At 33.8% G+C, this 288,358-nt stretch overlaps 3 protein-coding genes across 3 annotated transcripts; all 3 read left to right on the top strand.

The window, feature by feature from the left end:
- Positions 1-31,619: 31,619 nt before the first annotated feature.
- Positions 31,620-231,582, top strand: Ptprq (protein tyrosine phosphatase receptor type Q). The gene is made up of 45 exons (XM_076853152.1): positions 31,620-31,676; positions 32,022-32,133; positions 32,791-33,017; positions 35,481-35,550; positions 40,942-41,141; positions 42,546-42,795; positions 44,639-44,767; positions 47,434-47,580; positions 53,382-53,554; positions 61,296-61,476; positions 62,916-63,077; positions 63,181-63,360; positions 63,927-64,034; positions 64,179-64,460; positions 75,696-75,878; positions 76,250-76,351; positions 79,571-79,691; positions 93,531-93,691; positions 93,930-94,075; positions 98,968-99,136; positions 100,648-100,938; positions 101,167-101,442; positions 101,814-101,965; positions 104,821-104,962; positions 107,010-107,279; positions 146,873-147,196; positions 162,440-162,561; positions 167,098-167,284; positions 171,444-171,688; positions 174,141-174,207; positions 177,752-177,910; positions 178,541-178,763; positions 180,901-180,974; positions 191,348-191,447; positions 193,063-193,191; positions 206,640-206,666; positions 207,307-207,388; positions 210,748-210,838; positions 216,673-216,749; positions 221,331-221,465; positions 221,833-221,958; positions 222,772-222,920; positions 226,270-226,405; positions 231,175-231,298; positions 231,545-231,582. Exons 1-45 carry the CDS (start codon positions 31,620-31,622, stop codon positions 231,580-231,582), a joined length of 6,906 nt encoding a protein of 2,301 aa, XP_076709267.1.
- Positions 231,583-261,169: 29,587 nt separating this feature from the next.
- On the top strand, positions 261,170-262,672 carry Myf6 (myogenic factor 6). Its single transcript, XM_076853153.1, has 3 exons — positions 261,170-261,743; positions 262,024-262,114; positions 262,355-262,672. Exons 1-3 carry the CDS (start codon positions 261,225-261,227, stop codon positions 262,471-262,473), a joined length of 729 nt encoding a protein of 242 aa, XP_076709268.1. The 5' UTR covers positions 261,170-261,224; the 3' UTR covers positions 262,474-262,672.
- Positions 262,673-270,866: 8,194 nt separating this feature from the next.
- On the top strand, positions 270,867-273,535 carry Myf5 (myogenic factor 5). Its single transcript, XM_076853154.1, has 3 exons — positions 270,867-271,668; positions 272,469-272,544; positions 272,941-273,535. Exons 1-3 carry the CDS (start codon positions 271,168-271,170, stop codon positions 273,129-273,131), a joined length of 768 nt encoding a protein of 255 aa, XP_076709269.1. The 5' UTR covers positions 270,867-271,167; the 3' UTR covers positions 273,132-273,535.
- The last annotated feature ends 14,823 nt before the right edge of the window (positions 273,536-288,358 follow it).

A 288,358-nucleotide genomic window follows, 5' to 3' on the forward strand; every position in this document is an offset into this window, starting at 1 on the left:
GTCTTCAGTTTTCTTCTCCTTAATATGTGAATAATTAATATCTTACCTACTTTGTGAAGTTAATATAATTGTGGAACTTAGGGCTTGATGGCAGTAAGCACTGTGAGAATGCTTGTTGTGAATTATATTTTTCAACAGGAGTAGAGGAGTGGCCTTGGGTAGTGGTGGCCATGCAGAGTGGGAGGGAGGTAAAGCCCTCGCAGCTGTTTGAGTGGTCTCTCTTTTTGTTGGAGGAATTAACCATACCCAGGTTTTCTTAAGTGTTGAAGATCTGTAGAGGAACTGGTATTTGGGTTTCCTTTTTCACTCTTGGTGTAGCAGGACAAATTTAATGGTATATGAGGCATCACTGAGACCACATTCTACCTTTCCTATAATAGAAGCCTTTCATTTTGACCTAATTCTGTTCAATTCATTTTGAAAAACTAAATACGCTGCTGCCAATACCTTTGATACTGCTTTTTCAGGAAAACACATAAGTACAGAAGTCACAATTACAGAGATAGAAACCTTTCAGAAATCTCTAGAATGTTGCAATACTTTTTTTTTTTCCCTTTTAATCAATGAAATCATCCCTCGTGTGAGATTTTCTGGTTGTTTTGAAAGACAAGGTAGAACGCTGTCTCATTCTGCCCCTTTCCAGTTTTAGTAACCCTTTGCAAACTCTTTTGTCTTAACACCATTTACCCCATTTCCCAGGACAAGTAGAATTGAATTAAAACCTCATGTATACCCATTGGAGAGGATGGCAGTGACTTTATATACTTTTACAACTGGCATTCAGATGATGTCTGCTCAAAGTCTCTTCTTTTAGAAATATGTTCGGCACTCAGGAATATGGAAAAGAATTGGTTCCATAGCTGTACTGGTCATTCATTTCTCATCTCTGAATATTTTAATGCCTGCTCAAAACACAGTTGGAAGCTTTCTCACATCATTGTCCAGAGATTGAGATGGATTGAATGCTTCTGGGATGTCACCCTAGCCTTGGAAAGACCATGGCTGCTGCAAGACCTTTGTAATTTTAGAAGGATGTATGGAATTTAAAGAGAAAACCCACAAAAATTCTAGTGATGACAGAAAAAAGAAAGTCAAGAGTCTATAACTGGCAAGGGAAAACTATGTAAACGTGCCTCGAAGCCCAGTGGTGTACCATATGGAATCTGTTGTGGTTAGTTTATTGAACATTTCCTCATTACCACCCAGAATGGAAAAGGCAAGAAGGTTGCAAGTTACAGATGAATGAATTGGTGGGGATATTGCATTGATTTTATGTCTTAGAATGCTAATTACAGCGTGCCTGGAAATTCTTTCCCATAGTACTGTCTTCTGAGTAAAGTGGCAGCATCACATTATCAACTATTTAACAGTAACTTAGAACAGGTTCCATTGCATCAAGCCAGATGTTGCAAATAAAATGGAAAAGGAAGGGTCATCTAACTATTCTCTGGAGGGGAAAAAATGCTTTTTAGTATGTTTATTTTAGAAGACAATACCTGCTTTGAAAAAAGGCAGACTTGCGGAAATACTGGATGGTATCCTAATAATCCACAAATAGAAGTGGCTAATATTGGCCTGAGGAAAAAATAATGTGAATAGAAATTGTCTAAAATTTCAAATAAGCTCTAAATAGCTCAGTAGAGGATTGAAGTACAATAAAGCTCTTTAATAGAGGTCAAGGAGAGTGTAAAATGTAAATGAATCCTTCCTCCTAATTGTTGCCAGAATATGTTTCTAAAAATGAAATGATATGCCTGCTCAAAATCCCTGTTGCCTACAGGATACAGTCACATCTCCCTAGCATGGCACGCAAGCCTCTTAGAGACCACAGAATTTTGCCTCAGAGATGGACTTTCTGTCCAGTCCCTGCTCATCACATATGCCCAGTGACTTAACTACCCCAAGTGCCTGCCACTTGCCTGGTACTGCCCTGGGCACTTTATATACTAATGGTCTCTTATTTAGTAGTCACAATAGACCTACAATATAAATACTACTCTTTTTTTTCCATTTTAGAGAAAAGGAAATGAAAGCACAGTGACTGATTTTGCACTGCAGATTAATGGCTGAAAGAACCTGGTGTGCCTTCAATACACCAAGTTGCCCTATTGGGCTTCCATGTCCTGCTCATGTTACTTGCTTTGCATGAAATCCGCTCATCACTACTTTCCCTTCCTATAGACTGGTAAACCTGTACTATCTTTCAAGCCTCTGATAAAATCTCTTCAATTCTAGAAAGGCCTCCCCTGTGTCTCTGCTAGAACTGATGATTCCCTTTTCTTCCCTAAGCAATGCTTTGCTCATGTTGCTAGCTCAGCTCAGATCTAGGTACTGATCTATACATCTCTTTCTTGAGACCGGGAACTCTCTGAAATCAGGACCCTGGCCCCATTTACTCAAATTGAGCACACATCCTTGTGTATAGGTTCTCCTAAATATTTGCTTAATTAACAGATAAGAGGGTAAAAAATTGAAAAAAACTCAGATTCTTAGGCTTCTTAGGAGTACTATTGAGAATCAGAAAATGAAAATTCATAATACACTTTTACTATATAAATGTATATATAGTTTGTCAGAATATCCACTTTATTTCTTTCTTATCCTCACATAATAAATATAAAGGTAATACATAGGCATTTAATACTCTCTCAAATTCTAGAACACCCTAGACCAAAGACAGAGAGATATGCTTGAAATTTTAAAAACACTAATTATCTCTTTTTAACTTTCAGAGCCCAAACCAGTTTGAATTGTTATTTCCTATGAAAGTCATAATGCCTCTGTAATATTATTTGTTAAAATGCTCAAAATTGAGATACTGATGGCATACATATGTAATTGAAGGGGGCCAAATGTAATCATGATTTTAAAGCATGATAGTAAAATATATGCTAGTAGTTTAACCCCAGGTGCAGAATATAATTTCTTTGTTTCCATTATTAATAGGACTAAATTAAGCAGTATGTAGTATGATGTAGTATGTGCCTGCAGTTAAAATACATGTTTTAAGATTTACATACACTTTTTTTGTAATTTCAATTTTTTGTATCATTTCAAATTAGTAGCCTACTTTCACTTTTCAAGGACTTTTTCCATACTGGATGGGGATTTACCCAGAGGTATGCTTTATCACTGAGCTATACCCCCAGGCTTTTTATAAATTTTTTAAAAATTTTGAGACAGGGTCTTGCTAAGTGGCCTTAAACTTGTGATCTGCCTGTCTCAGCCTCCTGAGTAATGATCTTTTAAATAGTTCACTATTGAACCTTCTCTTCACTATCTAAGTATAGAGGTAGAGCTGACCCTATGTAAAATTGAGATCATGATTTTTTTATATTTTCATTAACAAATAACATGTACGAATTTTAAACAGAGCTTTACATGGTTGGATCCAAGAGTGAGGAATGAATCTGATTTTAAGGAAGTCATGAGAGCTAGATTTTATCTTTTAATATCTAGGTCCCTGGGACCTTCTCAAAATCTAAGCCTATGTTTGATCTCTTCATGCTGTCATTCGTCTGGAACTAGGGAAAATTTTTTTTTTAGTTGTGATGGAAACTTTATTTTATTCATTTTACTTTTATATGTGGTGCTGAGAATTGAACCCAGTGCCTTATACATACATATGAGTTAAGTGTTCTACCAATAAGCACGACCCGAGCCCTAGTGAACATTTTTCTTAGCTCCTTCACTATTTAAAATTAACATTTGTTAATATAGAATTTTATCTTAAATTACTTATTTGAGATATATATTGATTTATCTTCTTGTTAAGTCACTTAAAAATTCTACAAATATGAATTTTGAACATTTTGAATATGAGAAATTTATGTAAAATATTTATTGAGTAATTATAGAAATAATGGTAAAGAACAATAAACACCATAGACAAAAATCACATGAAGACCCACAAACATAATTCTGACTATAACTTCTCCAGTTTCATTATTATTTGCTCTTCTTGTCTATAAGTCTATATATGTCATTATGTCACAATGTATCTTTTACCCCAAACTGTAATCTTTCCATTTCTGCTTAAACTCTACTTTTCCATAATATAGTCCCAAATTGATGTCACAAACCACAGTATTTCCGCATCATAGCATATTGATAATCATCTTTTTTTTTTTTACTTTATTTTTAATTTATTTTGTGTGTGAGGTGCTGAGGATCAAACCACACATGCTAGGCAAGCACTCTTTCACTGAACCACAACCCCAGGCCTCAATAATCATCTTAACACATTGTTAGAGTTTATTTTTGTTTCCAGTTTTTATGCAATTTTTATGTCTTCCTTCTTTGTATTATAAATCATCCTGGGCAGCATTCTATTTGACAGTTATTGTATTTAAAAGCATATAATACTTGATCATCTGAATATATTATATTATGATCAAAATTAGCAAAATAAATCACTGTATAAGATTATAATCAAGCTGCCATTTTTCTAAAATATTTTTTTCTTTTATGATGGACTAAATCTTTTAAAATGGCAAAAAAATCACATTAAACATCATCAGATAAAATTTCATTTGTAGTGAATATTTAATGCAGAGGGGATTTTTTATTTCTTTGTCTAGACTTCATATTTTCTTTTTTTTAATTTTTTAATTAATTAATTTATTTTAATTAGATATATATGACAGCAGAATGCATTTTTTTGACCCATTTTACTCAATTCCAGCACAACTTTTCATTTCTATGGTTGTACACCATGTATCATCACACCATATGTGCAGTCATACATGTACCTAGAGTAATGATGTCCATCTCATTCCACCATTTTTCCTGCCCCGATACACCCTCCCTCCCCTCCCTCTCCTTTGCCCAATGAAAGATTTGGGGATTTAGATTCAGCTCTGTTATTAACATGTATAAGTCTTTCTTTCTTTCTTTCATTTTTAGATGGGGTCTCACTAAGGTTTCTTTTTTTATTATTATTATTGGTTGTTCAAAACATTACAAAGCTCTTGACGTATCATATTTCATACATTAGATTCAAGTGGGTTATGAACTCCCATTTTTAACCCAAATACAGATTGCAGAATCACATCGATTACACATCCACATTTTTACATAATACCATAATAGTAACTGTTGTATTCTGCTACCTTTCCTATCCTCTACTATTCCCCCTCCCCTCCCTTCCCATCTTCTCTCTCTACCCCATCTACTGTAATTCATTTCTCTCCTTGTTTTTTTTCCCATTCCCCTCACAACCTCTTATATGTAATTTTGTATAACAATGAGTGTCTCCTTCCATTTCCATGCAATTTCCCTTCTCTCTCCCTTTCCCTCCTACCTTATGTCTCTGTTTAATGTTAATCTTTTCCTCCTGCTCTTCCTTCCTGCTCTGTTCTTAGTTGCTCTCATCATATCAAAGAAGACATTTGGCATTTGTTTTTTAGGGATTGGCTAGCTTCACTAAGCATAATCTGCTCTAATGCCATCCATTTCCCTGCAAATTCCATGATTTTGTCATTTTTTAGTGCTGCGTAATACTCCATTGTGTATAAATGCCACATTTTTTTTTTATCCATTCATCTATTGAAGGGCATCTGGGTTGGTTCCACAGTCTAGCTATTGTGAATTGTGCTGCTATGAACATCAATGTGGCAGTATCCCTGTAGTACGCTCTTTTAAGGTCTTCAGGGAATAGTCCAAGAAGGGAAATAGCTGGGTCAAATGGTGGTTCCATTCCCAGCTTTCCCAGGAATCTCCATACTGCTTTCCAAATTGGCCGCACCAATCTGCAATCCCACCAGCAATGTTCAAGAGTACCCTTTCCCCCACATCCTCGCCAGCACTTGTTGTTGTTTGACTTCATAATGGCTGCCAATCTTACTGGAGTGAGATGGTATCTTAGGGTGGTTTTGATTTGCATTTCTCTGACTGCTAGAGATGGTGAGCATTTTTTCATGTACTTGTTGATTGATTGTATGTCCTCCTGTGAGAAGTGTCTGTTCAGGTCCTTGGCCCATTTGTTGATTGGGTTATTTGTTATCTTATTGTTTAATTTTTTGAGTTCTTTGTATACTCTGAATATTAGGGCTCTATCTGAAGTGTGAGGAGTAAAAATTTGTTCCCAGGATGTAGGCTCCCTGTTTACCTCTCTTATTGATTCTCTTGCTGAGAAAAAACTTTTTAGTTTGAGTAAGTCCCATTTGTTGATTCTTGTTATAAACTCTTGTGCTATGGGTGTCCTATTAAGGAATTTGGAGCCCGACCCCACAATATGCAGATCAGAGCCAACTTTTTCTTCTATCAGATGCAGAGTCTCTGATTTGATATCAAGCTCCTTGATCCATTTTGAGTTAACTTTTGTGCATGGTGAGAGAAGGGGATTCAGCTTCATTTTGTTGCATATGGATGTCCAGTTTTCCCAGCACCATTTGTTGAAGATGCTATCCTTCCTCCATTGCATTCTTTTAGCCCCTTTATCAAATATAAGATGGCTGTAACTTTGTGGATTGGTCTCTGTGTCCTCTATTCTGTACCATTGGCCCACCCACCTGTTTTGGTACCAGTACCATGCTGTTTTTGTTACTATTGCTCTGTAGTATAGTTTGAAATCTGGAATCGCTGTATCGCCTGATGCACACTTCCTGCTTAGAGTTGCTTTTGCTATTCTTGGTCTTCAATTTTTCCATATGAATTTCATGATTGCTTTATCTATTTCTACAAGAAATGCCATTGGGATTTTGATTGGCATTGCATTAAACCTATAGAGAACTTTTGGTAATATCGCCATTTTGATGATGTTAGTTCTGTCTATCCATGAACAGGGTATATTTTTCCATCTTCTAAGATCTTCTTCTATTTCTCTCTTTAGGGTACTGTAGTTTTCATTGTATAAATCATTCACCTCTTTTGTTAGGTTGATTCCCAAGTATTTTATTTTTTTTGAGGATATTGTGAATGGGGTGTTTTTCCTCATTTCCATTTCAGAAGTTTTGTCACTGATATACAGGAATGCCTTTGATTTATGCGTGTTGATTTTATATCCTGCCACTTTGCTGAATTTATTTATTATTTCTTGTAGTTTCTTTGTAGACCCTTTTGGGTCTTCTAGGTATAGAATCATGTTGTCCACAAATAGTGATAATTTAAGTTCTTCTTTTCCTATTTTTATGCTTTTAATTTCTTTTGTCTGTCTAATTGCTCTGGCCAGTATTTGGAGAACTATATTGAATAGAAGTGGTGATAGAGGGCATCCCTGTCTTGTTCCAGATTTTAGAGGGAATGCCTTCAATTTTTCTCCATTCAGAATGATGCTAGCCTGAGGCTTAGCATAGATAGGTTTTACAATGTTGAGGTAAGTTCCTGTTATCCCTAGTTTTTCTAATGTTTTGAACTTAATAGGATGCTGTACTTTGTTGAATGCTTTTTCTGCATCTATCGAGATGATCATATGGTTCTTATCTTTGAGTCTATTGATGTAGTGAATAACATTTATTTATTTCCGTATATTGAACCATCCTTGCATCCCAGGGATGAATCCTACTTGATCATGGTGCACAATTTTTTTGATGTGTTTTTGTATCCGATTCGCCAGAATTTTATTGAGGATTTTTGCATCTAGGTTCATTAGAGATATTGGTCTGTAGTTTTCTTTCTTTGAGGTGTCTTTGTCTGGTTTTGGAATCAGGGTGATGTTGGCCTCATAGAATGAATTTGGAAGAGCTCCCTCTTTTTCTATTTCCTGAAATAACTTGAAAAGTATTGGTATTAATTCTTCTTTAAAGGTTTTGTAAAACTGGGCTGCATACCCATCCGGTCCTGGGCTTTTCTTGGTTGGTAGTCTTAGGATTGCTTCTTCTATTTCATCCATCGATATTGGTCTGTTCAAATTTTGTGTATCCTCCTGACTCAGTCTGGGAAAATCATATGACTTAAGAAATTTATTGATGTCTTCACTATCTTCTATTATATAGGAATATAGGGTTTCAAAATAATTTCTAATTGTCTTCTGTATTTCTGTAGCATCTGTTGTGATATTGCCTTTTTCATCCCGTATGTTAGTAATTTGAGTTCTCTCTCTTCTTCTCTTTGTTAGCATGGCTAAGGTCTGTCTATCTTATTTATTTTTTTGAAGAACCAACTTTTAGTTTTGTCAATTTTTTCAATAGTTTCTTTTGTTTCAATTTCGTTGATTTCCGCTCTGATTTTAATTATTTCTTGCCTTCTGCTACATTTGCTGTTGTTTTGCTCTTCCTTTTCTAGGGTTTTGAGATGAAGTGTGAGCTCATTTATTTGTTGGTTTTTTCTTTTTTTGAGGAATGACCTCCAGGCAATGAATTTCCCTCTTAAAAATGCTTTCATTGTGTCCCATAGATTCCGATATGTTGTGTCTGTATTTTCATTTATCTCTAAGAATTTTTTGATTTCCTCCTTTATGTCTTTTGTAACCCATTGATCATTCATTAACATATTGTTCATTTTCCATGTGATGTAGGATTTTTCCTTCCTTCTTTTATCATTGATTTCCAGTTTCATTCCATTATGATCAGATAAAATGCATGGTATTATCTCCACCCCCTTTATATTTACTGAGGGTTGCCCTATGGCATAATATATGGTCTATTTTTGAGAAGGATCTATGTGCTACTGAGAAAAAAGTATATCCACTTGAAGATGGTTGATATATTCTATATATGTCAGTTAAGTCTAGGTTATTGATTGTGATATTGAGTTCTATAGTTTCTTTATTAAACTTTTGTTTGGAGGATCTGTCCAATGGTGAGAGAGGTGTGTTGAAGTCACCCATAATTATTGTGTTGTGGTCTATTTGATTCTTGAACTTGAGGAGAGTTTGTTTTATGAATGTTGTAGCACCCTTATTTGGTGCATAAATATTGATAATTGTTATGTGTTGTTGGTGAATGGTTACTTTTAACAGTATATAATGTCCTTCCTTATCCCTTTTGATTAACTTAGTTTTGAAGTTGATTTTATTCGATATCAGGATGGCCACCCTTGTTTGCTTATGAGGACCATGTGCGTGGTATATTTTTTCCCAACCTTTCACCTTCAGCCTGTGTATGTCTTTTCCAATCAGATGTGTCTCCTGGAGGCAGCATATTGTTGGATTTCTTTTTTTAATCCATGTTACCAGCCTATGTCGCTTTATTGGAGAGTTTAAGCCATTAACGTTTAGAGTTACTATTGATATATAGTTTGTACTTCCAGCCATGTTTGATTATTTTTTTTTAATTTAGTTTGTTTCTCCATGATTAGCTTTCCCCCCACCCTCTGTCTTTACTGAGGTACTTCCCATTGTTGGTTTTGGTTATTGTTTTTCATTTCTTCCTAGTGTAGTGTTTTGCTCAAGATGCTTTGCAGTGCTGGTTTTCTGGCTGCAAATTCTTTTAACTTTTGTTTATCATGAAAGATTTTTATTTCGTTGTCGTACCTGAAGCTTAATTTTGCTGGATACAGAATTCTTGGTTGGCATCCATTGTCTTTCAGTGTTTGAAATACATTATTCCAGGATCTTCTCGATTTCAGCATCTGTGATGAAAAATCTGTTGTTCACCTAATTGGTTTACCCCTGAATGTAATCTGCCTCCTTTCTCTTGTAGCTTTTAATATTTTCTCTTTGTTCTGTATATTGGATATCTGCATAACAATGTGTCTTGGTCTACTGTGATTTTGTATGCTCGGTGTCCTGTATGCATCTATAATTTGTATATCAGTTTCCTTTTTTATTTCTGAAAAGTTTTTTGTAATTATATCATTCAGCAGGTTACTCATTCCCTTGGTTTGAACCTGTATACCTTCCTCTATCCCGATGACTCTTAAGTTTTTTTTTTATGTTATCCCATATCTCTTGGATGTTTTTCTTTTGATTTTTTACCAGCCTTTCTGAGTTGGCTAGACTCTTTTCAAGATGATATATTTTGTCTTCATTATCTGAAGTTCTGGCTTCTACTTGCTCCACTCTGTTAGTGATACTCTCATTTGAGTTTTTAATTTGGTTTATAGTTTCCTGCATTTCTAGAATTATTGTTTGATTTTTTTATAATCTCTATCTCCTGATAAAGATGCTTATTTGCTTCTTTTATCTGTTCATGTAATTCATTTTCAATATGTTCTTTCACTGTTTGAATTTGTTGTCTCATATCCTCTTTAAGATTCCATTCCATGTGTCTAAATTATTCCTTGAGTTCTTTATTTGGCCATTTTTCTGATGCCTCTAGGTCCTCCTGAATATTTAGGCTATCCTGCATTGTTTGTACTCCTTTTCTTCCTTGCTTTTTTCATTCTGCTCATGTTACTTCTTGTTGTGTTTGACTTCTGAGTTACTGTTTACTCCTATAAATTTATTTGATGCTTGGGAGGAAAGGTATTATAAGGGAAGGGAAGAAGGCACTAATTAGAATGAGAGTAAGCAGGTAGAATTCAAGGAAGGGGGAATAAGGAAATTGAAAAGAAATGAAAAGACAGAAGAAAAAAATAGAAAATAAAAAAAGAAAATTTTAAAAAAATAATCAAAAAAATAAAAATTAAAATTAAAAAAATAATAAAAAAATTTAAAAAAATTAAAAAATAAAAAAAATAAAAATGATAAAAAACCCAAATAAAAAAAATTAATAAATGCAGTCTTAAGAGTTTGATTAACTTCTCTTCCAGTAGGTGGAGCTGTGCCCACCGGGCCAAGCTTCTCCTCTCAATACGCGGGAACCAATCACTGTGTAGCAGCTCGTCCTCCCAGACTGGGCTGGTCTCCAATCCTGAGTGCCAAGGGTCTTCTCTTGTGTCTAGTCACTTCCCTACTTTTCCTCAAGCCAGGCGCCGCTCACCAGTGACCCTCTCCACAATACTGGCTGCACGCCAGGTCTGCTGCTCCTAGGAGCCCTATTATCTTGAACGACTGAGCACACTCTCCCCCTTTGCCATTCCCTCAGACCCTAAGGTTGTGGAGCTTGGGGCTGAGAACCGTCAGCAAATTTTGCTTGCCCTCCGGTAGCCACGGCCCCGGTAGCTGGTGCAAGAGACCTCAGTTGTCAGCACTGGTGGGAGCAGTAGCCGGGGGTTCCGTGCCGCGGGTCCCGTGCCACTCCTGATTCCCTTGGTCTGACTATCGCGCTCACAGGAGAGCTGTGAGCCCTTAAGGTTTCCGCGCTGTGTGGAGAAAAAGGGCTAGGGGGTTACACACCTGTCGCCGCTGGTTTCAATGAAGTTATCTCCTCTGCTGCATTCTGGTGACGTCAGTTCTCTGCCATGGTGGTATCCCATGCAAATGGCGACGGTTAGTTCCCTTTGCTGGGTGACCAATGCAACGGGTGGGTCCTGACTGGCTCTCCCCAGCCCCGTCTCAATCCTGTGGCCACTGCCTATGAAGGCTCGGTTGGTATTAACCTCTGCAGGTTCAGAAGGGCCAACCAGTTGTTTCAGTGGGATCATTTAGTGCTGAATCACAGCGGTTTGCCTGAGAGACACAGTTGAACGGGAGCTTGAATTCAGCCCATCCAGGCTCGGTGAGACTTCATATTTTCTTATTGTCTTTTTAGCTTATCCTGATAATTTCAGGAAGCTTTAATTCCTCTTTGTTCCTTTAAATGTCAACCATTTGCTTTTGTGAATTTGCTCCTGTATAGTTTTTGCTGCAACATCAAAATAAAGTGTATGTAATGGCGTTGAAGTGGCTCTCAGTATTGCAGCTGGTTATCATTTTATTTGCTTCATTTTATGTAAACAACTATTTTTAATGAGGATAGAGGTATGGAGTTATTTGTTATCATGTTTTGTTTCTCATGATGCTTTTTATTCCCTTGAAAACGATACGTTAAAAAGGAAAACCCAATTAGAAAGTATCCAAGAAGAATTTAAGCGTGTTATGTGTTTGGATAGGTCTGGAAGCACCATCAAATATCCATGAAGGCAAAGTTACAAACTCTTCCATAGAAATGCTGTGGAATCAAACTGGTGGGTGTTTTCAGAATTATGAAATCACATGTATCAGCCGTGCTGCTTCTTTCATGGTATGTTAGAAGGGGCTCTTGGTGGAATTAGACTTGAGTCTCTTATGTCGAAACCAATATTACTGCATTCCGACAATAGATAATACTGAAACTAAATATTTCCCAAGCTCTTTTGCTGGTGTTTGTTATGAAACTTTTCTTAAATGAATACTGGATAACTTCTTCCTTTTGATTGATAGGTCCCAAAGGTGGTTAAAGAAACAGCAGCATTCTCTAACCTAGATCCTGGCATTGTGTATGACTTTTCAATTGGGACTGGAGAAGGTTTTAAAGATGGTAACCCTAACATAAAAGAAATACAGACAGGTACAGCTGGTGTAAGCACATTAGTCATTTCTTTAGTATCCAGATATTTACTTGGCTTTTTAGGGGAAGATTAATTAAGTGGTTCATTCTTCCAGTTTTTCTTTATGGGTAGTGTCTCTTTCGGTTTCCCCTAATACGAGTTTCCACAACATTCTTTGTGTATGTGCAAGTAGTGTTGCTGACTGCCTGGGGCCTGCCAGATTCTCCACTTGTGCTTTAATTTCTCCATCATTTAGCTAAGCATACAATGAAGTGTCACTTTCACAGTGCAAGCAACATACTTCCAATGGCAGATGGTGATTTATCCCATGGTACTTATATAAAATAAAGGGTGACTGGGAAAGATATGTGCAGAATGTACAAGTTGTCATATATCCAGTGAAGTAAAATTGTCAACTATTCTACTAAAATAGTGATTTTAATTGTGGACACTGCTACTTTGGGAACATTGATTTATGTATTTAGAAGCTGGTCATGACTGGCATTCTTTTATTGTACTAACAAAGAATGAGACTGAGAGAGAATATCTGGGCACTTTTGTTCCTTTCATGGATATGGATGTATATAAAACATATATTGTGCCACTCAATTTCATGTTTTCCCTTAGGAAAGCAGGGAGGCATTTCATTTTTAGATTGCAATTAATTTTCCTGCTGATTAAACTTGTCACTACTTAGGACAAGTTCTAACAATAATTAATTATTTCTGAGGTTTATGATTGCACAAATTTAAGATATAATTTGCAAAGGAAAATTTGAGTACAGCACAACTGGACATATGCAGAGGTTAGTTCACCGTTTAAAATGCTTCTTGTTGTTTTTTTCTCTTTTTATGTTTAACTTCTTATATCTACCTCGTAGAATAAAAGGAATGTCTTAGTTGTTCTCAGAGTTTGCAGGGAGTCAAAGCTAAGAATGTTCTAGCCTGTTTTAAAGCAGGTGCTTTATCCTGTAGAAAATGTGATTTTATTGTCTAGGCTTTAAATGATCCAGCCCCAAATGCAGTTGCGCTTGTGACCCATAGTAGAGACTGTTTGCTGGGCTTCAGCCAGAATTCTCCAGGATGGGTACATTATTTCAATATCCAGTGAAAGCTTAATGAAAGAAAAAATCTTGCCTTGCACTAAAAGGTATGATAGTATTAAAAAAATAAATTATATAAAGTTACATGGGATACTAGATTAGCATTTTATATATATATATACACACACACACACACACACACATATATATATATATATATATATATATATATATATATATATATAAATGGATGAATAGAAACAAAAACTAGAAAAAAATTTCAAGACTTTTTTTTGGACTATAATGGAATCAGAATAATTAAGTCTGACATACAGTGAGAGATTATTTTTGCCAACAAATAAGAATTTAGGGCATTGTCATATTTATAAATAATATGCTATTTTTAATTTAAATGATTTTTTGTAAGAACTATTATATATTATTAACCATTTGTGTTTAAGCATAACAAATAATTTCCATGGTAGACACTAAAATATAAAATGCATAAAAAGTTCTTCTGTAGATGGTGTGGAAAAATGGAGTTTTCTAACGCTTTCTGAGCTAAATGTTTTATTATGTGATTTTTATTTAACTTGTAGAACATTCATGTGTAATAGACTTACTTTGGGGACTAACTTTTTAATTAATGTTATGACTACCAAGGGACTAAAAGAAAGCCATCCTGCTGTCCTCATGCTTAGCCCTTGTAAGTTCATTACATATTTAACTTTTCATGGATTAAAAAAAAATGGGAAATAGTAGTGTTTAAGTAAATATCTAATTAAATGACTATGAAGTGGTTTATAAAATGCTTAGGAGGAGCACTGCATTTACATGGAGAATGTCTGAGTTTTATTCCTGTCTCTATCACTTATTAGATATGTGGCCTTGGGCAAAGCCATTAAGTTCTCACTTAGAAAATGAGAATAATTATTCCCAAGGAGGTAAAGGTATCTTTTTCTAAAATCAAAAGTGAAACTTTTTGTGAAAATGCAAAGTGCTTAAAACCTGGAGGTACTGTTGTCATTGAAATAGTCAATGTTCTTCCAATACTTTGACTAAATCTATTAATATTTTAGGGGAAAAAAAGCCATGCAGCATGGGGGAAAAAGTATGGTGCTGTTTTATTGATTGCATTTTTGGGGTTCAATTTACCTTTTCTAACCTGATGAGTGTTGCTTATGTATATGCCTGCCTGAACTTATGCCACATTCTGAAGGGGCCTTTCAGTGATGGGGCCAAGGCCCTCTTAATTATGAGGGAAGGCTTAATCTTAGAAGTTGCTTTGTGAAGGAAGGTAACAGTTATATCAATTCCTAAAAAAATAAACTTGAAAAATATCAAGCAATTATTGTACAATATATTCATCTTCTGTGGTTAAGCTATCAATCACCAAATTGCTGCAGGTTACCCAAATGTGAAGTAAGGATCAGGAGTTTGCAACTCATTATGAAGCACCCTTTTTAGTTTTAGCCCAGCTTTCTGACTCTAAAACTGATATGACACTCCTCTGCCTCTCATGAAGAACACCCTAAGAAATAGATAAGAAAAGTTTCACTTTTTAAAATGCACCATTTGTTATCATTGAAAGCTTTGTGGCTGCAGATTTGAACTGTCATTCTGATTGTCTTCATCACCATCATCACCGTTATCATCACCATATTGAGCACATCCCATTAAGTACCTTTGTCAGTCACTCTGCTAGCTTTTTCTGTGCTTTATATCACTTAACTCTAAGTGAGGCAAAGGAAAGTTTATCCAATCAATCATAATGAGGTGCATATTTTTACATATTTCACAAATGAGGAAACTGAAGCATAGAGAATTTCAGTAGCTTCTGTAAGATGACACAGAGGGCTGGGGTTGTAACTCAGGGGTGGAGTGCTTGCCTATGTGTACAAGCCCCTGGGTTCAGTACACAGCACTGTGAAGAAACAAATAAAAAGCAAACAAAACACCAAACCAAAGAAACCACAAAAACAAAACCCATGATATCACGTAGATTTGAACTCACATTTCCCAGATGTCAAATTCTGACCTCCTAACAATCTACTTTAGTGGAAATGCCTCTACATCACAGGAGAGCCTGACTCTACCCATTCTGGGGTCTGTGACTTTGTTAAGGTGAGATTGCAATAGATCTATCTTAAAGCAGGAGATGGAAACTTTATTCACCAGTTGGCTGTCCAGATTCACCAGCTGGCGGGCCAAGGGGTAGGCTGCAAGTCTACACCCTTCGATCCTCTCCCAGGTTTGAGAACACCTTTTATAGTATAAAACCATATTAAAGCATAAGTGGCTGTTTCTGTGATTCAAAACCATAAACAAATATCATGAGATCTAAAATCATAAGCAGAAAAGGGAGTGAGCCAAAACATCCCTAGTTGAGTACAAGTTAAAGAATATACTCAACTACATCTAGACAATAAGTCTCTGAGAGGATACATTTTCCAAGAAAAACCAAAACCAAAGAGGGAGCACTTTTACATTGTATAAGAATTGCCATTTTATGTTGCCAAACATGCTATGCTAAGCAACTCTTGATGGGTACAGAGGTGGGATGTTCCCATGGGAGAAGCATTTCTTATATGACATGGAGTCTCAGAGCAAAATGGAGTCTGTTTGGTCATTGCCAGTCTATATGGACTGGCCCATGACAACTTGGTGTCAATCATTATTCAACTTGCACCCAAAGTTCCTCATTTCTAACCAGGGGTTAATACTACTTTTACTATTTCACGATATTGTTAATTTATGAATCTGTTCTCCCAGACAAGGTGGTAACTTTTCCCCCCACTCTTTCCAACTTACAATTTGTGTTTTGTTTTCTAGTGTATATTAATAATTTTTAGTCTTTTTGTACTCTTTTTACTTTGGAAGCTGCCTTAAATCTACTTGGAAGTAGATAGAATATTAATAAATATACAAAATAGAGCCAAAACATAGAATAATAATTCCAGTTGGGAGGGAATACACATCACAGAAAAATATAATAAAAAGAAGTGTGAATCAGTGACTCAAGTTTAAATCGTCACTAAAATGAATTATAAACAAATTAAATCAATGTGAATGCAGGAAAAAAATCACGTGTGAAATTTGAATTTTATGGGTGAAATTGCAATAATATTTTAATATTACATTTCTTTCAGTTAAGGAAAGAATTGAATATTTTAACTCAAAATTTCAGTTACGAATAGAGACATTTTGCCAATTTGATAAATAATTTTCTGCAGCCTTCTTCAATAATCAAAGGGAAAAGGAGTTTGTAAACTTAATAAAAGGAGATCTATCTCTTACTTTATTTGATGCATAATTTGTAAGTTAAAAACTATTGTAATAACTTCATTTTGAATTCTGCTGTGAGAAAAATAAAAGTGAAAGTATATAGCTTATATAATTATTGGAAGAGATTTTTTAGGAAAAAATATTTTCCCTTTTCCTGTAGAGATGGGAAGACTGGACTTGGGTAAAAGAACTTAGACAAGATCACATAGTGATAAAATTGACTAGAAATACTTACGTAGGTATTCTGTCTTGTCTATAGTACTCCTTAGAGTTAGTGTTACTGGTATAGTGTAGATAACATAATGGCAGAAATGTTATTTTTAAAGCTATCATTATGGTATCTTATTTCATTGATCTGGATTCAGACTCTCCATCAGATTTGCTGATTTGGAGGTAGAAAGAGAACAAGATATATTTGTTGTGGAAACTATTATAAGAAGACTTTCAAAAGTTCCAGGTAAATAACAATGCTACTCTCTGACAATCTTAGCAGTCTTTTTTTTTTTTATTAGTCCTTTGTGTCCTTCATTTTATAGTGATAGTTTTGGAAATCATTGTATTATTCCTTTAACTTCTCCCAAGTAATTTTTAAATTTATGTATTTAAAAGTACCAAGTTTTCATGGGAATTTCTCAAATAGAAGTGAAAGTTTTGTCTAACTTTCAAAGAGTTTGGATTTTTAGTTGGTTAAACACGTGCACATAGAACACAAAAATGAATCACAGATTGGTGGTTCTGGAGTCTAAAGCTTCTATGTTAGCACTGGCCAGAGTAAGGATCCCAGAAAGTTAAGCTGGGTGTTGTGCCAGAGGTTGCCTTTCAATCATGTTTTGGAGATTCAGTTTCAAATACCATAAAATAATCTGAAACAGTTTAAGCAATAAATGAAACCATACTATATTAACCCAAGAATATCTCAAAGAGATGAAGAATGAGAAATCAGCTGGATGTTGGGAAGAACTAGAATTAGATATTAAGGCCACTGAGAGCCTAGACAGACAAATTTTCTTTCTTTCTCTCTCTCTCTCTTTCTTTCTTTTTCTTTCTTTCTTTCTTTCTTTCTTTCTTTCTTTCTTTCTTTCTTTCTTTCTCTCTCTCTTTCTCTCTCTCTCCTTCCTTCCTTCCTTCCTTCCTTCCTTCCTTCCTTCCTTCCTTCCTTCCTTCTTTCTTTCTTTTGTCTACTTCTTTCTTCTCATTTGCATAATTTGTTTTGAAGACTGGCTTTCCCTGCTAAGAAATCCATGTGGTGAACAAAAGAGCCACACACAGATTTCATGCATAAATGGTATATATCAGCCATAGGGGAAAAAGTATCTTCCTAAATTCCAAAGAAGAGAATGTGATGATCCCAGATTGAAATATATATCCAACCCACATCTAGTCAAAAATTAAAAAATGGACTTGGTCTCTTTATTACACAGCTTTCATTATCAATAGATTAAGATTAGAAGAAAGGCAAAGGGAGAGTTTTTTTTTCAAAGGATGGGGATTTTATATGCATTCAGACTCAGCAGAGTGATTTCTGAAACGATTCCATTCATTCAACAAATTCATCATGCAACATTCAAAAAAAATTCATTCCACATGTTCTTGTCCACATGGTGCTTGCTAAGCAGAACCCCAGACTTGGGACGACTTTAGAGAAAGAGCTCAATACTGCCTGGAGGAAATAAGATAATATTTCCCTTTAGTTTTGGGAGGGGCAGATCACCTAGTCCTCTAAAACCAGGGAAAAAGGTGCTCTGTGTTAAAAGTCTAGTGGATTGACCAAGGCAAATTTTAAAAGGAATTGTCTTAAATACAATCTTCCATCATCAATTTTACATTTGCAATATGAATTCACCTTGGCTCTCAAAGTTCTCTACCAATGCAAAATGAGGCATGAAGTCATTGAAGTCTATATTGTAGAGAACATGAGGACACTCTTGTATTTTCACTAGATTAATAAATATGACTTTAATTTTGTTATCTTTTGTATAAGAAGAATTAAGCTTAGGGATATATTTATGTACAATATTCTCATAAGTTTATAATAAGACAGTTATATTTTAACAGAACAGAAATCCTTTTGTTTTACCCAGCATTCTGAGAGTTCAAAAGATAAGGGACATTTATTACTATGGATAAACTGTGAAATTCATTTAAACACCAAATATTTGTTCTATTTAGTAATTCTTTGAAGCTATTAGATTTCTGGCTTTCTTTTCATGAGCTTTGGGATTGCAATGAGATTTATATCCTTTATAAGAATCTCAGAACTGTAATGGAATTGAAGGTGTAATCTATTCTGAGCATGAGAATAAACATTGGCTTGCGTATTTAAGAACTAACAGAATTCAGTGTGAATTTACAAAAAAATCAAGTAGTTGATATAGAATATTTATAGAAGTTTGCCATTCCCTTCCTTACACCTTTCAGCTAGTTTTTATGAATTCTGAGTAAATTTGTATTATAGACCAACACTGTCCAAAAGAAATGTAAAGTGCACCACAAATAAGAAACATATATAATTTAAAATTTTCTATGATAAACATTAAAAAGGTAAAAGGAAATAAATGAAAATAATTTTAGAAATATATTTTATCCCAATGTATTCAAAATACTAATATGTAAACCAACATAAATATTATTGAGATATTTTACATATTTTTTCATATTAACTATTCAACGTCTGGTGTTTTTTTTAACTAAAAACACATTGCAATTCTGGCACAACTCATCTGAGGCACTCATTATCCATATGTGGCAAGTGGCTGTCACACTAGACAGTGTAGTTGTAAAGCATGACTATTGGCATCTGGATTTAATGCTAAAGTGGAGGAATGGCAAAGGTTGATCCATCAATACCCAGCTCAACTCTCACTTTTCCTTGAAGCCTCTCTGAATCCACTAGCAGCCAATGACATCTTCTGACACAATTAATTTTCCTTTTCTGTGTTACTTTTATCATATCCTTTATTGGTATTATCTATGCACAAGTACTAACATACTTAAGTTTTTATCCACTTTGGTTCTAGTTCTTAGCTGTCAAATGGAGATCACTGTCTATTCTATAGACTTGTTGAGAGAATTCAATGAGATCATGTGCTTGGCAAATACCCTGACAAGTAAATTCCATGAGCATAGACATTTTCTTTGATTTCATTTTCTGAGACCAGTAGTGGTACAAAATGCATAGAGTTAATTTTTTAAAATATTTCAGTGAATAAATGATTGAATTATTGTTATCTTTTACTCAGTCTTTTCATTTCATAATTAGGAAGCTTAATTTATAATGAATTCCTTCTTACCCCTTTTTTTTGCCACACAATTATCAGAAGACATTGTCTTGCAGTCACCTACTCAGTTGTCTTCAATTCATGCTATTTCAATCCATAAGGAAATTTAGCCATTTCTACCTCTGAAATAGACTCTGAATGTGTCCACTTCTTCCATCTCTGCTGCACTCCTCTTATCTTCTTTTACCAACAGGAGCAACTCATGTGACACTCACAGCAGGATCTCACTTCCTAATTGGTTTCTCTGTTTCCATTCTTGACATCCATACAGTTTATATAACATTGGTTTAACATTCTCCAGTGGATTTTCATTGCTCTTTAAATAAAGTCTAAACTTGCCATGGTCTCCAAGATCTCACCTGTTTGGATCTTTATCTAACTATCCAGCCCCAAAAGTTCCTGTATTACTACTAAATTAGCAACCATATATGTCTCTTTTTGTTCCTCAAACATGGCCATCAGTACTATATGCATACACATTCCCTTTGAAAATTGGCCTCCAGTTTTGATTGACTTTTTCCCATCATTGAGTTCTCAGCTCACATATAATTTTCTCTTCTCTTTCCATGGTTACCAAATATAGATAAAACCTCTCTTTCTAGCAACTCTGTTATTGAATGGAATTATAAATTTACTTACTGAGTTGCTTATTATCAGATACCAACATTGGGGTGTAACTTCCCTACAATCAGAAGCCTTTTCTTGTCTTTGCCATAGCATTCCTATATGCTCAAATAATGATTGCTCTTTAGTATGTGTTCCATAAATACTTGCTTAATAAATAAAACTCTACACACCCAGAACTATCACATATATTTGAGGTGATTACAGAGGAAAGATATCTGTTCTGAATATAATTATCAGGGAAGAGTTGAACTTAAGATGAACTTTCAAAAACAGGTAGGATTCAGCTCATGGAAAAGAGGAGGGGGTATTCTATACTAGCAAGGTGTGAGTGAGAATTCTATTTGTCACATGACATTTAGGGGCATCCTGAGTAATAAATCAGCTATGAATAATTCCATCTTGCACTCATTCCTATATTCAGTATAAGTAATCTGTAATGAAAAGTCCAAGCATTTTCAGTGTTAATTGTAAAAGATTCTCATTTCTTACCCTTGTCTGTCTGTCATAATTCTCATATTTCAAGGTACATGCCAAATGGAATGATCTCTCCATGGGGTTAATGGAGGTCATACAATTATTTTTTGTTAGATAAAGTATAACCTTACAATGACTTTTTATGATATTTATATGAACACATGCTTTCCAGAGGATGGTAAGTATGTCTCTGTTTTTAAGTGACACTGACTTTAAGGGGACATATTAATCTTTAGAGTTCATATTATTGTTATGGACTATATTATGTCACTAATGGTTATCTGAGTCTTTCTCAGCCAATGAGATTATATGTTAAATTTTAATGAATTAGGCAATAGTATCCTGGTTACTCAACAAAGTGCACTTGCATAATTGGGATCATTTCTCACTTCATTTAAAATTAATTATCCCAGGTCTCCATACTACCCTTAAAAAGTAGAAATAAAGCACAAATTACATTTTCTTCAATTGGTTTCTATTAGGCATGTGTGCTTTAGGTTCATTTTGGAGAGGAGAACCCTGTAGTTTGGAATTGCATTAAAAATTTGGTTGCACGATTTTATGCTTAAATCATTACAGACAATCTTTTCTTTTTATCTTTAATTGATGTTTTCACATGACTCACAATGTGACTGAATCTAGCACTCCATTAAGATTATATTCTACTATTGCACATACTTTCTCTACCACCCTTCCTCATACCAAAAGTTCTCAGCATTCTATGAACCCTTTCTGTCTTTCCATATGTCAGGCAAGCAATGTTACTGTCAGTGACACCTTATCAATAGATAAGCAATGATTATCTTCTAGATCCCACAGTTATTCTCCTTCAGTACCAAAGTACTTTTCCCATAAAACAGTGATAACCATGTCTTCCCAGGAAATTTGCTTTATTCGTATCACAGTTGTTTTTCCAAGTATAATAAAGTTTGAATAATTTGTAAGTTAATGATTTATTCATTGAGTCATATTTTTCTTTCCATACTACAAGCATGAAGTATGGAGTGATAAAGAATAAAGATTATTATAAGTAGCTTTTAGTGGATTAAGAAAAATCTCCAGGGTATAAGAACTATCAAATCACTGCACTGAAATTTTCTATAGGCCATGCTTATTCTCAAACTTTAATGAATAATTGATTGACCTGGCCCACAGTATGATGAAAGATGTTTTACAATGGAGTTTGACATTTATCATTCATCCTTTAACAAAAATTTGGAGTGCTTTTTCTATTCCAGGTGTCTATTTTTGAAGTTCTCTCTCTTGTTGTTTTTTGCTATGCCTCTGACTAACATGGACTGGTTTTCAATGGCATATGTTTAATAGTTCTCCAAGTACGGGCCCTTTCGTGAGGTACATGTGTGAATTCCTTGGAGGACTCTGTATTTATTTTCACTGCCTACTTCTATGATGCCACAAACCCAACACTGGCTTCAACTCCTGTTGCCTCTTTCCTCCGGAATAGCCAGCTGCTAGTTGCCCCTGGAGTTTCCTTGCGCAGAGGCCAGGCTTGTCAGGTCAGACACTGGTAAGATGATTCAAGTCCAACCACTGCATGTGGTCGTTCTTGACCCATGGGAGATGCTGGCATTTTTGCCAGGGCAAAAGAGGGTGTGCACATTTGTCCACAACTATGCTTTTTCACTTTTCTCTCACTCCAATTTCCTTTACCTACAGGGGCTGAACAAGAGGTCTGTTACCTGTGTAACCATGAGATTTATCTCTCTAGTACACAATTCATGATAGTGATACATATGGGGCTCTCCTCATTTCACTGGAATGCAGGGTATGTGCAGAAGCATCTTGTTTATCATCCCTTGTTCAGTCAGGAAAAAAACCATGGAATTCATTCACCATAAGACCAGGAACTCAGGACTCTATTCATTCCTGCTTTCTTCCCTAGTCTCCTGCTTACACAGAGTTGGAAGAGTAGGTTGTAGACACTGGCCCTAAAGATTAGCTGTTTCTAAAATGCACTTGTATGTAATATTTGAGCAACAGAAGTAGTCTCACTCATTATTAAGTATATCTAATCAGTACATTTATAACATGTATAATACTGACAGTATGCCTATGTGTGTTCATATATGTCACACATGTGAAAGTCATCTGTATCTATTTCCACCATAATATAAATGCTGCATATACATTGTGCATGAAATTTAAAAGAGTGAAACTATTGGTCTTTTTTGTGCACACACTTCTGAGTCAGTCTACTGTGCTATTACCACATGAATTCAGCTTTAATTAGCACCAGTTGAGTGTGTAGGAAGTACCACAGCTCCTACCTTGCAGTATTCATTTATGAAAATACAAATAATACAAATTGGTGCTAAATTAATCCTTTTTAAATGATAAAAAACAAACATTTATTTTTCTGTTCTTCTAGATATCCAATTGTGTGACATCTAGAAAATATAAGCTATTTAAAGTAATTTTTTATGTCAACAAAGTCAAAGTTAAAAATTTGACTCCTGGTGTGGACTGTGTGTTTCAAGTGAAGACAGTAAGAGGCAGAGATTACAGTGTGTCTGTAATGAAAAAAGTGACTAGAGGTAAGTAAATATAAGGTTTTCATTTTACAATCCTTAAAAATAATATGGTTCAGCAAGACTACAACTATATAAAAACATAAAGCCTGATAATTAAGGAATAATAATGGATAAGAATATATTTAAAAGATCTCAAAATACAGTGAATTTTAAAGAAAAGTATTTGTATATCTAAATATATTAGGATCTATATAGAGTTTTTAAGAATCTGAAGCCAAATGTATAAATGTATGTGTATTTACATGCTATATATATCATACACTTGGAATACACACACATACACATATTAGGCTATAATTGTGTAAATACATTTTATTTTCTACTGATCTACGAGTAATAAGCAGAGTCTTCTGTTTTTCCTTCCTTGAAACTTATAAATTCATTATCAGTCATAATAAATTTTACATATTCATTATCAATCATAGTGTTTTTATAAGTTTGGCATGGGTGGAATAATAGTATTTGCTATAATATTTGGGGGGATGTTTGCAAAGACCTCTCTCAATGGAGACTAAATGATAGTGAAAGTAACTATTATTTCCATTGATGAGTGGATTAAAAATGCAACAATAACCATAGTGAACTATTTATTTTTAAAAGTTAGAAGAAAGGATTTTGAATGTTTTTATCAGAAAAAAATGATAAATGTTTGAGGAGATAAGTTTGTTTGACCTGATTTAAGTTTTGCACAATGCATTCAAGTATTGAAATATCACACAGTACCCCATGAATATGTATAATGTTGTATTTTATGTATCAGTTAAAATTATTTTAAAAAATGATGTGATACAGCCATGATAAAATCTTTGAGAAGGATCACATTTCAGAGTTGCCTTCCTCCTGGCTCTTGCTCCCTCTTCTCATTCATCTTCAGCCATCAAAATTGTGATTATATCTTTTAAGAATACTTATGGCTACAAACACAAGTCTAAAGGAATGATTTATGATTAATGAGGAAAGATATTTGGAAACTAGGGAGTGTGTCATGCCACTTGAATTAAAACCCGTATATAATGTCCTTTCTCTACTTGCAAAGCTGAACAAGTAGGATATTATACACAAATAAACTCAAGGATTATCACATAGATGTTTAAATTACATTATTCACATTTGCCTTATTTTACATCTGTATGTACAATTTCTATTTGCATGTAATTTACCTTTTCAGTAGAACTATCTAGAACATGTGACTTAATCTTAAAAGCTGTGACTATTTCTGCAAATTTAATGTGCATTTCAACCAATTTCACTCATTACTAAATAGAACACTTTCAGACGAATATTTTATCTGGGGAATCATGTCTGAGGACACAGTTATGAACAAATGTAACTTCACAGTACTTAGAGTAAAAGGCAGTGTTGAAGGAAGTGGCAGATTTACTAGGGTTGTGGAAGGCATACAAATGCTTTGTGATCTTTTAAAAATTCATGTTTATAGTGCACATTGTATTATTTAAGGTAAAATTTCAATTTTTTGAAATATGAAAACTTATAATCTATAGAATATTTCTGATGGTAAAAATTCACTTTATTATGATATCTGAGGATTTTTGAAATAATATGTGAAATATAAATGGCATGAAACTGTCTGGCACGTAGTGGTGCTCAATAAATGTATTTAACATACTCAATTTCTAGTTAGTGGAAATTAGGCTGTATATTTAGGGATAATCTATCCTCCTAAAAACATTTTTTTTCCTTTGATGTTCTAATATGTGCTGTATACATGAAAAAACAGTCTTAGATAAGCTAAAGACTAGTAAAGGATACAAGCCTGGAAACACATAGGGTATAAGTCAAATCAATAGGTGATACAATGGAAGTATGTTCAAATTTACTGTGGTTGCTCATAATAGGAAATGCTGAGCTCATGACAGGATGGAATAGGCTCTCTAAGGCTGGCCATATCTGTAAGTGTTAGGAATTTGCTAATCTGACAAGAGGGCATATAGGAAAGGGGGTTCACAAAGAAAGGGAACAACCCATGCAAAATTATGAAGGTAAAAGTGAGTGTTGTGTATTTGTTGAACTGTAAAGTAATTCAATATTGCAATATTTTATTTGCTTTATATATCAAGAGAACAAAACCATATTTGGGATATTTCAAAGAAAAATTTTAAAATATGCGTACAGCTGTAAAACCTATTAATATTTCAAAACATAACAAGATTGCAGTAATAACACATGAGGATTACTCTTAAGTGATCTTTAAGGCTATGGTTTTCACATATGACACACAGATCAGAGGCATATGATAATAATGTGGTCTATGGGCATTCATTTTTTGACTGTTGTGTACTTTCTTAATTTTATATTACTGCTGTAAATATTACCAAAATATTAGTGGCTTGTACCAATGCAAAAATTTATATTGCATTATTCTGTGAGTCAGAAATCCAACATAGTTCTCACTGGCTAAATCAAGGTATTTGTAGGATGTGTTCCTTTCTATTGGCTTGACACCAGAATTCGTTTACTTGCTCATTTTGGCCATTTGCAGAATTTACTTCTTTGGCATTATAGGACAGAGGTTACCATTTCCTGAGTTGTTCCTTACTTCTAGGGGATGCCTGATTCCTTGACTTGTGATCCCCTTCATCCATCTTCAAAGCCAACAAAGAGGGCTGAGATCAACTTAGGCTTCAAATCTTCTTAAGTTTTCCCCCATTATATTTGACTCTTCTATCTTCTCTTCTATTTTTGAAGGGCTTGTGTGATTAGACTGGTTGTACCTGGAAAATCCAGGTTAATATCTCAATTTTCTGATTTTTAATCTTAATTCCATCTGCAGATTACTTTTTACCCAGTGACATAATATATTTGTAGGTTCCAAGGTTCAATATGTGGGTATCTTTGGAGGGACATTATTCTGCCTACGATACACTATTATTCTTTGAGATGTGATACGTATATGGTAATGCAAAGCAAGCAATGAGTTTAGAATTCATACACTAGCTTTACTCCTAAATTTGACACTTACTAGCTGAGTACTGTTAGGCAAGTTACCCACTGTCATAGGGCATCAGGTTTCTGAGAAGTTGGGATTAGATGACCTCTGGCATTTCTTTTGGCTTGTAAATATTCTATAAATATTTTTAATATTTTTACAGTACATATGTTTAGACACTATACATTTTACTAATTCCAAAAGAGCACATATGTTAAATTGAGCGTCAAATGTCTTTTTCTTCTAGATGTTACATTGGGCAAAGTATACAATCAAACACATTAAAATTAGACCCATCCTTGAAGTGTTAGTCTGCAGCAGGGCTTTTCAACCTTAGCACCATTGGCCTTTTTGCCTGAGTGATTCTCTGTTGTGGGACCATATTCTGTGCATTGTAGTATATATAGCAACATCCTTGACCTCTCCTCCCTAGATGCCACTAGGACAGTCTCCATTGTGCCAATCAGAATTTGTGTTAAAAAATGGTCAGAAGTCCCCTAGGAGGTAAATCGCATCAGTCTATGGTAAGCACTGATACGAGTGGTTGGATATAAAAGACTGAAGAGAGTGTGATAAAATGTTCTTACTTATGCATGGGTATAGGAGGAAGTGCTATTGGTGCCAGTGGCAGGGTTTGCTCACTGAGACAAAATTTAGTCAGAGGAAAAATCAACCAAGGTAATGTCATTATCAGGAACATTTCATAGAAAACATGGAATATCAGTGATCATTTTAGTTAAAAACATAGAGAACTTTATGAAATGCTAGACACTTGATCTTCTGATTATTTAGTGTGGTTTAGGTGATGGTTTTGAGAGATTATAAGTGAGTGACTTAAAAAGTGAGTATAAGAGGAGATAGTTCCCTAAAGAAGGTCTTTGGAGCAGAAATAGATCTTACTGCCCTACTTTAAAGAGAAGAGTGCTGCTAATGAGGCAATGCTTGAGGGACTGTTTTGAGCATAACACTGAATAGGTAGGAGGAGGGGGCTAAACATGAGAAATGAAAGAGGTACCACAATGTTTTAACCAAGAGATGGCCAGAATTTTAGAGGAAGACAGTAGAAATGGCAGTCGTCATTAACCATAGCTTACTTTTTCCAAGCTCTTACTATGTTCAAGGTACTTTTCTGAACATTTTACATGTATTAATTTATTTTTTCTCACAACAGTATGTGTTAGGACTTTTATTATTATTCCCATATTCAGGAGGCCAGTGGAGTACAGAGAGGTTAACTATTTTGCCTCAAGTCTTGTGGCAGGATTTGAATCCAGTTATCTAGCTCTAAGGCTCATGCCCAGTGCCTATATAAAAAAATGATGTTTTAGACCCTGTACCACGTGTTATACCATTGTTATACTTGTTATACTGTTGGTTTATTTGAGTATGTTATTTTCTTTATAATTCATACCTAGCCCATTTCTATAGTCTGAGGAAGCTTTAGGTACTTGATAAATATATGTTACCTTAACATGATATGTTTAGATGGTGTGCATTAAACTTAAATAATAATTTTAGCCTTGAAAAGAAAGTTGTAGATCATCTTACTTAGTGCTTAAATCTCCCTAAAATATTTATTACTTCATTTAGTATCTGTTGATTTGCTGCTGTTAGCTGTTTTGTGAAAGTTACAGAGCATATAGCTATAGTGACTGGAGTTTGACAACATTACTTCTGGGTCTAAATCCTGGTTCTAATATTAACCTGTTAGCATGAGATTTGGTGAAATTACCTAAATTCTTTGTTTCACATTTTTCCCAGTTTTAAATAGCAGTGACAGATCTAGTATATGAAACTGTCATAAATGTTACATAAAAATATATAAAGGTGTTCAACACAGTTCACATTGTACCATTAACTTGTTCAGTGTTAATAATTTTTATTTTACAAGCCTTTATGCTGAGATTTCATTATCAGTTATAGTATTTATTATATCATGAAATAATAAATTTAAATGTCATGTTCAAAGCTGCTCACAGTGTTGATACATAGGAAATAGATAATTATCACAAAACCATTTTATTCATTGATGTATGTGAAATAATGCTTTTGACATATTAGTGTAAATGAAATTTATTATTAAAATTAATTTTACATGTTTCTCTTTATTTTTTAAATATGGCTACTCAAAAATCCAAAATTGCCTATGTGACTTACATTAGTTTTCTTGGACTGTGCCGCTTTAGTCAATCACATGACCACTGGAATATATCCAAGGCTCTGAAATTTCCTGAAATAAAAGAAAGCTGTTTAACTTAAAATAGGAGTTATTTGACAAAGTGGTTTGATCACAGAACATCTATTTAATGATATCAGATTTGAGGATTAGGTTTTAGGAAATTACAATCTTGAATAAACAACTAAGAGTAGAATTCCTTTTCCTAGCCCTAATTAAATTTGGTTTGATGATATTTTTCACCTTAAACTCCAGATATTTCCACTTTATGATATGATTTTATTGGTGCTTGACAATTAGGTCGAGAATAGTATTGTTGCTTTGTATTTACCTGTCTTTGGGGACATTAAATTCCATGAAGGGCATATCACATATTATGGAGTCTACTTTTAGTCAATGGTATATTCAAGCTCATATCCAGGAAACTGCACTTCTCAATAATGACTTTGGCATTGCTCCATCTCCCACTACCTCTCTGTCTAGACTACCACAAAATCCTACTAATTAGTCTTTTGCTGCCATTTTTGTCTCCACCCAATTCATATACATATTCCAAAATGATATTTTAAAGCAACAACAACAAAAAGCATGAATCAGATTGCTTTTCTGCTTAAAATTCTTCAGTGACTTTCCATTGCATTTAGGAAAAAAAATTGAATCTTTAAACAGCCTGCATGATCACCAGACTGTGTCACTTTCTTGCTTGATCCCATAAACTCGGTTTGACTTTCTTTAGTTATTCCAATTTTTTTTCCATTTCTAGTGCTTCTATCCACTGTGCTTAGAAAGATCTTTACTTAATTCCTGTGGAGTTTCTAGACTTTTCATCTTAATCAGATTGGCAAATTTCCAGACAAATACATTCTTCCTCTTGGTGAGACACATTTCATTCCTAGCCAAGAGTCCTTCACTGTAATCTTAAACCACAGCCTAGGAAACCAAGTCCCATATCACTACCATTCCTGTAATCAGCCTTTCACTTCTTGCATCTTCCTTTTTCTTCTAAAGTCTCCTCCAGTTATTTTATAGTTTCTTGCTTAAAGTTTCATAGACATTAATTACTTTCTGGGATCCATGAAAAAATGTTAACCTTCACATAAATCAGTCCTGGGGAGGAGTAGCTAGTTGGACTGGTCGTCATGGTAGATTTGGTTTTTCAGTGTGGGCTGGTAAGGAGAATCAAGCCCTCTTTTCTTAAGCTTGAAAATACAGAGGAAATATTATGAGTGCAGAATTTTCTAGGAAAAAAAAACCCCAGCAGCTACGCACAAGAAAGGAAGCCTACCCATTACTAACTGGATATTCCTCTGATCTTTCATTCTGGGTTTACAGTATTTCTAAAAAATTACCAGAAAATGGCAGTGCTCACTACATGGAAAACCTGGGGATGATGCCAAGAGAATGTCTTTATCTTTGAGAATATTGGAGTGAACGGTAAATAATTGATATCAGATTTAGGTACTAAGGAGAAGATATGTTATAAGCATTAGGGGAATTTGTCAAAGAAAATAAAAGAAAACCTGTTACAAAATATTCCCTCTAAAATACTAAGAAATTGGCTGATTGTGTTAATTTTTTCATAATATGCCCTGTCAATTTTGTTAAGGAAATATACATTTTCTTTTTCCAATATATCCATTGCCAAATCTCTGGTAGTGGAGTTTTAAAATAAGTGGAATTCAATGATTAATTCCATACTCCTTTCTTTTGCTGTTAGATTGGGTCTGTATCAGGCATGTTTTCACATGCTTGGCTTCATAGTCTCTCTCTGTACTAAAGATAAGGCAGAGTGCAAACCTGACTCATTAGGAACCAATCAGAGGAACTTTATGTGAAAAACTCCCTTTAAGGAGGAACAGGCAGCATAAACAAAATTTTGAAAAACAGTGGAAGCAAAGGTAGAAATAGTTATGTTGAAATAGCTAGGACAATAGGTATTTCTCATTTAAAAATGATTGTATTTAATTTCCCAATATGAAAATTAGCCTTTTCCTAGCCACATATTCATCAGAAATGCTTACTTTTTGAAAAATTTGGTGGGTTTTGGCCATTATTTGCCAGCTATCTTCTGTTTGGTAAATTTCCAGTTATTGGAGAGTTTGCATTTACTTTGTCTTAAAATGATTCAATTTTTCAATTAGAGAATAAACATTTAGAAATGTTCAACAGATTTTTTAACAAGTAAAGGATATCCTAGGAATAGAGACATAAATTGATATATTATTTCTGATCATTGTACTTAAAAACTAGGTGTTACAGATATACAAAGAGATAATTTAAAGGATGTACTGTTTTCTAAAACTTAATTATTTTGGAACCCAACCCACAGACTATTGATTTTCATTTTTTGGAACTTTAGAATAACTCTATTTTAAACCACTATTTTTCAATATTAGAACTGGAAAATCCTAGAAACTTAAAGCCTTCAATACTTCTGCATGGCACTTTTCTCTGTGCTGGAGCCTGCCCTCCAACCACGTGGATAGGTATCATGTGGATCTTGTTCCTGACAGTAGCTTTGTTACTATCGAAGATCTTGGAGGTGGAGAATATCAGGTATAGTTTTCATTATTGTACTTGGCCAGCCTGCTTATATTTATATTTGGACCTAGTAGTAAGGTTCTTTATGAAATTCATCCACTCTGAAAACTTACTCCTTGGAGTGTTTTTAAAAGCATAAGATGAAGACAGAAACAATGTTGAATTGATGAGTGTCAGTTTCAGCATTGGTTGACTGTTACCTTAGCAACAGCTACGTTTTTTTTTTTTTTTTTTCAACTCTACCCTGAACCTACAGCCAGCCATCCAAGAGTTCATGAATAGTTTAACAAAGAAAGGGCAGAGCTATTGAGTAATCCAGGCTCATTAATTGTGTACTTGCCAGGAGGATCTGTCTTTAAATCATTAATGCAGGCAACATTTCTCTCTAGAGCCATCAATGTGATTGTACTGCCTGAAAAATGTAATAATGATGGATTTTCTTATCATTTTTCTTTTATTTTTTATTGGAACTTCAGAGACACAGGTATTTTATATACTCTTAAAAGCCAGGCATGAGCAACAGGTAGTAGATTTTTAAGAGATTCTTAAATAGTTGTTCCTTGAGACAATGAACTGGGATAGATAGAAATACTGATTTAAGCTTTGATGATTCAGTATGCTCTGTAAAATTGTTTTTTTAATAAGTTATCTGGTAAATAGTTACATGATGTAACAAATTTATATTTTACAATAATATGGAAGTTTTGTGATATTTTAAGCTGCAGAGTTATGTGGTGAAGTGTTAATGTTTTGGTAGTAATAGATTTATTATTTTAGCTTACTTTTCAGGAATAATTTTAATAAAGATTATTTGGTTTTGGTGTTCTAGGTTGATGTTTCTGATGCTGTTCCTAATACTAGGTATGACACAACCATCTCTTCTATTTCTGCTGCAACATATAGTTCACCTGTTAGTAGAACAGTGACAACAAATGTTACGAGTGAGTATATGGTTTTAACATCACTTTTTAATGAAATATTTGGAGTCAGTAAAACTCAATTGCATGAATAGACTTATATTTCCAGTATGAGTGTTATATGCATGCAAACAGTTTAGAATAATTAAAGCAAAATGGAAACTTAAGAAAGTGATCTGTTAACCTGCTTTCTTCTGGTTCTTTAGCTTCCTTTACCTTTAAAGAGCAAAGATGATTACTCTATACCTGTTTGTGAAATGGATCAGAGACTGTTAATGGTAACATTTAAATAATACAGAGCCATGAAATTAAGCTCAGTGCTCTTGCTCAGAAAGGATTTTTCAGTTTTTAAAGCTGTTTCTTGTTTGTTTGGTTCTTGTGCATAAGCCTTGCATTCAGTAAGTTTCTTTTAAAAATGATTTGGCATCAAAGGGGTATTTGGCATGTAGTATTTAGTAGCATTACATTTTTTGCATTCTTATAAAAGAATGTTTTTGGTATTCTGCAAAGCTTTTATTAAAGTATTTTTTATGTAGCAGAGCTCTAGGGAATATAAATTAATATTAACCTTTGGGAACTTTGGTAGTTTACATTTGTAAATACTTTTCTTGCTATTTTCTGGGGGACGTAAATACAATAATAGTTTGACCTTTTAACAAAATTAATTTTTTAATAAAATAGAACCAGGTCCTCCAGTCTTTCTAGCTGGGGAGAGAGTTGGATCTGCTGGGATTCTTCTTTCTTGGAACACACCACCTAACCCGAATGGAAGAATTATATCTTACATTGTTAAATATAAGGAGGTATGCCCGTGGATGCAAACCATGTACACACAAGTCAGGGCAAAGCCAGACAGTCTGGAAGTTCTTCTTACTAACCTTAATCCTGGAACAACATATGAAATTAAGGTAATTATTTTATAAATAACTATTTAATATTTTATTCATTTTAAAAATAAAGGAGGTTTTTTTCCACCTGGTCAAGGCTTGCATCTGAATGCAGTGACTGAAGAATGAGAAACTGAGTCAACAGCCTCAACACCCACCCGAGATTTTAAAACTTTGTTGTAATATCTTTTCATTTCAGTTTACATGTACATTTATATACATTACTTGTTTTAAAGAGCTTAGTTCAGTGCCTTTTATGGCAAATAAGTTTAATTTAAGCAATTTGGGCTTTACAAGTGACAATATTCTCCTTTTTTTTTTTAATTGATGCTGGGGTTTGAACCTAGGGCCTCATGCATGTTAGGCAAGTACTCTGTCACTGAGCTATATCTCTAGTCTGAAAATATAGTACTATTTAATTAAACTTAATGTTAGCTCTGTTATTTTTCTCCTTACCCTTTTGCATTTGCATATATATTTTTGAAATTTTGGATATTGGTTTAAGAACTTCTAAAGAGCCAGTTTTTTTTTTTTTTTTTAGAGAGAGAATTTTTTATATTTATTTTTTAGTTTTTTCAGCGGACACAACATCTCTGTTTGTATGTGGTGCTGAGGATCGAACCGGGCCGCGTGCATACCAGGCGAGCGCGCTACCGCTTGAGCCACATCCCCAGCCCCTAAAGAGCCAGTTTTACTAAAAATAATAAATTCAGTTCAATTTCACTCAACACATATTTGTTGAGCATTTACTATGTGTTTTGTTTTTATGGACATTTTAAATTCTTTACAATGTTAAATATGTAAAATCTAACAGCTTCTTAATTGAATACTAAATAAAAAAGAGCTTATAAAAAGCAATCCGAATTAGTAAGGCCATATGAAAATATTTGCAATTAAGGGATATCTATGACATTTCCAAGGGCTAGTAAAGAATAGAGATATTTTTTTTTTGTCTTCCTACTATTTTCAACATAACACCCATATGTTCTTTGAGACTTAAATATAATTGAATACATAGAGGAAAATCTGTGAAAGCTAAATATATGATCATATATAACCGAGATGCTCTTCTTAGATGGGGAGAAATGATGGGTGAGATTTTGCCAGAAAGTTTTCCTTATTGGAAACATGCCTATTTCTGGAATTAAGAACACTGAACTGGAGAGCACATGCCCATAGTAGGATTTTCCCAGTGAGAAAGTAAATAAGTAAACTTTTGTTTATGCAGAAGTCAAAATAAAAAAATTGTGATAGCTGTTTCATGTAGAAGCATAAGTTAAAGAATAGGCAACTTTTTTGACCTCTGAAAATTACATTATGTAGGTATTTCTTGGAACATGCACATATTCAGGTTAACTTATGTTTAAAATATGCTACTTGGTATAATAAATATTAAATTTAATGTGAAATAAGTAACTATTGTTGAGAAAAAAGTGATATCACTAACTTAGTTCTATTTAGATCTATTTTTATAGAGGCTGAATTTTTATTCCTTTGAATTTTCTTATTTCAGGCCTATAGGGCAGCCCCTACTGTTTGTTTCATCTCTCACTTTATAAATCATCATTGTGACGTTTACTCTGTTCAAATAAATGTTAGCCATTGCAGAATTCCAATGGGTATTTGGCATGGTACATTTGATAGCTTCGGTATAAGCAACACTGTGGGGAAACCCTGTTATGTATTTTACATATGTTATTTCGCTTAGTCTTAGAACATTCTTATGACTTAAGTACATTATTATTCCAATTTAAGGATGAGAACAATGTGCCTTTGACTAGTTAAGTAAACTGCCCAATGTTAGTCATCTGAGACTTGGTATAGCTAAAATTAAACCAAGGTTGTCTTGTTGCAATGATGACATTTTGCAAAAACTTGAGTTGTATTCTCATTTATGATATACTTTTCTGCCTACTATTAAGTTTATTGTGTGACTATATTATTCAAGTCTGATGTCTATTTGATTGCATTGTTCAAGTCTATTTGACTATTATTCATTAAAAAGAATATATATTATATTCAGTATAATTATTAATTAAATATATTCATTATTTTACAAATATTTTTCATCAGTATTTATTTGCCCAGTAGAGAGTAAACTCTAAATTCAAATACAGTATAAATGGTGTCTTATATTTGTCACAGAAATAATCATAGTTTCATGTATATAGTGTATATAGTGGACAAAGATTGAGTTATGAAAAAAATGCAACTTTCACTCAATTCTTGTTCTACCATTTATTCCTCTGTGACCAGGGGCAAGTTGTTGACCTGACTTGACCAGTGTCCTCATCTATAAAATATTGACAATGGTGCCTCCTGTTTTGATTTTGTGGATAGCTCTATATTTGCCTTGGAAATTTTGTAATACTTAGAGGAAAAGACAATTTGTGTATTTACTCTATGGACAAGTCTGAGTTTTTTTTCTGATTATTATTAATTGGAGAGCAAAAATTTGAATGTAATCCTTTTGATTTATTTTAGGTTGCTGCTGAAAACAGTGCTGGAATTGGAGTATTTAGTGATCCCTTTCTTTTCCAGACTGCAGAAAGTGGTAAATCATTTTTCTAAATGATCTATTTTGAAATAATATTGTCATGAGTTTCAGTCAAAGTAAATGGGGATATAAACAAAATATCATGCTCAAATGTATAAGATTCTCAGTAGCATGGCTACTCCATTACTTTTAATTTCTCGTAATAGTTAATTTAATCATTAATTATGTATTGTTCTTTCTGATTAAAGAAGTCAATTAAGTGTTATCTTGGAAAATTTTTAAAAATAAGAAGAAAACTCATAATGAAAATTATAAATACTCCTTTCATCCCGAAAAATCTCTATTATTACTTTAGTACAATTCTGGCTGATCTTTTTTTTCCCCATGAGTATATGTCAGTATGAATGTATGATTAATGAAAATTAGCTTGTACAAGTTATATAAGTTTATATCCTGTCTTTTCCTGTAAATATTAAATTATAAGCATTTTGTGACATTAGATTTTTGGAAATATGAATTTTAATGGTTATCATTTCATTCCATGACCTGCAGTCATTACCAAACCAGTTTAAGACTGCTTCAATTCTTCCAATGGCTGAGAGGAAGACTCTTGATGTCATGCTTGACTCTTCTCTCACACTACACATTTAATCTCACCAACTCCTGTCAGCACTGTCATCAAAAAATATCTGGAATCTTCCCTTCATTGCTAATTACCCTTTCCAACCAACTTTCTTGCCTGAATGATTGAAAAACTCCTTACTGGTCTTCCTGTTTCCAACTTGCTTGCCTGCAGCCAAACTCTCGCCACAGGAACTGCATCATCTTTTGAAACATAGGCCAGATTATGTTACTTCTGTTTTCCTTACATGGCATTAGGAATGAAACCCTGTGTCCTTTCCCTGTTTGCATGCTTTTTCTTCTTTCTAACTTCCTCATTTCCTACTGTCTCTCCATCTGCTCCAATCACACTGATCTTCCATCTAGAGGACCTTTGCACTTGCTCTTCCTCCTATCTGGGATGTGCTTTCTCTAAATATCCATAGAACTCTCTCCTCAAGCTAATGCAGATCCTATGTGTTATTTTTCTGGATGCATCTTGTAGAATAACCCTCATTTCCTTCTGACTCTGTTTCCAACAAATATATATATTTTTCCATTGGATCAACCTGAAACATTACACATTCACTTATATATTTTTATTATATATATTAGCCCAGAACATAAGCTTTGTTATAAAAATAAGTTGGTATTAAAGGCAGGTGCTTTTATTTATTTATAATAGCAAATTGTTAGAACCAAATATATAGAAGAATTACTACATAACTGAAGTCCTCTTCTTTCAGCAACAAATGTTCACCATGGAGCTTATATTCTAGGGGGATAAGATAAACAAATACATGTATTACTAAGTAATATGTCAGGTAGGTGAAAAGTTCTGTAGAACAATTTCTGTAATGTTATACAATCCTGAATATTCTATATGTCAATAGATAAAAACCTTCTGATGGTCCACTGCCAAAAGGATAAGTTTATATGGGCCTTTTGTATCTAATAGGATACAGTAGTCAGGGTTAAAAAAACATAAGTTCTATGATCCAGTTCCTGGTTGAGACCTCATCAGGAGAAGCCTGTGAACAGATGCTGAATTCCTTTGAAGGAATAATGAGAGATTACTGGGGTTGGGAACTTGGAGAATATTTAAAATTAGAAATGAATGATTCTTGATGTCTAACTTCTGTTCATTTTAAACACAAACTTTCAGATTATCTGTACAACTAAAGATAAAATGGAAAAAGTATCACTTTAAAATTAAGTGGGCAGTAGGATATAAGAGAAAAAAATCTGTCAGTTTTCAGTTTTAGGGGAAATAATTGGAATGATTTTTGAATGATATAGAATTTAGTTTTATTTTGTTAATCTTGATCTTGATTTGATTCCAGCTAGAAGATGGTATAAGCAGACTATAACTTCAATTTGACAGAGTTTGATCCCTATGTATTTTGTACATCCATCAATCAATCTAATTTCTAGGGATGTTCTCTCTCAGGCAACTGATAATTTGGAAAAAGTAAAGGAACTCTAGGATATGATGAAAGTAATACTAGAACAGGAGTCTCTTTTCTGACTTGCTGCTTATTTTTTAATTTGAAGATGTTCAATTAGACCAGAAATCACCAATATATTTCTTGCAATTACCTGTTTTTGTTATTTGTGTTCCATTAAACACAAATTTAAGGAAGATTCTTATGGAATAAATGGCATTTATTATTGTTAAATTAGAAGTAATTTGTCTTTCTATAAGGAAAATATAGATTAACCAGTGATTCTATACTGAATTGATATTATTCCATCCATGAGCTCAAAAAGCCCAACATTTAATTTTTTGTGCAATATCATTTCAGGTAAATATTAAAAATAGTACTTGCACCTTGTTATCTAATAGAAATGCAAAAAAACCCCACTTTGAAACTCTGTGTAGATTTTTAAAGTTCTTAATGACTCAAAAGATATGTTTTATACAGATTATACTTTGAAAGTTGGAGATACTTTCACATGCTTGTGTATGTATGTATGTCTGTAGTCTATACACTTCCTTCAGGTGTGTGCTAAAACATCTATACAGTATCAAATTAAAAAAAATTAATATTTATTTTCTAGTTGTAGTTGGACACAATATCTTTTATTTTTTTATTTATATGTGTTGTTGAGGATCTAACCCAGGGCCTTGCACGTGGTAGACAAATGCTCTACCACTGAGCCATATCCCCAGCCCATATACAGTATTAAATTTTTAATTGGATAAAGATGGATAAATTCACCCTATAAATAATCAAGAAGTAATGCAATTCTGATGCATAAAATTGAGAAGTAAAAACTAGAATATTTAAAATAGGGAAAGACTGCCAACCGTAGAAAAGAGTTGGAATTAATCTTCAAACACCATAAAATCACAAAGGAAAACACACCAGATATGTCTTACTGAGGCAAAAATAAAACAAGTTAATAGAAATATCTTACATAGTAGATATTGCTTTTCAGATTTAATTGAATTTGATTAGTTCTTTATGACTGTTGTTAAGACTTATTATTAGCTCATATATAATTTGTTATTGATATGTAACTATTTCAGGAATACTTAAATGCATGGATTATGCAAATAGGAAAATTTAAATATGATTAATAATCATGATAAAATTTTAATTTTGCAGTTTCACAGCATCATATATTTAACATTTTTCTTTTTGTTATATTATATTTTACTTACTCCAGAGAAATTCAAATGTTAAATCTTTAGTATCAGATAATTACCATATTGTCATTACACTTCTTACATTTTAATTCCATTTTATCAATTCCTCTTAGAGATAAAATTTTCTTCCATTATTTCATCCTTTAGTAAGCGTTCTCAATAATTTTTGTATTTATTTTTTTCTACTAAAGTGCAGCCTAAAGTGCAGCGTCTTCAAGTTTCTTCATTCCTACTGACTAATATTTAGTTCACCACAGGGCCCAGCTTCCTAGTACACCTCAAATGATTCATGCAGCTTTTATTTCTAAGTTATATCCTGGCATTCTTCACTATAGTGAAAACTTAAACTCTATTTATTTGTCATCATGATATTAGTCACCTTTACCATCATACACTGTTTTACTTCTAAGGTTTGGTTTTGGTTTCTTTGCAAAGTGACTTATCACATTTGTTCTATCTGTTGAAGATTTTTTTTTTTTTTTTTTTGTACCAAGGATTGAACCCAGAGGCACTTAACCACTGAGCCACATCCCCAACTCTTTTTATATTTTATTTAGAGACAGGGTCTTGCTGGGTTGCTTAGGGCCTCAATAAGTAGCTTTGACCTCAATCCTCCTGCCTCAGCCTCTGGAGCCAATAGGATTATAAGCGTGTGCCATCTTGCCCAGCTGAAGGATCTTGATTATTTACTAGAGAGTAAATAATATCTTTATATATCTTACCATTAAATTAATGGACATAATTTTCCTTCAATTTGGCTTCATACTGTTCTTATCCAACTAAGTAGTATTCAGATTATTATTTTTTCTTTTTCTCTTATTTATATATGACAGTGGAGTGCATTGCAATTCTTATTACACATATAGAGTACACTTTTTTCATATCTCTGGTTGTATACAAAGTATATTTACACCAATTTGTGTCTTCATACATGTACTTTGAATAATAATGATCATCACATTCCCCTCTCACCCCTCTGTCCTATCTAGAGTTTCTCTATTCCCCCCATGCTCTTGCTTCCTATCCCACTATGAATCAGTCTCCTTATATCAAAGAAAATATTCGGCATTTGGTTTTTTGGAATTGACTAAGTTCACTTAGCATTATCTTCTCTAACTCCATCCATTTACCTGCAAATGCCATGATTTTATTCTCTTTTATTGCTGAGTAATATTTCATTGTGTATATATGCTACATTTTTTAATCCATTCATCTATTGAAGGGCATCTAGGTTGGTTCCACAGTTTAGCTATTATGAATTGTGCTGCTATAATTGTGGCTGTGTCCCTATAGTATGCTGCTTCTAAGTCCTTTGGGTATAGACCAAGGAAAGGGATAGCTGGGTCAAATGGTGGTTCCATTCCCAGTTTTCCAAGAAATCTCCATACTGCTTTCCATATTGGCTGCACCAATTTGCAGTCCCACCAGCAGTGTATGAGTGTATCTTTTTCCCCCCATCCTCGCTAACACTTATTGTTGTTTGTCTTCATGATAGCTGCCATTCTGACTGGAGTGAGATGAAATCTTAGAGTTTGATTTGCATTTCTCTAATTGCTATTGATGATGAATGTTTTTTCATATATTTGTTGATTGATTGTATATCATCTTCTGAGAAGTATCTGTTCATGTCTTTGGCCCATTTATCAGATTATTATTATAATTAATGATTAAGTGCTAAGTATGATATAATTCTAAAGAAAGCCAAATTTGAGGTATATAAAACTCAACATACAATAGTCACAAACTATTGATCAGGTATCTATCTACTTGATGTTAGGTACTACATATTTTATAACAGTCTGTTTTTCTGGTGCAAATGTTTGGGTAATTTTTTCAATTTGCCACTTGATTCAACATCTAATTAGTATACATAATTCCAATATATTTAAGAAAGTAAGAAATTTGTTCTTTTTTGTATATTCACAAACAACTATAGATTGAATATTATATCATATTTGTTTGAACTATTTTGCCAATGCATGTATTCGTTCAATAATGGTGAAGTAATGGATTTTTTAAAATTTTAGGCTAAAGCAAATTAAATTTTAGAAGTTATACTTAAGTAGACCATTCAATTTGTTTTTATGTTTAATTTCATAATGCAAGGAAATTTAACATCCTGAAGGTATATAAATGCCATTCTAAATTTTGTAACAGTGTCTTTTACCTTTCTTCAATCCCTCTCATTTACCCAGCTCCAGGAAAAGTGGTCAATCTGACAGTTGAGGCCTTCAACTACTCAGCAGTAAACTTGATTTGGTATTTACCTCGGCAACCAAATGGCAGAATTACCAGCTTCAAGATTAGTGTCAAACATGCCAGGAGTGGGACAGTAGTGAAAGACGTCTCTGTTAGAGTAGAAGACATCTTGACTGGGAAACTCCCAGAATGTAATGTAAGCATTTTGGAACACTTTCTGTGCCTTGGAAGTTTTAGGTGAATGTTTGTTTTGAAGTGTTTGGCATCTGGATACTATATATTTCACCAAAGTGCTTATTTTTACCTCATTACTCATACTACTAGGTCATAGTGTCATGTGACACACATTTATCTATACGAATCATTGGAGGCAATTGGGAGAAAGATGAAAAGCTCTTAAGAAGCTCTGGAATAAGCCAGGTGCTGTGGCATATGTCTGAAATCCCAGAGGCTCAGGAAGCTGAGGCAGGAGGATTGTGAGTTCAAAGCCAGCCTCAGCAAGGGCGAGGTGCTAAGCAATTCAGTGAGACCCTTTCTCTAAATAAAATACTAAATAGGGCTGGGGATGTGACTCAGTGCTTGAGTACTCCTGAGTTTTATCCTCTGTACCAAAATAAAGAAGCTCTGGAATAAAACTTCATGAAAGAAGTCACCTTGGGATAAGCATGTAGAAAAGTTAGAGGCAGAGGACATATTTTAAGTCCCTGAGGCGGAAATGTGTAAGATGATTGGAGGAATGGTTATATTTGTACATGTAGGAAATTTAGTTTTCAAGGATTAATTGGAAAGAGTTAGATTTAGTTTTTATAGTGTATACCTTGGGGAGAGAAATTTTTGGGGGGGCCTGGGGATGTGGCTTAGTGGTAGAACACTTGCCTAGGGTTCACAAAGCCCTGGATTCAATCCCTAGTATCACACAAAACAAAACGAAACAAAAATAATTTGTCATTCTAATCATCAAAGAGAATCATCAAGAAGTACTATAATAATGCTTTTCCTAAAATAATTTTGGTGATTATTGAGGTATTACTGATGGAGAAGCATTCAAACAAAACAATTTTTTAAAAATCATTTGTAGAAATCTCAAAATCTTCGTTTTCAAATTATGATACATTTCTAATACACACACATGCCTATGCACATATGGTCACACCTAACATGTTTTAGTAGTGATATATTTTGAGGACTTATGATAAAAAAATGATGCTAACAGTTATAAAGTGGTTATACTTAAAATTATTTTAGCTCTTTGGCTCTTAGACTGTTAACATGCATTTTCAACATTCCTACTATAGTTTTACCTTTATTTTAAACCACTTTTAATCCTACCCATAAGAAAGATTAAAGTATAAAGAATATAATACATATATTGTGTTCTAAAATTGTAGACATAAGTGGACTAATTACCATATAGCAAATTTACCCATAATATAATCTTCTAAAATCTTTCTCTCTCTCAAACACACACACACACACAAACACACACACACATTGACAATCAGTATTTGGAATATAAAGGAAAAAGACAGAAGTGATTTTTTTGTATGTTTACCCAGTGATATCACATTATTTTCCTATTGGTGTTCATCTTACTCACCAGGAGAACAGTGACTCTTTTCTGTGGAGTACCTCCAGCCCTTCTCCAACCCTTGGTAGAGTCACGCCTCCATCGCGTACCACATATACATCGAGCTCGTTGACGAGGAGTAGGATCAGCTCTGTGTGGAAAGAGCCTATCAGTTTTGTAGTGACACATTTGAGACCTTACACAACCTATCTTTTTGAAGTTTCAGCTGTTACAACTGAAGCAGGTTATATTGATAGTACCATTGTCAGAACACCAGAATCAGGTATGCTTTCATTTGGTTAGAAAAAAATATTCAAATTATTTATGAAATAATCTTTCCTGTTTTCCATTTAGATTATTTTGTTAACCTTCTTTACTTTTTCATAACTGTTTTCCCTCTGGTAATAGATAATAAACATCCCATCTGCAGTATCTAAAAATTTTGATTTTCTTTTATATTATGGTACTAAACTAAGTATGTAAAAAACAAACAAACAAAAAACAAACAAAAAAAAAGATTTGAAATGAAGGATTCCTCAGCTGCTAACTATGATCCAATGGTCAGCATTTATCATTCTATGACCTCAGCAATTTTTTCACAATCAACTCTGCCTTTCTAAATCATCTTTAATATGTTATGCGTGTTATCTGATGTAGAAGTAATACCTGCAATAGCAGAACTAGCATATGATTACCATTCAGTATCAGATAAAAGCTGTGGCTCAAATATATACCTACTTATATCATCTTTGCAGGATAGTTTTATCATCTGAAAAATGGAGATGGAAACAGTAACTTCAGTATGAATGTGTTGTTAGGATTAAATAATGGTGTTAGGATTAAATAAATTCTAAGAGGACATATTTCTTAGGTTTGAGTATTTATATTCTTGAATATATGTATATAAGTTTATATGGTTACTGACATAGTACCATAATATCTACACATTAGCATACATATTATCTACATTGTAGATACTTGATATGATATTATGTCTACATGAATACTCATACATATCATAATATTGATATATACATAGTTTACATATCATATACATAATAAATGTCTGATATATTATGTATGTCATAATATAGTAACAGGAATTCAGTTGCAGTTATTAATTTTAGTGTATACTGGAAATTATTAGCAGGATAATTTCACTAAAGGATACTCTTTTTTTCCTAGTGTTATTATTGTCAGCTTCTATTATTTTCTATCATACATAAGTTTGAAATTACTTTTTCTTAATTTAAATAATCATCTCTGAATCAAATCTTTTCCTTTGTCTATATGTGTTACTTCTTTTTAAGAAAATATTTTTTAGATGTTGATGAACCTTTATTTTATTCATTTATTTGTTTGCAGTCCTGAGAATCGAACCTAGTGCCTTACACGTGTTAGGCAAGCACTCTACCATTGAACCCCAACCCCAACCCTATACTTGTTACTTCTTTTAAAATATAAAAAAATTCATTAGTATTACATAAAATAAAATCTGTAAACAAGAATTTTGTTTTGAATAAACACTTGTAATTGTTTCATTTCAATTAAAAGAGAATAAGATATAGAAATAGCTGTGAAAATTAGATATTTTAAAATGTTATTATTACTTTTATATATTATGAGTATTACAGTTGAATCTTGTAACAGTGTATTGTAAATTTCCTCTCAGAACCAAAGACAGATATTGGTACTAAACAGTAAAGATCATTTCCAATAAATTCTGAGAGTTATATTTTTGACCCTTTCACCTATCCATCCAACAGAAAATGTTCATCAGCAGATATTCAGGTGTTGTCAAATAGGATGTATATGCAGGTATATATATTTGATGACAATGTAGCATTTACTATGAATGTTATAGTGAATATAAGAATGAAATTACATGTGAAATCACACAGAGTTCTAAATAAAATTAGTAATTGTTGTATATTTACAAGTTAATCTGATGATTCAGCAAGTCTTACTCAAATTCTTTAATTATACTCTATTTTTCCTGTATGTTAAAAAACGCTTTGCTATTAGATTTTTTTCCATGATTTTATGTCTTATTATGTGTATTTAATAGGATATCCCTTTATTTAAAATATGTATTATATGTTCATTTTTTTCTATAATAATTTCAGTGCCTGAAGGACCACCACAAAACTGTATAGCAGGCAATGTTACAGGAAAGTCCTTTTCAATTTCGTGGGACCCACCAAGTATAGTAACAGGGAAGTTTAGTTATAGAGTTGAATTATATGGGCCGTCAGGTAAGTCTTAATTGATTTTGTGTTTACCTTTTGGAGTAAAAACTGTTAAATGCATTACTAGTATCAAACATTTAAAAACTACCAACCTCCTTTTTAAAAACACTAAACCTGAGGAAAATATAAAAAAAAAAAAATAACAAGGAAGTCCTTTGGACTTTTTTGCTTAAAACCATTAGTGAGTCTAACTCTAGTTCCTTTACCTCCACTATTCATGTGGAGGTAAAGGAACTAGAGACTACTCCCCAAGAAAGGAAGCATTGGAGGAGATATGACCCTTCAAGGTATTTAAACAAGAAGACTTATTTTTTAAAGAAATTTTTGTTTAGCTGTAGATAGATAGAATGCCTTTATTTTATTTGTTTATTTTTATATGATGCTGAGGATCAAACCCAGTGCCTCATGCATGCTAGGCAAGAAGAGCTCTACCACTGAGCTACAGCTCCAGTCCAAGACCTTGATTTATATTTATGAAGAACAATGGATTTAGATTATATTAAATCAAATTTCTACTTAGGATAATGAATCTATTTTTAATCATCATTGTGCTTTGATAATTACATGGGAATTCTCTATACCTTTAGCTCAACTTCACTGTTAACCTAAAACAGTTCTGAAAATGAAGTCTATTAAAAATAATAATTTGAAAAATGTCACAAGATGACAATTTATCCATTGAAAACAAACAGGACCTCATCACTTGCTACAAATAATTTAGGGAGTTCAAATATTGTACTGTGGGACGTGAATTAAAGAAACTCTAAAATTCTCTCTTAATCTGAGAACCTTTTGTTCTATGAAAGAAATTTCCTTCAAACAATGATGAAACAACACAAATCTACATATTGTTATTATTTGGAACAATCAAAAAAGATCCAAATTTCCAAAGCATTTCATTTTGAAATTCCTATGGTATGAAGCACATAAGCAACCTCTATTTTTCATCCTTCAGTAACTTATGTTTCTAAAATTCTGAAATATGTGTGGTTCCTTAAAAAATGATAGTTTTCTGATACATCTTTTCTATCTGATATTATTTTTCACAACTTTACTGAGGGAAACTTTCTTCTTTTTAGACTGGCTGATATTTTAAGATGCATTTAGCAACTATGGCAGTTAGCAACATGAAATCACTAGTGATTGTGGCAAGAGCAATTATGGTGATACTCCACCCTGAAACCATTGAAATGGTTTCAGAAAGAATAGGAGAAGATCATTGAAATAGAGGATATAGACACTCTTGAGTTTTGCTGCAAAGTGAAGTCGTGAATGCAGTATGTGTAGGGTGATCAGAGTCAACAGATTTTTTTTATTAGGAACAAATAAACCATGTTTGTTTGCTGAAAAGAAAGAAAAAATAATAGGAAAGATGAGAATTGTTGGAATGATGATTGCATAGGCAGAAGTTAACGTCTTTTTAAATGGAATGGAATCTAATCCAGGAATTGGATCAAGATAACAATATAGGGTCAGTTGAAATGGTATTTATTGTGCTTTTCTTCAGTTCCTTCAACAAGAGAAGTTTAAGGGAAATGAGAATTTCTATAAGACAGCCATTGCATTTGACTATGACATTGAGGCTAGATAAAGCATCAAATGGTGACTAAACAAAATGAAAAATAAAATAGGTAGTAAGATAAAGGGATTGAAGTGGAAATTCCAGTGCACTTAGAGAATTGTTGTTTCAGGTCCTAGAATACGTGAAGAAGAGATATAGAAAAGTGGTCAAAAACAGTTGCATGGAATAGAGCTAATGAATGATTTATAGTTATTGGTAGTGGTGCTAATTTATGGCCTAGAAGAAGTAGCTGAGATAGGATGTAGAAATATATTATGGAGAAGTCAGCATGATTTAGTGATCATCTTTCAGGATATTAATATCACCACAAATTAAAATGGCAGCATTCAACCAAGAGCTAAACCACCTAGAATAAGACCTGGAGGGCTAGGAGATGTCATTGATGATGTGGGGTTTAAAGCTGTGGGGTTTATAAGGAGGCAGCAGGAGTGGTCCCAGGTGGGTCAGTAAGGAACAGATAGAATATCTCTCACACCTGAGGCCTAATCATGAGACCTGTGGTGAAAAAAATAGACTACCGCTGTTTGTGAGTGGCTACAGAGGAACAGAAGCAAGTGTACTTAGAGAATATGCAGGTTTCAATTAGAGAAAAAGGTGAAGGAAATAATCAGAGGTAAGTTGAGGATTTAAGGAGTTTTGCTGATTGACTATTCAAAAATTTTGTTCACAAGTTAAGCTAGAAATATTTTCAAAATATATCTTCTTCCAGAAAAGATATCTTCTTACAGAAAATTTAGCATTGACATTGAATAAATTAAATATGAAATACTGTCACTATTTTTATGTTGATAAGATCTGGTGTTTCCCTTAAATATGTCCAAAATAACATGGTATTCAACAGATTTTTATGACAATAAAAGTAATTTTAAACACTGGATTATTTTCATGATTTTTTAATTGTTTTAGTTAAAGTAGTATCAATCTACAATTAAGCCAAATGTTTAAAATATATTCACTTTTAATATTATAATAACAAATGTTACTATATAGGTTAACACTTTGGTTATTGTCCTTGGCTCTATATGTAAAAATGAGAATGATTACATGCTTGACAAAAAATAATCCATAGGCATCTTCTGCTTTTTTGTAGGTCGTATTTTGGATAATAGCACAAAAGACCTTAAATTTTCATTCACTAACTTAACACCATATACACTGTATGATGTCTATGTTGCTGCTGAAACCAATGCAGGGGTTGGACCCAAGTCAAATCTTTCCATATTCACTCCTCCAGATGGTAAGAGTATCTCTTTTAGGGAGTTAATGAGATATTTTTGATAACTTATCAATTTTATTGAGTTGGTAAAAATAAAGCAATTTGGCTTATATTTAATTAACATTATTTCATTTTCATATTTATTTTTTAGTTGTAGTTGGAAACAATACCTTTATTTTATTTATTTATTTTTATGTGGTGCTGAGGATTGAACCCAGGGCCTTTCACATGCTAGGCAAGTGCTCTGCCTCTGAGCCACAACTCCAGTCCCAGCATTATTTCTTTTTTAAACTCTTACCTAATTTGCTCTGAATATACATTCTCCAGAACATTAAACTTATAGCATACTTCATTATAAAAGTAGCCAAATATCAAACAAGATAAAGACATATATGCAGTTTTAGTCTGTTAGGAACTCACAATGAATTTGGGCAAAACCTGAAGAAGTCATAACTTAAAATGAACACAATTAATGTTTAACCACATTGTTTATGGTGGAATTTTTTTTTCACAAAAGTAGTTTTCATAGGAATTTCTATATTCTCAATGCCTATTAACAAACTGTTTATAATCAAAGGGAATTCTAAGCAAGTGAGGATTCTTAATGGGTCCCTAATACAGATTTACCAGCATTTACTAAAATTATCAAAATACTATTTCTAATCAATAAATTTTCTCATTTATTTTTTAAGCATGATTACTTTAGGTGAATTCTACTGTTTTAGAAAATGCTGATTATACTATTTCATAACATTTTCCCAGCTCACACTACACTTGCTAAATATCTTCATTTCTATTTAGAGATTATAATTATTGATAATAAAATCATTTTTATAATAAATTCTTTAAAAAATCATTTTGACAATAAATTCTTTCCACATTTTGTTGGTATGGGAGCTAATACACAATAACTGTTATGTTAAATATACACTTGTGGGGCTACACACACACACACACACACACACACACACACACACACCCACACACACACAAACACAAACACACACAAACTAAATTGGGCATGCATTCATCAGATAAATCATTCAAGTATCTGACCATTAGAGGGCACCAACCATTAGAAAATTTTGTACATCTTCCCCTTCAAAGAAACAAACCTTGGTAATATTTTGAGTTTGTAAAGAATGTAAAAAAAAAAAAAAAAAAAAAAAAGTGTTTTTTTTTCCCAAATGAAAATTTTAATGTCCAGGAATGCATACTCATAGGAAAATGCTCTCACTTTTTCATACTAAAAATTTACCAATGTCTATCAGAAGAATCTTGTTTTTTTGTGGATTCCCATTAGACCTTAAGTTTTTGCCCTATCTCCATGTAAAAACTGCTCTTAAGAATTTCTCAGTAAGCTAGACATGTTTATGGATGGCTATTAAATACTGCAGACTCCTGGAATTTGGTTTTAATAGCACTTTCTCAACCAACTATTTGACCCATTAATTTCTATTCTTATATTATACAATTAAATACATCCTAAACTTTTGACTTGTTTCAGGTCCAGCTGATTTTGTTGCTTCTAAACTCAATCTGTTAATTTAAGATAATTGTTTATCATTATCATTCTTGGCCTAAACTGTTTGACAAAGACAGAGAACTAGATAATATATGATCACATGTAATGCTATGTGTTTGCTTTGGATATCACTTAAAAATTTATTTCCCTTTGTTTCCGTATTTTTTATTCACAAAATAAGTAGAACTTTAAAGACATTGTTCAATGCTTCTCATATGGGCTATTTTTCATACCAAATCATCTTGAACAGATGACTCTATTTGCCCTGTAAAAAAAGCAATTTGTCCTGAGTTTCATCCTGCGGCTTGGGTCTTACCTCTTAATGCCCACCTTCCTCCATGAAGTTCTCTGGGGGGATTGTTCAGCCTCAGGCATTGCTTCATTGGAATGCTCTGGCAAAAGCATCAAGTGACTCTTTATGCTTCTGACAATAATAATTGATCTTGGTCCCAATAATAAAAGTTTGAAATAAGGGAATCTTTAAACTAAATGAGAACAATATAATAATTCATTAGAAATATCTAGATCCAGTTAAAATTGGTATCTTAATTTTAGATTATTATTTTTCATTTATTTCTCCAACAATAAATGAAAAATTTATTTAAACCATTATTTTCCTTGTATTGTAATTAAGGTTACTCAAGTTAACTTATTTCCCATATTTAAAAGTACTCTCCAGTCTATTTAAAAAATAATTAGGACTAGTTTTCTTGTTTAAAATTAATACCTTTTCAAACAACTGGGATTCTGATAAAGCTCCTAGTATTCATAGACAAACATTGAATTGACCTTGTATAGTGAATAATGTGTGTTTTCACATTGCAGAGGGTTTATTGCTGAGGATGTTATGATCCATAGTCTACTTCATCAGAAACAAATCAACTTCCTTCTGGCCTCACACCTGTAATCCCAGTAACTCGGGAAGGAGGATACAAGTTTGAGGCCAGCCTTGGAAACTTAAGGAGGCCCTAAGCAACTTAGTGAGACTCTGTCTCAAAATAAAAAGCAAAAAGGGCTGGAGATATAGGTCAGTGGTAAAGTGTTCCTGGATTAAATCCCTAGAAGCAAAAAAAAAAAAAAAAAAAAAAAAAAAAAAAAAAAAAAAAAAAACCTTCCTGTTATAAAATTACCCTATCTTTTTTCTAAGATTTTTATACATATATTCTTTAATATATATTATATACTGATATGTACTGAGTAGATATCTACATAGGCAAGAAATAGAGATGATTTGGAGAAAAATCAATAACTTAATAATCTCCAGTGTTATAAAATGTCATAGAGTTGCAAATTCTAAAACTAGATAATGCTGATAAATGTAACACAGGCAACAACATTTTCTTATTTGTATGGAAGTTAAAAAATCATACATAAATTTATTGCTTCAGTATAGCCTAATAATTTCTCTGTCACTGGTGTCAAATATAAGTAGGGTCAGTATTTTTTAAAATCAAACACATTTTTGAAATGTGTATTTTCTACCATAAACAAACTATGGGATTGAAGACTTTTGTCCTTAGTAATTGCAAAATAGTATAAAATCTTTGTTGGAGAAACACCGAGAACCTGTCAATTTTGTGATTTCCAATGCTTTTATTTTTAATACTTTTTTCCTGAAATGCTCTTCTAATGGGAGTTTAATTTGCTAGAAAGTGAAAAAAGTCATATAGTGTATTTTATTTGCTAGAATATTATTTGCCCCTATTAAATTTCTTGCAATAGTTTTTCATTTGAGAACCTCAGACCATTTGGAATATGTTTGACCAATCATATATTTATTCTGTTTTTCATTTACTAGTAAGATTTTGTGTTGACTTGGTAATGACTCTAAGGTATTCCCTGTGGGCAACACTTTCAGAACTGATGCTGCACCATGACTAATCGTCTTATGTGTTTGGTTTTCTTTAGTGAATTTTGTATCAATATTAAAGGAATTAGATATAATCCACACTTCTCTGATTTCTCTGTAAGAATTTGTGGTATAACAGATCAAGTATATTTCTGAAGACAAGATACAATGCTGTCTACTCCATTTCCTTTATCCTCTGAGCTTTTCCCCCCTCATAGGAAAATATAGAACCACTTAATCCTTACTTGAATTTTAATTTGAGGTACTAGTATCATGGGACAATACTTGTTTTATTGAAAAATATAAAAGATAAACAATGTTTGCTACCATTTATAGGTCTGGCTTGCAAAACAAGACATATATATATATATATATATATATATATATATATATATATTTTTTTTTTTTTTTCTGCTCTACTGAGTATATTTGATATCCTCCTACCACATTACTGTGTTACATTAGGAGGTTAGGAGGGTTGGACCATTTCACTTATTCTTCAATAGGTACAGTTCAGTTGTCTGATTAATCTGATCAATGTAATCATTAAACTGGCTTTTAGTGAAGATTTTTTGTCAGTTCAAATTAGGTGTGAAAATGCCCAATATCTTGTATGATTTATGTTATGCAATGCTGGCTAAGATATTTTCTACATAGTAACCCCAAAATAATGTGTAAAAGAAAGGTGGAATGGGAGGTTTGCTATTTAAATAGCTGTATTATTTCCACAATTAATTGGAAAGTCTTTCTACCATTGAAAAAAGTACATGAGCAAAAATAGTGATAGGAATATAGGTACTAGGTATATTTTAATGAAATAAAATTTTTATAGGATGTAGCCTGTAATAGGGTTTTGTCTGTCTTCATTCTCCTCTTCTCAGGTGCCTACAGCAGTGTTTATGTGAAGAGCATTCATTCTTTTGAATGATGAGCTAGTGACTCTTGTCATGGGGTTCTAGTCCCAGGATGGATAGAGAAGTTTCCTGTATCCTTCTGCAGAAAATTGTATTTTTCTGTGAGATTAAAACATCTGTGGGAGGAGATCATCTAAAGAGTTATCCTTCTATATTCAGAGACTGAAATGTTTTTAGAAAATCAAATTCAAAGAACTAGCAAATTGTAGGTGCTCCCATGTTATGTTTGTGTCTCAGTTTTAAACATGGGTTTTGTCCATGCTGGACACTGGAATCTTGACCACCAGAATGGTTAATTCATACACTTAGCCACAAACTATCCATGAAATATTTAGAAATATTTATATGGTTACAATATCTAGGAGGGTTCTTTTCTGGTTATTTAACAGAGACAAAGAAAAACTTCTTAATCTATCAGATGAGAATTCCATAGTTATAATTTACTACATGATTAATTTAAGCATAATTATATTCTCCAGTTGTAAGTGCTGTTTATGGGAGTTGTGGTATTATTTTTAATTTCTTTCTACAGTCTTAAAGGGAATGGAGTCATTCTTCTGTTTCCTTTTAAAACAATGTGTCTTTCTTCTAACTAGAGTTTGCTATACCTATCCCATTGTCAAATAGCTTAGGAAGATAAATCATAAGGGATAATATTTTTATGGCGTTTTTTCTCTTTCTTGAACCTACGTGTTGGAAATTCCCTTGAACCATTTATTCCTTATAGTAGCCTTGTGTGGTTAAAGGAAAGATAAAATTTTAGCCTCATTATAGATAAGGTAAGTCAGAATCAGAAGGCTATTTGTAATTATATAATGAGCTATAAACAGAGTAGTCAAAAGCCCAGGACATGTTTATCTTTGGTTCATTACTTTTGGGGCACTGGGAGGTTTCCCAAATGTCACTGTGGATGATTTTATAACTAGTTTGCTTTAAGCCTGTGGTGCATTGTCTTGAACCAATTGTTAATTTATCCCTATTTTTTTTTTTTTTTACTACTACAAAGGATGAAGCCACTTGAAATTTGAGGCTCACATAACCAATTTGAAAATTCAGCAGAAAAAAAAAATCAATCAGTTCTTCACAAATTTTCGTGCAATAAATTAAAAGATGGCTTAATTGAAATTATTGTATGATTTTTTTGAAGTTTTCTGGATATTCTTTTTTTGATATATTATTGTAATTTTTATGAAGCCTTCAAGGTTTCAATTGGGCATTAACATTCACAGATAGCTTCTCAAGGAAAATTATTATGAATTAATTTGTTACAACCAAATATTATGGCAGTTTGATTTTGGAAAATTATTTTATGTTATCTTACCCTTTATTTACATTTTGAGGAAATTGTGCAGATATTTAACTTCAAATGTCCATATATTTAGAGACTCTTATATTTGATTTTTAATAAATTAGTAAATTGTTTTAGTTAGTTTTCTTATAGAATTGATTACATATTTTAAATCATGAGCTAAGTAGTTAGGGAATATTTTTTATTTTAAAATGTATTTTTAAGGCCCACCCTTTTTTCTTTTAGTTCCAGGTGCAATATTTGATTTACAACTAGCAGATGTAGAAGCCACAGAAATTAGAATTACTTGGAGAAAACCACGACAACCAAATGGAATCATTAACCAATATCGAGTGAAAGTGTTGGTTTCAGAGACTGGGGTAGTTTTGGAAAATACCTTGCTTACAGGAAAAGATGAGGTATTACACTTTCATTTCCACCTTGTGAGCCCTTTCTTCTTAGTTCTGGCCATGAAAATTTAGAAGATTTGCCAGCCTTCCACATAAACAATTTGACAAGCTTCCTAGTAGAAAGTGATGTAAATTGGGGCATGTTGATTATGTGGCTAGATCATATTTCATTTTAGGACATATATTATTAGTTAAATGCTATTTTCCTTTTTCAGCATATGAAAAATGTTAATTGAGCAATTAGGCAGAACTAAAGGTACTTCTGTATTCGAATTTTATTATGCTAATTCAGTTAATGAATTGTTTGGAAACTCCTGTTATGACTTTAATACTCTTTCAGAGGATTGTAATTTGGAACAGTTGCCAATGAAAAGACACAGTGATTTTAGTAGCTGTTGTTGACAAAGGATTTTGTCCTGTTTGGTCTTGGGAAGCTAAATTTCTCAGAGCTGCCTTATTTTTTAAAAAAACATATTTGATTAAAGAAATCATAGAACTAAAAGAGATTTAGCCTTTCATAGATTTAAAATGAGAGGAACAGGATCTTTTGACAATATGTTTGCATTTATCCATCCTGGAAATCTCATTCCCCCCACCCTTTATTTGTGCTGGGAAGTGCAGGCAGCAGTGATTTGGCATCAGTATCTCTGTTTACCTCACTTAGCCAGCTGCTCACTTGGTGAAGACCCCTTCAGCCTCCAGGCTAGTCATGTTGAGGTACTGGCAGCTCCCTGGGGCACTCAAAAGAATAAACATACTTTGGACCAGTGCAGCCATGGTCCAAAGTGATACCTAAAAGTTATTCAATAACTGGCTTCTATTGTTAGGGTTCAGGATTGCTGCTCCTGCTACCTGTGCTGTTACTTTTCCCCACACTTACTGATACTCTATTTCTAGTCCCACAGTTCTGACATTTGACAGTTGACCTTACCATGTAGTTAGTGCCCTCTGGCCATCAGGACTTGTCAGTCCAAGTTGCTCACCATCTCCGTCCCAGGGTTAAATTTTAATCTTGTGTTGACTCCTTTCCTCTGTGTAAAGGATGTTGAGTTATGCTTCCTCTGATACTCTAGTTGAAAACTCAGGCAAAGGGCAAAAGCATAAACCTTTATTCCTGCTGAGAAGGTCTTAAATTAGACAAAACCTTCTTTGGACCAGGTAACAGGTCTCCCACTTATGCTGATAACATCTATTGAATGGCCAGCCAGACCTGTTTTTCTCTTGAAGCTAAGTGATTATAGAAAGGCTTGTGATTCTGCCTCTATCTGGTGTGCAATTCCTGTGATGTAGAGAGAACATATTCTTTGGAGCCTACACATCTGGATTTAAATCCTGATGTGGATCTAGTCTCTTACAGTGTGGACAGCAAAAGAGTTGCTTGTAAGCCCAAGAGACAGCTAGTTCTGCCATTACCAATGACTCAATCCTGGCATAGTTCAAACTTCAGAATCCTGTTCTTTGAAGCAGAGGTTATAGGTTCCTGGAACAAAGGGTTGATGGGGATTTAATGAGTTAATGTATGCAAACAGCTTAGAACTGTGTCTGGAACATAGTGGGATGCTAATTATTGTGACCTGTTTTGATTATGATTCTCGGTATTGGACCTTTAACTCTACTTGACATTCAATATTCCCTTATCTTCTCACAGTAGAAGAAAACATTCTACTTTATGTTTGTGATAGTATCTTTTTTGTTAGATCGAACTCATTTTTGATACATATGCTTTCCCATGTGATTGGTGTTTGGGTTCACCTTTCAGGAGAGTGATGGGAGATGAAAGTAGCAGATGCTCTAAATCCAGATGGCCTGTGTCCTTAGCACATCACTATTTTCTTCTTATTTCTTCTTCTGCTTTTCTGTGTTGTGACTTTGCAATACTTTGGCTTTAAACATTTAAAAATGAAGAAAATAAAAAGAGCTAGTTCTTATTATTATTGTTTTCTGACTCTATGATACAGGTGTTCTGGGGGGCTCTGTTTTCAGCCACCTCATAACACTCTCTTTGTATGGTTTCACAGTTTCAGTCACTGCTTCCTGTTTGTATGTGATTCCTTTGCCTGGCTTTGCACTCTGACCTTTCTCTCTGACATTATGAATTTCTACTTGTATCTGATGTGGGAAGGTTCTGGCACAGTTCATTATATCTAAACTAATTTCTCCCCATAAAACAAAACAACCCTCCTCCTTGGGATAATAGGATATGGGAATGGGAAGTGGGAAGAAGGTTGTGAAGTACTGATGAAGCATGATACTGAAAATACAGAAGTCCTGGGACAACAATGGTGACTTGTGAGGCTTCCACAGGACACACAAGTATGTGAAGAACATGGTCTGAGGAGTGGCTGACTTAAAGCCTTGGTGTAGAGTTGCAGACTTAGAATTCCCTCATCCCTTAGACTGTGTACTCCCTTGGTCTCTGACATAAAGGTTGTTTAAGGAACAGCAAACCAGCAGGGAGGGTCTATATAAGGTAATGGTTATGGGAGTAACGTTCCATCCCTATTATTCTATTGGTTACATGCAAGCCACAGGTCTCTTCTAACACAAGGTGAGAGAGTATGCAAAAGCATCAATAGCAGTTGGTGGGGATGACAGGACCCCCTGAGAGGCTACCACCATACTGTTCCAGTCCACTGCCTCATGTTTCACATACCCATGAAAATTATCCTTCTAGTCTTTAGAATACTATTTACAGGATAAAAATAACAAAATAAAAATTGAGAATGCCTCACTATCATAAAAAGAAGAAAGTCAATAAATGCTAACATAATGGAGTATGTGAACATGCTGTTTAGTGATTGAATAAACACTAAGAGGTAGAAATGGGTAGAAGTGTTGCTTCTGAGGAGAAAGGCTTGAAATAGGGAAGATATGAACAGCATTGTTATTTTCATTACAAATTCTTTATCACTCCTTGGTTTTAGTTTTGTTAACCATGTGACTATATCCCAATGATGAACCTTTAAAAATATTAAAATATAATCCTCCTATGCTAGGCTTGATCTGGTCTCATAACCTTTATGGAATTTTTTTCCATTCACCCTTCATGAATTATTTGTATCTTAATAAGTAGGGTATATTTAAACAATTCAAAATATGTGTAAGATTTTACTTTTGATATTTAAATGGATATTTTAAAAATTATGTTAAAAAATGGAATCTCAGGGCTTGAAGACTTATTTCAGCTTCTCAACTTATATATGAACCTCATCTATAGCATTCCTAAGGAATGGTTAGAAATCCAGCCTCTGTTAAAGTATTTGATCAACTCTGATGATTGGGTATTCATTACCATAAAAGCAGTCAATAAGCTTTAAAACATTCTTCTTTATGATCCCACAGCATCTGTTTATCAAGTGACAGTGAAGTTCTGTTAGGCCCAGAATGTACACAAGAGAATAAGAAACTGCCTTGTTATTTAGCTGCTTTGAACTATTTGCCCTATAATGTTTACCAGTTAGTTAGTCCTGACTCTGCTCTCTGGACCCACATCATAGATTACAGTGGTATGATCAGGAGACTTGGAACCATAGAAATGTGCTCCTGTCCTACCTCTGCTATCAACAGTTTTGTGAACTTGAATACGTGACTGTAAAGTGGAGTTAATATCTCTTTAGGATCTAATGAAGTGAGATCACAGGGACAAAATGTTTAACATTCTAGTGGACACACAATATCTTGAAATGTTAGTCTTTTAAATAATAAAAATATTACATAACATTTTAACTTTTGTCTTCGATGGAACCATGGACATAGTTTCCCTAAGGCTTTATATTCTGTTTTTACAAGTTATGATTTCAGGTCCTTCTTATCATGGATTATTCTCCAATGTGTATTTCCTGGTTTGTCAATAAGTCTCTCACTCAAATGAAAACAATATTCTGTATGGCATTTAACTAGAATCAGCTTGAGGATTGATTATTGGGATTATTTTCTCCTTCGACCAAAATAGTCAAACATAAAAATTAATTTCCTTGGATCTGAAGTTTGAAAACCTTTAAAGTCATCCCTCCAAGAAGCTATTTTTTAATTGAATTTCACACTTTGATTTCATCCTGTACTTGTTCTTCTATTAGAAGCCTAACATTTTTCCTCCAATAGACATTCTTTTGCTGCCTAAGTATTATAAACCTCTGATATTAATGTCAGTACATCTTTTCATTGTACATACTCCTTGAGTATATCAAAATTCATCACTGGTGAACCTGGGAAGAAAGGCAACTAAGTGCCCCACCAGTTGGTACAAAATGAGGCCGAGGACTGAACCTTACTTAGTAGGCCTTTGAGGTGTGTTTGCTTTAGTGAGCCTTAAGGATTCCTTCACCAGAACAATGTGTAGAATGACACAGTATCCTTAAGGAAGTTTCCAGACATGTGCTAATTGTAAACTTTCTTTTGATTACTTCTTAACGGTATCAATTATGTCTATTTTAAAATAGAAGTATTAAGAATAAGTCAAACATTTCATTAATTCAATTCACTAGAACTCCAGTGAGTCTAAATTGATAGATATAATAGCTTTTTAAAAAATAAAATAAAAAATAAAATTGCACTTGCTTTAACGAAGATTATTATATGTAAAATCAAGTTGGTTTATTCAGGTGGATTAGGAATTTAACTCTGAAGACTTCTAATTCTTTCACATAAATTCCAAGGATTCCCGGGTAGCATATGCAAGGTCTTTCATGTTGATGAATTGTGACATTCTCTGACTCAAGGGTTTTCAACTGGGGGCAACTGTGCTCTCCAGGAGACATATGGTAATCTCTGAAGACATTTTCAATGTCACAAGTGGGAGGGTGTTTCTGGTGGTTATGGACCAGGGATATCGCTAAACATTTTATGCTGCACAGGACAGCTCCCCATGATGAAATTATCTAATACAGAATGTCAGTAGCACGGCACTGATGGATCCCAAACTTTTGAATGTTGCAATGAGCTTTGTTTAACTTCCAGTTCCCTGTTTTTAGGGTTTTTTTTTTTTTATTGAGGATGGAACCCACTAAGCCACATTTTTAGCCCTTTTTATTTTTTATTTTGAGTCATGGCCTCACTAAGTTGCTTAAGCCCTCTCTAAGTTGCTGAGGGTAGCTTTGTACTTGGAATCCTCCTGCCTCAGCCTCCTGAGTTGCTGGGATTACAGTTGTGTGCTCTTGTACTGGGATACTTTCCCATCACTTAAAAAAGAATATGCTTCTTTGAAAGTCAAGCTATTGAAGTATAATTTACATACAGTAATATTTCCCCTTTTTAGTGTACTGTTCTGAGAAATTCAGTAGTCATGTGTAGGTATGTGCTACTGTGCCCAGTCAGTTACCGCTTTTCCACCCATGTTTTCACCCCTTCTCATTACTCTTAAGTTTTCATTCTTTCCAATCATTTTTGCCCTTAACATTTTTACTTCATTTTTTTCTTTTGAAAAACCCAATATCCAATCTAATGTCTTTTTGAACAAGGCAAAGCCTGAGAGGTATTTACAACATGGCACACTTAATGATGATTGGTGATGTTCTAGGTTGTTACAAAACCAATGTTTAAATTACTGTCTGAGATGTGGAGGATTTTTTCAATGAAAACTACAATTTGGGAGAAATTCAGAGTCAAAAGCACTCACGTTAACTCTTCCATTAAAATGGAAGTTTGTCTACAGAACTACTTAGCTAATTGATGGAATGCTATGGTTTACCTCTCAATAATTTATCTGACATGAAGAAGAAAACATGGAGAGATTTAATGCAAAAAATCATAGTTCAAGGGGAAATTCTTTGTGTTACCTCAGTGTCTTGTTCATAGGGCCTTTGTACACACTGGATTCTCAAAGGGTGACTGATTGATGGTGGAAACAGCTGTGGGGCTCAGGCATAAACTATTGACTGGAATACCAGAGCATCTCTGAATTATGTGTTTGTGATTCATGCCCTCTCTAATTCCCCTGTGGAGGCAGAGCTCAAGTGAGCTGTTGGAAGGTAGAAGATCTTCACCTTATCCTCTGTGAGGCTCCCCGTCCAGGGCGCTTTATCATAACCCTTTAGATCTCTTCGGTGTCCCCTGCTTTTCTGCAGAATCCTTTTGGTTAAGGTGCAAAATAATTTAGGTAATTTTATTTTATATATGTCATTTGAAGGATGGATATTGTTTTGAATTATGTCTCCATTCTTTAATTTACCAGAAAACAGTGTTTAAATAAGGTGCCTTGGTAGATTTTTGAATTAACTGAACTGCCCTAAAATTTCTTTCCTTCCTAAAATTTTTTCCTGGATATCCACAATTGTCTTTTTAAATACTAAGTGCTTTGATGTTAATGATCAACCCTTTTTTGGCTCTAGGAATTAAGACAACTCAAAAACATATAAAGTAATTAAAAGACAGGGGCCACTTAAAAAAAAAACTCACATCCTATACTATGAAATACTTACAAATGTTGAAGCTTGAGCAGAGACTTGATAAAGAATAGAATAAATTCTTTGTGTAGGTGAGTTTTGAAGCAGAACTTGAAAAGGAATTGATTAAAGAGTGAATTTGCATCATTAAAAAAACAAAAACCTTTTATTTTGGGAAATTTCAAGCAGGCCTAGAAGTGGAAGAAGAGTACAGTATGTCTCCATATATGCACATGGATTAAAAAGTTATCAACATCCTCAGCTGGTTCCCATGACTGTTGGTAGTGCAGTTGTATTTTAAAATAAATTTCCAGACATCACATTATTTTTATCCTATGTGGCTAAGCAAAAAACTCTTAAGAAATGAGCATTTTCATCCACTTAATAATACTATGACTACAACTAACAAATAAAAATATTGTCTTGGCATCATTTAATACCTAGAGCATATTAAAATTTCCCTGGTTATCACTAAAGCCTATCTAGAGAGAGATGTTTAAATTAGAATCCCAACAAAGGCCCTGCACTGCAGTGGGTATAAAGTCTCTTTAGGGAACATTTTCTTCTATTAATATTAAACCTTACTTCTGACATTGACATTCTATATAAATATCTAATATTTTTTGACCAAAATATCTTTTCCCATTCTGTTTCAATCAGTTATTTTACTAGGGATGGATAGGGAGAAAGGCATCTTGTTATCCCAGCAAGACCTTCTCCTCCAACCCACAGTCTGCTCCTGATGCCTTCGCTACATTATCTGCCACTAGTGGACCTTAACATGTATGAATTACATTATGGAATCTAGGAACAATGGAAATTACTTATAATGTTTCATAGGTCCAGAACTGTGGATAGATTTGCCATGGCCCCTGTTTAAAAACTCTTACCATGCAGTTTTATTCTTTTCTGTAACTTTACTTTAGTTAGATAAATTATTGTCATTGACAATTACAAATAGGCATGCAAGACTCTCATACCTGTCATACAAACAAAGATTCTTAGATAGGAAAAACAAACACATTTTTAATAAGTCAGAATGCCTGGAACACCTCCCATTATGGGATGAGAAGTTGAAAGGATTTCAGTCATGAAACTTTTACATAAGGTTGTCTAATCTTGCCATACAGAAATAACTCAAGTCAGAAACAAATACCTGCTTCTTCTCAAAATACAGTGTGTTCTCGAGAAGTAGAGTGATCACAATGTGTTACGGGGGTGCAGAGTGTAGCTGGAGAATGAAATCTTATAACATAAAGAAGGCAATAGTTATAGAAATAATATTGTTTCAAAATATGTGTCTCCAAAGCTACAAGTCATTAAGTATAACTGAGTTTCTAGTCATTGTAAACATCTACTTTTAATTACAGTATATAAATGATCCCATGTCTCCAGAAATGATGAATATAGTGGAGCCAATGATAGGATTTTATGAGGGCTCAGCAGAGATGTCTTCTGATCTGCACTCACTGGCTTCATTTGTGTATAACAATGATGTACATAATAACTTTCTTGCAAGGAGTAGAGCTGAAGACCAGCATTCACCCATAGGTAGGTAAAATTTTAATTCTCTATGAAATGCATTGAAACCACCAGTAATAGCTAGCAGAGATGTGAACCTTAGTTTAAAGTTCAACCATATTATTAATGATCCATGGGCTGGAGTCAAATTTTTTTCAACCATCAGTTAACCTCATTCAGCAAATGGAAATGCCACACAGGCAGGAGCTGGCCCCACCTAACCCATTTGACCTTCTTCCTAGAGAAAGTAGCACCCTAGAGTCTTTGGCCAAGCTGCATAGACAATCAGTTATTACAGTTGCCAAAGCAGGTGTGATGGGAAGGGATTAACATATCTTCAAATCATTTACAGGCCTCACATTCTTTGCAGCTTTTGACTAATAGGTTTTCAAATGTCACTAAAGGTAAATAGGTCAGAAAGTTACAACTCTAGTGCATGGAGTGGTGAACAGGTGTAGGTGACCCCAATGATGTGGTGATGTTATTAGCGTATACACTTGCTCTTCAGGGTCAGTGGATCTTATTGTTTCTAAAAGGATAGTGTCATATGTGACAAATTAAAAATATTTGGTTATATGATACAGCTCTAGATTATCTCTTTGATTTTTATAAAATGTTAAAAAGAATATTTTATTTCATTGCCTTTTCACAGATTTGGCATTTTTCTCACTCCAAATTAAGTGTTATTTTATTTATGGTAGAATTAGTTTAAAAAATCACATTTTATTAGATACGTGTTTATTTCATTTACCAATCTTTTTTTTTTTTTCTAGTGCAAAACTGACTAGGGGCAGCACTACAAATTAAGAGATCCATGATTTCTGATAAAGATGTCTCCTAAAATACTTCAAATTTTGTCTAATTGTTAATTAAGCATTTTGGAAGCACCAGTTCTAAATTAAGTAAAAATGTAACATTTGACATCTCTGTTCAGTCATATTTATGTTTCAGTTATTCAAGGATGCTGGCTTTGAGGAAATTGTTGGGACTAGTGAATGTATGGTGAATTTTGAGTCCAAATAAAATTCTTGTTTCTTTAGCTTTCCTAATAAACTGTTGATTTATAATATTTCAATTTAATATTATTGTCTAGTCTTTGTTTTCAGAAAAAAATCATAGACAGTCTCCCATAGAAAATTATATTTTCTCAAAGCACTAATTTTATGTTCAGAATAGTATATGACAACTAATGATGCTATATTATGAGCACAATGTGTTTGTAGACATTATTGGGGGAATATTTAGAATTCATACTAATATTCAATATGATCTCTAAAATCAATGATTTTATATTTTTTATTAATTATGATCTATATTTTATATATATAGAAGTAAATGAAGAGATTAATGAATAATCTGATTTCAGTTTTCACTGAGCAGAAATGGTTTTGAATCCAAATAAAATTTTCATTTCTTTAGCTCTCCTAATAACACCCTCCATTTTTTTCTCTCCTCACTGATGCAAACAGTAACCACAAGGAATCAGTATATCACTGACATTGCTGCCGAACAGCTGTCTTACGTTATCAGGCGACTTGCTCCTTTCACTGAACACATGATTAGTGTATCTGCTTTCACCATCATGGGAGAAGGACCACCAACGGTTCTCAATGTTAGGACGCGTGAACAAGGTAAGACTGTATTTCCTTTGAAACAGTTACCTGCAAATACTGCTCTTGCATACTATAATGCTTTTTTTTTCATTCATATTAATTTTTCATTCTTCTTTTCAAGTGCCAAGCTCCATTCAAACTATAAACTATAAAAATATTAGTTCTTCATCTATTTTGCTATATTGGGATCCTCCTGAATATCCCAATGGAAAAATAACCCATTATACCATTTATGCAGTGGAACTGGATACAAACAGAGCATTCCAGATGACTACTATAGATAACAGCTTTCTCATAACAGGTAGAGCAAAAAAAATGTTTTTTTTTAATATTCCTAATTTGATGGAAATATGCATCTCTATATACCTTAAACAAGACAGAATTCATGCAATATCATTTCAGATTTTGTTGTTCTACAGATCCATGGATATCTTCAAAAATACTTGCAGAAATAACTTGATTAAACATGTTTTTCTTTAACTGTATTTACTCACAAAGGAATAAAAAGCATCTGATCACAAGTTTCATAGAAATTTGCTTAACTGAGGAAATACTACAACTGGTACACTGAAGTAACTCATTGTTGAAGATTTGAATGAATGTGAACAGCAGCTGAAGTATTGCCAAGCCAACCATTCCCCTTTCTATGTGCCAAAAGTTATTTTTCAGCTTTAGATTAGTGTCTTAATATTTTAGGAAAGAACTTAGACATCATATACATGGAAATGCTGAAAAAGCTCAAGGAATATGGGGATATTGGGATTATATGGAAACTGATTTAGATAAAAATCCCTCTAATAAATCATTTGCACTTTCCCTGTGTTAAATATCATTAATACATTAAACAGTTTCCTATTATCCTTGCAGGGCTAAAGAAATACACAAAATACAAAATGAGAGTGGCTGCCTCTACTCATGTTGGAGAAAGCTCTTTGTCTGAAGAAAATGAGATCTTTGTGAGAACTCCAGAAGATGGTAAGAATATCAGGTGCAATTTTAACTTAAAAAGAAAGAAAGAGAGTGATATTACATGGCTATTGTCTCTACTTCATTCCTTCTTCCATGTCTGAAGGAATAAGCATTAAAAAATGTGCTTAATATTTTGTTTTCTTCCCCTAGAGCCAGAATCGTCACCCCAAGATGTTGAAGTAATAGATGTATCTGCAAGTGAAATAAGGTTAAAGTGGTCACCACCTGAAAATCCTAATGGGATTATTGTTGCTTATGAAGTGCTCTATAAAAATATGGATACTTTGCTTATAAAGAACACCTCAACAACAAGTGTAACTTTAAGGGACTTAAAACCTTACACTCTCTATAACATTTCTGTCAGGTCGTATACCAAATTTGGTCATGGCAATCAGTCATCTGCATTACTATCTGTAAGAACTTCTGAGACTGGTAAGTTTTTCCTGTTATTGTTGTTGAATAAAATCTAGTCGTGTATAAACATAGCTGATAATTGTTGTATTGTTTATATTTTTAACTTCAAATTCCTCATTTTTTTTGTTGTGTGTAATTCATATATTTATTTGATTTCTTTCTGGAAAAAATGTGAGAAAAGTTTTGGCCATGCAAGTTTTTTTTAAGCCTGATTTACATACAAGATGACTCCTAATAAAGACCAATTCTTTTGTGCTGGAGCATAATTTAGTGGTGAAATATTTGCTAGCATGCATGAAGCCCTGGGTTTGATCCTTAGTATGGACAAAAAATCAGTGAATTTTACAAATGAAAGATCTTGAGAAACCCGAGTTTTTAATGTACCTGTAAATTTTGAATTGAATAACTGCTTGCTTTTAATTTAGGCAAAAACAGAGACACACCCATAGGAATAAATTCTGATTTTTCTTGTTATTTGTTCTAATTTGTTTTACAAGACAGCAGAATGCATTTTGATTCATTGTACACAAATGGAGAACAACTTTTCATTTCTCTGGTTGTACATGATGTAGAGTGGTACCATATATGCAGTCATACATGTACCTAGGGTAATGATGTCCATCTCATTCCACCATCTTTCCTGCCCCTATACCCTTTCCCCTCTCTCTCTTATACCCAAAGTTCCTCCATTTTTCTCCTGCCCCCCACCCCCTGCCCCATTATGGATCATTATGGATCAACATTCACTTATCAGAGAATTTGGCCTTTGGTTTTTTGGGGATTGGTTTACATGATTTAGCATGATATTCTCCAGCTCCATCCATTTACTTGCAAATGCCATAATTTTATTCTCTTTTAATGCTGAGTAATATTCCATTGGTATGTATACCACAGTTTTTTTTTTATCCATTCATCTATTGAAGGGCATCTAGGTTGGTTCCACAGTTTATTGTGAATTGAGCTGCTATGAACTTTAATGTGGCTGTGTTACTATAGTAAGCTGATTTTAAATCCTTTATGTATAGACCGACCGAGGAGTGGAATAGCTGGGTCAAATGGTGATTCCATTCCAAGTTTTCTAAGGAATCTTTATACTACTTTCCATAGTGATATAGATAGCAAAACAGAGTGGAAACACAAAATGGCTGAGGAATCCTTATAGAGGAAGTAGCATTCAACAAGGATCTATCTTTATTTCTTTCTTTTTCTGGTATTGGGGATTGAACCCAGGGCTGTTTTACTACTGAACCACGTCCTGAGCCTCCCTTCTCCCCACTTTTTAAATTTTGAGACAGGGTCTTGCTAAGTTGGATAGGGCCTTACTGAGGCTGGCCTCAAACTTCTGATCCTCCTGCTTCAGCCTTGGGAACCACTGGGATTACAGGTGTGCACCTCTGCAACTGGCTACTCAAATCTTAATGAGGAAAATGGAGTGGGCAGGAGACTATTTGTGGACTGGCTACTGGCTGAACATCATGAAATTGCCACTTTTACAGGTCATAAGTGGCCAAATATCAGCAATTTTCTATGATTTATCCAGATATTACTTGTAAGGTTCTGTCCTTGACTGCAAGGATCTACAAATCTAGTAAAGCAGCTTACCTTTGAGTGAAAGTATTCTCTTGAGACTCTGTACAGAAATTAAGATGTTGTGTTGGTACAAGTACTCATAGAAAATAGAGTAATTTCCATTGACACAATAGGAGAATAATGAGCATTTTATATCTTCAGGAGTTGATATATTCCTTAATTTAAAGTTAATTGACATAAAACTATGTGGTATGCATCATTGCTTTTATAGCTATTATACCTAAAATAAGTATTTTTGAGGGATATATTTCCCTTTTAGTGACTCAGTGTTATTTTATACTGGGCCAAGGAAAAAAAACAAGCATATTTTGAATGCCTATTAGATGCCATGGGCTGTGCTAATGGCTGTCACACAAATTGTCTTTTAAATTCTAGAGTAAAGCATAAGGTATTATCTTTATGTCTCATGAAAAACTGAGATTCTCAGAGGCTCATTCTGTGAACAAATATTTCCAATATGCTGAGTCCTACTGGTTATATAACAATGTCAACGAAAATTATTTCTGACCTCCTGAAGTTGATATTAATTGGTGGATGTATAATTGCTTAAGGTCATCTAGGTGGTAATTGATGATGCTAGAAGTGGAAGCCAAACCCATCTGACCATAAAGCCCCTTTTCCTTTCACATCACATGTTGTTTTGCAGACCAACAATAAAGGTGGTAAATTAAAAAAATATATTTAGGATTTCCTTGTTCATTTTTGCTGTGATATTTTAATATTTGCACAGCATGAGGAAGCAAAGTAATAACTCTGAAACATCCTGTTGTGATATTAAGGAATTACCACATACATGAATGCTTACCAAATCTTTTACTACTTAAGTAGTCACAACATCAAGAGCATCTGAATTTAATGATTCAGTATATAATAATTTTTATTTTCAGATTTGTACATGTATGTATTCTTTAACTTAGAATTGAAATAGTAGACTTAATTTTCATTATCTGTTTGTCTGGACTTAATTCTAAGGGAGAGATTATAAACCTCAAGTGAATATAAGAATTTAATTTTAGATATAATCTTAAAAAGAATTTTAGTTCTGGAAAATACATTATAAAACATAGAACTCTTCATAGGCAAGGGGATCAATTACTATTTGAGTAAAAGTACTCATAAATCATAGGTGATAAGAAGTAAATTTGGGGCTTCACGGTAGGTCTATTGAGCCCCATTTAGGATTCATTGAATAGACCTGAGATATACCTAGAAAAATACTGAAGAGGAGAAGTTACTCAGCCCAGGTTTTCCTAGCCTACTGTTGGGTTGTGTTGACACAGACTTCTCAGGAAACAAAGAAACCTAAAATGATAGTCTTGGGTTTAGTGCCTATCCTCCTGATTTTTGGCTCTCTGTCCTAACTTGAGGAGGTCTCAAGATCTGTGCATTCTCCATCTGTGTGGAAGTGAAATACAGTGGAATCTATACCTATGTCAGTCTACTATGATTGAGCCTCCAAGTTTAGCTCCTTGGGTAGAAGCAGCAAGCAGGGTTTAGTGGTCTCAAAATGTCCTTGGAAGCAAAATGTGCTCAAGAACAACACTTTGTGCCCAGGCTCAATAATCTTATTAAATGAGGGAAATACCTTTTCCTTATTACAAAATAAGTACCCACTCTTTAATAAAGTTTTGTGAGAAATTGAGTGATGTGTTAGCTCAGTGAAGTGTTAATGCTGTTAATTATAAATAGGAGTAAGTTATCTATTCAAATGCCTTATCTTATTTGGAGAATTGGAGTTTACTAATGCTTGGAAGTGAAATACTCTATGTTAAACAGGAAGATCAATATTAGATTGATTTTTTTGTGTTGTGTGAGTGTGTGTATGTGTATCTATGTATGTTTGTTTTGTGGTTATAGATTATGCAGTTTACAAGCTTAAGATTAGTTTTTTATTTTCTCATGGTTAGTGTGTGATTATCCAAAACATAACACTAAGAAGTTCCCATAAAAATCTTTTGATTATCTGCAATATTTCCTTGTCTTCCTAAGATCTAACTTTCTTTACAGTGAAACCTTAACCAAACACCTTGAACATTTCTGATTTGGACCAACAATGTATACATTATCTACTAATGGATGTAGCTGGTTACCAAAAATTTGAGTAGAACTCTTATAAGCTTATTTTCATCAATCAATAACTTTTTAAAATTTGTCTGCATACATTACTACTATGTATACCAAACAAAAACCTTTTGGTATATTCAGAGTAACTTCCCATTTGGGGATCATCATGAAACATATTTTGTCTTTTATTTTTAGATTTTAAATAGATTCAGCTTTTCCAACTAATTATAATTATTATTTTTTATTTATAAATTATCTACTTTGCCAAATATTACTACAGTTGGGAATACTCTTCATACTAGTTGAAAAATTCTAAGTGCATCTTCACTCCCCAGAATCAGTGAGTCATTGGGTTGTCTTGCTGAAGATCCAGCACTGGTTATACCCTAATTATAAAGGAATGAAATGCCTGACATGCATGAGCTTAGGGATGCACGTTTGTCCTGACCATTGGTGACAGGCAAGTAACTGCAGAAGGACAGCTTAACAAATTCTTAGAGTTTTTCAAAATCAGAAGTTACACTGATTTTTTCAAAATCAGAAGTTACACTAAATTTATAACACTAAGTTATAATTTTTTATAATTTTCAAAAATTTTTAATTAAATTATTATTTATTCTAATTTGTTAGAATTAGTAGCAGAATGCAATTCATTTCATATTTGTTACACATATAGAGCACAATTTTTTAAGTCACTGATTGTACACAAAATATTTTCACACCGTGTCTTCATACATATACTTAGGGTAATGATGTCTAACTCATTCCACCATCACTCCTACCCCTTTGCCCCCTCCCTTCTCCTCCCTCCTCTTTGCCCTATCTAAAGTTCCTCCATTCCTCCCATTCTCCCCCCAACATCACCATTATGATTCAGCATCTCATATCAAAGAAAACATTTGGCTATTGGTTTTTTGGGATTGGCTTACTTCATTTAGCATCATATTCCCCAATTCCATCCATTTCCCTGCAAATGCTCTTTTAATGCTGAATAACGTTCCATTGCATATATATATACCAAAGTTTCCCTATCCACTCATTTACTGAAGGGCATCTGTATTTGTTCCACAGTTTAGCTATAGAAAATTGTGCTGCTATAAACATTGATATGGTTGTGTCCCTGTAGTATTCTGTTTTTAAGTCCTTTGAGTATAAACCAAGGAGTGGGATAGCTGGGTCAAATGGTGGTTCCATTCCAAGTTTTCCAAGCAGAAAATACTGTTTTCCAGATTGCCTGCATCAATTTGCAGTCCCACCAGCAATGTATGTGTGCCTTTTTCTCCACATCCTCACCAAAACTTATTGTTATTTGTATTCTTGATAGCTGCCACTCTGACTGGAATGAGATGAAATCTTAGAGTAGTTTTGATTTGCATTTCTCTAATTTCTAGTAATATTGAACACTTTTTCATTTGTTTGTTGATTTATTGTATATCCTCCTCTGAGGAGTGTCTGTTCAGTTCCTTGGCCCATTTATTGATTGGGTTATTTGTTATAAATTTTAACCACAACATTTTTAATTCCTTTTTTTCTAATGATTTAGAAGATTTTCAATACAATATTATTTATTTTTGTTATGTGTGAACTTCTTCCTCATTTTTGATATATTTTGTAACATTGTATTTATTCATTCACTGAACATATTTTTTCTGGATTCCATATTATATGCTACTATTACTATCTAGGTGGATATGGCAATAAACAAGACAAAGCCCCTATCTTGGAATTCAACATTCTGGAAAAGTCATACATTTGGAAAAAAAAAACAGTAAACAAATTTATGATTTTGGTGTAGTGGTAAGCTTTATGAAGAAATTAAGAAAAATATCAGAGAAGAAGAGAGATAATCATAGAATATAAAGCAAGCTACTTGAGATGGGGATAAGAAAAATGGCCTCAGGTTGTATTTGTCCAGAAATTAATGATTTGTAGGACTAAATTAGGTCAAAACAGGAAGAAAAGTATTCTTGAAGGAGGAATAGCAATTGCCAATTCTGCAAGTGGGGAGAATTTTTTTTGTGTGTGGTTGATGAAGAACTGGGCATTCCTCTTATTCAAGCAGTATGAGTTATTGGTAGAAAATTGGCAATTGAGGACAGAGACATGCAGAGGCAAATTGTAGGTTCTTGGGAGCCATTCCAAGAAGTTTGGAGTTTAATTTGAACCAGAGGTACTGGAGAATTAAGAAAAAAGAACATGATATGAACAATTTTGGAAAGTTTCTGCTGAGTATGTTAGATATGGGAATGAAGAGGAAAATCATGGTTATTGGATTATTGGTCTGGGTGAATGGTAATGCCATTTACTGAAGGTAAATCCTAGGAAGAGGTCAGTTTGGAGAAAATTCAAGAGTTCCCATTTAGACACATTTGGGATATCCAAGCCCTGTCAAAAAGACAATGGGGTAAATAAGTTTAAATCTCAAAAAATATACAATTTAAAGGCATTACCATATTTATGGTACTTGAAGTCAATAGACAAGAAGAATTCACATGAGAATGAATATAGAAAGAGATGATGAGTAGCATATAACTGTATCCTGGCCAATATAACATAGACTTTGGGAAATCAAGGAAGAGCCAGTGAAGGACTAAGCAAAAGTCACCAGTGAAGAAGAAGAAAATTCTGGAGATCATGTCTTGGAATCCAAGTAAATACATATTTTTTAGTTATAAGGAATATATTTATTATTTCAAAAAATGCAGTTGAGAAGTGAAGAAAAATGAGAGCATGCATTTAATTGGTGGTTTGGCAGGATGGAGGTCATCGGTGACTTCATGTGTGTAGATTTCATAGAAAGGAATGGGAAAACAATCCTCACTAACGTGTGATGAAGAGAGAACAATAGGTAAGAAAGTGTAGCAATTTGAGTAAAGACAGATTTTTGAGTTTTGATAGCAAGTGAAGGATAAAAGGGAGGAGCAATAACTGAAGGGTGAGTGGAATTGAAGGAGATTGATTTTTTTTTACCATGATGCATGTGTGTTCGCGTATACATCTGAATAATTTCACATTGTAAAGTCTTTCAATAGCCAGGAGGAATGGAATATAATGTAGTAGTGGAGACTAGGCCTTGGAAAGCAGAAAGGAGGATAGGCATCTAAAGGAAAACTTGTGGTAGGAAGATAATTTAGTTTTGAGTTTGTAAAATTTTTCATTGAAATGAGAAGCAAATTTATCAGGTTAGAATAAGGAAGGGAGAGGCTCAGGGAGAGAGGGGATGGTGAAAACACACCTAGTGGCAGACTGAACTAACTAAAAAAAAATTTAAAAAAATGTATACCAGGCAATGCAAAAGACCCCTTTGAGAGGATAAATTGAAGTGTGTTTTTTCTGAATAGAGAGGTTTTTGGTGCATCCATTTTCAGCTGCTACCATGGGGATGTAGAAGTAGTATAGAGTTTGATTTCACCTGAATTGAAGTTTTGCCAGGAAAATAACATACAAATGGAAGGAGTCAGTGGAAATTGCTAGGGAATGATTAGAGTGACTCTGGGCTCTACCTAAGAAAGGTGATGGGCAGTGAAAAAGGGTCAAAGAATTTGTGGATGGGGAACTCAAGAGTCAGTAAGCTTTGAGCCAGGAGGTGGTACTCAAGAGAAGAGAACTGAGAGCCAACGGTAATGGCCAGGTTTCAGGTGTTGCCATGAAAGCCAGTGGTTAGGGTGTGGTGAAGTGGTTAGGGTGTGGAGGAAGAGCACTGGCATTAGGAAGACCAAGGAACATGGAGTCCAGAGAACTGGACAGATTATTTGCATGGATACTGACATCTCTAAGACTGGTAGAGAGAAAATAAGTCACCAAGGTGACAACATCTTTAAGCTTTGGGGGGAAATGGTGCCAGATGATTGTTTTAGGAAAGTGACATAAGTGATTTAAGTGAGGTCAGTTAGGAAGGTGTCTCAACAATGCTTGATGAAATTTGTCTGCAAAGGATCTATGATTCTTTAGTAAGAAAGAAGGAGAAAAAAATCTGCATATGGAAAAGAAGAGTAATATATGTGACTACCCAACTCCTGGACCCTATTGTTAGAGGGATTATAAGAACAAGTCTGGTACCTGAGAGAGCTCAAGTGTTATGTACTCAATAGGTTTAAGGTTTTGATTAGAGCCAGAAGATAATGAAAGCATTCACAGTGGGTTTTGAGGATTTTTCTCAGTATGGTGGATTTGACTTGAAATGACAGTGGAGATTTAGGATGTTGAGAAGGGGAGTAGGATTATATTGATATATGTTATTATGTCTAACTATGCATTGAATAATAATTTCCCAAAGTCTTGACATTCTTATGTCAGTCTTTCCTATTAAATCTGCCTTTGATGTTACATACCCTATAACTGATACTATATACCCTATAATAATTGAGGGGACATGTTGTCTATGCTTTCAAGGTTTCTAAGTTTTGTTACTCTAGCCACATTTATAAGTAATAATTTTTATACCCGTTGTATTTAAAATACTATTAATAAATGGGTAAATTTCTTTTTTTTTGAAAGAAAAGAATCTTAATAACAGGACTCTAAAATGGCAATAATGCTTACATACTTATTTTATACTGTTTAATCCCTCCCCTAAATAGTCATTATTGTTATTGTTCTATACAGGCAATTTTTAAGCCATAATCTTCGTAATTGTGGTCTTTCATCTTGGGCAAATATTTTTTTTTTAAATGTACCTAGTCAGATGTGATGATGCCTGATGTAATCCCAGCTACTCTACCAAAGAGACTGAGGCAGGAGGGTCTCAAGTTTGAGGTTAACCTGGGCAATTTAGCAAGACTCTGTGAATAAACAAATAGATAAATAAATGAATAGAGCTGGGGATGTAGCTCAGTGGTAGAGTGTCTCTGAATTCAGTATCCAGTATGCATTATAAATAAGTAAGTAAGTACCTAAACTATATTGTTTATCATTTCTTTTACTGGAGGTGTTAATAGTATTTTCTCTCAGTTATTGCTTATTTGAATACATTTTTGTTTCATCCTTGGTTATTTTTCTGTGTATAGAATTCTAGTAGTTCTTCAGTTCTTGTCAGTCTGTCATTCCTTAATTGATTTGTCTTCTTTCTGGTGCCTTTAAGATCTTCTCCTTTGATCTTCTATATTTTCACAATGTGTTAAAACATCATTTTTTAAAAGCAAATTTCTTTCAATTGATTTATTGAGATTTCTTCTTCTGAACTCCGACATCTTTCAAAAATTTTGAAAAGTCTCAGCCATTATCCCTTCAGATACTTCTTTACTTCATTCTGTTATTTTGGACCCCTTCAGCAGATCATTTTTATTTCTTAACTACCATTCTACACTTTTCCCCAATTTTTTCTTCGAGCTGCACTCTTTTTTTAATTGCTGATGAATGATTTTACTGAAAGTAATGTAAATGTTTTAAATTATAATTTTCTGTGACAGTTGATAAATCCCACTTTGCATGCTTTATATAAGTATACATTTAAACTTTTTCTATGATTATAAAACAAATACCCAGTGAACATACTCTGTTCTCATATAGGACTTTACATCAATTGGTAATAACTTTGCTGGTGTCATTCTGAGTTCTTTTACATTATCTATTTTCCACATTTTATTGGTGTGTTATTGTTATACATAGTAATGGTATTTGCTGTTGCATATTTGTACTATTGTAGGAATTGGTTTGCTTTATCTCTTCTTTTTAGGTATACATAACAGAGTATATTTTAATATATTTATATAAACATGAAGTATGTCTTATTCTAATTAGGATCCCAGTCTTGTGGATGTAGATGATGTGGAGATTCACTCTGGTAACAGTCATATATGTACATACAGAAATTAACTTAGATTCATTCCTCTGTCTTTCCTATTTGAGCTACCCTCTTGTTAATTTCTTTGAAACTACTATCATTTAAATGAATTCTCCTCATCTATCTAATCTGCTCTTTTTAATTTCAGTTATTTTATTCTTCTGTTTTAGAAAATGTATTTGGATTCATTTCATACTTATCTATATTATTTATTGTTATTTATAGAGTACTTTGCTGATATTTTAAAAACATTTAATTTTTTGAAATATACCGAACATTTAATAATTTTCATATCTGAAGCCTTTAGATAATTACTGTGTGTGTGTGTGTTATTTTTTCCTTCTTCTTTGCTGACTTTTACTGTTGGTGTTATTAGTGATTTTTGTTTGTGTATTTGGTGATTTTTTTCTAGTGAGCTCATATTTCCATTTTATCTGTGAGTAATTTATGTGGTTTGAATTGAAGTTGAGTTCTTCCAGGGAGGATTTATATTTATTTCATATAGTTGCTGAGGAGTAAGGGCACAGTTTCATTTTAATCTAAATTCTGAAATAAAGATTTCTTTAGGTTATATACAAGTATCATGGATTTAAGCCATATATGCTCTTGGGGATAGGCTTGTAATTCCAAAACAGCATATTTTTTCTTTCTTTTCTGCCTTTTCACTCAGAAATGTCAGAAGAAATATGTTTCTATTCTCTCTTCTACGTGTGTTCTTTCCTATGTTCATTAGGATTTATTTCTACCAGCCACTGAGAATGAGGGCACCCCATTGCTGGTCCTGGGGATCCCACTCACTTGAACTCTGTGGCTTCCACAGAGATATTCATTGTGTCCCCTGGAGTTCTCCAATATATTGGTTCTTGTTGAAGTTGCATTTTGGGGGGGGGGTCCAGCTCTTTATGCAGGGATATTCCTTCTCTTTCAACATCCCCAAGGCTTTATATTCTTTCTGTGGAAGTCTACACAATGTTAATAAGGAAAATGCAGTACTCTCAGGATAATGGGCACTTATAAGGCAAGGTTGGTTAGTACAGCTTCCTTCTCTGGATTCCTGTTTTCACTATGTTTATGTGTTTTCTGTTTTAATTTTTTGTTTCTTCTTTGGCCACAACTAATTTCTTTTTTGTCAACTCTGCAATTTCTTAAAGATAATTTGTTTTAATGTTATACAGAGTTTTTATTTTTAATAAGATATGAGTGTAGAGTATCTTTTCCCATATTTTGCCAGAATTAGAATCCCATATATAGTTTTTATAATTGAATATGCACAGAGAGTCATTTTATGAACATTATATTTGATATAATAGGAACATTATTAAATGCAGAAAACTAATATTTTATTACTGATGCCCTCTATTCTTAGGAGACAATTTTGCTGCTAGGTTATACTCTGCAGTATCAGATCTAGGAGATGTTCCTTGTCTTGTCAGAGAATTTGCTATGATCTGAAACTAACCTATTAAGCTTTTTAAAAAAAGTATTATTAATGAAGAACAAAATCAATTTTTAAGTGCTTTCCTGTTCTCTTTCTAGAATTTGCATGTTCGGCAATTCAAAACAACTATTACAGTATTAAATCTCTTAATAAATTATAATCCTGTGTTATTCTGCAGAATCATTGTATGCATTTTCCTTTGAAATTGTTTTCCTGTACATTTGTGCAAGGTCCAATTTTTATACACCTTGATCCATTCAGGATATATATGATAATCACACTCTGGTTAATTTTGTATATAAATATTCTAGAGAATTTTAGCAGAAAAGATTTTTAGGATGAAATTGTTTTATGCCATTATGTGTTTTATTTTATCCAGTTCCCAGTAGTGCACCAGAAAATATTACTTACAAAAATATTTCTTCTGGAGAAATTGAGATATCATTCCTTCCCCCACTTAGTCCCAATGGAATTATACAAAAATATACAATTTATCTCAAGAGGAGTAATGGAAATGAGGAAAAAAGTATAAATACAACCTCTTTGACCCAGAACATTAAAGGTAAAAGAACAAATCAAATGCTGAATATTAAATTTATATTGACAGTGTGGCCTCAAAATATTAACTGAATTTTACATTATAAATGTTTTTAGTGTAGTTATTTCTACACAGAGTATGAAAATTCTTTTTGGTATAATATGCCAGGAGTTTATTGCATGTTATATGAAAGAATTTTATACATTAATCTTTTTCTACATTATCCTGTATTTTTTTTCTCTCATAATAGGAATTACTACTACTATATAATTACATTTTATTCAGTTTTTACTTGGGGGAAATTGTGGAATTGAGAACCATTTCATAGTCTGACTCTCTCACATTCTTAAAGGACATTTCTAAGTGTCAAACTTATTCATTTTATTTTTCTTTAGGACTGAAAAAATATACCCAATATGTAATTGAGATGTCTGCTAGTACACTCAAAGGTGAAGGAGTTCGGAGTGCACCCATAGGCATATTGACTGAGGAAGATGGTAAATATAAAAATGAATACTGATAATCTTTGATTCCATAACATTTCAAGAAACACATATATAAAATGAATCCTAATGTAAATATTCCCCTAGCCTCGCCTATCAGTATGTCTCATAACATGATTATATAAAGATTGCATTGTTATGGTATATGTGAAGCTAGTTAAGTAAGATTTACATTAAATAAATTCAGATATAAAATGCTTTTTAAAAATTTGAAGTCATCAGTATTCTGAAAAAGCCCAATATGCTTTTCTTTTTTTTAAAATTGCTTTTAATTTTTAAATACATGACAGACAGAAGAATGCATCATAATTCTTATTACACATATAGAATACAATTTTTCATATCTTAGTTTGTATATAAAGTATGTTCACACCAATTCATGTCTTCATTCACGTACTTTGGATAATGATGTCCATCACATTCCACCATCATTGCTAACCCCATGTCCCCTCCGTTCCCCTCCCACCCCTCTGCCCTATCTAGAATTTATCTATTCGTCCCATGCTCCCTCTCCCTACCCGACTATGAGTCAGTCACCTTATATCAAAGAAAACATTCACCATTTGTTTTGGGGGGATTGGCTAACTTCACTTAGCATTATCTTCTCCAACTGCATTGGAGAAAAGATAGCCTCTTCAACAAATGGTCCTGGGAAAACTGGAAATCCATATGCAACACAATGAAATTAAACCCCTGCCAAAGTGGATCAAGGACCTAGGAATTAAGCCAGAGACTCTCCATCTATTAGAAGAAAAAGTAGGCCCTAATCTTCATGTGGGATTAGGCCCTAACTTCCTTAATAAGACTCCTATAGCACAAGAATTAAAACCAAGAATCAGTAAATGGGATGGATTCAAACTAAAAAGTTTCTTCTCAGCAAAAGAAACTATCTGTGAGGTGAACAGAGGGCCTACATTTTGAGAGCAAATTTTTACCCTTCACACAATATGTTTTTCATGGGAACTTTTAGAGCTAAATATTTGGTTTGAATGACTTGAACATTAAATGATGTATGCTACCACTGTGTCTTTCCACTTTCACATTTATAAAAACATGCATTTATATAAGTTTTAGAGAAGATTCTGTATATGACAACTTTCAGCATTTTTAAAATGGCATTAGAATTAGCTTTTATAATGAATTCAGGCTGTTTTCCAAGTTTCTCAACATAATTGGCCCTGAATGTTAATAGTCTTCACATTGAATATTTACATATACTCTTTCCTAACCTGAATAAAATCAGCTTTTCCACTGAGACCACTTTATGTTGGCATCTCACAAGGTGATTAGATTTGTATCATGTTAAGAAAATGACTTTTGAGGGCTACAGTTGGTATTAGGATTTGGATTTTATATTTTATACACTGTATATTTTGAAACAATTAGGTTTTTTTTTTTTTTGATAAAAGGAATTCCTGTTGCCATGAGGGGTGGATCTAGATGCCTCTTAAGTGTTTATGGAGTTTTTTCCCCTCCTTTCTTTCTTTCAAGATTCCTACCTTCTAGCTAGCCTGTACCCTGTCGATGTTGAACATCTCCCTAGCATCACTCATAAGGGAGGAATGTACATTAAGCACTTCCAAAAGATTGAAAGCTTTTTTTTTCTGCATTCCTGTTACTGTATTCAAATAACAAAGACTTGGGGACCCTTTGCTTCTTTTTCAAGTTCCTTTCCCCTTTAACCTTCACCAAAGTATTTCACCAAAGTGTCTTGGTACTTTGCACTGGGCTGCCCCAGTTTCTAAGTGCAGTGTTCTTATGAGTTAGTTGTCTCTTGTCATTGTCTGTATTTACTGTACTTACTCTCCATCAAAGCTGTCTGTCTGAATTTTCATTTCTTTCATTTATAGATTCTCCTGGCTCTCAAAGTGCAAATTAACTTTATAAATAAATCCTTCCCAGTATGTCAATGATGGAAGAGTAAGGGTGAATGTTAGCTCTCTTTCTTAGATATGATCTATGATAACATGTACTAAATAATTTTAACAATGCCCTTCTGGAAATAGTACTCACTCTTTTATCTATAATATAGTCAAATAGCCCTAATGGTGAGAATTTGAGATTTTATATGAAGGAATCAGGCCATACTGGACATACATTTTGTGTAGTCAGAGCTTTTACCAGTCAAGACAAGACTCCAACTTGTGTTATGTATCTGAATTACACAGGCTGTTAAAAGTGTAGACTTGTGAGGTAAACATCCATCTAAGTTCTTGGCCAAGTCATATGATTAATGAAGATCAGGGTAGAGAATAGCTTTTTTTTATTGAAAAGAGTGATCTATCCATGAACTATATATTAATTAACACAGTTAAAAAGTCTGAACATATTCTCAAAATCTATATTAGCTACCTATGAGTTTACTTTTTCATTCATAACTGCAACAGTGAACCAAATTTTGGTGAGTTATACTATTTTATATGAAAAAAGTTGTATTTTCAATTTTAAGACATTATTATACAGTAATACAGCAGATGAGAATTGCTCTCTAAATGTTTTGTCCAAGTGAAATAAAAATTTGTCTTACCAGGTTACAGTAATTGTTTATACCACTTATTCCATGTCAAATAGCTAATTTTTTTGTGTTCTTATATTGTTATAGCAGAATTACAAGTAGATCCTATTTTTTCTTGTTTTTGTGCTACATTGGTGTTTCTTTTGAAAACTATTCAATTTTGAAGACTCAGTGAATACATTTGATATGACTTTACAGTTTAATGGCACAACTGAAATTGAGGAATGTAGTTTTCCTTAATGAGGTCAGTCATTTTAACTGTTTTCCCAATGTAATGCTTATTCCTTTTCCATTTCTTGGATGTGTGATTTTGCCCCCAAGACTCTTTATTGTCTGGAGAGCTTTTGGCTGTACATTATATTTATTCACCCCAATAAAGTTTTCATTTGTATTAGAGGATGCTCATTTACCAAGACGTACTTGAATAGTAGGTGAGTCACTATTACATATCCCTTGTTCTATTTTCTCATGAAATATTTTTTTCCATTGAATCACAGAAACAGATGTTCTGACACCACCATGCAAAATCTTCTTTTATCATCTCATTTGAAAGTAAACAGACTGTTGTTCCTGTGAAAAAAAGCTCTGAACATGATTCATTTACCAGAAAGTTTTTCATTTAAAAAAACCTATTTCCATCTTAACCTTTTCTTATATATGTTTAATGAAATGCATTATTCTATGTACCCACTTTTCAGCTCCTGATTCTCCCCCTCAAGATTTCTCTGTAAAACAGTTGTCTGGTGTCACGGTGAAGTTGTCATGGAAACCACCTCTGGAGCCAAATGGAATTATCCTCTATTACACAGTTTATGTCTGGTAAGATTTTTTTTTTTTTTTGGAAATAGTTCTGAGAACAAATATTAATCTGTAACATGATAGGAATGTAGTTTTTTATTTTGGAATGTGATGCTGCATTAGGAACCTGATTATTAATAGGTTAGTTAATTTGCTTTTATTAAGAAGTAAGTTTTCCTCATATTATGTAGTGGTCCAAGCACAAATAATATAATTTTTGCAGTTTTATAAAAAGCAATAATGTTATGGACAATTACACTAATTATACTCTTAAAAGTCTGATAGACCAATTTGTATGATTACAAGCATATAATTTTAAACTTTTCTAAAGTTTTACATGAACTTCATGCCAATGTCTTCTTAAGTTTCTTTAAGGAAAAAAAATCAATTAAAATTTAACTTAAGAAAGTATTTTTTCAGAAATCTGTTAAGGTCAGTTTTCCATTGAGAGGTACTAAGCATGTTTATTTTTTCTCATCCTTTATGTGCTGATTGCTTATTTATCTTTCATTTGTGAAAAGACAGTGTGTCTTGTGATGGCTGTCATGCTTCATGAAAACTCAGCAGATTAAAATCTTCCCTTCGATCTAATGTAAGTCCTCTTAGGAGGACTCACCAGTTATGTAACACATTTCATAATGAATTTTAAATATTTCTACTTAGAAAATAAAATACTTTATAAAACATAGACATTCCCTTTCTTTTATATTTCTGATTGGAAGGCCCAACCTTGAATGAGAGGCTACAATATTTTAAAGTCTATTTTTCTTTCATAAATTTAGATTTTTCTCTTCTTATTCCCCTTTTAAGCCTTTTTCTTACTGTTCTTTAGAGCTACATATCCTTGTGTTTTTTATTGCCTGATTCTTAGTCATTTTGTTTAGTTATGGCAAAATTGGGAGTATCATAAAAGATGTTAGTGAAAAGGAAGCAGTGGGAAGAAGTTAACCCCCCTCCTCACATTAACCTACTCCTTCGCTCATTTGGCAATATTGTTAGAATACTTAAATGCATATGAACAAGACACACACAAGACCCACTCCTCCAAGGAACTTGGATTCTGAAGAGATAACTTGATTATATACCCATAAACAGAAATGAAGGGATCTCATGGGAAAGAGGATTGCTTTTGATAGAATGTTCCCAGAAGAACTTGTTGAAAAGGTGGCATTGAAATGTGATCTGAATCACAAGAAGGAGCTTCTTACATGTGATGATCTGCAGAAGGGAGCTTTCCAAAGAGAGAGAATAAATATCAGCTATCTTTGCTCTGTGGGGAAATGTAGCTTGTCATTTTGAAGACCAGAGAGGCCACTGTTGCTGGGGATTTGGGCACCAGTGAAGAGTAATATAGAGGGCAGAAGGAAGAAAAAATTTAAGAACTAAGCATGATGGGAATTTGGTCCTAATTTTAAATAAAATGGGAGTTATGGATAATTTCAAAGACTTTGAGGTTTTTTACAGAAAATGAATTGTAGGGGGCAAAGTTGTTAGCAGGGTCCGAGGTAGGAAGATGTTTTAGTAGTATTGGCAAGAGATGATAACAGAGTAGAAGAGAGAGTGGATATCTCTTAGCTGTGGAAGACAAGCTGATATGACTTGGTGATACATTGGCTGTAGAGATTAAAAGAAAGAGAGAGAGAGAGAGAGAGAGAGAGAGAGAGAGAGAGAGAGAGAGAGAGAGAGAGAGAGAAAGAGAAATCAAGAGTGGTGAATCCTAGACATTTATGTCATTTACTAAGTTAGAAAAAAATTTAAGCAAAATGGGTTGATGAAAGGTGAGAATAATTAACCTTTTTCACTTATATGATCACAAAATTTTTCTGCCTTTGGTTTCCAGTCCCACATTGTGAAAACCTTGGTCCTCTGTAGTGACCAGGTTTCTCTTTCCAGAGCTTCAGCTATTCTTGGCATAATGTGTAGCACATACGTGGCTGGAGACCATATTCTAAAGGATTCTGTTTACCTGTTTCTTCTCTTTTCTGGGTGTGACCTGTTATGGTCCATGGAAGCCACCTACTCTAGGAACTTTGCAAAGATTCTACTTGTTTTGAATTCTGAAATGCATAGTAGCCAGACTTATTGAAAATAATTAATAACACTTATTATATTACTTAAGAATATAGCCAGGCTGGAATTTTATATGCTGCAATTTAGATGTCATATAAAACATAACTTTTTATTTTCTGTAGCGTGTTCCCTATGTGTGTGTGTGTGTGTGTGTGTGTGTGTGTGTGTGTGTTGTTTTTTGTTTGTTTTTGCCATGATGATGGGGGATGGTAAAGGTCCTTATTTGAGATAACTCATTCTTTCTCTTTCTCCCTCTGGGCTTGGTTCAATCTCTCTTGGGGTGTTTATTCAATCAATTCAAAGTCTTGCTCCCTGCTTGTACTTTTTATCTCATCTTTCAGAGGTATCCATTCTTAGTCTCTCTTCTCAAGATAGGTTTCAGGTGCAGTAGAAGCCCAGTGAAAGGGAGTGAGGGAATTCCAGGTTTGTGAAGTTGTAATTCATCTAACTTGTCAATCTTGGGAATTATTCCAGTACTGACTTGTAGTCATAGTTTCTAGTTTTGAGGTTTTTATTTTCCTTTTTAACTTGGTTCAGCCTCAATGCTTGTCTTAGTCCCGATTCTTCTGGAAAGTATGCTTTGACGGTCAGGTAGCTAGATACGTTCCACTGTGTCCTCTGTCCCAGTCAGCAGTGTGCAGGGTTTAGGAAAATTACTTCCACATCCTTCTCCCATTCTCAGTCATCTGCTGGAGGAACTCTTAGGTCTTGCTGGAGAGTGCCATACTGAACAGAGCTTTCTTAAGGGTTTGCATTTTTTTCTTTCACTGCTAAAAAGAAGCAGGACTCTCTTTACATTGAAGCAAACCCTCTATGCCCTGAGATTTCCTTTCCAAACCTATTTGGGTATTTTTATCATTCTACCGTCACCCTAAGATCCCAGGATACTCTAGTCTGACTAGTTTGCTCTTTTCTGCTTCTTTCTTTGTAGTAAAAGGTGTTTTCTTTGACTTAACTGATAGAATTGTCCTTACTTTTTACATCAGGTCTTAAATATAAAACTCTGGGGTTTCAAATCATGTAGACTTGTGCAAGTGGAATGTCAGAAACACTTATCTCTCAACAAAACTTGGGTTTTTTTATACACAAACACACATACCTGTGTACTTCAAGTTCTATTGTTCATTGTGATATTTAGGACATAAAACTAGCATTAAATAACTAACGTAAATTGAATTATTACTTGTTGAATGGATGGTGAATGAAGAGTATGTTTTAAGAGTTAGAGACTCAATATTGACTTTTTTTGGTCATTTCTGCCATAATTCCACTGTAGAATTCAAATAATGAATTCTACAGTGGAATTGATCACATAAAGAAAAAACACAAGGGGAGACATATTTAAGAATATTATCTAGCAAACACTGAAACATATAAAAATTATAACGAAGTATATATTTTTAAGTTTCCAGCATCTTCTTACTAAAATACTTTTTGGCAGCTTTAGCCAATATTGCTAAGTGAATAGTCATAATTCTGGATTCTCTCATTAGTGATTACTAATACTCTTTTTGGTCTTTTGCCATAATCAATTTTATTGAGAAGATATGATGCAGGTATTGATATAATGAACATGGATTTGAGTCAGTAAGGTGGGATTAAATCTTGACTTCACTGCTCAATTATCTGTATGTTTTCTGAAAATATGAATAAATAGTGGATATCATAAATGGCAGGACCCCTGTTTCAAGGGTCCCTATTTCTCTTTTAGTTCTCATTTATAGTAGTTCAGTTGCTCTGATAATTACAAATTCTTCTAAGTATACTCTTCTGGGTGTTTTTTAAAGTGTGTTTTCAAAATAAAGGCTGTGTATTATATTTGTTATACTGGGTGACTTCTCTCTTTGTCATGAATATTTCTGTACAGAATAGCTCATGAGGGGTCATGTGTAATTTATTTCCACGACTGTATGAGTCACATTTGGTTTATAGATGATGTGTTCAGATTTGGTTTTAATCCATTGCATTTAAAAATGATTTTGCCTTCTAAAGTTTGCTTTTTGAAATAACTTTGTTCATCTATCAAGATGGTAAAGTAGCATTTTTCCTCAGTGATGTCAATAAATTATGTTTTCAAATAATGCACAGTCCTTGCATTCTGAGGGCAACCACCATTTAATAAATGTGTATTTATTAGAGTACTTTAAATTTATTCTCTTATATTTTAAATTGAGGCATAGTGTTCTAGTAAACTAATATAAAGCTTATTCACTTACTATATTTTTTAATTCAAGGTAGATTTGTTTAATAGTTTTGCTTTTATAAGTGTCAATAAAATTTAACAGTTTTTTCCAAAACTTCCAGGTGAATGTCCCAAAAAATATTGCTTAAATATTGTGGAATGAAAGTGATGCTAAAAACTCTAGCTATATGTGAATTTTGACTTTAAAATGTTTCTAATTTTTCTTAATAATAAGTATGAGAGAAAAAATTTGACTCAGTCAGTTTGACAAATGTTTGCTAACCTCCCTGTGGAGATGCAAAATATTAGAACCTTAACATGATTTAGACTTATTAAAGATAAAATATGCCTATGTGAAACAACTAAAAAGTACTTGCTGAGAAATAGATTTGGAAGTCAAAATTATTCAGATGCAACTCTTTATTAAATGTCACTGATCAAATAATTTCCTTCATAATATAAAAACTTACCATTGTACAGGACCTTTTGTATGCTTCTAAAGTATTCCTGGTTCTGCTTCTTCTAGTTTCTAAGGATTATCACCCTATTAAAAATCACATAATGGGTAGAGAATTTAGTAATAGGAATGGGAAGGGCCCATTTTAGATTTCCTGAATTGACCTCCCATTGTGGAATAAAGGTGGTAAAGATCAGTTAATGAGTTAGAGAGGGTCTCCCTGGAGGCAGCCTGTGAAGGATTAAAGGCAGGGTAACTTTTAGGAGGCTGAATATGGAACAGAATATGGGCTAGGCTTGGGAGAGTGGGAGAAACAAAACCTAGGTAGATGAAGTCTCTGAGTACAAGAGTGCTTTGTAAATCTAAATGTGAGATTTCCAGTGGGATGATGAAAGCTGTGTCTCAGCTCTATCCTGCTAGTCATTTCTATGAATCACTCTGAAGCTTGGGTGCCAAGGTCACAAACAGACTATCCATGGGCCACCCATGCTACACTGGACTTACAAATAGCTCACAAATTCTAATTGTCAGCAGTTAAAAACCAGTACATACCTAGTAAAACTCCAGGTTCCTTTGTTTCTTATATATATCGAAATACTTGTACAGTATTTACCACAGTGAAGATCACCTGAGTTGAATAGTGGCTGCCCTTTTAGGTGGAGCATTTGCTCTGTTTTATCATAGCTCCTAGTATTCCCTGTGTAAATCTAAATTTGTTAGTCATTTATTTTACATGTCTGAATCTTGAGTTTTTAATCTCTTAATTTAGGGAGTTTGTTTATCATACTTGTAAAATGCACAAAACTGGACTAGATAGTGATTTCTTTGCATTCCAGCCTTGGGGAACAAAATGTCCCAGAGGGCTGAAGAAAAGTACTCAATCCAGTGCAGTAGTTACCATTTTAAAACAAGTGTTTCAAGATAGTTTAACGAATCTGACATTATTACCCTATGTGCATATGATGACAAAACCTGTGTAATTCTACATCATATACAGCCAGAAGAATGAGAAGTTTATACTCCATTTATACATGATACATCAAAGTGCATTCCATCTTCATGCATAACTAATTAAAACAAAATAAAAAAACAAATATTTTTCACATATATTTTCTTAGTTATATTTGCAAAAATACCACAAATGGAAGGCATTATCTCCATATTACCCCCATTTTGCAGTTCTAGAAACTGAATCTTAGTGAGATTAAGGATTTACTAATGTTACAGAACTGAAATTGACAGTCAGAAATCATACCCAGGTCTGTCTTATCCCTAAATCCTGCTTTTTCCATAGTCTTTGGAATAAATATTATAATTGGCATTTGTTCTAGAAAATTGGCAGTATACTTATAAGATTAATGAAGTCTTAATTTGGTAAAGACAGAGTTGTAACAAGACTAAGCTTATTGTATCAACTTATAAGTGATATTTCTATAAAAAAATCACTGGTTTGTTATTGGTCAGCATTGGGTAATGGACGCTACCTATTATGAGAGAATGAAAGTTATACTGTTTCAAATGTCAAACCAGTTGTATTATTTGTTACTGCAATTGGATATGGAGAAGGCAGAGCTTATTAGCGGAAGAGGGATAAAGATAGTGGAAAAACTTGGGGTTAAGACATTTGAAGAAATATTAAAAGAATGAGAATAGAGCAATATTAATAGCAGTTAGGTTTCTTTTTAGTTTTGATTACTGGACACATCCTAAGTTGGTTTAAGAAAAAGCGAATTCATTGATACATGTAACTGAAATGGCCGGGGATATACTAGATGGATATAGGAACTCAATCATATCAGGAAAAGTGGGAAAAAATGAAGCTTTAGAGGTGGACAGGCCAAATATATGGAGTTCTGAGGCCAGAATGAGTAATTTGGATTTTGCTGAGAGTATAATCAAATGGCCTTGGGATGTTTTCTTCAGAGATATGATGTTTAGGTGCAAGGTTTAAATGAAAAATTAAAATCCTGTATAGTACTAAGAGTCATTTAACATTTCTCTCCCCCCACTTTACGTGTGTGTGTGTGTGTGTGTGTGTGTTTCTATTTTTTTGCTCTATTTTTAAGAATTAAGTTTGTCACTGAGTTATTTCAGTCACTTCCTTCTTAAATAATATGAATAGTACAAAAAATGAATATACTACTGGTATTACTCTAATGAAGACCTGAATCCTGAAAGAGCTTAGTTTTCTTTCTATAATTCTCAACCCATTCGTATTTTCTTGTTTAATAAGGACCCGTCAGTTACGTGGTAAGTTCTAGGGGAATAGGGACTAAACCTTATCATTAGTTACTGGTTCATTGTCTGGCATATAGGAAGTATTCAATACAATTTCTAAAGCAGAGTATGAACAATCTGGAGAAGCGATCATGTGGGTGCACATCCTAATGTTTGGGTCAATATTAATTTAGGTTTCTTAGTACTTTGGATTTCCATAGTTATATGTTTCATCCTGTGTATGCTTTCTCTGATTTATTGATCCCCACATGAGAATCAAAAGCTATGGAGAGAGGGTGTGAAATAGAATCCAGAACTGCCAATTTAGGGCAGCGGGGTGTTTATATAATTATTGAGTATAGGGAGGCTAACTTCGAGAATGAAGGATTTTAGTTGGATGAAACTAGGCTGAAGAACTAGTTCCATACTTTGGAATTCAAAACTTTTTTAATACTCAACTGGATTTATGAGTCCAAATATGATTTGTGTGAATTCTGTGTAGAGATACAGAAAGAGAATTGGAAAGCAATAAGAATTTTCTCCCAAAGTATAAAGTTAAATAAAGGTGATTTCACAGAAAGTAATGATCAAATGCATTCTAGGGATGGCTTTCTGTAGCTTCTGCTTGCTTGAAGGCTAGAATCATAATTGAATCTAGAGGTTTGCCTATTCCTCAGCTTTTTTTTTTTTTATAACCAAAGTTTCCAGTGTTTTGCAGTAATTGAAAAGCAGATGGTTTGAAATTGTATTCTTTGGTAAGGACCAGGAATAATAATAATCTAAATTTTAGGTTAATACAAAATCCACATGTTTATATTTTAAAGCAAGGATTAAGGTTGATATCATTTAACTAAATTGTAGAGTCCTAAGCAGGATTGTCTTTGAGAAATGAAGTCTTGTTATGAGAAATTAATTTTGTGTTAAGGTATTTGTTAATACTGAATAAAAAAAGAAAGAAAATGACTTTAAATAAGTTGAGAGAGCACTGATTTGCAAAAAACAACAAAAAATGACCACTTGGATGGTGTATTTTTTCAATTTTTCATATTTTTGATTATAATTTAGAATGCTTTTATTAGCAGACAATCCACCACTGATTGTATTTTAAGATTTATTACACATTAAGCATTATGCATGACCTTGGCTTTTTAGAAATTTTTTAAAAAAAATTTCTACTGTATTTGGCAAATTTAGGGAGGAAAATATGTCTTTCTTATTTCTTGATTTCATTCATAAGATTAATTTTATATTATATTTATTGAACCCATAACCTAATTTCTCAATAGAAAAGTGTTTTGAGATCTATTTGTACTATTTAAACCTTGCTAAATGATTGTCAAACTTCTATAGATTTAAATACAATTTAGGTCAAAATTATTTACTCATCATTATACTATACCTTTATAGTTATTGTTTACTAAAAGTGAGTCTTCTTCCTCATAAAATTGTATTCATTAGTTAGTACACAATGCTTTAAAGTATCAAATATGATGCTTTGGTCTCCATTTGTACAAGAGTGAATAAATAGTCAATCAGAGAAGAAAAGACCAATAATTACCTGCTTGTCATTAATAATCACATTTAAGTTATAAATTCCATATGAAATTAAATTATATTGAAATTAAAAATTTACAAAAGGAGAAAGTAAAATTAATACATAGCTTTTAAACTATAATAAAAAAAATAAATATAACAATAATGAGAGAAAGTAATTGGGGAAATTGATCCAGAGAAACAAGGAAAAGCACAAGTTAATGTTATTCATGAAGAAGTCAACATAACTACAGCTACTTAAAAATGAAAAGATAATAGGCTATTTTGAACAACTTTGACAACAAAGTTTCAAACTTGAGTAAAATCACAAAATCCTAGTGAGTTATAACTTACAAGTTTCAAAGGAATGGAAAACCTGGATGCATATGAACTTCAGAAAAGCAGTGGTAGTTAATAACTCTATATTAATCCAATAACTCACTTTCTGACATCCTTAACACAAATTTCTGAGCCCAGTAGGGATGACATCCTTTAACTGTGACTGTAAACCTTTCAAACCAGAGGCAGAGTCTTTTTCACCTTCATATTCCCATCATAGACTATGGTACATATATTACAATCTCTCAATAAAAATTCATTCACTAATTAAATATGATATAATATTCACTCCGTCTTGCTTTTTCCATCCTTACTGAACTTTGAGAGCCTCTGAAATTCATTTTACTTGGTTTTGATGAGCTTTTCCTCTTGCTTTCCTTAGAATTTGTCCAAATTATTTTCTCTATATTCCAGCCCCTCTTACCTCTTTGATAGCAGGTAACTCAACTTCCATTCTGCACTGAAAATGAAGGTGGCTATCTCAAACTTTATTGCCCCAACAACTTGTTCTCCAAACCTATCAACGCATGTACATCCTTAACCTTTGCCTCCATTCTCAGGTGATAAAATCTCTCTACAATATCTTTTTATGTATTTTGAATCCTTATTCCTTGTCTCTAAGTTTTTGGAACATTCCATACCTGGCTAGTTTGGAGCCGTTGAATACATTATTACTAACACTGATATTACCAAACTGTGATAAGTAATTATTATTCTAGAATAAGGTGTAACATGAAAGAGCAGTTTCATTATAGGGCATGAAAATTAGTGAATCACTGATTCATATGAGGAAGAAAATCGTTCGATAGAGTTCAGTAATTGAATGCTGATGCTGATATTCTTTATATATATCATATAAATGTGTGTATGTAGATATATATATATATATATATATATCTTTATTTTATTTATATATTTTTTATGTGGTGCTGAAGATTGAACCCAGGGCCTTGCACGTGCTAGCTGAGTGCTCTACCTCTGAGCCACAACACCAGCCCTGAATGTTGATATTCCTTACTTTGGAGATCAGTATTTAGTGAATGAAAAGATTAAAATAGGATGTTTAGATAATGTTTAGATAAAGGCAGAGAATTTAAAAAAAATAAATTCATAGAAGCATACAAGAATGGATATCATCAAGTTAGATTACCTCCATGAAACAAAATATTAAATGATGAATTATAATTAAGATGATGCCCTTTCAAAGAGCCTCAAACCTTGTGTAGGAAACCACACATATTCATACTTTAGCAGTGGGGAAATTTGTTTTTCTCCCATTGGCTTGGATATTCAAGATTCCTTCCTACACAGTTGTTACTTATCATGGTAACTATAAGAAATGAACAAAGAAATTGGTAAAGCAAAGAAATTGCTCTTATTCTCCACTTTTCCTTTTTGACCTCGATGTCAAATGTGGTTGCCTTTTTGAGGAAAAAAGATGTTAAGTAGTAAATAACTTCATCTCAAAGACTAAATTTTTTCCCAACATAAGACATTTTCTTGGTATGAGACATTTTCTTCTATGAGTGAAGATAAAAAACAAAAACAACAACAAAAAAATCTTTTTATATTTATTTAAAATAATGTCAAAGTAATCCAAATTTGTGATTTTCCAAATTAAATTTCCAAGTTATAAGAATAGTCTTTGAGGTTTAATATTAAATCAGTTAAATGATGGCAATGAAGCCTGCCCTTAATTTTTTTCTTAGTATTAACATTTATTGAAAAGTGAAATATTTTAAGAAATTAAGTATTGTATAACATTTATATTCCTTTCATTTTCACACAGTCTGTGACTAAGAGTTAAAATCACTTTGTCAGTTGGGCCTTCTGGCTTCCTCCCCCACTCAGCTACCTGTTCTACTTTCAGGCTTTGCAGGCTCCCTCCCCAGTGAGCAGCTTACTGTATCCTGGGGTGTGCCTTAGTCTTCTCTTCTCTGCTTTGATCTTAACTGATTTCTTTGATTATTGTTTTCTCTCTCCACCCCGCTTCTCTTTATTTTTTGCTTTTGCTACTTTTGCCAGGCACAAAGTAGATTTAAATAAGTTTTATTGAATATAGAGTTCACAATATCATCTCTTAAGTTCACAGGGAGCAGAGAAGTCATCTATGTTTAGCACTGGCTAAAGATTGGTCCTCCCTAATTTGGACATATACTCTTCTCCTTTTAAAAGACTTCAATAGAAGACAGCAAAGAGAATGTTTGAGTAGATATTTTTAAAATGGAACGACAAATGATCAATAGATATATAAGAAGACATTTCATTTGACTCATAGTCAGGAATGCGCAAATTAAATTTTTGTCAATTAGATCTGCAGAAATTATGAAGAATTTGCCAAAATATGTATTCTCATATGTTATTGGTGTGACTCTAAATAATAATTTAAAGTTTGGAATGATGATCATTTTGGAGCAATAATCATTAAAATAAAGGATGTATCAGTCCATATGACTTAACAATCACACAACTTAACAAGCAGAAATGAAGTTACTATTGTGAAAAGTATTTTTTGAAGGATGCCTACTGCAGCATTGTTAGTAATAGCTAAATAAATAAATAAGAGAAACCTCCTAAAAGTTAATTTTTAGAAGAAAGACTGGAAAACTATAATACCCCCAAATTATGTAGTTATAAAAACATAATGATTTGGATTTCTTATTAACATAAGAGAAAGAAAATCAAGGTTCAGAACATACATTTTTATATATGAAAATAAAGCATGATGATGGAACATATGAAAGTTCTTTTCTAATATTTTAAGTCAATTAAGAACAAAACAGATTTTAAAACTAACCAACTAATCCCAAGAGTACAGCTCAACACAGCAGTGTCTCAGCTGGGTTTCTTATGTGTGGGAGGGAGTGAACCCTCTCTGCTGTTGAACTGCTCCCTAGTTGGCTCCTTAGAGAGGGGAGATCTCATGCCTTAGACTACAGGTTTCTGTGTCACCACCATTGGGGCAACAGATACTCAGAACAAGGAAGATGGAGAGGGAGCCTCAGTGACAGTTCACTTGTCTCTTCTTTTCCCTTCCCCTTAGTTCTCAGTTTTATGACAGAACATTTCATGCAAGCCAAAGATATATTCTGAACTATTTCATTGAAAGTTTATTTATGCTCAGATCTTCTTCTATCTCATTTATTAGAATATCAATCACAATTCTAAAATTTTAAAAAAAATCCAAACTTATAAGGCATTAGTATCTGAAAACTTTTTGCTAGGATTATCTTATCTCTTATGGCAAACCAGAATAGATGTATAAAGTATATCGATTTATGTCTACTGAAATAAATTATTAAGTTTCTTATAAGGAAAATTTATTGAGACTATCTTCTTGTTACTATAATATCTAAATACTTGAGACAAAGTTTATTTTAATGTGCATTTTTTTTGATTCTGCTTTATCTACGGAACAAAAATTTTTTTTATGGTAGCCAGATATCTGTACAATATCTGTAATATTTTGCTGTGAAGAATCAGGGCAAGAAGATACTGAGGTAAGGTGCATTGTAAAATATGCTTGAAGAGTAATTTTCAAAATAGACATAAGGCAATTAGATTACTTTAGCTAATATCATAGCTTTAAAGATCTGAATTGGATTAGCTCTTCTGCAGTATTCTGATGACTGTGACCTATGAACAACAGCAGTGCAGAATTGGGTCAAGTTTCCATGACAAGGCATCTTTTTCTGAAACTAACAGCTACAGCACTAAGAATTTTAAAAGCTCCTCTTCTGTGATCTCAATGAAGTCAAAGAAAGCTCTCCCTACTGCTTTGGAAGAGAGTGTCTAATGAAACTGTTTCAAATTGCTGAATGGCCTGGCTAATCCCACCTGTCTCCAGTTGTAGATTCTGAATCCAAGATTTTTCTCACCATGCTAAGCTATCTATTTTACAGATAACAATACTTGTATTTGGAGTAAATTGGCAAGTCTGCAATAGTAAAACCATGGTTGAAGTGTTATCTCTTGGTGGTTACCCTTATTTCATGTAAAATCTATTATTCCTCTTAAGGATTTCCATATTTAGATATTTAAGGAGTAAAGAAATAGTGTTTCTGTTTAGAAAGGATAACCAGTTACTTTTTGGGTGCCTTGTGTTTCCAGAAAAGAAAAATATGAGATTATATGAGACATTCTTTTTCTGTGATATTGATAATATTCCCTTGTTGAAATTCTATAATATTTTATTGTTCTAAAATGTGTATTTCTTTTTTAGATGTACATTTTTAGCACAACTATATACACGTTCATTCCTTGTTTTTAGATAGTAATCTGTGTTCAATTCAAAACTCTAGAAACTGAGCAAATGTGACTAAAATAAACTAGTTGTAGTGTTAAATAACTTGCAGCACTTCATTCTTTTGGGGGACTTTTTGGTACTTACTTGGAAAGTTTTGCGTTCATATTGATTTGACTTATTTTCTTTTCTGGCATGCCATTTTTAAATACCTATAAGATTTTGATTGAGTCAGAGATGTGAACTGTTTTATTCTTTCCTGTATGATATACATATGTTGTTTTCAATATCATTTCTATTAAATAAGTAAAGGAGAGCCCATAGACTTGCTATTTTAGATACTACTAAACTGTATTTATGATTTTTTGATTGAAGTTAATGCCATTTTTATACAATATATGAAAGATGGCTTTGTTTGACAATCAGTTGTATAAGTAAGATTTTGCTGACATTTAAAAAGAATAAATATTTGAACAAGTAAACCATTAGTATGAAAGGGAATGCTGTAATTACTTTGAATACACAGTATTCCTAGAGACCCATTAAAATTGGCCCAAACTGTAATTATGAACATGTTATTAACACTTGATTGAATTACTAAATGTACTTGAAAGCAAATGAAGTTAATTCACTAAAGTATTCTGAAATTCACTATTTTTCGTATCTTAGGATAAGTGAAATCGTTATCCTATTAATTTAGATTAATACATTTCTATACATAAATGCTACTTACGTTTGAAATACTTGTGCTTAAAAAGTAGATGGAAATTTTTAATTTAAAAGCCAATTATGCAGATAATATTCTTTTTTCTCTCTCAGGGATATATCATCATTAAAAACCATTAATGTATCTGGAACATCATTAGAGTTTTCAGATTTGGACTATAATGTTGAATATAGTGCCTATGTAACAGCTAGCACTAGATTTGGTGATGGAAAAACAAGAAGCAATATCATTAACTTTCGAACACCAGAGGGAGGTGAGTTCTTATGAATAGAAGCCAAGTTTAAGAATATTGTGCTTAGAAAAGCATTCAGTATCAAAATATTTGAGTGATAAATGCATATTATTGTCACCATCATCATCTTTTCGTACTTCTCTTCTTCTTTCTCTTTCTTCTTTTTCTCTCCCTCTCTCTCTTTTTCTTTTGTGGACCCTAGGATGGAACCCAGGGGTTTTTTGTTGTTGTTGTTGTTGTTCAATTATTTGTTTTACAGCACCCAGTGATCCTCCCAGAGATGTTCATTATGTAAATCTCAGTTCTTCATCAATAATTCTCTTTTGGACACCTCCTTCAAAGCCTAATGGGATTATACAATATTATTCTGTTTATTATAGAAATACTTCAGGTACTTTTATTCAGGTAAGAACTGAATTTTCTCTTATTACATTCTTTAGTTATGTTGTTAATGAAGACTTGCCGTGGTAAAGAAATTTACTTATTTTACATTCATCATTGTGCACAGACATATTTTATAAAACTCCCACCAATGGAAAAATGTGGTGGAGAATGTATTAGATGCATTTCAACACCCCTCCATGTCTACATCAGTGTTAAGTGTATTTAAATAAAAATGAAGATGCCACCTATTTAAAATTCTATATGTATAGATGGCCCTCAATTATACTTCCTCCAAGAATTGTTTTTAGTGTTAATGGTTTTTATTTATTCTATTATTTTCATAGCTAAAAACACATTTTCACTTTGTTTGTTTACAATATGAATAGTTTTAGGGTTTGGATATGATTGTGTTTTTCTTCATTTAAAAATTTTTTGATTATGGTCAAGATGTTATAGTTATTATAATATTATTATTGCTTAAAATCAGATATGATGAAGATCCTAGGAATGTGATTATTTTAAATTTGTGGTGTTAAGTTTCTAGGCTTGCACTGTTTATAGTGGGCACTTTATGGGATGTATATGATGATAGTCATGGTAGCCCAAATTCATTTAATTTAGAAAAATATTTTCAATTTTTTTTCACAGAATTATAGTATTTATCAGATTAATTTTTCACAGAACTCTGTAAAGGACAAAATTGGAGTTGTTGTGATTGAATCAAAGGTGGGAAGAGTTAGAAAATAATTTTGAAAATAGAAGAAATTCTGCCATTTATAGAATATTTACTTTACTAAGAAATTATTGACTGCGTGTTGATTGTGATTGTGGCAAGTCTTTGTATCTTTTTAAGCAACAGGAGAGTAGAGATAGAACTTTGTAATTCTGAGTTGTCTAATCCTGTTTGTGCCTGACAATCCAAGATTAGTCCTAGAGTCAGTGCTTGTGAGTGACAACCTCTGGGATTAGGCAAGGCTTGCTTTAGTGCCACTGTGATGCATTACAGGCTGATGAATAGGTAAGGGCAGAATTTTGCAAGCCATCTCAGGCTAGTCCAGAAGAGAGAAAAAAATGAGTCCAGAGGCTGGTTCAGTGTTTGCAATCTGCCCTCTAAAGCTAGGGTTGTACAAGTACAACTACTTAAAACTTCATGCCAAAATAAAAACTACTTTTGAAAGACATGCAGATATAGAAATATATTTAATTGTACAAATTTTAAAAACAAATTCCTTAAGAGCAGAAAAAAAGGAAGGGTCTAGTTTTATTCTCTGTTTTACATCAAATAATTTTTATCATTCCTTTTTGTTCTGCTCTGTTTATGAAAGACAAAATGGAGATTAGTGAGGCAGTTTTTCACCACAGTATTGTATACAATTTTAACAATATTCATTATATCATAAAAGGCATTCAAATTGCAATTTTTCTTCTTTCATACATTTAACAAGCATTGCAAAATGGTTTCTATAGTTCTACATCTTAGCCATGTTTGCCTCTTACAATTTGCTTACAGTTTAAACATGATTATATTTGATTCTCTTTGTCCACATCTAAATAATCAAGTATAAACATCTAACTATGGTTTCAACATCCTTTTCTAAACCTATATATTCAAACTTGGTATATAATATGATCCCTTTTGCAATTCATTTGTCTTAGAACATGTTATCTTTTAAGTAATCTTAAGAATGCTTTTAAGTGTGACAGCTGCAAAAGGGCACAGGCTAATGATGTTAAAGCACTTGAGAAGTATAGTCTCATATTGCTTCAAGTTCATTCCTGCTTTAAAGTATTCCTAAGGTTATTGTTAAAAATAGCATCAACATCTTTGCTACCTGATTTTCTATTTGGGGTTTGTAGAAGAACTCCTCATAGCAAGAATTGTATAGCTGAATAGATTTATAGCTTTTTCTTTGTTCTTTCTTCTCTTCTTTCCCCTCCCCACAGAATTTGTAGAATACCTCATGCTGAGTAAGTCATATTAACTCCTATTGCAGGTATCTGCTACTTCTCTTAGTTCCCTTACATGGTAGCAATACTTTGAAAAAAAGAACATGTGACATTATCTTTCCTTTCCCTCATGTTCCCTGGAACAAAGTGACCCATACACAGCTTTAATGCTCAATAAACATTTTAATAGAAAGAATATAAAATTATTATCATTGACAAACATTTTCAGTACTTAGTTATAATTTTGGAACACTTGAGTTTGGAGTGATCTTTCCCTCTTATTATCTTGGGGAACTTAATCTTTCTACCACTACTTGGCAGTCCATCTTGTTCTTTCTTTATTTGTCATGCACTGTTTTGTATAGATTATTAACTCTCGTCCATTTTAATTACTACCAATTTATGTCATGTCTTTTCAGTGTGCCTGGCAAAATGCCTTATATAAAAAGCACTAAGTGAATTTTGGTTGATTAATTAATCAAATTTGAAAGCTTTTACTAAATACTTTCTGACTGTATTTACATAAACCAAGGAATAATCCTTAATTAAGGTAATTAGGACCAAAACACATTTTGGGGACAAAAGTAAATAGATGAATTAAATAATAATCTGGATAATTGATCTCATTTAATAAATTTATTGCATGTCTATGCATGCTGAGTCACACAACCCAACAGGACTTCTGGTTGATTCAAAATTATTTATTATTCAAGTCATCAATGTTATAGGTAATTAGAATAACAAATAGCAAACAAAAATAAAAAATTAAAATTTATACCAAGAAATTCTAAGTAATTAATATTTTTAAGTGATACTTTATATTAGCCAGTTATTTCATATATAAAATAAATATATTGGAAGGCATTAAAGTTTATACATCTTATTTTGTGTGTTGTTATATGACTTTAATATGGCTGTTCCAAAATAACTAACCAAAAAATTGAAGTAAATCTTTATTTCATTCCCTCTTTTCTTCCCTCAAACTAGGAAAAGAACAACAAAATTTTATTGAATGTAATTTCTGGATAAAATTCAGAACCATCTTGTCTATACATTTAGTCAAATTGATTATAAATTGTTGGTTATTTTAACAAAACTAATTGCCATTATTGTTTTTTCTGTGTGCCAAATATGGTATTAATTGCTTTATGTGCCTCATTGTAATATAATCCTCAAAGCTCTCTGTAAGTGGAGATAATTATTTGCTTTTTACAGTTGTGGGAAGAGAAGTAGAAAATCTATTGAGGGCTTCCCTGCCAGAACTTGAATGTAAGGTCTATAAGACTCAAAGCTTTCCATGTGGGTTGGGATGATTCAGATTACTTAGTATAAATACATCATTATAAAATTATTCATACTCATTTGTGATGTGCTTTTAAAAATCTATTTTCCTTTACTTTAGAATTCATTTTGTTTGATTGTGTGATTTGTTTTTAATTTTTCACCAGAAGGAAAAGAATTGCAAGAATTCCTTAAATATTAAAAAAAATCTTTGGGATAAATATAACTATAAGGAATGAGAACTTAAATATGTCATTCTGTACATTAGAGAGTACATTTGATTTCCCTTTGCTCTCCAAAATTATAGAACAAAGAGGGCTCACTAAAGATGCATAATAATAAATATTTGAGTTTATAGAAAGAGGTAAACACTTTCATAATTCCTCTATAATTAATGAGAGGAAAAAATTTAAAAATTTATATTTCCAAACTTGTTTAAAAACAGTGAATACTTTGAAAAGTACTTAAGTGTTTCATAAGGAAAACAGCCACTGATCAGCACAGTTACAGCGTTTTCACTTTCATTACCAATATAAGCTTTAAAGTTTATTTGGTATATTTATTTTTTAAAGAAAAATTTCCCAAAGGACTTAAAAACAGCATACTACAGGGACACAGCCATATCAATGTTTATAGCAGCACATTTCACAATAGCTAAACTGTGGAACCAACCTAGATGCCCTTCAATAAATGAATGGATTAAAAAAAATGTTGCATATATGCACAATGGAATATTACCAAACAATAAAAGAGAATAAAATTATGGCATTTGCAGGTACATGGATGGTGTTAGAGAGGATAATGCTAAGTGAAGTTATCCAATCTCAAAAAACCAAATGCCAAATGTTTTCTTTGATATAAGGAGGCTGATTCATAGTGAGATGGAGAGAGGGAGCATGGGAGGAATATATAAACTCTAGATAGGTCAGAGGGGTTGGAGGGGAAGGCAGGGGGCATGGGGCTATTAATCATAGTGGAATGTGATGATCATTATTATCCAAAGTACATGTATGAAGACACGAATTGGTGTGAATATACTATGCATACAACCAAAGATATGAAAAATTGTGCTGTATATGTATAATAAGAATTATAATGCACACTGCTGTCATATATAAATAAATAAATATCAAAAAATAAAATCAAAAAAGAAGAAAAATTTCTACCATCTATTCCTCTTTTTAATTAAATAATTTATTTTAATTAGGTTTATATGACAGCAGAATGCATTTTGATTCATTGTACACAATTGCAGCACAACTTTTCATTTCTCTGGTTGTATATAATGTAGCGTTGCAACATATGTGCAGTCATACATGTATCTAGAGGAATGATGTCCATATCATTCCACCATCTTTCCTACCTCCATACGCCCTTCCCACCTCTCCCTCCCCTTTGCCCCATCAAAGCTTATCAATTTTTCCCATGTCCCCCATTATGGATCAGCATCCACTTATAAGAGAAAACCTTTGCTTTTTGTAATTTTTGTGATTGGCATCTATTTCTCTTTTAAAGCAAATGTATTTCCAGCTTAATTATTGCAATGAAAATAATCTATATTGATTTTCCTAAAACAGTATATTAAAGTAAGAGAGAATCAATTCATGGATAATAATTATTTTTAAAACATTCAAGTACATCAAAAACATATTCTGAACCTTTAAAACAATATATTTATTTTTCAGAATTTTACACTCTATGAAGTAACCAATGAGTTTGACAATATGACCGTTTCTGCAATAATAGATAAACTGGCAATATTCAGCTACTATACATTTTGGTTAACAGCAAGTACTTCAGTTGGAAATGGGAATAAAAGCAGTGACATTATTCAAGTATACACAGATCAAGACAGTACGTAACTAAAAAAAATTATTAATATCAATTAAGTTACTTTAAAACTTTGTGATTATTTCACGTCTTGATAATAAAATCTTTTTAGGCATATTTATTCATTATAAGAATTTGAAAATTCATTTAATATAAGAGAACTATTATAAAAATAATAGCCCCTTCATTTCATGAAAACTGCTACCATCCATTCATTAGCTTTTTCTTGCTTTTATTACTTCAAAATGTGTCACAGCCTGCCGTTATAGAAATGAATAATGCTTCTGTACGCATGGATGAATTTTCTAATCGTTAATATATTTGTCCATCTGCTTTAGGAATGACTTTTTTTTTTAATCTCCAGCAACTTGCTTCCTTTCCAGACTTTGAATCCACATTGGACTTTATGCAGCACTTTTCTTTTATTGTTTTTGTGACTAATATACTCCGAATAGCCTTTATTTTTTAACTCAATAGAAATTTCTTATTTGCAGTTTCTGCAGAATCCTGTTTGTACTGAGTATTCAGAAAACTAAAATGATTGAAGCTCTTAATTTTTTTTAGGTTTCAGTTGTGACAATACAATAAGTGGATCATTGCCTATTTCTCTTGTGGTTGTTTCTGTTGGCTATTTGTTTATTTTTAAAGATTAATCTCCTATTGATAAATGGTATTCACCTATGTTTCTGATGACAGTAAAATTCCATATGTATTATTTGGAAGTCATAAGTTGACAGACTCTATAAGCATGAGAAATGAATGCTTACCTTGTTGGAAAAAATCTTTTTTGAATAGTTGACAAGTTGGTCAACAAAATACAATAAATATATGGAAATGTAAATTTAAAAAGTCTTTAGAAATAATGCTTTTAGTATAATATGTGGTCAATATCATTTCAGGCATTCTTTAAATGCAGATCTCTCCCAAGATTTTTGGAATGTATAATATTTTAACAAGAATAATTATAGCACCATAAATAATAAGCATTTACTGTACAATGCTCCAAGTGGGATTTCAAATTTACATTAATAAAGTTGAGTCTCAGAATATAGCTGATATCTGAGAACTAGAACTTTTATAAGTTGAAATCAGAAAACCTTAGTATAACCTTGAGCAAGTCACTTATTACTGAGTATGTTTCCTCATATGTTCAATAGTATAATCTTTAGAAGAAAAAAGCTAACTATTATTTAGACAACACAGATTACCAAAATATTTAAATACTCGAAAATAAATGTACACACATTACTCTTTTCTCTATCTCTCTCTCTCACACACAGTCCATGTTGCAGGAAAGAAAAGTCAAGAAAATATTATATAAAAATAATTCACTCATATATTAATGATGGCAGTGTTTATTTTGAATAATTCTCAAATAATTATTAAAGGGTATTTTATATAGGCAATGTTTGACCACATCTGCATTTAAATAATAATGTAAGAACTGTCATGTAATAGATGCCATTTCAATGATTGTACTCAGTTTGTGCATAGGGTAACTGATGATTTTATATTTTGCTCATTACCTATCATAGTACCTGAAGGGCTTGTTGGAAACCTGACTTACCAGTCTATCTCATCAACTGCGATAAATGTAAGCTGGGTCCCACCGTCTCACCCAAATGGTCTAGTCTTCTACTATGTTTCACTGAATATACAGCAGACTCCTCGCCATGGGAAACCACCTCTAGTTACATATGACAGCAGCATATATTTTGATAATCTGGAAAAATACACTGATTATATATTAGAAATCACTCCATCAACAGAAAAGGGATTCTCTGATATCTATACTGCCCAGCTACTCATCAAAACTGAAGAAGATGGTAGGCTAGACCTTTTATTGCCTATTAATCAGACTATTGTTCTCTTTATTTATATTGATTTTTATAAGAAGCATTATTCTTACAACTATGTAGATTCTGTTTGTTCTCAAGTAATGAGCCTTTCAATAAACATGTTCTAAACTTAAAAATTAAGTCCAGTTATAATTGAAGTTTTTTAAAATGCTAATTTGCTTTTGTTTCATTTATTATTCTCTTTTTCTTTTATAGTCCCAGAAACTTCACCAATAATCAACACTTTTAAAAACCTTTCCTCTACCTCAGTTCTCCTATCATGGGATCCCCCAGTAAAGCCAAATGGTGCAATAATAAGTTATGACTTAATTTTACAAGGACCAAATGAAAATTATTCTTTTATTACTTCTGATAACTATATAATATTGGAAGAGCTTTCACCATTTACGTTATATAGTTTTTTTGCTGCTGCAAGAACTGTTAAAGGACTCGGTCCCCCCAGTATTCTTTTCTTTTACACAGATGAGTCAGGTAAGCCGGAATCCACATTCCTTCAAATGATTTCATTGTTCCAGTACTTTCTCTTGATCTAAGGAACAGAGTGGAAAATGAAAGAATATTTGATTGTTGATTTGTAGCAGGCTTACAATTTTTCATCTACATTGCCAAATTTCGTTTCCTAATTCAATTGTCAGAATTATGTGTTCTGTTTAAAGCTACTTTGGAGCTATTATGTTCCAAGAACAAAAATATAATTACTTATGGTATTTGTTTCTGAAATTAAAAATATGATCATTTTCTAAATCCTTCTTAATTTAGTGTTTTCAAGAAGCTACAGTCACAATGCAATTTCAATGCTACAAGTGTTATGAATAAAAGTTTTATGATGTATTTTCCTACAGTGCCTTTAGCACCTCCTCAAAATTTGACTTTAATCAACTACACTTCAGACTTTGTATGGCTGAAATGGAGCCCCAGTCCTCTTCCAGGCGGTATTGTTAAAATATACAGTCTTAAAATTCATGAACATGAAAGTGATACTATATCTTATAAGGTAGGTTGATTCTAATAGTATATGTTTATTTCAAAAATTCTGAGATTGAATTTTGGACATGTAGGTGGAAAATTGGCTGTTTTTAAATTAAACAATGGCAACCTTTCAAATTTTTTTTTGTTTCCTAAAACTTAAAAGATGCTTGTGCAAAAAGCATTTACATAAGCTGTGTACTTCCTAGAGCAATATATTTAAATTTGTAGCTTTTAGATATCTACAGTTTAAGAACTAATTGTACCATTTTGTTAATGCTGGAAAGTATATAGTAATCTTTTTCTGGCTTATTTAAAATCTATTGTGAAATGCAATATATATATATATAAAAGTTAAAAAATTCATTTGGCATTTACACCTTTGATAATCTTTCCTGATAGCATATGATACTACACTCAATGATCTAAGATAAATTCTTATTCTTTTACTTTCATTGCTAATTCATCTATAACTCTAAATATCCCTTCCTTTTTCTATGTTTTAGGATCCAGGATCAGTAAAAATTGCCCCAAAGAACCTATTTAACAAAGCATCTGAAGTACATGTGATTGCTAGGATTTAATTGCCAAAATATGTCATAATTAATTAACATTTAAGAAAGTTTTCTTATTTTTCTTCAAAGATGAATGAAGTCCTGGAATATTCTTACTTGATTACAACAATAGCAGTGCAGAAAGTACACAGTAAACATTTTGTCCAATATTATATGTATTATAATTTGTTATTATGGTAAATCATTTTTATAGCATGTGCTGTTTACAAAGTGAATAGTAAAAATCAAAAGCGGTGATTAAAGTCTGTCATCAATAACAATGACTTTCTTTCTTGAGAACAAGATACTATTTTAAAGTCCAATAGGCTAGGGAGAATTTAAATTACATGACTCCATAGTATAGAATCTGTTTCCCAGAAGTGTGAAATTATATTAATTATATGAAACCTATAACTTTCTATTACCTACTCTCTGGTTCAATCTCAACATTTTCCTATTTTTAAAATTTCCTTTGTCTGTACAGGTTATGGGGAAATATCAAAAGGGAAAAATAATAATTTTCTCTGTGTATTCACATGCCTGGAATAATTGTGTATGTGCACTGAAGTGTGGCTGCATGTGTATGATTGTATCTCCTTAGAATGGCAGTCTCCAAAGGAGATACCCTTAACAGAGTGGCAAAGCAAGGGCTTTGATCTCACATTACCTGGTTCAGACCTTGCCTTTGAGACTCACTGGGGTTCATTAGGGAAATGGCCTAACCTCCTAAAACTCAGTTTCTTTAAGTTGTAAGTGCAGCTACTTAAAACTTCATGCCCAAAGAAAACTACTTTATAGAAGACATTTTCCCTTACATTGGTTTTCATAATATTAATTTCTTTAAAATTCCTTTAAATGTGCTTTAATACTCTAATGCTGTTCTTTCCTTTTTTAACATTCAGTTTACTACATCTGCTTTTCTTCCTCTACCTAGCTTCCACTCCATTGTGTTTCTTTCTTTTTCATCTACCTATGCATCCTAACAGTATCAGTTTCTATAATTTATTTTCTTCTTTTAAATTATCTGTGGGTTTGTAGAGGAATAATAATTTTCAGAATCATTCCCAATGGTACTGCTATCTCAGTGGTCCTCAATAAATCAATAGGTAACTTAGGTTACTCAGAGATAGTGAGTGACTACCCAAAAGTTACTCTCATACCCTTGCTTTGTAATCTGTTGGGTTCATTTTTTTTTTTCTGGGTACATACCCTTTTAATTAAAATTGGAATTCACTTGTTGTATGTTTAATTTCTTCTCAGTCAGCAATTGTTTGTAGATTGTTTTAGGTAATATAAAGATTCCTTGATGGCAGGGACCATGTCTTACATGTATTTAAAATCTCCAGGTCATCTATCAATATGATTTGCAAGTAGTAAGTATGAAAAACAAGAGGAAATAAGGTGATGCAGTAAGTCCCCAATGTATGCCACTAGAGATTATTTTAAAAATGTGACTATAATTGTAAATGCATCAAAACCTAATATTCTTGTTGAATTTCTGCTAATGAAAGGTTTAATAAACAACCAACATGTTTTATATGTTGACAGATATAATTTAATATTCTTAAACTTTTACTACCTAGGAGATTGTCTTGTCTCTGTAATAATAATTGTTTCATTTTAATGGTTCTCTTTGGTTAGAATCATTATGTTTGAATGAAAATTTGACAGTGAGTGGTAAATTTTTCTATGATAATTCATATTCTTCTTTGGTCAACTATGATAACTGTTTTGTTCTTTTCCTCATTTTTCTAAAACAATTGTGTCAATTTAGAAATTTCAGAGGTGTCTGGGACAACTCCTAGTTTAAGCTCATGGAAACAGGGATTTTATTTATTCACTGCTTTATCCCTAGTACCTTACAAACAGTAGTTGATGATTGAATTAGATTATATAGGCATGTTAGTGTGTATTAAAAAGGAATTTAGATAAATTCAGGAAAAATCAATTTGCTGATCGAGCACAAATTGAATTTAAAAATTGAAAGTCTGATTTTAGCAAATTTAGGGGAAATAATGAGTATATAATTCCATGTAAAAATCAGAGAAACAAGATGGAAATAAAATATTTTAGTTTTTTAAAAATGACAATTGTGGGGTTCTTCAAGACAAAGAGAGTACTGCCTGATTTATCTTTGTGGGCTAAGCTGAGCACACCCTGTGTTCCAAAAAAAAAATGTTGATATTTGTTATATTTTAATTAAAATACTCATTAACTCATAGGCTAAATATAGAAGATTTCTGTATTATATTAAAATATTTCTTCTAGTTACAAACAAATTTTTGTTGGCACATTATGACTAAGAATCTTTTTTTCCCCCATTTTTCAGAATATTTCAGGTTTTCAAACCGAAGCGAAACTTGGTGGACTGGAACCAGTTAGCACTTATTCTGTCAGTGTATCTGCATTTACAAAAGTTGGAAATGGCAATCAATTTAGTAATGTAGTAAACTTCACAACCCAAGAATCAGGTTAGACACAAGCTGAAATATTTTCTTTTATAATTAACATGTTTTTTCTCCTCTTTCAGTTTATTCAATAGTTTTATTATTCAATATTTCACTCACAGGAAAATTGAATTTCAGTGCTTTAAGGATAGACTGAGTTTTGTTGGTGAAATCATATGTGTGTGTGTATGTGTGTGTGTGTGTGTGTGTGTGTGTGTGTATCTCATCTAGGTTAACTATATATATAAACATAGTTTTCCCTTTGGAGCTGAGAAATTTGAAATAAGACTAGTTTTGTAACAAAGTAAGATTCTGGACATCTGTGAAAATTACTTAATTCTTTGGATTATCTGAAATAGTTGGGAAGATGGGGAGAAATTTACTAGCAGTCACTTTAAGTTTTTATGTTCTAAGTTTTTATGATGATTTTGATTTTTATGAAACATCTCTATGATTTTCTTTAATGATTGAGTGTGACATTTGAGAAGAAGGAGTCACTACATAAGCCCTTTATTTTCCCACAGTATCATTGTAACATTTCAGGGACTATGAAATACCTCTCTGGCCTAATTCACCAGCAATTTACCTACTGCAGGTCTTGTGCCGGTTTGTGCTGCATTTTGCCTTTGTGTGGGGACTCAACAGTTTTTATTTTTGACCTACTTAATGGTGGCTTAAAAGTGTACTTTTATTTCTACCAGATGGGCCTTATATTTAAGGACGTTTCTTCCTCACCCTTTTATCTTGTGTCAATGATAATTGAATGAGTGCAAATTCTTGTTCCAGTCATTTCTTTTTAGCATCTCTGGATGCACTTTTTCTTTTTAGTGAATCTCTAAATTGAAACCAGAGACCTCTCACTGATGAATTAATAATTTTTGCATTAACTTATGAACACCTAAGTCTTTTTTTTTAAAAAAATATCATTCCTATAAGACTAGTCAAATAAATGGTATTCATAGTGGAAGCTCTGAATCAGTGTCTAGATTTGAATCTGACCTCTGAGCTTTTCTATGATTTTTTAGATGAACTGAGGCCTTAATCATCCTAGAAATGATCTTTTCTTTATTCAAACATTCCTAACTTTATTCTTCTTTACTGATGTCTTTATCGTACAGAGGAAGAGGAAGAAAGGTTTATAAGAGATAAATTTAGTCCATCAGGAAGAATTGTAGGCAAGTCACAGATTTCTTGAGTATTCTTGAAACCACTATTTGAAAATTACCTAATGACAAGAAGTTATATTATTTTGCTACTTATAGTTTGCAATCTATACATTAACTATATACTAATTTTCCTGCTACCATTCTCTTTTTACTCTAATGATAAAAGTTATACTATTAATACTGTTAGGGTATACTGTTGGACATTTCCATGAGGAGTAACCGGTCTCCAATATGCAGTCACTTTAGAAGACTTGAGTATTATTTCTCATCTAGGTCAACTAGATAGGTCAACTAGATATAGTGGACTATTGAGAAATTGAGTTCAAGAAAATTCAGAGAGGTTTTAAGGGGGGGAAACCCACAACAACATGGGACTGCTTAAATATCTCCATTGATGATTTCTAAAATGCTTAAGAATTAGGTTCTCAAGATTCTTCCAAAAAAGAATCCCAGTATAAAACCAAGTCCCCTAAATTGATTATGGGTTTTCCAGTACTGTAAAACCTGAATGTGTCCCATTATGGAGGAACCTATATCTATATTTTGCATAATAAGATACTGTAAGATTGTACCTTTCTGATTAAGAAAACAGGCATCAAAACTACTACCTGGGCTTCAGTTGCTTCTGAGAATCTGAGAATGTAATTGCTTCTTGGACCTTGGCAAATATTCAGTGACTGGTTCAGTATTTTAAGCATTAACAAGATAGCTTAGAAAGTCTGCCAATAGCATTTGATTCAGCCTATCTAAAGAGCTTTTTGAGCATTGAAAAGATGATCCTTCAAATTTTTATTCTTTCTGCACTCCTAAACATGATTTCATCTAACCATCATATAATTAAATTATTTACTCTATTTTATGCTAGGTATTAATTTTAACTTTGGGACATATGTTTATCTCTTAAGTTCCAGATGTTGTACAGAATCTGCAGTGTATGGCAAGCAACTGGCAGTCAGTTTTAGTGACATGGGATCCTCCCAAGAAAGCAAATGGAATAATTACGCATTATATAATAATGGCGGAAAGGAATTCTGCAAAAGCTTCTTCCCAAAATCACACATACACTTTTGTAAAGCTTCTTGCAAACACCTCATATGTCTTCAAAATAAGAGCTGCGACATCGGCTGGGGAAGGCAGTGAGAACACCTGTAGTGTGAGCACACCACCTGAAACAGGTATCTCATGGGAGGTGTCGAGCACTGGTGGACGGGGTTGTGCACTAGTCAGTGCTGTTTACTGCTGCAGCACTTTTATCTACCCACACGGAACAAATATTAAAAATGCAACAAGTGCGGCCCTAGCCCTTGTGCTACCTGAGTCCAGCTGTGTAGCACAGTGAACCTGTCCACAGCACTGGGAGACTGAATGGAGGGGAAAAGAGAAAATCTGTCTTATTATGTTTCTGTAAATGTAAATTATTATAATATAAAAGAAGGAATGAACTTGCAAACTTCTCAGTTGGGATATTTTTAAAAAATTATTTTTGTAGAAAAAGAAGAAGGTGAAGAATTAAAGTACAGTGTCAGGTAAGAGCTAATATGGTTGACAATAAAGTTGATCCTAGAACTCATGTGTACTATACTCACTGGCATACATAAACTATATCTTAATCCAGTGGGAAGATCTATGACCAATGGATATTCACTATAATTTGGCCTGGTTGGAATTTTAAATAAAGTTTTAAATGACAATTTTCTCCTACCTACCACCAGCTTGCTTATCCACTGGTAGAAACAACTGCAGATACTTAAGGTAACAAACTAATGCATTTCTGAGAATATTTCTCTAATTGTGAAAAGAAGGTACTCTATTATAAAAGCAAGTCACTAATTGCAATTATGTTTATTCTACTGTGCCATACTTGTAAGTATATTTAGTAAAAAAGCAAGTTATCTCATTAAAAGACATATGAAATTTTGTATTGAGAAGATTCTACAACCTTAAGCATATTCTACCTTCCTATGTGATCACTACAGCTCAAAATTCCTGTTTGAGAAATTATATTAAATGTTTTATACATAATGTTATATGCTAATGTGTTTCATATACATATTAATTCAAGCAATTATGGTTTAAAAAATCATATGACTGCTATTTAATAATTCCAGTTGAGACCCATTATCTTAAGCCTGAGATTTACAACATTTTGAACATTTGAAAGCTTTTTTAAGAACATATATTGAAATAAATAATTTACATCACTAAAAAAATATTTATGTAGAATAATTTTAGATGCTTCCCTGGCTTCAGGATCAGACTTGCTTTTATCTGTTTTCTTTTGCCTTTATTCATCTACTTGCCTACAGAATGAGTCATAAGCTCTAGTTTAGAAGAAACTCATTCTCCTTTATGGTGCTCCTTCCTATCATAATCTCCCTCTTCCTTCTACTTTCTACCATTTCTTGCTTGCTCACCTAAATTAAAACCTGACTCTTTCCTGATAATACCTCTTCCCTGGATGGCCAGCCCTATTAGGAATTGTGGGAATTGGCACATACAATGCAGTCCCTTTCTATTGTAAACCTCAGTCCCTTTATGTTAGAAACCTCTTTCAACCTGTCCCCTCTTGTGAAATCTGTGTCCCCAATTTTGCTCATGTTTCTTCCCTTGAAACTGTAAACCCAGAATTATAGGACATAGCCTGTCTCCTCTCTGGCTTCAATATCTAGGTGTGCATCCTTTCCTTCTCATCTTTCCAGTGAAATTGTCCTTCCACTTTCATGTTCTCCCTTTCCAGGCAGGAATGTCTACATGTCAATGACACCATCTCCTGCTTCTTAGGTCTCAAATCATGTCCTTGTGAGTTGTCTTCCAGGAGGGTTGCTAATGGAGAAGATCCCACTGATTGTTTTCCTCAATCTGATCGCTGCTGGATGTTGTTAGGAAAAAACAGAAATTATTCTACCTTGTTCAGCAATGAATTAATCTTTATAACTGTCCCAGCTGTTCCACCGTCTTCAGTGTGTCTCTTGGTGAAATTCTGCCCATTTTCCTTAAAAATGTTTTGCTCCCATTCTAAACCTAGTCTACGCATTCTCTCATTTATATCTGATATTATTATTTCTTTTACTAATAACCTTAATGGTGTCCTTCACATCAAAATTCACCCTTATCTTTATTATGCCCTCTAGATATGTTCTCTCAGGATGTCTCACCTTCCTCTTTTCAGGGATCTAACTGTTCATTTTTACTTTAATGTCATGTCTCCAACATTACTACATCCATTTATTCTATTCTCTCTTACTTTTTATCCTCTATTTCTGTCTCTTTCTCATGCACACAAATTGTTGGCAAAATTTAGCTGGGAACTGGGTTAGCATTTAAAAAGGATTTAAAAAGGAATATATGTTACATGGATTTAAAAAGGAATATATGTTACATGAAATGTCATTTTCCTTATTTTTCTGTGTTTATTCTTGATACTAAGTTGGATCCCAAGCCTCATTGTTTATGTGATTCTTTCCCTTATTTCTTCTACATATTGTTAGATCTTATCAGTTCAATTCCTATTATGGCTCTTAAGTTTCCTCTCTTCCTTTCCCTTCCCTTCCTTTTCCTCTTCCCTCCCTCCCTTCCTCCCTCCTTCCCTCCCTTCCTTCCTTCCTTTCTTCCTTCTTTTCTTCCTTTATTTCTTTCTTCTCTGGTAATTAAACCCAGGGCTGCTTTACCTTAGAGCTACATACATTCTTAATCCTTATTTTTTAGGCATGGCCTCACTAAGTTGCTCAGGCTGGTCTCAAATTTGCAATCCTCCTGCCTCAGTGTCACAAATAGCTGGGAATACAGGTCTGCTGTGATTGCAGTCATGCACAGTCATGCCTGCCTACCCCTTCTTTTCAATCTTGACTGTCACCATTATGTATTAGACTCTTGTTACATCCTGTAATGATATCCTCGGTAGCTATGTTAGTCAGCTTTTCATCACTATGACCAAAATACCTGACAATGCAACTTAGAGGAGGAAAATTTTATTTTGGGTTCATGATTATATAATCCCCAAGGGTATGCCCCAGTGACCTACTTCCTCCAGTCGTACCCTATATGCCACCTGTAGTTACCACCTAGTAATCTATAAAAATTATTAATCCATTAAATGGATTAATCCACTGATTAGTCAAGCTCTCACGATATATTCATGTTGTTTCCAAACATTCCTGCATTGTCATGGGAGCTTTGGGAAGGACACCTCATATCTAAGCCATAGCATCCTAACATAGGCGGCCTGTCTGTCCATCTACTCACTTTAATTGATTGTTCTTACATACAATTTAGATGTTGTATGCCTTCTCAGTCGAAGTTTATTATCTGAAGAGTAAGGCCCAGACATGAAGATTTGGGTCTGTGAAACATAAAGGTGAGGATGAGAAGCACAATATGTAGGAGTAACTTTATATTTCAAGCGTTTTACTTAATCTCATTCCCTACAAAATATATTCTAGAATTTGTCACCAGTTGGAATTTGTCTCTTCTCTAGCTTTTCACTCTAATTCCTCCACTTCTTCTCCTCATATAGCTGATGCATCCGCCCAGACTTTATTCATTCACACAATAGATTGAATTTATTCATTTTTAGCAAATATTGGTTAAACACCTACCTTGGGCCAATAATTGAGTAAATTCTCGTATTTAAACATACCTGACACATCTTGCCATTAGGTTCTTTGTTACATTTACCTATATTATTTGATGTTACACACAGGTTTATTTATTCTTCAAATCCCAGCTTAAATGTGGGGTCTTCATTAAAACTTTCAAGGACATGTCAAGCTTTAAAATTATAGATTCCTGAACTTCAAATCAGGCTTGCTGAATTATAACCTCAAGTAGTGAAGTCTCTGAATCCACATACATCTAAGCATCTCTGAGTGTTTCTGACACTCTTTAAGTTTGGGGAATTACTGGATTAGATTACTCAGGAACTTTTGAGGATAAGCAAACAGTGTTAGACAAGTCCTTCAAAAGGTGACAGGTGTTTTCCCAGTGGGAGGGAAGCAAATCATTTCTATGCAGAGTTTGCAAAAATAAAATATGTTCAAATCCAGGCAGGTGGTCTGTATCAGGGTGGTCTAGCACAGGTAAAATGGTCTCAATCATTGGACAGAAGCTGAAGTTTAGGTAACTGGCAAATAAAAAAAAACGGACAATAATTCTGAAATAAATGAGAGAAGTTCAGAACTCTGAAAGCAAGGCAGAGAAGTTGTTAATGCTGGTTTGGAAACCACCCAATTTCTCTCTAAACTCTTTGCTTGTAGGGAAAGAAACACAATATGTTTGTCTTTGTTTTATTCAAAATTTCTAGCAGAAGATCTGAGGTGTTGGAGGCACTTAAATGTTGAAGGAAGAAATCAGTTGTTTTCTTCTAAAATGTATTGCTTTTCACAAAGATGTTTACTCCACTGCTGTTTATTATTTCTGCAAATCCATCAGGCAAAATTATAAATATTTTCTACTGAGAAAATGTAAAAATTATTTTAATTAAGGAGAGTCATTTATATGAAAATAAAATGTTAATTACAAATTAAGTAATATTTTAATTTTTTCATCTTTAAAATTAAGTTGGGGTCCAGGTATATGTTTATATTACTTATTAGGTAAATTATAATACTTATTAGGTAAATTTGTTTTATCTGTGTCCACATGAATTGTTTGAGAATGAAAGGTGAGCAAGAACTAGGGATTCATTGTTCAAAATGGAAGCAGTTTTATAGCTGTTGCAAACTTTTAATTTATGGTAGTCTAAGATTAGTCACAGTGTATAGCCAGCTCTGAGTCACTGACGCTATACTTTTTTTTGACATAAAGTGAAATCAAATTTGGCTTACTCTCTCACTCCTGGTGTCTGACCTTAACATTCCTTCCAGAGATTATTGGGTATTTTTTCAGTGTAAACTTGGTTGTATGTGGACACAGCTAAACATGCATCATGGTGATTGAATTTATGAGGAGATTAGTGTTTGGTGTCTAAACTGGTTCCATTATTGCAGTCAAACATGCTGAAATAGGGCAGTAAAAATGAGGGTTCCCCAAAGCATAACATGGGTACTTTAAAAGCATGTTATGTCAAAATATATCATATGTACCAATAGAAATAATAAAACAATTCCATGTGTGTGCAAGATAATTTTTGGAACCTTGAATTGGCTCAAAGTACACACAATTATTTATATTATCATCAAGTCTTAGTAAATGTGCTGATTTGATGTCAAGATTTAAAAACTTGATCTTTGTGGAAGATAATTTTATAGTTTGGGTTAATTCAATCTCTTAAAGTTCTATAATTTAGAATCAAAAGGGAAAACATAAGCTACATCCATTAGATGTAAAAAACTTGAAAGGAAATAAAATATGAAGTTGCAATTTTTTTAAGTATCTTTTTCAGCAGTGACTTCTTAATTATTCTTTTGTCCAAGGGGACGGTCACACATATGCAGGGACCCACTGGAAATATTGTGAGCTTGCAACTATATCAATGATAGATATGATTGACTGGGAATATATTAACTTTTCCCCATTTTTTAACCTACTCTTATTTCCTTGAATATTCCTGCACTGTTTACTAGAATATATGTAAACTCTGAATCCTCTTCTGCACAGCCGTCAAGAAACTACTTAAGAAATGAATCTACTATTCACAATATATATTGAGATTCTTATTTTGTGGATTTCCCTAAGTGCTGCAGAGATTACTCAGAAAACTTTGATTATGGCTAAATCTGATCTCCATTTACCAGCTTGTTTTTTTTAAATAAAATATTTATATCATTTATAAGAATTTAAAAATTCTTATTTAACATTAATAGATTGAATGTGGGTGGTAAAAACATTTTTCATGTTTGCAAATTAATGCACTAACTCAAAAAATCACATTGTTTTCTTCACCCTGTCCTCGGAATCCAGGTGAAAAGTCAAGGACTCAGAAAATGGCTTGGTTCTCTGTTCTTAAGCAAGTAAATTGACATATTCTATTTACCAGTTTGTAACTGCTGAAAACATAAGACATTATAGTTGCTTGTCACTGATCAAAGAAATAACTATTAACATTAGTAATTTAATTGAAATTCAGGTGGTATAGCTTTTAAATAGACTTCAGTATTATATATAATAGTTTTCTTATGGTGAACATCTGATTAGTGTTTTTTTACACTTCTTACAGTACCATGGACTGTTGACCAACAGATACTTGTTTACTGCTTACTAAAAAGGCTTAGGATTTGGGGTTCAAGACCAAAATTTGAGTGCCAGAAGAATTTGGGGATCTCTGCCTTGTATATTTACCTAACTCTACCAGCATCATAAAGACATATCCAATGCATATAAATGCAAACTCACTAACATGTTGGTCAGTTTTAAACATTGAATCATTTAGTAATTCAGGAGAAATAGAGTTCACTCAAGGGTTTAATGAAAACATGGAATATGAATTGGATGTTGCTTACTGGCAGCTCCAGAATTTAGAACCAGCAACCTAATTATAGGAGAATGAGTTGGTATTTGTCTCAAACTTTGAATTTCATAGGCAAATACTTAATCTGATATAGAATAATAAAATCATCTAGTTTTTTAAATATTCTTTTTTTGTTGTTACTCAGTATACCGAAAGAAAATGTCAGTTGTATGTATCAAAGCACACCTCTCATTCGAAGTATCTTGGGTGGGAGGTTTTAGGGAGATCAGAAGGAGATTATGGATGGGCTGGAGCACTCCTGTTGAGCCACCCTGTGGCACTGTCACTATTAATGAAAATAGTGAAGTTAATAGTGAAGAGTAAACAGAATCCCAAAATGCAGCAAGAGAAAATGTGTAGTGGAGAAAGGAGTGTAATATGAGGGGTCAGACTGAGATGTAAACTGACTAGAGCAGAGGGTATTTTATTGGAAAAAGTATGGAAGGGAAGGTGACTCTCCCAGGTTTTCATAACTGTCACAAAAGTTTGAATATGATATAATGGAAAATTGGATACATTGTTTAGACTAAGAAGAAGCATAAGTAAAGCATAAAAAATGATTTCCTTTTGGTTATTTTCTTCTGGGCAACAGCTTGCTTGTCTTTTCATCCTGTTAGTAGGGTCTTTCACAAAACAAAAGATTTTAATTTTGATTGAATCCAGTTTATCCATTTTTTCTTTAGCATTTAACCTATGTGTTATTTTCTCTAAGAATCTTACAATCTTAACAATTTAAATCTGTAATCCATTTTGAATTAATTTTTGTAAAATTCATGAGACTTAGATCAAGGTTCATATTTTGTCTATGGATGCCTAATTGCTTCAGATCATTTGTTAAAAGAACCATCTTAGCCCTATTGAATTGCTTTTTATTTTTAAGCTTAAGTATTTTCTTTGCAACTATGCTTGTTAATACTATAATATACACAAAGAACAATATTTCAAGTTTGGTGGCATTTAAGTTAAAGATGTTCATTAATAAAGAATTTCCAGATGTAGATACTCCAAAATATCTCTAAGCCATGTAATTAGAACAGCTATCTCCAAATACCACCTTATTTTAGAGATATTGGCATAATTAAAAATAATTCCAGAATTTTAAAAAATAAGTCATAATTTTTAAATATATATTCTATATTTAAACTAAATGAAATTTCTAATAGAACTTTCCTTCCCTCTCCTTTCTTTTTCAATTGGCATTTTGTAATGTGTGATTCTGAACTAGTTCCAATGTATAAAATACATGTAACCTTAACTTTTACCTCCTCAAAACAAGAGCTACTTTCTGTTCTTTGACCTTGGAAACAAGGTACAGGACAAGTGTAAGCACCTGTGGACAGGGAATTACCAAAAGCAAAAGCATAGCTTAAGCAATGAAACATGGACATCTTTTAAATTCTTTTGGGGAACCTGATCAAAGGAAACAAATTCAATTTTTAATGACCTATATGAAGTGGCTTTTCCCAAGTAGCAGTGCTGTTAGGGTCAGGCTCAGCCTTGTGCTTTTCTGTGCTGTGCTTCCCAGCTAACCCAATACTCCAACTCTAGGAGATATCTTTCCCTTTGGAGGTTCAGAGTATTGGGAGCTTTTTGTATAAATTAGATGAACAAAGGCCCTATGTGGGAATCTTCAGGCTTGCAGTCAAAGTATTTTTCTACCACAGCTAAGCAGACCATATATCAAGGGCAATCTCTATTTTATTTTGATTCTTCATTAATAATTTATAGACCTTGGACTACAAACCTACATTATGCTTTTATTAATTTATTTTTTAACTGTTTTAGATAAAAAACATAAATATTGTGCACATTAATGGGGCACCATGTAATATTTTGATACATGTAGGCACTGTATAGTTTAATCAGGTAAAACATCCATTTCTTCAAACATTTATAATTTCTTCATGTGAAAACTTTCAAAATCCTATTTTCTGGATTTTTGAAATGTACAGTGTGTTGTGGTTCTCTACAGTCACCCATTTGTGCAGTAGTACATCAGAACTATTTATTCCTCTCTTTCACTTGGTACCCATTCATCAACCTTTCCCCATTCTCACCCCTAGTCTCTGTAACCTCTTATAACCACCTCATGCTCCTGACTTCATGAAATCAAATTTTTTATATTCCACATATGAATGAGATCATGCTGTACTTGTCTTTTGGTGTCCGGCTTATTTCACTTACATTATAATCACATCTAATGTACATGCTAACTTTTGATTCATTTCCTGTGTCTGGAAATAGTTCCCATGTTTAATAATAATACCTGCACATTAAATAATCCACTTCAGTAACTTAGATGCCCCCAAAATATTAATGACATTTTGTAAACCAAGAAAGTATTTTAAACCATGATTGTTGTGAAGAAATTCACAGTCAGAAAAACCTCAGGGTGGAAAAAAAAGTTCACACTGTAAAATAATAATTTAAAACACATAAATGTACACACAGTGTTATACAACTCTTCTTACATTACTATGCATGGTGAAACTTTGCCTTTATTGAAAGCCACTGAAGGTGTATTTTGCTAAACTGCTGCTCTAGTTATTTTTGTTTGGAAAATCTATCATCATAGGGTACAACTGACCATTGGATAAGAAAAAATATATATATATGCTGTGGAAACCAGAAAGTTTCAAGGTCTTTCAAGTTGTATAAAAATGGATCTTTGGAAATGGTTAAATGTTTTCTCTATGAAAATTCAGCTGAAATGTGATATCAAATCAGTTGAAAAAAGTGTATGAAACTATTGCTAGAATTCAAACTTGGTACTCACATATGCTAAAGCGCTTTAGGACACAGTTGATTGACCTTGTCCCACATGGCTACGTGATTTGATCATGTGTAAATTTTATGAAACATTGCAGTTGTTCTTCTAGTTTGATATTGAGGATTTGCTTATAATCCTGTCAAACTTTACTTTCTTAGTTTTTTAAGAGATACGTAGTATTACAACTTGTCAGAAGGCAAAGACAGTCTAGTTCTTTATCCGGAAGACACCTGGAAAATTAGATAAATTAGATCCTGTGAGTGATACAGAGTCAGATTGATTTTTCCAAGTACAAACTTCACTCTGCTTAAGTACAGTTTACAACTGTCCCAACTGATAGTAACGGCTGTCTTCTTGTTTTGTTTTCTGAAAAATCTGCTCTGATTGAAAAGGGGAGCATGCTGCCAGCTGGAATGGGCTGTAGAAGAGGAGGCGAGGTGTGTGTCTGAAGCAGGAGTGGAGGAACTGATGAGCATAAGGGCCAGGCAGGGGGCATAGCACTGCAGCATCAGGAAGCCCTGGGTTAGCGGTGCCATCCCTGCCTACATGGTGAATGCCAATGTTGTGTGGTGGTCTTAACATGTCACTAAGGAGCCAAGAGCCTTTGGGAGATGCTTGATGACTGCTGCCCAATAACTATCCTCACTGAGCCTTACAAGCCAAACTATTTTCCCACAACTCAATGAATTCTAAGAGCTTTTTGTAGATTTCTTGGACTTTTCTATTTAGACAATTATTTAAAAGCAGGGATAGTTTAGTTTGTAAATAGGGACAGTTCTATTTCTTCTTTTCTGAACTGTCTGCTTTTTATTTGCTTCTTGCCTTACTGCACTGAATAGAACTTCACTTCAGTGTTGAATAAAAGCAGTGACGCAGGACATTCTTGCCTTGTTCCTGATCTCATGGTGGAAAGCATTCAATTCTTTTGCTACTACATATGATGTTTAGTTGTCGAACTTTAGTAGATGCTCTTTAGCAAGTTGAAGAAATTCTCTATTTATATTTTTCTAAGAATTTGTAATATGAATGTGTATTGGATTTTGTCAAGTGCTTTTTTTTTTTTTTGCATTAGTGTGTTTGTGTGATCTTTTCCTCTTTGGTTTGAAAATATATTGAGTTACGCTGATCTGATTGGTTTTCCAATAAATAAACCAGCCTTAGGTTCTTAGGATCAATGACCCCTGCCTTGACCATGGTGCATGTATTTGCATATTACTATCTTAGTTTGTTTTATGTTGCTATAACAAAATATCTTAGTTCAGATGATTTATAAAGAATAATTCATTTGGCTTAAAGTTCTGAAGGCTGGTGAATCCAAAAGCATAGCTCTAACATAGGCTTGTCCTCTGGTGAGGACCTTCTTTGTGCTCCAGAACACATGTAAGGGTATCCTACGGCAAGACAGAGCAAGCATGCTAACTCAGGTAGAAAGCCAGTAATGTCATGATTGCCCCAACTTCATCTAATCTTAATTACTTCCTAAAGGCCCTGCCTACAAATTCCATTAACATATGAATTTGGGGATTGAGACTTTAGCAAATGACTTTTCGGGGATATATTCAAATCACAGCAATTACTGAATTATTTTTACTGATATTTAGCTAAGAATTTTTGTACCTACATTCATGAGGGATGTTGACCTCTACATGGGTTCTCTCTCTTTCACTCTTTATTTCTCTCTCTCTCTCTGCACTGTTTTGGTCTAGTTACTGTATAAGGGGAATGCTAGCTTCATAAAATTAATTTTTTCTACTTTCTGGAATAGATTTTGTAGAATTATTGTTATTTTTTAAATCTTTGGAAGAATTTCCTAGTGAAACTATCAGCTTGAAGATCTCTTTATAGAGAGTTTTGAAATTATGTTTATGTACTCATTGGATGCAAAGTTGTAACTGAAATGTAATATCAAGGCATTATTTAAAAATAGTACTTATAAATAAACCATGGATTTAAAAAGGTCTCAAAATAAATTTTCAAAAATACATTGAATTGAATGAATTGCAATGTATTTAATTAAAATGAAAATACAACATATCAAAATTTATGGGACTGAGTTAAAGCAGTGAAGGAAAAAGTAACAGTAGTAAATGCATAGAGTAGAAAAGAGGAAATATCACAGGTTGATAATCTAATCTCCCCTTGCCCAAGGTCTTGAAAAGAAAAAGAAGATAAACATGAACTATTCAAAAGAATGAGAACAATAAAGATAAAAGCAGAAATTGATCCCATTGAAAAGAGGAAAACAGGAAAAATCAATAAAACATGATTTTTTGAAAAGATAAATGAAATTGACAAACCTCTAGCAAGCATGAAAAAGACAAAAAGATAAAACACACATCACAATCTTTAGAAATAAAATCATGACAGACACTATAGACATCAGAAGGATAATAAAAGAAATCTACAAAAAACTCTGCATAAATTTTATATTTTAGATGAAATGAACTCATTCTTTAAAAAGTGCAACTATAATAGTTCATTAATATGAAAGGAAATTTGAATGGCCCTGTAAGTATTAGAGACATTAAATTTATAAAAGGTCTGTCTCAGTCCATTTGGGTTGCTATAATAAAATGCCATAAACTGGATGGCTTATAAACAACAGAAATTTATTTACCATAGTTCTGGAGGCTGGGAAGTCCACAGTTGATGTGATAGCAGGATAATTATTTGGTACTGGCCCATTTTTTTGTTTATAGATGGCTCTTTCTCACTGTATACTCACATGGTGTAGTGCCAAGGTGGCTCTCTGAGGCCTCCTTCATAAGGGAACAAATTCATGAGGGCTCTGCCCCCCTAATCACTTCCCAAAAGCTTCTGTCTCCTTATATGGTCTCATTGGTGGTTAGATTTCAACTTGCGTATTTTGGAAGACACAAACATTAAGATCATAGCAGCTTCCTTTGATATCACTCTGATAGAGAAAGGAAGAGCACCTCTGTTACTGCCATATTGGGGTGGATATCCAGCTTCCCCATTTGAACTTTATTGTCACCTAAGGAGAGGACTTTCTGGGCAAGAGAGTTTGGCTCACTCTTGTGCCTCCACAGAGAGCACCCTAACCAGGAGCAGGACGCTTTCTTACTGCTTCCACATGTATCTTCCACTGATGGTGGAGAGGTCTTGTTATGATAAAGTGAGTGGAAGTCTTAGCTCCCTATTTTATCTTCTCTAACATCACTCTGTCAAATATGACTGGAGAAGAAGATAAGGAAGAAGACTAAGCTCCTGGTGAGTCTTTATTGACATAGGAGGGAGCAAGACCACTGTTTTTGCTATGCTTTTGAATAGAGTAGAACTGTTATTGTTTAAATTTTTTCTTTCTTGCTAGACTGCACTGTTTTGTGGTGATTTTATTTGTTTTTATGGACTTGAAAGAGCAGGTTTTTTATGGGAGCTTTTGTCAACTGGTTGGCATTTCTGGATTGTTGAGTTGGGGCAATACTAAGGCAAAAAGGAAACTTAAGGAATTCACCACCATGCTGTTATTCGGGTCCTTTGTTTCCCTACCTGTTTGACTTTTTCCTTTCAACTCTTTAGAGTTGTCTTTGGTTTGTTTTATATGTAATGTCCATGGCTTTTAGTTGTACATAGTAAGAGGAATAGAGAAAAGTTCATCAACTCCATCTTCCTTGAAACTGAAGTCCATCAGAAGGTGTATTTTTTAATATCATACTTGATATTAAAGTATCAAGTACTCTTAGGGACTATTGGGAACACTGATAAAGCAAATATATTTCTTAGGCTTATGATTTCAGACCTTCATTGGAACTCAGAGAGAACATCATTTGGTCATTTCATTTTGCAGGCATGGGAAATGATGCTCAGAACTTAAGTGCCTACTGTTTTGTACAATTAGGTATTAGCAAAATTTTCAGTAGTACAAGACTCTTTCTACTATACTATGATGGCTACCCTGCTTTGTAAGTTCCATAGATAATTTGTGTGTAGTGGAATTGGAATAGTTTTTGTTTTGTTTTATTTTGTTTTCATAGTGTCACAATATCTAAATAGAATCATTGTAAAGTAGGGAAATTTTTTCACTATAAAAACTTTCTCAATTACATGTACAGGTACACTTATGAGTATATACATATTTTTGTCCAAACACAGTTTTAAAAGTCAGGAAAACTAAAGTTCAATTTTCAAATATGTGCTTAACCTATAACACTAAAATACTGTAAGTTAATATAATTAGATCTATGAAATACTGAGGCCATTCTCGGAAATAGTTTAAGCTCCAAGACTCATATCACATTTTTTTTTTTTTTTTTTGGTCTTGTACCAGTTCCAAAGTGTAATGTTTGCTATTTTCAAATTGCTTTAGGTATCAAATTCTAAATTTAAAATTTTAAAGTCCTTTTAAATGTAATGTCTTTTGTACAAAATGAATTTGGGTCACTTTGCATAATTCTCCCTGAACCCATTGATGTTGTAATACCTTTCATTAAGTGGACTGCAGGCAACCACTCTTTGCTTCATTCAAGCTCCAGCTAATGCCAGCTGTTCTTCAAGCAGCATTTTATTTAGGAACTGGGGCATATCTTATTACCCTATTTTCCATTCCTGTCCTATGCAGCTGTAGCTGATACTTTTCATAACAGCCTTTACATATCAACCTCCTACCTCATTTTTTCCCCTTGTTCTTTTTTACTTCCCCTTTCAAGTAAGTGTGTGTTTGCACGCAAAAGTCCTCTTCTTTCTTTCTGGTAACCATATGACTTGAAAGTTTCAGGATTTTGTCTGTTGTTTGTATGAGATTATAAACTTCATGGAAAATATTTACTAATGGTATAAACATTCTTCAATGTAGAATAAATTAGTTTTGATGACAGAAACATTTCTTAAATAACAATGCATCGTTATTCTTAATTTCAAATCAGTACAATGAAATATAAAGAAAGGGATTGAATGGATAGGTTGTACATATTTTTGTTAATCTTGGCTTAGTGAATTTCAAATAATACAAGTTTCATGGCATAAAATATGTTAAGTTTGGATGGGATACTTTTTAAAATACAGGACATGCATAAGTAGCAGCCACTATAAGATAAAATGCTTTCAAAATTCAAATAAAATAAAAGTAACATTTCTTAGTTGTTAATGAATTATTGTAAATTAACTTTTCACCACCTTCTCACTGCAACCTTGAAGAAATCATGCATTTCTTTTGTACTTGGACTCTTTGTTATGAAGAATTACTACCTTAAAAATAATTTATGAAATTAGAAACTGATATTATTCCATATAGATCACAATAATTAAATATTTATCAATTAAAGGGATGCATTAAAAATTGGTAGCCCAATTTTCTGAAGTTGTTACTAATTAAATTAACCCTACTTTATATAGAGTTTTTAAAAACTCAAGATTCTGTTTTAAGTTTTAAAATACAACTACATAAATGACATTTATTATACCACAAGAGAGCAAATATTTTAAAACTTTAGATCTGAAATGTAAAGTGAACTTTGTATTTAGGATGTTAGTGTTTAAATGCATTAAGAGATGTCTTTTAAAAGCTGAATAGGAGGTTGGGCTTGTAGCTCAGTGGTAGAGTACCTGCCTAGCATGTGTAAGGCACTGGATTCAATTCCCTAGTACCACAAATAAATACATTAATAAAGAAATCTATTTTTCCAGGAATGGTGACTCATGCCTATAATCCCAGTGACTAAGAAGCTGAGGCAGGAAGATTACAAGTTCAAAGCAAATCTCAACAATTTAGCTAGGTTGGGGGCTAGGGATATAGCTCATTTGGTAGAGTGCTTGCCTTGCATGCACAAGGCCCTAGGTTCAATCCCCAGCACCAAAAAACAAAACAAACAATTTAGCTAGGTCCTAAGCAACCTAGTGAAACCCTTTCTCAAAATAAACAATAAAATGTGATAGAGATGTAGCTCAGTGGTGCATTGCCCTTGGGTTCCATCCTCAGTACCAAAATAAATAAAATAAAAGCTGAATAGGATGCTATTCTCAGAAGTGGCTTTAGGAATTTTGCCTATAAAGTAAACAGATACCAAATAATAGTAGAAAACAGTTGTAAGCACAGGCTTTCTTCCTAGTATGGATACATGAGGAATAGAGTAAAACTCATGATTGCTTTTTCTGTTAAAAGTTTACACTTATAAAATATTATATAGAAAGTACCAACATTTAGCACTTTTAGTTTCTATATACATGTATAACTTGTGACTTAATTGGATATTATTGCTTCATTTTAATGGGAAATCTTTTTGTATTTTTATTTTCTACTTACAGGAAATTTATATATAGTGCAATGAACAGAACTTAAGTGTAAAAATTCAGTGAATTAAAAAAATGCATAATCCACATAGCCACTATCTAATTAACATCTAGACCATTTCCATCTCCTGCAGAACTTCTTCTGGCATACATACTTCTCAAGGACCTGCCATCCTAATTTCAGTCAGCATAGATTAATTTTGGTTGTTCTTCAACTGTAATGGCTCTTTTATAGCTGGCCTGTTTATTTTGATATAATTGTGAAATTCATGTTGGTATAGTCTCAGTAATATGTTCTTTTATTGATGACTCATTTTCAATCATGTGAATATACCTTTTTGTGTGTTTTCTTTTGATGAACACATGGATTTTTTCCAATCTTAATATTAGGGACAAAAATGCTACACAGATTTTTGTACAAACTTTTTTGGTATGAAATTGATGGGTGTTAAGCCAGGTACATGTTTATTCAAGAAAACAGTTTTCTACAGTGTTTGTACTACATTAAACGTAAACTCAATAGCAATGTGTGAGAATTCTAAGTAATTCTCATTTTTAGCAGAATTTATTATCAGTCTTTTTAATTTTTAGTCATTCTATTTGGTCTAAAATACTATTATCATTGTAACTTTAGTTTGCATTTCCCTATTGATTAAAGATGTTGGATACTTCCATTAGGTTGTTGGTCATTCATATACAGCTAGTCCTTGCTTTAAAATGTGGCATGGGATCTCAAAAATGACTATACAAGCTGATTTATTCAAAGAAAACTTAATAAAACTTAAATTATAATTGTTCTGTGATCTTCAAATAATTTTATAACACTAAAACATTCTTATTGTCAGTTTTAAATGTACGTGAAAATTTAAAAATACTGAAATTAATATTTAATGTAATGTAATTTAAAATGTTAGAAACATTGAGAATTAGCATTTTATATTTTTAGAAAAGACTTAGCAAGGGCTAGGGATGTGGCTGTAGCGCCTGGCATGCGCCGGGAGCTGGGTTCGATCCTCAGCACCACATAAAATAAAATAAAGATGTTGTGTCCACCAAAAACTGAAAAATAAATATTAAATATCTCTCTCTCTCTCTCTCTCTCTCTCTCTCTCTCTCTCTCTCTCTCTCACTCTTTCTCCTCTCTCTTTAAAAAAAAAAAGACTTAGTAAAAGTGTTTTCTTACTCTCAGTGTCTAGTTTTTGATATAGAAAGCATCTTTTCTGTGCTTTGGTGAATTGTTGTATTCCTTTCAAAGTTTGGATCATCTTCCAAGATTCTCTCCTTTGCATCTTTAATATAATAAAATATTTGTAAGAGTTCCTTTAATGTGAAATTTTTGTTGGCATTACTTCTCATGGGGCATTATCCTCCATCTTTTTCATCATAACCATTCTTCTTCTTTATATTCATTCATCCATAAGTTTGTCTTCACTAAGTTGTTCCATCTATCTGAAGCTTCTTGAATAGCAGCAGTGTCAACATTCCTGTGGTCAGCCATGTCTTCTAAAACTCAATTAAGTTTGGTTCAGATTAACTTCCAGTATTACCACTTGTGTTACTCTGCTGCCATCTTTGTGAGCCAATGTGTCTTGTGAGTTCGTCACTGGGAGGCAAGGAGGCAACATAATTACATAATTTGCAGGCTGTGCACTCACTGAATAATGAATACACAATGGCAAACTGATGACAAATCTTGAAAGGATAAAATGTGATTGGTTACTGATTGCATCTGTTATTTGTAGTAATTTTTGCAGATAAAAGGACTAGAGGTGAAGCTTTTTTTAACAAAATTATTCACAGTTAATATACCATGATTACAAATTTGAACCCTGTTTTGGGGGAACAGATGTTAATTAACTAAACAATAGTAACAGAAATTCAATCAAATTTAATGTGCAAAGTGAGGGTTAATCTCTTTTGGAGGAATTTTCTGTTAAGTCTTAGGTACATTTTTGTTTTCTGGAATTGTTTTGTCTTTGAATATTGAATATTGAATTATAGTTCTTTATATATTTTGGATGCAAGTCCTTTGTATTAGTCAGCTTTCTATCTTTATGACAAATATCTGAGATAAACAACTTCAGGAGGGAAGATTTATTTTGCCTCACATTTTTAGAGTTTTCAGTCCATGGTTGTTTTGAGCCTGTGGTAAGGCAGAGCAACATGATGTGTGTGGTGGAGCAAAGCTGTTCACCTCATGGCAGCTAGGGGGCAGAGAAGAGAGGTGATGGGCTGTGTTCTCAATATCCTCTTTAAGGGCATCCCCCCATGACCTAACTTCACTAGGCTCCATCTCCTTAAAGTTCCACCATCTCCATATAGTGCCATAGGCAGGTGACCAATCCTTTAGTATATGTGCCTTTGTGGGGCATTTAAGATTCAAGCCATAACATCCCCTAGTAGATGTACATTTACTAAATATTATCTCCTAGTTGATAGATTGACTTTCTATCTCCTTAATGACACCTGTGGATGAGGAGATAATTTTAATTTTGATGAAAATCCAAGTTAATAATTTTTAATCTCATGTTGGTACAGGATATATTATTCTGTATATTTTCTAGAAATTATATAATTTTAGTTTATTCATTTTTGATTCATCTAAAATTGTGTGTGTGTAGTATGAAGTATGATTTGAGGTTCATTTTTTATACATTTACAAAATCTATATAATTTTTCCAGGACAATTTTTTGAAAAATTTTCTTTCCCCTTTGGAATTAACTTTGGAGTTTTATCAGAAATCAACCAACTGTCATTTGAATCTATTTTTTGAATGTTTTCTTCCATTTATTTATCTTTATGATAATATCACACTGGGTTCATTAATATAGCAATATAATAAATCTTGAAGTCAGGTAATATAAGTTCTTGTTCTTTTTCAAAATTTTGGCTACTTTTGGGTCTTTGCATTTCCATATAAATTTCATACTTAAAATCATCTTTAATTTTTTCAAAAATGTCTGTGTCATTTTCATCGGAACTCCATAGAATGTACATGAATTTTGGGGGGAACTGACATGGTAATATTGAATTGTCTGTCAGGTGTGGTCTTGCACCCCTGTAATCCCAGCAGCTAGGGAGGTTGAGGAGGATAGCAAATTCAAGGCCAGCCTCAGCATCTTAGCAAGACCCTGTCTCAAAATAAAAAAAATAAAAAGTCTGGGTATATAGCCCAGTGGTAGAGTGCCTGTGGGTTCAATCTCCAGTACCCCCTAAAATAAAATAAAATAAGTTGTCAATGAACTGTTATATTTCTTCATCTTTCAAGACTCCTTTAATTATTTCAGCAATTTTATAGTTTTCAGTGAGTTTGTTAATATTATTATGTCTTTTGTTAAAATTATTCCTATGAAATGTTTTTGTTATTTAAAGTAGATTTATTTTTAGTTATCAGTTTGATGCAGAATATAGAAACACATTGGAATTATATTCTATCTTCAATGAATTCTTTTCTTAGTTCTAAAAGTTTTAAAATATATTCCTTTAGAATTTAGAATTTTCTACATTAAAATATTATGTTATAGAATTAAAGTCATTTTTACCTCTTTCCTAATTCCATGATTTTTTTCTTATTTTATCACACTGGCTAGATTTCTTAATACAGTGCTTTTTTTAAAAGGTAATTTGTATGGGTGCATTATAATTATTTATAGTGGGCTTTGTTGTTAAACATTCATATATGCACATAACAATCAATTTCATTTCTCAGTAGAATAAAAGTTAACATCTTTTCATTCTTCCTAGTCTTAGGGGAAGGATCAGTTCTTTACCATTTTGTATAATGTTGCTGCAGACTTTCTGTAAATGCTCTATAACAAATTGAGGAAGATTAATTTTATTTATAGCTGACTCCACATATTTGTTTTTGAATAAATATTGAATTTTGTAACTAGAATTTATGAATTTATTGAGTTGGCTTTTTTATTCAGTTACTATGATTACTTACATGAATTTTTGAATGTTTAGGGAAACTTACATTCCTAGGTTAACCCATACTTTATCAGATGCATTGACCTACTATATATGTCTAGTTTTGATGTGATAATATTTTATGTAGAGTTGTTTTATCTATGTTCAGGATACAATATTGGTCTGATCATTTCCTTTAAGTGAAATATCTTCTTTAGGTATTTATATCAAGCCTGACAAAAGTAGTTGAGAAGTATTCTTTCCTTGTTTCTTCTCACAATTAGTTTTATTATTATTATTTGATTGTATATTGTTTGATAGAATCTCACAATGAAACCATCTGAAATTGGAGTTTTCTGTTGTGGTGACTTTTTATGACTTTGACTTCTTTAGTAGATCTAGGGTTGTTCATATTTCCTATATCACTTTATGAAAATTGTATTTCCAAAATATTTGACCATTTTATCGGTCAGATTAATTCGCTTCAGGTTTTTGGCATCTGTAGTGATAATTTGCTTTTATTTATGACATGAACTATGTGTTTTTTCTCTTTTTCTCTTCATACAAATTGATAAGTGTTTCTAAACTTTACTAAACTTTCCAAAGAACCACTTTTGATTGGTTAATGTTCTCTATTAATTGTGTTTTCCATTTAATTGATTTCTGATTAATTAAATTATGTTTAATTTACAAATATTTGAGACTTTGCTATAGACCCTTTTGCAAGCCCTTTTAAACTTACTTCTATTCTTATTGGAGAACACTTATATAAAACTTAATTTTAAAAATTATTGAGATGTTTTCTTCATCTCAGTGTATGATTTATCTTTTTTGGATTATCCATGCACATTTGAAAATAATGTATATCCTTCAGTTGTTGGCTATATAATTCTGTGTCTTTAATTCAATATTGTTGATAGTGTTTTGCAAAATATCTGTATCATTACTAATTTTCAGCTTAAGTCTAACAATTAATGAGAAGGAATTATCAAACTATGATTTTATATTTATTCACTTCTTTTTTCAATTCTATTTGTACTTTCTTCATGTACTTTAAAGATGTTTACCACAAACATACATATTTATAATGTTATATTTTCCTGAGTGACCCGTTATAGGTTCTCCCTTTCTATTTTGAATACAGTTCTTGTTTTAAAAGACTCTTTTGTCTGATATTAACATTTTATATCTTCTTCTCCTTTTCCTTTTGAATTATTTGTATCATCTTTAAATGTGTTTCTGGTGAACAGCAAAATACATCCCTTGTGGGCAGCATATAATTGAGTCTTTTGTTTTTACCTTATCTGACAATCAGTGCTTTTTATTTATTTATTTATTTATTTATTTATTTATAGTTTTATTGATTTTATTTTTTTAAATACATGACAGTGGAATGCATTACAGTTCTTATTACACGTATAGAGTACAGTTTTTCATATCTTTGAATATCAAGTATGTTCATGCCAATTCATGCCTTTATACATGTACTTTGGGTTTTTTTGCACTACAATTCTTATTATACATATATACTACAATTTTCCATATCTGTTTATATATATAAAGTATGTTGACACCCAATTTGAGTCTTCATACATGTACTTTAGATAATGATGTCCATCACATTCCTCTGCCCTTGCTAATCCCTGGCCCCTCCCTTTCTCTGCCACCCCTCTTCCCTATCTAGAATTCATCTAATCCTCCCATGTTCCGCCTCACTACCCCACTATGAGTCAGGCTCCTTATATCAGAGAAAACATTTGGCATTTGTTTTTTTGGGATTGGCTAACTTCACTTAGCATTATTTTCTCCAATGCCATCCATTTTCCTGTAAATGCCATGATTTTATTCTCTTTTATTGCTGGGCATGCAGTGGAGATAGGATAGCATCTTCAACAAATGGTGCTGGGAAAATTGGAAATCCATATGCAACAAAATGAAATTGAATCCCTTTCTCTCACCATGCACAAAAGTTAACTCAAAATGAATCAAGGAGCTAGGAATCAAACTAGAGACTCTGGATCTAATAGAATAAAAAGTTGGCCCTAAACTCCATCTCGTGGGGTAGGGCTCCAAATTCCTTAATAGGACACCTGTAGCACAAGAGTTAAAATCAAGAATCAACAAATGGGACATATTCAAACTAAAAAGTTTTTTCTCAGCAAGAGAAATAATAAGTGAGGTAAATAGGGAGCCTACATCCTGGGAAGAAATTTTTACCTCTCATACTTCAGATAGAGCGCTAATCTCCAGAGTATACAAAGAACTCAAAAATTTGAACAACAAAAAAACAAACAACCCAATCAACAAATGGGCCAAAGATCTAAACAGATACTTCACAGAGGAGGATATGCAATCAATCAACAATTACATGAAAAAATGCTCACCATCTCTAGCAGTCAGAGAGATGCAAATTAAAACCACTCTAAGATACCATCTCACTCCAGTAAGAAAGGCAGCCATTATGAAGTCAAACAATAACAAGTGCTGGCGAGAATGTGAGGGAAAAGGTACACTTGTACATTGCTGGTGGGACTGCAAACTGGTGCAGCCAATTTGGAGGGCAGTATGGAGATTCCTTGGAAAGCTGGGAATGGAACCACCATTTGACCCAGCTATTCCCCTTCTTGGACTATACCCAAAAGACCTAAAAAGAGCATACTACACGGACACAGCTACATCAATGTTCATAGCAGCACAATTCACAATAGCTAGACTGTGGAACCAACCCAGATGCCCTTCAATAGATGAATGGATTAAAAAATGTGGCATTTATACACAATGGAATATTACTCAGCATTAAAAAAATAACAAAATCATGGCATTTGCAGGGAAATGGATAACACTAGAGCAAATTATGCTAAGCGAAGTTAGCCAATCCCTAGAAAACAAATGCCGAATGTCTTCTCTGATATAAGGGAGGTGACTCAAAACAGAGTAGGAAGGAAGAGCATGAGAAGAAGATTACCATGAAACAAGGAAAAGAGGAGGGAGGGAAAGAGAGGGAGAAGGGGAATTGCACAGAAGACGGAAGGAGACCCTCATGGGTTCACAAAATACATATACGATGGTGTGAGGGGGAAGGGAAGAAAAAAAGAGAGAGAGAGAGAGAGAGAAGTGTCACAGTAGAATGGGTAGAGAATAGTGATGGGAGAGGAGGGAAGGAGAGGGGGGATAGGGAGAGCAGCAGAATACAACTGACACTAGGATTGCTGTATGTATACACATGGATGTATAACCAATGTGATCCTGCAATCTGTACATGTGGAAAAATGAGAATTCTACCCTATTTGAATCAAATGTATGATATGTCAAGATCACTGTATTATCTTGAGCAACTAATAAAAAAAAAGACACACACACACACACACACAAATTCCATTGTGTATGTATGCCACATTTTTTTAATCCATTCATCCATTGAAGGGCATCTAGGTTGGCTTCACAGTTTAGCTATTGTAAATTGTGCTGCTATAAACATTGATGTGGTTGTGTCCCTGTAGTATGCTGTTTTTAAGTCCTTTGGGTATAGTCCGAGGATTTAGTCTACTTAGACTTTAAATAACTAGTTGAGTTGCGGTATACTGTTTGCTAATTAGTTTCTATTTGTCTTGTCTCTTTTTAGATTTTCTGTTCTTTATTGTCTTATTTTGGGTTAACTGAATATTTTTAGCATTATAATTTAATTCCTCTGTTAGATTTTTAGCTATTTTTTGTTTTATTATTTCTAGTGGTTGCACAAGTGATTATAATATGATTCTTTAGTTAATTATATCTACTACAATTTTGTATTACTTATATAAAATATATGAACTTGCAACAGTGTAGTTTCATCTATTTTTTCATATTTTGTGCTGCTGTTGTCATATATTTGATAGCTATATATTTTAAATATTTCATATTAGTATATATTATAAATCCCAGTGTATTATATTAATTTTACTTACAGAGCCAGTAGATATTAAATAAATTAAGAAGTCTGAATATATTTATCATATCTAGAATTCTTTATTTCTTGCACTTTGGGGGTCTTGTTAAGGAAGTTGGTGCCAGCACCTATATGATGGAGTGCTGACCCTGTATTCTTCTTGCAGTTATACAGTTTCTGGTATAATTCCTAAATTTTTGAGTTTTGTACAACATGAGAGAGAGAGGTCTAATTTCATTTTTCTACATATAGTTAACCAGTTTTCCCAGCACCATGTGTTAAAAAGACTGTCTCTTTTCCAAGATATATTTTTAGCATCTTTGTCAAATGTCAGATGGCTATAGGGATGTGGATTTGCCTTTGTGTCTTTTGTTCTCTTCTATTGGTCTTCCTGTCTATTTTTATGTCAATGCAATGCTGTTTTTGTCAACTACAACTCTGTAGTATTATTTTAGATCAGGTACTGTGATGCCTCCTGCTTTTTTCCCCTTAGTATTGCTTTGATTATTCTGGGTTTATTATTCTTCCAAATGAATTTAAGAATTATTTTTTCTAATTCTGTGAAGAATGTCATTGGTATTTTGGAGAAGATTGCATTGAATCTCTATATTGCTTTTGGTAGTATGGTCATTTTGACAATACTAATTCTGCTTCTCCAAGACATGGAGTGTCTTTCCCTTTCTAAGGTCTTCTTCAGTTTCTTTTGTCAGTGTTCTAAGTTTTCATTGTAGAGCTCTTTTATCTCCTTGGTTAGTTTAATTCCAAAGTATTTAAATTTTTTTGAGGTTACTGTGAATGGGATGGTTTTTCTGATTTCTTGCCCAGCTTAATCATTGTTGGAGGATAGGAAAGCTATTGATTAATGAGTTTTAATATTGTGTCCTTCTACTTTGCTAAACTTATTTATAAGCTCCAGAAATATTATGGTGAAGTTTTATGGGTCTTCTATATATAGGATCACATTGTTGGCATGCAGAGATTGTTTGACTTATTTTCTTATTTGTATTTCTTTGATTTCCTTTTTTTGACTTATCACTTTGATTAATGTTTCAAAAACTATATTGAATAAGAGTAGTGAGAGTGGAAAGCTTTGTCTGTTCCTGATTTTTAGAGGAAATGCTTTTAGTTTTTCTCCATTCAGTACGATATTGGCTTTGGCTTGTCATAAATGGCCTTTGTAATATTGAGGGGATCTCATTTGATTCCTAGCTTCTTGAATATTTTTAAGATAAATGAATGTCAGCTTTTACCAAGGCCTTTTCTGCATCTACTGAGATGATCATCAGATTTTTGCCCTTAATTCTACTTAAGGGTTGAACTACATTTATTGATTTGGATATTTTGAAACAACCTTGCATCCATGGAATAAAACCCATTTGATCATGGTGTATTATCTTTTTGATCTATTTTTGAATGCAGTTTGCTAATATTTTATTAAGGATCTATGTTCATCTATGTGCATCAGAGATATTGGTCTGTAGTTTTCTTTCCTTAATATATCTGTCTGGTTTGGTATTATGGTTATAATAGCTTCATAAAATGTATTTGTGGGTGTTCCCTCTCTTTCAATTTCTTGGAACAGTTTGAGGAAGACTGGTATTAGTTCCTTCTGTAAAGGACTGGTAGAATGTAGCTGAGAATCCATCAGGACCTGGGCCTTTGTTTTTTGGAAGACTTTTAATTACTGTTTCAGTTTCATTAGTTGATATTGGTCTGTTTGGGTTTTCAGTATTTTCCTGATTCAATTTGGGCAGGTCATGTGTGTCTAGAAATTTATCAGTGTCTTCCATATTTTCCAATTTATTGGAGTAAATATTTTCAAAATTGGTTCTGATAATCCTCTGGATTTCAGAAGGGCCTGTTGTGAATATGTCCTTTTTTATCTCTGATCTTGTTGATTTGCTTCTTCTCACTTTTTTTTGTTAGTTGGGCTAAGGATTTTTCAGTCTTATTTATCTTTTCAAAGAATAACTCTTTGTTGTATTGATTTATTATTTTCTTATTCTCAATTTCATTGATTTTTTATCTGATTCTCAATTTCATTGAGTTTTTACTCTGATACTAATTATTTACTTTCTTCTACTGGTTTTGGTGTTAGTTTGTTCTTCTTTTTGTAAGGCCTTGAAGTGGGAACATAAGCATATTTATTTGAGATCCATTTTTTTTAAATATAGGCACTCAGTGCTATAAGTTTTCCTCTTAGAACTGCATTCATACTGTCCCAGAGATTTTGGTATATTGTATCTCTCTGTTCTCATTAATTTTTAAGAACTTTTAAAAATTTCTATTCTCATTTCTTCTTTGACCCATTCTTTATTTTAGAGAGTATTGTTCAATCTCCATGTGTCTATATGATTTCTAATTTTTCCTACTCTACATTTCTAGCTTCATTCTAATATGATCTGATAGGATACATGGGATTATACTGATTTTTTTATATTTGCTAAGTTTTGCTTTGTAGCCTAGAATATAATTTGTTTTGGGAAAATTTGAATGCATAGCCAAAAAGAAGGTAAATTCAGATATTTCAGGGTAAAAAGTTCTGTAGATTATGGGGAAGAAGCCAGTGCCTCATTAGGTGGCTCAAGTGAATATAAGCCACCTAAGAAATTAAAGTCTAGAATAATTAATGAGGAACCAAAGACAAAGTCAGAAAAATAGTTTCAAAGGATGGAGCCCCTGATAGGTCAGGTTCAGTCCACACAGGAGCTGGAGCTAGACAATTAGAAAATGGCTCCTATGGTTTATTAAAGGGGGTACATCAAAGGCAGGGATAAGGTTTCAGTGGTGGAGTCTAGCTTCATGGTTTCTTGCAGTCAGCAGGTTGATTGGCATCTTGGCAGGTCACACCCGTCTCAGAGAGGTTGTGTGGCTAGCTGGATGAAGCAGGTCACCCCATCTCTGGTACTGTGTGGGACCAGACAGAGCTTGAATAGGACTCACAATGTGTCTGGGCTGTCTTAGCCAGAGGAAATTTCCACTGAAAGTTTCCAGACACCAGATTTTCTTGTTCACTAGGTTGCAATATTGATATAGTCCACACAAAGCCCATGGATGGCTCTTAACCGTAGATGTCCATTAGGTCCATTTGATTCATAAGTGTTGTTTTGTTTAGAGATACCTTTATTGATTTCATGTTCTGATGACCTGGTGATAAGAGTGCATTGAAATGACCCAGTATTGTGTTGAAGTCTATGTCGGATTTAATGTCATGGATTATTTTTTTTCCATGCACTTGGATGCATTGACATTTAGGACATAAATGTTTACTATTGTTTATCATGTTGGATTGTCCTCTTTAGTAGAATGTGGTGACCTTCTTTGTCTCCTCTGATTACTTTTTGCTTAGAAATCTGTTTTGCCAGTGTAAGAATAGCTAGTCCTGCTTGTTTTCTTGGACCATATGCATGGAATATTTTTTTTGCCATCCTTTTACCTTCACCCTGGAGATGCTTATAAGATGAGTCTCTTGTAAACAGCACATTGTTGGATCTTGTTCTTTTAATTGGGGAGTTGAGACTGTTAACATTCAACATTACAATGGATAAGTGTTTGTGGTTTCCAGCCATTTGGGGTGATTTTGCTATATTTTATCCTGTATTGATTCTCATTTACTGGATTATTCTTCTACTGAACTTCCTTTGTTTGGTAGCTTGGATTTTGTTTTTTTAGTTTTTTTTGTGTGTGTGCAGATTATCTTTGAATATTCTTTGTAGTGCTGGCTCAAGCTCACAAATTCTTTTAGATTATTCTTGGCATGGAAAATATTTATTTTCCCCTCAATTTTGAAAGTGAACTTTGCTAGATTTAGTAACCTTGGCTGGGAGTTGTCTTCTTTTAGGGCTTGATTCACATTGAAAATGTTCTTAATGCCTTAGGTTTGTATCTCCATGTTTTCTTTTATCCCAATGACTTTCAGGTTTGGTCTGTTAAAGTTGTCCCAGAGTTCTTGTATATTCTGGTCATGTTCTATAGTTTTTTCCCTCTTTATTGCCTTCTGTGTACTCAAGACCATGTAACCTGTCTTCAAGTCCTCAAGTTCTGTCTTAAATGACTGAGGTTCTATTTTCTACACCATCTAATCTGTTACTAATACATTCAATTGAGTTTTTAATTTGATTGTGAGTTTTTGGAGGCCGTGTATGGATTACGGGTTTGTTTGAGCCATCCTAAGGCAGGTTGGTTGCTTTTCTCGGAACTCCTAGGTGAAATTCCTCAGTTCAAGAAAGCCCAAATCATGCTGGTGTCTTGCCTTAGCTCATAACCCTAGACTCAAGTGCAGCCACCCAGAGATGGGTGTAACTTGTCAAGCTCTAAACAACTTGTTTTCCCCATTTTCATCCTGTTTTTCTGAAGAAGGTCCTCATAGAGTCTTTTTGGTGTGCCTACCCATACATAATTTCTCAGGCTCCATTTCGTTGTCAGATCCAGTTTGTACCAGGGCTGGTCACCCACCACTCCCTGCTTTAATTAATAAATTACTCTTTGCCTTATTTCTATAATTTATGATTAATTTTCTCAATCCAGTTTACTGCCTGCATCGGCTAATCATTCCATCTGCTGCACCGGACATGTTGGGCAATAGTGACTTTCATTTCTAGAAGTTCTGTTTGGTTTCTTTTCACTATTTCTATTTCTACATTAAAGTGTCTTTTATCTCCTGTAATTTCACTCTTAATTCTTTCCTTAGATCTTCTTTTAGTTCATTGAACATTTTAATAATCAGTTTTTATAATCTTTCTCTGAGTTTTCATCTACTTCATTATCAGTGGAATCTTTTGATGGGTGATTGTGGATTTTGGGGAGAGAATTGTTGGCCTGTTTTCTCATGTTTTCAGAGGTCTTGGACTTATGTATCAGTTGAGGTGGATTCCTCTACCTCTTTTTGTGCATGTGCCCTTTTGTGTATAATTATCTTATTTGTTTGGAGACTTCTCTCTGTTGTTAATTATATACATAGATGCCAAGTGGTAGAATCTGAGTTCCATCTCTAATTGTTCCTCCTTGAGTCCTTGTTGGTTCCAGGCTTTTGTCTCCTCACTTCTTTGAGTTGGAGGAATCAAGGGATCTTCATTTAGTTCAGGAGCAGAATCTCGAACCTGTGAACTTTTAGTGTCCCTGAAGGTTCTCAGTACCTCACAGAATGGGGCAAAACAAACAATAGTAACAACCACTGCAAACAATAAACAGTGTGAAAATAAATACCCCATTCTTACTATGATGTCTTCAACATTAATTGCCTCCAATAAAAAGGAATTGTGGTTCAGAAATTATCAACAGTAAAAACAATAACCATGAACTAGATCTAAAGCAAATGGTGTATGTCAGCTTTATCATCCATAGCAGTAATTATTGTATTAGCATTATTGGTGAAGGCAGGAGTTATATAAACCAATTAATTCTTAAAACTGGTAAAAATACAGTTAATTAGGGGAAAAGGAAATGTGATGGGAAGTTAAACTTTAAAATTTCAGAAAGTGAACAGAGAATATGCAGATGACACATAGCAGATGATGTTTATATGGAAAGAGGGGAAAAACAGAAGAAGCAAGGTATTGGGAAAGAGGGAGAGAGAAAAATAGAATTTGGTTATTAGAAGAGAGAAAGAGAAATGAGATAAATAAACAAATGAAAATAATAAAAAGCCAACCAAAATACACAGTCCAAAAACCCAAGCTCTCAAAAGACAATGCTAGGAAAAAATAAGTACATTACAAAAATGCTCAAAATGAGAGAAAATGAAACAAATAAGTGTATATATGTATGTCCCTGAACCAACCAGCACAGCCAGAATTCACATACATGCATACACACTCCCCCAACACACATAGGAAAAAATGAAAAATAAAAATATATTAAAATATCTTTAAAAAATAAAGAATCTTAGTGAAGGGTGGGGGAAGCTTCTACACTAAGGTGGTCAAAATAGTTGATCAGATCGAGTGGTCACTGTCTATGTCCAACAGTCCCCCCATTCTTCTTGAGTTATGTACTGATAAAGCAAGGGGTGGAGATTATTAACCCCTTTCTGTTTTTGTGTTGCTCTCTGAGCTGACAGTTGGAACAACTTAAGAATGAAGCTGTTTGATAGAAGACTCACCTCCCCTTTTTGCCAGCAGGAGGTGGGATGAATTTTTTCTGTCAGTAGGATTTTTGTTCTTTTGGACTAGTTCAGTGCCCTCGCAGGGTAGAGCTTCTGCAGTTTTCTCTGAGGGGAGTTCCAATAGATCTAATCAGGTCTCAGGGCTTTGTTGAGTGAAGCCTTCTTTGGTGAGACTAGATTGACATTGACCTATCCCTAAGGCTAGGCAGTAGCTGATCTCTTCTGTGGTTTGATTCTCAGAAGACTCCCAAGAAATTCAATCATGGGGCAGAGAAACTGATGCTCCAATCACTACTGCCCAGGGGCCCAGCTTTCCTGGACTTAGTCCCTGACTATATTAACCCTTTTCTGCTCAGAATCCCACTAGCTTTAGTTAGTCACTTGAGTTGCCAGAAATAATAGAGAAGTAAGTCAGTCTCCCTTTCACCCTTCTGAGTAATCCCCTAGGGAACCCTCTACTCCTTGAGTATTTTACTTGCATTCTGTAAAGCCCTGCTTAAGTCATTTGATCAGGTACTGTGGCTGTGTTGTTTTTTTTTTTTTTCTCCCCAGTCCCACATTTGCCCTGGTGGCATACTTACCCAAGATGGCTCCTGCCTCAGTTATCTACAACCAGTTGAGATACAGAGCATACTTTTCAAGCAAAAGAGCACACTTTTCAAGCACCAGCACACAGTGCAGCCTCTGGATGAGTTAAGATTAGGCAGCATTTTTTTTTTATCTCAGGTTTCTTCATACCAAGAATATGTTCCCTATCCCTCCATGATGAATCCACACTGTCAGTGGGACCACTGGGTTGGCTCCAATGTATTGTTTCTTCTTTGTTTATTATATCCAAATTTCTGGGTCTCTAAACTGCTTTGAGTGTCCAGTATTAAAATTTAGTGAAATCTTTCTTTCACCTACCTTGCTAAGAAGCTGTACACCCACCACTTTAGTCCCATGCCATGGAGCAGCTTGGGATATAGCTTTCCTCTACTCTGCCATCCATTTTCTTAATTTTTGTTTTATTATTTTCATTTCTATGCTGAGATTCCCCATTTGATCTCTAATTATGACCATGTTGTCTGTTAAGTAAAAATGTTTTAATATCTTCTTTCAAATCATTTTCTATGCCACACTCTTCCACCATGATGTTATGCCTCACCTTGAGCTCTGAGGAATGGGGCCAGCCTTCTATGGATTAAGACCTTCGAAACCATGAACCTTTAATAAACTTTTCCTCCCCTACAGTTTTTCTGGTTAGGTCCTTTTAGTCACAGCAGCAAAAAATCTGACCAAAACAAGTTTACCTTAGGATAGGGGACCAAATAAAAGTCATTTTTTGGACATATCTCTATACATAAGCAATTGGAATCATAATGGTGAATGAAGACTTTGGGGAGAAATTATAGCATCAGAACAGCAGATGATGAAAAGTTAGCTATCTTGTCAAATCAGTAAGTAACGGGAAGTGAGGGAATATAGGAAAGAAAGTCAGAAGAAACTCAGATAAGCATATAAGTCTGGCACAGACTGATAATAAGTATTTCTTTAACAAGTGAATAGGTGAATACATTAATGTATGTATGAATGAATGAATGGATAGACTTCAGGAAAACAAGTGCCATCTATACAGATTGATTATGAAAAGATTTTTATGTACCCATTACAAAATGTTCCTAAAAGCTATTTATGTACAAAAGTGCTTTGTTTGACCATAATATTTGACAAGATCTTGATGGGAATTCAATTCATATTTTAGTTAAAGATTAATTTTGCAAAAATTATTCTAGTCCCAAGCCATAATACATTCAAGGAAGTCTGATCAGGAGATAGCTTGTATCACACTTACTCTCCTGTATATCACTAGTATGAATTCAGCTACAAGGGAAACCTCTGTCAGCTTGAAGTATTTGAGAATGGACTACAAAGCTGCCAAAGCAGTTGAAAAGAAGAAAGCTGTGGAGGAGTTAGAATCAACACTTTGGTCTACACTCTCTTGAAATTCCTACCCAATGTCTTAATTACATGCCTTAAGGGAAATCAAAGGAGCACAGTAGAAAGCAATAGCTGAAAATTCTGAGAAGTTTTAGAAGCTACTGACTACAGGAAATACAGGTTGAAGTTCAAATCCACCAAATTAAAGAACTGATTAAACAAAACAGTACTCATGTCAAAACCCCAGAAGAGTCATATCTTTGCTTTAGTCTATGTTCCACTCATTTAATCCCTAATAGGGAATTAATTCACTGATTGGGTTAAGACTCTCACAACCTAATCATTTCTCCTCCAAACCTTCTTGCATTGTCTCACACGTGTGGTTTTGGGAGACAACTTACATCCAAATGATAACAAAACTTCTCCTTCCAAGACAAGTCTGTTTGTCCCTGTTACTCATCCTCAAGTGAACCCCTCAAAATGAATGTCTTTCTCACTTCTTCATTACCATCTATGGCTCAATTTGAACTCCAGATGTTATAGGAGTTGTCTTAAGAGATAAGTCAATGAAGTGCTAGGGAGTGATATTGGCCAAAAAAATATTAATATTGTATGCATGTTAATATTGTATGCATGTACAAATATGTAATAACAAATCCCATCATTACTTACAAGTAATGCACTGATAAAAATGTGGAGAAAACAAAAAGAGATAAGTCTGTTAATTAATTACTTCCCTAAGAACTGTTTTAGATAAGTTAACTAAATCAAAATTGTTATTTTGGGTAGATATTCTTATGTTCTGACTTGCTATATAGAACCATCAAAACTAGTGACTATATGTCAACTCATTCCATCTCCAGAAATTATATGTAAAACCAGTTTTCCTCATAGTTTTCTGCAAAATAAAAGATATTTCTCCCCAAGAGATTTGACTAAAGTATTTTAATAAGGTTATGTGTTCAATAATATTGGGTTTATAGGCTAAAATTATTAGAGCTAAATTCCATGGAATTTGGGGTGCCTAGTTATTCATCTGTACATGAATTGAAACATTTTTAGTAAATCTTAGTCCTACTTATGGATATTTTCTTTGTGTTCTTTCATGCAAGTAAACTTCTTTTATAAGATAATTTAATTTGGCACACTAATATGAATGTGTAAATCCATATTTTCTCTGTAGTGCTACCCAAAATCATGTTTGTGTAGCTAATTTTGGTTAATGATATTCTGGCTACTCCATTTCTGATTTAAGCAGACTTCCAAAAAGAAGTATTTTTGAATTATATAATTAAAACCTTTGAAGTATAGTTTTACTAAAAGTATTTGAAAAATTATTCCATCCACCTTCATTGAGAGACATTATAAAAAAAGAGGCAAGTTAGACATATTTAGTATTTACTAGGAAAGGATGTTGTTGAGGATCTTTTTCATTAAATTACATGCTACACTCTTTTATGTTATTTTTTAGAAGAAGTATATCTTTGATTGCAGCACCAGGGATTATTGGGTTTTTGTTCATTAGTTTGTCTTTTTCATTACTGAAATTTAAAATCTAGATTTTTCTCTTTGTATTGTTTGTTATAACTAACACTCAGAATCAAATTCAAAACCTACTTCTGTAACATACATTTTGTCTATTAACCTAATACCTGGGTTCATTCAATTTCTTTTATTTCTCTTTACTTCTACTCAGGAGATCATCACATTCTGTCAATATTCCTCAGTATTTTCTTTTAGCTCCCTTCCTGGTTTTATCATTATAACCAGCATTATATTATGTATATATAACATCTAACCAGTTTCCATAAAATTTTCCTTAATAGTAAGCTATATGAAATTTCAGATTTTCTTTGAATTTATACTCTACCAATTAATTTGTCAGTTGTTCTCATTGCCTACAGCAGTCATATAAACTTCTCTCTCAAACTTTCACTCTTTCAATAGCACCACACCTCATTGCCTTCCTATTTTTCTTATTACTTTCATAGTTAGACTATTTTTCTCCAATCAGGATACTTCCCAGCCCTTGACAAACATTTTGTTTCCTCATACTCAACCTACTTGAACATCCTTTCTTCCCCATCTCCATCAATCCTCACTTGCCTTCAAATTATAGCTCCCAAGCCAGGCATGGTGGCACATGCCTGTAATCCCAGCAACTCAGGAGGCTGAGACAGGAGGATTACGAATTCAAAGCCAGCCTTGGCAAAAGCTAGGTGCTAAGCAACTCAGTAAGACCCTGTCTCTAAATAAAATATAAAATAAGGCTGGGGGATGTGGCTCAATTGTCAAGTGCCCCTCAGTTCAATCTTGGTACCAAATATATATATATGTGTATTCCAGATTATCTTCCACTGAGCTTGTCCTATTGTCATAAGCTCATAGTAGTTGTTTCTATTAACTAAATTATTTTTCATGTGTGTATGAAAAGGACTTTATACCTTAAGACTTGTAACCTACCCATACAACTCAAGGTGAATGTCTACTTAAAGTGTTATAGATTAAATACAAGTCAGTGTAAAATTCAAATCTGGTATGCTTAAATTTGCTTTGTAATGAACTTTTCAGGAATGTTGATTTCTATATTGAGTGATACTATGTTGGGGTCAGCAAAGTATAATTTGTATATGCTTAGATTATACATCTGCACCTTGTGTTTTAAAGGTTTTAAATTATTTAAAATTTCTAAAGACTAAAATATTCTTAGAAAACTGGAAAAGATTGTGTTGGTACTTTTATATGTTTTATAGGTATATTTCATAAATATTAATTTTCAGGCATCTGTTTTGCTTAAGAAAGAGTACATCTGTGCTTAAAGATCAAATACATAGTTATAAATAAAGAACTGATAAAACTTGGTCCTCCATGTTAATGTACTTAACCAGGTCAGGGAGAAGTCAGCATAAGCTATTGTCAAAGTCCTGTCATGAGAGGTTGGGAAACTATAGTAATTGACATTCAGAAATTAACAGAATAATTTACACATATATACGTCTTCTAAGTAGTATCTGCTAACTAATGGGCATACATTTAATTCTCTAACAAGTCTTACTTATATAATTCTACAGACCATCATTTCAACTGTGATGAAATTATTTTGTTAATAAGAATTATTTATGAATAAAAATGTAATTTACTGAATACCTTGGCAGTTAACGTTGATCGCTTCATCACAGTTCAGTCATGTTTAGAAAATTTAAGCAAGCTGTGTGATTACTCCAGGAAGCATGGAATGATGTGTTCAAATTAGTACCATCTGTGGATAGAAAAGTTTGAGGTTTTTAGTCATTCTTAAGGAATGGAAATCTGATTCTCCATGCTAAAATGAGTGTAATCCTTTTTGTATCTGTAATTTAATAGGGCAGTTGCCTTGAAATAGTTCAGTTCAACACACAGTTTATCAAAAGAGAAGATACTAGATATAAATGAGGGCTATTCATGGTCACTTGTATTTGTGAAATTGGCTTTTTAGAAAAAATTATCTTTGGGTTTTAATATATCTTTGGCCTCATATTATATTTAATTCTGGCTCATATTTTTAAATACACTTGATATAAAAAATGCGTACTTGGATTTTGTGCCACATTGTGTTAGCTTTGTGTAGCTGTGATAAAAATACCTGATAAGAGCAACTTAGAGAAGGAATTTTTGTTTTGGCTCACAGTTCCAGAGGTTCCATTCATGGGTGGCCTCCTCATCATGGCTGAATGGCCAATGAAGGAAAGCTACTCAGCCCAGAACAGCAGGGAGGCAGAGAGAGGAAAGAAGGAACCAAGAGAATAAGATGCAGCACAAATCCCTCATGGACCCACCTCCTCCATTCACACCTCATTTGTCTACAGTTAAACCAGTTAGTCCATTCAAATTATTAATCCAGCCAATGAATTAATCCATTGATTAGGTTACAGCTCTCATCGTGTAACCATTTCACTTCTGAACATCCCTGCGTTAACACTGGAGCTTTTTAGGGACACCTTATATCCAAACCACAACATACATGAAAATCAAAGCATTGTTTTAGTGAACCATAATTTATTCATGCAGTCAATAAACACATACTGAGTGCCTGTAAATTCCAATGTCCCATCACTGTGCCTGTGACATAGCAGGCAACTGAAATGCTGTCATGCTTCCCATAGCCAGGTTAAAAATAACACTTGGCTGAACCTTGTTTATTTGCCAAGTTAAAGTACTCTTGTATTTAGACCTTTTCTTCTCTGAAACACTTTTTTTGGAGACTGCTAGAATCTGAACCACTAGTCATTTGCCAACAATTTTATTTTGCATCAAAATTTTTCATTAATGTCTTCTTTTCTCATATATGAAAACTGAAGGGAAAAAAGTTGGTCAGAGAGCTATGGACATGTAGTGATTCCTCTTGAATAGATCAGACTTCAGTGGCTTAGCAAACTCTAGGAAAGGGAAGTCGAAACACGAAAGGGTCATCAGCAGTAGATCCCAAAAGAAAGGGAAGTATCCAGACCATATTCCCTGGTCCCTATGGGGAAAATTTTAATGAAAACAAAAAGTCAGTATAAAAATTTCCAAGTATTTTTGCAGCATTTAGGATAGATCCAAAACTTTTAAATTCAGTAGGCTTAACATGATGTTGATTCCTATCTATATGTCCCATGTCCCATTTTCTGTCTTTCCATTTATCTCCTTATGGATCCAGAAGTCTTCTTTAAATGCTTTCAACTTGTCATGTCTTCCTCTGGGTGGCCCTCTGCTCGGTGTTGGTGATGGAACCCAAGAGTGCTTTACATCCCCTACATCCTGGGACCTTTTTATTTTTTGTTTTGAGACATGTCTCTCTAAGTTGCCCAAACTTATGATTCTTCTTTCTCAGCCTCCTGCATACATGCCTATAATCCCAGGTGTACCTCAATCTCCCGTGTAGTTGTGATTACAGGCATGTGCCACTGCATCTGGCTTACTCTGGGTCTTAACACATCCGATATTTTTCATTTGAGAAGCTACTTTGTATTTTTTAGGTGTCCTATTAAATTTCTCCTCATCAGTCAAGCTTTCCTGGCCATCAATCTAAATTAAATCCCATTATACCTCTATTCACTTGCTCATATTAAAAAAAATAAATAAATGACTATTTTGTTCCAAGCATTAGCCTAGATTCTGGGAGATACAATCCAATTTGTAAACTGACATTTTATGTGCATGTAACTTATGAGAAGTATACATATTTCAGTTATTATTCAATATTTTTATTGATATGGATTCAGAAACAAAATGTTTCTAGATCTTGTATACAGAATGTTCAAGTGGAGAGATAAATATAGATGAGACCTCTTTAGGTTGGGTTTTTCAGTGCAGCATGAAGATTTATAGGTAAGTAGGTATCAGTTCAAAATAATGTAGGCTAAACAAACTAATAGAGTTATTTAAAAATAAATTTTAAAATAAAAGCCCCTTGAGATTTTGAATTTCACTTTGTTATATATACTTACCCAGAAGCTACATAAGTAGTAAGGGGTCAGTTTGTATTGAGTTTGTGTTGCTGTGTAATAAATTATGACAAATTTGATGGTTTAAAATAGCACCCTTTAGCTCATAATGCTATGGATCAGAAGCACACACATGCTGTGCCTGGGTTCTTTGTCTCACAAACTGAAATGAAGTTGTAAGTCAACAACATTTTTATATGGAATTCAGAATCTTCTTCCAAGATCATAGGGTTATGACAGAATTTAGTTCCTTGTTACTCTAGGACTGAGATACCTATTTCTTGACTGGCTCTTGGCCAAGAGTTGCTGTCAACTCTTTGACATGCATTATTTAGTATGAGCCTCCTCCTTCTTCAAAGACAGCAATGGAGAAGTTTTCAAACATTGAATTCATCTCTTGCTTTAAATCTGTCCCTTTTCTGTAATCAGCCAAAGAAAATGCTCTGATTTAAAGGAGTCATGTTGTAAGGTCAGATCTACTGGATATATTTTATTTTAATAAAGAATTAAATTCCAACAGCAAAATTCCTTCATATCTGTACCTGGACCAGTGTTTGGTTGAAGAACTAACTAGAAAAACTTTGTGTTCAGTGGCTGGGCATCTGAAGATTTCCCCAAAATAGTTTGACCTAGATGGTCTTTACACTTCCTTCAAGTGCTGAGAGTCTGTGATTTGCTCATTTGTCTGTCCTTATGGAGTTAACCACCAATATAGATATGAATTTTTCACTTTCCTATTGTACAATTCTTGATAAAATATATTTCTGAACATTTCATTCTGACATCTTTGATTACTTTCCATTGCCTCATAAGCTCTCTATAAGCCCCTCTGATACAGTGAGTCCCCAAGCTGTTGTGTAGCTTTTTAGCTAGTTATTGTCAAGAAGAAGTCACATACCCAGCCCTATTTTGTATTTTATTTAGAGACAGGGTCTCACTGAGTTGCTTAGGACCTTGCTAAATTGCTGAGGCTGGCTTTAAACTCCCGATCCTCCTGCCTCAGCCTCCTGAGCCACTGGGACCAGCTGAAAGTTCAAACTTTTAAATGACATCTAGACTTCTCTCTATGGAACTCCAGACTCAGTATCCATGTTCTGTTCAACAGCTCCTTTTGGCTATCTGAGAGGCATTTTGAAGTTACTATACTCAAATGCTTAATCTATTTCTCCCAGGGCTTAGCCCTTCTACAGTCATCTGCGTTGGTTATTAGTGACTTCATCTTTCTATTTGCTCAATGCAAAGTCTATAAATCTTTCTTTTGTTCCTCTCATTGTCTTATACCTCATGTCACATGTCAATAAATCCTGTCAGCTCTCCTTCTCGATACATTCAGGAACTGCATTTTTTTATTTCTGCGGCCACCATCTTAGTCCTGGCCACCATGATCTCTTGCATTCATGTTGCAATACCAATTAACTAGTCTCCTTGTTCCACCTTGTCTCCTTTCAGTCTATTCCCAATTCTATAGGTAGAGTAATTCCGTGAAACATGGTGGAGCCTATCACTCTTATGCTTAAATGAAAATCATAATAATGTCCTCTTATAATGTACATGGTGCGGCCTTCGGTATCTCTTCTCAGATGTCAGCTCCTGCTAGTCATTCAGGACTCCTTGTTATTCTTCAAATACACCAGCCACACTTCCACTTTACAGCCTTTTGTCATAGTTTCCCCTGCTGTGAATTTTCCTCCCTGACATTTCTACATAGCTGCACCCCTCACTTTCATCAGGCACCTAATGTCTTGTAATTAATGAGGCCCTTTATGACCACTATTAAAATGTCATTAACCCTGAAACTTTCTACCCTTCTTCCCTTACTTACTTTTTTCCATATCAATGATCATCTTTCTAATGTACTATATATAATACCTAATTATAGGTTTTTATTACATTTAGCCTCCCCAATGTAAATTTCACAAGAGTAGGGATTTTTGACTATTTTATTCATTGTATTTTTTTATACCTACAGTAGTGCTTGCACTATTTAGATGCTCTTTAGACATTTATTGTAGTTTGAACTACTATGATATATTTAGGAATTAATGAGTTTCTAAATTTTTATTAATTTTCTTTTTAAAGAGTGAATGTTAACATAGTTCTCATGAATTATGTAATAGTCACGCAAGTCATTATTATGTTTCTTCATCTCAGTGTTTTTGGCAAAGACATGCATGTGTAAGAGCAACATGACTGAGAAAAGTTTTATTATCTCTTAGTTCATTCATCCTTCATATTTCTAACCATAATATGCTTATATTACTATTCCAATAAACCATATCTTACAAACAGGACATGAGCTCTTTTTTCGTATCTTGAATCCCTAACACAATCTGACATGGTTTGAATTAGCAAACCAAGGATGGTACGACTCTTAAGTAGGACCGTGTGAATATAGATTATATACTGATACTTTAATCTGCCTATTAATATCAATGTGTCACACGATGTTCTAGAAAAAGTTTTGTCAATCCTGAGTAAACATGGGATAAAATAAAATTAAACTAATTATATGTTAACTCATTCAGTAATCCTGTTTACTTAAAATAATTTTATAATCCACATTATCAGTAAAATGTGCTTATATGTATTTAGACATTTAACTATGAAAATACCTTTCTTGGGAAAAAAATACAATAATAAAATTCAGACCATACCGAGGAAATTCTTCAGAGGATATGAGCATGCAATTTTCTTTTGTAGCAGTAAAAATTTTTTTCTTATATCTGAAACCAAAGTATGTTTACATAAGCCACATGTGAGTGTATTTGGGAGGCAAAATTAGGAATTTTTCAAAAATCACAATAATTTTGTCCTCTGTATGGTTCTGCTCATTAAGTATGTGGATATTAATCTAAGTGTGGTAATAATCTAATAGATCTCTACTAGGTGCATCATAATAGAAAAATTTCAAATTTTATTTCTTCCTTCTGATTATAAGATATTTGATAATCCAAATTGTTTTTATTTTTTCCCTTTAATTTTTAGTTCCCAGTGCTCCCACAAACATTGCTTTTTCTGATGTTCAGTCAACTAGTGTAACACTGACATGGATAAGACCTGATTCTATCCTTGGTTACTTCCAAAATTACAAGATAACCACTCAACTCCTGGCTCAAGAATGCAGAGAATGGCAATCTGAAGAATGTGTTGAGTATGAAAAAGTTCAGTACCTTTATGAAGCTGACTTAACTGAAGAGACAGTGTATGGATTAAAGAAATTTAGATGGTATAGATTCCAAGTGTCTGCTAGCACCAATGCTGGCTATGGCAATGCTTCCAACTGGATTTCCACACAAACCCTGCCTGGCCGTAAGTATTGTCTTAATATATATATATGTATCTCAACATATGTATATGTTGATTTCTGTTATATTTTATATCTACATATTAATACTTTCTACTAAATAAATTGTGCATAAAATTACTAAACAGAAAAATAACATTTAATTTAAACTTAATTGAAATCCAATGGATAATTCAGTTTCAATGACTTTTAGGGCTTTTTTTAAACTCCTGAGGTTTGTTAAGGTCCCAAAGTCTGGTATTTCAACCAAGCACTGTGGGAACACCCTTGGGGTGTACCATTAGGCTACACTGCTACATTGATGCCAGGTAGTATCCTTGATTAGTGCCTATATTTTCCCCTGATATCTGGAGGCTCTGCTGCTTTTATACTGACTTTTTAAATCCTTTAGTGACTTCAGGCTTACACACATACACACACACACACACACACACACACACACACGAGTGTAGTAATCCTAATAGATCTGTAAGCACTTTTTCAGTTTGTGTTTTTTTTTCTAAACAGAATTCTAAGGCAAAGAAATGCCAAGCATCTGGCTCCCAGCTTGAAACAGGGAGAAGAAAAAAAAAGAAATACAAAGAAATGTAAATTATCTCTAAAAACTATTATGCTATCTGCACATCTTTCAGGACTTTGCCATTCAGAAAAAAAAAATCTGTTTAAATGTTTTTTTCCATGATAAAAGCTCTAGGTATACATAAGGATTGCTCTTACAACTTAAGTTTTATATTTTAAAAATCAACTGGTCACCCTATTTGCTTAGACATTATTGACCATAATTAACTAAATAAATGTCTATTACTTATTCTGAACCCTGTCTGCATAGAACATAGATTTTCATGCAGTGCAAAGCAATTGCATGTCAAGTCCCAGAAACTAGAGTTCTGTGTTATGTTCTCTGTGTTTTCTGAAAATTCATTTCTACCCTAGTTCCAGCTCCAGAGCAAATTTCATGTGGGTCAGGACACCCATCCCAATACCACCTCATGTAAATTCTCCAAATACAGAGTTTATGCTACCATCCTCCTTTCTTGACCAAGGCTCTTACTCAGTGATTCCTTGAAAATCCAAATCACATTTTCTTAAGATTTTTGGTACCTACTACTAGAGTTTATAAACAAACACACACACACACACACACACACACACACACACATTGGATTTTCTGTGGCAAATGGGTACTGTGTTAGGCTCTTACAGATATTGAAATAAGCTTTCGTCTTGAGGTTTTACCTAGACCCCTAATTGTGTCTCTTGTTACAGTTCCCCAGATTGTGTAGCATCATGTTTGTGATAACATCTAATAAATGTTTGCTAATATAATCTAACATTTGGGGTAGTAGCCTTCAACACATTGTTCAAACAACTTTATTTTAGCACTTAAAAAGTATTGGTTTCTGTAAGATTTGCTCTTCTGGATTTTCTCCTGCTTCCTGAAACCTTTTTCCCAGGCTCTTTTGCTGACCTCTCCTCATAGCCTTTTTAAAAAACAAAAACAAAAACAAAAAAAAAAACTCTAAGTATGTCTTTTCTCTTCTTTACCAGCACACAATCCCTAGGAGATTTTACCCCAAGTGTCCTCTGTCTTATGACTTTCAATTCTACTTATATACTGATTATTCTCAAATCTCTATTTCTAGTCCTGAATGTTCTCCCTGAACTCCACATTAGGATCTTTATCTCATCAACTGATATCATTGGGTATGTGTCTCAGGCAAACCTCTCAAAATTAATATGATCTAAACAACAGTTATTTTTTTATCTTAGTAAAGTATACTGTTATTCAATCATTGGCAGAAAATGAAAATCCAAGCACTGCACCTTTCCTCCTCAGTTCTACCAGTGGCACGCTTCAACCACACCCTTGAAGCCCTTCCCTGAATTTGTGTTAGTCTAGCCCTTAATCACTATTGCTATAATTTGCACTAATCTGACTAGCCTCCTGGGTGGTCAGGATGATCCTTCAAAACCTAAAAAAGATGATGCTACTTTCATGCTTAAGACTACCCAATGAATTCCCACGGCTCTGGGAATAAAGTTCAAATTTCTGAACATGATTAACAAAGCCTTATGTGACCTGGCTCTTCCCTAACACAATCAACCTTGTTTGTGACCATTTCCTCCCTTACCATTGCATTCCACTCATGTTGGACTTTTTTTTTTTTTTTTTTTTTTTTTGCTGCTTAAACACTTCTAGAACTTGGGACTTTGCATTTCCTGTTTCTTTTGATGAAATGTTCTTCCACTTCTTACTTTATATGAGCAGGAGATCTCTATGTAGATTTCTACTTAAATGATCCCTGCTCACAATAAATTTCTCTGACCAACTCCATCTAAAATTGCCACATAATAATTGTCTATTACAACATCTATTATGATAAACTCTTAGAAATACCTGTTATTTTTAAATTTTAATTTATTTGTTTGTTTTTAGAGACTGCCTTAATCTTTGCTATTTTCTTATTGCCTAGAATCATCCCTAGAGATACTCTGTAGATAATTCCTGAGTGAGTTAAACTGGATTGAATAAGCTGTAGTGGAGAAAGGAGAAGGAATTGTTTTGTAGTGGTGATGGTGAAGATGGCAGTACCATAACAGAAAGAAAAAATTTTAAAAAATCAAATTCAAGTTGGAGACTAGTGAATAAGAATAGTTATTTTGAACCTCCTAACTTGGTAAGAAATAATTACTTTAATCTAATGGAAAACAAAGAAATAAGTGCTTAAAAATTTAAAGATGGTTAAAGTTAGAGGTGTTAGTTGCTTCAATTGACAGAAGTAGTTAGAAATCACAAGATCTGATAGAAAAGTGGGACATTTGACTGAATAAACTTTTAAGCCCCAGGAACTGTAAATTCCTTCAAAGAGTCTGACAGGAACCATAATGAATGAAGTTGACTCACATGTGCTAATTCGAAGTGATGGAAACCATGGCAGATTAACAGAGAATGTACTCTCTGAAGTGGCAGCCACCACTTACCTCTGGCTGATGTTGTCTTATAGACAGCCCATGCTACTAGGTCTTCTGATGTTTACAGGGAAACAAGAAAATACTCAATTTCTTAATTTTAAAAAATTAGTTAATTTTTAAAAATTCAAAAAAAATTTAGTTGTTCAACCTGAATATATCAGATCTGGCTTGTGAATAGCTCATCTGTAACTTTTGGTTAAAATATACCTGTACTTATGTGTCTTCTGTCATGAAGGGTTTTTCATCTTAGTCCTGATGAGCACTCACATGGAGATGACCTGCTTCTACCTACTGCATGGTGCCAAGAAGTATATTTTATAAATATACCATCTCTTATAAGCATAGTTAATTGATGCTCTTATGGAAGACATTTAATTGGCATAAAACAATATATAACATGATCAGTTTAGAAGCTGGAAAATAAAACTGAAAGTGGAATTATTAAATAATCCTGCATTCTCAAACCTTTCTACTTGAGTGTCATTCTTCCACCATTTTAATATTTATGGTCATATTTTATTTCCCAGTGGGTAATAAAAGTCAGTTTGGGATTAATCAATAAAAACAGGTATTTTGAGCTTGTTGGTGTTGAAAAGGAATAAGTGTTCCAATATAAGTAACTAGAAAACATAAATAAGTGCTTATAGATTAAAGCATTTCTAAAGCTAAGAGTTTTAGTTGCTCATAAAGTTGACTTTCTACCACTATTATTAAGAAAAGTGAGCGTATAATAGACATATGATTTTCTTGGCAGTCTCAAAAATTTATAGCTTCTCAAATGATTGGTCATATGTGGGTGAGGATAATAAGTTACTTAATGTTTAAATTATGGCAATGAGTTGGTTGTCTTTTAGTATAAGGAATGGAGGAATGTTTTGCTTTCAATTGTAGAGGGGACATTTTTATAATAATAAATATATTTGAATTCTGAATTTCATAATTGTATGGTAAAGGAAATTTTTTATGATATGAAGACAAGGAGAGAGAATCTAAGATTGCATTTGACATGAAAGACAAAGAGACATCACATATATTATTATAATATAATATGTATACTGAAATAACTTATAGTATAATAAGAAAAGGAATGAGTTATTCAGTTATTCAGTCAATAAGAATCTTGAAGAGTAGTCATTTTTTTCTTCAGAGTCAAAGTAAGTGTAATATTTATATATTGATTCTACATACCAAAGATTAAAATATGACATTTTCCAAACAAAAAGCAATCTGGATGAACAAAATTAATGTTTTGTATTATCTGTCATTGATTCAAAAATGATATATAATTTCATGATATGACTTAAGATAAAATAATAATAGCCATTTCTCTAGATTAGAAAAAAGATAACAGTTTAAAATCATTGTTTCCAATCAGTGTGCATTTTGTTCTAATGGTATCAAATTTTGCCCAAGCACTTATTAATACAACATCTTATCAAAACCTGGAGTTTCTTGATGAAGAGTTAGTGTTTGATAACTATTTGGAAATTAAATTGGTCAAAATTTAAAATTGTTCAAATAAAATACAGCCCATTATGAATTATAAATATTATAAAAGACTCTAAAATGGCTCATAGCATAAGAAAATTTGTTGTTATGAACTCTCTCTGAGATCATAAAGCAGTGCAACAGAATAGAAGATCCAGAAAGCAAAGTCAGAATGCAAGCTGAGAATTAAATTGGTTTACTCTGAATCTGAATCTACAACCGTAAAACAGAGTGAAGGAAGAAACAATATTTAGTCAACTCAAGCTAACATTTCTCTCTCTTATATTCTCTGATCTAGATAATTAAAGTCTAATTGTTTTTTCTCCTTAAATCATCTGTGAATACCCATAACTCTACTTCATGCTGTGTTTATAGATAAAAAGCACAAAAATTATAAAAGGCAGAAATACTTAACTTGAAACAGTGAAGTCTTACAGACTATTTTACTCATCTCTTATTTTTCTGATTATATACTTAAAAGCAATTTGAGATCTGTGTTTGGTGTGGAATGGAAAATGGAAAGCTGTTAAGTATCTGTGTGGTGCACAATAGATACATAACAATGCTGAGGAAATGTACAGCTTTAAAGGAGTGTGGGTGTGAAATTAGTATGGAATGAGATGGGTCTCTTTTGTAATGTGCATCTCCTATAGACCACCAAGACTGGAAGACAGCAAGAAAGGAAGATTCCTGGGGTAACACTTAGGTTGTGAAAACCACAGGATACCATACTCATGAGGAATTTTAACTACCCAAACATCTGTTAGGTTAAAAAAAAGAAATTCAACAAAACATGCCTCATCAAAGGAGTTTCTAAGTACTGTAACTTTATAATTTAAAAAGAAGAAGAAAATAAACAAAGAGCAGAGTACACCTTAACATTATTGAAATTAAAAAATTGTTAATGCATTAGTATACACTCAATTATTTTTCTTGGTTTATTCTAAACTGTATAATACACTTAAAATGTGATCAACACTCTGGTTACACAGAAATTATCTTTTCTATAAAGATGCAATTGCATATTAATGAGCAATGTTAACCATAAATAAATAAGAAAATATAACCAAAGACATATAGAAGCCTATTTGGTGGCAGTACATTTTTAGAATACACTCTATCCTGCTGTCACTAGAGAAAATAAATATAATTTATCCTAGACATGATGATTATACTTCTGTGAAAGGAGGTGCTGTTGAAATTCTTCTAAATTAGGTGCCTGAAATTCCCAAATGTATAATTCAAAACAACATCTTTCTCCTCTAGACCTGTATATTGAAGTTATTTGTATGGCCATGAGGGTTTCCACAGACATCTCAGACTTCATATTACCACTGCCCTACCCCTCTGCCAGTGTGGTCTTCCTACTGATTTCCTGCCTTGATGTATTGCACCACTGTTCATCTAGTATTCAAGTTAGCAATCTAAGAATCATTATTAATTCTTTTTAGCTGCTTTTATCTCTCAAAAGTCAATAACTGAATTCTATTAAATTTCTGTTCTAAATATCTCTTGTATTTATTTATTTATCTTTGCTAAGTGTCTCTAAAACCAGACTCTTAACATTCATCTCCTAGATTATTGCAAAGATATCAAAATGTTCTTTCTGTCTCTATTTTCTACCCTTCATCTGCACACAGCTTTTGAATACTTACTTGACCGTATCATTCCTCTGTTGAAAAATCTTTGATGGGTTGCTATTTGCCTGCATGTAAAAATCAGTCTTTTAGTAAGTGATATGTGCTTACTTGTGCTTTGGTTTATATCCCCATACATGCACTGCTCCTCTTTATGCTGCATAATCTCAGCAGTTCTTTCTTATCATCTTTCCCATCCTCCTCTTTTGAAGACCAACTACCTTTTCTTTCTATTTCACGTTAAGTATCTCCTTTGAAAAGCCTTCAAGAAATCCCTCTTTCCACTCCCACCTCCTAAAGCTTGTTTCTAAAGCACTGAACATACTGCATCATAATTATTGATGTCTCTTCCTTTTGTGGGACTCTGAATTCCTTAGAAACAAGAGTGACCAGGTAGCCATATCTTATATGTTTCTACCTTTCATGTGTACTTGTTACCTAAATCATTATGGTATGGAAGGAAGGTGTTTGATGTCAATGCAAAAGCATTTGGCTGTCAAAATTCTCCATATTTCAAAAAAGTTTATACTAATTTTATTTTTTGTCTAAATCTGTCTTTCAAATACTTGTGTGGTTAATGTCAAAATTAAAATTCTCCTGATCAGTTATTGTCTCTGTTGGATATATTTAGTTTATTTTATTTCAATAAAATAGTACATTTTATATGGTCAATCATTTTATGAGTTTCTCTTTTATTAATTAACATAAGAAATTTCTTTTTTTATTTATTTTTACTTATTCTTTTTACATATACATGACAGTAGAATGTATGCTGACATATCATACAAACATGGAGTAGAACTTCCCATTCTTGTGGTTGTATGTGCTGTGGAGTTTCACTGATCATGTATTCATATAAAAACATAGGAAAGGTATGTCTGATTCATTCTACTGTCTTTCCTATTCCCATCCTGGAAGTTCTTTCACATAGGAAAGAATTTTGTATACAATTAATTTAAAAGGCTTTCAAACAATGAAGAAAATTAATAAATGCTTATTTCAGAATGTATTGCAGCATTCAAAATACCCAAATCATTCTCAAAATAATGAACTGGTAATAAATTTGTGTAGTAAGCCAGGATCATACTAGGTTGTTGGCTCATAAAGAAAACGAGGAAGCATAATGTTAAAATTTGGGGTGCTAAATATGACTACAAAGTAAAGATAGTGGGTGAAATAGTAATTTAAAGAGGTAAATAGTAAGCATATAAAATCAAAATATTTAATAGATTGCTCAACTTAATAGTGACAAAAGAGCTTTTGTCAGATTACTAAACGATTTTTCTAAAATTTAAATAGTTAAAATTATTTATTGTTGAAATTGCATTTAACATAGCAAGTAAAATGTGTTTTCAGAAAAATCATTTTAAAAAAATCAAAGGAAATTACTCCTATGTTTTTATAAATCATATATATATTTTTTAAAGACTGGTTTTCATTTTTAAAAAGTGGGGGAAAGGGTGTTGCGCAATCTTGTATCCATTCAGCTTCATTTAATCCTTTTAAAATTCAAATGAACTGTCTTCCTTTCTCATCTCAGACTTCAAATCTTACCTTGAATTGCATTTCCTTTTATTTTTTTTGAGAGTCTTCTCTCTTTTGGTCCAAAAAGAAGTGTGAAGTAGGATTAACATTGTGAGTTTTGGTTTTTAACCTAAGTGCAGATTCTAGATCAACAAGTATTCAATTCTGTTACCTCTGCTTTTTCTAAGGAGGTAAAGAGAACTCTCATTTAATTATAGCAAATTCTATGGAAGATCCTATGGTTTAAGTACAAATCTATTGATTTGGGTATTTTTTGGTCAGGCTCACTGGGAACCCCAGGCTGTGGAGTTCATGTGCTGGTTGAGTTCAAGTACTTTACACATTGATACTTTCATTAAGTACTTTACACTTTGATACTTTCATGAACCTAGTTCATTTCTAGCATAAAGTCTGTACTCCTAGATCTTGACTAGGACTTGTGCAAAGCCTTAGGATAGTGTGGGAGGTGGCTAAGTGTGATTACAAAGAGAAGAAATTCAAAGAGAACAGATTCAGGTGAATTCATGCATAAAGGAGGCAACAGTTAGCATATGAAACTGAAACTATTTTTAAAAGCATCTATCTATATATTTAATGTCAGAAAAGTGCTTGCCAGATTATTAAGCAAATGTTTTAGAATATAATAAAAATATCTTTGAAATCCCATTTGTGTAAGCAAATTTTTTAAAGACAAAAACCAGCAGTTAAAGGAAATTATAAGGATTCTCACTCTGCAATATTATTATCTTTGACTATTGGGTCTAAGAAATAGCCGAGGCTATTATACAAGCTCCTAGTATAAAATGCAACCATCTCCAATCCCACACAAAGTGGCTAAAACTTTCTTTAAAACATAAAATCTCAAACTTAACATTTGAGGTTTTCTGAATTTTTCTTTTTCTTTATTAATACCCTTGATATTTATTTTATCCAGATTATGCCTGTGTACAAATGAATGGGAGGACAAAATAGCAATGTTCAGTTTATCCAAGCCCTAATGGTCTTACCTCAGTTATTCCAGGTTGTTCCCATATAGAGCTTAAAGGTAGCATGGAATTAGTGGCATTTTCTTATGTTTTTTATGGAATGTGAAGACATGGTATTTGTCTAGAAACTTTGGGGATCAGAGGAGGTTATGGTAAAAAGAACCTTATTTCCCGGTTCTCCCGAATTAAAGTAAAATGACACATCAGAGTAGACCAAACTGTAAAACTTGGTGCACAAATGTCCATTTCTGCACTATTGACCACTAGCTTCCAAATTTCCTCCACAGCTCCTTTTCTAGCCTTCATAGATGCAGTAATTTAATTCCACTTTCCACCTTTGTTACTAAGAGTTATAAGCATTACTCCCTAATCTGAAAAACAATGTCTATACTTTTTCAAATAGTATGTTAATACTGGAGAGCACTGGTTCTCAAATTTGACTGTAGGCACACCTGGAGAACATGTTATTTGATTGTGCCTCAAACCCAGGGTATGATTCAGTAAGTTTGGGCTTTGCCTTCAGAATTTGTGTTTCTATGACTTGCCCAGTATAACTGATGCTGCTTGGTCTGGAGACCATATTTGGAGAATCACCATTGTATACAGTGTTTTGGAAACATGATGCTATTTTAGGAAAAGATGTATTATCTAAATAAATAGTACTAAAATTAGAATATTTTCCTTCTCACCTCATATTCCTAGCAATGGAAATGAGGGGTTTTGTTTATATTTTGTTTTCAGCTTAATCCAGTCTAAAATTAGATAGATAACTCATTTAATCATCAAATAAGGTGATTATACTGAAGAACCTAGTACTATGAACATTCATGAATCATGCTCAGTACTCATTTAATAGTTTAATCCAATATACTTGGGTTCATAGTCCTTGTTGTTCATGGTACTACCTTGTTGGGAAATCTAACTATAAAACAAAATTGAAGTCTTGTAAAATGACTTGCCTTGAAATATTTCATACAGCAAGAGTGGTATGCCATATGGGCCAGTGAATTCCTAGGCTCTAGGGAAATGGCCAATCCTAGGAAAGGACAACCAATTATCACAGTGCTGCTTAATGATGGAAATGTGGTAAATCTAACTGCTGAGCTTCTGCAGGACCCTGGATGCCCTGAATGGTTTAAAACACAAGGAATCCACACAGCCAATTAGATGTCCTCTGGTCTCTAGAGACATCTAAAACTCAAAGCAAATTCTTCCAGGTGTGCTGAATCAATATAAACTCACAGTAGCAGCATAGTTAAACTTCTATAGCTGAGAAACAACAGGATCCTTCATGTAGTGATGATAGTCGTTAGAAATCTAGGAGTCCCATTTATCAGATCCCGAAATTAAAATACTCTATTGATAGGCTTTTTACATAAAATTTAAACTGGACTTAAAATTCAAGTATATGTACAGAAAATTTAAATCAACACACACAGAGCTCAAGATTTTTTTGTGAACTGCTATCAAATCTTGTATTTATTTTATGCTTATTAGGAAATTCACCATAGAACAGTGCACTAAAACCATACAGAATTTTCTATAGTGTTTTCTGCAACTAAATTAGACATACAGAGATTTGCAGAATGCAAACTTGCTAAAAAGTCTTTGTGTTTATTGTGAAAGTGTAGTATTAGACATATTAAAGCTCATTGGTTCTTAATCAAAGTGGCACAGACTTGGGGACATTCAAACTTTTATATGGTCTAGGCATAATGATGGTCTATCCAGACTCACCTTTCAGCTAACACACTTAGCATCGAGACACAGATGGATGGGAAAGATGACCCTGACCCACATAAGACCCACATTCCTGTGCAAGGATAGAAGCATGATAATCAGGAAATGATGGTTGTTAGTTACAGAAAATGCATTATTGTGAAAACCAGGGGGAAAGTGCTTATGAGAGGAAGTGATTGGATTATGGGGAATGAGAGAATAAGGATAGATCATTCCTACTGAGTAAATTGCTGTGATTTATAAGAGAGGGGGTATAGTGATATCTTGGCCCATTACTGACTAGATTCATTTCACAAACAATCCTAAATCAGAGTGTGACATTTTATGGGGAGACAAACAAAGTCTCTTAAAGATGCTTGTAAGTTACTATGCTTTTAAACTGGAATGTTTTCAGTTCCCCATTCCTTTACCATCATTAGCTTTCTATACTTTGGCAGTTGGCATTCATAATTGTAATTTTGTATTTCCCTTTTATGAGACTCTAGTAATAGATTACTATATACTGTGCTAAAAAAAGAAATATAATTCTGGGCATATTTTTCATGGGAATTTTGATAAATTCTATAAGAAAGTTACCTAAAAGGCTTGAAATATTTCTGTACTTGTAAGTACATCATATTATTTGTATAATACTAAAATAATTAGGTGGTAATTTATAATAAATGAGGACTTTTAAAAAATCTTTCTCTTAAATTACCTCTCAATTAATAAGATAACTCTTTTCATCACTTCCAATAGATAAAATATATATATTTTGTATTATATACATACAATATATTTACATATATTCTCTTATGTGTATTTACTTTTAGTTTTTAGTTTTATGTAGGAGTTCCAATACTTCAAAAACACAGGTTAATAGAATACAGGGAACAGTTGTGTGACAAAACAGGAAATTTCATTAAAAGTTTACTGAAAATACAAATGTGGCTTAGAATGATTAAAAGTTCAAGAAATGACATTAAGGTTCAACTCAGTGATGAGCTAAATACCTTGGTTTTCTGAAATGACTGATTCATGTATGGAACGTAAAATATTTATTTGTATGGGTGGTTAGATGTGTCAGGAATGATCTTTGAATGTCACTTTTTTTCTCAGCTCTGCTTGGGGTGGCAGACACTCCCTGATGAGGGCTTTGATTGCTGGTATCAAAGGAATGATTGCAGGGTTGACATTTTACTGTGAAAGATAAGAAATTGAAACAAGATTTTCTGAGCTGGGTACAGACATATTTGCAAGTCAGTGTTTGTCTTGGGAAATGACTTTGGATCTTTTCTCAGTTAAGACTCAAAAAGAGCCACACTCTGGAGCAAAGAAGATGTGAAAAAATTCCCCTGACAATATTTCCAAACATAAACTACCATCAATATCATTAGAAAAATGTCATCAACTTTCTTGGTCAAAAATAAAAAATTCTCAGCAAGTTATTCATGATCCCCGGGCAACAACACTGAGATGATACTCTGATTGCCTGCTAGAATGAGTTGGTTTAAAGTGTAAGCCCCAGTAGTGCTTTGTGTACTATATAGAGGTATATGAATCAACTTGATTCTGGAGATAATTGTCCCTCCTTTGGTCCAATTAATGTTAGCCCATCTTTCTTGTATGGGGTAAGATATCAAAAACCACAACCTATCATGGCCTCTTCTAGTTCATGATAATGATCTATGGCATTGTCTTTTTCTCCATAATATTTATTCCTTTTTTAGAAAAATATTTTAATTTTTTAATTTGTTCTAATTAGATATACATGGCAATAGAATGCATTTTATTTCATTGTACACAAATGGAGCACAGCTTTTCATTCTCTGGTTATACACAAAGTAGAATCGCACCATTTCTGCAATCATACCTATACCTAGGGTAATGATGGCCTTCTCATTCTACCATCTTTCCTACCCCCAAGCCCCCACCCCTCTCCTCCCTCCAATATTTATTCTTTGTTTTTGGTGGGGTACTGGGGATTCAACTCAGGGGCACTCGATCACTGAGCCACATCCCCAGCCCTATTTTGTATTTTATTTAGAGACAGGGTCTCACTGAGTTGCTTAAAGCCTCACTTTTGCTGAGGCTGGCTTTGAACTCACAATCCTCCTCCCTCAGTCTCCTAAGCCGCTGGCATTACAGGTGTGTGCCACTGCACCCAGCATAATATTTATTCTTACAAAAGCTTTAGCAGTAACCTTAAAGGTTCTGTACAATCTGTCCCTAATTTCCTGTCTCTCTCATTTATTACTATAGTTACATTTGTGTACTAGTCACTAAAATATGTCAATGCTATTGTTAAAATATCTTTTATAACATTATCTTTCTGGAAAATATATTGTAAATATTAGTCATTTCACCTATGAAGGTGGTGGTCACACTATTAACCTCTATCTTAGCCTAATTTGTGTTGCCACAACAAAATATCAGAGACTGAGTAATTAACAAGGAATAAAAATCTATTTTCTCATAGCTCTGAAGGCTGGAAGGTCCAAGATCAAGGTGCCAACAGGTCTGAATGTCTGGTGAGGATTCCTCACATGATGGGAAGCTGAAGGGCAAGCTACCTGCATGTTTTGTGAAGTCTATTTTTATAATGGCCTTAGTCCATTCATGAGGGGAGAAGCCTACATGACCTCATCCCCTCTTAAAACCCCACCTCTCAATACCATCACATAGGCCATTAGGTTCCAACACCCAAATTTTGGAAGGGACACTTCAGAACATAGCAACATCTTAAATACCTATGAAGTAAAACCTGACTCTCTACAAAACATGTGGTTCACTTGAAACCAGATGTACCTGCCATATTTAGACTCTACCAATTTTTTAAAAATTATCTGAAATTTTTATAAAAAGCACCGTTTTCCATCCTAGTCCTATCTTCCTAGTTCTAGACTCACCTTTCCATTTGCCAGGTAAGGATCTAAGTCTTTTTGAGTTTCTCAGATTCAGTAAGTGCAAATTCAAATTTATCATCTTCCATATCTCCCAAAAGCAATATATGTTCCTAAATGTGCTGTTGTGAACTATATCATGACATTATTCCAGCATTAATCCATGACTTAACTTTTACTATTTCCTCTGTCTTACTTTGTACCCACATCTGGTCTGCCCCTGGGTTCTTCTATTGTTGAATTGTCTAAGTGGCAATAGGTTTCATCTCTTCTTATCGATATATACTGTCACTTTTCTACTTTACAATCTCTTATCTCATTTGGCTTTTTGGAAATAGCCCACCTAGAGACAAGGTGCTGAAACAGTGTGCATTTTCTCTTTTCTCACAGCTGCTGTTTTCTTCCTAAGTCATTAGAAAAATACTTCCTTTCTGAAGAACATTAGTGCCATCCTGTTATAAAGAATGAACTCCAAACCCTGCTCTCTCTGTGACATCTCTATATCCTGGATTTAGAAATTCCATTTTTTTTTTTTTTTTTGTACTATGGATTTCTTTGGAAGTCTAGTAAAGGTTTTGGACTCCTTCCCAGAGTATTTTTGAATGTGGAAAATAATAAATGGAAGCTGACCAAGAAGAGCAGTTCTATAGTAACACAATTCTGTCTGCACACACTGCTGTTTGTGTCTTTGTGGCTTTGTTATGATCCTCAGTATAGGAGTGTCCCTAAGCCTGCCTTTCGGATTATGGAAATCTATCTCATCTTCCAAAACCTACAATTCCCATCTTCTCTGTGCAATTTACCTTGCCTCCATGCTTTGTCTATAGTCAAGGACTTTCCCTTTTCCCTCTCATAGAAAATTATTTGTATTTCCAGATAGTCCTTATCTTAACTAGGCCCTTTATTATATTTTTGGATAGTAATGTTCCTAACACTGAACTAGCAACTCTCACATATTTCGTCTTCACGATTCTCTTTTAAACGCTATGAAATATGCAGTTGATGGAGAGATGAGGTCTGGACATCTTATTCTTTTGTCAAGATTGTACAGCTTGTTGTTCTTCCTAGGTTATAAAGTATTTGAGGGAAGGGATATTTTATCTTTCTTTTATATCTTATCAGATTCTATGTATTAGAGTTTGTTCAGTAAAGTTTTCTCATATGAATTTAAAACTAGGAAGCAGGAAATACTTGCCTCCCAATATTCAACAGCATTAGAATTGACTAGGGTCCCTAGGAGGACAGAGATGGGCACAATACTGTTCTAAGGTTAATGTCCTTGTCAGATTAACTGTGACTAAGTCTTTTTCAATGTACTCTTAACCCTTCTGATTTCTAGTGGTTTTTCAATTTGAAATTTACACATAAGGGTATTCAACAGTATTAATTCTTAAGATACTATCCCTTCTTTTAGACTAAAAAAACCCAACAAATTAAAAATTAGGGCAAATTAAAGAATTAGTTTAAATCATGGTGAATTCAAGATCTATTCAAAGTTTACTATTTTTAATAATAGATCAGAACAATGGAATAACCTATTTCCTATTCTATCCCTTCAGTGAAAACAGTTAAGCAAACCCAATTTACTCTTGTACACTTGTGAGACAATATATTTTAACCATAATTCCATTTATTTCTATTTTCAACTGTGTTCCTTTGCCTCTTTTTGGTGTCAAATATGTTTCTCAAAGGGTTTTCTTAAAATGGCATTGCTAGATTATCTATTTCTAAAATAAACATCTCAAAATGTTTATTTTAGAAATGGTATAGTTTCTTTCAAAAATATGATTTTAAGTTTAAATCACATATTTTTTATTTTAATTAACCAATTTTTGATGGAAATTTTAAGTATAAATAATTAGTTCATTTAATTTGCTAATACCTTTAGCATGCTGTGAACTATAAATTAATATAAAATGAATTCATTATGAGTATCCATTTTTCATGGTCTTTTCTATTGTTGTACTATAGCAAGTGCTAACTAATGTGGCAGAATAATTGATTTTCTATTGTCATAGCTCCAGATGGTCCTCCTGAAAATGTGCATGTTGTAGCAACATCGCCTTTCAGCATCAACATCAGTTGGAGTGAACCTGCTGTCATCACTGGACCAACATTCTACCTGATTGACGTCAAATCAGTAATACATGTCTTACCTTCTTTTTTAAAAGGCAGTATGGATCATGATTAAGGATGCAAGTTTTGGAAACAGACTACTTGGTTTGGAGTCCCAGATCTGTTAGACCTTAGGCAGTTTACTTAATCTCTCTGTGTTTCAGTGTTTGTATATGTAAAATAAAAAATAATAGTAGTCTGTAGAGAGTCCATGAGGACTAAATCACTTAATAATGCATAAAAATCTTAGAGCATTTCCTGACACAAAGTAAGTGCTACTAAGTATCAGGTTTTAGTAAAACAATTATTATTATATTAATTCTCAGGGGATAGATGATATATATAAAAACCAGGGGTTTAATTGATAATAATGCATTGGTTTGGGCTGTGTCTGTGGCTCAGTGGTAGAGCACTTGCATGACACATGTAAGGCACTGGGTTTGATCCTCAGCATCACATAAAAATAAATGAATAAATAAAGCTATTGTGTCCATCTGTAACAAATAATGCATTCGTTTAAAATATAGTAGAAATAGGCTCATAAAAGAGAATGAGAAAAGAAAAGGCATTAGGGGAAACATCTTCCAGATAACATAAAATCAGAACTAAATCTTGAAAAATAATTAAGGCAGTTCCTGAAAAGCAAAGGAAAACAGAGTAATTCTCATTTAAGAAAAAGTGAGCAGTGCTGCTATCTCAGGTCACAGCATTCAGAAAGAAGAGTTTAAGAAGCTAGATTGGGAGAATAACTACATGACATGTTACAGAGTTTGGGTTTTATTTTAAGAGTAGTGGGGTGAGCTGGGCTTGGTAGCTCATGTCTGTAATCCCAGGAGCTCTGGAAGCTGAGGCAGGAGGATCACGAGTTCAAAGCCAGCCTCAGCAAAGCAAGGCACTAAGAAACTCAGTGATCCCCTGTCTCTAAAGAAAATACAAAACAGGGCTGGGGATGTGGCTCAGTGGTCGAATGCCCCTGAGTTCAATCCCTGGTACACCCCCACCCCATAAAAAAGAGTGGTGGGTGGCAGTTTGTGGGGAATTAAAGCAGTGATGTTGATTTCTGTTGTATAGGATGAGTAGGTTTGTAGTAGATGGTTTGAGACCAGTGTTAGGGTGCAAATTTAGACAAAGAGACAGAAGTCAAGAAAACATAGGAACAAAGAAAATGTAGCAAGAGAAAAGAATGAAAAATAATTTAAATTTATAAAATTTGGTGAAAAAAAATCAGCCATTTAATTGAGTGAGAGAACAAATAAGGAATGATTTTAGGATATTTGACTTGCAAAATTATAAGAAGGAATAGATTCATAAAGGAAAAAAATGAGTTTAGTAGGAGACACTCTGAAATTTAGGTGTCTCAGAGTCTTCCAGTCAATATACCCATTAGCAAAGTACTACATATGGCTGTGGAACACAGGAGGAAAATTCTGGATTAGCAGATTTGGGAAGTGTTGATATTTAGAAGATAATTAATATTATAGGAGTAGATGATATTAACTATGAGGAGTACCTGAGGATAGCGTTCTGAAGAGAAGATCTATTTCTTCCTTAATTCAACATCATTTATAAATGCAACTGATGTCAGCACCATGCCAGGTGCTGGCTATGTAGAAGTGAACAAATATGATATGGTCACTGTCATTTTAGAGTTTATTTGAAGCTCATTTAAGAAAGATCAACATTTTAAAATCTTTGACTCTCAGACCAAGGAAAAACACTTATCAGTGCATTTAGGATTTATGCTTTAGCCTGGCTCCTGGAAAATGTGAGTCACAAGAGCATAAAAACCTTCCTTTTAATGACTTTCAAACAAAATTTGTTTTCAAATTGACACTAAAGACATTTGGGCATAGATATCATTCTGGATGATTCTACTAAAAATGAGTGCATCTTGAGGTCTTTCATTCATTGTTCCCTTTACTCTTTCATTTAACAAATAGTTAATGAATAGCTTTTATTCACTAGAACAAGGATGTAAAAGTAAAGTTCTGCTTTCAAGGAGCTCATACTCAAAAGGGAGATGTAGGAATTTAAATGGCTAATTATAGAGTCTGAGGTATGAAGGTTTTGGGGAAGACAAGTTAGCAAACTAAAGTTTCTGTTATGGAGGAAAACAGGTATGGAGACTTCAAAGAGCACGTTAAATTTACTCTGAGACTTGATGGCTGAATAAGGTTATACCAGATGGGAAAGGGTGGAGGTGACGTAGGACAAGAAGAAAAAAAAATAAGAGCTTGGCAGGAAAAGAAGATCCAGGGTCTAATTACTGACATTGTATTGTTATACCTCAAAAATTATAAGAGTAATTTTATATTAATAATAGATGATCAACTGTGGAGTGAGCAAACAAGCTTGGAATTGATAGAAGGAAAATAAGGGGTAAAATGATCTGAGGTTTCCATCCTGGGTAAGTGGGAGAGTAATTGTTAACAACCAAGGTGAAGTAGGTTTAATGAAAATATAATGAACTTTTGTACATGTTGAGTTTGAGGACCAGAATTCTTTTCAGATTTTATTAAATATTTTAAAGGTAGGATACAGAACAATGCATGTTATGCCATGTTTTTGCTATTTGATATTTGTTATCTATTGTTTCAATGAAGAGCATTGGAGTCATTTAATTTATAAATAGTGTAATTTATAAGATCAAGCCCACCGACTTGTCGCAGTGAAGAGAGTTCTGGACTTATAAAAAACTAATCTCAATTCTGCTACTGGGGAGCTATGGAATCTTGAGGAAATCATCTCAGGTCTACAAATGCAGAATTTAAATAGTTGTAGTAGTTAGGCAAGCAACATTAAACCATGAAAATGAAACCAAATGAAATGGAAATGGAAACCCAGGCCCCATTACAGGGGTCAACTGTTACTTACTTATCTCTAGGTTATTTATCTTCTATTTATTTATTTATTTACTTTTGGTACCAGGGATTGAATCCAAAGGCACTTAACTACTGAGTCACATCCCCAGACTGTTTGTTTGTTTGTTTGTTTGTTTGTTTATTTATTTACAGACAGGGTCTCACTCAGTTGCTTAGGGCCTCAGTTAACTTGCTAAGGCTGGCTTTGAGCTTGGGATCCTTCTGCCTCAGCCTCCGGAGCTACTGGAATTACAAGTGTGTGCCACCACACCCAACAAGATAATTTGTACCTATTATGAATATAAACCTAGACTTAAAAAAAGGCCATATTTTATGTGATGTTTAAATAATGGCAATTGATTAAATACACACTTTTTACCAGTGGGTTCATATATCTGATCAATAAACTTCCTATGCTGATTAGTTTTTCTGCCTCTTTAGAGAAGTGGGACATTGGTCTCCACTGCTTTGTCTTAAGCTGGGAATGGTCTTTTCAACTGTTTGCAATACTGGTATTACTCATTAGCCTTTAGCTGGGCTTTCATGGTAACATCTTCAAGTTAAAAAAGGTCTTAGAAAAGAGTAATTACAGAAACATATTGAACAACAAAAGCTTTAAAATTACAAGTGAGGAACAAGTCAAAAATGAACATAATAGTGCTATTCATATATTAAACCATATTTTAAGTATTTATTTCAAGTACTTTAGACTAGTAAATCAACAAGGGTTTTGAATTTTCTCATGTATCTTAGGAAAAGCACTTCTATGTAGTGTTAAAAATTTTGGCTATTTTTAATGTCTAGAGCCAATGGGCCAGAACTTCCATTGCAGACAAACCACATTTGAACAAGTCACACGGCTACATTTAATAGACCTATAGGTACTCATTTATGCACATTAAATAATTATGCCATTTGCAATTGAGTCTTTATCCACTGTTCATGCATTGTGCTAGATCAAGAGTTTTTCAAACTATGGTCATTATCAGAATGCAATAAATGGAGTTAAATAAAAGGGGTGGAAAATATTAAAGTCCATTTCAGAAAGAAGTTACATTCCAAAAATTGTGTTTCAGGTCATAGAGTGTGTACATATGCGTACACACACACACACACACACACACACATATTTTATATATGTATACCTCTGAATTTTCTTTTTGAGGGTAATGTAATTTTTTAAGATCAAAATCTCTGTACCAATTACTTCAGATCTCTTCTTTCTAAATCTCAATATAATTCTGTAATTATTTTACCACCCCAATTTCACATACATAGAAGGTAAGATACATAGAGCCTGAGTGATTTGTCAAGTGGCCAATTAGCATTTGAACCCTTGATAACACAGTCCAAAACCTATATACTTTTTTTTTTTTAACAAAGCATTAGAGTAGAAAGTAATTTCATTGACTGAAAAAAAAATGACTTTTTTTGCTTGTGCATTTGATGGATTGATTGACCATGGCTGGTTGATTATTTTCTTTTCCTTTCAATTACTAAAATATTTACTAATTAATGAACTGTTATAATAACACTTTAGATTTTTCCAGGGCCATCTGATTGTTAAATAAGTAAATATGTAAGTAAATAAGTTAATCTATAAATGTCAGATGAATGTACATGTAGCTTTGTATTATTATCTTCTGGTAAAACAAAATACTCTGGTATTGCTTCTTGTTAACTGTGTTTTTTCCTCATAGGCAGACCGTGATGAATTCAATATTTCCTTTGTCAAGTCAAATGAAGAAAATAAAACCATGGAAATTAAAGACTTAAAAATATTTACCAGATATTCTGTGGTGATCACTGCATTTACTGGAAATGTAAGTGCTGCATATGTAGAAGGGAAGTCAAGCCCTGAAGTCATTGTGACTACTTTAGAATCAGGTAGGAGTGCCCTTCCTCATTGATTGAGTAAACTGTCTGTCTTACAGTTCCTCACTCTACATTAAACAGAATATAAGTTATGAGAAGTTTTTGAAGAATGTAAATAAAAATAATTCATTGCTACTGTGATCATCAAAATTAAAGCTATTTATTTTTGAGGCACAGTGAAAATGTAGAATGTTCAATCCTTATAAATATGGAACATAAAGGTACCCAATTGTACTTTTCTATACTTATGAAATCTGCTAAGTGTTTCAGAAATTGAGTTGTGTAAGAGATGATTTCTCTAAGCTTCTATAGTTAATAATGTTATATCTAAAACTATATTTTAATTATTTCTACCCTATGATAGGAGTGAAAATTAAAGTAATGATCAGGAATTCAATATTAGGATCCAGATCATATTTATCATAGATGTTTTCTTCACTTCATCAGGTGACATAATTTATTATGTAACTATCCAAGAAATGTCAGAATTTATACAGAGTTTCTCAAGGTCCTATGAACAGGGTCTGAATGAATAAGATTATAACAAGTAGGAATTTAATGTGGAAAGTCAGCCTCCCAGATCTTGCTTGCCCCATCTTCCTTCAGAATCCTGATGTTCTTTGCCACCAGATATGTCACTGGAAAAAGCAGATGAAGGGATGGATGTATTATTAGAGTTTATTTGTTGCTATCTGTAAGGTAAATATAAGTGGTAAAAATATTTTTAGAAAGTCTTTTAATTATGTTCTCTATTCATTTTACCTATAAAGTTATGAATCTAAGTTACAAGGTAAATTTTATCTTTAGCACCCTAAAATTGCATTTGTTTGTATTTTCCTGCCAAATATGACAGGTATCTAGTTTCTATTGTGATTTTTGCATTTCTCCTTCATCTTCTTCCCTGTGAGGAAAGAACTGATGAATGTATTCACATTTATAACACAAAGCACTCATTCTCAAATCCTAATGTTCTATGTTTCTCATAGATATTATGATTTAACATATTTTTTTACTAAATCTCTAAGAAAATAATCTTATTTTTGTTGGTTCACTTTAGTTATACATAACATTATGATGTATTTTGATATAAAATCATGGGATATAATTTGTTCTAATTCAGTCCCCAGTACTTCCTTTTCTCCTTCCTCTTGTTCCCCATCCTCTGCTCAATTGATCTTTCTGCTATTCATTCATAGTTTTTTTTTAAATTAGTGTCTTGTGGATATTACAGCATTAATGGGGGCAATGACCAGTGTCTCATTGGGGGATTCCTCTTCCTGCTCAGGAGAATGTAAGCCATGCTAAAACTTTAAGTCTCAAATAATTAATGAATAACAAAACACAATTATTCAGAAATATATTTACAAAAGCGAAGCCCCTGACAGATCTAGTTCACATGGGCTCTGGAACTAGAAAAAGAAAAGATGGTCCCAGTGGTTTATTTAAGAGGTACATCAAAGGCAGGGATAAGTTTTCAAGGGCAGAGTCTTGCTTCCTGATGTCTACTATTCAGCAGGTTGATTGGCACACCCACCTCAGATGCTGTGTGGGACCTTTGGCAGTGCTTGAGGGGGAAGTTCACCTGCATCAAGCAGTCAATCCCTGTGGGGGTGCCTCAGGACATTCCCAATGCCAGACTTATTCCCTCACTAGGTTACTATAAGCAACATAGTCCACACACAACACATGGATGACTTGTGACACAGGATGGTGAAATTCAATGTGGTATATTCATATACGTACCTAGGAAAAATAGGTCAGATTCATTCCACTGTCTTTCCTTATCCCATCCCTTCTCCCTCTCCTTTATCCCCCTTTGTCTACTCTACTGATCTTTCTTGTATTTTTTTTATCCCCACCTCTCATTTCTGGATTAGCATTCATATATCAGAAAAAACAAATAGAAATTTAGATTTAAAGCTAAGAATATTTAGGGAATAGGAAGTTCTTTCCAGCATTGAGAGAATCTCTTTTCTTATCCAGCTTTAAACTTGATTCTAAATTCATAGAAATACTTCTTTAAACTAAAAATACATGTGTGAAATATAAAACATATAAAAAGCAAATTTAAAACTATGTCTCTTGAATAAACCTTTTATTTTAGATATGCATTTGTTCCACTTATTCAGTAAAATAACATGTTTATTTGCTTTTTTTTTTTCATACTCTTACTTATTTACTTTTGTTTTTGCTTGATAAAGGACACAATCTATTAAAGATGTTTGTAAGAAAATAATGTTTGATGCGGCTGGGGATATAGCTCACTTGGTAGAGTATTTCCTCCCATAAACAAGGCCCTGGTTTCAATCCCCAGCAACACACACACACACACACACACACACACACACACACACATATAATAATAATAATAATGTTTGAGCCTCAAACTCTTGAAAACCAAATACTAACTTTTTTTCATGTAAATTCTTGAGTTAAAATGGAAGAATATATCCATTTGGAGATGATCAAAATAAATATACTCATTCAATTTGTTAATCATTTTTATAAAGAGCACTATATAGTGCATCAAGTGTAGTTTTTATATTTTTAAAATAATTTTTTCTTCATGAATATCATTTTCATAATAATTTATTATTGTGCATAACTAGTTATATGTTGATATACTTTTTAACAATACCTTTATTTTGTTTATTTAGTTTTTTTTTTTTAACGTGGTACTGAAGATTGAACCCAGTGACTCATGTGTGCTAGGCAAGCACTCATCACTGAGCCACAACCCCAACACCTGATATGCTACTTTTTATTTATCTAAAATAACCTGAACTATTTAAGATATATAAAGAATTCTTAAAATTCAGCACTTGAAAAATTCAGTTAGAAAATAAGCAAAAGACATGAACAAATATTTTACCACCCTGTAGATATGGTGGGCAAATAAACATATAGATTTTCAATGCTATTAACCATTAGATAAATCCAAATTAAAGCCATGATGAGATATAACAGGTCTCATAATTTTATTAAAAACATAACAATAATATTTAAAATAGTGATAATATTAAGTTCTGGCAAAGATGCAGAGACTGAACATCTGATACATTGTTAGTGGAAATGTGAAATGATATAGCTACATGGGAAAGTAGTTTTCCAGTATCTTATAGAACTACAAATGCATTTCCCATGTGACCCTGAAACCACACTCTTGAACACTGACCACAGAGAGTCAATAACTTATGTTCATTTAAACATCTATACATGAATGTTAATACCTTTTTTTTAGTAATAAAAAATTAGAAACAACCAAAATGTCCTTCCATGACTAAACAAGCTCTGGTACATCCATGAAATGGAACACTACTCAAGAATATAAGAGTATGACCTGTTGACACATTTAGCAACACTCATGGGCCTCAAGATCATTATGTCATTGTTGTCTCAAAATGACAAAGCAATAGAGATGGAGAAAGATTGTGTTTTGGAGAGGAATGTAGTGTAAATACAAGGGGATAATAGGAGCAGGTTTCCTAAAGGTGATAGAGTAATTTTATATCTTGTTTGAGATGGCAATTAAAGAATCCATGCATTGGGTAAATTAGTATAGAATTATACACACACACACAAAAGCATGAAACAATGGTGAAACCAGAATAAGATCTGTCATCTAGGACTGGGGATGTAGCTCAGTGGTATAGCACTTGCATATCATGTGTGAGGCCCTGAATTCAATCCTCAGCACTGAAGGAAAAAAAAAGATAAAATGTGATCTGCAATCCAGTGAACAACATTATATCAACATCAGTTTCCTGATTTGATGTTAAACTGCAGTCACGGAAGATGTTACCACTAGGAAAAGCTAGGGGAAGGTTACATGGGACTATATATAATTATTAAAATAAAAAAAAATAAGATTGATCTCTAGCACTGCCATAAATAAATAGTTTTAAAGTCATAGAAACACATTCTGCATAAAAATAAAAATAAATGCATTTGAAAGGCAAAATAAATAAGCAAACAACTTGGATCATTATTCTAGTTTCTATGAATTGCAACTGTCAATGATTTGATGATACATTTTGCTGTTTTCTATAAATTATGGTTTAAATAATTCATATAATACTCTTTAAAAACAGAAATTTGAAGCAAATAAATTGCATAAGGATATCAAAAAGAACAAATTAAAAATTTTTAAATTGTATATTTTTCATTTTAGCACCCAAGGATCCACCTAACAACATGACATTTCAGAAGATACCAGATGAAGTTACAAAATTTCAGTTAACATTCCTTCCTCCTTCTCAACCTAATGGAAATATCCAAGTATACCAAGCTTTGGTTTACCGAGAAGACGATCCCACAGCTGTTCAGATTCATAACCTCAGTATCCTCCAGAAAACAGACACATCTGTCATTGCAATGTTAGAAGGACTAAAAGGTGGACATACATATAATATCAGTGTAAGCATCTATAACCTTTAGTTGTTTACCTAAATGCAAAGTCAGCATTCAAAAATACTGTTTGTGTATGTTTTGCATTTCCCACATCTTTTTGTGAGTAAAGTAGATGTAGAGGAATAACATTGCTTATTTTCTATTATAACACAGCACGTGCTTCTTATTATTATTTTTTGAACCCAGGGCCTTGTGCATTCGAGGCAAGCACTCTACCAACTGAGCTATATCCCCAGCCCCCAGCATGTGCTATTAAAATATGTAGATAAATGAGAAGTTTGCACAGTATTAGTAAACATCTAGAAATAAAAGAGAAAGAAAATACATATTGAAGGTAGAAAAGTAGTAAAATATAAATTAAAAATTCTGCCCCCAAAGAAAACCATTTATGTGTGATTATAAATGAAAATGTAAAAGCAAATTTCAAAGGCAGAGAACAGAAATAACTGTTTATGTGTAGCATAAATGTATATGTGAGTTCATATACATGTACACAGGCACGTACACACAAGATTTGTTTCATCCTTTCTCTTTTTGTATCATGCCTCAGAATTTCAAATAGAGTTATTTGGTTCAGCAAAAAATCATCTTTTAAAAACATAGAATTCACACTAAACCTATAAATACAATAAACTAATCCTCCTATCAGTTCTTTGTAAATTTGTTTATGAGAACATTTTAATAATTTGTGTGTATATAAAATGAATATACATCCTTATATTTATTCATTCCCTTGCCTTAATTTTATATCTTCATATAATCTGTCTTGTTAAATTATTGTTGCACATGCCATGAAGTGGACCACATTGTAAAAGATCCACTAGGGGAAGGATGGTGATTAAGAAAACAAACTGACCTGGATTCAAAGCTGTATTCTGTATCTTGGCAACTTTATGACATCTATGTCTCAGTTTCCCTCTGTAAAAGCTGGGTAATAGGAATAATGAACAACTTCCTAGGATTTTTGTGCAGATTAAATATTTATATGTGTTGTTAATTATTGTTATAACTGTTTTGGCTATTGGGAATAAGAAAAAATAGAAATTAAAACAAAGTATAATCAATTTATGATTAAAGAATATATTTAAAATCCTGTAACTGTTTGCAAACACTGTTTTTGCATTATTTGTAAAGTGAAATATAAAGCATTTTTAACACCTTGCCTTTTGTTAGAAATGTGTAAAGATGGTACCTGTACTGACCTACTGAAGCAAAATCTAAATATTTGCATTTAGCAAGTTTTACAGATTTGCACACTGCTATTTGAGAAGCACTGTCCAACTCTTTCACTTATTATCTCACTTATGTATTATTTCGTACTATAAAGAAATAAAAACAGGGCTGGGGCTATTTTTATTTCTTTAAACAAAAGAAGTAAGTGGCTCAGCGGTAGTGCACTTACCTGGCATGTGTGAGGCACTGGGTTTGATTCTCAGCACCACATATAAATAAATAAAATAAAGGTCTATCAACAACCAAAAAGAAAGAAAGAAAGAAAAAGAAGTAAAAACAATGAACCATACCATCACTTTTAATTTTAAATACTTCCTTTTTAAAATTTACAGACACCAGCAAATATTTCTTTATTCATTTTAAGTCCATATCTCATGGACTTGACTTATTTACAACACTATCATATCAAAATATTTTCAAAATATTGATAGAATGAAAAGATGGGTCACTAATGTATAAAATTTATTAATTCCAATAGATATATTATATACTGAATTATGTTTACCAAGTACAATGAAGTTGGCCAAGAACAGTTTTTTTTAAAATTTTATAGCAAGATTAAAGTGAATAGAGGAAGATTCCAGTTCCACAACTCCCTAAGCACAGAGTTAATTGAAAGCCTTCACATTTGTGTAAATCACTCTCTGAATATACAAACAGAAATGCTTTATGTGTATATGCTGCATTACACAGGTTATAGCATCAGATACTTCAGGGCAGGGGTGAAGAAGGGCATAAAGGCCAACTTTCAGAGGGATGATTTAATACAGGAAAACGGGAGGTTGAAGGAATAGGATTTCATCTCAGAAGCAAAAAAGGGGGATCTTGAATGTGGACTTAAAGGAGGCCAGAGTTACCTAGCTACAGAGCAGGAGCAGATGTTAAAGTAGATGGAGAGAGTGTAGATGGAGTGGCTTTTCCGCTGCTCCTCCTCTGAGTTCAAATGGAAGCCACAGTCCTTCCTGGTCTCTGTGAATGAGATGTTAAGATCTCTGCCTTTGTTCTCAGGGCTTAGTACCAGCATATCAGTTTTTAAGAAATACTTTCTTATTCCAGTTCTTCTTATATATATTATATTCATTTGAGTGGCTACAAGAAATATAATAGGCTACACACAATTGGTTTTAAAAGAGGAATCATTTTAAAATTATATATCACCTTCTTCTGTTATACATACACATAAGAAAGAACTTGATAATAGTAACAAAATGTTTCTTTGTTTTAGGTTTATGCACTCAATAGTGCTGGTGCAGGGCCTAAAGTTCAGATGAGGATAACCATGGATATCAAAGGTACTACGTGAGCTGCCTTCATATAAAATGCTGTTTTCTTTATCAAAGAGTGATTATAAATTGAATTCCACATAAGAATTAAAGATAAGCCAAGCATTTAAAGGATACATATGTATATAACAAGCATGTATTAAGTAATGATATTTATTATTAATATAATATTAATATAAAGTAATGATATTTACAAATAATTATTACTTAACACATGCTTATTTAAAGGTAGAATTTAATTGTCTGAATAGTAGAATTTAATTAATAGAATTTAATTGTCTGATATTAATTACTATGTTAAAAAGAATGCCCTCCTTTTATCTTCTACTTCTTTTGCTATAAATTTAAAATTTTCAAAAACAAATTTTATAGCCTGAATTTTCTTTTTATCAAGAATTTAACTTGTTCAAATTGTCTCCATCTAGACTTTGACTAGTTCTATTTAGTTGTGACTGATTTATCATATTTTTTTCAGTTAATCAGATGTTTTTATTGTGTACCAATCAACTTAATGATGTTGGCTATAAAGTAAATCAATTGATCCATTATCCTGGTGACTATTTCTATAGAAGATATAACTAAAGGTTTTTCTCCCCAAAATGACCCACAAACCCAAGAAAGGTTGCTTAGAGGAATTTAGGGCCATTCAGTCAGTCAGACTGAAATCAAGCAATCAATTATGCCATCTCTCTAAAAATTTGCAACAAAAAATACAGAGAAATTAAAAACAACAATGAAGGAATTCAAGTGTTTGGACCCTAAAGAGAATTCCACCCATGACTTTTCTTTCTAAAGCAAAAAGTAACTTTTCTCAGTCTTTGGTAGGAAAAGTAGAGAACGTGATTAAAAGCGCCAGCATTTGCCTGGGTTTGGGGTTAGGCTCCTGAGAATGAATACTGAATTGGCCACTTGGTATCTATTTGACTTTGGGAAAGTTTTTTAATCTCTTTAAGCCTGTGAAATGGAGCTTTCCATTTCCTACCTCACAGATAGTTTTGAGGGTTAAGAGAGATTCTCTTTGAAAAAGCCTTAAGGGAGTACCTGGAAACTTGTACTATAAGAATAAGAAATATTCACTGTTAGAGGAATCCTTAAATTTTATCTTTTAATCAATGAATAATATATACTACTTATAAGTATTAATTGATTTTAATTGATAAATTCTGTACTTTGGAATATAGAAATACATTATGTCTTAAAAACCATTCGTTGTTTCACAAAATGACTTCACAGATAAGAGAATGAGTCATGCCATGTTAATTTCTGTCTATTATTTAGTGGCAGATAGATGTGCAAGCATACAGATAGCAGTAGACTCATTATTTTTAGATTTTAACAAAACTTCCCATGTCAAGGTGATTCTGATTTTCACTCCTTACCTAAGGCAGGGAGACTCACTACTAGTCTAGAAAATTTATAACAGTATAGTTGGAGTGTTAGAGTCTTAAAGAAATAATTTTCTCTAGTAATATGCATGATTTTATTGGTAACATGGAATAATGAATTAGTAGTCTCATTAAAGTAGTTGTAATGCCCCAAACTAGATTTCTCTAACTGAAATTTTGCTTGGGATCTCTCCAGCAGCCAGCTGAGGGTTTGAAATTCCCTGAAACTCCAGCTTTTTTACTAAATTCATCCTTCTTTTCCGCTTTTTACAGTTGTCATACCCATGATCTGTGGTCTGAAATGTTTTGCTACATACTCCTGCTCTCCGATCCTTTATTCTTCACACATATTTCCCCCAATACACCTCTTACACATCCAATCTCATTTTAACTTTTATATGTCAGAATACCATACTAATGCATCAGGTGAGGATTTTGCAGGCTGAAGCTATTACTCAGTGGTAGATTGCTTGCCTTGTGTGCATGAAGCCTGGGTTTGATCCCAGACACTACAAAACAAACAAGAAATATCATTTGAACTTGGCATTCAAAAGAGTGAACAAGAGAATCAAGTAAAAACAAGAGATTTGATTAAAATCTTGATACTTAAACTTTGTTAGGTCTGTGACATAAGCCTATAAAATAGAAACAGTATTACTCATTTTATGCCATTCTTGAGAGGCTTTTAAAAAAGACTTCAAAAATATGAAAATTGAAGTTTGGTTAAGTAACTTAACTGATGCTCAAATAGCACATATGTGTATGGGCATACATGTGCACACATACATATATATGTCTGTGTGTGTGTGTGTGTGTGTATATATATATAATAGATGTATGTATATATAGCTGTAAGATTAAATCAAACAAAAAGAGCTCTTAGAAATATTGATTTAGGGTATATTTGTATGAATTGATAGTAAAATGTGAATTATTGTCGTACTTTTAGAAATTATTCTGGACCTGGGTGCAATGGTACACACTTCTAATTCTAGCGACTCAAGAGGCTGAGGCAGGAGGATCGCAAGTTCAAAGCCAGCCTCAGCAAAAACAAGGCACTAAGCAACTCAGTGAGATCCTGTCTCTAAATAAAATACAAAATAGGGCTGGGGATGTGGCTCAGTGGTCAAGTGCCCCTGAGTTCAATACCTGGTACCCCTTCAAAATTTTTTTTTCTGGAAAGATCTATTAAAGTTATAAATCTATGTGTTATTTGCCAGAAATGCTACACTTGAGAATTTATTCTTTGGAAATAAAAAGATAAATAAATAAAGCTAATTGTGCAAGGCTTAATTATTACCACAAGCATTCAAAACTGGAGGAAAAGTGAATTCCCATTACTAAATGGGTGGTTGAGACAGTGTGATGCAGCTGTACCACATACAATAGTCATTAAGAAGAATAAGTTAGGGGCTGGGGTTGTGGCTCAGTGGTAGAGCACTTGCCTCGCACATGTGAGGCACTAGGTTCAATCCTCAGCACCACATGAAAATAAATAAACAAAATAAAAATTAAAAAAAAAGAATGAGTTAATATAGTACCTGGGGATTCAGAAAGATACAAGTCATAGTGAAGTGGGTAAAGCAATATGTGGGGTAATCATACTGCATGATATAACCTTATTTGGAAAAGCAAACAGTGAGACAAGGCCATACTGTGGACTGTTTATGTTTCTATATGATTATATAAATGTGAAGACAAATATAGAAGGCTGTCAGCCAGGTGTTTGCTGTGGATTAACTGTAAGAGGGATGTTGCTGTGACTAGAAGAGAAATCAATGAACCAGCTGAAGGAAGTAAAAGAAAAACTTACACTAAAATGTTAGTTATATGTAAACAGTTTTATGCATTTTTAAAATTTACATATTGGTGAGAGCATAAATAAACTAAAATTTTTTAACATATGAAGAGGAGTCAGATACCTGAAAAATCACACCTGGCCCCATTATTTCAGGCAAGTCTCAAATACATAATTATACCACCAAAAGATGATAATTGCCAAATATCTGCTGTTTCCAAAACACAACTGTTTCATTTGTTATTCATGTTTTCCATCACTTTATCTGTAAATTACCAGCATGAAAAGAGAATTTAACTTTTTTTTTCTGTTTAGAAACAAAAGAATCATTTATGGTGATGTTTATTTTATTTTATTTTTTTATTTAAAGCTCCAGCAAGACCAAAAACCAAGCCAACCCCTATTTACGATGCCACAGGAAAACTGCTTGTGACTTCAACAACAATTACAATCAGAATGCCAATATGTTATTACAGTGATGATCACGGACCAATCAAAAGTGTACAAGTGCTTGTGGCAGAAACAGGAGGTATCCTCAGATGTCAATATCTCTTGTCAAATTGTGCAGTGTGCATTCCTGAATGCTAAAGAAATTTCAGTATCACACAACTCAAGTTGAATAAATTATTAATATTATCACTCATTATAGTACCCATTTATTTATGCATAATATATTTTACCAAAATGAGAAAAGGAATTTTAAAATGTGTATTTTAGGTCTGGGGATGTAGCTCAGTTGGTAGAGTGCTTGCTTTGCATGCACAAGGACCTGGGTTCAATCCCCAACATCATACACACAAAAAAGAATGTGTATGACTTACTTAATCCACACACTGGTAGAATTGTTTTTGATTTTGGCAAAGTGGAATCATGATAGCTTCTTCTGAAGTGTGTAGAAGAGGGTGATACTTGACTGAAGGACATTCTTTCTATATGTGAGAAATCATTGTTCATAATGATGCTTTAGATTTGTGTGAGGGAGCAGGACAGGGTTACCTGTCTAACAAGGCAGATCAGCTATGTCGTCCCTAGTTGTTCACAGAGCAAGTGATGTTGCGTCTAGATTCCCCTAGAGTAATTATGAAAGCACTCTTTATAAATGTGAAAATGCATTCATATGTTACTTGTAATCATTATTCTCTTTTTTTCCTGAAAATAGCTCAGCATGATGGAAATGTAACAAAGTGGTATGATGCATATTTTAATAAAGCAAGGCCATATTTTACGAATGAAGGCTTCCCTAACCCTCCATGTATAGAAGGAAAGACAAAGTTCAGTGGCAATGAAGAAATCTATGTCATAGGTGCTGATAATGCATGCATGATTCCTGGCAATGAAGACAAAATTTGCAATGGACCTCTGAAACCAAAAAAGCAGTATTTGTAAGTACAGTTTCTGTCAAGCACATGTTGTCAGCAAGTCTGTAGCAATCTTTCATCCATCCATATCCTCATCTTTCGTCTTTCCAGTAAGCACTGGACATCCAGTGTGTGGAGTGGATCTTCTAGGCACTGGAAATTGAAAGATTAACAAGGCATTATCTTTTCATTCTGTAAATATGTAGTATTATATGGGAGTCATGAAAATCTGAAAGAAATTAGGCTTTGATGTGATAAGTTACATAAAAGTAATATGAAAATGTGGTATTGGAGAGCATAAATAGGTAGAGGAATTTAATTTGTTTGGTGGAGGACAATGTGACTAATGTGTCTTTCACTCATCTTACGGTGCATGCTTATGTACAGGTTTTCAGAAACACTATCATACTCTCAACTAACAATGGTTTCCCTGTATGCCACTCCTAGCAATGACTCTGCTTTTATCATACCAAACATCTGAATGAGTGATAGAAATCTTTATTACTTTATTATTTTGGAATCTTGTAGCCATTAATAACTTAATATATTAAAAATCAGTGCTGACATTTTGGCTTTATTAAGTTCTTTGCTAAATTTATTGATTGATTTATTCTATTGAATTGATTATTATAAGACTGTAATTTTTTATATTTATTTTTAGTTGTAGTTGGACACAATACCTTTATTTTATTTATTTATTTTTATGTGGTGCTGAGTACTGAACCCAGTGCCTTGCACATACTCGGCAAGCAATCTACTGCTGAAATACAACCCCAGCCCTATAGGACTATAATTTTTAAAAGCAGCAACTTCACCTTATTTGATTTTCAAAATATAATTTTTCTTATGAATTATTTTTTAAAAACCAAGTTTTTTCAGTTTTTCCTACTAGTTAAAGCATAATTAATTTTTTTCTTTCTTTTTTTTAAGTACTGGGGATTGAACCTAGAGTCTTATGTGTGTACTGTAAATGTTCTACCTCTGAGCTACATCCTCAGACCTATGTGTTTTGAGACAATGTCTTAATAAGTTGCCAAGGCTGGCCTACAACTTGTGATCCTCCTGCTTCAGGCTTCATAGTAGCTGGGATTACAGTTGTACCATCATACCTGGATAATAAATTCCTTATGAATGTCTTAGGCCAAGTTAACTTTAGAAAAGTGAGAGAAATTAAGCAACTAAAAAAGTAATGTTTTGACATTTAGTATGAAATTGTAATTACTTTTGTTTAAATTCTAGGTTATTGCTTGAATTTTACCCATCAAACATGTGATAGCCTTAAAAATAATGTACCACAAAATTTCGTATTTATTCTTATTTATTATTTTGTATATTTGTTTCCCAAACACACTCTTCATATAACAAATAAAATCATAAGAATTTAATAATGGTAGGGAGTAGATCATTATTTCAATTTGTTGGTTTTATATTTTAAATACCCTGTGTCTTGCGTTTTTAAATGAGGCAAATTTCAATTGTCTGTGACATCATAAAATCACCCTGTAATTTTTAGGCTTCATTTTCTTCTGCACCTTTTTTAAAATTTTTATTATTAGTTGTTCAAAACATTACATAGTTCTTGACATATCATATTTCATACATTTGATTCAAGTGGGTTATGAACTCCGATTTCAAATATTGTAAAAGCAAAGCAAAAAAAAAAAAAGTGGGCAAATACAACTGTGCACACACAGAAATAAGAAGCACTTTTCTTATTTACATGTGAAAAAGCCATGTTTTGTATTATCGTTATAATTAACATTATCCTATAACCAGATTCAATAGTACTTTCAAAGATGGTTGAGGTATGTAAGTTATTATGCCTTATATTTATTAAGTATCCCAGTGGAACACACTTTCATATATATTAAATCATTCCATCCAAATGAATCTATGAGGAAGGTGATTTGCTTAAACTTCTGACTTTTCATGAGTTTGACCAAATTTTTAGTCACAAACTCAACAGGCCCAAGTGCAGGATAATTATTCATCTCATATAGATTCAGTATAATTTGTCCTGAAGGTAATTAAATTCTAAGATTACATGTTGCAAATTCATTTTCTCTTGAATAAAATATTCAGTTTTCATAATTGTTTGCTAAATTATTCATTCATGTGATGTGCAAATTGTTTGTTTTTAATTTTATTTTTTATTTCATAGATTTAAATTTAGAGCCACAAATGTCATGGGACAATTTACTGACTCTGATTACTCTGACCCTATTAAGACTTTAGGTAAGACAAATTTTGTAGTTTAATTTATAATCTCAGCATGTTTATTATAGTTGAAACATTTGTTAAATATTTAGTAAATTTATTAATTTGTGGCTGGATATTCATGTGCAAACTTATTTCAAGATTAGTTGTATGGAAAAATAGTGTTTCTAATGTTCTTTGAAAAGATAAGATATTCTGTCCATTTAGATCCGGGTTTAGATTTTGTAGGGTATTGGTTCTATGCTGACATCTGCTAACATTACCTAAATAAATAGTTATTTGGTTTCTTAAATATACAATCTGATGTGTCAAATATTGTTGTCTAATAAAAGAGTAATAAGCTTATAGAAATTTTGCTTGAATAATTCTAAAACACTTGAAGATTATAAGTTCCTTAATATAGTTATTTTATTTTATTCAACTCTTTCATGAGTTTCTTCAATTACACTCATCTAAATGAGACCTAAATCAGATACTCACACACTTTAGTCAAGTGCATATGTTTATCATCATCCTCATTGTCATCAAAGTTACCATCCCATAATCATTTCTAACATTAAGTATTCTGTACCAGATATACTTCTAGATTCTTCTCTGGTATTAACTGGTGAACCCTTCCCTACAAGTTGGTTCAGTGTTTCTCAGCCAGCATGATTTATGCCATAGGGGATATTTGACAGTGTCTGGAACCATCTGTGTTTGCCCAAACAGTGCTGTTGTCAATGGTGATGGCATCTAATGGGCAGAGGTCAGGAGTGCTGCTGAATTTCTGTAATGCACAGGATAGCCTATAGCGTCAATTGTGTTGGAAATGGAAAACATAGGTATTAATGTTTGCTCCATTTTACAGATGAAGAAACCAACATTATATTATTTTTATAATTAATTGTCTGGACATGGATTCTAGCATGCCAACACAGGATTCCATAACACAATTCTTCAGATAAAAGATTTGAGGACTGGGTTCAAATGTTTGGCTCTGTCACTTAAAACAGATAATTTAATTTTTATAATCTCAGTTTCTATTTGAAAAATGGTAATGAGAGTATCTTATTTGAAGGGTTATTGAAAGTTTAAAATGAAATAATATATGTAAAGATGTTAATATTTTCTATTTAGTGAATTTTTAAATGCTTCATAGCTTCTTTTGGATAGTAAATAATTAAAGATTATATAAATATCTTTATTTAGGAAAAACTATTTCCCTAGGACTTCACTGAGAGGTCAGAGAGATTCCTATTTCTTTTGCACACTCCCTCAAACCCCCACCCCAGGTTAGCCATCTATAATACCTTAAGGGACTCAAGAATAGTGTGTCTCTGGTCTTTCTGGAAATGTGTAGACTTTGTGATGCTCAGATCCTAGTGAGCTGTTGCTTGATAGATTTTGAGTTAGGGGTAGATTTCAGTGAGAGTCATAACTGCAGAAAGATAGATTGTTCTACCATTTTTAGGCAGAAATTCTCATCAGATTGTGGAAATATTAATTGTATAAAGAGCCACCTTCTGCAGGCCCTACATAGAGAAACTCCATTTTGAAGAAATAAAATATTGGGGGCACATGGATTGCTAACAAGTGTTTACAGAGGAATAAAACAAATATCTTTGGCTAAGCTGTTTAATTCTATAAAACCACTGGCCTGATTAATTTCACCCAATATTTTAATCTTTTTCAAGATAGCCAACTTGATTTGTAATTTTTAAATTGTATCAAGCAGTTCTTAATTTGGTAGGTGAATCTATTACACCCTAATACCACCTTGGCAAAGTGAATGTCTTTTGGTCATCTGTATAATTTGCTATAGCTTACAGCATTCAGAGGCCATCACTGAAGCTAAATAGTGATCCTGGTGCATTTACTGGTAAATGATAAAAGATAATATGGATAACTCATTTGCCTTAGATGTTATTTTATAGGAGCAAGGCTGAACAGAACTAGGCTTGCTGTGCTGGGTATTATGTGATTTGTCTCTCATCAGCTTTCTGACTTCATACAGATGATATAGATAGGAGGACATGTTCATTCACTTATTGGAGGCATCCAGAGTAATAGAAATAAGAAAGAATGGGGAGAGCCAGGCATTAGGAAACCTGATGTTCAGGGACATGATTCCTTAGATTCTGCCAATTGGCTTCCCTTTGGCCAAGGATGGGCTTCATCCAGCACTCTAGTATCCTGCTGCTTCTCAGCGATGGCCTTGTATTTCTGCCCTCCATTCACAGTCAAAGTATTGGAATACAACAACCAATTATGGAAAGTAACAAAATTACACAGTTTGTTATCTGGTTCCTTCACTGGAATCATAACCACCACCACCCCAGGGCCCAGATACAAATGTTTGTGTGCTCTGGTAACAGCATGAATCCAGAGCATGTGAGATATGTGATGTGAAGGACAAAGCACAGGATCCTGAGAAGGGTAGGGATGGAGGGACTGTTGAATTGTAGACTGAACACAGTAGACATAAAGTCTTCGGGCTGGTAAGACTTACTGACAAGAAAAGGTCCCATGTATCTATTATCAAATTTCTCATACTTTAGTATATTACTTGTTAACAGTGACATAAGGATGGCCTTTTAAGCTCCCCTTTAGAGTGGTCTTCCAAGGAGTCTCTCCTGATAAATAGTGGCTTTGTAATTGGTTTTTGTAGTGTAATATATATTTAGCTAGTAAAACAGTGACAGATGGGAAAGGAGGACTTTAATAGAAGGCCATAGAGTCAAAACAGTTCTTGAAAAAAAAAAAAAAAACCATTGTCAAGAAAGAGTAGAAAGACTCGAACAAGAAATAAAAGTGACAATTTCTATAATGAGCAAAAGTCTATGGCAAGAATGATTTTATGGCTGTGAGGATGGGGACAAGCAAAGAGTGAAGTAATTGGTATAATACCCCTCATGTCATCAGAAAATGACAAAGGATTGTTGCATCCTTTTTCCTCCCATGTATGTCGTGTGTTAGGATAGATGATATCATCCACAGCAGGCTAGTGGTGTCAGCATTCCTGGCAAGTAAAGACTTAAGTGTGAATGTAATCCTAGACTTCAGTGAAAGAAGTCCAGGGTCCATCTAGGTCATCCAACCACCCATGGATAAGCATTCACTCATTGGTATTTTGCACACCACAGGCAATGAACTCGGGCTGAGTTGCTTGCATATCAATTAAAACTTTCAAGATATAAAAGCCTTCTGGCAAGGCTGCATTTCTACAGTTCATTTTGGTGGTAGTTGTCCCTTTCAGAAATGTTATATGGAATTAAAAATAGAGGCAGAAAAATCACTATAGACTGACTAACTAAAAAACATTTTAAGTTTAGTAAAAGGAACTAAAGTACAAAGTGAAATGGGACCACAGTGAAGAAACATCTGCATTTAGGGAAATTTTTATGTACCATAGACATAAACAAGGGAAATGACATAGACATTACTTTAATCCTTAAAAACATACTTGTAATGTACATATTTTGTTTTCATTCAAGACTGAGCATTAGCATTTTTATTAACATAATTCACAAGATATTCAAACTCTTTTTTTTTTAAATCCTTCTTGGGCACACCAGTTTATGGAAACAGCTTGTAAGCAATGTTTTGATTACAAGGTTTAATTATAGTGGATTCCTGTGATTTGAATACCAGTCACCCCTTTCTGCACCTTACAGGGCTCTCATTAAAGCTGCACTAGATGAAACCTTAAACCCCATGGCAAAGGCACTCCGTGATTGTTTTCTTTTGTCATAACACTTCTCATTTAATTACTGTGCTAACAATGAAAAGTCCCAATATACTCACTTAGATGCAGAACTAGGGAGTTATGTGTCATTTGCAGCAAAAGGATCACTTCTTCTAAGGCACCAGAGGAGCAAAGGAGAGTTTTATTTTGTAAACAAAGCAGTGATGTGGTGCTAGACCTCACAAACTCTATAGTCAGACAGGCATTATTAGTCAGGCAATTTTAGTATGTATGCAGCATTTGTAACCTCAGGTTAGTTACATAGCAAATTAACTTCTGAAATCTTAATTCAGAAAGAGTACCGTAATATATACCTCATAAGCTAATTAGGAGATTAATTTAGATAAGGCAATGGATGTATCAATATGAAATGTTCATTAATAAAGATAGCTGACATCGTTTGTTCATGTTCCAAGCTTTTAAGGGGTTTTACATGTAAACTTGTATATTCTTCACTCTAACTCTGTAACATGACCTCTTATTTATGATAGTTCCAATACATAGGCAAGAAATCTGAAGAATCACATCCTTAAGCAGTTTATCCAAGGATTTTAGCTACAAATAAAAAAAGAAAGAAAGAAGGAAAGAAAGAAAGAGAGAGAGAAAGAAAGAAAGAGAGAAAGAGAAAGAAAAAAAGAAAAAAAAAAGTGTTGTCAGGCCTGGCTCTCAGATCAAAACAATACAACTCCAGTGAGTCCTATGTTTACAAATACTGGCTGAAAATCACTATGTGCCCAAGTAACTTGCATTTTCACTACTAGTGGTGATGTCTCTGCTCTCACAGGCTCCCTGTCCTTGCTGTACCACTTTGTCTTCTCAATATTTTTAATTATTTTTAGTTGCTGTCTTTTTCACTTCCTTGTCTTGACTTTTTGAAGTTATCATTCACATTCACAAATGAGCAGGCCTTATTTTTGTGCACATAGGTAAGATAATGACTTTTTACAATGAAGGGTGACTTTTTCCCACACCCTGGCAAAAAATATTGATTATCCATTTTTAACATGTTGCCATTTTTAATGGATAGAAATGACATCCCTCGAAAGCATTATAATTTGTATTTATTTTTTAAAACATTTATTGAGTATTATTGTGTGTATTGATGGGTTCAACATGATGCTGAGATAAATGTATACAGTGTAGATTGAGAATCTTTCTAACTAATATATCCATCACCTCCAATACTTATCATGTATTTCTCCTATCTAAATACATTTTTTAAATAATAAAATCGAGTAATTCTTAGTAATTCTTTGTGCAGTGTGTGTATATCCCAAATGACTAGCACTGGATCAAAAGAACAGAGAAACTCCCTAGCTAGGTGTGGTGTCACACACCTGTAATCCAAGCAGCTTGGGAGGCTGAGGCAAGAGGATCAAAAGTTCAAAGCAGCCTCAGCAACCTAGTGAGGACCTAAAGCAAATTAATGAGACCCTGTGTGTAAAACAAAAATATTTTTTTAAAAGGAGGGCACTGGGATGCAGCTCAGTGGTTAAGCACTCCTAGATTCAATCCCCAATACCAAAGAGAAAGAAAAATTTCCTACACTTTAATTCTGAGAACTTTTAAAAATAATAAAAAGGCACTTTATCTGTATCTGTATGAGGAGCCAGACATGGTATTATAAGTTTTATATGTCATTTAATTCAAGGGTCTTCTTATAGGTGTTTTAAAAAGCTTAAAAATTTGAATCCCTATGTTGAATTTAAATAATAATTTGAGTTAAAAGATAATGCTATGAAAAGTTAGTGCTTTGCAATTATGATGAATTAAATTACAACAGGACAATTAATTATGAAAGCAAAACAATTTAATTTATTCTGTCACAGTGTTTTAAATCAAGTCAGGAAATGACTTGTGCATATTACAAAAAGAAGCAAGTAAAAAATTCTATTTTCTCTGAAAGGATTTGGAGAAGTGACCTCATTCTGTACTGGTAATGCTCTGTGGGTTCATGCACAGCGGTGAATCACAAAGTGAACTTGATAATCAGGGTACATTTTGTCCTCTCCTGGTGGCACTTTTGAAATGCATGTGCCCAGAAGATTACATATTGTTTATTAATATATTATATGTCATTTCCTCACTTGGCCAGTGCTTTGAAATGGAAATCTAATCTGAAGTTTTTTTGTGTGTGTGGTCTATGAAAACATTTTTTTCCCACTGAGTTCTAAGGCCCAGTGATTCATTGGAACCTGATAAGATGATTCTTTATTCATCTTCATGCTTCCTTTCCCAAGCATATCCAATTAGAGATAGCATGTGAAATTCATAAAACAAACCATATTTTAATGTATAAAAACAGTGCAGCTAAAATATTTTTAAGAAATGGGCTGTTCACAGCATCTTTTAAATGAAGCTAGAGATAGTAGGGGACCATGGAGCTATGATAACTGTTAAAAATTCGCTATTCATTTAAATGTACCATGCAGGATAGCCACAGGAACCCTTTCATATTGGTAGCAATTCATAAGCAACAATCTAGAGAAAAAGATGAAATATTAATCTGCATATTTTATAGATAGTTAATGTGTTGTTTCATTGAACTGAAACATTTTTCCAGCAAAATTACAAATCATGTAACTTAAAATTGCTTATAATTAGTAGTTGTGCCTAAAATAACTGTTTAATAATTTCCATCTTATTTTGTTCAGTGCTAAGTTGTCAACCTGAAAATTTTAATATCACTTCAAAATCACATATTTGTTCATTAGTAAATTTAACAAATGTTTTTTGAGCATTTGCCATCTTTGAATTACTAGTCTCAGAACTTGGGGGTAGTTTTGAATAGAACAATGACCTCTGTCCTCAGGGAGCTTACATTCTGGACAGTAAATAATAAGAATAAAAAATATGTAAATATTTTAAAACATAAGAAATATGGAGAAAAGCAAAAGCAAAACAGAGTGTAGGGGGTGTAGAAGAGGGGAGGCAGAAAGTACATGGAATGTGTATTTATTTTAATTTTTTAAAATTTTATGTATTTATTTGCTCATTTATTTTAGTCATACATAACAGTAGAATGTAATTTGGCATAGTATACATACATGAAGTGTAACCTTTACTAATTAGGATCCTATTCTTGTGGTTGTACATAATACTGAGTTAACCTGGTCATGTATTCAAATACAAGGCTAGGAAAGTTATGTCCAATGAATTCTACCGTCCTTACTGTACCCCTCCCATTCCTTCCCTTCATTTCCCTTGTTTAATCAGTGGACTTCTTTTCTTCTCCACCCTACCCTTCCTTGTTGTGGGTTAGTATCCATATATAAGAGAGAACATTTGCCCTTAGGTTTTGTGGGGTGGGTTTATTTCACTTAGCATGATATTCTCCAGTTCCATCCATTTACTGGCAAATGCCACAATTTAATTCTTCTTTATGGCTCAGTAATAGTCCACTGTGTGCAAATACCACATTTTCTTTATCTATTCATTCATTGAAGGATACCTAGGTTGCTTCCATAGCTTGGGTATTGTAAATTGAGTTGCTATAAATATTGATGTGGCTGTGTCACTGTAGTATGCTGATTTTAAGTCCTTTGGGTATAGACCAAGGAGTGAGATAACTGGGTCAAATGGTGATTCCATTCCAGGTTTTCTAAGGAATCTCCATACTACTTTTCAGAGTGGTAGCACCAATTTGCAATTCCACCAACAATGTATGAATGAACCTTTCTACCCACATCCTCACCAATATTTGTTGTTACTTATATTCTTAATAATTGCCATTCTGACTAGAGTAAGATGGAATCTCAGTGTGGTTTTAATTAGTATTTCTCTAATTGCTAGAGATGTTGAACATTTTTTTCATGTATTTGTCAGCCACTTGTATTTCTTCTGTTAAGTGCCGGTTCGAATCCTTTGCCCATTTACTGATTAGATGATGATGATGATGATGATGATGATGATGATGATGATTATTTGGTGTTGAATTTTTTGAGTTCTTTGTATAACCTGGAGATTAATGCTCTATCCAAGGTACAAGTGGTATCCTAGATAGGGTGGAGTCTGATCAGGCTGCCACCACAAAATACTGTAGACCAGGTGTCTTCAAAACAGAAGTTTGTTTTCTTACAATGTAGAGTCTAAGATCAAGGTTCCAGCACATGTGGTATCTGGTGAGGTCCTTCTTCTGACTTACAGATGGATGCCTTCTTTCTGTGTCCTCACATGGCATTTACTTGGTACAAGTGTAGAAGTAGAAAGGGAGAGGAAGAGGGCAAAGAAGGAAGGAGAGTGGAAGAAGGAAGGAGAGAGAATAAGCACAATAGAGTAAACTCTCTTGCATCTGTACTTACAAGGACACTCAATCTATCTGATCAGAGCCCCACACTTATGATGTCATTTAAACTAATTTCTTCCTTTCTCCAAATCCAGCCACACTGGTGGCCAGCATTTTAACATATGAATTTTGGGGTGATTAGTGTTCAGTCCATAGCAAGTAGTCATTGAGAAGGTGTTTGAGCAAACCCTTGCAGAGAATGAAATGGTCACTGAGGCAGATTCTCAAGTATTTTACCTCTTCAGGCAGAGGAAGAAATTACCACAAAAACAATGTACTATGAGTGATGTGGTCACTCTTCAGTAAAAAAGCTAGTCTGGCTCCAGAGCCTGAACAAGGTAAGTATGGAAGGGAAGTAAGAGAGTTAACTGGGGACCAGAGAGCAAATCAGAGATCAGGTCACAGGGGCCATTGGAGGGACTTTAGCTTTCCTCTGTGAGCCATGAGGAGGATTTTCAGAGAGGGGTGATGTTTTAAAAAGCTTATCCTGGTTTCTCTGTTAAAAATAGATGGCAAGACAAGGGTGGACAGGGAGTCTTGTTAGGTGTCCATACAATAATTCATGCAAGACAAGGTGGTGGCCTGGATCAGGGTACAAGAAGCAGAGCTTGTTAAGAAGAGAGTGGAGCAAAACTATAAGTATAAAGAAGAGCATCACGAACTCTCAAATACCTTCTAACTAAATTTCAAGATTATTACATTTTGACATTCTTTTCATTGATTTTTACAATCATTATTTATTTTTGAAATAATTTATAGTAGGTTATAGACAACATGATATTCCAGTGCTAAAGCTTCAGCATGTTTCTTAATAAAAAAATTATTATACTGCCATAGTTAAAGACAATCAACCATAAATCTTTAATATTTTAATACTATGTAATATGTATGTAGTAGCTTGTTATTACCTGGATGGTAAAATTGATTTGTAGGAAGTAACAGTATGATCCCTCCTTATAAACTGTGTTTTCTTACTTACCATCAGCAAATAGTAGATGGGGTGATATTTTGACATCATGCTAATGTTTAATTCCCTATCAACCTTTCTCTTAATCATTTTAAAATGCATTTATGATTGTTACCTGAATCAGTTATTTCATTAGGAATATGAAATGGTCATTTTAAAATTTTATCCCTCTGCATTTCTTTAATTGTATTCTTTCTACATTTATTAAATAGAATTCTCTTCAAACAAAGAGCTTTATCTTCTTAACTAGGGCTATTTTCTTTAAAAAAAAGAATCCATAAAATACAGTTCATATGAATCATAAAATTACAAATTTTAATCAGAGTTGATTACAATTATTTATAGTAAGAAAATGGTGTTGCCATAATTAAATCTTACAAATCAGTATTTTTATTTATTTTTTCTCTTATGATAATATGAATGTTTTAAAAATGATTTTTAAAATCATTTTTGAAAATATAAAGTCATTCATTAAAATATGTTCAACCTGTTTTAAAATTTTCAGTTTTTATTCTTTAACATATTAAATCATTATCTCTTTGGCCATTAGGAGCCCCTTCAAGATGATTTTTTTATACCTTTATTTGCTCATTTTTTATGTGGTACTGAGGATCAAACCCAGTGCCTCACATATGCTAGGCAACCACTCTACCACTGAGTCACAACCACAGCCCCGATCTTTTATTCACTTCATGCTATTAGCCTTTGTTAGCTTCCTGCCTTTATGGTACCATTATGTATTTTGAATTTATTTTACTCCTATTTCTACTTTGGAATTATTATCTCTCCAAGTTTCCTTGCATTCATATAGTAAATACTGTGCATACTTTGAATATAGTGCAGCAGAATTTTCTCATGAATTTTATATAATATATTTTACAATATATATATATATATTTATATAAATATAGATATATTTATATAAATATATATATATATATATATATATATATATATATATATATATATTTCTAACCCTAACCCTGAGCAACAGGAGTAATAAAATTTTTCTGAGAGATGGAAGGATGCAGTTGAAAAGAAGAAAGTGTGGGGGCTCAGCTTCGCACATAATAATTTTGATATTTTAGTTATACTTATAAATAAACTTGTATAGTAAGCAATTGGTTATACAAGAATGGCATTTGATAGGTTAAAATCCTAGTCATCATCATACAGGTAAAAAGTAAAAACCATGAGGCTAGATGAGATTACAAAGGAGTGAGTTTAGAAAGAGGAAAGGACCAAGGATTGAGCCCCCAGATTAAATGATCTAGGAAAAGAGAATAAGCAGGGTTTTTTTTTTTACTAGTATTCTTGAGCAATATAACAAGAAAATATCTTTCTTTGTGATTTGAAATCCAAAGTAGTATTCTATGACAATGTTTACTGATAATGTTGTCCCTCTTTTCCAGGTGAAGGACTTTCAGAAAGAACTGTAGAGGTCATTCTTTCAGTAACATTGTGTATCCTTTCAATAATTCTTCTTGGAACAGCCATATTTGCATTTGCAAGGTAAGATTTGTTTGTACTCACGTTCCCAGGATGCTTTATGGGCATTATATCAATCACAGTCCAATCAGGAGACAGAATCCTCAGTAGTTACAGAATGGGAAACATATACTTTTTAGTTTTCTTAAATTGACAGAAAAAAATCTTTTTATTCATTTATCATGTGTACTATGATGTTCTGAAGTACATATGCAGCATAGATTGACTAAGGAAAGAATTCCTGTCATCTGAATGGGAAAAATTTAATGTGAAGAATATTAAATAAAAGAAATGGTAAACTACTAAAAGTGGGTAAAAGAGAATTCTAAGGAGCCTAGAAGTAGCAAATGCAAGAAAGCAACTACTCTCCTTAGTCTGAGGGACAGGAAAGTAAAGGAACTAAGACTGAAAGAAGTCCCAAACTAATGCTGTCATGTGCAACCTATCAGTGGGCAAACAGGGCAGAGGACAGGGAGCTCTTTTGTAGAAGTTATCCATCATTATTGGAGGATAGGCAGACTAGAATTGCTTGTAGAAGCATCTAATTTTTGTTGGATGGGATATGTGGGCTGGAGCTTCTTGAAATCCTAAACCAAAGGGATGAAGAGAGTTTTCACTTCAGAGGCAGTGAGAACTCATCCAGGTGGGCTTGATTTCCAGAAGAAATAATAATAATGCAGGACTGAAATACATAAGGGCAGTGGTCCTTAGTGCCTTGAAGATAGGGACCATGTTTTATAATTTCTATTTCTTCATCAATATGTAATACATAATAAATAATGAATGTTAATTATGTGGCTGATAAAATAGCTACATATTACCTCATAATATCAATATTATTTATAGATAAATGATCAATGAAAAGGCTGTCAGATTCATATGACTTCATTCTGAACCTGAGTTTTCTGATTATAATAAAGATAATATTCTTCATAATATTTTCATAAAAATTCAATGAGACAATTAAAAATCATTTGTATGTATTTGCATGCATGTAATAATGTTTCATTATATAAAAACAATGGATTTTTTTAGCACTGACATTAATAGTACTGATACTAATATTTCCATTTTAACATATTTTCTTTTCATGGCAAATCAGTGAGACAGCTAGAGTGAGAAGAAACTGGTCATAGCCTCAGTCTCCCAGACTCATCTATTTCAAATATGCCAGTTGTTCAGGCCTTGATCAACCAAGTCTTATTAAATTGTGGATGTAAACCAAACAATTTGTTTCAAAATTTTTATCTTTAAAAAGTCTTTAGTAGAAAATGTTCTGTGGAATTTAAACAGGCAAAACAAAATTGAATAGTTCTAAAATTGCCACAAATTCTGAGAAGTGATTCTAACAAAGAAATGATCTGATTAAATGTCTTCACTTATAAAGAAAACTAATAGAAAAAAAACCCAGTAGGGAAAGGGGACTGGGAATAAGAACAGAGAGAAAGGGGAAGTACTGGGGAATGAAATCGACCAAATTATTATCATGTACATGTATGAATATGTAATACTATAACAATTAATCCTATTATTATGTATAATTATAATGCACCAATAAAATTTTTTGAAAGGGAAACTAAACCTAATTCTTATGCTTTTTAAGATATTCCTTTCTTGGACTTTATTGTACTTGTTTTAGAATTCGACAGAAGCAGAAAGAAGGTGGCACATACTCTCCTCGGGATGCAGAAATTATCGACACTAAATTCAAGCTGGATCAGCTCATCACAGTGGCAGACCTGGAGCTGAAGGATGAGAGATTAACGCGGTGAGCACACTCCACTGGGCGAACAGTGGTCCAGAGGGCCTGGAGCCATGACCCCACCCTGACCTATGCTTGTTGGAAGTGTTTGTGGGGCTCCAGTTTACACAGGTCACAGAGATCTTCTTTCAAAGGGTGACCTCTGTCTTCCACACACTTCTCACTGGTGTTCAGAGAATTACTTAATCTTCCTAATATTTTGAGTTCAATATGAACCTCAGACTCTAATGTTCAACAAGATTTTCTTCCTGAGGCAAATATTTTTACACATTATGTTTTACATTTTGTTTAAAAATTCATTTCATGTGATAGATTTCATATATATCAGATTTGTTTCAAAATGTCCACTTTTTAATAACGAGTTTAATTACATTTATAATAACTTGATATTGTTTATGTCAGTTTTGAGAGCATCTATTAAACCTCCCTATTTTAGTATAAAATTAAATTTATAAATTGTATATAACATTTTAGTATTTATAATTGATTAGTATTTAAAAACTAAATGCAAATCAACAATTTACCTTCAGAAGGAGAAGTATAAATGTGTGTACTAAATATGGTCACTGGTATGTATGGGAAATACTAAAGTGTTTGATTTTTTAAAATCCTAAATCTTTTTAAAATAATTGTGAATTATTTGAAATATTGGCACACTTTAAAACTTGTATATAAGTTATTCATTAAGTTCTTAGTAAAAGCTATCATCAGGCTGTTTTAACAAGTTGTCTTAAGAAGTTAATAATTTTTCTTATAAGATCCAACAGAATGTGATGCTTATAAATTCAAGATTATTACACAGTTCTCTTGACATTTTAAGAAAGAGTAATTTTTAAAAATTAGTTAATTTTTAAAATATAACATTAAAGGTCTTGAGTATCAAAAAGAATCATTTGTTGTTGTCACTTTTCAAAGTTGGTCTTTACCTAATAGATTGACTCTGAAAGTGTGTTTCCAGCATGTTTAAAAATATCTAATATGTGCCTTAGAAGGAGGTGTCATCTGGATAAGCAGGGTCTTTCCAAATGTTATAAAATTAAGGTTATTTAGCATATCACTAAACCACAATAAAACTTGCTTTGTAGGATACAAAAATTTACTTTTTAAACATTTGAATGCTGATCTTTGTTTATACTCTAATAGAGTCTGTTCCCATTTATAAATGGATAGTGTACCAAAGATGTACATGTAAAATGATTGTATATTATATAGGTTATCATTTTTTACATTAGGAAGTTATATATAAGAGATTAAGAAATTCCCACCATGACCTGCCAAAGCTAACCATATCATAGAACAGTAGAGTATTGCTAGATAATACCCTAGGATACTAGGTATGTTCTGGACCTGAAGGCGTCATGCTACATAGTAAAAGAAAATTTCTTCTCTTTTCCTCATGGGCCAACTGAATTTTAGTATGTCCTCCTGCCTCCATTTCTGCACTCCTTTTTCAGTTCCTTGTGACCCCTCTACAGACTGAGAGCCCAAGGGCCTTTCCTGAACACCTGAAAATGTACAAGGGATAACTTCGGATCTCTTGGTACAATTAATTTGAATGATTTAAACAATTTTAGTTGAATCTGTTCATCCTAAACTGTAAATGTCAAGGAGACTATAATACTTGCTGAACATTTTTATTTTCTTTAAAGGAATCTTTATTAAGCCCCCACAATCCCTTGTATGCAGATCTTTAGAAATATAAAACACACACACACACACACACACACACACACAGTGGAGAAAGTATTCTCTATCAAGGAGGTCACTGTTCAGGGCAGTGGACCTTCTATAGTGAGGCTGGTTTCCCTAAGCTCAGTGTGTGTTCACAACTTACCCCATCCTCCACTTCTGAACACTGAATACAGCCATTATTTTTTTAAAAAATTGTAAAGTTTGTAAAACTTATTTTGTTTGTTTTGACTTTTTACAATGACTATCATCTTGCAGCTATAGAAAAATTTCAAATCATGGACATGTGGGGCAATGACTTTATAGCTTGCTAATTATTGGGTATTTATAATCCAGGGGCTGCCCTATTTGACCTTGACTCCATATTATTTATTTTCTAGTTCTCTGTCTATTTATTTATATAGTACATGGTTTGTAAAAGGCTATAGAAGTAAAATAATACTTTGAATATTTTTTGCCCCATAGAAAATTATTATGTATTAACTCTAGTAATAGCAAAATTGAAAATATTCATTTCCATGATTTTCACTTTTTCATTTGTGTGTTATGATTCTGGAATTCATGACTTCAAAACACTTGTTTGTAATAGCAATAGCACATAATAGTATTTTTTTGGTTGTATTACAGAAATTCATTAAAAATAAATATTGAGTCATTTGGGTATTAACTCTTCATTATAGAGTTCTACAATTTTTCATGTTAGTAGACTCATAATACATTAGGCAGGACTGGAAAATTATAACTACCTGCACATATCCCAGGGGCCTGACCTTCAGTGGAGCTGAAAAGTTCTTAGTATTTTTCCAAGAACTCAAAGATCTCAATTTGTTTCATATCAGGGACTGATGGTGGAGGTTCTGGGAGCAAAGAATCAAGGAGGTAGAGTTAGCTCCCCAGATTTGTGTGTAGCTTTCATCATATGTCTTTGTTATCTTAAAAAAGAACTTAGTTCTTTTAAATCTACCCAGCTAACATATGTGCTTTCTGCTTGAATCTCAGCCTTGTTCTTTTTCTTCTAACCTGCCAAACTTTTCATGTAAAACCGAGCTTGTAAATTTTCCTGTGTTCTATATCTGCACATGTCCAAAAGCAAATGATTTGAGAGAATAGCTAATCAATAAATTGAATCTTAAATTAATATTAATATTAAATAATAACAAATCAATTAATGAAAATTCATTAACAAAAGCAAAGTTATATTGATTTGCAATTTTATATTTAAGATGTTATTTAATTTTTATGCCCCACTATATACTTATGTTTTAAAGCCAATCCTGTAATTTTTGTACATGTAAACTCGAATTATGTTTTACCTTGTTTCACAAAGTGTTTGAAGATAGCCTTCCATGTTACATTTTTTCTTCCCAAAGAAGAACAGAAGTAAAATAATGATTCAGTACTACTTAAACTCTTTTTAAAATTTTTTTTATTTGTTCTTTTTAGTTATACATGACAATAGAATGTATTTTGACATATTATATATACATGGAGTACAATTTCTCATTCTTTGGTTTGTACATGATGTGGAATTACATTGGTTGGGTATTCATATATGAACACAGGAAAGTAATTTCCAATTCATTCTACTCTTTTCTATTCCCATTCGCCCTCCCTTTCCATCATTTCCCTTTCTCTAATCCAAACAGTACTACTAAAACTCTTTTTTTCTATTTGTTGTTTTTAGTCATACTTGACAGTAGAATGTATTTTTTAATATCTTTATTTAATTTATTTATTTACTCAATGTGGTGCTGAGAATTGAACCCAGTGCCTAACACATGCTAGGCAAGCACTGTATCACTGAGCCAAAACCCCAGGCCCCCTCCCTCCCTCCCCCCAGTAGAATTTATTTTAAGATATCATATATGCATGGAGTATAACATCCCATTTTTGTGGTTGTACATGATGTGGAGTTACACTGGTAATGTATTCATATATGAACATAGGAAAGTTATGTTTGATTCATTCTACTGACTTTCCCATTCCTATCCCTCCTCCCTTCCTTCCACTCCACCAGGTCCAATCTGGTGCTGCTTAAACTCTTAAGAACATTCAGAGATATGCTAAAATAATATTTTACATCCTTCATTGGATTGATAATTATACAGTTATGCACATTTTACATTTAAGTTTAGATAACACAAATTATATTTTTAAGAAAGGATATTTAATATCTGAGGATGACCTAGTTTACATTCACTAGATTAGAAAATGATCCTTGGGATTTGTTATCTGATAAACAAAACAACTTCTTATGACTCCTGTAAAACAGCCACTTGAGTTACTAAGGTGAGAAAGATTCTGAGGGCAATCTGTTGGCAAGATCAATACAGGTGAGATACAAAACTGTGCCTCTTATTAAAGACCATGAAATTGACCCTATGGATCATCTTTAATTTGTTTAATTGTAACACAAATTACCTTCCCAAGAGAGTTATAAATTTTTTGTTTAAGATTTATTTGTTAGAAAAGTTTTTTTTTACTATGTCTTTCTACAATTAATTTATAGGAGTTTGTTTTATATTGTGACTAATTGGGTGAAGAAAGTAAAATAAAATTAATCAATGCTGCTTGACAGAAATTCAGTTTCTTTTAGGACATATTTTTTTCCAAAATTTTGCACATCATTTCACACTAATCTGCCTATTTTAGTTGAGTGAATAATAGCACATATTTTTAAGTCTCAAGACCCTATCCAGTAAACATAAATAGAATTAAAATTTTTAACAAAAGGAAATAATTGAATGATTGTAAAAGTTATTTTAATAGAACCTTTCTTTCTTCAATAACTTTCTCTTTAGTGGATTTTTAGAAGAGTGCATATTGAATATTTATTCCATGTATCATCAAAAACTTATTATTTAAGAGAAGCCCATGAATGTGCTGTGTAAACTGTAAACCAGAATACATCTGGTATTGTTATTATTGTTATTTATATTTGTAATATCATAAACTACTCCAATCTATTTTTGCCATGGTTTACTAACACAGTGATTGCTGCTGCTTATGAGCAGCTACTATATGGTAAACATTGCATTTGCAATGATTTCACTGAACTGTTTCAACACTTTGTTACCACAAAGTCGTACTCATGACCCCATTTTGCAGATTAAAAATAAAGGTGATACAAAGGGCAGTTAAGTAACTGTCAATAATCATGATAGTCATGTAGATAGTAAGGAGAGCCATGATGTTGCTCAGTTGTCTGATTCTGAGGTGTCAAGATATACACACGTGTGTGCACATGAGTGTATACCGTGTCTAACTCTGAAATACACTAGAAGAGACCAATGTAAACACTCTTAAAAGATAAAGAACCATGGTATTCTTTTCCAGCAGTAATTTTTATGCTGAGAATGAGTCTAAGGAGACAACTACTTTTTTGATTTATTTCTCCTGATATGCGGCAGAGAGGAAATGAAACTTTAGTGAAGGATAAACTTGGAGAAACTGGAAAACCTTTGGAAATGCAATTCTTCAATAAGAATATATTATATTTGACTGACATATGAAACTTTATGAAAAATAGCTTTTTAAAATAGCATTTTAATTGTCATCATTGTTTGACAGGTTCTAGTCATTAATTTTGCTTCTGTCCTAAATTTAAACTATTTTTGCAAGCAGTGACAAAAATATGTGAATCCAGAATACAAGAAATACCTGCAAGTAGAATGAAGTTTAAGGTATTTAACGCTCATGTTCTTGTAGTAGCAAATCAAAGATAATGTAGTGTGTTTGTATACTAAATAAATAATGACTCTTTACTTCCAGATACTCTTCATTTTTCTTTAGACGCAAGGAGATTTTTGTCATCCAGTAAGTTATGTGGTAATGCAGAGTTCTGCTGTGATTATTTTAATCTTGTCAGGTGGTGTGCTCTGAATTTTAAAATACATGATATTGAACTCTTTTTTTTTTTTTTGCTTCATATGCTATTTCCCCAAAGACCCCAAACAATTGTACCTCTGTACTTAAAATGTTTCCTCTGTAAGACTGCATGCTACTGATATGGTAAAATTAATGTTATCAAAATGCACATTGACTCATAATGTGCATTTCTTAAAAATTTGCTGTGTTTGATTATGTGGTGTTAGCTTTAATAGTAAATTAAGTTTTTACCTAGATTTCTTTGCAGGTTTCTCATTATATTACTACAGTCATATAAGAACTCAGTTCTCCATCTGATGGGTGATGTCAGGATTTACACTTCACAGGAGCTCATTTCTACAACTATAGATTGGAGTCTGTAAAGACCAAGACATTGACATTTCCTATTCTCTACTTCCTGCTCTTCTGGTTCACACAGAGAGTGGCACATGAAATTTTTCTTCTGCCGTGACCAATGGGTAGCCAACTTTCCCTGTTTCCAGGAACTCCTCTGATGCTCAGAAATGCCATTTTTATCCTGGCACAAAAATTTCTTGACATAATCAGAAAGTAAAATAGCAGATTGTCAGCATTAGATGTATCCCCAGAAGCTGATTTAGTGCCCCAGAGATAATAAATTTCTTTATGGAAAGGATATGAATTGAGGCAGAAAATGAAACTATATTTGATTTCAGAATCATAAATCTACTAAAGAGGAATCAGTTTCCATTAGCCATAAGTCTGCATGGGGCCAGAACTCCTGATGCTATGGTTGACCAGGAGTAGTATTCAGTATGATTAAAACAGAGGAAGCCAGGCCTGTTTCTAGTCTAAACACACTTAGCATTTTGCAATCAGGAGTAACCCTGTTTTACTTCAGATTAACTAATTAACAAGTTTCATTGACAGAGTTAAATTAGTTTTATGAAAATGAATTTTATTCATTGGCTCTGTCTGATGGGATTCAAACATTTGTCAAAGTAAGATGTTATTGGGCTGAAGATTTAATTGATCACATCACACGTAAAATATCCATTTCCAAAGAGCACTCAAAATTGACCTCTTGGCATTGTAAACTGACAAGTGGTCTGGCTGAGCAACTCTGTTGAATGTCTTTCTTCATCATCATATAATAGAATCTCTTCACCATTTTCCCCCTTTCATGCCATTAGCAGCTTGGAAAATTACCTCCAATTTATAAAACTGTTCACTATTTATCACAAGTTTTCCTTTCCCAGAATGATTAAATAGTGTCCTGTTCAGAATGAGCTCTTACCTTGGCAGAGCTGAACTTAGTAGGGTGGATTGGTTAATCAGAACCTTTATAGAACTTCCACACACATTGTATTAACAGATTTGAGCATCTTCCAAATCTAGTTTTCTGAGGCTGCTTGTAAGTTCCAATGCAGGACCGTCATTGCTTACCTGCTGATATTGCTACCTAGCAAACAGCTCAGGCTATAAGACTTCTTTGAGACTGTGTGATGCCTTCTGTCATCTCTCCGTTGAAGTCTTCATCTGGAGCCCTTGTCCACCTCTTCACACAGCTGTCAGCAGTCTCTCCTCTCTATCCTCAGCTTCTGCCCTATTGCCCTTGAGATAGCTACATTATACCCATGGTTTAAATTTAGAATACATGGTTGATGAAATAAAACATCTGTCAAGAATTTGTTTTCTAATGTGCTAACGCGGAGAGACTTAGTAATAAATAAAATTCAACTTTGGTTACTCTGGAATCTCACTTCAAATTGTTGATATCAGCAAGAGTATTGGATTCCCATCTCTATCTAAAGGCCATTTTACCTTATTTGAATGAAAGAAATCTCAACTGGCACCTCTTGAATGCCAGTCACTTTTCTAGGCACTGGAAATACTGTGTTAAAGGAAGGAACGTTGCTTCCAAAGAGCTGTCCTTCAAGTTCCTATTGCTTTTTAAAAACATACTTGTCCTTACAGATATAAGGAGGCATTTTAAGAAAGTACTAGATATCACTTACTAATTAATTGCTCATCTAATTAAATACCAAAAATATTATATCACTCACTGATTCAGGTCATATGTTTCACTTACCAAATGAAGTTTTATAGTCAGCTATATAGTACCAGCTGACCCTAAAATAATATTTTTAATTGGTAGTGTGGACTCCAGAAAAATTATTGGCAATTTGGTAAAAGAATGAAAAGAAATATCTTAAAGGACACTATTTTAAAGCCTAGAAAAAATGAAAGAAGAGAAAAAAAATGAAGATACCTCTGAAAACATTACAATATTGCTTTGTATAAGTAATAGAATATCATGAAAGTAGATATAAAATTTAGTCTAGTCAATGAAATATATAAAGATTCATATTCAGTATTCTATAAAACTTGGAAATATTAATTAATATATTTTACCAGAGACATAGATTCTTCACAAATTTGTTATTTGAATAACCAGAACATATTATGGTGAACATATTCATAGTTTTATATGAAGGTAATAAATTTGAGGTTCTTTCATTTTTAACCTGTCTTAACTGGTTAAATAGAAAAAACAAAGTTTCTCAATTTATTCTCTGCCTCTGCTAATGCTGATTTAAGCTGCTCATCTATAGGTTATCAGCTATGGCTCTCTATTAAGACTATATTTTAATTCCCTATAGATTTCAACTAATTGACCTTGAGGGAAAGCTGAGTCTCTGTGACAATACGGTCTTCAATCACCACTGCCAACATAAATAAATGGTTCCTCTCTGGATCCATCAAGAGTAATCTGAGTGGGAATTCAAGTTTTTGATAGACTTTAAAGAAATGAGCTCAGATGTGAAATAATGCCCTTTTCAACAAAAAGGCATAGGACTTAAGACAGCTAAGATTGATGTAATAAAAAGCGTTTAGCCCTTTATATTGAAAAGTGGTCAGTTATCTTACTGAAATCTGGATGAATCCCAGATTGATTTTTCCACTAATGAACTGAATATAATTTGATTTTAACCTTCACTCTCATGTGTGAATCAGAGACTGTCTCAACCAAAATTTTTAAATTTAACAATTTTCAACAGAGTCTTAAAACTGTAAATTTTAAATTTTTCTAATTGAATTTAAATATCTCCTCAGGTCACTTGATTTGAAAACAGCATTCCTTTTGAAATATCATTGATTTTTATGCACACTAGTTTCTGAGTTTTTATGTTTAGCTAACCAGTCTTTCCTACAAAGAGTTTATTCTTTGTAAACATTTTGTGAAGCATTTTTCTCAATATATGTCTCACTTTTTCTAACTTTATACATTGTCAAATAATTGTGTAAATTAAAAACAAAAGTGTAAAAACGTCATATAAAGGATAAAACTTAGAACACAACTGGTACCTAAGAGATAAATATGATTATACAACATGAAGCTAAAACTATTAAAGCAATGATGTGTACACTATAGACAAGAATTGGGGGAGTCAATTTTATTTGAAATGCATAATTTATTCAAAATGCCTTCTCAAATTTGAGCTTCTAGGTATTTCAGGATTTCAATTCACACATAATATAAACATAGACTGAAAATTACATAAAAACTACTATTAAAATACTATACTGATAGTGGAGGTTAAAATCAATTTATATTCAGTAGTTAGTGGAAATAGATCTGAGAATTGTCCAGATTTCAATAATATAACTGGCTACTTTCCAATTTAAATAGCTGAGCACTTTTTACTACATAAATTATAATACATATAACTATATATTGTTATATAAACATAAATTTGTCAAATATATGTTCTTATGTTATATAAACACAGATTACATAAAGTCATTGAGTTTTGATAAAGCAAGTTGTACAAAAGAAAACAAAGGCAACACACAGCCTACCTCTTGTTTTATCAGTTGAATAAGCAAGAGCAATTTTATTGTTCACATATCCAACTTTCTAACAAGACACTTAGCACTCATTAATGTCAAATGTTAGGTGATATGATGATTCATATATTACTTATTAATGAATCACATGATCATGTTTAAAGCTTTGAATTATAACATAATGATAATTCTGTTTCTTAATAGTTTAGTGAAAAAGTTCTTGCAATTCATAAAAATAACCAGAGCACTTATATTTTGTTTACTGTGTATCTTAGTCTGAATTCACCCACAATTTTATATTTTCCAATGTTTAATCCATTTCTACTATGTAGAAGGTTAGGAAGGACATGAATTAAGCTGAGTGTTAATTCTTCTCCAGCATCAAGTATATATGAACCTAAATGCATGTATCCTTAATGCTTGTACTTAAATAGCCATAGCACAGAGTAGAAGGTGACTAATCCTTAGAAATTTGATTGCACAGAATGAAAACATAATTGGCTTTTTTGTACAACAAGCTATTAATATTTGAATCAGATACTAAGGAATAAGTGGAATTTCATTATAGGGGAGCACCTGGAGTGTTACCAACTTGAGAGGAAGGGAGAGCAAGAGACTTTCTGGAGTACAAGCAGGGAATGTGAGGCGTTTGCAAGGAATGATGTCAGAACTGTGGGCATGATTAGAAATGTTTCAAGTGATTATGCAAAAGCTGAATTATTATAGTGTCATTATATTAGGTATTTATTTGGTATCCTGAGTTGAAAGCTTGGTTTGTAATCTATATATTTGTGACCACTCTTTATGGAGGATGCTGATTAGGAAGAACACAATAGGGACTCTTTCTGTTTAATTTAGCACTATCTAGTGTATCCACTTTTGAGTAAAATAAAGAGAATGTTCTTTTCAAAATAACAAAAAATCCCTTCCTTTTTTTAAATTGATTTTATTTTTTTAAAAACACAACAGCAGATGTATTACAATTCTTATTACACATATAGAGTACAATTTTTCATATCTTTGGATAAAGTATGTTCATGCCAATTCATGTCTTTATACATGTACTTGTTTTTTTTTGCATTACAATTCTTATTACATATATATACCACAATTTTTCATATCTGTTTGTATATAAAGTAGGTTGACACTCAATTCGTGTCTTCATACCTTTACTTTGGATAATGATGTCCATCACATTCCACCATCCTTGCTAATCCCCTGCCTCCTCCCTTTCCCTCCCTCCCCTCTTCCCTATCTAGAATTCATCTGTTCGTCCCATGTTCCCCCTCCCTACCCCACTATGAGTCAGCCTCCTTATATCAGAGAAAACATTTGGCATTTTTGTTTTTTGGGGACTGGCTAACTTCACTTAGCATTATCTTCTCCAATGCCATCCATTTACCTGCAAATGCCATGATTTTATTCTCTTTTATTGCTGAGTAAAATTACATTGTGTATATATGCTACATTTTTTTAATCCATTCATCCACTGAAGGGCATCTAGGTTGGCTCCACAGTTTAGCTGTTGTGAATTGTGCTGCTATAAACATTGATGTGGCTGTGACCCTGTAGTGTGCTGTTTTCAAGTCCTTTGATATAGTCCAAGGAGAGGGATAGCTGGGTCAAATGGTAGTTCCATTCCCAGATTTCCAAGGAATCTCTATATTGCTTTCCATATTGTCTGCACCAATTTGCAGTCCCATCAACAACATATGAGTGTATCTTTTCCCCACATCTTTGCCTTTATGTCAGTGTCAGTTGTAGAATTATATGAATAGGAGCTGCTTGAGATATATGAAATAAACTAGAAATATTAATTATAATGCGAATGATGGTAACTCATTTATACATATTCCTTACTGAAGCCAGGGACTTCTCTTAACCATTTACATTTATCAGCATAATTTACATGTTTTCCCCATTCTCCAAATCTGGAAAGTGAAACAGAGGAGTAACTTGCTCAAGATAACATAAGTGGTATTTATTAAAGAAGGTATTTGAAGACACTAAGGTCATCATATTTTATAATGAGGCAAGGAATCGCAAATATCTACCCAAACTCAATACCTAGCCAGTTGTATTTTAAAATTCCAATAATTCAAGAGAGCTTTTAAAAACAAAATAAAATAAGAACAGTAAAATTAAAGCAACTTCCTGTAGAGTTTTTCACTGAAGAGAATTGGATTTAGAAAATATATATATTTTATTTAAGTAGAATTTCTAAATGAAGAATAAAGGTCATTATTGAAAGAAGAGCAAGGACATGAGTAATAATGAATAAGATTATGCTTTCACTATTTATTGTGCATTTATACTTTGATGTGATTATTCATGTTTGATGTTTCATAGATATTTCACAAAGGTATACTGATTCTTCAGATTTATTTATTGCTGGATTCTCAGAAACTAGCATCTATTTTAGATTCGTTACCCCAGTAAAAGTGCTTTTCTAGTACAGCCTTAAATATTCCTGGGTCTTCTGGGAAAGAGGGAATTTCTTCATTGTAGAATGGCAGTATGTCCTTTAAGTAAGAGAAGCAGAGGCCTGTCACTAAGTCAGATATAGTGTGTTTGTGTTTTACCAATCACAAGCAGAATAATGTTCTCTGTGATTATAAAAGTGATCTCCACCCAAGTCAAGAATTTCCATTTTTTTCAGTATCAGGGAAATGGATCTTGCTCATTGAAGCATCTTAGTCATTTACATCTTAAGCTCAGTTAACTAGAATTTGCCCTGCTTTCCTATTTTTTGAAGAACATGTCAGCATGGGAACATTCGACCCCAGTTACCCAAGTAGGTGTATGTAGGTAGTGTGGGCTCAAGCTCATTTTCATCTGTTCTTCTTGCTGATCTTTGCCAGAGATACTTCTAGCAGCTCCTAGTTTCAAACACTCTTTTCCCTCTCCAAAAGTTAAGGATACTTCTGATTAAATAGCCCAGTCAGCCTTATTTGTATTCACCTAGTTAGAGTCAGAAAGTCAGAATCATTCCAGGAAATTGTGGGAAGCTCTGTTTTGCTTATCTGTCAAGATTCTTTGCTCTAGCTTGTCATTTTGATGCCATATTTGATTATTGAATGTTTGGAGAGACCCACCTATCATTGAGAATTTTATCAATCTTCTTGATAATACCTACTTCAGCATCCCCATATTCTTCACCGATTCCTGTTTTATAATGAAATATGCTTCCTTTTGATTCATATTTTCTTCATTGAACACACCTCTTTGTGGCCATTCTCACAATATTCATTATACCATGTTTTTTAACCCAATTCTTCTATTTCATTCATCTGTTACTTCAAAACATACATCTTTTTATAAATATTTTTCACTTAAAGAATACAGAAAGATTATTACCAATATCGTTTAAAATGTAAAACTTTGAAAAAGGTTATATGTTATTCACTATATTTCATTGTATTTGTGCCTTTTGTGCTTTTTTTGCAGTGCTAATTGGTTGTGCATGATGTTTTATTAACAGTGCATTCATCTCTAAGTTTGTGTGTGTTACATATTCTATTTGGCTATTAAAAATATTTGTGTTTTTAGAATGTAAATAACTTGGTCAATGATCTGTTGTAGACATGTCTAAAGTAACTGAAATGATTGTAATTTGTTATGGCTGTATATTCATCCAAACACACTCATGGAACAAGATTTGGGCAAAATGATGTCATTTTTACAGATTTCTTCTCCCATGACCAGAACTCTGTATAGATAAGGAAAATATTTTAAAATCTACATTAATTTTCTTTTAGACCACCAAATACTATGCAAGATATAAGAAGTGGCCCATTTTAATTCACAGTTCCAGATGCTTAAGAATACAATAATAACACCTTTTTAGCTAGAGAGAGAAGCTAAAATATTATTTGGCCATATTTGAGGCCAAGTAATGTAATTTCAAAAAAGTGAAGTCGAATTTAAAATAATGATTGCATGTTAGTTATGATGTAATATATTATACGTTACTGATTTATTATAATTTTCTGATTTTAATCTAGAATTCTTTCAGAATGAGATATCCTCTCCAACTCACAATACATTTAACACAATCTTTGTTGCAGGTTACTTAGTTATAGAAAATCTATCAAGTAAGTTCACAAAATAGTTTTTTCTTCTTTTGAATGTCAACTCCCAATCTTAATGTGTGGTTCCCTCTTTGTATGTTTGTTGGAAAAACCTCTAAGCTGGATATAAATCATAAAAGCATGACTAATTGCATGGTAACTGGAGAAATGCTCTCTCTCTCTCTGGGGTGAAGTCTGCATGTCTGTATTTTAGCTTGGGAAGTAATACGGGGATATTTAAACTCCTTGGGATTTAAAAACCATGTCATTATGAGAATGAGGTCACTGCAATATTTTATACCTTCTAAAACCTTGTAATGTATAAAATGTTTTCTGTATGACAAAGAGGTATTATGTGCTTTAGAATTCAATGATAACTTTATGCCCTTACATTTACTGGAAAAAACCTTATTCATGAAAATGTTAAATCCTTCACTTAAAGTCACTGAAAAAAAATTGGAAGATTTTTGTACTCTGAATACAAAGAAAATGAACTCAAAGAGAGCAAGTTAACTTCATGACAGAGTGACTTTAGAGGTCTGTTTTGCATTTGGTTTTTGAAATGTTCCTGTTCTTTTCACGTTAACGGTATAGCCAGTGACCAGGCTTAAATGAAAGAATACATTCTAACAAGACTTCATTTTATACTTTTCTTTACATGGAGGCCAATAAGCAAGAAATCCTTTCTGCAACATGTTGAAGAGCTTTGCACAAACAACAACCTAAAGTTTCAAGAAGAATTTTCGGTATGTTACCAGCAGTTGTCACAACATTGCAAGACCTCCCGACGTTTCATGTGTCACATTTCATGTCCATTTTAAGCATGCAAGGCCATGAAGGACTCTGGCCTTGATAATCAATACCCAATTACCAGGTTGATTGTTTGGATAGTAATGTTACACTGGGTGGCCTCTGGTGCAACCTGATCAGAATTATTCACCTACTGTGTCAGGAAAAGGTGCTCATCTTCAGACCTCCCCTTCAATGGCAGCCTGGCCCCTTTTCTTCTCTGTTCTTTCATCTAGGTGTAGATGCAAATCCAGAGCAATGTGTTCAGTAGTTTTTGTTTGCATATGAGCTTTAGGTCATATGATAAACTTAGTTTTACATTTAAATAATTGGTTTAGATATAGACACTAAATTATTCCATTTTTATTTGCATGCTTAGTGTACATTAGCAGTTCAGAAGAATGTGAGAACAGAACTGGATGCTTCCAGAAACTATAAAAATAGTATTATTTCTAGAACTATCCCATAATTTAAAAAAATAAAATAAGTAATGGCCTGTTTTACAAGGCCTATTTTAAAGTAACTGTGGAATAAATGATATATCATTATGGAGACATGTAAAACTAAGAACTTATTGCTTTAAAACTTTTTAAAAAGTTGGGAATCATTATATTGTTTTTAACATTTCATATCTACAAAATTGAGATTATTTAAGGATGCAGATTGATATTAAATCTGTAAGCTGTTTTGAGACTTGTGTCTATCCTATCTTAGATAATTATTTTATGTTACAAAAATAAAATAGATTTCTGTCACCAAAATCTCTATTTCTTTTTGTTTTTTCATGAGTGCTTTAGTGTGTGAACTTATGAACAAAAATTCAAATAATTGGCTTAAATAATTTAGGATTAAAATATTTCAGTCTCTCAGGGAATAATAACAAAAGTGTGAGAAGATTAATGGTATTTCCTGCAGCTTTTTGTTATGCTTCTTAAGTAATATTGGTTTGGACTTAACAAAATCAATGGAACCATCAAATTTTTCTTAGCATTTATACAATGAGAACTTTCACTTTCTCAGGAACAAAAGTACAATTTTGCTAGAATAGAGCGAACATAATAACATTATGTATGACTAAGTAGATCAAAAGTTTTATTAGCAATAACATATTCACATATTGTGAAAGTTTCCAGTTTAACTTTTTTTTTTTTTGAGACCATGGTTTCAAGAAAAAAAAAAAAGTTTAAATTTAAACTGTTTTTATCCTAATTATTTTTTTAAAACAAAATTATTATACAGTAATAAACAAATGCATATTTGATACAGATTTTAACTCAGGTCATATTCCCTTATACCTTAAATATTTAGAAGCTTCTATTATTATGACAGATATTTTATTTGACATGTTGATATATATCAACCCAGCACTTACTATTCAAGTGACCTTGGACAAATTAAACTGGGTGTCTCAACTCTGTGCCTTTGTAAAATATCTATCTCTCTTAATTTTGGCCACAAAAATGCTTGAATATGTGCAATTTTATGAACAGTGGCTGGTACAAGTTTTAGCTATTATGATAATTCCTACCACAAGGAAGCTAATATTATGGCAAGAACTGTAAACATATATTTAAAAAATTGCAAACACATTGTGTCATGATGAAGGTCTACATAAAGAAATGAAGATCAACTGGGCACAGTAGCCTGTACCTATAATTCCAGCAGCTTGGGAGTCTGAGGCAGGAGGATTGGGAGTTCAGAGCCAGCCTCAGCAACTTAGCGAGACCCTAAGCAATTCAGTGACACCCTGTCTCTAAATTAAATGCAAAAAGGGCTTGGGATGTGGCTCAGTGGTTAAGTGTCCTGAGTTCAAACCCCGGTACAAAAAAAAAAAAAAAAAAAAAAAGAAAGAAAGAAAGAAAAGAAAAGAAATGAAGATCAACTCTGAATATTAGAGACTTCATTTAAAAGGGGGGCTTTAAGATGAACTGTAGAATGAGCAGAAGAACAAAGGGAAGGCAGAGAGGAAACTACTCCAGAGAGAGGGAATGGGGGAAAAGCTCAGCAGAGCAGTGGACTCCTTATGATCTCAGGAAACAGATGACACAGGCAGTGGGGGAAAGAGCTGCAGGGGAAGATCACTGAGGCCTGGTGTGCCCTGATAGGAACAGGACCACTACCAAACAGCCTGGTAATTGGGTATTGGTGGTTAAGGTCAGAGTCACTTTATAAGTGGAAACTTCTAACGTGAAGTAATTGCAAAATGTAAATACCACTTTTCAGTCAATTTCTAACACACCTTTCTTTCCTCCTCTTTATATGCTCCCAAAGCCTTTAAACAAGGAAGTTCTTCTAGTTCTCCTCATTTCATTAAAAAAATTTAGCAGGCTAGGGGTACAGATAGTGGTACAGTGCTTTCCTAGAATGCTTGAGGCCCTGGGTTCAATGCCTGAAAGAAAAAAAAAATTGAAACCTGTGGTGCCAGCACATCAGAATCCAGCTGCTTCCATTCTCTTTTCTAACACAGGACCACATGCAAACAACTGTCCAGTTCAACTTTTTAAGGAAAAATGAGAGAGGAGAATCATTGATTTAAAAGAAATACTGTATAATAATGTTGAAAAAATGTAAAAACTCACATTTTAACATTTATTAAGGAATTTGGCAAGCTGAGGGTTCTAAAATGGAAAATCACAAATTTCATAAATGTAAATCATCTGCTCAAGAAAATAATGCATATGTTTTGCAGCAGCTTTCTGCAAGATGCTTGTATTACAAAGAACAAGGTAGATAATATTGTGATTTTTTAACCCCAATGTCAATAATAGATTTTCTTGACCCTTTGTCTGTGTCTGATAATTCTTAATAGCACCTTTGCATTCCACTATCAATTTAACAGTGCCTACTGTGCACAGGAATTGACCTCTGGCATCTTCTCAAACTGACCAATGTTGTACCAATTAATAGGCATGAAATCACACTGCCCAAGGAGGAAAAACAAAAAATAAATCATGAACTCCCTTTGTCTTACTAAGTTGACATTAAAATATTAAGGAAAAGCCAGTGTGTACCTGATAAAACCATGAGTGACATAGGAAGGAGTCACTAGCCTGGTTGCCACATCTTAGGGCCTCCCAAAGTGCAAAGAAATTATCTCAATAGAGGGCAGTATTAACTGATTAACATCATTCAGTTAATTAACATTAACTTATAAAGCTTAGGTAAACTTATTACTATTCATTTGACCTTGTTTCCACACTTAACATAGGTGTTTTCAATTAAAAAATTTTAAAAAGGTTTAAAGAATCATATTTTACTGTGGCATTTCTCATGCACTTCTGAGAAATGTAATTTTTGCAATGACTTTATTTCACAGGAATTACCAAAATTTCTTCAGGATCTCTCTTCAACTGATGCAGATCTCCCTTGGAATAGAGCAAAAAATCGCTTTCCAAATATAAAACCATGTATGTACCCTTATTGTTGCTGGTATATCTATGAAGTGTTTTAAAATGTTCACCACCTTAATTTTTTGTATTTCTTAAATGTTTTATTCATATTAAGTGAATTATAGCAATGTATCTCATTAACAGTGACTTTCAAATTATACCTTTTGCTTTGTTCACATTTACTGGAGTTAATATATATGGTTTTCAGCTTGTTCACACAATGTTCACTTTTGCAGGTGCAAGAAACTGTAGATCTAATGGTTTCTTAGCTTTGTAATTTAACCCAAGTAAGGAACATGTTTTACATCTTCCTACAGACTCAGTCTCAAATGAAAAGAGAAAGTTCACACTTTGTGCATTAGTTTCCCTCAAGAGCATAGCCCTATGGGACATAAAAAATGCCTCACAAAATACTGATCAAACATCACAGTAAATGTATGTTTACCAAAACTGCTTTTACAAAGGAGGCAGAGATGTGCTTTACCAAAATACATCTTAGTTCTTATATCAATAAGAAAAGAAACAGTATTATTGTTTTAAGAACTGGCAGTGGTGTACAGGGGAAAATGTGAAATTCCTCTGTTACTAATAGTTACATTTTATATTTTATTTTTTAAGCGATGGTCCTACTGTCACCATTCTGATCTAATATATTTTACATTAAAAAATTAAGTGATCTTCTTGATACTCTGAAAAATTATTTCAAAACATAGAGTTTTAAAATATTATCTATTTTAAAGTTTATATGTATACATATGTATATACATATATATTATATATTTTATTTTTATGAATTTTCAAAGTGTATTGGGAAAATTTCTATTCTAAAGAATTGAATTTTTCTATCTAGAAATTCATGGACTTAGAGAAGGTTTAATCACAGAACATAAAGATGTGGATATGAAGAAGCAGACCAAATTCTGATATTCTAAAACTGGAGGATAACTTTTACATGAAGGAAACAGATCTAGGGAAACATGATACAGGAGGTAGTAATCTAATGCAACCTGTTAATTCCTAAGAACCAGACAAAGGTGAAAATGCAAATAGCTTTCACCACCTAAAATCCTTTCTACCAAAAAACTAATCATAAATAAATAACTTAATGAGAAAGATGACAAATGATACTTTGTTACAGGAAATAAATTAGTAATACATTTCTAAACTTCAAAATCATGACCTTTCTCAACATCTTTTGTTCTCCCTTTCAGAGAGTTAACCTGGGTTGGATACATCAGATGTTTAAAGGGGAATCCCATGTTTTTATATTTATCTGCACTAAATTTCTTCCAGGCTATTTGTTTCATGCTTGTTCAGTGTTGTTCTATGAAAATAAATATCCTAATCTGATTGAAAGACAGTTACTGTGGTTTTACAGAGCTGGGGTCCTGCCGGGTTGAGCTAGGGCAACCACTGCAAATCCTTGGGAGCTGGTCCTTGTGACCTTTCACAAAGAATTCGAGTGAAACATAGCAAAAGTTTAATAGAGAAAGAAAGCAGAGGTTATTTACAGCAGAAGGACTGCATAGACCCCCTCAAAGAGAGGATTGTGAGGTACTCACACGGCTGGAGTTTTTTAAATTTTTTTTTTATAGTTGTAGATGGACAAAATACCTTTATTTTATTTTTATGTGGTGCTGAGGATTGAACCCAGGGCCTCACACATGCTAGGCAAGTGCTCTGCCACTGAGCTACAACCCTAGCCCAACGGCTGGAGTTTTTAAGGAAACTATGTACTTTGTTTTTGCCTTGATTTCCCTGTCTCCCCTAAATTGGTTTATTACTCCTTGAATAGCACCCAGCAACTTCCTTGGTGAGGGCCTGAATATTCTGGTTGACAGGGTAGTTGTGACAGAGTTGTTTGCAAGAGATAATGATGGCACCTATCTGAAAACCATAATTCCCCTTGAAGGGTTATAATTAGCTTAAGCAGGGGTTCTTGGTGTACCACACCCCACTTTTCTGATAATTTTAATTAGGGCCCCAGGATTTTAGGTAATAATTCCTCAAGGGGTTATAGTTCTGTGCAGCCTGGGGAAGGTTAGGCATTCTAGACCTCATTTCCCAGTGCCTGCCTGTTTAGATAAGGTTCCCCACTGTTTCACTTTTATGACTCCTAGATTCTTCTTGGTGCATAGGCCTAATGTCAGTCCTTCATTGTCCTTCCCCTCTACCCACCTAACTAACCTACCTCATAGTGGAATAATTAGTATTTATTTCTATTTGTATTTGTTGTATATGAAGGACTTAATTTATATCAACACATGTAATAAGTAATTCAAATATCATACCTATTTCCAAGAACTGTCTAATTTAAAACATGTAAAACTCAAGATCTTATAAAGATATTTGTAAAATGTGAGTTTTCAATCTTCTATTACTAAGATATCAGTGTGTTATTATGTAGAATCCCATTTTAACCATAAGAAAAGTCAGTTCCAGCTTCTTACTTAAAAGATGGTAAGGGAATTAAAGTGGTTGATGGAACTAAACAACAACCTTGAAACCATAAAATGGACTAAGGAATATGAACACCCCAACTCTCCACATCTGAGGCTAAGACAAAAAATAATCAGACTCCCTGGGGTGCAATCCTCTCTATGTTCTAAACACCTTAGTGGTTATGAGCATATTGTTCAGTGGTCTCTACATGAAAAAGTTACTGTAAGGATTAATTGAAATGATATGTAAATCACTTTGCTCAGTACTGAAACCCAGGAAGCACTCAACATTAGTTCATAAGAAGATTAGCAATAGATCATTAAAAATCTGCAAACTTTATGGGAGAAAAAGATTGTCACAGGCCCTTAGCTTCTGCAGTCCAGAGATAACCAAGCTACAAAGTCATAGCCATCTGTATAGGTGAGAGACTCCAGTTTCTCTCTTTTCTCCCTTTCTCCCTCCCTCTCTCATTCTCATTCTCTCTCTCTCTCTCTCTCTCTCTCTCTCTCTCTCTTCTTTCTCTCTCTCTCTCTCTCTCTCTCTCTCTCTCTCTCTCTCACACACACACACACACACACACACACACACACACACAGGCAGCATGGTGCTTACAGAGACCCCCCCATAAAGCTGAAGACACATCCTTCCTTGCAGGGAAGGAACATATTTCAATAGAATGAATTTTAGCTTGAGGCAGCTAAGTGAAATTCTTTGTTTCCTCTGAGTAACTTAGGAAGAAGAATTTCAAATATCACAGTGCATTTTAGAAGATATTAGCTTACAGGGCTTTAAGATACCCAAATTAGCATCACACACTTGGAGAAGAGATTTCCAACTCTGTTTGACAGGACACTATGACCTTAATATTCCAACACTGAGAGGAAAAGTTTAGCTTGTTGTTGACTCAGCTAGTTATAAACAGGCATATCGAGTGAATAGAAACACGATGGCGTCCCTTCCTGAATTACAGGACTAGCTGCAGTGTCATTCAGATATTTAGATCATGCAGAATTCAGTGTCATGGAAACATGAATCCTTTGCAGAAATTTGTCTAAATTCCCTATCAGTCAACTTAATCACATTGGATATGTAACGATAATTTCTGATAATATGGCTAAATTATCTTAACATATCGTGTATATATTCAAGTTCTGAGAACATGTATTGAGCACTCCCTATTAACTTTCACATAAATTTCCTCAAGGGGATTATATGAAGTAAATAGAGTGCGTTAGACTTGAAATAACTAAGGATCAGAGAAGCTAAGTAGTTCACTCAATGATGTATGTATGATAGGTAGATCATCTAGAATTCAGACCTAATCTCCTTTACCCATTTTTCTTCCATGAATAATAGATATTTTATGTCATGTCCACGTTTAGTTAAAATTATCATTATGATAATTTCAATTATATCACTTGATAAAAATTATCAGGAAAAAATAATTTCTGACACATGAAAAAAATTAATGGGTATCTAATTTTATAAGATCTTAAAATATTCTGAAGAATGATAATTAGAAATTTTGTATTAGAGACAAATAAATTAATGGGAAGGAGTAAATGGTCTAAAATACATAGAGAAATCTAATGTACAATGAAAATAGACAAAATACATAGAGAAATCTAATGTACAGTGGAAATGGTGTTTTGAACCAGGTAAAGGATAGAACGTTAAAAAATTTAGACTGTATATTGTGCCAAATAACAAAAAACAATAAAAGACATACATATGCATGTGTGTGTGTATCTCTATCACATTCCTTTTAAAAATCCCAATAGATGAAAGACTGAAATATTTAAAAGTAAACCAGAAAAAAATTATTAAGATATCAGGAGAAACTGCAGAAATTTTGTATAAATAAGAATATTTGTTATTTCAAACAACTTTATGAACAATACATAATCCATAAGCTATAATTTAAAAGGGAGAAAGTTGATTATATAATAGTATAAATTTTATCTATGGCAAGATAGAGCCAAACACAAATTTAAAGAAGAAAAATTTTTATGTTTTTATTAGTGCTTGGTAGTCATACATAACAACAGGGTTTGTTTTGACATAACATACATGAATGGAATAGAATTTGCTCTATTTCAATCCCCAGAATTTCTGCTTTCCCTCTCCTCCTCCCTCAGCTGCTCCCTTTCCTCTACTCTACTGGTCTTCCTCTAAGAAGAAAAATTTAATACTTATAACAAAAGTATTTTATGTGTATAGCTAGCATTAAATATTTTTTAAGTTAAAAAATGAGAATATATTAAAAGACAGGGAATAGAAAGGCTTTTGAAATAACCAATAAGCATAAGCAAAAAAGCTCAATTTTGATCATATTTAAGGAAATTAAATAAATACCATGAAATATCACTATGTATCTATCAAAAGAACATAAATGAAAATGTTGAATATTTTGTAACAGAATTTCCTAGACACTTGTTCAAATATGAATTAATAAAAGTCTAGAAGAACTTGGCAGTATCTTTCAAAATTTGAGAGGCACATATGTGATTTGAGAATTTTACTCCTGGTAATGTTTTCTACAAACTAATCCAACATATATGAAAAAGTTCAATTATGTTTTTCAGCATTTTATAATAACAAGTGAGATCAATTTAATCCATCATAAAGAGTTAAATAAATGCATGAGATTCAAACAAAGAGATACAATATGTCTTTTTAAATAATGAGCTAGATATATTTATGCTTATATGGAAAGATTAGGTAAATGGGAAAAGTAATATTTGGGACAGGGTGCATATCACACCATTTGTAGTTAATTTTCTGAGAATATGTACAGAAAATTTTGAAAATATATACAAGAATATATCAATAGTCATTATCTCTGCATAGTAGAAATATGGACTAAGAGGAACATACTGTAATTTTATACTTATCTGTAAAGTTTTAATATTATATTATGAACTCTTTATTCTTTTCTTTCTTTCTTTTCTTTTTCTTTTGTCTTTCTTTCTTTTCTTTTTTTTTTTTTTTTGTGATGGGATCTTATTAAGTTGCCCAGGCTGGCTGGATGTGGTGGCACACACCTGTAACCCCACCAGTCTGTAAACTGAAGAAGGAGTGTCGAAAGTTCAAAGCCAGCCTCGGCAATTTAGCAAGACTCTAAGAGACTTAGGGAAACCCTGTCTCAAGATTTAAAAAAAAAAAAAAAAGTATAAAGGGCTGGGAATGGAGTTCAGTGGTAAAGCACCCCTGGGTTCAATCCTCCCTACCAAAATAAAAATTGCCCAGTCTGGCCCAGAACATGTGATCTCCCTGCTTCAGACTACAGAGTAGATAAGATTACAGTCGTGTGTCCCTAGCTTCATGAACTCTTACATTACTTTCATAGTAAAAAGGTAGTGGTAATTTAGAAAGTCAATTAGCATTGATTTTTTATATTTTCTTCTTAGATAATAACAACAGAGTGAAGCTGGTAGCTGATGCTAGTATTCCAGGATCGGATTACATTAATGCCAGTTATGTTTCCGTAAGTTGACATATTTATATATTTCATATTTTTATAAAACATAAATACTGAAGTTATATTTCCTTTCCAACTATTTTAAAAAACAAATTCCTTACAAATTCTGTGACCTCAATATGCTAGTTACCTATAACAACACTATACAGCCCCCATTTTATAGATGGGAATGTGGAGGCTCAGATCAGATTCCCATTGATCAACAATCATTTTACTATTTTATGGCAGACATGCAACCTGATATTACATACTCCTGGTCTTGTCACTGTTTCATAAATCTTGTTAATGTATTATTTCTACACAATAAGGTCTGATGACTTCTTTCAGTGAAAAAATTAGTCAAATGGGCAGTTGTTTCTATACAATATAAAAACCTATTATGTATTTTTTTCCCTCTAATTTGTAGTTCTTCAAGTGGGTGATGATGCCCTATTCTTTCTCTCCTCAGCTACTTGTAGAATGAATACTCCATTGTAGCCACTCAATGAGCATATCATAAATGAATCCACTTGTAGAGAATTGTGACATACTTAATGTACTCTCTCGCATATTGTAGATAATAAATGCATAGTACATTGGATTGAAAATTGAATGAACCAACTCTCCCTTTATCTATGACTCTTTTGTTCCATCAGTATTCATCACTATCATAGGTACTTACAGGCACCCAAGACCTCCACTTGTGGTTGACAAAATTAATGGAACCTTAGAGTAGGACTGGTAGTGCCCTTCCACCCATTTAATTTGACATTTACCTCAGGAATTAAATGTCAGCCTTTCCTGTCATTGATTCATCCACTTTCTCCTAAGGCAGATGATTCTGTCTCTACGAATCTGTATTATACATATACTTTTTAAAGCTTAAAAAATTAAATGTGTCCTCTTATATTTTTACCCATGGGCTTCAATTCTTTTTTTTCCTGATACATGTAAGGTTAATCATTATTATCACAGGAACCTACAGATACTTGATGATTTCCTCTATGTCCATGCTCTCCATAGTTGTTTTTTTGTTTTTGTTTTTTTAATTTTCCAATTTGTGAGTCCTTTCAAACAAGCCTGCAACTTCCTTCAGTTCTGTTGAGGCCCTTCTGCTATAATGTTCTATCCTTTCACTAGTATCAAACATTCATTTTCTCGGTCTTATTTCCTGTGAGCCAATGTAATGGTAGAGGAAAAGAATTTACTCTAATCCTGTGGTTGATAATTACTCCCAAATTACAGGCATATAATGGAGCATATTGTTGAAGTAGTGAATAAGGAGAGAATTTAAGGCTTCTTAGAAGGGTAAGTAAGGGAGAGTTTAAGGAGGGTATGGCAACTTTGAATTTCATCCTATTTCTATGCTAGAACTTTAAATCTCTATTGAAACAGCTACATGAATATACTATTATGATAACATTTACTTATTAATTTATAATTGCTTGAGTCTTTTGAATGTTTAATTCTTTAAATGTTTTGCCAAAATTTTATGCTTATTAATTTTTGTTTTAGGTTAACTCTACTGCATTTTGAAGTTTTGTTTTGATTTATATAATTATATATATATATTTTTTCAGATATTTACATCTAATCACTGCACTAATAATCTAATGTTTTGTGATACTATAAGGTCAGGAAAAGGCAACTGATTGTATCAATACCTATTGATTTGTACCATTTTTAATTCATTAATAATTAGAAACAAATTAATAGCTCATACTCTCTAATATTCCCCCATATATGGAATAACTGACAGTACAGGATATGACTATGACTGAGCTGTAAACCAGACAGTAGGTGCAATTGATCTATACAGATTACATAAGAAAAGTAGTATTTATGAACCCCCTATGTTTCTTCTAAGCATTATAAGTTATCAACAAGCAGCCATGAGCAAATGATGTTGTAGTATGAACAATAAGCCAGGAAGCCTGCAGATATATATTCTGCTATAATCAGTGTTATTATAATAAATCTTACCAAAAAAAGTAACTATGACACATGTATAATGATGTGCATAATCATAACTGAGCTGCATGGTAAGCAGGCCAAGATGAAGCATACTTTACCTGAAGGCAGATTTCTGTAATATGGTGGGAAGTATATCATATTGCCCTTATGATATCCTCCAAGGAACTATATCCTTTGCTAGGGATGCCAGGAGCAATGAGAATAGACATGATAACGATACTGTGGTGACCTTCACTTCTCCACCTTCAAATTCAGGCTGTCTTTACCTTAGAAAGAACATCTGACACCTCAATTGCTGGTTTGTTTAGCTAATCTCCATCTGAAAGTTCATGAACTCTTGTTCTAGAAGGAAAAAGACAGAGGCCAAATACAGATGGATTCTGGGCTCCTGTTTCTTTGGAAGCTAGGGGCAAAGGGGAGAGAATGATTACAGGAGGTAAGGAAGAAAGCAAAATAACTAGTTTATACCTAGAAAATCGAAAAACTGAAGTTGGGAAAGGGAAAAGGGAAGACCAGCAGGTGGTCTGAGGAACTACTTCTGGCAGGGTCTACAGCTAGGCTAACACGTGCCAGTTCATGCATTCCTCTGCCCTTGGCCTTTCTTGAAAATTGTGCTTCTGAGCCAAGACTTAGGGAAAACCTGCAAAATCATGATGAAGGATAAACTTTGAGAGAGAGGAAAGAAATGAGTGATTACAGCCTCGTTAAGTAGCTACTAAAGGTACAGATAAGTTTAGAAATGTTTTCAAGAGAACCAATGGTAAAAATGTGTTTTTAGGGACAAGAGGAAAGCTCTGAATCCTTAAAAATGACCTCTCATCACTATGTTCACAGCATTAACTTATCACCACTGACAGTTGTAGCTTCTCCACATTCACAATTGCAGGCTTCATATTGTCTCACAAAATCTTTCTTAACACATCAGTAGACTCTGATAGTTCTTCAGCTCTGCTCAGAACTACAGTCCCTTCATTTTGTCATATTTTCTGTTTTTTCTATTCCTATACAACCTTCACTTTCTTTTTGCTCAGTTGAAGTTTTTATGTCCCCCTGATTTGTTTCATCCATTGTACATTCTGTCTGCTCTTGAATTTTACCTGTCTTTTATCTGTCCTTTGATAAATCCATAACCTTGGTTATTAAAAAACTGTCTGTAGATTATCTTCTGTGCTCCTAGATGTGATTGGAAAAATGCCGCAGTCCGGCTGCAGCAAAATAATCGGGGGGTGACGAGCAACTTGTGTAGATTGATACAGCAGGAGTGGGAGCAAAAACTCTTGACCTCATCAATATGTGTCACTTCAAACTCAGGACCACTAACTGCGGAAATATTTTTAATCATGTTACAGCCCCTGAATCCCTTATGGCTCCCTCTTTTCTAAACTCTCACCCTCTTTCTCTGACCTTCAATATCCCTTCTCACATTTTCACCTATATCTGCTATGCTTTTCATTATTTCATGGATAAAATGGAAGCAATTAAATTTTTCCCACCTCTCTGCATGTATGTCCATATATTCAATCTCTTCTCTTTTTTTTATTGGTTGTTCAAAATATTACAAAGCTCTTGCCATCTCGTATTACATATATTAGATTCAAGTGGATTATGAACTCCCATTTTTACCCCAAATACAGATTGAAGAATCACATCGGTTACACATCCACATTTTTACATAATGCCCCCAGTGGATGAGCTGTCCTGTCTACCAGCAACAGCCTATCCCTTGTCTCTCAAGAATGTGGGTTGAGGAATTTTCTCTATTTTCTGTCCAATTAATTATATTCTTCCATCAGACAAACAAACATTGTCGTTTCTGCCATCTTAAAAAAAAAAATTGATATCACTGCTCTCCCTTACTTCTTCCCTGTCATTCTATGTCCCATTTACATTAGAGTCCCTTGAAGAATTATCCATACTTACTCCAATTCCTTTTTCTTCTTACCTGTTCAACTCACTCAAATTATGCTTCAATGCTAAGTAAATACAACACTGAAATTTCAAGTCACCAATTAACTACTCAAAAGACTCACCAACACCGTGTCAGTCCCTACTTTATCTGAACTATTAACAGCTCTGATCCTTCATCTTAGTCTCTGCTTTTCTCTCATCTACTCTGACCTCTAAGCATTGAAATGATCTAGAGATCAATCCTTGAATTTACTATTTCCAAACTCATTTTATTGGTGATGTCATTGATTTTTATGATCAATGTGCTAATTACTTTTAAATTTATCTTTCTACTTTGAACTTCTTCCTGAATTCCACATTAATACACCTAATGACCACCATGGCATGCTCACTTAATGTCTAATAGCTGTTTAAGGTAAAATGTCCAGTATGGATTCATGATTTTCCCAACAAATATGCTCTTCCTGAAATCTTCCTCATCTTTTTTTTAGAGTCATTTATGAATAATATAGTTCTCTCAATATCATATCTATAAGCAAATCCCTTACAATATAACAGATTGTGAGGCTAAAAGTAGATTTTGAAAATTTTTAGTATCTAAGATTGTTTGGCATTGAAAAACATGAAGTATTTTACCACTTGCATATTTTTCAGATATTGATCAAAAATGAAAAATTCTATATCAATATAAACATTGATGCAGTGTATGTAATTATTTCTTTCTAGGGCTACTTGTGTCCAAATGAGTTTATTGCTACTCAAGGTCCATTGCCAGGAACAGTTGGAGATTTTTGGAGAATGGTGTGGGAAACAAGAGCAAAAACATTAGTAATGCTAACACAGTGTTTTGAAAAAGGGCGGGTAAGTTACATAAAAATCTTTTCACAAAATGTTATTTTACAGTTGTGTTAATATGTGTGAATGTTTCAGCTAGTACTGTAAGTCATCAATAATTTAGATGTCCGTAAAGGAGTTTTAACTTAATAGCAGTAAATATAATAAATATATATATATATATATATATATATATATATATATATATAAAACGTTTTATTTATATATATATATAAATATATAACAATGTATATAACAAATATATAAGAATGTATATAGCATATATATACATATATATAAATAACAGTGACACATATATAGCATATATACCATTACAGCACATATATGTATATATAACAGTAACATTTATGATTGTTGATTTTCTCTGATGCAGATAAGATGCCATCAGTATTGGCCAGAGGACAATAAACCTGTTACTGTCTTTGGAGATATAGTTATTACAAAGCTTATGGAGGATGTTCAGATAAATTGGACCATCAGGGATCTGAAAATTGAAAGGGTAAAAAAAAAGGGGGAGGGGACGTGTATAAAATATGGATGATCTAAATGTCTCAAGTAAAATTAATTTCTAAAACTATCACTTAGAAGAATACCTCTATATTTAACAAGGCTCTCCCACTGTTTTCTAAATAGAAGTTTTAAATTGCTATCTTCCTGTAGTATCTATATCACTGTATTTCATTGCCAATCACATGATTAAAGTGTATATTAAGTAATTAACATCAAATTCTTAGGTTGACAAAAACAGAAAAAGGAAGAAAAACAACTAAGTCACTAGGTTTGTTTAATTTGATTAAGAAATAATCTTATATGGGCTAAGATGGCAAGTCCCCACATTACTCATTGCTTTCTAAATTCTAATGGCTTAATTTTCTATTTAATCTAGAACAGTACAGAAGAGTTAGTGCAAGGTCCCACTCTGTTGGTTTATATGCCTAGACACACAGCAAATAATATAAGGATCTGTATATTTCCTGATATTAGATACACAATATCTGTGTTTTGTATAATTAATAAATGTATTCAAGTGTGGGGGTCAAAATTGTTTCAAAATCTGATATTCTAACTATATTTGAATTTTAATACTCTACAGGAGGACTTGAATCCAAAATTTTTTATTGTTACCATTTCTACCAACAAGAAATTCTCTTTATTGCAATAAAAAATAAGAAATAATGAAAACAGAACCTGTTCTGTTTGGTGAACAGTCATTTTTATAAGCTTATCTCCAAAAGTTCAGGCATAGATTGTCTTCAGCCTTCATGTAGTACTTAAATAATTTTATTATTCATAAATCTGTTGCTTTGTGTAGCATGGAGATTACATGACAGTTCGACAGTGTAATTTTACTGGTTGGCCTGAACATGGAGTTCCTGAAAACAGCACCCCTCTAATTCACTTTGTAAAGTTGGTTCGAGCAAGCAGAGCACATGACACCACACCTATGATTGTTCACTGCAGGTAAGAAAGATTCAGAGAAACCTTTTCTTAAATGCTGGGAATGGACTTGAAAGCCAAAGTGAACTTTTTATGATATCAAGTTGTATAACATCTCATCTTTCATTATTTCAGTTGCCCCTATTCTACTATCAAAATTTACTTGTAGAAAAAAAATTCTAGATTTTTGAATTACAGGGAATGAATTAGGAAAAATAAACTTAAAAAATAAAATCAAGTATGGTTCCAGATTTTTACAAAACTTTACTCAAATCTTTTTCTTTTTTAATGAGGACTTTAAACATGGTTAATAAAGTATGACTGTAAATTGACTTTTTCCTCAGGATTTCCATTGGAATGCAATTTTATTCTTACAAATTAAATTCCAGACTATTTAGCATTCAAAACTTTTCTAGACACATGGTTATAATTTAAGTTTTCTAATGTAATATACCTAAGTGAATCTCAGTTTGAGCTTTTTAATTTTTTTTGACAAGATTCCAACTTTCTTTTTTTAAAACTTTTTTATGTATTTATTCTAATCAGTTATACATGACAGCAGAATGGTCTTTGATTCATTGTACACAAATAGAGCACAATTTTTCACTTATCTTGTTGTATACAAAGTAAGTTTACAGCATTCGTGCAATTATATATGTACCTAGGGTAATGATGTCTGCCTCATTCCACTGTCTTTCCTATGCCTAAGCCTCCTCCCCTACTCTCCTTCCCCTTTGCCCAATCAAAAATTCCTGCACTCATCCCATTATAGATTAGCATCCACTTCTCAGAACATTCGGCCTTGGGTTTGGGGGATTGGCTTACTTCCCTTAGCATGATATTCTTCAACTTCATCCATTTACCTGCAAATGCCATAATTCAGTTTGAGTCTTTTTCACAATTGGAGTTTGGAGATTAGAGGGAAAATGGGTGATAATATAATGTATTATGATTCCATTTACCAAAGATACATAAAACAGATACATTTACAGAAATAGAAAGTAATGTAATTACTTGGAAAGGGATAGAGAGGTTTATTTTTACAGTCTGGGATGATGTAAAAGTCCTGGAAATGGACAGTGGAGACGGTTGCACAACACTGAGAATGTACTTACTATCACAGAATTGTAGATTTAAAATTTGTTAAAATTGTAAAGTTTTGTTGTCTATATTTTAAAAAATAAAATGTGTTTTTATCAATATATTTTAATCATAGCCTTTTAACAATACATTGAAATTAATTTGGTTGAATAAGAAAAGGTAAATCCATCAGATTTTCAAATCTTTTTCAAGGAAAAACTCAATATGTAACTTAAATTATTATGCAACTCTTATGATATTTTGAATTTTTTTAATTATAAGAGTAAAACATAAATTTGAATTTTATGAAATGTGAACAATGTCTATGTTTACAAAGCATATAATTCAAAAAGTAAAAGCTACATGCTTGCCCTCCCAATTTAATTATTCTCCATATACATAATATTTTTAATAGAATAATATGTAGCATACATATTATAACATTTTGTATTTAGGGCCAGTGGTTGGTTTTTTGTTGTTATCGATAATTAAACCTTTAATGCACAATAAATTGAGTTTAAAAAGCTGCCTTTATAGCTTCTTCAAATCTTGTGTACACACTGCCATGGCACTAAAAGTCAGTGAAGAAGAAAAGTATCTTTTCTACTTTAAGCATCAGAAAGAATAGCATCTCCTCTTTTGAGATTTAAATAACTAAAATTTAAGAAAAAAATCTGCCCAGATTAATGATTGTCTTTAAATATCATTTTTAAATTGTCTACTAAACATTTTCCATTTCTCATCACAACTTTAAACTTCCCCTACAGCTTTTAATTCAACATGATAACTCAAATGACTAAAAATTTCTAAAAGTTTGATATGTCCCAAACAGGACATTTGATTCCATCTCCAAACTCCTCCTCATTGTCCTAGTGTTGGTAAACATCAGGTCCCTCCAGCTTTGGTCAAGTAAGCCTTGAAGTCATCCTTAATCCTCCTCTTGCTCATCCATATCCCACATTCCACATTCCTCCAGCCCACCAAGTCCTCCCATCCCTGGGCACCTCTCACCTTCCCATTGTAACCTCACCTGCCCATTCTTCTTGTTTCTTGAACACACAGACCATATTCTCACTCAGATCTCTTCTCATTATGCAACCTTAGGATCTAGTGGGCCTCTCCACCACACTTCCTTGGTCTGTTCCCCAACCTTATGCAAATTTCTTTTCAGATATTACATTATCAGAATGCTTTGTCTGATTACCCTATTCAGCCCTATCACTCTCTATCTCCTTAGCCTGATTTATCTTTCTTTATAGCACTTGTTACCACCAACCATCTTCTTTGCCTGTGTTCATTTGTGTACCACTGTCCTCCAGGGTATAAGCTCCACACACATGGGCACTTTGTATTGCTTACTGCCATAACTCAGATGGCTAGAAAGGTGTATTAAATGATTTAACGTCTGATTACCTTGTTCAGGCATGTGTGTATTCATGCTAGCATCATTGGAAATGTTAAGTTGAATAATAGGAAATTACTGATATTTGGCTCTTACATTACTCAATTGACAGTTTCTATGGAACACCTGTCCTTGAGTATTAAATTAATTTCTTAAAAGAAAATAACTTGCAAATTTTATTAACTATAGGAGGTTAAAAAAAAGTTCTCTGGAGAAAGCAAAATGATGTGAGAGGGCTAGGGTTTTGGCTCAGTGGTAGAGTGCTTACCTAGCATGTGTGAGGCACTGGGTTTGATTCTCAGCTCCACAATATAAAAAGTAAATAAAATAAATGTCCATCAACAACTTATAAAATATTTTTTAAAAAGATGTGAGAGATTATTTTTAATATGATACATAGGAAATGCAATATGGACCAAATATTTTATATTTTCAATATTTAGAATTTCTATGGATAACTAAAAATATGGTCAATATGAAGTTTCTGGTATTAAGAATTTTGAATGAGGCTGGAGATGTAGCTTAGTGGTAGAGCATGTGTACGGCCTGGGTTCAGTTCCCAGCACTGCAAAAATAAAAAAATTTTAAGAGATTTTAAAAATTCCTTAAATATAAAAATGTTGAGTATCCTTCATATTTATTCAATATTATTATGAAAGAAGATAAAAATTCAAGTAGTTAAAAAAGAAAATATAAATATTTTATAAAGTATTGATAATCATCTTGGTATAACTAAACACAATCTTGGTAACAATCAAAACTCAAAGAAAGTCCAAAGAAAATCTATCTCCAAATAAGCAAAGAAACTGTTTAGAATCTATTGCTATAGCTCATTATCTTCGTCACCATCAATAGATGACTAATTTCCATGTAATGTTGTTCTTCCTGCAGTGCTGGGGTTGGTAGAACTGGAGTTTTTATTGCTCTGGACCACTTGACACAACATATAAATGACCATGACTTTGTGGATATATATGGACTAGTAGCTGAATTGAGAAGTGAAAGAATGTGTATGGTGCAGAATCTGGTAAGAGAACTAAGCCTGCACTCATTTCTTGGTGTCAGCTCTAGGATTTCTATGTGGGCGGAACTTAGTGCATCAATCTGCTTGGAAGTGAACTTGAAACTGTTATATACACAGTAGGAACGCTTTCCCTACCTTATAAACTTGTTGGGTAGAGCAGCTGGTAGAGATGATGAGAGAACTAAAGTCATCCTTAAGTATAATTACTGACTGTTCATCCTTGTTTATACTGACAGGCATGTAGAAAATAATTAATTAAATTGATTTGTATTTATCATTTAGCAACTTTGGGGAGCTTAGAAAGTGAATTCAAACGAATTCATCTTATAAATATGCTAAATATATTTATAATTGGGAAAACAGTGTAAAATATTGATGTTACTGAGTTTCTATGAATTTCATGTGTCCATATTTATTTCTGTTACTTATTAGTACTAACCATGATTGTTGCAGCAAATAATCAACTAACTGGAAATATTTTGTTCATTGTTTTAGTATGACAGCAAAAATATTTATAAAATAAATAGATTTTTATTCACTAAGGAAACATACAGCTGGGTGCAGGGACACATGCCTGTAATCCCAGTGGTCTCTGGAGGCTGAGACAGGAGGATCATGAGTTCAAAGCCAACCTCAGCAACAGTGAGATACTAAGTAACTCAGTGAGACTCTGTCTGTAAATAAAAGACAATAAAAGGGCTGGGGATGTGGCTCAGCAGTTGAGTGCCCCTGAGTTCAATCCTTGGTACGAAAATTTAAAAAACACAGTATAATGGTAGTGAGACTAACAACCCTCTATTGAGTGTCAAGGAGTTTCCAGTTGCTATATTAGATCCTTTACATTTATTTTCTTATTTAATCCTGATTTAATTCTTTATTTGTGAATCAGGGTCAGTAAACTGATTAATAGACTAGGTATTATTGACTTTATGTTACAAAATAGAGAAGCAGATGTTCCAAGAACGTGAGTAATATTCCAATGCAATATTATTAGTAAGTATCAGAGCCAAAATTCATTCCAGTCTATTTAACTTAATAGGAGACGTTTCTATCTGTATCTTCTGATCAAAGTTTGTATACTATGCAGATATAGAGATGTTCTTGTAGTAAATACACAGATCTGCTCTCACAGTATTTTCCAAAGTATGTGCTAAAAACTAAGTGGCATTAAAATTATTAAAGGGGTGAGGAAACAGACTTCCCTGATAAAATGAGTGTGAGAAATAAATTAAACTAATTTTTAAGCACAGAATTCCTTAGACCTTTTAGGCTAATACACCATGAAAATAACAAATACAGAGCCAACTGTGGTACCCTTCAACCCTTTTAGATCCTAAACTTGTAATGCATGTACTGGGACATTAATGCTGTAGGAAATGCTGCCCTAGGTCAGAGACATCCAACTTTTCAGAAAAAAAAAATGTTTGAGTATTCAACTTTAGTACAGATACTTATTTTTAAAATGTATATTGTATAATTATGTAAATTATAAAATTTACGCAAAATAAACAATTGGTAAACATATCAAAGATCAAATATGCAATATTTGGAAAACCTTGCTAATTGCTATGGCTTCATATTATCATTAGGAATTTTCAAAAAGGAAATACACCCAGGTCAAGATATTTCTGATAATAGTCATAAATATGTATCTTTAATTATTTATAGTTTTTAAAAAGAGATCTGGCCTTTTGTAAGATCTGATTACATTGTTATTTTTACCTCATGGTTTGGCTACAAAAACTATTCTAGAAGTATGAAGGATGTCAGACCAGGACTGGCTTCATGAATATGCAACCTGTGTAGTTTGACAGATGCCCACTCAGTAAAGGGCCCTACATTTGGTTTAATGTGTGTTTCTTAGTCTTAATTTTTGAGGAAAGAACTTTGTATTTTTATTCATAGTTGGCCCTGAAAGTTAGATACTTGTCCAGAGGTTTTACAAGGGCTCCATATCAATCCAACTATTAACCATTATTGAAATTCAATTTGCTTCTTAATTTGAGTTAAAAATAAGGACAAAAAGAAAGCTAACATTTTCCTTTCATATTCCTGGGGTTATATTTAGGGTATCAGTACTCTCAACAAAATTAATGGTTGGCTGTCTTGGCTAGTCAATCTTCAAATAATAAAAGTTAAAACAAATTTTCCATAATCTGCAACTTTTTGGAACTGAAATTTGTACAGAGTGTGTTTAATAATACCTATTGATAATTGAATACAATTTGGTACTCAATATATATTGTACACTTTATGCTTGTTTAACCACCAGAGCATTGTTTCAAGTTGGGTAAAGGAATGAAAAAATCAAGATTATCCGTCAAAGAACTGAGTTCAGAATCTAGCTCCATTGATTGTTGGCTCTCAGACTGTTTAATTAACCTCTCTGAGCTATTTCTCTTTCATGATTTGTTAATGCTTTCATAAGTTTGTTGTTTGTATTAAATAAAGTATATGCAGCACCAAACATAATACCCAGCATGCAGTGCATATCCGACAAGGTTTGCCTGATTCTCCTGTCTTTGCTTAAAAGCAAGTTCTCTGAAGCTCTCTTTCAACTGAATTCCCAGAAGTTATGCTCTTTCTATCTTTTCCCTGTGAGGAAGAACAGGAAAATGACTGTGCTTCAGTCCTTATAAACTACCACAAGGTGGTTTCTTATTATCTTCTGTTGCACTGAGAATTGATCCAGTTTCTATGAAGAATGCTCACATCTCAGCGCTTTACTACAGCAACCAGGGTCAGAGCTGGGGAGGCCGGAACCTCAGCAATAGACTGCCACTAAGACACCAGAGGAGCATGGCCCATATTCAGGAGAGAACTTTGATATCTTTTTCACTCAAAAGTCAGTTCAGGATATTTGAAAGACTTTGCAGTGAAAAAATATCCAGAAATAATATTGGTGCCTTGAATAAGGTTAATGTGGCTTAGTCCCTTTCTAGCTCTGGATTCTCCTGAAAATTTAATGGTATAAACTCATAGGCTAAAAACAAACAAACAAACAAACAAACAAACAACAAAAAAAAAAAAACGGTAACTATCATGCATAATTTTTTGGCATGCATTTTACACATTTTAAGTCCTTTAAAAGTCACAGGATAGGTTTTGTGCGTCTCCAGATAAGGAAATTAAGCATCAAACTTCTCTTAAATTAACATGACTATCAAGGGTAGCAACTGGATTGAACTTTTCAATGACACTCTGCAGCCTCCTTGGCAATAACACAGGATGGCAGAGGGACCTTGGAACCTGCAGGGCTGTCTTGTAAGAGCTTGGCTTGCTATGCCGGCAGTTTAACCCATCATTCTCTCCAATGGAGGAGATGAGATCTGGACAGTCAGAAGTTTCATGTGTCAAATGTGACTTCAAACTCAAATGTGTTTTTTAGAAATACCAGAATTGTTCAATTTAAATTATTTTCAAAGAAATCATATTTCATCAACATATATCTCAATGCTATTATATTGATGTGTATTTGAAAAACTCTCTTAGAATTACTTTACCAGCAATTTCAGTAGAATTATTATTGCTTTATAATACTTCATTTCTTACCAAAAATTGAATTCTGTAACTTGATCATTCACTTCACTTGCAAAGTTTGACCCCTAATGACTTTTGGATGTTCTCCAAATCACATCTGCCCATAAATGGTGAAGATTGGCTAGCTTTGAGAATTAAATAAGCCTAAATCAACAAGCATTTATTACACAACTATTATATGCTAGGCACTATTACAGGCATTGGGAACATAGCAGCAACTAAGAGTTCTGCTCTCATAGAACTGACTTCCTAGTGATGAAGTGTTAGTGGGAATGTTTTGTAATCCACAAACAATGAGATATTGCTAATCGTGACCAGTAATATTCAAAGACAGTTTCAATAAAGGAGTTCCACCCCTCAAAAAAAAAGGTTTGGGGGTATTGTAGCCATAGATAGGAATATAACCTCTTAAAATGATCACTTTTGAGGATGTTCTATTTAAATCAATTGTCAGTTTGTAAATATGTCTTAAAACATTTGGTGATATTCCTTACAGTTGGGTATGCTTCTTATGTACAAATCAGGATGATTTAAAACATACATCTTTGGTTTTTAACCTTAAATACTTTTGGGGAAGTAAAAATTCAGAAATGCTAATAAATTACTGAATTATACTGAATAAATCTAATGAATCTGGATGGTACTGAATTTACCCCATACATTCAGATGAAATGTTAGAAGTCCATGTCCTGCATCTAGGTATTTGGGTATTTCTATGGCAAACCAGTTGGTATTTAGGGGAATAGATACTTAATATTAAGAGAGCCAAAATCCAGATGACTAGCAGAATTATTAGATGTATTTTAAATGAGCTGATGGTGTATAAATGTGCTCACTCACAACTGCAGGATTAAATATAGCTCTGCATTCTGACAAGAAAAGTATTTATAAATTACTCAATTAGATCTAACAGGAAAAAGGAGGCTCATAAACAAATTTAAGTAATCAGAAAGACTTGCTGCTTTTATAATCACAGCAAGAAAGAATATATTAACACTTTGTATTTAGTGATGAGTATTTTTTTTTAAAAAAAAAGAAGCCACAGGGATTTAGAAAATATTATTTTGGAAATTGTAGAAAATTGTTTATATACTGAAATAAAATCTGTCTCTAACTTATCCATTTCACATTTGTTGAACTCAATACTGCTTTTTGCTGAAACAGTATAATTTCTCTTATAAGAAATAGTCCCACTCCATCCTTCATTTAATCATTCTTCCTTTTGTTTCTAGGCACAGTATATCTTCTTACACCAGTGCATTCTGGATCTTTTATCAAATAAAGGAAGCAATCAACCTATCTGTTTTGTTAACTATTCTGCACTTCAGAAAATGGATTCTTTGGATGCCATGGAAGGTAAACAGAGTCACGGTGTACCAAATTTGCTAGTTTACTGCCTATAAGAGGAACACTGATATTATAATAACCTTAAGTTAAAAATACTTCAAAACTAGGTTAGTGCACATCAGTTTCTTCATTTCTCTCTCATTCAATGTGAGATAAATGCCTTTTCATCTGGATCGTCTTTTTGCCATGAAACATTTTAATCTTTTGAACTGTTAACTTCAGTACTCTCTTGTGACATGCTACTTTATGTTATAGGTGATGTTGAGCTTGAATGGGAAGAAACCACCATGTAAATATTCAGATCAACGATTACAACAAGAAGATATTTTTCAATCCCAGGGGCCAAAACTACCCCCTCATGCTTCTGAATTGAAATATGCAATCCTAAAAAAATCTTCATGCTTCCCTTATTGCCTTACTACCTGAATTGACCATTTTACAGACAGTTCTAGGAAACTGCTAATTCAGCATAGTCACTTGTTTTGTACAGAATAAATATCGTTCATTTAAAATGTTTAAGAGAAGATATCCCATAGGGTTTTGAAGCTCTCCATATTTGGAATAAGCCAAATTTAAAATTATTATTATACTAGCATTAATGGTTCAGTGTGAATCTTCCCTATATATCGGTTATAATTTTGAACAAAAGCCATAAATGTTGATTCAGTAGTGTTATTTTGGCCTCTAGGGTGTTGACGTTTCTTGTGGATGACTTCCAGAACTGTCATAATGATCTGTACTTCTATGTATGCCTCTGTGTTTTGAATCCTCTGTTTTATGAGTGCTGAGATATCATCTCCTGATCCTGAACAGCTGAACACTAACCCCCTGACACTGCAGGGATTACATAGCCTTTATGCAACACACAGTAGCTCTTTGCAGGAACTTAGGGCTATTTAAATTGCATTGTGAACTTCAATTTGAAAAAATAAAAGGAAAAATTAAAAGTGCAATTGCTGCATAATGAAATTATAAAATACCTTTCTAGCCTGCCCACATTTGTCTGTTGTCAGGCACAAGTTGTAGCACTGTATTGTATATTTAAATACATAAATGTATCAGAGTATTTGCACATTATATTTATATTCAACTTATTAACAATTTAAAAATGTTTCTTCCCCATAAATGTATAAAAATAATAATAAAATCATGTAGTGTGGTACAAGCTTGTGAACTTATAATGTACTGCTACGGTGCCAACAGACTTCTGAAGAGATTATATTAACTGGTCTCTATTTCATTTCCCAAGGGTGATTATGGAGGAGTGTGTTTAGGGGAGCTGAAAACAAAGAAATTAACCAGGTTGTAGCAAAGTAGAGACTTAAAAAAAATCTTTCAGCCTCTGTTTTATGAGATACTGATATTGTACTAAATAAATTGAGCTATGTGAAATTATTTTGTCATAGATTTCGATTAACATCATAAGTAAATAGTATTAACTACTCTATTTCTTCTATAATAAATAAGCTTATTTCTGCTGTTCCAATCATATAGAAAGTGTAATGATCAAAAAAACCCTGAATTTTAATTAATTATTTTCCAGAATTATTTTAGAGGTCCTTAATTAAATATAAATTTGATTTCATATTATAAATCAAGATATAATTGATGATTATTTTAATTATATCATATATAACATAATATAAAATAATGCTTTACATATAAGTAAATATGACATGATTTATATAATGTAAATAATCAATATATAGTCATTTCCCAAGGTAAATAAAGAGTAAATTGTTTTAGTATGAAATTCACTATCCAAGAAATTAAGCCCTTTATTCAAATAAACAATCCCTAGAACAGTGAAATTTTCATCTTTTTTTTTTTCATGGCAAGGAAATGTAAATAAATACAATCCACCACTGTTCCAACAAACAAGTTTACATGAAGTTACAGAAAACAATAAAAATGATGAGAAATTTAAAAGATACATTTTGGAGTTATAAAGTTTCCAGTGTCCTTCATGTCATTGAAAATGTATGGCAAACCAGTATAGGTTTTGGATTCATGAAAGACAGAAAGCAAAACCTGTGGAAAGTATTGATTGGAATAACTTTTTAGTATATTAAATAATAAAAAAGAAAAAAAAACTGTTAAAATTTGGTCCAGTCCATTTTCTATATCTGTATAAACAGAGTTTCAGGTTTGATTCATATATATATGAGTACATAAAACAAGAGTGCTAGCATTAGTTCTCTAAAACAACACTTTTCAAACTTCAACTAACTTTCATACAAATCACCTGAGGATTGTGTTAAAATTAATTCTATTTGAGTAAGAATAGATTAGTTCTGAGAATAATTTCTAGCATGTAACCAAGTTAATAATATTGCTGCCTTATCCCCGGCCATATGTTAAAAAAAATTATGACTATTCAAAAGATATTAGTCAGGATTCGAATGATTTTAGATCAACCTGAAATTACTTGAAACATTCTTTAAAAGACTTGACTTCATTATCAGAAAAAAAAAACTTATAACTTGCTAAATGCATATGACTCACTATATCAAGAAAACATAACTAAAATGATTGAATTAAAAAATCGTGTATTTATGATAGCTGAGTTTTTTAATTACATTGTGAAAGAGCCAGTGTATGCCCACATTTTATTGATGGCTACTAAGTGCAAATTAAAATAACAAGGAACATCTGTAACATTTTTAGATCTAATTTGTCAAAATTTGTTGAAGCACATGTACAATAAATGAACAACATGTGTGTCATACGAACCAAATGAAACGGGACCCTTCAGAATGGTTTGCCAGATAGGAGAGCAGCTGTGGGTATTACCTCTACTTTTATCCTGCATTCAAATGCATAATTTTCTTCTTTTGTTTTATAGGTGATATGAAAAAGAAGTCTTTTGCAAAACAATCCTAATTAAACTTTGACCTTTTCATAAAAACAACAGTAATTTGCTGTCTACATGTTTGTACCAAACCACTAGATTTTAAAACTGGAATCTAAGTTCAGCAATGTATTCTATAAGTCCATGCCATTATTGTGATAACCAAGTCCATTTTCATGGACCAACTGTTAAAAAAATCAGTGAATTCTTTGATAAGGCTTGGAAAACAAAATGATCAGAAATTCCCAATGATATTAAAAAGTGAAAATGAGGGAGAAAAAATTATAAAGCATTATCTTAGCAAAACAACTTGCCTCTTAAAGACAAGTGATATTTCATGGCAATTTATTTTACAAATATGGATAGAGTTTCCATATGGAATCAGGCCTAGTATGTCCACCTGCTCAGGGAGATGTTTTAAGGAATAGATTAAATCACACATAAGAAAAGGTTTTGAAAAGTCCAGTAACTTTACAAAGTTAATACAGCCTTTACCAAGGGTAGTCAATGTGCAATAAAAATCAGTAAAATAATGCATCCCAGTTTAGTATTATATTGTGCTTTGTGATATTAGTGTCATATTTGCATCTCTGTTCACATGGGAAGACTGAAGAGAAAATTATGGTAGATATATTGATTTCTACAATATATGATCATCAATATTTTTATAAGTGAACAATTAAGCCCTCTTAAGTAATGCTTTAATTGAAATGAATACATATATACATGTATGCCAATAATTTAAAATATGATTCAGTAATCAAGTCAAGAAAATTTTCATTTCAGAATATTTAAGTTGGACATTCTGAATCATTACCTTCAATATCATCCTTTGGAAATAAAAGTAATTTAATGGAAGGCTAAAAAAAATTAGACTTCTCTTACTCCTCTGTTAGCAAAATTATATTTCTAAAGTCACACATTTAAATTATTTTACTATTCACAAGAATTATTATTGGACTTGCAAATCATTTTAATAAATTATAAATTTTTAGATTATGTTTATATGCATTATTCCAGTTAGTCCTTACAACTTATTAAGATCTGCAGGATCCTATAACATTGGTAAAGATAGTGAAATCTTAATTGCTGTATTCAAAATCAAATTTAGTAAAGATGAAAATTAAAGTTGAAGCTGAGTTTCTCTGGTTTCCCCCCATCCAAAAAGAAATTCTTTCAATAACCCTATCCAGGTACCTCCATAAGTTACAAATGACAGGCTTTGAAAAATGTGAAATGCTTATTATAAATAAAGGTCATAATCACTCTGTGTACCAATTCCCAACTAGCCAGTTAGAGACTTTCTGCTAATCACATGAAAATAATGATGTATGTGAAACATGATTTTGGAGAAAATATGGAAGTAAAGGATAAAAATCACCATTTATATAAATGGAAAAACATGTCACATTTTAGGGGGCAAGACAATATTATAAAGATATCAGTTATTTCTAAACTAATTTGTAAATTTATTAAAATTAATTTCTAAATTTTAAACTTCAAACTATTCTTTTTTGAATGAAATATGCATAGAGAACACCTGAGGCTCTATAGAAGCCAACAGCTCTCAGTAAACCAGTCTCCCTTCACAAAACTGTAAAATAAGATTTGAAATGTCAAATTAAATTAAGCTGCATTAGAGTGAAAAGCCCTCAATCTTTTTAAAGTGAATCCCAGATAATATGTTTAACAATTGCACATTTATAATACCTAACATCTAACTACAAATTGGTGGACACATAAAAAAAGCAGTAAAATCTGAACCATAACCAGGAAAATGATCCATTAATAGAAACAGATGTATAAATAACAGAAATTATAGAATTAGCAGACAAAAGCTTTAAATATAGCTATTGAAATATGCTAATAAAGAAAAATAAGTATTACTGTAAATTACAAAAATGTGTTTAAAACTTTCAGGGCTGAAATCTATAACATCTGCTGTCAGAACTTAATTGTATATGATAAGAACAGATTAAACACTGCAGAAAATCAGTAAATGCAAAAGCAGGGCAACAGAAATCATCAAAACTGATGCATGGACACACACACACAAAGACTGGAAAAATAAAGATCCTCAGGACCCGGGAGGATATTTCAAGCAGTTTATCACAACAGTAATAAGAGGAGGAGACAGAAAAAAATTCTTCAATAAATAATGTCCAAATATTTCCCAAATTATTTGTCCATTTACATATTCAAGAATCTCAATGAAATGTGAAGTGATAAATGTTCACATGTATGCATACACATTTGATTTCTCCCACTTCAGTCCATACACAAAACCACTTCTTCCTAGATACACATGCACACAGCTTATACCAAAGTTTATCAAATCAAATTATTTATTACAAGTCAAAACTAAAGACATAAATTTCAAAGGCAATACAGAAAGGATATACCTGTTCTTGATATCAAAGAAAATAAAATAAACTGACTTGTATGCAGAAATGTTACAGGCTATGGTATGAAAATTACAGTTACAAAAAACTAGAAGCAGTACCATACTCAGTGGTGAAATATTGAAGTGTTTTACCCTATTAGAAAGAAAAAGGGAGAAAAAAAAAACTGCTCTCACAGTTTCTGTTGAGCATTCTACTTGTTCCTAGCTGTAAAGAAAAAGAAATAAATGGGATAAATTTGAAAGGAAGAAATAAATCTATACAAGTATGAGGCATAATCATGTATGAAGAGAATTCTGAGAAATCTACAAAAACATAGCTGCTAGATATAAGAAGTAGCTTTAATAAGGTGTTGGCATACTAGGTCAAGATACAAAAATCAGTTTTATTTCTATTTACTGGTAATGAACAACTGGAAATTGTAATTTAAAATACCATTAACAATAGCATCTACAAGTGTGAAAAGCTTTAGGAAAATTTTAACAAAATATGTGCAAGACCTACAACTAAAACAACTAAACATTGATGACAGAATGAAAGATGACTCAAATAAATTTTATAAAATGCATGTTCATGAACTCAAAAATTCAATATTATTAAGACCTTAATTTTCTTCATAACAATTTATAGATACAGTAGAATAAAATAAAAATTCCATAAGGCTTTATTTTCTTAGAAACTGATAATCTGATTTTAAAATTTACATGGGAATGATGTAAAAGAACTGGAATACTAAATCATTTTGAAATAACATGCAGTTGTATTACCTATCCAATAGGTATATCTATAGATAGATTCAATGAAAGGAAAAATGGAACGCCCAAAATAAACCCACACATGGATGGTAAATTGGTATTTAACAAAGGTGACAAGGTAATTAAAGAGAAAGGAATAATCCTTCCAACAAATAGTACAGGTACAATTGGATGTCCATATGAAAAATCATGAATCTCCCATTCTATTTCACATAGCAAACACAAACATTAAATTTAAATGGATCACAGACCTATGTGGAAAGGCTATAACTATAAATCTTATGGAAAAAAAGCAAAAGATCGTCTTCATGACTTTAAATAAGCAAAGATTTCATAGACCATAAACAAAGTAAAAAAATTGATAAATTGCACTTTATTAAAAATATAGCCTTCTGCTCTTCAAAAAACAGTATTAAGATGAAAAGTCATACCACACAATCCGGGAGAATGGGAGAAAAGGGTCACAGTATATGTAATAGAATACAATTACCAAGAATGTATTTTTATTTACAAGGTAACACACACACACACACACACACACACACACACACACACACACACAGGGCCAATACATCACATGATGTCATTGAGAAAATGCAAATTAAAACAATATCACTGTACACCCAATCAAAATATTAAATTTTTAGTACTGAAAATACCAAGTCATCCTAACAAGGATTTAGAAAAGCTAGAACTGGAAGTATAAAGTGATACAGTCACTTTGGAAAACAATTTGTCAATTTCTTATAAGGTTTAACATACTACCTACCATATTATCGTAGCACTCAACATTACCACTTCTAATCATTTATCCAAGAAAACTTAAAATATACTTGCATGAAAGGACTAGTATTAATGTTCTTGGTAACTTTATTCATAATAGCCCAAATATGGATAGTACAAATGAACATCAATAGGAATGTATAAACAAGTTGTGGTATATTGGGGCAATGAAATATAACTTGGTAATAAAATAGGAATAAACTACTGATACAAAAATAGGGAGTATTCTCAAAAACATGCCAAGGGAAAGGAGACACACAGAGAACATACTGTAAAAATCCTTTTCATGAAATTCTGGAATATGCCAAATTAATCATTGATGACAGAAACTGAATAAATTTTTATCTGGGTGGGCGAGGCATTAATTGAAATGGACAAGAGAACATTTGGGGAGGGTGAAGATTTTCTTCATACTTACACAGGAATATTTATACTGTAAATGCTTTAAATCACATGCATAAAATGAATTCATTTTATTTTATATAAATTATATAATGTTTATCAAAGAAATAGATAATGAGAAATAATTTCAAAATAGTTATAATATTCCATTTACATAATTTCTTTTAAATACAAGTAGTATATTTTTAATCCCCATTTTTTTAGTTTATATATAACAGCGGAATGCATTACAATTCTTATTAGTATTTTTATGAATGCATTCCTTATAGTACATCTAGATGTAAAATCACGAGTGGGAAAAATCATGATTTCCCCTGGCATGGGAGGAATGTAGACAGGAAGGTAGAATCATGGGAATATACAAGAGTTTCAAATATATTTGTGATTTTTTGTTTTAAACCTTGAAGTATATTTAGTCACATTTTTAGATTTGCTAAAATTAAATAATGAGTGGAAAATATATTATTTCTTATAGTTTTCAAATATTTCATGATACTAATAACTGTACAATCTCACTCATCTATAGAGTCTCAATAAGTTGATCTCATATATGTAGAGAGTAAGCATAGTGGCTGAGTGCTTAGGGAGGAGTTATTGATCAAAAGATACATAATTAGTTAGGAGCAGTGGCACACACCTGTAATCCCAGCAACTGGGGAGGCTGAAACAGAAAGATCAAAAATTTGATACCAACCTCAAGAATTTAGTGAGGCCCTAAGCAACTTAGTGAGATGCTAATAAAAAATAAAAAGGTCTAGGGATGTAGTTCAGTTTGGTGGCCAAGTACCCCTGGGTTTAATACTCAGTACCAAAAAACAAAACAAAACATTATTACAGTTATATCAGAGGAATAAATTCAGGAGCTCTGTTGATCGGCATGGTGACTAATTAATAACAATATATTGGATTCTTGAAAAATACAAAGTGGATGATTAGTATTCTCATCACAAAAGTGATAACTATGTGAGGAAATGCATTTGTTAATTAGCTAGAATTAAGCATTCACAATGTATATGTACATTAACACATATATATGATAACCACATACAATTTTACCTGTCAATTTAAAGTATAATAAAAAAATTATTTACAATTTTAAAATCATGTGTGTTTAACTTGAATTATTTACTTAAATATATGACACAAAACATTTATGGATTATTTTCAAAATTATCAATATCAAGCTTTCCGGCCTGAATGAATACAATATGGAAAGAAATATGTGCTTGCATTTATTAATACTCCATTCCCAAAGCAATTACACTAACAATTGATGGTTTAAATATTAAAAATAAAACTTGACATGCTCCAAGTGCTTTCTAGAGAATTCATTAAGCTGCTATGCATTTGGTATTTATAACCTTGTGAACATCCATGGAAGACATGGCAAATTCACTTGCTGGTCTCTCCCTGGAACACAAGGTTGCTTCAATCAGACTGAGTTTAGTACATTCATAAATTTGGTGGGCAGTAACAGGATTAGCACCTACTCCCTGGGTACTAACTCCAGAATTTTAGGTATTTATGTTTTAAAGTATGTACTTAAATAGATCATTTGCATAAAACAGACTACTATAATTTTATTTGCTACAATTAATAACTTTCTTTATTGAACCATTATCATATGCTGGCACTCTTCGAAGGAACAAACCAATTTTTTTCTCTCTCTCTCTCTTTTTTTGAGATGTGGTGCTGAGGATCAAACTTAGGGTCTCATGCACACTATGCAAGCGCTCTACCACTGAGCTGCAACTCTAGCCCCTTATCAGTATTAAGTCATTTTTCTTGTGACAATTTCTGAAAATAGGTACTATTATTTATTCGCCTTTTAGAGATGAGTAAACCAAAGCAAAAAGAGGTTACAGAACTGGCCTAAGGTTATATGTTAAGTAAAGGACTGAGCCCAGACTTGAACATGGGAAGTCTGGCTTCTGAGCCTGCAGCGTTTTCGACACTGCAATATTACAGAGAGAACACCAAATTTAAGATAATGTCTCTGGGGGCTGGTGTCATGCCTCAGAGGTAGAGTGCTTGCCTACCATGTGTGAGACACTGGGTTCGGTCCTCAGCACCACATAAAAATAAAATAGAGATATTTTTTTAAAAAGCCTCATTCCTCAGAAGTAATGGGAGATAATATTTAAAAAAAAAGATAATGTCTCTGATCTTACCTACTTGGACTTGTCACATACACATGAACTATACCCTCATTCTCAATAGAATCATCTGGATACTATTATTTGATGCAAATTAAATTATTTGTGTCACCATAGTGATACTGCCAGCCTTTATTATCAGATAGCTAGTCTAATATTCTTTGTTTTATTTGCTACCTTTTCCAGCCTATCTTTATTCCAAACCAAATTTCATTATTTATCTTTCTGACTCGCTACACTTGTTGCCACATTTATGCTCTTAACTTCAGTTCTGATCATTTCACTAATCTGCTCAATAGTCTTTAGTTGCCTATGGAATTAAGATAACATTTAAAAAATTACTTTTCCCACAATATTTCTCCTTTTATTCTATATGTAACTAAAATTAGAATACCTGCCAGGATATGGAGAGGTTATCAGTAGGTACAAAATTAGATAGGAGGAACAAGGTCAGGTGTTTCATTGCTTGCTAGAAAACATCCCACACATTCCCAGTACCACATGCCGGCTGCTGCCACACTTCTTCAATTAATACCTTTCTTAGTAACTTTCTGAAGGCATTTTTACGTTTTTACCTACTGGTATTTTCCATTTATTGCTCTTCATTTTTCAGCTGCTTATAAACGAGGACTAAATATTTCTCATGATTTTAGACATATTGCATTTAGTCTAACATCTTACATGAGAAACACTCAAGCAAATATGTTCAATTGAAAGTTCATGGGGCTAGGGATGTGGCTCAAGTGGTAGCGCGCTCGCCTGGCATGCATGCGACCCGGGTTCGATCCTCAGCACCACATACAAACAAAGATGTTGTGTCCGCCGAAAACTAAAAAATAAATATTAAAAATATTCTCGCTCTCTCTCTTCCCCTCTCTCTCTCTCACTCTCTCTTTAAAAAAAAAAGAAAGAAAAGAAAGTTCACTTTAGCAGAACTAAAATAATGTATGGCAATATACTTTCCTACCAATACTCACATGCAAAAATAAATATCTTTTCAGTTAGGGAGCAAACAAACACCTCTGAATCAAAGATAAATGAAGCTGGCAGAGACAGGAAAAATGGTGTAGACTAATATATTATTTGTTCAGGATTATCCATTATCCAGAATGAAATCAAGCATTTAAGTAACTGAGGTTGATAAAACAGGAATTCTGTACTGTTGTGCAACTTATGAAAACAGTTCAGCAATAATCTGTCTTCACCCCTCATTATATACACTTCAGCAAACTTGGGTTCCTAGTTCACAGCAATCTAGTTTCAAGAAAACTGACAATTTGTATTCTTCAGTGTACATAAAAACACATGTATATTTATGCATCTTCCTATTAAAAGCAAATATACCTTTAAAACACCAAAATTCAAAAATATTTATTGAAACTCAACATATTTCAATAGCCACTCTATAGAATAAAAATAACAATGTCCCTGTGTGGTTAGGAAGTGTTTTTTCTCCTTTAATTATGTTTACTCTTTAAGGAAACAGAAATGGGTTTAGCATATTTTTAAAAAGATCTCATTCAATTATTTTAACTCCAAAGATAAGGTAAGTCAGATTCAATATATTCTAGAACAAGATATCCCTCAGAGTGAGGCAGGTGCTGGAGATGCCCAGGCAGGTTGGACTCTGCTGCCAATGCGCACATGCACGGAGACAGACACCAGGTCCAGAGAGTACAGTAAGGAGCAACAGGTGGCAAACAGGCTGGCAAGACACATGAGAGTCGACTGGTAAGAGGTAAAATGTCATAACAGGCAGGTGAAGCAAGGCTAAAAGAGAACCCAGGAACTGGCGCCATGCAGATCCAAGTAAAGCCAGTGGCAGGGAAGTGCGTCAGCTTGCAGCTAGATGCACTCCTCTGCAGATTCAGTGGTGGCTCACTTCCTCAGGGACATTTACCAAGCAGAGACCCAGAGAGGGTTCTATGACCTCTCATTATCTGAACACCTATATAATCTATAACTATCTATCTACCATCTATACACACACACACACACACACACACACACACACACACACCCTTCACAGTGCCTAGATACTAGATAAATGGTAGCTGAACAAGTAAATAAATGAATAAATAAATAAATATTCCAAATGACTAGTGCACCAGAAAGACTTAGAGGCAGAAAAATCATCAAAATCAAGTACCAAAAGTGTACCCACAATGAGTTTAATCAAAACAATAATAAAGCAAACAAATTATAGAAGTCAAAATTGCTGGGTTGGAGATATAGCTCAGTTGGTAGAGTGCTTTCCTTGCATGCACAAGGCCCTGGGTTCAATCCCCAGCACCACATGCACACACACACACACACACACACACACACACACAAAGCCATTATTTGATACAAAATATTGTATACCTAAAAGATACAAATAAACTGAAAAAATTATAACTAATAAAATAGTCTCTAATTCAGGTAAGGAACAGCCAATTTATATGAGGGAGAAGATATAATGGGGAAAATTATTTCACTGACAATGTCCAAAGTATAAAATAACCAAGAGGCACTTTGGGTGCATATCTGAAGAAAATTATAGGACAGGAAATTTAAAATGTAACTAATTTTTTAGTATGGGAAGCCCATGATAAAGCATATAATTCTTCTCCAATTGCTTCATAAGTTTAAAATGCTAATTTAAAAATTGTTTTAGTATTTGATTGTTTCAAACTTGAAAAAACTTTTAAGTTCATCTGGAAGAAGAAATAACTGTGAAATAGGTTTCACATTTTTTATTACTAGGAACTGCCTTTCCAATATTAAAATTCTTTATTATCTAAATAGAATTGGAAGTGTGTTGTCAGATTAGAAGCAACCAATACTCCAATGAACTGAAAGGTTTTCTAGCACAAACCAAGTTATGGGATTTCAGTAGCCAGTAAGGAAATGCTTTCCGCCAATGGAAAAGATAATGTTATTAAGTCAATTATGGGAGGGAACTTGGCTTCTAGGAAGAAAATGAAAGTGTTTTAGATTTAACTCCTTCACCAGAGACAAAAATAAATTTGGGAGAGAAAAAAATCATACTATATTTTCATTTACAGTCTATATATATATTTTACCTTTCTCAGGATTATAGTTCACTCAGCTTCTAATGCCCATTGTTAGACCTTTACATTTTCTCCATAATTTAGAAAAATTCAAATATGTGTGTTCTAGAAACAAAACCTGAAATTTAGACTACTTTGAGTAACCTTACTTCTCGGCCTAACAAATTTCATAACAATGGCCTATAATATAACCTATTATAATTTGGAATGAAGGGTTAAAATAAAACAAGACCAGGCCTGAAAAATTACTAAGACCCAGTTATGCTTTGAAGGTAACATTAACCTTGCTTGAATTACAAGCATAGGTGAATCTAATTTGAGTCGTCTTTTATAAATACCGGTAGCAGAGAAAAAAATTCCAGCTCAACAAATCAAAGCCACCAATCAACTTACAGTTATATAACTAGGAACTTTCCAGTGGAGAAGACCAGAGGAAGCAACTGGGTAACTATACCTCATGAGCTTGTTTTCTTTCTCTTTGTACTCTTAAAAGTCTTTTACTTGTGTATCTTTTACAGATCTCAAAACCTCTTCCAATTTGGTGCTTCCCAATTCATAAATCACTATGTTCTCAAGTCAAAGTGTTTTTTTTTTTTTTTTTCACAGTACTGGGATTAAACTTGGAGAACTCCATCACTGAGCTACATACCTCACCCCCACCCCAGCCCTTTTTATTTTTTACTATGAGATAAGATCTTAGTTGCTGAGGCTGGCCTCTAACTTTTGATCCTCCTGCCTCAGCCTTCTAAGTAGCTGTGACGCCATGCCCACCTGGTTCAAATAAACTCCTTAAAATCTTTATTGTGTCTCAGTTAGCTCTTACTTGACTTTTTAATGTAACTGTGTTGAAACACATGACTAAACTTGTCAGGGTCACTCCAAGTGAACTGGGCTGGCATGAAATAATGACACACAAAAAGAGAAATACCTTTTTCTTTGGGTTCTGGGATGGCCCCTCTGACCCAGCTCCCACAAAGGAGGCAAGGCAGACAAGAAAGAGAGGGAGCACGCCTTAAACCTGGGTTTTATTAATGGGAGGAGCTAATCCACAGAACATTCTATCCAAAAAAGGGCAAAAGAGTAGGATTACAACAAACAGGTGGGCGTAATTCAACCCCATCAGGTGATGCCCACTCCCAGAGCTGCACCTTTCTTATCCAAGTGCAGGTAAAGTCCACTTTCATTGCTAAGTGCAAAACCAGTCCAGTACCTCTTTACTCAGGACTTAAAGGTGTGTGCATAGCTCCTGTTCAGGGTGGCCCCAGACATAACTGAATTTCCCAGATGACTAAAGCATATTACCCAGAGCACGTTACCCAGTTCCTGTTCCCACAATCAGAAGCTATTCAGTTTCACCAGAAAGCTAAGATTCATTGCAAACTCTGGGAACAATTTTGTTTTTATTCATCCCCCCCTCAAAAAAAAAAAAAAAGATATATTTCTGTAATACTTTTGAATCAGCATTAAGATTTCTTTCCTGCAAATGTAGTGCAGATTTTGTTTCCTGATCCTAAAAGCTAAGATTCTGTGTTATTTACCAGGTATGTGTGACTAAATTCTTCCTTTTATTTTATATTCTTAAGCTATATTTATTTGATTTTTCTTATTACAAAAGTGGAAAATGTTTATTATAGAATGTTTACAGACTACAGAAAAATATAAATTAAGTTAAATTAGCATCACTTGCAATTCTAGTACTTATGGATAACTACTATTAACAATTTACAGTAATGCTATTGCTTTTTTTCCTTGTCATTGTTACCAAAAGAAATGCATCAAGATTTTATAGAGATACCTAATACAGTAACTGAGAGATTTATAGCATTGATTAGAAATACATATGATCATTTTTTTCAAGGTTTGGACTTGAATTATATGAATTTTTACAAAAAAATTAATGAATCCATTTGAAAATCTGCTAAATTAAGTCAAATGAAAGGAAACGCCTAATCAGCTGAATTTTCTTATTATTATGGGATCTAAGAAGTTGATTACATTACTATTTAAGTTTGCATTTTACATTAATCTCATTTTCTCTTATTTCCTTAACTTTTTGAAATATTACTTTGTTAAAGCAATCTATAAAGGGAAATATTGTACACCTATTTTAATACATTAATAATATTATATACTTATTTCATACAATCTAACTCTACCAAACAGGAACCCATTACTTGATTTTGAAATATTCTACATGATATAGCAGTAGACATAATGATAGTTTGCATTTCAGCTCTCAGTTTTCTTATAATCATGTATGTAATTATATATATAAGCAAAAAATTAAAATAAAATAATAATTATTTACAATTTTAGATATGCTTATGCAAATTTACTTCTGATAAGGAATTCTTTATAAAATGACAATTGATTTATGCTAGCTTTTACTTTCTGTATATTTATACTGTGTTTTGGATATAGTATGTCCTCCAGATGTTCATGTGCTGAAAGACTGATCACCTTGTGGCAGCATTGATGTTATAGAAAGAAGTGGAGTCAAGAAGAAAGTGATTAGATTATGGAGAACCACACTTGCAAGAGGCCAATTCCTGTCTAACTGGAATGGGTTAGGTCCTGTGTAAGTGGATTAGTTCCAATGAGAATAAGATATTATGAAGTTAGGTTACCCATGTACTGAGCTTCTTCTACACACACGTTTCCCTTCCACCTCTCTATTATGTGTGATGCAGCTAGGGGGTCCTTGCCAGGATGTTGGCACCATGAAGTTTGAAACTTTAGTCATCAGAATTATGAGCCAAATAAATCTCTTTTCATTATGTATTACTCGAAATCAGTTATTTTGTTATAACAACACAAAGTGTACTAAGACTATATTTTCACTTTATCTGTACAATGTAAAAATTGGGGGCAGGTATCAATTCTCTTAGGAATATTATGAAAAAAAAGAATACCTAAAAAACATTAATGGTAACTGGCCTACACTAAGTACTCAATACATATTGGTATTTGTCATTATCATCATATAAGAATTTTCAATTTAAAGTATATAATTACGGGTTGTTTTCTTGACATTGTATTCTAGAATCCATGTTTTAAAGTAGAACTTTTCTAAAGAAAGGGAGTTGCATATATACAGTAATCAATGCTGTTTATAATGTAAATAATATTTATTTTTACTAATGTAAAAATCACTTAACTATATGTATTTGGGAGAGTTTATGTTTGCTGAAAGTCAAGGTTTATTCCTATTTAATGTAAAAAAAATTATTTGGAGGTTCAACTGATTTTTCTTTCACTTAACTAATTTGAATTAGAGATTGGTTTTTAATTAGTTATTAATTTTCTTCTAACTCAGGTGAAATGATCAGTTATAGGTGTTGGGCAATGTGTTAGGCTGGAGGTTCTCAATCTCGGCTATACAAGTCATTTTCCAAGTTTCCCAGCTGCTTCTAGTGGGGAGCCAAGTTTGAGGTCCACTGGGCTCGACACATTTAATACTGTCAACAACCATATCAGCAATTACAGAATTAATTCCCGTTCATTAGGGCTTTAGTGGATCTTGGGACCCAGATTTTAACAAGCTCCCCTAGGGGTTGTGATGCAGTTGATCTCAGGACCATGACTCTCAAGGTTTGATGATTTCAATACCATCATATATGCCAGTGAAAACCTCAAAGGCCTCCAAGAGTGGGCTACCAAATATTTAACATTCAAACTAACTTTAAAGCTAGGATTTACTAGACTAACGAGTGTTTCACAAAATTATCTTGAGGTAAATTAAAATATTTTTATGACTATCCAATCCAAGATTTCATGAGAAATTTGAGTTATACAAAGAACAGAGGTAAGTATTACAGTTTTCTGTACTGAGTTCCATACTTCCTTCAGGTACCACAGGATTCAGAAGAAGGCACCAGTTCTGGCTTCTGGAACATTCTTTAGAGGAGGCAAAGATTAAGTAACCACATGTCCTGAGGCTCACTCTTAAGGAACCAGTTGGGTGAGAGAGTGACTCTCATTGATACAGAGGATAGCTTAGATGGCCAATAATTCAGAAAGTAATTCTCAACTTCTTTTTAAATATGCAGTTAGTAATAATACTATTCTCATTAAAAACATAGCCTGAATGACTGGAGTCAACTGGTATATTATGATTTAGCTGTAACAGCCACACTTGTGTCTAAAGCTTACCGATTTCAGCAACAAAAAGAAAAATCTTGTTGCAAAATATTTTTTTCAGTAGACTAAAATAATCCCATAAAGGTTCCAGAAATATCCATCAAGACATAAGTTGGAGAAATATTTCCAAAGAGTGTAAATGAATATTATGATTTAGAGATGTATTTTGGGGCAAAGCACCCATAAAATTTAAACAAGTCCCAAATAGAAATAAATGTCTGATAAAAAATAATGCCACTTCATCTCTAAGTAAGTAGATGAGGGAAATTTTGATAATTACCATTTCCATTCATTCACTTTCAAAGATTACATAGTGCATGTCTTAGAGCAGGTAGTCTTCTGTCGTGGTTATACAGTTCCTGCCCTAGGTCGTGAGCAATATAAGCAAATATGCCCAGTAGGGCAGTGTGATAAGTGTGGGGATACAAATAATCATAGAACCAAATACTGTAATCAGTATGAGCCATGTGGAAAGAGACAGTTGTGAAAAAATGGATATAGGGTGGTGATTCATACTCCACACACACATACACACACACACACACACACACACACACACCATGAGAGTATTTCCTCACAGTCATGAACTTTGAAGTAAAAGCATATAGGAGACAGCAGCAAGTGTTTCCCAGCTTTCTGTGATTCCTAGGCTAACTTTTCCAAACTCCTCCCAGCCCCTTGCCACCTAAGGAAGCAAACCATTAAAAAAAAGATGTAGTATACCTTAAGGTCTTTTCTCTTAATCTAATAACACCAAGCATTTTAAATAAATCCAGATTATGCATTGATCTTTAAAATCTTGTGAGATGTTTTTAGAGTTGATTTGGATAAAAGTCTAATGGTCAATTTTGAGCTAAGAATGACTCCACAACTCCATTCTAGCCCTTCTAGCTGTCTTAGCCCCTTCTAGCCTTTCCTTCACTCCCTCATTTATTCTCCCTCTTCCTCCTCTCCTCTTCTATTTCCCTCTTTATCATTTGCCTTTTCTCTAATAGACTATGGAAAGTCTTAGAGCCCCAGAAAAGTCCTGTTGCCCTCTTCTGAAGGCAGATCAATATTACTGCACCTTCAGAAAAGCCAGTAATAATTCATACTAATCTTATAAGATCTTATATGGTCAAACTTCATTTTTTCCTGATGCTGAGGTTATTGTTAAGATAATGTATTTATAAAACTGTTCAATTTACCACTGCCCCAAATAGCATTATGGTATTATCATATATCCCAAACCTGATTTTAATCATCACTTTAATCTTAAAAAGATTAGTTATTCCATTGAGAAATCTGGGATTTTCTTCAAAGTCAGAAAAAACAAAACAAAACAAAACAAAACAAAAGCTTTTTGGTGAATCGACACGAATAAGATTAAGAAAAAAAACAGCTATTAAAATCTTTAAAAAAATATTTAAAATACCAAATCTTCAAAGAAGTAAAAATAATATTTGGAAATATGAGAAGTTTAATTATTATAGTATCCTATGTATAAGATCGAAAAAATACTTACTTTTTTTAAAGAAAAGTATGTTCTTAGTGAAATTTCATCATTACATAATACAAAATCTGAAGACTAAACCTCATTAATTGATCTGAACAAAATGGTAAAAGAATATCAAAACAATCAAACATCATTTATCACACTTACAACATTGTTAAGCATAGCAACTGTATGATAATCACTAACTTTTGGTAAACCTCAAATATAGACATTTCCAGGCAGAGCACAATGGATTGGTAAAGCTCAAAGTAACCCTGGATTCTGGCATTCTTTCTTTGTGATGTGATATTTCTCACTAACCCAAAACAAAATCTGGCACACAAGAAAAAGCTTATTGTGCCGTGGAAAAGTCATACCACTTCATGGTCCAGCTTCATTTTATTACAAAACAAATGTACACAACTGTAACTATTCCTTATACTATCCATATCTATGCCTCTTAATCTTCAAACTGAGGGGTTTTCCTGATCACAAATAAAAATTAGCAAGGTTGATCTTGTTTCCCAAAGAGATACGATAATCATTCTCTCTTGCCTGGGATCTGTGAGTGCTTCCAGCCACACCTACAAAATGCGCTCACTCCTACAGCATGTGAACACAAGGTTCCCAAATGAAGGGAAAAAAATCTGCAAAAAGTCTGCAATTAGGCATATACCAAAAGGATACACTTAGAGCATGTGTGTGGAACTACATACGCTGCTTGACAAACAAAGCATCCGTAAGAACTACTGCTGTCCTGACCATCAAGTTCTGATGGAGAAAACTAATTGATCTCACTCATTTCCCTTTTTTAGAGGTCAAGTTTAAGTGTTCCTTGTGAGAGTGGGTAATGGAACAAGTGGCAAACGGTGCTAATGACTCTGTGACATCCTTTAGGACTGTGTTGTTAGATGGTCCTCTGAACACAGAATGTTCAACAAAGAGCATATCAGAGAGTTTGTAAAACCTTGAACTACTGCAACAGCTGAGTGAAGAAAATAGGTCGGTTGGAAGCAAATTAATGAACAAGTGTCAAAATGGACAGTTGGTGTCAATTCCGAGAGGATTTGGAAGTGAGAAGGGGAGTTGGGGAAAACATATTAATAGAGCCCTTGTTTGTATGAACAGAACACTGTACTTTATCATAGAAGTCATGCTTGTCACAGTACACATTATAGTGGTTAGCAGAAAGAATTGCTTTATTGTGGGCCATGTAAGTACCTTCATTTTGCTGATTTTCAACAGTATATGCTCTTCTGTTTTCTTGGAAACAAATTTAGGAAGAAATTTTACCTTCAGCCTATGTGTTAATTCTTAGACTGATGTGCCCACCACTTTGAAAAAGAAAAGACACAAACTAACCTGTTTCTGAGTAACTTAAAATATTTGGAACTAAATTGTTTTAAAGTTTAGCCTTTTTCCATAGTAATCTCATTTAAAATTAATTCTCTATTATTCATAATCCACTTGAATCAAATATATGAAATATGATATGTCAAGAGCTTTGTAATAAAAAATAAATAAAAAATAAAATTAAATAAAATTAATTCTCTGCATTCTGTGAACATGAGAAGTAATAAGAATTAAAAATATTTTTTTCCTGATTATTAAATCTGACTAAAAGTTTAACTGAAAAGTCATTGAAAATTTCAAGCATATTCAATCTCCATTTTAGGGGACATTATATAAAAGGCATTTATTGTAAAGATTTTCTTTATAAATGATTCATGAAATACTTTGTTAAAATATTCAGTGTAATTTATATTAGTAAACTAAATATATCCAAACATGATACTAAGATTTAATTTGTTCCAGCCTATTAAATCATGAGAAACTTTCAAAAATAAAAGCTTTTCAAAAAGGTTCTAAATACAAAAATCAACTCAAAATAGATCAAAAACTTTAATGTAAGACTTGAAACTTTGAAAGTATTAGGGGAAAACCTCAAGATTAGGTATAGGCAACAATTTCCTGTACAGGACTTTAATAACTAAAAAATAACAGCAAGACTTGATAAATGTGATTATATCAAATTAACAAGCTTATGTACAGCTATGAAAACAGTCAGCAGATTAAGGGATGGTTTACAGAATGGGAGAAAATCTTTGCCAGCTATTTGTCTGAAAGAGGATTAATACATAAAGAACTCAAAAGATTTGACATTAAAAAAATTAGTAATCCGCTTAATAAATGGGCAAGTCAGCTAAACTGAAACTTCTCAAAAGAAGTGCAAATGACCAATCAATATATGAAAAAATGCTCATTGTTTTTCTAGTCTGCAGAGAAATGCAAATCAAAACTACATTGAGATTCTATTTTACCCCAGTCAGAATGGCTATTATTGAGAAAATAAAATATAACAAATGCTGGCAAGGATTTAGGGAAAAGGAACCATTGTATACTATTGGTGGAAATGTAACTTAGCAAAAACACTATGGAAAACAGAAACTAAAACTAAAAATAGAACTACCATATGATCTAGCTCTACCACTCATGGGTATGTACTGAAGGAATCAAAGTTAGTATGCAATAGATACCTGCTTACACATGTAGCACTATTCACATAGCTAAGTAATGGAATAAGCCTAGATGCCCATCAACAGGTGAATAGATAAAGAAAATGCAGTATATACGCACAAAGGAAAATGATTCAGTCACAAAGAATAAAATTGAGTCATTTTCAGAAACATGAATGGAAGATCATCATGGTTAACAAAATAAGCCAGACTCAGGAAGACAAATGTCTCATGTTTTTTCTCATATGTGGAATCTAGGGGGTATAAGATAACATGAAAGTAGAAGAGGTATCATTACAGAAGGAAAATGGACCAGGGGAAAGGATGGGTGTTCAGAGAGGGTGACAAAGAAGGTGGATATAATCAAAGCACATTATATGCATGGATGGAAATGTCACAATGAAACCTGTTCTTGTACAATTAACATGCACTAATAATTACAACTAACCCCTCCCAAAAAAATCCTAGAATTGTTTTTTCCATGTACTCTCTTGTAGAAACAGATAAGATCAATATTTGTTTTATTTTCCTCTTTGTCTCCATTTTTGCATTTGCATTTACACTTCCCAATAATTTAAAAATCCCATAATATCCTCAAACCATGTGATGGCCAATTGGAATGATGCTCCATTAGGTGAGCACTAGCTTTGTACTGGGCGTTCAGAACATCTGTGTATTTGTTCAGATACCTTCCATCTACTGACATCCCTTGGTCACCCTCAATCCTGGTCCTTGTAACTCTTTGTAAGTGGGGCAGACTTTGGGGAGGAAAAAAGATAGGACAAAGAGCACTGTGTAACTCAGGACTTGGATAATGTGGTTTCTCCACTCCACTTATATTCTGTCACAAATGTGTGCTAAACCAGTCCACCTCTTTACCTTGTGCTTCTCACTGTGTTTTAGCATAATGAAATAGATCATGTATTTTAAGTATCTTAATTTGAACATCTATTTTTTAAATATATATATTATTTTTTAGTTATAGATGTTTATTTATTTTTCATGTGGTGCTGAGGATAGAATTCAGTGCTTCACACGTATGAGGCAAGTGTTCTGCCACTGAACTACAACCCCAGCCCCAAACATCTACTTGGTGCAATCTGGGACAGGCTGTATGTACATGATAGTATATGTAGAAAATATCATTGCATCACTATTTCTTAATGGGACAGTACACAGGTCCTAATCTTAACTATCAGTGATCAATACTCAATTCTTTGACCATACAATTAGAAAAAAGCAGAAGTTACCCTCTCAGCAACCAAATAAACACTCAACAGTTCTTTAAAATTTCATTGCCCTTGAAGACTATTCTTTTGGTCACTCTAAGGAGGTTCAGAATAAGAATATTTTTTTTGGTTTTATGAACTATTGCTATAGGAGCCAGAGATTAGTTCATAATACGACTTTTAGTAAATAGATAACTAGACTTTGTGTTGCTTTCTCCTTCTCTAAAATGAACACCATTATATAACATACTTGGCAAAATATTATGAAGATGCAATGATATCTTTCATTTGAAGCACTTCACAGGCCTATGGCTGCTTCTTCGTTTGGTTTTTTAAAGGGTGGAATGACAGATAGAATTTTATGAAATAAAAATACATGCCTGTGTTGTGCTTTTCATTCTTCTATTCCCTTTAAAAACAGCAGTTCTTGAACATGGTATTACTATAATTCAAGCAGTGTATCACTCATGATAGCTTAAATTTAAAGAAGAAAATGAGAATATAAATTTAAAGGGTCTAAAAAAATATTCTTATATTGTAAAATTATATAGCAAAGCTTTCCTAATATCCCAACGGCTATCACGAATCCATGAAATCAAGGGGCATAAAATTTAATATGATTAATCTTCCCATGATCACTGACATGCTGAATATAATTTATACTTAAAAAGTTCCAGATTATATGCAAGATGAATATAGTACAATTTTTGGCATCCTTATATCACTTACTAACATAAAAACTAACATGTATTATCCATACACAAAAATATCTGGCCTTTTGAAAAAATGTGAGATCTATAAGATTATACAACTATTTTTTTTTTCCAAACTGGTAGAGAAATGTAATGGAATAATGTGTTTGTACAGTGGTGACTATTTGTCACAGCAGACACTGACATAAGCATTAAAGCACCAACCATTTTAGGCAGGATGTCATAACCAGCCAGTTGGAGGACTGTAACAAAATACTTGGCTAACTCTTCTATACTAGAGACATCTGTCTAACTTAGCAAGATAGTAACATCAGGCACTTCCGTAATTTGGATCATATAAATATTGCAGCTCACTTCATTTTAAAAAGATTTAAACAACATAGAAAAATCATTCCATATATCTTAGACATTTTCAATATTAGCTGTATACAGCACCATGGAAAATGTTTATGTAATATTTTAAGTGAAAAAGGATGTATAAACATATAATATTGTCTAAGAATTATATTTAAATAAAATTATATAATATAAAAATTTACATTTAATGATATTAAATAAAATTCTGTTTATTTGGGAAATAAGTAAAAAAAGTTTGATTTATTGGGATAGATAATAGATGTTTTTTTCTTTTCTTCAATTATGGGTTAAATGACATAATATTTATTTGTATGGAATGCTTAGTATATGTTGTATATTGTGTTTTAATAAAATTGTTTTAATCTTTGAAATAACCTTAGAGAGTGATGTGGTTTTCATTTTACAGGCTAGTTAACTGGGACTTAGAGAAGTTATAAAACTTGCCTGTGGGACGAGAGGTGGGAGGGAAAGGGAGAGAGAAGGGAAATTGCATGGAAATGGAAGGAGACCCTCATCGTTATACAAAATTACGTATAAGAGGAAGTGAGGGGAAAGGGAAAAAAAAAACAGGGAGAGAAATGAATTACAGTAGATGGGGTAGAGAGAGAAGATGGGAGGGGAGGGGAGGGGAGGGGGATAGTAGAGGATAGGAAAGGCAGCAGAATACAACAGACACTAGTATGGTAGTATGTAAAAACGTGGGTGAGTAATGGATGTGATTCTGCAATCTGTATACGGGGAAAAAATGGGAGTTCATAATCCACTTGAATCAAATGCATGAAATATGATATGTCAAGAGCTATGTAATGTTTTGAACAACTAATAATGATAATAAAAAAAAAAACAAACTTTCCTGTGGTCAAACAACCAATATGTAGCAGAGTTGGGCCTAGAATTTCTGTTTAACATCAAATCCTGTATATGTAAGCACAGCAACTTCGTGAAAGAAACTTACTTTATATATTCTGCACTCTATACACTAGACCCATATGTGTTTTTCTATGGTGTTTTTCTGGAAAATAGTTTGACCACTTTTTTTCTGATTTGCCTGTGATTTTGTCCGTTTTAGTGCTGAAAGTCAGACCCACTCACTTCTAAGCAAGCCTGTACCAGCTGGTCATTCACAAGAAAGGACTTCTTGATCTGGAATAATTATAATGGCCCACTCTCAAATTCAGAAATCTGAATGTAAAGGGCAGGGAGGGAGGTGCAGCTTTATGAAGAGGACTTCCCCCCACTCCCCCCACCTTTAAAAAAAAAAAAAAAACAGGTTTGCGAGTTTCTTGGGTAAAAGAGCATTTATGGGCTCCTTCTCTGGAATCATGTTTGGAGATTAACAATGAGCAGTAGCCTTTTCGAGTGCCATTTTGAGGCTAGAATATATACTGAACACAGGTTTTTGTGGAATCTTGTTCCTACTCTCAGGTTGAAGGGATTGAGGGGTGGTCTTTTTCTAGAAAGATCTATAGAATAGCCTCATGGTCCTAGACTCATTTCTTTGGAGCTGTTGGTAAAAGGTTGTTCCACAGCACGTCTTGCAACCAAAGCCCTCCCCAGTCAGTAGTCCAGGGTCCAGCCCCATTTCCATGTGTAACTTCTCACTGCCTCCATCTGGAGATGGCAGAGGATTCGCCATTAATATCTTTCCTTTTTCTCTTCTTGATTTGTGCCCTGCCCCGCCTCCCCTGAAGTGACTCAAACTTTCTGTCAGTCTAAGTGGGAGACTATTTTTACCACAATGTTTGGGAATCTCTGGGCACAAACTGTCTGCAGATTGGGTAGGTTACAGGTGCATGGGTTCATGTTACTCATTTAGTAGCCACGAGTTTAGAGTACTAATCTGCCTCTTCTGAATTCTGCCTTTCAGTCAGCAGGCCCTTCCTCTACCTTTTTACTCTTTAGGGCCACTCACTGTCCTTGCTAGCTGACCCCTCTCTTGGCAGGCTTGACTGAGCTCTGTTCATTCTTTTTTCTTCTTTTTTCTACCACCCTTTCTTTCTTTTTTTCTCTTTACATAGCTGAAAAACCATAATCATTTTTGCTTTGGCATTCAGTTCTATTTTCTCAGCTAATGACTGAAAATGCTTTTTTTTTTTTTTTTTTTTGAACCACCTATGTAACAATAGAGCCAAATCCTCTAGATATAACACCCGCAAATATCTTCACCATTTTTGACGAGCTCTCACCAATGTCTCTGAATGTTTCTTCCTTGAGCTGCCTTCTCCGGTCATGACCATTCCAACACAAAGATTTTCCCCAAAGTTTCAACTTTGCTCCCTAGAAATACCAAACCCAGATCTCAGAAGCTTCTGTCCCCAAACCATCCCACCTCCAATTTCCCATGCCGAAGAGACTCTCTGCTGTTATACACTTTGAGAGGATTGTGTTCCTTTCCTTCCAAATTACTAACTCGGTTATTCGTTTGTATGACTTTAAGCTAGTGTCATTTTCTCTCCATAAATTGGAAATTTAATGAAACTTAAACACCATGAAACACTCTAATTAGAATCACTAGTTTAATATTTTCACTTCCATGATAACATTAACTTAAATGAGTCCTTGATTTATCTTAAACATTTTTCTCACCAAATCTGTTTTTCAGTTCACTGTGAGTGTTCCAATCAGAGGCCTTATAAATTGAGAACTAATATTTGCTATGTGTATATTCCATATTATAGAGTCAAGATGTATTATTTCATTTCATGCTAACAAGCTTGTGGATATGACTAGTATATGCCATTTGACCTCATAAAACTGAGAGGCTTGGGACACGTAATTAAAAATGCTTCAGACTTAGATTTTTGTTTTGCTCCAAAGCTCTGTTCATATACTTCTTCTTAAATCCCATAGCTAAAATCCATTGTTAATAAGCTGACCACAGTTTTTTTTCTTTCTACTCCTTTCCAAGGAGATGAATTAGACACACTCAAACTTTACTGAAGATTATGGAAATAAAATAATAGAGTGGTAAACTACTTGAAAAATTTCAGTTCTGTCATTTAACCTAGTTTTCAAATTGTATTGTGAATGAACTCTAGCCCTGGGAGCAGTTTATTACTGATAATACAATTATTCCCTAATTATCATCTACTTTTCACATAATTTTTTAAAAATACATTTTAACTATTTAAAGCTTGGAGGATTTGGTGAATATAAACCTGTTGTGACCACATCTCAAGATCTGTGCCTCCCAAGTTCTGCTTAGAAATAGTCTAATTGCAATTACAGGCATCTCACATTTTGTAAACAGTTTGAGTTCCAAGAGTTCATAAATTGGTTGTTTGGAATCAGTGCGTATTTTCCCATTGAGCTAATCTAATAAAGAATGGCTGTTTCCCAAGCTGCCTTTTCTGTGTTCTCTCCTCCCACATTCTTCCCTCAAGTCTCAAAACAACAACAACAAGGGGAGACTCTGTGTAAACCAACGTGAATACTAAACCTACTTTTACTGCCCCGAGTGCTAGAGTATGTTGGGAAAAGAGCTTTGTGATTTAGTAAGGCACAGCAATTCAGCAGGTAAAGGTAGACTTTACACAGAAAAAGAGACACTTTTCTCCAGGAGATTGCTCCTGGGTTTTTCTCTAGTGAGAAAACCTGAACGAAGGAAACTAAAAGGGGAAAGGGAAAACATTCAAATTTTTTAGCAGGTTCATGCTGTTCATCTACCTGATACCTCTTAAAATCAGTGGCAAGTCTAAGAATGGTGTGACTTCAATGTTACTTTTATTACCCAAATTTCAAAATCTTTTAATAGTTATACTTTTCACATCTCATCTTTCTCTGTACCAATAATCTCAGTAATAAAAGTATTTTATAGAGTATGCTACATTTAAAAAAATTGTACACAGTAATGGATTAATTACCACATGATATTTTGATACATGTATTTGTTGTATAATTTTTAAATCTATTAAACATATTTATCTCATTAAACACATTATTTCATCAGTTTTTGTCTTGCTATGAGCAAAAGACCTGATAGGAATAATTAGAGGAGGAAGTTTATTTGGGACTCATGGTTTCAGAAGTCTCAGTCCATAGATGGCCAACTCCATCGCTCTGGGCTCAAGATGAGGCAGAACATCATGGCAGAAGGGCATGGAGGAGGAAAGCAGCTCAGGACATGGCAAACAAGAAGCAGAGCTCTTCTCACCAGGGAAAAAATATAAACCCCAAAGGCTCACCCCCCAGTGACCTACCTCCTCTTGCCACACCCTACCTGACTCCAATTAAAACCCAGTTAATCCAAATCAATGAATTAACTCACTGTTTAGGTCACAACTCTCATAATTGAAGCATTTCACCTCTGAACACTCTTGCCATGTCTCACACATGAGCTTTGGAGAGAAAACACATCCAATCTATAACATGGTGAAAATTTTTAAATTCTTTCCTGTAGCCTTTTGAAATGTACACTTCACTATTACTATCTTAAGTCATCCATCCATGCAATAGCTCACTAGAACTTCTTGCTCCTAACTATAACTTACTACCCCATTAATCAACTTTTCCCTGCTACACCTTGCTCTCCCCAAATGTGCTCTATTTTTTAAGTGATTTCAGATTTTTAAAAAAATAGAATATCTTCATAACAAACCTTGAGAGGGTGGACATTTTTTGTCATTATATTAATTTTATAGATGAAAATATAAGGCTTTGACATTAGAGTTCACTGAGTCTTCATAGGCCAAAAGCAACTCTATTCTGGGCTTTCCGTGTCCCTATTTCAATTTCAAGGCTATTTCTCCATTGTTTGCCTCCGTCAAATTTCACTCCTCCCTCTAGAGTCCTATTCCATGAGAAGAGGAATTGGTAGTCTACTGCATTATCCTGAACACCCACAACACTTCTCCGACACTTAGTGACTAGTAATATTGAACAAATGCATTTCAGTCATTAATTATTTGAACAACAATGCTATATACTTTTGCTGGTGAAAAAAATAACTTTTTATAAGAGGCAGCATAATCTATGCTAAGAGCGCACACTCATTTTCCATAACAAATGTTCAATTTTACCCTGGGCTGTTGAAGCCTTTCCTCTACAGTCTTAATGACTTTAGCAAGCAAGGACTGATGAAAATGGAAGAAAATATCACAAAAGAAGTACTGATTTCTTGCTGCTCTTCCCTGTGCTTCCTACATTTTCAAAATCCTAAGAACAGTTCTCAGGATTGATAAGGAATTTTGCAGCTAAATAATAATAATAATAATAATAATAATAATAAACAACCACCATAAAACAGCCCAAAATATCAAAACTTAACATCCAAAGTCAATAGAGATTGTGAGGAGTTGCCTTCTGGAATAAACAACTTGAGTTAAAACTTTTTCTGGTTCCTAAATTGACTAACAGTTGATTTCTTGCATTATCTTCACTCTATTTAAAGGAGACAAAGTGATAGGGAAAATAATCTGAAATCATGACTCCTGGAGGAAGAATAATAAGACCTTTTCCATCTGGTTTTTCAGGCAATGACTATAAAGGCCAAAACCAAGGTTGACTGTCATCCCAAGGGCCACTTATCAATAGAGGGAGTCCTTCCAGAGTTTGAGGGGAGGAAATAACATTAAACAAAAGGAAGAGAGAGAACAACAACAAAGAGAGAGAGAGAGAGAGAGAGAATAAACCTTTCCAACAGCTGTACCTTTTTTTCCTTCATAAGAATTGGTCTTAGCCCTAACACAGCTTTATACTATAAATGAAAACTGATGTTCATCAAACAGCAATATGCTATATGCCTCGCATGCATGACATTGTTTGACTGAGACCTTACCCAAACTTTGTAGGTCAACCACTATTACCTCAAAGAAAATCAAGACCTAGTACGTACACATGGGCACATAAATACAAAGTCCTAAGGGCCTTGAAGAGAGTCCTTTGGAATCTAGGGCCCTTGCACTTCACCTTTTGTGTTCTGCCTCACGAAGAACTGTATGTGTGTGTGAGTGTGAGTGTGTGTGGTGGACCATGGACAAGCTGCAATAATTTTAAAAAAAATCTATAACCCTGCTTGTGCCTTGGTTACTACCTTTCTCATATGAATCCTATTAAACAACTTATCGGTAGTAGATGGATAGCAAGAATGCCAAAGAAAAAGCAGTGAGCACCCAGTGTGTAGAACAGGAGCCATAACAGAAGTACCTTGGAGGAGGCCACAGGTGCATCCCAAAAATATCAGGTAGCTCTGGGTGAGTCCTATCTTCACTAAAACTATTTTTGAGGGGTTATTACATGTATTCCATTCTCTGTCTCATCCCTTACTTCATATGTCCTACTGCTCTCCATGGAAGGAAACAGAATTCAGATCTTGGTTGCCCCTCTCCATTTAAAAAAAAAAAAAAGGTAGCCAAGGAGAAGGGTGTCTATGGAAGAATCCAGAGGGTCATTTCATAGAGCATGGGATATGAGAGCACCCTTCAACCACCCCTTCTAGCTCCCAACTTATCTTACATTTTAGTAAAGAGAGGAAAGAGATTATTTACCTGCTCCTATAGAGGCTGAAGCCTGAAAGTCATGTGTAACCTTTGAAGGACTGTAATGGTTTTAATCACAGGAATAACATCTTTTTGACAGGCAGGAGAGAGGAAAGAGCTGAACCACACTGCAAATATTAACCAAGCTATTTTGGAGCAATGGCTATTGCCTTTGAAATCTTTCACCATGAGTCTATACTTAGAATTCAGATGAGCCCAGGGGGAGGGGAATGGGGCAGTGTTAATCCCCAGTTGTTTTGAAGTTGTCTTGTAAGCAGGTTGGTGTCTAAACTGACCAAAATGGAAGTGTTCGAGGCTTTGCTTAAATTACGGGATTCTCTCTTGTATTTTGGTTTAACCTGTTCCTCATATAGACTGTCACTTCACTCTGGGTGGCGACACGTCTCAGTTTTCTTTCAAACTAGATGTTCTAGAGAGCACTAGCTGCAGTCACATTGGGAGACTGATGCTCCATGACAGCTAAAAGTTGGATTGAGTTTCAGGAGCTACTATATATAAAGCTGGGTCGACTTATGTCACCGCACTAATTAAATGCCATCTGGGTGGTTCCTCTGGGTTTTGAGTCCATCACCCAGTTCAGATCGAGTCAGAGGCCAAGGAGGAGAACATGATGATGGACCTTTTTGAAACTGGCTCCTATTTCTTCTACTTGGACGGGGAAAATGTTACCCTGCAGCCGTTAGAAGTAGCAGAGGGCTCTCCTTTGTATCCAGGGAGTGATGGTACCCTATCTCCCTGCCAGGACCAAATGCCCCCAGAAGCCGGGAGCGACAGCAGCGGAGAGGAGCATGTACTGGCACCCCCAGGCCTGCAGCCTCCCCACTGCCCCGGCCAATGTCTGATCTGGGCTTGTAAGACGTGCAAGAAAAAGTCTGCCCCCACCGACCGTCGGAAAGCCGCCACTCTGCGCGAGAGGAGGCGGCTAAAGAAAATCAACGAGGCCTTCGAGGCACTGAAGCGGCGAACTGTAGCCAACCCCAACCAGAGGCTGCCCAAAGTAGAGATTCTGCGGAGCGCCATCAGCTACATTGAGCGGCTGCAGGACCTGCTGCACCGATTAGATCAGCAGGATAAAATGCAGGAGCTAGGGGTGGACCCCTTCAGCTACAGACCCAAGCAAGAAATTGTAAGCCCCAGATGCTGCCGGGGAGGGAAATGTAAAGGCTGATTAAACGCCTTCCGCGGGGCCTTAACTTCCAGCTGCTGAGTCTCTTCCCTTACTCCTTTCTTGCCTGCCCCTCCCGTTCCCTCTCTAGATGAACCCCCAGTGACCCAAGACGACCAGGTCGCTCCAATAGGCAGGAAATGCGTACCCGGCCCAAGGAAGCAGAGGAGACACCCCCAGAAGGCCCCCCTCCCCCGGAATTTGTTTCTTTCCTAATCTGTTGCTTTGGTTTTCCCTCCAGCTTGAGGGTGCGGATTTCCTGCGCACCTGCAGCTCCCAGTGGCCAAGTGTTTCGGATCATTCCAGGGGGCTCGTGATAACTGCTAAGGAAGGTAAAGTAAAAGGGAGGGCACTGGGCTGCGCTAGAGAGCATCCCGGGAGGGAGCTGGGGTGTTCGCTCCGGACTCAGAAGTGAGCGCAGGGGCGCGTCCTGCTAGAACCGCGCTCTCAGAGCGCAGGAACGTGGTCTTCTCGCGCTGTCAAAGGGGCCTCCTGGCGGGGCACGGAGCTGCCTGCTTCTTCCTTACACGGTGCATTGTTGGTGTGTGTTCCTATTTGTTTCCTGTGTTCAGGAGGAGCAAACGTTGATTCGTCGGCCTCCAGCAGCCTTCGGTGCCTTTCTTCCATTGTGGATAGTATTTCCTCCGAGGAACGCAAACTCCCTTGCGTAGAGGAGGTGGTGGAAAAGTAACTCTGGGCCGGCGCGTTCCACGCAGCAGGAAGACTCCTTCTCCACCTAATCCTTTAGATTAGGTCACATTGCATTACCATTTAGACACCCAGACCCCAGATTTTAGGAAAGGGAAGGAGACATATTCATAAAGAAACTTGTTCAAACTCAAACGAAAGGGCCTTTTGGCTTTGGGCTTCTATTTTTTTTTTTTTTTTTTTTTTTTTTTTTGGAACCGCACGAGTGCCTTAGGTCTAGCATCCCTGTTTTGTTTTTGTTTGGTTGGTTTTGTAATATATTAACTTTTATTACGGGCGATCCTTTGTGCCACGTGCGAAAGAAGTTCATTCCTGTCTAAAGTGGGAACGTTAATGTTAGTGGTACTTAATGTACTTTTGTATATAGTCTTAGTACGTTCATTTTTTTATGTAAACTTAAGAAGTATATTTTAAATGTGGACTGATGGATTGTATATAAAATGTGTGAGGATCCTGGTATTGTAATATTAAAAATAAGTTTCTATATGAACAAGGTTGCCTTAATTTGATTCAACTGGAAAAATACATTTGAGGGCATGTGTACAAAAATAAAGAGGAGCCATATTTTAATTTAGACACCACAGAAGCCCATTTATTGGGGTGCTTTCTTTCAGACTGAGTAATTTTCTTTTGTCTGATTTAAACCGGGTAATTTAATATTTCATATAGATCTTACACTTGTGATTAGAAGTGAAGAGTATCCAGAAGGAATCTGCGCTTTCCTTTTATCAGCACCCGTTTCTTTCTTCCTTTTCTTTGTCTTTTTTCCTCTTCTTGCCATTCTGTACTTGGTGATTTGGGTATGGCTTACTTACCCAGAGTTAACAACTGAATTTTCAATCTAGTAAAATTTTGTTGGCAAGAAATTCCAGAACAAAATTCTTTGCTGATTTCCCTAAAAGATTTTCAGCTTATTTAATCCAAATTATTTTCCTCTCCTTGATGTTGCAGGCTGTTTCCCAGCATTGATCTGAGTACCCAGGGGGCTGTACTGGCCTCCTCCACAGTTTTCTTGAACTAGACTGGTCCCTATCAGACTGGCATATCCTCAAGGCCTCTTTGGCCTGGATTTGTTTTTCAAATACAAAGATAAAAGAAGGATGGGCTTCTTTGAAGGGTGGGTTGCTTTAAGAGAGGGAAAGGGTTAAATGGTTGAGGGCAAAAAACAACAACAACAACACACATGAAATCTCTTAGCTGGGCCAAACAGCAGAGCCCCAGAGAGACTCTAAGCCCCAGGAGTTCCTCATCATGAGGATTTTACAACGTGTGCCAGGTTTGTTTATCCTGTAACTTCAGGAAGAAAAGACCACCAAGAAACACAGTGGGAAGTGAAGTGGAGAAGAGGAGCAAGCCTCTACTTCTCCCTTCCATTCTCCAAAGCTTATCTTCACTTCCTACCCCCACCCCTTAATGTCTACCTTACCCCTTTACTTTACCCCTTTCTTCCCCACAGCTGACAATCAGCTCACAGTTGTAAAAAATCAAACCCATTGCTGTATTTCCCTGTTCAACTTGGCTTCTTAACACTCCAAGGTCTGATCTTCCTTTTGTGCACCCCACAAGTTCCTGAGAATGCCACAAGTAGTGCTCCCTGCAGGCTGGAGATACAGCTTGCCCCTTTTCCATTTTAGAAGAGAAACCCCCTTCCTGAGGGTAATACAGATTGAATATTCCTTATCCAGAAGTGTGTTGGATTTCGAATGTTTTCAGATTTTGAAATATTTGTATAGGCTTTGTGGTTGAGCACACTGAATCCCTCAATTCCAAAATCCCAAATGCTCCAAAATTTGAAACTTTTTGAGCATCATATAGGCAGTCAAAAAGTTTGGATTTAAGAACATTTCTGATTTAGAATTTTCTGAATTGAGGTGTGCTCAGACTGTAGTTAGTCTTCTGAGCATATGGATAAATGCAGTTTCTTCTCAAATACTTTTAGAATGCAGAGAGGGGAGATCCAGTAGTGCACTTGGTGGTTAGAACATGCTACTTATAAAACACAGAATAGTTCATAGAGGAAACTGACATTGACATATAATCCCTTTTAAAGGTTTGAGAGAAGCAGGCAGGAAGTTTAAGGATGCAAACCATGGAGCCTCTGGAGGAGGTGGACTACCTAGATTAAATTCAGGCTGCTACTGTGTAGCCCTGGGCTAGTCACTGCTGCTTCTTGGGCCTACTTCTTCATTTACAAAATAATGAGGACAACAGGGCCTGATTCCTGGAGTTGCAAAGATGCACTGAGATACACATATAAAGTGCTAAGCCAAAATAGTGTACAAAATAAGTTCCAGATGCCAGATCACTTTATTTTTCATTAGTAAATCTAAATTGACCATCAAAAGGTTTTTCTTCCACCATAGGTCCCAGTTCCTTCAGCCTTTGCTGGCTCTGGCTGGGGAAAGTATTCATAGCAAAGAGAACTGGGACAATGTGAATGAGCCATTCTTAGTATTTTCCACATTGACTCATAATCTTTCATCAACCAGCCAGAGAGAGGTACTGTTGTTATGTCTATTTTAGAGAAGATGATCCTTTGGAATAGCGAGGTCCTTCCATGTGGCAAGTATAAAGCCCAGATGGCTGCAAGGTCCTACCCTCAACTACCAGGTACCTTACAAGAGAAGCTTTGGGAAATTAACGTGGAAAACTTTATGGTCTATAGAGTAATTTGGTGGTCTTTGACAGTTGTTTTCCAAAAGTTCTTTCTCAAGAGTGGTTAGCTAGTGAACTGCAAGTTAGAGAAGTTACATTATTTTTAAAAAATAAACTCTTTCATGTGATTTTGGGGTGCAGGGAATACAGACATTCAATGTTCTCAACTACTATTGAGGCTGGCAGAGAAAAATTGGGAAATGAAACCTGACTTTTAACCTTATTAAGACATTGTTAAATTAAACTTAGAAACATTTACCAGTCACATTATCCAACCAAAATATGTGTGAATATGTGCCAGTTGCATATGTTCCCAATAATATCCATATTATATATCTGGATTTTTTTTCCCTGAAGACTTGCTCTAAAATGTGTGTATGTGTGTGTGTGTGTGTGTGTGTGTGAGTGTGTGTGTGTGTGCATGCGTGCGCACACACACACACATATATATACATACACACATATACCTATATTTTAAAGAATCAACTTCATTACACAACTGAAATAAAATGTTTTAATTGATGAGGTGAATTCATTTACTTTACAATTGCATATATATTTATAATAAGATTTCTCTTAAAACTGCTCAGCAACAGAATGCTTTTATTAAGTCATGGACTTTGCTTGTTGATAGATTTTATTCAGTCTTTGCAAACCAAATCCTCTCTATCTTTCTTAGCTAGCTAGGTAACTTGAGAAATTGTTTGGAATCCGTTTGCCTATGGAAGTCTCTTCGTTAAATAGAGCAAATATTTCCCAAAGACTTTGTGTGACCTCCACTGCTGTAGCTGACAGTGGATTTCCAAAGAAATCCTTGGTGTGTTTGCAATTAAAATGTTTTTGTTTGATATTAATGATGATAATCTTTACCAAGGCCAAAGCCAAAACAAACAGGGCTGTGGAAGCAGAAAAATCGAGACATAATAACTTGGTAAAGATAAGCCATTTGGGATTGAATCAGAGCCTCTTTTCCAGAGACATATACACAGTTTTCAGGTATGAAGTAATGAGTGATTTTCTGTTATACAACTATAGAAATAATTTGTGGAACATCGAATACAAGTTTTCTCAAACTAACTTCAATCATAATATCTGGATCATTGAATTCCAAACCTGAATATTGTGGAAATCCAGTTATGCCAAGTGGTCTCCCTTTTCTTCCAAACTCTTTTGTATGTTTTTTGGGTGGGAAGGGTACATAAATTCAGTGTTCCCAACTACTCTTGAGGCTGCAGAGCAAACTTGCTATGTTAAAAGTAAACTTTATCCTTAAAAAGACATTCTTTAGTTAAAAGAATTTACCATTTGTGCTTTACTTAGTAATACCATATCCCATTTCTTCATTTTAAAACCCCCTTCCCACAACACCACTTAGGAAAATTTTTTTAAAAAATATATTTTTTTAAACTTTGAATGTCTCATTGTCTAATTCTATGCATTTGTAAATTAGCAATTATATGGTATCTTCCCACAGGCCCCTCCAGTCATTCCCACAAACTAACTTAACTTGTAAAAGATGATCCTTGGTCCTACAGGATTCAGTCTGCAAAAAAAGCAATTTTTCTGCAAGCTGATTTCAGAGTCACTCTGTGAGATGGAATGGCTATGCCATGTGCTGGAACAAAAGATAATGCTATAAGAACTGGCTACTTTCTGGACTCTCAAGGCTGCTAAATGTCCTAACTTATTCCTTTGATCTCTCTTGGGAGTCTTCGAATTCAAGCAGAGGCCAATGTCTTCCTCAGCTGTCTTCTCCACAAATTCTTCCAACAGCTCTGGCAGGTACTAATGTGTTTACTTAGGTGTGCCCTGGGGTTCTCAGAGCTAATAGCAGTTTGAAATTGCTTAGCATATTGTGAAGTCATCTATGATAACCAAAAATCCCAAGAACTCCCTTTTTCCAGGAGTTAATACGGTCTGCTGATAGGGGCAGAAGTGAATTGAAATGGATTAATCTTTCCACATGTAATCTTTCTATGTATATTTAGTTTGTCCCACTAAGAGAAGTATGATGAATTTTCAGTAATACAGAATTCCTACAGTGGGCAAATTTTACTAGGAAAAAAGTGATAAACATCATTTTGATGGTGTGGTCTGTCCATCGACAATAGTTCTTATTTTATTTTATTTATTTGTTAACATAGGTTCTGCTAAAATCAAAAGTTGACAGTTTCTTAGAGGTAATCTTATAGGTCACTGCAATTATAGCCTGTTTACAAAAGTCTGAGTCGTTAGAAAACTAAACGTGTATTTGTTTTTGTTCAGAATCTGAAATCCAAAATTGCAAATACGTGAATTATCCATCTGTCTCACCAGCATCTTGGTAGGCATTCATTTTCAACTCTGGGTGGCTGGGTGCAGTGTGGCTGAGCTTTCTTTCCCACATCTGCTTACTGGGAGGCTTCCCTAGCAGACAGTGTTGGAATATTATTTCTAGAAACCTGTTTACATATTAAATAAATGTGAGTTTTCCCTGCCTATAAGAAGTTCACTTCTCTGGAGATATAATGGAAAGCAGCTTATCTTTTCATTTCTTCCATGTCATACAAAATCTAATCTAGTTTTATTTGGGGGTAGAAGAGGGCACATTGACAGCTAAGTTGTCTCTTTAAAAGCAGATCTGAACTTTTCCTATGCTTCCTGTTCAATTTCTCCACTGGACTTTTGTCCTCTATATGCTTATCCAGTTCCTCATTACCTCTCCCTCCCTCTTTCTTCCCCTCCTGCCCTCCCTGGCTTCTGAGAAAAAAAAACCCAGCCAACCTCCCCTGAATCAGGGATCCCCTGTCCTCTTTAGGGTGCCGGGGTTTCCTTCCTTCCTTGCATACTGCCTCCCAGTTTTTGATCTCACTCTTCTCTCACCTCTGATAGTGGTTTAAAAGTTTTGCCTCCATTTTTTCTTGCATGCTCTGAGATCCTATTTTCAGCACTTGAGTCCCAAGGGCCCTCAACCCAGGACCCTGTTCCCCCCGCTGGCAGGTCTCATTAAGCCTCCGGTCGCTCGTGTTTTCTTGGCTTCTTTAGTTCCACTGGCCGGCAGCACTCTGGTAAATTTGTTTTGAGATCACCTTACCAAAGACAGCCTAACCTCTGGGAACTATCCTTACTGACAGAGGCTCCTGAGTGACAGCGTCTTCCCGGGCACAGGAGCCAGGGCAAGATGTCCAGCATCCAGCATTTGTGAGTTTCTGCTCTAGTGCTGAGGAAGCACACCCAGCTGGAATTGATTGAAGAAAACAAACAAACTCACCTCTAACAGCACGATCTCTAAGGACACCCTGCCTTCTTTCCAATAAGTGTGACCTGGGGCAAATTATCTTATACCTCCAATTTGCTTTACCTTCTTTTGAAAAATCAGTCTGATTATAGCTCTGACAGAGTTCTCAGGAGTACTAATTGAGTAAATATATGGAATGGGTTAAGAAGAGTTGCTCCGCAAGAAGAAAATTCTCAATAATTGTTAGCTACACATACCTCATGCTGGGGGGACTGGGTACAAAGCATGTTAAGTGCTTTCAGAAATTAGCTGAAAGGCAGGCAGAAGTGTAACTTCTATCTTCTACTTCAACTTTCAAGACCAAGTTTTTTTTTTTGGGGGGGGAGGGGTGAGGATTGAATTCAGGGGCACTCAACCACTGAGCCACATCCCCAGCCCTATTTTTTTTGTATTTTATTTAGAGACAGGGCCTCACTGAGTTGTTTATTGCCTCATTTTTTGCTGAGGCTGGCTTTGAACCAATGATCCTCCTGTCTCAGCCTCCTATGCCTCTGAAATTACAGGCTTGTGACACCAGGCCTGTTTATTTGTTTCTAAATCACAATGGCTTTACCTGCTCCACATATGCTAATGGTGGACAGTGGATGCCATAAGTGGGAAGGCGGGAGGCTTTACAGTTGCTGTTTGTAGGGTTGCTGTTTGCTGACCAGAATCCTAGAACTTGGCTCTGAACTCCTGGGTGAGAATATCTACTCACTATTGTATTTTAGAGGCAGTGATGTGCTGCTCATTCAGATGTTTCCACCAGTCTGATGGAGAAACCTGGATCCTTCAGGAACTTAAGTTTTATAACTGGGGTAGCCCTGGGACTGTATTCATTTCAAAGCCATCCACTTGTAAATAGACCTAAGTAAAATGCAGATGGATTTCCCACTGGCCAGACAATTAAGCAGAGGTTGATGTGAAAAGAATTCTGATTTTCAAGGGAAATCATTGTCTTAGGGATGACAGAGTGGGGAGAGAGGAGAGAAGAGAGTAAAGGCAAGGTAGTAAACCTCATTTATGGACATTGTCACACTCTCATGCTGGTTTTAGGACCTTCACTTGGGAGAGATCTTAACCTGGGAAGAGTTATAAGTATCCCGGTAAATATAGGTGACAAATCAGCTAACATGGTTGCTTTTAGGAAAGCAGTTTTGGAAAAAAAAAAAGATACAAAGGAAAGTTCTATCCCACCCAATAACTTTTGAGTCACACATACAGAACTGGATATCCCTAGGTGAAATCCAGAGCGCTCCCTCTTTCTTTCTGTGGGCCACAAGCCCTGGTCCAAGACCTCCAACTGTTTGTGTAGACTTTAAGTAATTGTTTTTCTAAATATAAACAGCATCTCCTCACTTCAAATGATCTGAAAGTGGGTTAAAGGTGTTAGTAAAAGCTGATTGAATAGATTATTATTTAAATGTCACTTGCCTTCTATCCACCAAAATTCGAAAGACTGCTGCTGGGATTGCTTTACTGGAAGGCTTTTGTCATTGAAGTGTGTGAAGTCACTCCTGGTTGGAAGAGTTGGAAATTTTACACTAGCCGGGGATGCTGTGCCGGCAGCTGGGACGCATCTGTAACGGTGTTAGTTTGCCTGAAAGCAGAAAATTAGCGACCCCAAAGCCCAGTTTGGCTGTTTAGTCTGTAGAAATGATCGGGCGGAGCAGAGAAAGGGAAAAAAGGAGACTCGCTCCTGGAAAAGGAGTTTGCGGGAGTCTGAGGTCTAAAACCGGACTTCTTCCGTTGCCACTGTAGAGACCCTTTCAGTGCGGATCACCGGCCTGCTGGAGCCCTGGCAGGATGTAGGAGGCGTTCAGCGAATATGTGGAGAAGGGAGAAAGGAAGAAAGCAAGGGCGGGAGGAATGTGCCCGGTCTACTGGCTCTCCCGAGCCCACCTAAGAAATAACAGGGAGAGCTCCGAGCGAGTGCTGTCTTAAGCTCCCACCCATCTCTCCCCATTCACGTAATGCCTATGAAATGACACCCTGATCAGAATTTTACTCACCGCAATCCATTCAGAAATGGTAAAAGAAAAAGAAACTCTGGAATCACTCCATGATTGAAAGGGTCAACTTCAAGATTTTAGCAACCATTATCGAATTCATTGAAAAAAAAAACTGCTAGAAATATTTCATGGGGAGAAAGAAAGGAAAAACAGAGACAGAAAGAAACCTCCCCAGATTGGTTGATTTCTCATGTCCAAGACTGAAAGGGCAAGTAGGGCTTTCCGGTGTCAGCTGAAAAGTAGGGAGTTCTGTGGACTCTTAATCACTATTAATTCTGTTGTGAGTGAACAACTGCCCTAAGTTGTTCTCCGTTTCCTTTGTTTGTTACACTCCAGGTGGTCCCTTAATTTAGATTAGTAGAGTGCAAGTGAGCAGGTAGGGAAACCATGCCCGTCCCAGCAGAAATGCAGTAAAGCCATTAGCTTCAAAAAGTGGGGGGAAGTAAACAGCAAATTGTCTCCAGAGGAAAGGCAGAGGTTTGCCCAGACAGCCCCTGCGGGGGTTGCGGTGGGATATGCTAATAGTGCCCGACTACTGGGGCCAGCCTCCCTCCCCCACCCCCAAGAATATATAAAGAGCCCCAACCCCAGCCGGCCGACCCAGGCCAACGGGTGTCTGCCCTTGTTAATTACCAGAGAAACCAACCAGTGAGCTCCGCCTGGGATTTGCCCGACTGCACTGGCCCCAGGTTCGCGTTTCTCCTTTATCTCTCCCGCTGCTGTCTAGTAGGTGCACTGCTGGCCCGTTCGCAGGATGGACATGATGGACGGCTGCCAGTTCTCACCTTCTGAGTACTTTTACGAAGGCTCCTGTATCCCGTCCCCTGAGGGTGAGTTTGGGGATGAGTTCGAGCCACGAATGGGTGCCTTCGGGGCGCACAAAGCAGAGCTGCAGGGCTCAGACGAGGACGAGCACGTGCGAGCGCCTACCGGCCACCACCAGGCTGGTCACTGCCTCATGTGGGCCTGCAAAGCTTGCAAGAGGAAGTCCACCACCATGGATCGGCGGAAGGCAGCCACGATGCGTGAGCGGAGACGCCTGAAGAAGGTCAACCAGGCTTTCGAGACACTCAAGAGATGCACCACGACTAACCCCAACCAGAGGCTACCCAAGGTGGAGATCCTCAGAAATGCCATCCGCTACATCGAGAGCTTGCAGGAGCTGTTGAGGGAACAGGTGGAGAACTACTACAGCCTGCCGGGACAGAGCTGCTCAGAGCCCACCAGCCCCACCTCCAACTGCTCAGATGGCATGGTAAGTCACAGCTGTGGTACCTACCCTCAGCTTTCCCAATCTTTTCTAAAACTCCTTTAGACCCCAATTAAATCAGGTGGGGTGAAATAGGCTGGGGTGCAGGCAGTTGTTTAGTTGCTTTAAGAGAAAAATGGTGTCCAACTTTAGAAACATGCCAGGAAAAAAACCTCGAATATGATTTTAGTTTGACTTCCTAGGAGGTTGTAGATATACATTGTAGTAGAGATTTGGTACCAAGATAGGTGCTATGATATTTTCTCCATTACTTGGTTTATTTCCAAATTATATCACCAGCAGCCCCTGCCATATATTAACATCTAAAGGCAACTATCTGAAGCTCTTCCTGCCCCAGAGTTTATAACTTAATGAAGAAATAAAAACATCATGGCCTCAGTCCAGGCTCTGCTGAGGCCTGGCTGGAAGATTGTTGTGCATTCTTTTCAGAGGGCGTTTGCTCCAATGCTGCCAGGTTTTAATGTGTTTTTGCCCTGGGAAAATATTCTCTCCCAGAATTAGTGTGGCTTCCTTCTATTCCAATCCATTTTGCATGGTTAACCCAATGCACATTGCTGCTGAATTCCACCCCTCTTTGCTTTACTGTTGTTCTCCTCTTCTCCCAGTACATAGATTGACCTCTGTGCCCTGGCAATTTGGAAAGGGCTAACCCTTCCTAAATCAAGGCAATGAAGGTGACTGAGAGTGGTCAGTTTACAGAGCTTATGGCAAACACTGCCTTGCCCTAAGTCAGGGCATCTTTTGCCAAACCTGAAAACAAATATCTTTTGTTTCTTGTATTATAGCCTGAATGTAATAGTCCTGTCTGGTCCAGAAAGAGCAGCAGTTTTGACACCGTCTACTGTCCCGATGTGTCAAATGGTAAGAATTGATAATCTCAGAAGCATTTAAAGGCCAGTCCAACCTCACAATTCAGTCTATCATAGAAGAGTCTATTCTTCCAGGTAGTATTGGTAAAGAGAATGAAAGGGAAGGCTCTTGTGGAGAGGCTGTGGCAGAATAAAATAAATTCACATTTTCTGCTCCCAATCACCCCCCTCCCGCCACACTTTTCCTTGAAATATTACCAGGGGGCTTCCTCACTCCACACTCCACCCTCAGGAATCGCCAGATATTTGCTGCAAATTCTATATCAGGCTTTCTGTGATCACCAGACCTTTGGTGTCAAGAGAGCTGACCTGTAGCTAAAGGGTCAAATAAGCAAGTCTGTCTATCTAGGGATAATTTCTTTTAATGTTTTTCCCCTTGTATTGTTAGTATATGCTACAGATAAAAGCTCCTTATCCAGCTTGGATTGCTTGTCCAGCATTGTGGATCGGATCACCTCCTCAGAGCAACCTGGGTTGCCTTTCCAGGACCCGGCCTCTCTCTCTCCAGTTGTCAGCACTGATTTGCAGCCTGCAACCCCAGGGGCTTCTAGTTCCAGGCTTATCTATCACGTGCTATGAACTAAATACCTAGTCTGGATCAGTTTTGCCAGGAGGGCCCATTATCCAAGAGGAGAAGGCCAACAAGTTCAAAATGAAGACAACATGTATATACTGATTTCTTTTCAGTTGTAAATTTGTATATATTACCTTGCCACTTTATAAGAAAGCATATTTAACTAAAAGTTATGGTTACAATTAATACTTTCTCCTTCTCCTCCTTTTCTTCTTCTTTGTCTTTAACTTCATCTTCTTTTCTTTAGTTATATAGTTCCAATAATATTATTTCTGGTGGAGGTAATTCATTGAGGGTAGCTTGTTGCAATGCTTAACTTATATTTTTTATATAAATATTGCTCATCAAAATAATATCTTTGTTGTTTAGATCTTTATTTTTTTTTCTTCAAAGCATTTTAATATCTGGAATCAGTTACAGGGAATTTGAAATATATTTAACTTTTGCTTTTCTCGTTAATCTTTTGTTATATTGTATTAAATAAAAATAGAGCAATACTGCCTTATGGTATATACTTTGATCTTTTCTTATATCAATAAGAAATTTCTGATAAGAAATGCATCTTTTCAATGTAAGCACTAAATAGTACTTTGTGGATAATTTCAAGATATAAGAAATTTTGGAAATTCCACCATAAATAAAATTGTTTACTAAAAGAAATATTTTGGTTCTTAACTTTTTAAAAGAACAACCCTAATCATGTCATCTATCATTAATGTGAAATCTTTAAAGGTGGGCTGAACATAAACAGTTGTTTTATAGGTAAGTCTGAATATTTAACATCTCATGGACTAGTTTAGGAACTCTTGATGTCACAAGTGAAAATATCATATTTCTATTTTAAACATATTTCAAGGGAGCCTGTTAAAGGAAAACTTTTCCTTTATCTTATTATTTTATATATAATGTCAAGTTTTTTTTGTGTGTGAAGGGAAGGTAAAAGAGCTTCAGTACAACATGTTTAAGATAAAAGACTGAACAATATTACATGATTTTAATATCTATAATAACTTAGAAATCATGAGTTAGGTCTTATTTACTTTTACTTCCTGCTTGAAACCATCTTGATATATTAATATGTTAATATTGTCATTAAAATTGTTTAAAGGAATTGGACTGACTTTCTGTGTTGTTAGAGTGCCAGCATAAGAAAACTAATTCAAATGATCCCTAAAAGAAGCACACTTCAGGCTGTGGTTGTCTTCTTTTTTTGAGTTTAATAATTGTGTGTGTGTGTGTGTGTGTGTGTGTGTGAGAGAGAGGGGGGGGGGAGGGGGGAGAGAAATGGAATATGTCATCACCTTAAAGCTCTTCCAGAAAAAATTGAAATGAAAAATGAAATGATTAAGTGGAAAATTAGGTTGAAACAACCTTGGGATAATTCTCCCAAGTTTGCACTAGAGAGAAATAAGAAAGAAACATCCCTGAAACATTAAAAACAGCTGTTAATAAAGAACAAATATAAATACTTATTTCACCCTCCAATTTGTGCCTTAATTTAAAATTGCTAAGGGTTTGTGGTTACTTATACTAGCCAAAGCAGACAGGCTCTGTTAGAGTTTGGCAATACTAATGTTCGCAGAAACATTCCCCTTCTTTCTGATTGGTTTTCTGTGCTTGTCCAGTCACCAGGTTTAAAGGAATCTAAATCATTTGATACAGGAAGGAGAAGGACTGATTTCTAAAAAAAAATATTGAGGTCATTGTAAAATCAACATGATACGATGTTAGTTTCATGGCCTGATATGGAATACTGACTTTTAGCACACAAATAAGTGCTTTGGGAGTATCACTGACTAGGGGGTATAATGATTTTAGGTGAAGAGAATTCAAGAGGTCATGATAGAGATTTATATAAGGTTTCAACACAAGTTTGAGTTATTCACTTATATTAGACACTATGCTAGGCACATTTTTTCCTTTTGATATTTCTGTCGAGAGGTTGAGGATTTGTTTTTAGAATGAGAAAGAAAAATCTTTTCAAATATTTTTTAAAATTCAATTCACATTCTGTTCTATTTCATAAAAGCTAAGCAGATAAATGACAGAAAACTATTAATTCAAGGGAATTAATTTTTCTTTACCAAATCCCATTTACTTCTATAACTTTGCAAGTGTATTTGATATTCTTCGTAAATATAATAATAATTGAGTTTTTAGAGCTTTTCCAGGGATCTGGATTTAATGCAAACTGTGAGTATCCTTTGATTAAAGACAATAGGATTTGTTCCAGGTTGGACACTTACTCCTATTTGAATGTACCAGCACTGAATACTAGTGTCTACTCAGTAAATGGCCCAGTACAACACATCACTTGCAGCCATATATGCTTATTTTTGGATAAAAAGCCTTTGTAAGTTGGCTTTCCATGGGTTCAGATCCAGAGAAGTCTTTCTTACTTCAAGAAAGTAGCAGGGGAAAAGGAGTGGAACAAACAAAATGTTTTGAGTGAGGAGGGGTTTCTGCCATCTATACATCTCCAGGAGTGAACAACTGAGCTACCTCTGAGTTTGTATCAGAGCCCTTCACCTCATCTGGTGAGAGCCTTTTTGCTGCTGTGACCAAAAGACCTGACAAGAACAATTAGAGGAAGAAAAGTTTGTTTGGGGGCTCATAGTTTAGGAGGTCTGAGTCCATAGTTGGCTGACTCCTTTGCTCTGAGCCTGCGGTAAGGCACAACATGATGGTGCAGGAGTGTGGTAGAGGGAAAATGCTCAGAGTATGAAACCAAGAAGCAGGGAGAGAGTGTGGGGAGAGAGAGAAAGAGAGAAAAGGAGAAAGAGAACATGCTGGTCAACAGGACAAACTATGCCCCCAGGAATCTACCTCATTCAGCCACACCCTACCTGCCCATCATTACCACTGCTCAGTTAGTCCCTAACAGGGGACACTACATATCTAAACCATAACAACATGCAACCATCTAATTTTAGAAGCAACTAGGGCAATGTCCCTATCTTCATCTGCAAATCTGATGGGGAAGAGGTTCTCAAGAAATGAGTCTAAAGAGCATCTCTTTTCCTCATGCCTGGGAAATGCAAGTTCACTAAGTTACATATGAAAACTGAATCCAATGAGATCATGGAAACTGGTAAATGGTATTTGAAAGCAAGATGCGTACAACTCAGGATGTCTTGATTGTCTCATTTTCCTCTCATTTGAAAGATGCAACACATATAAAATTAATGGCTATATAATAACCGTAAATTGCTTTTTTATATGGTATTCTTAACAATTCTCAGATTAATCTGAGAGCGGTATTTCCTGAAATTTTCTCTTATGACAGTTACTAGGTTAAAGTGGTAATATAATTCTTTGACTTGCGGAGGTGGTATTTCTGGATATCAGAGTGCAGCTATTTGTAACTTCAGAAAAGCTCTGCTCAAATGGCAAAGTATCTCTGAAAATATCACCACTGAATGTCTCTATATTGTCCCAAAAGCACAGGCCATCAAATTTATTTTCTTTAAGAATTCTTATTATGATACTTTTGTTGATTTGTGACTTAGCTTATGATAAGATTATAAATAGTCATCACTAAAATTATTAGACTTATAATCTTAAATAAGTAATTCTTTGTTAAGGGGGAAATAAGAAATCCTATTTCTATATCATTTAATTCACTTCTCTATCACTTGGGAATAGTGATAAAGCAGCAACTAGCAATTATTGAGTGCTAATCATTATGCATATAAGGAAATGGAGGCTTAAGGAATTTTATCATTTGCCCAAGAAAACACAGTTAGCTATTTGAGTTTCTTCACAGTACATGTTTCAGGAGACTCAGGCAAGAGTTGCAAGGCTTCTTATGAATTCTTATTAGAAATTCTTTATGACCTAGTATTAGAAGGCCCAGAACATTACTTCTGCTGTATTCTTTTGGTCAAGAAAGTTACTAAAGGCAACACAAAATCAAGAGGAAGCAAAGTTAACTCCTCCTTGAGTGGAGGAAACAATAATGAATTTGATTCCATATTTAATCTACCATAATAACTGTCCCCACATCTATATCATTCACCCACTCCACTGATTTCTGTTTCTGTCCATCACTGTCCATAGTCATCAATAAATTTCAAATCAATGGACTGTTTCAGTCCTGGGCAAGTTTATACATCTATGCCAGATGTCTTCCCCAATCTTAAGTCCTATATACCCAAATGTTCCAAAATCTCTCAGAAGTCTCAATGGCATCTCAACATATTCCAAATTAAGCTCATCATATTCTCCTCTCTTGCTACCTCCAAAATTGATCTCCTTCCAATGTTAACACTTCCAGTGAATGATATTAGCAGCTATGTAAACATGAATTTTAGGCCTTATTCTGTTATCTCATAACTCTCTCTCTCCATCCTCTTAATCAATTCATTATAAAATCCTATTGATTTACTCTCCTAAATACTTCCCAGATCTCTACCTTTAATCCAAACTATGGTTATTTTTCTCTGGGACTGTCATAAGATCTTCTTAATCTGTCTCTCCATAATTCCTGTGGATCTCCTACTTCTACTACGGCACTCATGCTTTGGGGGGTGGGCTGTCCATTTCCTTTTCTCAGGTCATGCTGTTCAGGTAGAATCAACAGAACAACATGGCTCCAAAAGTGAGCAGTTGTTCAGTTCATGAGTACATTTTTTTTTTTTCCTGTGGCCATAACGATTGTTTCATGGATTGACATGGGAACCAAGTTGCTCTGTAAGTGCCAGTTCTGGAAATTTTGCTGGAGCTACGGGGAAAAGGAGGCTCTCTCTCTGTTGCGATGATAATATATGAGATTTTTGCCTCTAGGCTGCCAGCTGTCATCTTACCCTTAGAAAGGAGACCTGCCTAAAAATAAAGTGAACACAGTACAAAGCAGAGCTGGGATGCACAGAGATATATAGCTGAAAATAACATAGAGCAACTGGATCCTAAAATGTATGAATATCTTCTCTTGGCCACAGCTTACAATTTTGGAGCCAACAAATGATCTTTTTCTTAAATTAGTAAGAGTGGGTAGGAACTTTGTTAATTGAAACAGAAATAAACTTGCATAATACTACTGTTATGGTTTGGATCTAAAATGTTCCCTCAAAGTTCACATTTTTAAAGGCTTGGTCTCCATTTCAGCAGGGTTCAGAGATGGGGTCTTTGGCAGATAATTGGATCATGGGCTCTGACCTCGACATGTTTTAATTCATGAATTAATAACTTTAGGGGTTGGGCCTAGGAGGAAGTAGGTTATCTATCGGAGATGTACCCTTGAAAACTGTACTTTGCCCCCTGGCTCTTCTCTCTCTTTTGCTACCCCACTACCATAAAGTAAGCAGCTTTGCTCCATCAGATATTCCCTACTATGATGTTCTGCCTTGCCAGAAACCCATAGCAATGAATCCAGCTGACCACGGATGGAAATCTCAGAAAGCATGAACAAAAATATGTCTTTCTGCCATAAGTTGATTTTCTCAGGTATTTTATCACAGCAACAGAAAATTGATTAACATAACCACTCTGATATCTTCTACATATTGCACCCAGAGCAAGTGTCTCAGAATATTCATCTGATCATGTCAACTATTCCATTTCCCCTCTAAGCTTATTGCATGTACAGTAAAAACAGAAGAAGCTCTGTTGACATGACCCACAAGGTTTTAGCATGGCAGACTCCTATCTACCTCTCTAGTATTACTCCTTTCTAGTCAACCCCCTGCTCTGTCTCCACATCTGCTCAGAAGGGCCTTTTATCAAGCCCAAAGGGGCTTTACACATTCTTTTCTGCCTACAATGTTCTCTCTTCTACTTCACCTTGTTAATTCTCATTCTTTTTGATCTCAGCTCAGTCATAAGTTTTCACCTGCTCCATTTCTGATGCAGACAATCTGATGTTTTTCTTCTACTGGAGGCCAGTCTATTGATACCAAGCTTAGCGTGAATACACTATGGCCTGGCAGCCCTGGGTTCCAGCAAATTTTCTACCTCAGCTAGAGTAGCTAGGACAAGAAGTATGTGCCTTTGTGCTCAGCTTAGGCATCAGTTCTAAGGCAAGTTTGTCATGAACACTCTCACAGTATCAAGTCCTCTTTGTCTATGGTCTCAATATGCCACAATTAAAATCGTGTATCAGTTTTTGTAATTATTAACATTTTTTGCCTCCACTATGACAACAACAAAGATATGTTCGTGATAAATCCTGTGTCCTCTGGGCTATGGGAGGAAATATATTGTGATATTATAAAATATATATTTGATATTCACCCAGTTTCTTGGCAAACAACTTTGTATCTCCAAAGTGCCAAGTATCTCTCTGTGTGGTAATGAGTTGACCCCTGGGTAGCTCAGGATGGATCAGTCACAATTAGAGGGTTGGGGCATTCAGCCCCTTGACCTAACCTCACAGGAGGGAAGAGGGGCTGAAGTTTGAGATGATCACTGATAGACAATGATTTAATCAATCACGTTTATGTAATGAAGCTGCCATAAAACCCCAACAGACTTCTTCCAGATAGCTGAACATATGGAAGTTCCTGAAGGATGATATTCCTGGAGACGCCGGGGAAGTTTCACACCCCTCACACCTTACCCTATGCATCTTGTTAGTTGTGTTCTTTGTAACATACTTTAAAATAAACTGGTAAATTTATATCAAGTGCTTCCCTGAATTCTGTGAGCTGCTCTAGAAAATTAATAGAACTCAATGAAGGGGTTGTGGGGAGACTGATTATAACTGGTGGGTCAGAAGCACATGTTAAACAAACTGGAGCTTTTGAGTGACAGGATGAATAACACAGGTCTTCTAGAACAGAGCCCCCAATCTGCAAGATCCGATAATATCTCCTGGTAGGTAAGGTCAGAATTGAATTGGATTACAAGTGATATCTACTGGTGAATGTATGTGATACACTACTCCCCACCCCCAGTCACATATGAGGTCACAGAAGCATCTTGAATTTTAAGGAGAAACTGACTTTTGTATTCATATATGCTTATCTATTTACATATATGTATGTGTGTGTACATACACAAACAATGTAGTATGGCAAATTGTGTGCATGTTTATACAGTGAATTAATTGATATTATTGAAGCATTTGCCATTATAGAATGTATTCTTATTTTTCAAACTTCTTTATCATAATTTTTTTTTTTTTTTTTTTGTGGTGCTGGGGATTGAACCCAGGGCCTTGTGCATGCAAGGCAAGCATTCTACCAACTGAGCTATATCCCCAGCCCTCTCATAGATTCCTTGATACCTGTGTTATTCAGGGTTGGGTTTTTTTGTTTGTTTTGTTTTGTCATTCTAACCAAAATACCTGTCAAAACAACTTAGAGGAGGAAAATTTTATTTTGGGCTCATGGTTTCAGAGGTTCAGTCCATGTTCAGCTGACTCTATAGCTCTGGGCCAGAGGTAAGGCAAAACATCATGGCGGAAAGGCATGGTAGAGGAAGCTGATCAGCCTATGACAGCTAGGAAGGAAGAGAGAGAAAGAGACAGAGACAGAGGGGTGGCAGGAGGGAAGAAGAAGAGGAGAGGAGAGGGGAGGGGAGGGGGGGAGGTGAGGGGAGAAAGGAGCTAGGGATAAGATATAGTCCTGAAAAGGCTCACCCCTAGTGACCTCCATCCATGCCTCACCTGCCTGTAGTTACCACCAAGAAGTCCATTCAAATTATTAACACATCACATGGATTAGTCTACTAATGAGGGTACAGTCTTAATCTCTGCCTTAAGGCCCTACTTCCGAGCTTTGCTGCAGCAAATGTGAGCTTTTTAGGGGACACTTCTAGATCCAAATCATTACAATGCCATTTTCTATTTTTCTATTGGTTCTTCTAATTTTCTGTTTTATTTTGGTCCCTTCCATTGACTTCTCTTATTCTAGCCAATCTTTATACATTATAGGTCTATGTCATGTGAACATTTCTCCTTTTGGTCTACTCTGGACTTCTTTAATCTCCATAGTGTCACCTTCTACCTATTTCTTACAACAGAGATATTTATGCCATTGCCTGATCCATACCATCTTTGAAGGGAGGCTGTCCCATAGGTAGCTTCAGTTGGCCTATCCAGTTTTTCTAGTACAGGTAAATCAGTTAGAGATAGTTACCTGACCTGAAGGCAGCTCACCCATATACTGATAAACATGTATGGATGTTGGTGATAGTTTGATTCAGATATATGCATTGAAATAAACAGATTACAGTAAGCATGGCAGCCAGTATGAAGTCAAACAATAACAAGTGCTGGCGAGGATGTGGGGAAAAGGGTACACTTGTACATTGCTGGTGGGACTGCAAATTGGTTCAGCCAATTTGGAAAGCAGTATGGAGATTCCTTGGAAAGCTGGGAATGGAACCACCATTTAACCCAGCTATTCCCCTTCTCGGACTATACCCAAAAGACCTAAAAAGAGCATACAATAGGGACACAGCTACACTGATGGTCATAGCAGCACAATTCACAATAGCTAGACTGTGGAACCAACCCAGATGCCCTTCAATAGATGAATGGATAAAAAAAATGTGGCATTTATAGACAATTGAATATTACTCAGCACTAAAAAATAACAAAATCATGGCATTTGCAGGGAAATGGATGGCATTAGAGCAGATTATGCTAAGTGAAGCTAGCCAATCCCTAAAAAACAAATGCAGAATGTCTTCTTTGATATAAGGGGGGCGACTCAAAACAGAGCAGGGAGGAAGAGCATGAGAAGAATATTACCATTAAATAGGGACAAGAGTTGCGTGAGAATGGGAGAGAGAAGGGGAATTGCACGGAAGATGGTAGGAGACCCTCATTGTTATGCAAAAGTACACATAAGATGGTATGAGGGGGAAGAAAAAAGAGAGAGAGAAATATGTCACAGTAGATTGGGTATAAAGAGGTGATGGGAGGGGAAGTGAGGGGAGGGGACGGGGGATAGGAAGGGTAGCAGAATACAATAGACACTAGTGTGGCCCTATGTATAAACGTGGCTGTATAACCAATGTGATACTGCAATCTGTACATGTGGAAAAATAAGATTACGTACCCCATTTGAATCAAATGTATGATATGTCAAGATCATTGTAATGTTTTGAGCAACTAATAAAAAAAATTTAAAAAAGAAATAAACAGATTTTTCCTTCCCCCCAGGAATTTAGACTTAGAGACAGAAAAAATATCACTATTTAATAAGAAAACTAAATTGAAAGGTCATTAGGTAGATGGGGTCATAGAAGGGTTGACATTAGAAGAGAATAGAAGAAACCAACAGAGAGTATGATAGAGCATATTCAGAGACAACACAGAATAGTGCCCACTATGGGTTTTCTTTTTATCGTAAGTCAGGGGCCTGGGTAGGAACTGAGGTTGAGCTTTGTCACTCATTAGCTGGGAGAACTTAGGAAAACGACTTCAAAAGCTGTTTTCATCCTTATAGATGTGGATAACATAATGTAAATCATAGTGTTGTGAGAATGACATGAGATAAGATATATAAAAAATGCTTGACTTAGTGCTTAATACATAATGAAGACTCATCAAATAATAATTCATATAAAAGGAAATTTAGATGAAGACCCACAGACTCCTGATGCAGGAATATTTGAAATCATCTTGATTTCAGAAGCATCCTACAGATTTTTCATCCGTGGGACCAAGTGATTTCTTTAACAAATCCTCATGACTCTTATATTTGAGCTGGCTTGAGTAGATTTGCAATTAAGAGATTCACATTAAATATTTTTCAAATGCTAATTTGGAGGTTTTCCTTCAGTGGTCCACTCATCTTTTCCCTGGCCAGTTAACATTCCCCTTTGATGGTAATCTCAACATAGATGGAACTGAACTCATCTTCTACCTCCTTATTTCTTTTTGTAGCATTATATGCCCCTAATTTTAGGGTCATTTTTGATTTTATACTTTTCTTAAGGCAATTAATTCAGTTTTATTGGAACAAAAGGCAGAAGGGAATTGTAATGATAACAGCAGCTGTGGCTCTAAAACACAATTGTGTGTTTTTTGGTAAGCATCATTTTCCATACTGAAATATTTATAAAATTCATCTGAGATTTACAGTGTGTACCTATATTTAATGTTTGTCTATATTTAAGGGCCTTTTTTGTTCAAAAAATTCCATCAAGTTGGACATCTTATAGTCAATGGAACTTTACAGCAAAGAAATATGGTACTAAAGTTAAGAAAAACCATTTTGAAAACACATTTATTAAACACTTCTTGCATTAGAAACTGAGTTTCACAGGTATTATCAATAATAGTAGATGAGTTACCTTAATTCACAGAGTACTACTATGTATCTGGAACTGTTTTGATATACATTATATAAAATTAAACATAAAAGCCATTCAAGAAATAGGGTGCTACCAACTGCAGGTTATTGCCAAGGAAGGACTTACAGACCCTCATAACAAAGTGTTATGTGACACGATCAATTTACATTGGGGTTTCTTGTAAATTCTCCTATTACAGTCCTTTGTAGCAATCCAGAGTTGAGTGGAAATCTGAGGCAAAAGTATTTTGAGAAAGTAATGAAGTTTTCAAAAATGGTATTTTATTATTCTGATAGTGTGGAATAGGAAGAATAATTAAGAGGATTTTGTACTAGCCCATGCAGGAGGTGTGATATCCTATCACCCTCCCTGAGTTGTTCAGCACAAGGGGGCTTTTCAGTGAAAGTTGCTGACTGATTGAACCACTGAGGTTGTGTCTGCATGATGCCAGACATCTGGATGTAAAGAGCAAAATCCAGTCATCCAGATATAGGGTTACAGGATATGTTACCATCCATAATTTAGAGACTTTTGACTGAGAGACTGCCTTTTTACTTTTCATCCAGACAACAGCATTGAGTTGATTCAGCTTGAGCATGGACCGTCTACCATTCCGTCCTTCTTATCTAGGGAATGGCTAACCAGGTCTCCAATGCTGATAAATCAGTAAAACATGAGTGGTGGCATAACAGGTGAATATTCTTTATGACCTTTCTGTATTTGAAAATAGGAAGGTCAGGAAAAAAAAGCTTCCTTTGTCAGATAGGCATTTTTAGGACTAGTTATTGTGATTTCCCTATTTTTTATTCAAAGGATTTTTGTTAGGTTCATGTCTCCAGCTTACAGCTTTATAGTTCTCTAACCAACTATTATATTTTTTTTCACATCAAAGCTAACTCCTTGAAAATGTTTCACAGACAATTAAATGTTAACACTTTCCTTCTGTTAGCACTTTGTATGCTCAGTTAAAATGTGATATAAAATTGAAGCACTGTAATTCCATATTCAGTTCACTCAAAGTAAATTTTATCTTTCTAAACTACTATTTATATAAGAATTCTCATTTTATAAAAACATAGTGTTACAATTAAGTAATGGTGATATATAAATATTCTACTTCTTTGAAAAAAAATTCTCCAATTTAATATCACTTGGAAATGGGAACATTAATTTATCATTGAAGATCATTCCTTTTTTCATTAAACCAATTCTATGTCCAAATGCTAACCTGACGTGCTGAGAAGTGAATGTCCAAGGAAACTAAGTGGTTTATTAGGTATTTTTGGGACATGACAATAAAAAGATTGTGTTGTACTTTATTGAAAAAATTATTGATCTCTTATGTTACTTTTTGAATCACTGATTTGGTTTTATATTCTCTGAATAAGGATAGCAGAAACTGGGGATATGAACTATTTACAAAAGAATATGAACTATTTACAAAGGAGATTAACTAAACCCAAAACTCTGCAGATATTTGGCGGTTAATTCATTTGTGGGTGGGGAGATTGTGAATTTGTAGTTAAAGAATATTAACAGTATGGTCTGTTTATCTGGTTCTATTAAGCTATGCATTTCCTAAATGCAAAGCTCTTTACTGAATCTCTATTGTCTAGTCTTCCATCAGGCAGAGAGGAAATAAATAAATGCTCATTGAACACATTCATATAGCCTCATATCAATTTGTAGTCATGAGGAGAATCTCTACTACAAGAATTCAAATTTCTTCCTATATCTAATTGTAGATCAAAAAATCCATTTGCCACAAATGTTAAAACCTCTTTCAAAAAACAAAACAAAACAAGGATGTATGATATAAATAGTCTTACATAAATTTAGAATCAATCCAACTTGACGAAATGGGTATCCACTACAGAGACGTCTATTTACAATTACAGACTTAAGGATAAAGTTGGAAATAATCACATAAAAGTAGTCTATCAATATTTGGATGTTGGAAAGAAGTTTTTAAAATAAAGTTACGTGAAGAATTTTGAAAGTCTTTCAGGCTTGCTATGCTGGAAAAGGAAATGTCTTCTACATTGACATATTGCCAACTCAACACGTCTCTAAAAGCTCATTTAGAATTACATATAAACAAGAATCATTTCACCCACCTCTGGGCTGGAATGTGACAGCTGGTTAAAGAAAGCATAGCAACACCACACAACAATGCCAAACAGGATGGACAGCTTAACTAATCAAAAATAGAGCATCAAAGTTAAACTGTTCAAATTAGACTTCTGGCCAGGACAGAAAGGTTACATGCTATCAAGTTTCCAGGATCCTTGATGATCCCAAGATTCATATTAGCATTTTCACTCAAACTCAAGATGTGATTTTACAACCTCAGAGTTTTTGAATACCACACTGGGGCCTTTTGTGATCTTCTGATCTAATACGAGAAATATATATATAGCAATAATGTCATATAATTGAGGGAGTAACCTTTGAAGTAAGAACGACCTAGGCCAAGTGATGAGTTTCTGGCTTGCAAACTAACCAAGCTACTTCTCTCTCTGCTTTTTATCCTCATCTCAGGCATAACAGTGCTCTGGACTATCACCTCCTACAGCAGTTTTAAAATTAGTTATACGTAATGTGTATCAGGCTCTGAGGTCAGTTCCTCTTACCTAGAACATACATGGAGACAATTATTTTTACATATTCATAGCCAGTGGAATTCATGCAAAATGCTGAAGGGGAGGGATCAGAAAAATATTTCCCAATTATACTAAATCATTTGTCATCTAGAAATCTGACAGGTTGTTGGTACTTGAGATAATTTAGTTTAAATCAAGATGTTTGAACAATGAAGAGAGGTAAAATCCTATATCTAGAAGTCATGTTTAGGAAGAACTAAAGAAAGCATAAGCATATTAATTTATCCTTTTTTGTTTCTGCCTAGTAATAAATATTTAATCAAAATTACAAAATGAGTTTTTTAAATTGTTTGACAAACACTTGATTTCTGACCAAAAGTCAATATTCATGTAGGCAGTTATAGAATGTTCTATCATTAAAGTTACTTAAGTTATCTAAAATAATTTCTTTTATTTTGGTTACTTTAAAAGTTGTAGTAAAATCTGTTTTGACACCAAAGTCTAGATTTTTTTTTTTGGTGGTGCTGGGGATTGAACCCAGGGCCTTGTGCATGCAAGGCAATGACTCTACCAACTGAGCAATATCCCTAGCCTCCATCTAGATTCTTTTAACCCTATTTCCTTCCTGAACTTTGGCCTTCACTCTTTGAATTAATAATTGTTAATACTATAATTTTAAAATGTTTTCACAATGACAAATACTTCTGGAATATTAATAGATCAACAATATCTAATATAAAAAACAGCATTATATTATTTTCTAATAATCTTTACAGAAAAATGTCTTAGCTTATATTTTAAAATTATGTAACAGTGATTGGTATAAGTGGTCTATAACTGTATTTCATAGAGCATTTCAGTCTATTTACATTCATATCATTATTCCAGTACAAGTGAGAAGATCATCTTTACTCTATTAAGAGTGTGGTAAGGTGTCCTCCTTTTAAAAATTAATGTATAACAACAAAAGAAGAAGAAGAAGAAGAAGAAGAAGAAGAAGAAGAAGAAGAGGAGGAGGAGGAGGAGGAGGAGGAGGAGGAGGAGGAGGAGGAGGAGAAGGAGGAGGAGGAGGAGGAGGAGGAGGAGGAAGTGCTGTGTCCAAATTTACACTTTACTAAAGCTCAAATACATAGAATTCTAATTGCTAGGCTACTCCTCTTTGGAAGCTACTTCTTTAAATCGTGACTATTGGGTTTCATGGGTTCTATTTACTGTCACATTTGGAAACATTACAAAGGTTGAGTATCTCTGGTATGTTCATGCCAGCTTTACTCATTGAGCCATATTATTTGCTGCTAAGTTATGTGAAAGACTTCTATTTTCATAGGTGTTATTTTTTCAATTTCTTTATGTATTAGTTCCCAATAATGTTCAGTCAAAAGAAATGACGTTCTATAGAATGTTGCAGATTCTGTTGCATAGTACTTGTACAAATTTCTAGTTACTCACATACAAAGAATGATGGCATGTATGGATGAGGGAACTACAAGTATAATTGTCCCAGAATTTTTAATCTTTTCCAAGAACACATTAAATAATGCAAACACAACACTGTATAGAAACTTATATCAACATTCTTTAATTGGTTCTTTTTACTTATACATAAGATCAGACTCCATTTTGTTCTAATTATTAAACATGGAATATATCTTGTTCTAATTCAGTCCCCAGTACCTTTCTTTCCCTTTCTCTCTTCCCATTCCCTACTTCCTTCCCTCAATTAATCTCTCTAATATTTATTCATAGTTATTTTTAAATTAATTTCTTGTGGAGGTACACAACACAGTGAAATTCACTGTGGTATATACATAGGTGTACATAGGAAAGTTATGTCAGATTCATTCTACTGTCTTTCCTTTTCCCATCTGCCCTCCCTTCCCTTCATTCTCCTTTATCTACTCCACTGAACTTCTATTCTCCTTCCCCACTGATTGGGAGTTAGCTTCCACATATCTGAGAAAACATTCATCTTTTGGTTTGGGAGGATTGGCTTATTTTACTTAACATGATAGTTTCTAGGTCCACCCATTTACTGACAAATGTTATAGTCATTCTTATTGGCTGAATAATTCTCCATTGTGTGTACGTATGTGTGATATATATTGATGTATATATCACATTTTATTTATCTGTTGAAGGGCACTTAAGTTGGGTCCATAGCTTAACTATTGTGGATTGTGCTCCTATAAACATTGAGGTGGCTGCATCACTGTAGTATGTTGATTTTAAATACTTTGGATATATACCAAGAAATGGGATAACTGGGACAAATGGTGGTTCCATTCCTCATTTCTTTTTCTTTCTTTCTTTTTTTTCTTTTTCTTTTTTTTTTTTTTTTAAGGAAACTCCATACTGCTTTCAAGAGTGGTTACACCAATTGGTAG

Source organism: Callospermophilus lateralis, chromosome 4 (assembly GCF_048772815.1).
Source record: "Callospermophilus lateralis isolate mCalLat2 chromosome 4, mCalLat2.hap1, whole genome shotgun sequence".
NCBI lineage: Eukaryota > Metazoa > Chordata > Mammalia > Rodentia > Sciuridae > Callospermophilus > Callospermophilus lateralis.

Bases quoted from the DNA above. Each gene is read 5' to 3' on its own strand.
- Ptprq (XM_076853152.1), top strand. From the start codon at position 31,620: ATGATGGATTTTCTTATCATTTTTCTTTTATTTTTTATTGGAACTTCA. The intron at 63,078-63,180 runs GTAAGACTGTAT...CTTCTTTTCAAG, and splicing joins TGTTAGGACGCGTGAACAAG to TGCCAAGCTCCATTCAAACT. The intron at 63,361-63,926 runs GTAGAGCAAAAA...TTATCCTTGCAG, and splicing joins TAACAGCTTTCTCATAACAG to GGCTAAAGAAATACACAAAA.
- Myf6 (XM_076853153.1), top strand. From the start codon at position 261,225: ATGATGATGGACCTTTTTGAAACTGGCTCCTATTTCTTCTACTTGGAC. The intron at 261,744-262,023 runs GTAAGCCCCAGA...TTTTCCCTCCAG, and splicing joins ACAGACCCAAGCAAGAAATT to CTTGAGGGTGCGGATTTCCT. The intron at 262,115-262,354 runs GTAAAGTAAAAG...TCCTGTGTTCAG, and splicing joins CGTGATAACTGCTAAGGAAG to GAGGAGCAAACGTTGATTCG.
- Myf5 (XM_076853154.1), top strand. From the start codon at position 271,168: ATGGACATGATGGACGGCTGCCAGTTCTCACCTTCTGAGTACTTTTAC. The intron at 271,669-272,468 runs GTAAGTCACAGC...CTTGTATTATAG, and splicing joins CCAACTGCTCAGATGGCATG to CCTGAATGTAATAGTCCTGT. The intron at 272,545-272,940 runs GTAAGAATTGAT...TTGTATTGTTAG, and splicing joins CTGTCCCGATGTGTCAAATG to TATATGCTACAGATAAAAGC.